General features: G+C 40.4%; 14 protein-coding genes and 1 long non-coding RNA gene across 39 annotated transcripts in view; 7 read left to right on the plus strand and 8 right to left on the minus strand.

Annotated features, from left to right (window-relative positions):
* Positions 1 to 21,829: 21,829 nt before the first annotated feature.
* Positions 21,830 to 33,523, plus strand: ciartb (circadian associated repressor of transcription b). Of its 3 annotated transcripts, none has more exons than XM_027003249.3 (6): positions 21,830 to 21,970; positions 27,052 to 27,511; positions 28,127 to 28,202; positions 29,037 to 29,115; positions 30,799 to 30,928; positions 31,837 to 33,523. In XM_027003249.3, the coding sequence occupies exons 2-6, from the start codon at positions 27,059 to 27,061 to the stop codon at positions 32,224 to 32,226; spliced, it is 1,128 nt and encodes a 375-aa protein (XP_026859050.2). In that variant the 5' UTR covers positions 21,830 to 21,970; positions 27,052 to 27,058; the 3' UTR covers positions 32,227 to 33,523. The 3 variants fall into 3 exon arrangements, with proteins under 3 accessions (XP_026859050.2, XP_026859049.2, XP_026859051.2); XM_027003248.3 differs by having other exon boundaries at positions 21,833 to 21,970; positions 27,049 to 27,511; XM_027003250.3 differs by having other exon boundaries at positions 21,847 to 21,970; positions 27,033 to 27,511.
* An 11,547-nt stretch (positions 33,524 to 45,070) lies between these two features.
* On the minus strand, positions 45,071 to 61,783 carry dapk2b (death-associated protein kinase 2b). 3 transcript variants are annotated; one of them, XR_014123099.1, is made up of 14 exons: positions 61,646 to 61,783; positions 60,636 to 60,800; positions 54,232 to 54,453; positions 52,809 to 52,947; positions 51,465 to 51,594; positions 51,205 to 51,253; positions 51,033 to 51,059; positions 50,235 to 50,387; positions 49,876 to 49,921; positions 48,757 to 49,266; positions 47,413 to 47,502; positions 47,175 to 47,234; positions 46,657 to 46,884; positions 45,071 to 45,682 (listed from the first exon to the last, which is right to left on the minus strand). XR_014123099.1 is itself a non-coding variant. In XM_027003297.3 (13 exons), exons 2-13 carry the CDS (start codon positions 60,710 to 60,712, stop codon positions 46,759 to 46,761), a joined length of 1,629 nt encoding a protein of 542 aa, XP_026859098.3. In that variant the 5' UTR covers positions 60,713 to 60,800; positions 61,646 to 61,783; the 3' UTR covers positions 45,071 to 46,758. The 3 variants fall into 3 exon arrangements, 2 of the variants coding, with proteins under 2 accessions (XP_026859098.3, XP_026859099.2); XM_027003297.3 differs by having other exon boundaries at positions 45,071 to 46,884; XM_027003298.3 differs by lacking the exon at positions 48,757 to 49,266 and having other exon boundaries at positions 45,071 to 46,884.
* A 682-nt stretch (positions 61,784 to 62,465) lies between these two features.
* tbc1d2b (TBC1 domain family, member 2B) lies at positions 62,466 to 79,842 on the minus strand. Of its 5 annotated transcripts, none has more exons than XM_027003240.3 (13): positions 79,235 to 79,842; positions 77,310 to 77,460; positions 75,827 to 75,980; positions 73,780 to 73,952; positions 73,394 to 73,584; positions 70,884 to 71,243; positions 68,804 to 68,914; positions 68,458 to 68,654; positions 67,291 to 67,785; positions 66,972 to 67,089; positions 65,835 to 66,020; positions 64,907 to 65,028; positions 62,466 to 64,760 (listed from the first exon to the last, which is right to left on the minus strand). In XM_027003240.3, exons 1-13 carry the CDS (start codon positions 79,562 to 79,564, stop codon positions 64,565 to 64,567), a joined length of 2,784 nt encoding a protein of 927 aa, XP_026859041.3. In that variant the 5' UTR covers positions 79,565 to 79,842; the 3' UTR covers positions 62,466 to 64,564. The 5 variants fall into 5 exon arrangements, with proteins under 5 accessions (XP_026859041.3, XP_081568100.1, XP_081568103.1 ...); XM_081711975.1 differs by having other exon boundaries at positions 64,622 to 64,760; positions 64,907 to 65,083; XM_081711974.1 differs by lacking the exon at positions 68,804 to 68,914.
* A 2,575-nt stretch (positions 79,843 to 82,417) lies between these two features.
* LOC113573177 (SH2 domain containing 7) lies at positions 82,418 to 86,763 on the plus strand. The gene is made up of 8 exons (XM_027003288.3): positions 82,418 to 82,571; positions 82,911 to 83,050; positions 83,658 to 83,824; positions 84,405 to 84,494; positions 84,717 to 84,882; positions 85,069 to 85,224; positions 85,400 to 86,122; positions 86,476 to 86,763. Exons 1-8 carry the CDS (start codon positions 82,418 to 82,420, stop codon positions 86,518 to 86,520), a joined length of 1,641 nt encoding a protein of 546 aa, XP_026859089.2. The 3' UTR covers positions 86,521 to 86,763.
* A 5,409-nt stretch (positions 86,764 to 92,172) lies between these two features.
* Positions 92,173 to 106,187, minus strand: cib2 (calcium and integrin binding family member 2). Of its 3 annotated transcripts, none has more exons than XR_003410182.3 (7): positions 105,862 to 106,187; positions 103,915 to 103,949; positions 97,495 to 97,606; positions 95,495 to 95,642; positions 95,106 to 95,301; positions 92,773 to 93,203; positions 92,173 to 92,417 (listed from the first exon to the last, which is right to left on the minus strand). XR_003410182.3 is itself a non-coding variant. In XM_027003281.3 (7 exons), exons 2-7 carry the CDS (start codon positions 105,910 to 105,912, stop codon positions 93,182 to 93,184), a joined length of 564 nt encoding a protein of 187 aa, XP_026859082.1. In that variant the 5' UTR covers positions 105,913 to 105,932; positions 106,059 to 106,187; the 3' UTR covers positions 92,173 to 93,181. The 3 variants fall into 3 exon arrangements, 2 of the variants coding, with proteins under 2 accessions (XP_026859082.1, XP_026859081.1); XM_027003281.3 differs by having other exon boundaries at positions 92,173 to 93,203; positions 105,862 to 105,932; positions 106,059 to 106,187; XM_027003280.3 differs by having other exon boundaries at positions 92,173 to 93,203.
* A 790-nt stretch (positions 106,188 to 106,977) lies between these two features.
* lrrc61 (leucine rich repeat containing 61) lies at positions 106,978 to 111,899 on the plus strand. 5 transcript variants are annotated; one of them, XR_014123100.1, is made up of 10 exons: positions 106,978 to 107,263; positions 108,092 to 108,187; positions 108,275 to 108,421; positions 108,528 to 108,588; positions 108,715 to 108,800; positions 108,893 to 108,958; positions 109,054 to 109,122; positions 109,390 to 109,515; positions 109,687 to 110,855; positions 110,964 to 111,899. XR_014123100.1 is itself a non-coding variant. In XM_081711978.1 (10 exons), the coding sequence occupies exons 1-9, from the start codon at positions 107,236 to 107,238 to the stop codon at positions 109,791 to 109,793; spliced, it is 786 nt and encodes a 261-aa protein (XP_081568104.1). In that variant the 5' UTR covers positions 106,978 to 107,235; the 3' UTR covers positions 109,794 to 109,825; positions 110,671 to 111,899. The 5 variants fall into 5 exon arrangements, 4 of the variants coding, with proteins under 4 accessions (XP_081568104.1, XP_026858990.1, XP_026858988.1 ...); XM_081711978.1 differs by having other exon boundaries at positions 109,687 to 109,825; positions 110,671 to 111,899; XM_027003189.3 differs by having other exon boundaries at positions 109,687 to 109,825; positions 110,741 to 111,899.
* Positions 111,900 to 113,846: 1,947 nt separating this feature from the next.
* On the plus strand, positions 113,847 to 120,968 carry idh3a (isocitrate dehydrogenase (NAD(+)) 3 catalytic subunit alpha). Its single transcript, XM_027003272.3, has 11 exons — positions 113,847 to 113,963; positions 115,886 to 115,945; positions 116,512 to 116,595; positions 116,944 to 117,058; positions 117,134 to 117,321; positions 117,986 to 118,119; positions 119,190 to 119,292; positions 119,730 to 119,794; positions 119,884 to 119,968; positions 120,137 to 120,289; positions 120,473 to 120,968. The coding sequence occupies exons 1-11, from the start codon at positions 113,937 to 113,939 to the stop codon at positions 120,554 to 120,556; spliced, it is 1,098 nt and encodes a 365-aa protein (XP_026859073.1). The 5' UTR covers positions 113,847 to 113,936; the 3' UTR covers positions 120,557 to 120,968.
* Positions 120,831 to 126,512, minus strand: acsbg1 (acyl-CoA synthetase bubblegum family member 1). 2 transcript variants are annotated; one of them, XM_027003271.3, is made up of 14 exons: positions 126,293 to 126,512; positions 125,405 to 125,481; positions 124,920 to 125,188; positions 124,658 to 124,746; positions 124,443 to 124,563; positions 124,280 to 124,360; positions 124,043 to 124,192; positions 123,425 to 123,601; positions 123,035 to 123,213; positions 122,694 to 122,924; positions 122,340 to 122,557; positions 122,051 to 122,190; positions 121,689 to 121,935; positions 120,831 to 121,607 (listed from the first exon to the last, which is right to left on the minus strand). In XM_027003271.3, the coding sequence occupies exons 1-14, from the start codon at positions 126,367 to 126,369 to the stop codon at positions 121,531 to 121,533; spliced, it is 2,133 nt and encodes a 710-aa protein (XP_026859072.3). In that variant the 5' UTR covers positions 126,370 to 126,512; the 3' UTR covers positions 120,831 to 121,530. The 2 variants fall into 2 exon arrangements, with proteins under 2 accessions (XP_026859072.3, XP_026859071.3); XM_027003270.3 differs by having other exon boundaries at positions 124,920 to 125,191; positions 126,293 to 126,511.
* A 1,022-nt stretch (positions 126,513 to 127,534) lies between these two features.
* Positions 127,535 to 131,048, plus strand: dnaja (DnaJ heat shock protein family (Hsp40) member A). The gene is made up of 8 exons (XM_035523803.2): positions 127,535 to 127,692; positions 128,084 to 128,232; positions 128,702 to 128,882; positions 129,095 to 129,199; positions 129,436 to 129,663; positions 129,819 to 130,049; positions 130,145 to 130,245; positions 130,344 to 131,048. The coding sequence occupies exons 2-8, from the start codon at positions 128,101 to 128,103 to the stop codon at positions 130,557 to 130,559; spliced, it is 1,194 nt and encodes a 397-aa protein (XP_035379696.1). The 5' UTR covers positions 127,535 to 127,692; positions 128,084 to 128,100; the 3' UTR covers positions 130,560 to 131,048.
* Positions 131,049 to 131,116: 68 nt separating this feature from the next.
* Positions 131,117 to 133,358, minus strand: rps27l (ribosomal protein S27 like). Its single transcript, XM_027003171.3, has 4 exons — positions 133,231 to 133,358; positions 132,488 to 132,596; positions 132,292 to 132,402; positions 131,117 to 132,194 (listed from the first exon to the last, which is right to left on the minus strand). Exons 1-4 carry the CDS (start codon positions 133,234 to 133,236, stop codon positions 132,166 to 132,168), a joined length of 255 nt encoding a protein of 84 aa, XP_026858972.1. The 5' UTR covers positions 133,237 to 133,358; the 3' UTR covers positions 131,117 to 132,165.
* Positions 133,359 to 134,786: 1,428 nt separating this feature from the next.
* Positions 134,787 to 141,472, plus strand: LOC113573109 (ras-related protein Rab-8B). Its single transcript, XM_027003169.3, has 7 exons — positions 134,787 to 134,990; positions 137,732 to 137,792; positions 138,409 to 138,469; positions 138,558 to 138,635; positions 138,923 to 139,012; positions 139,284 to 139,400; positions 139,514 to 141,472. Exons 1-7 carry the CDS (start codon positions 134,867 to 134,869, stop codon positions 139,604 to 139,606), a joined length of 624 nt encoding a protein of 207 aa, XP_026858970.1. The 5' UTR covers positions 134,787 to 134,866; the 3' UTR covers positions 139,607 to 141,472.
* Positions 141,473 to 141,964: 492 nt separating this feature from the next.
* On the minus strand, positions 141,965 to 162,866 carry trpm1b (transient receptor potential cation channel, subfamily M, member 1b). Of its 6 annotated transcripts, none has more exons than XM_081711979.1 (27): positions 162,576 to 162,866; positions 156,896 to 156,972; positions 155,787 to 155,979; positions 155,360 to 155,573; positions 155,020 to 155,144; positions 154,709 to 154,880; positions 153,871 to 154,045; positions 153,636 to 153,759; positions 151,415 to 151,487; positions 151,211 to 151,311; positions 150,919 to 151,101; positions 150,583 to 150,717; positions 150,372 to 150,422; positions 149,761 to 149,901; positions 149,644 to 149,673; positions 149,258 to 149,547; positions 148,725 to 148,953; positions 148,384 to 148,512; positions 147,894 to 148,022; positions 147,648 to 147,776; positions 146,391 to 146,639; positions 145,906 to 146,080; positions 144,885 to 144,905; positions 144,639 to 144,783; positions 144,265 to 144,467; positions 143,782 to 143,914; positions 141,978 to 143,664 (listed from the first exon to the last, which is right to left on the minus strand). In XM_081711979.1, the coding sequence occupies exons 1-27, from the start codon at positions 162,672 to 162,674 to the stop codon at positions 142,257 to 142,259; spliced, it is 5,133 nt and encodes a 1,710-aa protein (XP_081568105.1). In that variant the 5' UTR covers positions 162,675 to 162,866; the 3' UTR covers positions 141,978 to 142,256. The 6 variants fall into 6 exon arrangements, 5 of the variants coding, with proteins under 5 accessions (XP_081568107.1, XP_081568106.1, XP_081568105.1 ...); XM_035523615.2 differs by having other exon boundaries at positions 145,888 to 146,080; XR_014123101.1 differs by having other exon boundaries at positions 143,527 to 143,664; positions 143,782 to 143,934; positions 145,888 to 146,080; positions 162,576 to 162,864.
* Positions 162,867 to 178,000: 15,134 nt separating this feature from the next.
* Positions 178,001 to 180,328, minus strand: LOC113573181 (uncharacterized). Of its 2 annotated transcripts, none has more exons than XR_003410184.3 (4): positions 180,263 to 180,328; positions 179,178 to 179,334; positions 178,602 to 178,635; positions 178,001 to 178,327 (listed from the first exon to the last, which is right to left on the minus strand). It is a non-coding gene; the product is annotated as an uncharacterized LOC113573181 (long non-coding RNA). The 2 variants fall into 2 exon arrangements; XR_003410183.3 differs by having other exon boundaries at positions 180,259 to 180,326.
* Positions 180,329 to 180,493: 165 nt separating this feature from the next.
* Positions 180,494 to 203,016, plus strand: klf13 (Kruppel like factor 13). The gene is made up of 2 exons (XM_027003243.3): positions 180,494 to 181,258; positions 195,410 to 203,016. Exons 1-2 carry the CDS (start codon positions 180,811 to 180,813, stop codon positions 195,721 to 195,723), a joined length of 762 nt encoding a protein of 253 aa, XP_026859044.1. The 5' UTR covers positions 180,494 to 180,810; the 3' UTR covers positions 195,724 to 203,016.
* Positions 203,017 to 211,610: 8,594 nt separating this feature from the next.
* Positions 211,611 to 219,515, minus strand: part of otud7a (OTU deubiquitinase 7A) — a 53,745-nt gene continuing 45,840 nt past the window's right edge. For all 4 annotated transcript variants that reach the window (XM_081711986.1, XM_035523512.2, XM_081711985.1 and 1 more), the window contains 3 exons: positions 216,152 to 216,266; positions 215,254 to 215,338; positions 211,611 to 215,132 (listed from right to left, as the gene is read on the minus strand). In XM_081711986.1, coding sequence (XP_081568112.1) covers positions 213,612 to 215,132; positions 215,254 to 215,338; positions 216,152 to 216,266 — 1,721 coding nt within the window. In that variant the 3' untranslated portion in view covers positions 211,611 to 213,611. The remainder of the gene's footprint in view (positions 215,133 to 215,253; positions 215,339 to 216,151; positions 216,267 to 219,515) is intronic.

A 219,515-nucleotide genomic window follows, 5' to 3' on the forward strand; every position in this document is an offset into this window, starting at 1 on the left:
TGAACTACATTAACTGTGCTTATTACTATATATATATATTTGGCAGCACCCATGTTTCCCATTCTTCCCATTCGAGCCCAAAGTAACAGAGGCAGGGGCTATCAGGATAGTCCATGACCTTCGGGCAGGACACAAAGGCGGGACACAAACTGGAGTGGTCTGATCACACAAGGGAAGAATTATTGTTGTTATTGTTTTTTCTATTTTCTTTTCTTAAATTACAGATAATTAGAATTCTTTTGTAGATACAGTCTCGGGGGAATTTAAAGCACATGCATAAGCAATGACCCACTATTTAAAAAACAAAAACAACCACTAGGAGGATTATATTATCTAAATACATTAACAGCTGGGGTACATTCTAATTGTTGGCATGATCCATAAGGCATCTACTCAAGAAGTTCTTTATTTTAATAATTATTGAAGAATTAAAGAAGTCTCTTCTTTGAAAGAAAAAGATGTTGTATACATCTACTTTATCTCTAAATTACTTTATATCTGTGACTAAACAAATAGACAGTTTATTAAATTATGCAAGTTTTCCAAGTGCTTAGAGATCAACATTTGAATTTTTAAAGTCAGCCCCGAAACAAATTGCATTTCACTGCATTACAGTAAAGTGCAGACATTTTTCCAGTTGTCAGGTGTAATCACTTAAGAGGGTCTACAAAGTCCAGGTGGGCTGGACCTTCTATTTTTCTATAAGTCTCGAGTGAAACAGCCTATAGCTCCAGCCACAGAAAATGACTATTAGCATGTACCAACATGTGAGCATATGGGCTTGGTGTCATGTAATTTGTCCTTCCCCTACAGCTTTGTATCAGCAGAGCATGCACCAGAGAGAGTGGCTGCCTGAAGTTCCAAAACTGATATGTGAATGTGAAAGCTTGGGTGAGTCCTCGTCCCCTGCACATTTTTATCCTGTGATTTAAATTTGCTTGTCGGCAAAGCATAGAACCTGAAATGTATACGTGAGCAAACCAATGCATACTCTTTTGAAGACACTTTTATTTATCACTGGACCAAAAGACCCACTCTGAACATGTTGTCAGTAAGAGATGATTAGATCACAACTGTTTCAAACCGTTTCATATGCATTATAGGGATACAAAATGGTACAACCATAAAACAATATACAAAATGTAGAAATCTGATCAAGTGAATTTTACAAAGTTGCCTGTCTCTCTCTGTCCTGCATTTCTGGGTAAAGGACTGCAAAGGCAGCTGACGTCATGAGCTCTTCTTTTCTTTTTCTGGTGGAAGTCATGTTGCAGTGAGCCTTACAGCCTGAATGGAAAAGGAGGGAGGTGATTTATGTTATCCAGGAATCGATGTTTCTCCTTTACAGACATCGTCATTCCTATCACATCTCCCGTGCACTAAACCTTCTACATATTTCATAATGGCTTTACAGGTCTGTCTCAATTCATAAATTTTTGCTCTTACACACAGATGCTCGTTCTTCCTTGCATATGAGCGTGCTGGTCTGCTGTTATGAATTCATTTACAGTAACTGCGGGCGTGGATGTTTGTGTGTATGTGTTTTTGTTGTTTGTCTTAGCTTTTCTCAGAGAAACCTCACAGGACAGGTGACGAGCTATGTTTGCAAGCTGTGTTCCTGTCAGCCGGGTGAGGCTGTAATAGTCGGAGAGTGTGCCTCTAGAGCTACATGAAGAGACAAGCAATAACTGAGACACCTTCATTCTACCTGCTTAGACAGTGGCAACAGTGACTCTTATAATATTGGCGTAATTCCAGTTTAACTTTAATGCCTTTTGCATTAGTTAAATGCTATTATTTACTGTAGAGGATATGAGGAGTAGATGAACATGCTTTTTTTGAAGTGAAATAGCATTTTAGATTATTTAAGAATGATGCCCCGAGGCTTCGATGATTCTTATTTCTGCTCGGGCTGCAGGCAGTGCTGCATTGCCAGCTGTCCTTCATCCATTGTTTCCTGTTCAACTTTCTTTTCCATTTAGGTGGATGTGAAAGCATAATAAATCAAACGGCACATCTGTCTCATATAAGATGAATTCTGCATAAACTGTGTGCAGACTTTAGAAGGCCAATACAAACATAATCAGAGTTCTACCAACACAACCCCCTTGTCTGGAGAAAGCACTAAAGATTTGTGTCTGTCATTATAACCAGAGTAATGCATAAGTATTATGATACTGCCCAAGTGATTATTTAATGTCATCAGTAACTTAGTGGCAACATACCTTAAGCACTATTCCAGTAAATGCGGCACTGTGTGTTTAAAACTTAAAGGACACCGGTGGGGGATCAATAGTTATATCTGCAATACAAACTTAATATGTAACATTTGGAAGTAAAGCAATCAATCTTATTAAGTACACAGCTGCTTAAAGCTGAGGCAATACGTTGTTCTGACAGCACCAAGAACAACAGTGTGAAAAGATTTGAGGGGTTTAATAAAAGTGATTCAGAGCATTAAAAATAATTGTCACATTCCAATCCAAGCACATTTGAAGCATTTGAGCTATGACAAATGCTCCTATGCCAATCATTTGCTTTTTATCAAAGCCATTTGCCTATGGCTGCAACTTCCCATGTGTCTTTATAGTCCACATTTTCCTTTTGGCTTTTCTTTGCATAAAATGGCCCTTCAAGCCTGCAGGTCAAGTCCTTTCAATGATCATTTTCAAGGACTTATTTATAACATCTGTGTCTTCATTTGAAAAGCAGGTTGTGATAAAGCCAACCTCTAGACAATAGGGATTATGAGCAGACTAATTAGCTTTAATCGGTTGTTATGCTGTATGAAAAACAACAAAGCAAAAAGAAAATTCCTTACTGATTTAATCCCCTCGTCTGGGGGCATACAGAGGTGGCTAAATAGAGATGATTTAGAGTAATTTCAGCATGCGTAAAGGAGAGAATTACTTAACATGAAGTTTTTAATTAAGCAAATCATACTCATGCTGTGGTGCTGGCTTGCTCTACATGTAAATCTAACCTTGTGATACTCTCACCCATGTGATGCTTTCTGTGTTGTCATATAGAAAACTTGAAGATCATTTCCCTGTAATCTGTTATTACTGGTATTACATACAAAGGACAGAATTGAAGGAAATATATGAACCTGAGAAAAATGATTTGATATAATTACAAAATAATTGCACCAAGATGTTATTGATTTAAAACCTTAGGAGAAACGGAGCCACTATATCACTAATTAGTTCACAGGAGAACTAGAAATTAGCAGCACTGATCCCTAATCAGTAAATGCAGAATGAGGAGTTCCTGATTTTTCATGTGCACAACTAAGATCAAAGCTATTAGTGCAGGTCTGTAAAAAGCAATAACACAGCGCTTTGAATTCTTAGTACAAATAGACGAGAATCCTTGAGATTGCAAAGGCTAGGACCATTTGTGGCCCTTGTAAGAGTTTGTGCATGAGGGCAGGAGGGAGAGAGCTTGTGAAACTGCCTTTGTTTTAGTGTTTGATAGGCAGAGTCTGGCTCCCAGAAAGAGCTTCACTCTCTGTGGCAGATCAGATGATAGCGAGAGGAAGCACGACGTAACGAAGAGCGCAGCAGGATTGAAGAGAGGGCTGACACAAGGGAGAGGGTCAAAACATCCCAAGTCTGAAACATAAAACATTGTAGCTGTTTGTGGCCCATATAGGACATATTCCAACAATAAAGAACCATACAATGCATGTCCTTATCCTTCCTGTATTGAGGATGGAGAGTGTAGACGATTGCAGAATCTGGGTCAGAGCTGTTGGGGGCCATTGGAGGGTATCACACATTCAGAATCAGTTACAGAGTCAAGGTGCACATGCTAGCTGATACTGTAATTTTAGACAACCATAGTAATGCCAGCTCTTCTCTTAGAGCAGGGTGAAAACAAGGCCGGACAGCAGACACAGAGGCTGCAGTGTCATCTTATACCACTCCTCATAGCATTTATTTGCTTACTTGAATGCATTGGTTTTTTAGACATCTTTCATAAACCTATGTAATAGTCTGGTGACAAGTGTGTGTGTGTGTGTGGGCGTGTGTGTATGTGTGTGTTTATGTATGTATGTGTATGTGCGTATGCGCGTGTGTGCCCGTGTGTGTGTGTGTGTGAGTTTGTGATGGAGACACAAACCATCAAGGTCTTGATTTGCACCAGACTGTTATTTGCTACCTTCTCACACTATTTTTTCAGCGGTGTTGCGTTTTTGATCTACATCATACACCTGCCCAGGTGAGATCCTCTAACAACAGGATCATTTGATATTCTCTAGCAACAGTCTTGGAATTACTGTTTCAACTACCACTTCATTTTCCAACAAACTATGAATACAATATGCATACCTGTTCCTTTTAGAACTGAAGATAAACAGATTCTCAGATCAGTAAGAGAGTGAAGGTTTACAAATATATTACATATGGATCAAGTCAAGCTCACTCTCAAAGTATCATTAGAGTAAGACCCCAGAGCCCTTATCCCCTTAATGAAACACTGGCTTGAATTTGCTGGTGTTTATTTTTTAATCCTTTCATGATAACCTGAGAGTGATCTTATCTCTTCTGCTGAAGCATATAGCCCTTATGAGAGACAGAGGCTAACTAGGTACCCTCACACAAGCAAAGCCTCTTCAGTGATGGGCTTACATGTTCACGTGGTGGGCTTCAGGGTGAATGTGGAGTGAGTGTGTGTGTGTGTGTGTGTGTGTGTGTGTGTGTGTGTGTGTGTGTGTGTGTGTGTATGTGAACGTAAGGCTTTTTCAAGGACAGACTAGCTGAGTCTAGGCAGAGAGACCAGTCTACCAGAACATGACCTGCCTGCCAAACAGACAAAGCAAGAAGAGCAATAGTCTTCCTTCACATTTATCTGTAGCATGTACATTTGCATAATTACACTCAAACACATCCATAATATTGCTTGTCAATAATATTAACCATTTAACAAATGTATGGTATACACAGAACTGGCATGATGATCAGCTGGTGAAATGTTCCAAATGAACCCATCAGCCTTGAAGCTTAGCATTTATTGCCCACCGCAGTAGCTGCTATCCTCTTCCAGTCTATATGGATTTTTTTTTTTTCCGCTAGGGCCTTCTGTGGATCTGGCTGGGTGACATAAGCTGAGTGCCATTAACCTTGCATGTTGATTTGAAAATAGGTTTTGCTGTTTCTCATTTCAGTTGAAATTTAGATGGAAGTGAGCTGATCCTGGATCAGAATGAAAACATGATGGTGTCTCTGAGGCCTTGGGTATGGATAACCTAATCCCAATGCTGCCTGCTTCCTGCAGAAGGGGAAGCTGAAGGATCCTTTCATCCCTTCATTAGTGTTACCTAGATTTCTGCTTTCAGTGACTTTTCATATTTCCCTGGTTGACACTAAACTTGTACTTGATAGATGGGGGGATATTTGGCTCCCAAGGAAAAATAGAGGTTTGGTAGTTCTGTACCACATTCAGTGTGTCCTACCATAACAGACATAACATTATGAATAAGAACAGAATGAATAAGAATAATGAATAAAAAAAGAAAAACATATACCTGAAATCAGCCTTTTGATGTGTTTATGCATGTGTGTCTTCCATTGGCTCTGTTTCGTATGGTGATCTAATAATTCCATATTTAATTTCCCAGTGGTTCACTGCTAACTTCTTTTGGCCCTGGGCACAGGCAAAATGAGAGGCAAGTGTGTGCAAAAGTGGAGCTGTAGCTCCCCTGTGGACTGGGGGACTGGTCTATTTGTGGCTCTGCCTCATTCTCCCCCCCCTCCCCCGTCTGTCTGTCTGTCTCTCCGTCTGTCACAGTATCGATCACAGCCTGTTCTGAGGCCCGGCCCCAAAACTGAAGGAAACAAAGGGCTAACTGGAGCACAAAGAGGTGGAGGAAAGAATGAAAAGTGAGATAATGTAGGAAGGCACCTTTATGCTCCAGCTTTGGACAATGACACAATCAAGTGTTAATGAGACTTTCTGAAAAGAAAGGAAAAGAGGGGATGGATTTCCAATTTCTAGCAGCTGATGTTGTTTTCATTGAGGTGTTCTTCCTGTATGATTTTTCTCAGGGCCTGTCAGCTAAGCAGACAGTTCAGTCAGATTTGTGGTGTTGCTGATGGATTTTTCTCTAGGTTGGAAGTGTAGAGGAAGGGGGGGGTGGTTAGAGTGTGGACTCTGTGAAAGCTCCTCACCTTTCTCTGTGTCAGATGACTGGGTCTGATGAGGTGTCTGAAGCAGGATGGGAGGAAGATGGCGCAGATGCCATGTTAAAACCGGTGTGGGTGGACAAGTGGAAGGTGCAACACTTGCCAACTCGAGCATGTGGGGGACCCCATGTAAGGAGAGGCTTTAATCATTAGGGCCATTCGACACTAGCTTCCTAAGTCTAGTCGACAGAGAATGAGAGAGCGAGGGGTGGGGGGGGGGGGAGAGAGAGAGAGAGAGAGAGAGAGAGAGAGAGAGAGGGGCACATGTCAAGTTACCACACACTCTCCCTGTACTTGCTAAAGAATATTCATGAAGCCGCATTTCAACATTACACTCTTCACTTATCCCTGCTCTCTAATTCTATTTTCAAGGTCAGTAGTTATTTCTTGTGCAGAGAAAGAAATAGAGCTATATTTGAATTCACAGACCTGATTGGACAATTGCAATTCAGCATTCAGCATTGGTCCTTTCATGTACACGTAAACATTTTGTGTTTATGATGATTTTCAGTAACGCCATTAAATGAGTTTGGGTTTACTTGAGTTCTAAATGCATTTATCCATATATCATATTTATTAGAAAAACTTTTTTGTTAAGGGAAAAAACAGTATTATATTTTTTTGGAATCACCTCAGGCCTGCATTTACCCTGCATGTGCAGTTATGTTTTTAGGGTTAGTTTTACAGTTTGTCAGCACATAAATTACTGAAGTAAAATCAATACAGTCTCCTTCTAAAGGATTAGCCCTGTGGTAAATTATTTAGCACAGAAACAAATCTCTGAGAGAAATGGACACAAACATGCAGTATAAATGTTGGAGGTGCTGGAATAAAAAAGACTCTGTTCTTTAAAATATGAATCTGCTGTGATGTGGTGTGTGGGAGAATGCGAGAGGCCCATAATGAAGGATCTCGCCTCTTTTTGTGGAAAAGACTGGAGGCAGTCCTGAGAGACACTGCCCAGTGATTGATCTGGAGTAAGTCATGTATTACCTCCCCCATGTTTGCTCAGTCAGTATAGGCTGTGCTCTGAAGAACCCTGTGATTCCAGCTGAGATGCATAAGGAATGGATCCCAATGAATCATTTGCTAGTGAACATGCCTTTAAAATAACTCCAGAGGAAGAATTCTTTCAAGGATCTGTTTTCGATGCCTATCGTCTAACCAAAGCTCACTCTTAGATGTTGAGAAAGGAAGAAAAAAATAAGAAAAGCACCACTTTATCTAAGAGCATCACACTGTTCTTCTGTTCCCATACACAGGCATGTAGTGTGACAGGGAGGGAATTGGAGAGGCAAAAGAAGTACATGACTGACTTTATCATCACCAGAGTAGCTCAACCCAGCAGCCTGAAAGGGCTAGCTGTGCGGAAACTTCAACCTTGCTGTCACCTTATATCATCGGTAATAACAGACTTGTTAGTGAAACATTACCCAGAAGCCTGTCTTTTTGAGTTCCTTAAAAGGGGATGGTCTTAGGGGTCAGAGAAACCTCAAATTTCATGCTGTTTCTTGTTACAGTCTAACATGAAAGCTATGTCAAAGGTCATGTCAGTAGGACCTAAAATAGATATACCTTAGTCTTGCTACATTCTCCTCAGCTCACTGAAATGAACAAAGAAAGCATTTTGCAACCTATTTTGAAAAGAACTAGTTGCCATGTCCATGGTTTAAAGTTTCTTATTTCCTTTGATCTTGTTAAGCTGCAGTCTACATCAGAGGCGAATCAGAGTGGAGTGACCCAAGCCAAGACAAATCCATCCATCAGACTTCCAACACTGAACCTGCCAGCAAAGCTGAGAGCGTTTGGCTAGAGCAAAGGTGGGTCTTAAGAGTGGCACTGAATCATCTGCCAAAGACAGAGAGACAGATAGAAAGAGAGACAGAAAGGATAGACAGAAAGGGAGAAATTATTTGAACTGCCATAAACCAAGGCTGAGAGGGAATGACCAAACAGACTTGGAAGATTCTGGTTCAGTATCTCTCTGTTTGGCGTGAGTAGATTAATTTAAGACTAAAACTCATGTGGACATTGCTTCTTCTATGGCTAAGCTGTTCAGATCATTAGAGACACGATGTCCACAAATGTGACTCCTGGTACAAAGATTCACACTGAATTTTTTTATTTAGCCAGAAGGATGAATACAAGCACCACTTTTTTTGGGGACATGTCAAGACTTCCACCACCTCATATGACCTTTGTAATGTCTTGTCTTGTATTGTTTTGAATTTAACACCCTGATTAGTAGCCAAATTCAAATAATCTCTTTAGAGATCTTGTGCTGGCTTCATAGTGATGTGTTTTTACCTTATCCTGTTTGTAATTTTTCCTGCAATCTGTTTAGTTGCAGTTGAACTGACAATATTTTTATTGTTGCCAGAGCTTTCAATCATGCAAATCTCAGATCTGGGTTCCCTAAAGTCCATCAACATGTAGACTTTGCAACAAGAGGGATGAACATGTTGGATCTTGTTTACACAAACATCCCCAGCGCATGCTGTGCGGAGTCCCACCCCCACCTCGGACACTCAGACTACATCTCTGTTATGCTTATACCAGCATACAGACCATTCCAAGCCTGTTCTGAGACAAGTGAAAACCTAGCCAGCTGGAGCCATCCATGCTCATCAGGATTACTTTCAGCACACTGTCTAGTGTATATTTAGGGAATCTGCAACTGACGGTGCATCAGTTACTGGCTACATCACAAGTGCACTGATGATGTTACTGTATCCAAAACCATCTGCACTTGCCCCAACCAGAAGCCAAGGATGACTGCTTAGGTGTGAATGCTACCGAAGACCCATGATGCAGCCTTCAGAGCAAAGTGGCCCTGAGAACAGGAAGGGCCAAATTATTACAGACTATAAGAAATGTGTAGCACATGTGCTTAGAAAATCTATGGGCACTTCCAGAACTCACACAAAACACGACACGTGGCAGGATATTTAGGCCATCACCAATTACAGGACAACATCTCCTGCCTGTGAGAGAGATGTCTTCTTTCCCGATGCATTGAATGACTTCTATGCACAGTTTGAGGAACAGAATAAGGTTGCATCAGGAAAGACCACCCCTCCTTCCAACGATCAGGTTCTGTGTCTGACCGTGGATGATATTAGAAAAGCTACATAGAGTCAACCCACGGAACGCTGCTGGACCAGACACCGTTCCTGGCCAAGTGCTCAGAGGATGTTCATTTCAGCTGGTGGATGTTCTCATGGACATCTTCAATATATCCATGAGCAGCATCACCATCCCTACATGCTTCAAGGCCACCACTATTGTCCCAGTGCCGAAAGGATTTCAGTGTCCTGCCTCAATGACTGCCATCCCGTCACACTCACGCCCATCATCATGAAGGACAAAAAGTTAGAATGGCTTGTGCAAAGTCAACAACCTGTCTCTGAAAGTAGAAAAAAAACCAAAGAGATTTCAGGAAAGTACATGGTGGTCATTCTCCAATGACTCCTCTGTAGAAATTGTTACAAGCACCAAGTTCCATGGTGTCCATCTAGGAGAGAACCTCACTTGGACCCTCAATAACAGCTCCATAGCCAAGGAAGCCCAGGAATGACTCTAATTTCTGAGAAGGCTGAAGAAAACACATCCCCCTACCACCATCCTCACTATATTCTACAGAGGGACATCTTCATCAGCTGCATCACCGCCTGGTTTGAGAATTGTTCTACCTTGGACCACAAGACCCTGCAGAGAATAGTGAGGACAGCTGAAAGATCATTAGAGTCAAATATTCATCAAATATTGAACAAATGCTGTATTCCATTTAACAAAATTATATTCTTAAATTAGTGTACCTGGTGCTGTATGCTATAAGCGTATCTGTTTAAACATCACAGTATGGTACATCTTTTGCATATCCACACACTCATTGTCATGCACTGGTTGGTGATGCTATCTATGTTATCTGTATTTCATATTCATTGTTCTTCGTTTCTGTTGCACCATGGTCCTGTAAGAACATCATCTTGTTTCACTGTATACCTGTATATAGCTGAAATAATAATAAAAGGCCTCTTGACTCTTCACATTTGACTTGACTTTTTATTTTCACATACTCTCAAATCCATTCGTGAAGAATGTGCTTTTTTACTCAGTTACATTTAGTTAATAGCTCCCTATCTTTGTTTAACTTCATTATCTTCTTGTGATTGCGCCATTTTTTAGGGTCGATCTTCAGCTCCTTTGTTAATATACTCTGTGTATGCTGCAGTTCCATAGGCAACGTGATACTTCAATAGTTTTTTATACAGTTTTTTGTTTGTTTGTTTATTCCTATTGAAGTTTCTCTGCTAGCCTACTTTTATTTCTACATGAATACAGTTGAGTCTTTATTTAACTGAATTAATGATATGTTTATTTATGTAGTGTATCATCTCTGCATAAACAACTTTTATTCTTAAATTTCTCTCTTTTTTATGGAGGATAAATATAATCCTTTCATAACCAGACTCGGGGGATCTTTTTCATTTTAAATTGGATCATTTTTAATATAGCCGATTATCTGATTACAGGTACAAAATGCTTTCACATTTTCTTTTTTTTAAGATGAAACAACCTTGAGTTAGCATTACTGTAGTACACTATGGAAGTTTAGTGTTTGGTGTGAAAAAAGTTTCCTATCAACCAGTAAGTGCAATCAGCTCTTACACATTTCTTGTATGAGAAGAACACCACATAATCCACTATCATGTGAGATTCTGCTTCTGTGGGGAAAATTAGTCTTGGGCTTTTCAAATTTTGCTGGGCTGTTCTTAAAATCTGAACATGCTGCTTACAATTATGTAAAGTGTACATTTTATTCTACATGCACACACACACATACACACACACACACACACACACACACACACACACACACACACACACACACACACACACACACTCCCTCTCAAGCCGTGCTGGTAGACATTTTTACACACACACGCACACGCACACACACACACACACACACACACACACACACACACACACACACACACCCTCTCAAGCTGTGCTGCAGACATTCTTACACACAGACACACACACACACACTTGTGGCATGGATCCAGTGACCTCAGGAAAAAGCCCCTCCACCATTAGTCACTAGTAAAGTGATGTGGGCTGTTGAGCTCCAAGGCTGTTCCATACATGGCTGTAGGCACTAGTGTGACCCAGAGACACTCCCCCTAGAGAAGTGCTCTACAATTAGGTTAAAACAGTTTCTTGTCACCAGAGGAGTGAAAAATGCAAGACGTCCAGCTTCTTTCTACATTGAAATTGTGTTTAGTGTGTACTCACTATATAACTACTAAACAAAATGATTACCTCAGACAATGTTATTTAATTATGTGTATAGCAATAAGGTCATATAATACAACAATGGTAGTTAATGTCAGCAGATACATGAATAAACACAGTTCTCATTTTCTTATAGTTCACAACTAGGTAAACATTAGCAAACTTTATCAAGACAGCATCACAATGCATCATCAATACTCACTGCATGGCAGGCATAGGTCAAGCTAGCTCAGTCTTGACTGGTTTAACTGTGTGGATATACCTTTTAAAGTTTGCAGTAAACATCTTTCTATGTTTCTATCCAGTTCCTTAAAAATATTTTTAGCTCATATCTCTATGCAGCCTCAGAATTACAGAGATGACGATCTGAGCAAAATCTATAGCAACAGGCTTCCAAACAGTCCTTATATAAACAGGACTGCCAGGATAAATGTACATTATTGCCTATTTGTCACCAGTAGAACACTGGTGAGTTAAAATTGTCAGTTGGATAAAACTACTATACTGATTGGGAGCAAAAATGTTAATGACGTTATATTTGTACCCAGATGAAGACTCCACACACGCCCTAACAATCACTTCTTCAAAGTAAAAACTGCAGAGGTCAGATTGAGAACAATGCCCCCTGCCCACACCCCTACCTGACGTTCATACAACTTCCATTAGATATTGAAATGAAAGCCGAATACTCACATAGCCATTCACTTTTACACACACACAGACACACACAGACAGTAGTAAACAGACTAACATGAACCAGTTAGACTCAAGAACCACCCCTGAACTCAGGGACTCTGTATATGACCTTAGGCACTAGTGTAAATCGAGCATCCCTGGCAGCCAGTAATCTGACAGTAAGACATGCTTACTGTCATGTGTTACTGGGTGTGGTAGAGTGGAAATTTGCAAATTGTGTATACTCCAGCAGTTGCAAGGAATTACAAAAAAAGATGATAGCAAGTCCTAGTGTTTAACACATGTTCTGAATAAACAGATACAGACACAAATAGACATACAAGGAGTTTCCTGTGCTTTGAAAAATACAATTAATAAGGTTTTGACATACTTAAATAATCACCCCTCTGGACTGCACTTCCTGTTATTTAGGTTACAAAACGATTTTTCTTTTTTTTTAGTGGAGGATTTTTTTTTTTTTTTCATTTTAGTAACACATCAGCTTTTGCTCAAGAGAAGAGAAGAGAAAAAAGATTAAAAATAGAAAAGAGAAGAAACTTGTGTATCTCATAACATGAGAGTGGCTGCAACAGATCCTAGGAATGACAACATTGATCTCAGTCCAAAAAAAATGCAATCTTAGGAATGCTAAAAATACTGCACTACACACTTCTATGCCTGTAAGTAGAAGGCCTGAGTGTGAGGAGAAAAAGACATGATCACCCAATTGCTGTCTCACCCTTCCAATGGGTGATCATGTCTTATTTTTCTCACACTGTGGCCTTCTACCAGGACTTAAGAGTTTGATAGTATATTCACTATTCCTATTCTGGACTGAGATAAATATATACAAAACTATATATATATATATTGAAAATATAAAGAGATCAATATATCAAAATATGTCTTCAAACAACTATGTTTCTGCCTCAATCTATGGATAATTGGCAGTGTTAAACCTCTTGACAGGCTAGTTTTAGAGGATCTCCTTGAAATTTTGCTTTGTGGAAGATTGATGAAATGTGGGTTGGGATAGAAAAATTTGTTTTCCATTTTTACCTTGGGAGCCCAAAGACCAATCCAGTCCACTACAACCCCCTCTCCTAACCCCTCCTAGAACCCCTCTCCCCACAGCAGAGGATTCTGTTGGCAAACCCATTTGGGCTTTTCCTAGTAAGTTAATGTTCTTGAAAAAGGGGTTGGTAAGTAAACATAAAAGAGTGCCCACCCCTCCTCTTGCCTTTAAAACAGGACCTGGAATTTTCCACAGATAACAGCCATTCTTATGGTGCATGGCTAAGTGTGGTGTCTTCTCATGTAAACAAGTGGTGTTGATATATGGAGGTGATTACTCTGCTGTTCCCAAAACATAGTGGTGACCAACCCGAAAGAAGACAAGGACAAATAGGGGCTTATCATAAGGGTTGACTCAGTAATGTCTGCATTTTTACCTCCAGCATTCCTTTACCTAGTATGCTTTATTTGTTTTCATTTCATCTGTTTTATAAGAGCTGGTATTCAATTCAAGAAAGTTACAATTTCAAAATTTGGACATGTAATAGGTACAAATGTAGATTAAACACACTGCCAAGACAGACTTGATTTACTTGTTCTATCCTGATCTATGTTAAAAGAACTTGTAGTCATCTGTATTCAGTATCCTGAATTCGGCATTTGATTCAGATACAACTGAGAGCTGAAATGGCTAGATTTTGGGTATAAGCCAATGGGGCATATGACAAACAGCAGTAAAAATACCTTTGCCTTGGCCTCTGTGTTGGTTTACAGAAGAATAAGTCCTGAAAGACATCACCTAAGCCAACATAAGCATCGATTAATCTTGATGACCTGATACTATTTCTAAAACTATTAAAAATTCAATTCTGTTCAAAGAAAGACCAAAACATTATTTAGAGTCTGTAATCCCCAATGATATATTTTAAATCTTAAGACTTCTCTTTCAAACTAATTCTAATACAGTATATACTGATGCAATGCGCTCATTCAAATCATCCAGACTGAAAAGGTCCTCCAGGTCTAATAGTCATTCTTGACTAAAACAACTATAGAAACTCTATGCTGCTAAGATGACGTTATTTACTTTAAAATATATTGTTTAGTTTAAACCACAACATCAATGGATGTACTCATGCACTGATATTTTTTAGGCAGTACGGACCGAGTTGAGGTGGAAGCTGTATTTTTTAAACAAAAGTATATAAATATAGTACATACAAATATGGAGATGGTGAGATGCACATTTAAAAAAAGATGCAACTCTGTCAAGGACTGGTTAAACATAGACAGGCACTGCAGCACGTAATGCACATATGGTGTACATTAACAGGGTGAATGTGTTGCTGGCTGTAAAAGCTTAACATTCCCCTAGTTCACTCAGGCCATAGATGCAGTTAAGCAAAGTAGGAAGCTTTTGAGTGCTTGCATGTGTGTGTGAATGGCTTGTGTGCACTCATCCTCATTGCAGGTAAGGGTGGGGCAGAAAGGGTGGAAAGGTAAGGGAGAGATTCTGGGGCAAAAGGGGTAAGAAAAAGGAGAGAGATAGAGAGAGAGAGAGAGAGAGAGAGAGAGAGAGTCACATGTATGCAGGAATAAACTCATAGTCCCACAGGGGTTGCGCTGTATGAAGCAGCATCTGTAGCAGCAGACATACAGACCCTCATGACCCTCCAATCCTTCATGCTCCCTCCACATGCATGTCAAGCTCAGATAACTCTTAACACCTGTCTGTCTATCCATTCCTTCTTATCTAACCCATCCCACTGGGCCTCACAGAGCCCCACAGTCATACTCGTGTCAAAAAATGTATCTCTGGCACATTCAGATGTTAGCACTGCATTTGTGCACATGTGAATAGTCCTGGCTAACATGAACTGTATATAAAGTAAGGAAAGTTGAGGTCTGAAAATTCCTAAAGGCACTATAAATATCATGGGATTATGTCCCTCATGGAGGTGTCAACATTTTCCTGTAGGAGTGGAACGTGATGTTTGAAAGAAGACTCTTTGGCTGCACAGCCTGTGAGTCTCAAGGCTGTGGTGTAAAACCCTGCACTGGAACTGAGCCAGGTACTTTTTATTCCTGAAGATCAGGATGAGTTCCAGATGAAATAATTATAGGCCTAATGTGGGCCTCTTGACGTTATACAAGTTGCATGAATGTAACAGTCCAATGAAAAAAGATAGGAGCAACAAAAAAACTTATGTAAAGCTCACATCTCTGCTCATTTGCCCAGTAGAGGTGGGGACGGGGGTGTAACTGGTAGGGGTGGTGTGACTGGTGGTGGTGGTGCACTACCTACAGTGATCTCTTCTTGCCAGCGGAACACACTGATGGAAATATTAGTCTTTGTTTTTATGTAGTTAATTTGCATTTGGAGATTAATTCTGGAAAATCCTGCATGGTCTTCTTACTCTCTCCACCTGCCAAATAAACATGTTGTGTGTTCTAAATGTATGCGCCATGGTGATTATGCCTACTTCGTGGTGGTTAGTGCTGATTAAAGAGAGGAAAATTCTGGCTGCTTCCTGCCTGTTGTCTGGGACAACTGGGCCATTCCCTATCCAGTCAGAAACTATTGCAATAACCCCCATGCTTCCTGTGGCTTGCTCTGGGTATACTTTGCTTTTCCACCATGATGAACAGGTATGAGAGACTGGATCACAAAGCAAATATTAATGATTCAAGTACAGTACTTAGTCATACAAGATAAAATACGCTCTTCTCTAGACATTAGCAACAGAATGTCTAGTGTGTCTCTTCTCCAGGTAGTAGGGTTTGGCCTGAAGTCCAAGACTTCAGTTGTGCATGATTTAATATTTGAAATGTATGAGTTTCATACACTAGGCTTTGAGTGCTTCTGGGATTGCCGTAATAAGTCCTGCTTGCCCTGCTACAGCACACACCAATTACACACCTCACTCCACCCGAATGATGAATGGTCCGACCCAATGGAGACAGTGTCACAGTGATTGAATTAGAAGAACACAGAGGAGTTATGGGTGATGCCAATGTGGCGCGCTGAGGCTCAACTAACTCATCTTTTCACCACTGAGACAGGAGGAGTCAGAGAGCAGTCAGCTGCAAACAGCTCTAATTACACAGCTCTAAACTTTTCACTGAGGGCCCATCACCATCAACACACTTCTGTTTCATTTCTAACAGAGCTGAGGCTTAAAAACTGAGGGCAGATGTCATACGCTGGTTTGGTCTTCTTCCCTTTGGTTAGTTGTTGGTTTGAGAACAATGCACACTGTCTGAAGGGTTAAGGAGACATTGTGGTTGCATCATGTCAGCTCCTGTAATCAGCTTGTTCCCACCTTCAGTCTGGCCATGCGGTTTCCATCCACTTATCAGGATGGATATCACTTCTACTGACTTTAAGCTTTTATTGTTTTATCACTGAGCTTGTTAGGGCTTACAAATGAGCATTATATTTTAAATGGGATGAGCCCATAAAGTTAAATAAAATCATATTATAGAAAAGACGTGGCTAGACATTATATTGTATTCTATTCTCTTCTGGGAGTCAGATATTGTGTGATGTTAAATACAAATTATCATTAGAGACTCAAGATGAGAAGCCAGTATACAAACTAAATGTGGAATTCCATGGTGGTGAGTTGAAAAGAGGCCAAGAGAGTAAACAATGCTCAGGATCATGTGGACTCCTCCTCAGCTGTGCATGGAGGCCAGGCAGGGCTGGGGCCCTTACATAATCCAGTTAAAATATACCCAAGTCACATGGAGTACTCAGCACTGCACAGGGAGATATCCCACTCCCACTCGAGCTGTGCTGGCAGACATTCACACACACACACACACACACACACACACACACACACACACACACACACACACACACACACACACACACACACACACACACACACACACACACACGCATGCAAACACAAGCCTGTGCGCACATACAGCCATTTAAGATTTGACAGTCTGAGTTTCAGCATCTTGCCTACTTTCTGTGGAAACATGAACAAGGAGCTATGGCACTGACAATGGGCCTGAGCAGAGTCTTTTACTGAGGAAATGTACATAAAACCATACAAACACATACGTTTGCATATACAGGGGCAGGGGGAAAGTGGTGTGGGGGAAGGGGGAGGGGTGTAGAAGGACCAGCCCTTTAAAGTCACAATGGAGGCTTCCTGGAAGGGTGCTGGCTTTCAGCTCCTATGAGACTTTGTAACCTTTCACATACAACTCTATATAGACAGTCAAACACAAATGTGTTGATTACTGGCATTTGCCGCATGTTGAAACTACTGGTTTCAGTGTGCGTAGACCGGTGTGCACGTTCCGCGTGCAGGTGGCTCAGTGCAGAGCAGTTGTGGCTAATCTCCTAAAAGTGCTGAGCAGACATCAAAACCTGCATTAAGGTTGGGGTACATCAGGCTGACATGCTCTACAAATCAGAAATCAGACCATCTGGAGCGAACACACATACACACAATGAAAATAAGCATGGTTGCCTATTCAAAGCTTCCCAACAAACATCACTTCAGCATCTGGCTCTGCTGTGGCCAGTCATTTTAATTATGCAGACTACTTTACTAATTCATTAAGTCTTAATAATGTGGGTTATATGAGTAGGAAGTGGAGCTGGGCCAGAGCAAAAATATTTAAAAACCTTGTAGGTACAGCTGACTTAGACCTGGTTACACAATCAATAGTTACACATCTTCCACTGCCTCCCCAGCACATGGATTTCACCTCAGAACAATGCCTGTTTCTGGCATAATCCTGTCAGATGGAGTATGCTGTTGACCAGTGAGTGAGGTAAGGAGCTGGTGTTAAAAACCTGCTGTATCTTTAGCATGCTCTGCCACAGGAAAGACACGTCAATGTCAAGCTTAGTCACAAGGCCCACTTAAAATCTTCTCTCTCAGCCTGTCTGTCCAGGCTTTGTGTAAAATTTGTTACTTGTAACTGTGTCCTCAGAGAAGCCCAGCTATTCAGGTGTGACAGGTATTGGCATTCAATTCATATGGGTTTACAGACGTGCTATGTACACACACACACACACACACACACACACACACACACACACACACACACACACACACACACACACACACACACAAGAGTACACATTCCTCTCTCAGTGCCACAACAAACATGGCATTACGTTGATGGGGGCATTAAAGCTGAGTCATCTGAGCTAATGTGGCTAAGACAGTGTTTAAACATACACACATGCACACGCACACACAAATACAAAAACACTTTTAACCTTTCACAGTGTCATCTTGTACTTTTTTAACACTGGCAATTTTTAGCCCTATTGGGAAAGAGGTTTGCCTTTTGCACATCGTAAACTGCCATAGCATTAAAAACAAATTATAGATGCCTTTAACAGGTGGTGTGCCTCTTATTTCTTACTTCCATAAAACGAGTTGGAAACAAACCCTCACATGTAGTGCACACACACATTCTCCAGCTCACTGTCCCAAGACCCTGTCTGCCCTGAAATGCCTTTCCTTGTTCATATCTGAATCAGAGTCAGGAAGTGACAGGAAGGCACAGGCACAAGCTTCCTTTCACTGTCCCCATGAGGTTCTTGATCACGTGGCCTTTGTCATAGCAACTGCCAGGTCAGGAGCCACTTCTGACTGCTCTCAGTCTGGCGCAAGGATGAGGAGATGAGTGCGCCTGCAGTGCAGATCATCAAAAGAGTCCTCCAATTTTTAAAAAAAATTATGTAAGAACAAGTCATTCATGGTGAGAAATCCTTCAACTCAGCAGTGAAGGGACATGCTGTGTTCAGCTGAAGTGAGGCTCAATCTCAGAAACATGGCAGAATGAGCAGGAGGCAAATTTTGAGTGTCTGAACATTTTTGCACTTGTTGTAGTAAGATTCAAATCCTTTTTGTGATTCTCCAAAATATATATTTAAATACAATAAATCTACAAAAATGGGTTATACAGTTCAGTTTATATAACCTACATATGAAACTTCACTGTAATCTCAAAAAAGATCATAATTTTGCTATTAACTTCATCTGGACTTCTATATAAGTTCACCAAGAATTTAGTCTTCAATATATGGTATATACTATGGTTCTGCAAAGCTTTTAAAAGCCCAAAGAGTTCAGAGACAATAATACATTTGTGTGATGTAATTGTACCATAACTATTTAATGCAAAAAACATAGGGAAACCCAATTTAGAAATAGTACCACCCTTGCCAAGACACTATTAAAATGACATGGGTACTATAGGATATATAGTTTTTGATGTGTCTTATAATTAATTTGGCTCACTAAAAATGTTGTCTGCTCTTCTGCAAAAAAATTAGGAAATGTATAAAGCTGTTCACCATTATAGACGTGCAAGAAAAGCTTAGTCTTTATAAATACCACATTCCAAATACAAAGCCACCGTCCACTGAGATCAATTAGGTGGGCCCAACAGGGAACTGGCAATAAGAGATCAAGAAGTGTTGACTGACTGCTGAGTCAGCCAATGGGCTGCATGTTTATGCCCAGTAGGTGTGTCACCTCCACTGGTTTTATCAGCATGTCTGGATTTGTGGAGTGCATTTCTCAGATGGATGAGTGGAAAACACTGTGCTGAACAATAAATCACTTGCTTTCTCTTTATCTCTTCTGCTGAGCCACATCTTTGCTAACTTTTCCATAAAAACAAAAGAACCCCAACTCACACCCTGTCATCCAACCAACACACTGCGCTGTTTAGATCCTTCAAAAAAAAACATTTAGCTAAGGAACTGCCCATTACAGACCACATTTAGGACACATTCCCAGAAGTCAGTCCACATTTAAAACACAACATGTTTGTACCCAGTTGTTAAAATGTCTGAACGGCATACTTGGCAGAGCCAACACTTCACAGTGTTTTCTTTTTTAACTTCACATTTGAAATGAACTTATATTTATCAGTGTTTGAAGAAACATAAAGTATGATGTGAGAGAAAAAAACAAAACAAAACATTTTGTCCTTGGTTCTGTTTTGATTTTCAGTGGAGTTAAGGGTGATGGGTGGACTTATACCCCTTTCAAGTTACTTTAGGAGCAGGACTGTGACTCATAGTCTCCAGGCCCCCACTGAGCCTGAGCAAGAGAGGGAGAGAGAGAGGGAGTGAAATAGAGAAAGAGAGAGAGAAAATGAGTCACCAATCTTGTCACTGTCACAGTCACAATTTACCATTTATTCAGCTGGTCCCTTTCAATAGAGCACTCCGATTGAACATGCCTGTGTATACACAAACACAGAGACATGCTCATATCACCTCAGTGATAGCATTTCTGCGTTCAGAAATCCAGTGTGGACCAGGTGATGCTATGAGTATCCCTTTTTATTCTGAAGATACCCTTTTCCGACGGAACAAAAAACAGAACCAGGTCTACCTATGGTGCCATTTTAAAGGAAGTGCAGCATTCCTCATACGACAAGTGTGCTGTACGGGTGACATTATATCACACAACATTCTGAATAGGATTAATTAAGTAATCTGAGATTGATTAGCCATATCCAATTAACATATCTATATAACTCTTAATTATTAAATATTTTATATTAATTTAAATCAAATTTATCTCAGATTTGTCTATTTTCTATTTTCCAAATTAGCTCGGAGAAATATGGAAATTGGGGTAATGTATATTAATAATAGCAAAAGCCACGCACAATGCGTTCTATTTTGCTTTTTTTTTTTTTTAATTATCAGAGATTTATCAGTGCGATTTAAATATTCTTTCGCGTGTGCATTTGACAAGACGTGGTTTCTACGTAGGTCGATCTAGGCTAGACTGGACCAGTCCAAACAGACTGGTGTTTACCAAAGAGGCAATATAAACCTCACGACTCTGCCGACTAGTGCGTAATGCGTCACGTGTTCAGCAGTGGGCGAGGTGGGCTACACACGGTGTCGTGTCGCGTTCATTCATTCGACTTGCTCTCCATACGAGCAGCTCCGCACGTTGCAAGCGGGCGGAGGTGTGAAAGGATAATGAGCAAGGCTGGGCTCGAGTATATTCAGCGAAGTAGCAAAAGGTCAACATACATGGATTGTATTTCTAATACATGCATCTTTTGTCCACGTGAATGTTTTCAGATTAGAAAATTTTGCGTCTTGAAATAAATGCTTTGTACGTGGACTAAGCAAGCAGACTTACAAGGGACAGAATGTCATTATTCTCGAGCTTGGAAAGAATTGTCACATGTGGTTGTGAAGCCTACGTGCAATCTTTTGTACGCGATTGAATTTTTAATTATTGAGTGCTGTTAGCTTGGCGGTTTCTCAAGCTTTATTGTCGGTCTCATTAACTGAACACACTTGAGCTAGTCGGTTTGAATGCGATGAACGGATAGATTATCTAGTATAATGAATTCGTCTCAACCTCAATTATCTAGTTTAATGAGGTATAAAAAGTCACTGTGGCCGAAAGCGTCTCAGAGTTGACAGTACCCTGCGCTCGCCTGTTGGAATGAAACCGATCCGCTTGTCCACGTGTTTTCTCAATTTCCATATCATTTAAATATGTAAAGGCGGTTCGCCTATCGGCCGTAGCTGGCTTCAGACGCAAACTCTATTTGTCAGATGTGGGTCTGGAAGCACAAATCGGAAAGCCCGGCATCTTTGTACCCGCCCTCCCAGACACGTTGCCTTGGGAGAAGTTACACGGGGCACACAATTGCGGGTCTACATCACTGAAACCACGTACCTCGCATCGGCCATTCGCTGCCCAAGTGTCCTGGATTTACCGCTGAACAAAGGAAAGTAGACGATTTCCCTTATCTTTCAGCAGGTACGACTACATTTTTTTTTTAATTGTAAGAGAAGCTTGTGTAAACTGACTTACATAGAAGTGGCAGGCACGTGTACTTTAGAAATGTAACACACGGAGCACACGTAATTTACATAATGCTTCATATATCAAAATATGTGTGGTAGTTTGGCTGAGTTGCCCGTTTGCAGCGATATGCGGACTGATTGTTAAGGTGCAGCCATAGGTTTTCTAAAGACTTCAGAGGTACGAATTCTACTAGTCTATAAAATCCATAGCGTTATATTAATTAGTCTACGCCTACCTGCTTCTTTATGTTGTTTTTTATGCCGATGTTGAAAGCACATTTTTCGGGTATTATGCAGACGGAGCTACAGACGGAGCTATCTACTGAGATATCTTACATTGGCTAGGAAAATACATTTCTAAACATTAATTTTTCAGTAAAATGTGAATTAGGGAGTTCATTCTTACTTTAGACTGCGTTGAGGTGTTGTATGGTGCTCATACACTCAGTAATTATCCAGGTAGGTTAGCTAAGTAATGACTGAGGCTGTATTTGTTTATCCATGTATGTAGCCTATGTGTGTATTTATGAGTGCGGAAACAATATCTAGATCTATTGCCTCTTTTATAATATTTACCTATATGTAAATAGCGATACATTTAAAGTTTATATTTTATAATTTTTCGTGTACACGTATTTTCACACGTTACACTTCACAAAATCACAAAGGCCTTTTGGTACTTTACCTGCGTCAAGTTTGGTACTACCTGCGTCAAGTTTCTCTAAAGAACTTTTTGGAGTATCGTCGAAGGTCAAATGTGAATAGACAGCTGGTATGATATTAGCAGAAAAGTGTTTAGTCAGCACAGTCTCTTCGAGCCTCCAAGTGTAATTCAGTAATTTATCATTTCTCGATGCGTTTTCCGCAACGTTCCTGTTGTACAAGAAAGTTAAACGAAACTATAAGGTTGGCTACACTAATATCATCATAAGCGTCATCTTTCAGAGACGTGCACTTCTGTCTCCGGTCGGATGTTACATAATGTTAATTTATTACTCTAGAGGAAACACATTCAATGTCCTAGGCATAATTAGTAGTAGTCACAGTAAAAATCAATTAATTTAGAAATTTATGTAAACGTAAGGTTTTGAGATGTATGTTAAAACTAGTTGATGGAGATTGTAGGGTCACTGTGTAATACCAGTAGATAGGTCTTGTGTTCCTTTCCAGTTACTCAGAAGACATTTAATAGATTGTCACATTAATATTCTCTGAACTGGCTATACAAGTTGTTATACCATTAATAGTGTTTGAAAGAAGATGAAGAATATGGAATCATGTTTTTGTTTTCTTTATGCACATTACCCATTGGGAAAAGTTCCATTCACCTTGTTCAGATAGCCTGTCTCTTTGGAGTTCACATGCATACCAAACTTTCCTTCCTTATTGCAAGCCTGATGCTGACCCCATTGTGTGAACCCTTGAGAAGTCTTCCTTCCTCTCCCGAACCAGAATGCTTCACACTTTTGATAATGTCACATTATCATTTAAACGGAGAGCATTTACATGAATTACAATTATGTAAGCCTAGAACTTTAAATCCTAAAAAGTTTTTTTTTTTTCAAGATCATAGTTATAAAATTGTTACAGGCTTAACCACCGACAAGGTCTGTAGTGCTGTGAACATCAGATATGTGATTCATTTTCAGTGAACCTATAAAAGCCAGACTGAGCCTTTAATTCACCCCAAATACAACAATCCATGCGGATCCTTTCTAATGAATCTCTGCTACTAATTTGTTGAAAATGGTGCAGTATCATTCACTGGACTGGCATGTTTTACTGTCATGGAAGGAAATTATCTTTAACATGCCACTGGAACATGCTGGTCACAAGAAGTGCTTACCGTTTGTGAGTTTAATCTCCCATTGGTACAGACCAGTCTCTTGTGTCACAGACCAGTAAGAGTGATACCAATATCTGCCAGTAAGATTGAAACCCTGCTAGTGATACTTGCCAGCAAAAAATGAAACACTGTTTCACTGTACTAAACATGTTTTGTCATCAGATTGTATTTGATAGTAAATTCTTTGAAAACAGTGAGAGAGAGAGAGAGACAACACTGATTATGTTGGATCAAAATGAAAGGGACTGCAGCTCAGACTTAATCTAGGGTCATGTAGTTCCTAATCTTGGATTTAGCTGACATTTTATTTGAGTATCTTTCCAGTTTGCGACTGAATGCAGATTTATTTGTCAAATGAATCTTGGACTGAATGTTGTTCTAGTTATTGTCATTACAAGCAGAAATATTAAGCATATTTAGCAACTGTATTGCAAGTTACTTTCCCAAGAATGTATGTAAATTAGAAATAAAATATTATTTTTGAATATGAATGTCAGCATAATTATAAATCAAGCAATTTAGAATAAACATTACACATGTGTATTCCATTGTTATTAAAAAGTTGTTGTTGTTGTGTGTGTGTGTGTGTAAACTGTTATTAGAAGGAACAGTTATGTTGTCATTGTATTAAAAATGAAAATAATGACTATGATGTTTAAGTGTAAATTGTCAGCTTTTAAGGGGATTTATTGAGCGTGTAATAGTCTGTATAAGAAGAACCATACATGAACTACAGCACTACTAATAAATAGCACTCCCTGCCAGCCATCCCAGAGTTATTGGGAAAATAAATAAATAAATATATATATATATATATATATATATATATATATATATTTAATTGTCATATTTAGTTTGTAGTTACAAATACTAAATTTGACATCCGATGACTGCCTGCAGTCTGTGACCCATACATCTCCAGACACTGGGCATCTTTCCAGATATGGTCTGTCAATCCTATGATGCAGCCATTCTCAGGTCCTGAGAAGGTGTTCACATGACATGCATACACAAATGGGTTCCGGATGCTTGGCTGAACGGACCATTCATAAGCACCTTTTCATCCCACAAACACATTTGGTTGGGTCTGTGCAGTTATGATCCTGAACATTTCAGAATTCCTTCCACTGCTGTCATTCACAGTGATGTCATCTACATAGACTAGTGAGTTCCACTTCCATTGCAGCTATATGTGCCAATACCATGTTTCACAGATTCCAGTTGGTGGGTTTTTGATCATGAGCAGTGGTTTGTGCTCTCAATCTTCCTGGTACAGGTTAATTATCTGTCTGTAACATCCTTTTTATGTACTTCTTAGTATATGTCCTTGACTTTGTATCCAAGAGACTTACCAGTGGTTTGTACATGTTGTGAATCATCTGAGATTGTAATTATCATTTTTCATGGTAGTCTTTAACAAATCTATGATTATATCCAATGATAGCATTCTTTATCTGTTCAGTAGTTCCTTCTTCATAACTGAAATGACCTTTGTCTTTTGTCCCTTTGTTTACTCACATATTACCTCACTAATATTCTGTTGTTTTGCCTGTGCAACATCGCTTGCCTTCAGCTAGCTAACATGAAAGACGTTAAACCATTGCTTCATGCATTCTTTACTTCCCAAATCAATGTCTGTCATTTGCTTTTCACTGATTTCCTAACTACAACGCTCTGTAGACTTTATTTATTCAAACCTCAGCACATATCAACCCTTTTACTCATCATAAATGGCAGGTCTTTCAGTGCCATAGCCCCAAACTCAGGAACACTCTTCCCTAATCTGAGCTCTGAATGCTCTTCTATCTATAAATTGAAAACATTTTTCTTTACTGAGTACTGAGTATCTTTTCAGCAAAACCTGTCACTGTTTATATACTTTAGGACGTTATTGTGGTCTTGATTTTGAGAAACGGTGCCTCAGCTGTGGAATCCGAGCATCCATTGGTGGAGGAGAAGAATGCTTCAAATACAAGCTTTGTACTAGTATTTCAAATAAACCACAGAGACATGAGGACGTGGGATTTGTTAGACCCTTCCCACATGGTACATGCAGCCAGGCATTGTTTGGCTCCCCTCAATTTCACAGTGAAATTGTACTGAATCCAGACATCAGTGTATTGAGCCTATAAAGCACATTTGCATAAAGTTAGTGGAACTTCCTGGTTGTTAACTACCACAACCCCTGGTTTCAACAAAGGTGGGATAGAACTAATAAAAACAGTGAACTTTATAAGAGCAGAAAGGTTTAATTTGTTACTTTGTGATCTTTAGGTTCTCTTATCATTAACCATTGTTAATTGTTCACTGAATCTTAACTGTCACGAAAACATTTGTGAAAAATTTAATTTGTTGAAACAAAATGGTATTAATCTGCATAAGCATTCTGAAAATACAATTGCAGATTGCAATGACCGAGGACCCAAGCATGTATGTTAATAATTTAAATGAAACAAAGGAAAACATTACTTGAAAAAAATTATCCAGCAAGTGCTAATCACATGTAAAGTATAATTTCCCTTTATTCTAGTAGGAGAGAAATTCAAAATTGTGAATTTCATCCTTGTGCATTTCATCTATTTTTGCACATGTACAGTTAACTGTAGATTTTGTTCATAAGTATGCAGTATATATTTAAAAATTACATTCTGGCCTTTATATGTGTATTTATAAGAATTAAGGTAATTCTTGGTATATCACCTTAAGTACTTGGCATGTTTTTAATATATATGTTCTAACAGAGCTCTCCAGACCACTGAGTGGTGTTTGGTGTTTGTGGAACAGAAGTCAGTCCTCTATATGGGCAGTATTTATGTTTAGTCTGTGTTGTGAGACTAAGGTGTTGAGACTGGAATGCAAGCCCATCTGGCCTCTGCTGTCTCACTTCTTCACAGAGTGGGGTCTTTACCATGCACGCATACTTAGTTACGTTGGCATCTCTCACCATCAGGGTCTGTTTGGCTTGTAATCTTTCCAATTTGCCCAGATAGCTGACAGCATTAGGGTCTGTCATAAATATTTGAAGGCCAGTTGCAAATACCATTAGCAGTAATGCATATTTCTCCAGCTTTCTTTTATTTGGCCATTGCCCTGCTTCGGCATGCTAGGAAAAGAGAGTGTTGTGAGAAGTTCTGCAGTGTAAGTCACACTTCTGTTGGATTTACTGCAGGTGCTCTTCTCTCCAGCAGGTCAGTGATGGTCAGTGGTCAAGAGCTGCGGCCGAGGATGTCAGCTTCAGATTCAGAATGTTCTATCGACTGGCTGGCCAGTGACGATGAGGGGGATGTCGACAGCGAGCCGGAGTCAGAGTGCGAGCGGACCCGCAGGATGCGGGCTGGCACCCCTGCAACCAACACCGTCCGGAGCCCTCGACCCAGCGAGGGGAGTACCGACAGCCCGCTGAAGGAGGAGACAGCCAGGTACTCCAGGAGCTGCTCCCCCTCCAGCTGCGCCAGCTCCCTCAGCGTGGAGGGGGAGCTTTCTCCAGTGGCACGGGAGGACCGGTCTGTCTACAACCGCACCTCGGGAAGCCCTAAAGGCAAAAGCAGGCAAGCACCGAAGAGAGCGCAGAGTTCGGCGACACTTGAGCCAAAGGAAAAGCAGCTCGCCACCAAGCCAAGCGAGAAGGACCAGCTGTTTGCGTGCAAGGTGAGACGTGCCGCTCCCAGGCCTCATGACAGAGCTATGGAAGTCCCATAGCACCTGCAGCATCTGCCTTCACCTGACCAAAGACAATGTTAAGAATTATGTAAAGTGGAACAGCTTCCAGGAAGGTCCCTCCTTTCCAGTCTTTGTAAGTGAAAGGTGAAAGAGTCATTTGAGCCTGCTGAGTCAGCCTTGTGTATTTCATCTTCAGGAGGACCATCAAAAATCAGCATGTGCTAAAATGCATGTGGTGAAAAGTCAGTAAATTTAGTTTTTTAACTAATGCCCTGCTTTGTACTGTGTATACATAAGCAAAGCTAATTATGCACATCCTGAAGTTGCTAATGTGAGGAGTGACCCTTAATATCAATATTCTGACATTAATGCTTCAAATTTTATTGTGCATTTTTAAACTTTTGGGGTTTTTTTTTCTTTTCTTTTTTTAAAGAGAGCATTGATTCAGATACATCTGAAGTATTCCAAAAATGCATTCTCTTTGAAAAAAACTGAAACAGGAAAAAAAAAACTGAAAACACACCCTACAACAGAAGTGTTATTCTGTGTGGAGGGATAAGTAGTGATGGAACACATGGCTGAATGATGGTCTTTGTTCCACAGTGTGTGGAGTTGCAGTGCTACATTCACCCACTGTCCTCAATCCTGAACGGTCTCCGCTCTGGCAGATACCGAGAACGTGAGTAGCAACCCTCTTTGCACATTCTTCCTACCATGGTGTACAAGAGCCACTTCAAAGCCTGTTAGTTGCATTTTGTTGAAGCTAAGGCCATTTGAACGGTGATGCTACCACTATCAGCCAAGTGGGATGCAGGTTGCCAAGATATTTATATGATCTCCTGAGATTTGATATAGTAATGTCTGTGGTGTATATTGTTGCATGCAAGCTTGCATCACAAAACTACACCAGATTTCTTTTCTGCTCTTGCTGTGTCATGATGGAACATGCTTGCATAGACGGATGGATTCCATGCAATGTAAAATGCCATATATTGCCTAAGGTTTATGTTTACATTAAAGTGAAGCCTCAGGGGTGTACAATGCTTCTATCTCCCATGAATCTGCACTGAACAGTTTGGCCTGCATGTTTGTACATTAGCTGTGCGATTACATTGGCTTCAGCAGTGCCACTTTGTACAAGCTGACGTTACAGGATTGTTGAATCTCAGCCTGGCCAGACTGGCTTTAATACATACCACCACGTGGTCTTAAGCCCAGTAAATGCTGAGTGTTACATTTTGCTAGCCGGGGTTTTAGTTCCGCCTGGCTTGGCGGGCATGCAGACAGGCAAAGCACTGGGCGAGCCTGCTCATGGAGAGCACCAACTGGGATCTCTGTCAGAGCCCGGATGCTGCGTGACCCCCAGACTTCCTGGCCACAGAGACAGCGTGTCTGCCCTCCCACACACTTCACAGGAACCCATCTGCTTCACAGACACAGCCCCGCTTGTCGGAGACAAAAAAGTGAAACTTTTCTTTTTTTTGTTGTTGTTTTTTTTTTTTTTTTTTCACAGGGCTCAGCACTTTCCAGGAGAGTGTGGCTATGGATCGGATTCAGAGGATAATGGGGGTCCTACAGAATCCATGCATGGGGTAACAGCCTTCCTCCTTTTCCTCAGTCCACCCACACACAGCTTGTCATGTTTTTCCCACCCGTCACTCTGACTGGAGTGTGTGTAAATATAGGTACTCGACAGGATTTGTCTGAGACTCCCCATGTCTTACTCTCTCACAGTCTTGTTCATGGACTGGTGTATGTGTGCATTCACATATATCTATTAAGTGTGTGTGTGTGTGTGTGTGTGTGTGTATGTATGTGTGTACAGTGATTTGCGTGCAACTATGTATGTGCATGTGCATATGTGCACTATACTGACCAAGGTTATGCAGAATGTGGCTGCATCGCTCCTGTACTGCTCTGACTGGTGTCTTGGTAGGTGTCCTCTTGCTCCATACTCTAAAGAACAGGGAGGACTCTGACCCAGGCAACAGGCCCACAGCAGGAGGGCCACTCAGCCCTGTTAGAACAGCCACTGTGGAGCATAAAGTGGGTGTGCTACAATGGACAATTCTTGCCCAGATCATTAAAAATGTCCTGAGCTCCGTTCTGGAAATAACCTTGCATCCAATTGATTAACTCTCATCTGGCGAGACCATGTAATGGTGGATGATGTCACTGCTGGGAGGCAAAAGGTCTTCTGTTACTTCAAGATGCCCATGCTTGGGTTGGGTAATGGACACATCGTTCTCCATTTTCAGAGCAGTGTTTGGCAGATAGCCTTGCTGTGTTCCCATTGTGTTATATTTGTTAAAAAACAAAACAAAAAAAAACCTTTGCATCAGTGCAGTTTTGGGATATTTTGCCAGGTAGTACATTGTGGCTTGTCCTCAGCAGGTTTTAGAATGACGCGACATGTCGTGGAAATGTCATTTGACACAAGTAGCCAGCAACAGAACTCGTAGATCCACAGTTTTGGCTAGGATGTCTTTTTTTTAGGCCCTCTCATCTAGGCACTGTGTCAAGATGGCCCCAGCTCACCGCAGACAGAGTGGGGAAGTGGCTTCCTCCCTACGCACAGCATGGGGGGTGGCGGGGTGTGGTGAGGGGGGAAAAAAAGAGGTTGTTGCGCACCCCTCCCTGCAGCTGTGCCATTGTGCCAGCTGGCAGCCTCTCGGAACAGGGCCACAATGAAACAGAGCAGATCAAAGCGACTTTCCTGGCAGGAGCCATTCTGCATAATCTATCGCATAAATTTAACATGGTTAGAATGGGCACACAGCAGGTAGACGCTGGTCATGAGATTTACATTAATCTCCATTAACCATCTGCTGCTGCCTGCGCTAAATCAATGGGCACCGGTTGGCGCGCGTGTGCCTTCGTAGGCGTGCAGGTCTGCGTCACTTTCTCCCTTAGTACGGCTGTTTCCCTTTGTCTGCAGCGCCTGGCAGTGCCCTCCTGATGGCTTATGCGCCTATTTTTAGAGGCGAGAGAAACAGTTGCGTTCCATGCCACGCGTAGGCACTGACGTGTGAGTCAGCCCGCAACATGTCTGACCGTGGACACGTGTGCGCCACTGCCCTCCAGGCTAGGAGAGGGGTCAGCGGCAGAGGCGAGACACTGGCACACGCCCCCGGCAGAGAGCGTGCCCACTCCACGCAGTGCCTCTGCATGCGTGCAGCATGGCCTGTTCTCACAGCAGGTAGATGTGGGAGGTTTTGTGTTTCAGCCACGTATGGGTTGCCCCTGCTAAGCCGTATCCTTCCTGTGCCTGGCAGTGAGCGCTATGTCGACATCATTTTGAAAATGGAGGAAATGCTGAAGAGCTGGTTTCCTCACGTGAAGCCTCACCCACAAACCGCTGCCACCAAGATGACGCAAGAGACGGCCCCGCCGAAGAAACCCAAGGTATTGTTTATGTCTGAACACTACTGTGTACATTGAAGTTAAAAAACTAAACGTAGATTGGTGCATAAATGTCCAGTTTACTGTATGTAGTGTGAGAATCATGATTTCTGAGAGAGGGTGAGTGTGTGGGGCACAATTAGACGAATGCCCATGTAAAACTGCACTAATTTCATCCCAGCATTCCTCACAGAGACACAGCTCTCTCAATTATGGGTAAGGTGACTACTGACAAACAGTGAAGTGCAGTGAAGGACCTAAAATACCTTATTCTTTAATTATTGGGCTAGTGAAGAGCAGGGCAGGGGGAAAGGGTTTAAAATCTATTTTCACAGATGCAAGGTACCACACACTCCTCATTTTCATTAAGAACAAGGGTGGTTTGGCCGAAGAGTCCCCATTGTGTAGCTAGAGGTCAACAGAGGCATCTGCATAAAAGCATCCTAGGGTGGTTTCTATTAGGGCTGTGCAGTACATCCAGCACCCACTTTACCGGAGTTATTGTTTCATCACTAAACCTTTACAGTGTCTCATTTATAGCCGTCTGTTAACCATTCTTTCATCTGTGGTCAGCGCTGGACCACAGGACTGCTTATTAATGGTATTTTTGGAGTATTGCATATGCAGTATGTACTAGTATAATCACGGTATTTTAGCTCATCTGATGTAGCTCTTCTGCTTCTCCTAATTTTGGCTACTGGATTTTTATCTTTAAAAAGTTTTGTAGCATTCATATGCTGTTTTAGAGGCTCAGTCAGTCTGTTACAGCACGGCTTGCCAAAGATTCAGTTGTTTGTAACTGATCTAAAGTTGTAATAAATGCAGTGTAAAACCCATTCAATGTTTTACACATCCTATTCTGTCTTTTCATTCCCCCCCCCCTTCTATCTATCTCTATATACATGTCACAGTTGTCCTCAGCTATGGTCAGCCCTGCCACTACCAGTGCCCCTCCTGTGGGTTCCAAGGCCTTGCAGGTCAGTGACCTCACCCCCCCAGGACCCTACTCTGCTACCAATCTGAAATGGCTCCACACGACTCCCATCTGCTCGCCCACGGCCGAGCAGGCACAGGGGACAGTCCGGAACTTTCTAACAACGCACAGCGAAGAGGATGTCACCCAGGACAACTCTGTGTCCTCCACTATGGACAACCCGCATATGGAGCCTGTGCCGAGTCAGCCTCCTCTGGGCAAGATCAACGCTCCATGCCTCGAGAGACTGCTGAAATCCACGGAGAGCATTATCAGCCAGAAAGGCTCAGGAGGAGCAGGCAACATGGCAGCTGGGGGCTGGTCCTAGTGGTCAGTGAGGGCTCTGAGAGCTCAGAGCCAGCCCAGTGACCGTCGAGTTAGTCAGCTCGCTCCAGTGCAAAGCTCCCTGCTCCACTTCAGCCTTCTGGAAATACCCAGGGCAGAGCAAGCCCAGCTTAGCACATAGCAGGACACAGCCTTCAGACACACAAACGTAAGAGAGCATCAGCATGTGACTAGTGCGCATCAGTGTGTCCTTATATAACTTGTGTGCGTCAGCATTGACTCCTCTCTTGTGGAATGGTTTGCGCGTGTGTGTGTGTGTGTGTGTGTGTGTGTGTGTGTGTGTGTTGATTGATATGTTGTATGTTAAGAAAGCCCTCAGATGTTGAGGCTCTCTGAGTTGTCTTTAAGAAGGATATCCCTTGTAAGACAGAAATTGTGTAGATTATGGTAGCTCAATCTGTTGATGCAGCATATTGGTATCTGTGAATAAAGTCAAGCATTACTTCAGAAAGGGAAGGGAAAAGAGGGAGTAATGTGTTTTTTGGGAACACTTCAGATATTCCAATGTGTCAGTGATCTCTGTAGTTGTAGCTAAAGTACATGGGCTGAATGTGAATTTTGCTTTTTCTTTTCCCCATATCCACTCTACCGAGTCGGTTGATGTGACTGTTACTTCATAGGTATAAACTAGCTATGTTTTTGGTACAACGGTGCTACCTCAGTCTGTCGCCATGTCAGTGGTTGTTTATAGAATGAATAAGAACTAACAAACACTAATGTCGATTTAGAGAGAGGGGGCCCTACAAAGATCATGGTGAGCCAAATTTGCCTGTAGTGCCAGGGCCTGGCATATGGCCGATTCTGATTGTCCACACCCAGGGGTCTCTCTCTAAGAAGCTCCAGAGGCCTGACAGGTGCCATTGTATAGAATGTGAACTGCATTTTTTTTTCTTTTTCTGAGAGTCTCCCAGTTCAACGGCATCCAGTGCCTGTTAATTTGATGTCAAGCTGTGCCTGTACACTGGTTTTAAAGTGGGCGAAAAACCATCTGGAATACCTGCAACCTCTGAGCGATGTACTAAAACAGACCAATCAGGAACCCTCACAACTCCTGCCATTTCCTGCTATCACATAAATTATTAAAACTTTTGCCAATTACTCCCTGTGGTCACGTGGGACAATGATGTATTTGGCCACAGAGCTGAATGATATCTGAGAGGGAGAAGGTATTCAACGTTTGTGTAAAACAATTGAGGTTGTTAATATACCCTTGCGAAGTGGCCTTTATAGTGTGATATTTTATACTTTTTAAATAAATGTGGTTATATTTGTTTGACGTATTCTTGTTGTCTGAGTGCCCTTTTTAACTTCCTCCACCTTCCCCCTGAGTAATATCTTTGCCTGAAACAGCCAGTTGAGTTTTTATTTCTGTCTTGCAAAAACGTCATGACGCACATATCCAAAATTAATTATTCAAGCAGATCTTGATTTGGTTAATTCATGAAGTGGAAGGTGAAACATTACAGGGCTTGTGTGTTCTCAGTATCACTTTGATGTCCCACCAAGAGCCTGCCACATGCATGCCTCTTTGTTTTATAAAGCCTCATTGATATTCTGACGGAAGAAAAATTTTGAAGAAAGCTGAAATAACCAGTGCAGCACACTGAAAAATGGCACAATCTGAAATACTCCTTTTAAATCTAATTTTTATCCTACAAAGTATTTGTCAGAGAATTTAAAGTAGTACTGCAGTGGTTTCTAATGATGGACTCCCTTTTGAGGAGAACGTTAAGGGGTGTGACCAGCAGAAGCAAAACCACATCCTAAGGGGAACCAGAAAAGAACATGTTCTGTACAAGGGAGTAATTTATATAAGCCTCTCCTTCTTAACCATGTGCAGCTATAGAAAATGAAAATCGTGCTTAGAAATTTGGCCAATGAATGGGTGACAGTTTCACTTCTTGTTGCAGACCTTGGGAAAATGTATTTCTGAATAAAAAAAAAAATCCTGACATGACTGCCCTTGTCATCCACGTTCTAAGAAGAAATGAGAAAGTTTGCTGTCGTTGAGCTCTAAACCTTCCATGGCAATATCACAGAATGGAAATGAGGGTGGAGGTTTCATTAATGCAGAAAAACCTTGATTCTTCTGATTCAGAATATGACCTACAACTGTCAGTGTGTTGAGGTGTCAGAAGAGCAAGACAAAACATTAAGAGTGAAAAGAGAAGTCAGATTCAAGGCAATTTCACTTCTGTGAAATTCTCTACCTCAGAAGTCATGGAAGAGCCCACTTTAAGCCATAAAATGAGTAACATTTTGTTATTTCTGTCAAAGACAAAGCAAAGATTGTAGTGTTGAGCTCATTTACATATGTTCTCTTCAAGTACAAATTCAGATGCTCAAGTGTTAGAGAACCCAGAGGGAAAGGAATCCACATCTCATATTAATGAACATAGAAACATTTGTTTCTCTGTGTGTTGTGAAATAAATAAATACATACATTTTAATATTAATTCTTACAGAAGGTACAAGATTAAGAGTAGTACATTGTATAACAAAGTGCAGACCTGTATCTAAGACACATCTTGCAATGGTTGTGAGAAGAATGTGAAATGTTCCAGGGTTTGGGAACACCGAGTTAGTTAATTTGAGTTGGGATAGGGTAAGACACAATGAACTCTTCATACCCAACTCAAATTAACCACTCTCAACCAAAAGTACAGCAGGGCTCCAACATTGCCTCTATGACTCATTACATTTATCTGACACTTCTATCCAAAGTGACTTACAATTATGACTGAGTACAGGTTGTGCAACTGAGGGTTAAGGGCCTTGCTCAGGGACCTAACAGCAGCAACCTGGCAGAGGTGGATTTGAACCAACAACCTTCTGATTACAATTCAAGTACCTTCACCACTGAGCTACCACTACCCACTGTCTCGTTGTTGCTAAACGTTTTTCACACAGAACTTCTAAAGAAGCGTCTCAAAAGCTCATAATGTCTATAAAAAATGTTTCACTTGGAAAAGCCAGGTTTGAAACTTTGCTTTTACAACACTTATCTCTGGGTTCTGAGAACTACAGGTGACTTACTGCATTGTTAAAGTGCTTTTCAATAGAAGAAAAGTGATTTGCAATATTCAGTCCTGCAAGTTTCACATAAAGAGTGTGAGGATGAGAATGTGCCGCCATGTCAATGAAAGCTGAAACACAACAAATAAACTAGAACACTACATAGCATTGACCACTGGGTAATCAGAAAAACACCAAAAGTGCTCACTAGAGAATCTAGTATATAAGCGTGTGTGTGTGTTTTTGAGAGAGAAACAGAGCATACACTAATCACTACGGAGGGCACTCAATCAGCATTAGGTGTAGGTTAATTGCTGATCTCACTCCATATACTGTATATTGAAGAATAAATACAGATGGAACAAAAGCAGGCCTTTTATTTTGAAATGCCCTTGATTTTTGCTCCTGCTGGCTCTGAATGGAGGCAATTTCTCCTGCCATTCTAAAGCTTTGCAATACCTCAAGGTTTTGAGTAGTAAGATAAATGCTTGCTGCTTTAAGCAACGGAATGTTTGATTGACTTTGGCTATTCAGTCATTCAGTTTGGCTTTTGATACATGTTTTTCAAAAAAACATCATCAACAAAAGGGTCTTAAAAATTGAGAGACGTTTGTTACAATGAGGTCAGAAATCAAAAGATATTTGTGCTCAGCTCAAAGAAAGAAAGACCTTAATATAAGTACATTATGAGCCAAAAAAATACACTATTGTGAGCATGGTGTTCAATGGAGCTATAGAAATATATATATTTTGCATATTTGAGGATTTGTTATATGTCCTCTATTAGGAGAAAAAGAAAAAGAAGTAAAAGAAGTAAAAAAAAGTAATGAAGTGTAACTGCTCTTGTGTTTCTCTGGAAGTTCTGCTGCAGTACAGTGTGTAGGTGAACAGATGTGTTACTGCTTAAGGCTCTTCAGTGGGAGGTCCCAGTGAGAACACACGCTCAAGTTAATATTAGATGGATGCCATCCTTGGTTGATGCATTGAAATCTTGGCTTTGGTTTTAGTTTAATCAATAATCACTTGCTACTAAGAAATGTAAAGTGCAGAACTGATTGTGTTAATACAAAAAAAGTCAACATACAAATCCAATGTCATTTCCCATGAAAATATGTTCACATTGCAACAGTGCACATCTATTAGTGTAATACAGTTTGCATAAGCATGTCATGAGCAGCTATTATGCACTATTTGATTCATCTAAAACAGCGAAAGGCCATGCAAGAGGAGCCGTGAACCTCCACTATACATCGCGCAACAGTGCGCAGTTTTGTCTTTCTCTCTTCCCTCTTTCTCTCCCTTTTCATGCCCACAGAATTAGAAATTTGCTCATTAAGTTGTTAAGAAATTCAACAGGTAATTTATTCTCACCATACAGAGATAATGATCTCATTTGTCATAGAGGACCTCACATGTCTTGCGTACTGAACTATGGGCTTCTTTTTCTAGATGTTAAAATTAACCCGGGAGCCAGTCATTTTGATTACACATTTCCCATCATCCAAGCACAAATAGGCCAGTTTTGGTTTGATTACAGGTTCTGTATGTTAATATAAAGGCCAAAAGTGAATAATCAATCAGTAGATTGGTGTTCATTGTATTAAGAAATTGCACATGGCTGCATGTGAGTTTAACAGCTAAATATAGCACAGTATAGCACTGTTTTGACGCAAGTTTGACCCAAGTCCTGACAGCTCTGTCGTGATCACGGTATGAGGATCGTTCATTGGGTAAACACATTAAGAAATGGCTGTGAACATCTGATGCAGAGAGGAAGCAAGACACAGGAACATCAGCAACACACTACGGGACAAGAAGAGTCTGTATTTGACTGTACAGTCTATGTATCACATAAGCTGACTGTTTCCTCTTGGGATCACTTGCTAAAATGAGCCATAGCTAGTCGCAAATGATATCCTTCTATTAACAAATTTTTGCTTTCTGACCCTGGTTTCAGTATTATGACACGGACAGAGATGTTCACTGAGACATTTGTTCTTATTTATTCTCTTCAGGTATCAGGCAACCTATTGGTAAATGTACAAACGGGTGGCTTCTTGATCTTATGACATCAATAGGGCTTCATAATTCAGTCTTATGAAAGAAGATAACTTAACACAACAGTTTTCTTTTGGAATATTAACTGTGTAGTCAAAGCATAATTTTAAAATTATGTTTTAAAAAAATGTGCACACCAGCTACTGAGACCAAATTTGTAGGTTTCTTCTCTTTCCGGAGTATTTGCTGAAGAGTGCTTTGCATCAGTCAGTGGCTGACTGACAAATCAAGAATATAAACCCCACTGCCTTAAGCATAGCATAGTGTGGCTGTAAAGAAATCCTGACATTGCGTGAGCACGGGCAAATGAATTCTTCAGCATGGTCTTTTTTTTCTTTTTTCATTGTTCAAACATACTCGCATATAAGATGAATTGAGATGCAAAAGTTACATTGACCATTAACTCTATTTTAGGGAAATGTGCTTCTGTCTGGAAAGTGCGAGAGAGAGTGGGTACGTGTTAGATAGAAAGTCAGAGAGAGTTTTGTTATGGTTTCTTATTGACATGCTGCATATTCTTTTAGTTACTCATACCGTTTACGTGAACCCTACAGAACTTTGCACCATTGAAAATCATTGCTTTTTCTTCCTCCTATTGAAAAGTATTTCCTTCTCGCTGCAGTAAGGCAACAGAAGTCTCTGGCAGAAGGGGTGGGTGGTGGGCTAGAAATGGACAGAGACTTATTTAAAGAGTTATTTAAACAGTATCACATCAGTCTGTTCTGCCCACTGACATCAACATATAACATGCAAAAGAAACATCATTTAAAACCTGACCAGATTTAAAATAAGCTTGACAACTAACACCCTCCCTGCAGTACTGACCGGGCAAGTGGCTTAAAAATCTTGGGTTTTATTCTCAGGTTTATTAGAAATAAATAAGAATGTGTGTGTGCGTGTGTGGGTGTGCGTGTACATGTGTGTGTGCGTGTGTGGGTGCGTATGAGAGAGAGAGAGAGAGAGAGAGAGAGAGAGAGAGCTCTGTATCATAGATAAGAACATGTGTGTGAGCTTTATATCAAGAACATATAATTGGTCATTCAGGCAAACATATAGTCATTTATAAAAGTATAAAGGTAACTGACTCCACCGTAACCATTATGCTGATAGCCTCACCAGTAAGGACAACCTGGAATAACATAAGCATATTTGTAGGGAACCTACACCAAATAAATAGATATTTTAAATTATTACATTTTTAGCTACTCAAATATTTAGCTTTAAAAATTTGTCACTACTGATTTGGGAAGCAGCTCATGAAATAATAATTGAATAACTAAACAACTATGTGAATGGATCACATAATTCTTTTTGTTTTAATGCTGTTTGTTGATTCTCTGAGCAATCTTTCCAAGTCGAACTCTCATGGAGTTGTGCCTTTAACCCAGATAAAGGGGAGAGGCCCATTGGTTCTCCAGAGACCCCATGCTCCACATGGCTTTTCTTCTCATTTTTTAGATGGAGTTTTGCTTCCGGTCCTATAGGGACAAATATTTATTGTCTAGTGAATGCCATTTGATCTGAGGCTGAGTTTAGTAAAAACCATAGACACCAGGCCTGGGGGATGACAGCAACTGTGTGAAACATATGTTCTTCTTTATCTAGTACAGCAGTTCAATGTTAGAGCTTCACATTCAGGACATCAGTCAGAGATCAACTGACCCAGCAAACAAATAAACCCAACTGGTTTTAGGTCAGGTGGAAGGTAAGTGAGCCTAAGGTCATGTCAGATCCGTGTCAGAATGTTTCTTTTCCACAGCCCTTGACCTGGCTTAACTTCCCACATCTAACCGTTAACCTGCATAAGAAAAAAAAAAGCTGTTTAAATGGTCTGACATCAGCAGACAGCTTTAACCAGCGTACCTTTGGATGTCCGTGACACAGAAAGAGCAAAGCATCCAGAACAGGCACCTTCATTAAGCAGTCTTTCCAAGAATAGAGGTGTGCCCTGATCTGCTACCGATGAATAATGGAGAGGAGCCCTTGAGGAGCTCATATCCTCTCCATGATCAACAGGGCCCAATTAGGCTATGGCCTAATCATCACAGAGACATGGTGAGTTGCACTCATGCATGATTCATGCATAATATCCCTCCATCCTCAACTACATACATTACAGTAAATGCTCATTTCAGCTGAGATCAGTGTGTCTTATGTATTACATTTACATACAGTAACTTGTTCATTGTATATGTGGACACACATTCTCTATGACACACACACACATCAGACAAAATGTTGGTCAGTATTGGCTAGCTACAGTGAATTTCCGCAGTTGGATACAAAGCATTTGTGAAGCATTTGTTAAAACAAGCAGCTGAATGGTAAGGATGTGCTGGTAGTCTATCCTTTTGAAATGTACAGTTTGACATACTACCCACTCATTCCCTGTGCAAGATGCTATTTTGTTGCTCCAAGTGGTAAAGCCTGTGTCCATTATTCAAAACACAGAGCCCATTATTAGAAAGGGATTTGCTGTATTGTAAAAAACTGCTTATATTTCAAAATACCATTATATATGCTGCAATTCACTGACTTTCGTTATTCTCTAGTGTGAATACTTCTATTCAGAATGCATCTAAACTGTCAAGAGAATTATAAATACTTTAAAACCCTGCAACCATTCAGCATTAGTATCCTCACTACATCATAAGCAGGCAAACTATTCTCTGAGGTTTTGTAGACAGCATGTCTTGGCTCTATGTTGAATCATTCTGTAAAAATAAATAGCCAAAGGAACTGTGAAATCTTAACGAAAGGCCCCCACACCATCAGCATCTTGGAGCCAGACTCTAGGCACAGTGGGTGAAGAGGGCTTATCAAAACTTAAGAAATCACTAGAAATTATTGCTTTATGCTGTTAATTAAATCTTTTGGCAGTTTTAAAATATATGAGCATCTGTGCATGAATATTGATAAAGTAAGGAAAAATACAAAAATGAGAATGAAACTATAAATATATACTCAAGGTAAATTAGACTGCCCACTCCACTGAGCACACACACACACACACACACACACACACACACACACACACACACACACACACACACACACACACACACACAGACACTCCCTTACAAAGTTATGCAATATTAGAAAATGACAGCCTTTATACAGCATATACTGTTAAAATGTACTGTCACACTAAATATAAATCACACAAAGTATGTGGGTGAGAGCGGCAGAAACCACAGGCTTTGTGTGACAGTGACTTCAGATGAAACGCCTACACGTGGGGTGTTCCATAATCCACAGACCATAAAGCAGCATTTCCTTGCTGAAACTGTGGCTAAATCAAGTCCAAATATGGTACCATTTCTCCTAATAATTTTCTGAACATCAGTGGCAGAAATAGAGGTAGATATGAGGAATAAAGGATATATAGGGTACACCTTGCTAGCACTAGGTTGCACCCCCTTTTGCCTTCAGAACTGCCCTACTTCTTCATGGCATAGATTCAACAAGGTGCTGGAAAACATTCCTCAGATATTTTGGTCCATATTCACATGATAGCATCATGCAGTTGCTTCTTGGCAGCACATCCATGATACAAAGCTCACATTTCACCACATCCCAAAGGTGCTTTACTGGATTGGGATCTGGTGACTGTGGAGGACATTTGAGTACAGTGAACTCATTGTCATGTTCAAGAAATCAGTTTGAGATCATTTGAGCTTTGTGATATGGTGTGTTATCCTGCTGGAAGTAGTCATCAATAGGTAGGTACACTGTGATCATAAAAGGATGGACATGGTAAGCAAAATACTCAGGTAGACTTTAGCATTTAAATGATGCTCAACTTGTATTGAGGGGACCAAACCATACCAAGAAAATATCCCTCACACCATTACACTACCACTTAAACTGCGGGGCAAGATGGATGTTGTTTATATTCTGACACTACCAACCGAATGTTGCAGCAGAAATAGAGACTCATCAGACCAGGCCACATTTTTCCAGTCATTTATTGTCCAATTTTGGTGAGCTCACGCGAATTGTAGCCTCGGATGCCTGTTCTTAGCTGACAGGTGTGGCACCTGGGGTGGTCTTCTGTGGTTGTTCTGCTTCAAGGTTTGACGTGTTGTACATTCAGAGATCCTCTTCTGCATACCACGGTTGTAATGAGTGGTAATGTTGATTTTCTAGAAGCACGAGCCAGTCTGGCAACTCTCCTCTGACCTCTGACATCAACAAAGCATGTTTGCCCACAGAATTGCTGCTCACTGGGTATTTTTTCAGAACATTCTCTGTAAGCCCTAGAGATACATGTGCATGAAAATCCCAGTAGATTAGCAGTCAGACTAATCCCTCTAGCACCACCAAACATGCCACGTTCAAAGGCACTTACATAACCTTTCTTCCCCATTCTGATACTCCGTTTGAACTTCAACATTTCACCCTGACCATGTCTAAACATGCCTAAACTCATTGATCTGTTGCCATGTGATTGGCTTAGATATTTGTGTTAATGAGCAGTTGAAGGGGTGTACCTATAAAAAGATCTTGAACATCTCTCTTAAGTGTCCAACAATAGTGTCCAATATAGAGGGGCTCCACTTTCCTTGGTACCGATTTCCACAGGCCTATTATACATAACGTTATGTGAGCGTAATCGGTTGTAAACTATCTGTCCTAAGTAGACAGTTAAAAGATGGGGCACCATAGCCTAGAGGCAGTTATGCAACATTACAACAAAAACTTCATACAGGATAACAGTTAAAAGCACATGCCAAACTGACAGGAAATGCTGATTACATAACTGTTGACATAAAGATCTCTACTATTACAGTTTTTCTCAGTCACTTTAATACATTGAAATCGTCACTACTTGTTCAAGTCACGTATGCACATTGTAAATGCAATTCATTTTTTTAGCAAATGCTTTGGCTCATTTATGCAAATGATTATGTACAAATGTTTATTATTTCTTACTTTATCAATTGCTTATGTCATGTTGATCGAAATGTATTATATTTGTTCTAGGTATTAGTTCATTGTATAGGTCATAATATTCACAAGTGTTGAATCAATTGTCATAATCTGCCAAGTATATTCTATACATTTGCATTAGGAGTTTCTGTTAAATGTCTCCTAAACTTATAAACTGCTCTCAGGTGAATCTTGACTTTCCCTTATGAAGGGGAATGTGTGTGAAGGGGGAATGTGAGTGTGTGTGTGTGTGTGTGTGTGTGTGTGTGTGTGTGTGTGTGTATGAAGGGGAATGTGTGTGAAGGGGAGTATATGTGCGTGTGTGTGTGAGTGTGTGTGTGTGTGTGTGTGTGTGTGTGTGTGTGTGTGTGTGTGTGTGTGTGTGTGTGTGAAGGGGAGTATATGTGTGTGTGTGTGTGTGTGTGTGTGTGCGTGCGTGTGTGTGTGTGAGTGTGTGTGTGTGTGTGTGTGTGAAGGGGAATGTGTGTATGATGAGGAGTACAACAACCCTGTCTTTCTTTTCTGTATCACAATGACACGGTATGTTGACAAATTACAGTACAAGCAGTAAAAACATAAATGTGAATCCTGTCCAGTTTCTTGCAATCAATCTCCTACATACAATAATGTGTAATTGTACTGTTGAAATTGATAAATGTCACAAAGAAAAAGTGCAGCCTTGTGCATTTTCAACCATTGTCACCAATAATACAGAGTATCAAAAATACTTACAGAGTACATTGTTATATTAGGCATCAGAAAATATAGAGTACAATGCTATATTGACAACATCGCTAAGCATTTTAACTATCTTGTTTATAAACAGTGACACACGGTCTTGTCATTCTGATAACAGTGTCATGTTCATTGACAAATATTTACTTTAGATTTTGAGCCAAGTTACTGCCTTTTGCAAGTAATCCATTGTGTGGTGCTGTTCTTTGGGCGTTTGCAAGTAATTCATTGTGTGGTGCTGTACGAATGGTTTAAAAATACACTCATTGTTTTAAAAGTGTTTTACAAGCCAACCTTAAGTAGCAAAGTAACAAAGGAACCCTGTGTATATTTCCATTAGTTCCAGCAGTGGGCGATGTCTGCAAAGGGTTCTGTTTCAAACGTCGTCATAAATACGTTTTGTAGCCACTTACAGCCACTAGATGGGGCTATGATCTAACATAAGTTCAGACGCCACTAAGAACTCGACCACAAGATCATATAGATTATTGTAAATACTAAACTTTGACCTGTAAAATAATATAAATACAAGACATAAAGATAACCTATTTCAGCACGAAGCTAAAAGGAAAACCTCTACCACTGATTAAAGCCTGGTAGAACAGCTCCATACTGTATCATGTGTCTAGTTATCCAAGGACACCTGTTAATGATTGAAAAAACATCTAAGCATAATATTTGTATTGGTGATTGGATGAAACTAATATTCTAGACAGTAGCAGTGGGACATACAATTCTTAATGTTTTACCTTAAAGTAGTACTGCATTTTATTTAAAAAAAAGGAACAATGTAACAAAACAATACCACCTTTGTACCACCACTGTAGTAACAAATCCTAAAAGTAATCCACCCAAAATTTGTACCCACTTCATACTCATCATGTAAGTAATGACTGTATTCTACACTTTATGCTTTACACGCAATGACATGGCTGGCCTGATAGACACCATTGGCTGGCCTTATAGACACCAATATTGCGCTCTAAATGAGTGTCATGCCCTATGCCCAGCTGCAAAGGGTCAGCACACTGTCTTCAGAACAGCTCTTTCCTCTTCCTCTCCTAAAGCCAGAGGAATGTGACGAGCTCAAAGCCACAATGGGCCACCTGAATCTATGAAGCAATGTTGCAGTGAAAGACTTGGACAAAGCAATATCACAGTACATGCCATCTGAAAGGATAAGTTACCTTACCTACTTGTGGAAGAAAGCAACAGACAGTACTAGGAATCAGAATTAGACCTGAGCACAACAGGTTTCACATCTTGTGATCAAGAGATCAAATAAGAATCAAAAATATACTTTTAACAGTAAAGATAATGCCACAGATGCAATGGAAGTTGCCTTTTTATGAATCACATTTTACTTTTTTTTGCCCTCATGTGTAGGACTAGTATTCCACAACCAGTTCTGAAGTTGAACGATGACATGGGAGAACCAGCATAACTGGCCACAGATCAGCCTAACTGCGCAAATTCCACCTTTGCCACCATAGTGAGTGGCATTTGAGTCTAGGCTCTGTTTAACACCCAGGATCAGCACAGGCTTTGTAGCACTCCTGGTTTCTTTGCAATAGTGTAATATAGTGTCAATAGTTTAATACAAGACAGTGTCACTTAGCAATGATCACAATAAAAAAGGAAAAAGAAATAAAATAATTGGATATGCTGCACAGAGTGCTATTTAAAATATATCAGGCAACACATTATTTAGTGGACATGACTGTTATGCTTTGGGTTACTGTTTAAAATGGGTGAAACCAAAAGCTGTTCAGCTTGATGGGGTGTGACTGGTGAGTGAGGTGACCTTTATTTTATAAGAACCAGTCTTGCCATCAATACAACACTGTTACAATGCTCTCTCTGCTTCTACAAACCATAAAAATGATTTGGCAATGTTCTGGTGGCCTTTGTCTGAGCAGCTGTAACTACAAGGATGCCACTTGAATCAAATGAAGGTAGAAGGTGGAAGGTAGAAAGGCTGTCTGAATATTCACTCAGTGTACATGAGCCTAAACAACACGACTCCTGTAAGGTCTAACAACACTAAAGAAAGACAACCAAAGAGACTCATGGGTTGAGTCTGCATGTAAACAATGTAAAAGCATTCAATTTTAATACTTATTTTTTACATCAACACATACATTATTAGAAAGTGCCTTCTTCCCTGCTTATAAAGTGAACAATACTTGAGTTAATAAGATAAAGAAAAAAAATAAATAAATATATTCAATATTTATTTTCCTGTTTGTACAAAATAGGGGCATTTTCACTGGGAAAACGTTTTTTTGCATACAACTTGGTTAGTTACTTCTTTACATGTTGCATGCAGTAACATCTATGAAACAACTCTACTTGAGTTGATATAAATATATTTTGTACTGATAATTTACACATAATTACAAAAGTTTTGTGGAATCTCACCTGTAGTACAATCTGATTATTTCACTGTCAAATAATTTAAGTATGTGTAAGACAAGGTAACATGCTTACAATGTTTAATATTTAATTTAATGTTTGTGAAATATAATGTCATAATGCACACCTTGAACCCACTCACATTCTTCCAAAGGAACTGGGAGGTACTGAATGAAGGAAGCAGCTTATGAGTTTGCTTGTCTCATAAAGAGCCAGTGGTAGACTGGCTAGATATTGAGCATGGCTTTTATTTTCCTTTCTATCAGATCTCCTCCCTGAAAACACTGTAGAGCACACCAGAATGGCAGGTCATCAAAACAACACATGCTTATTAGACACAATAATAATATGCCTCATAAGGCAGTAATAATGACACCTATAATCTGAAAATGTAAAGAGGATTCCACTAGAACAGTGTTACTGCCTGCAGGGGCTGGAGGTGGGTCGGCTAAGACCCAGACCAGTGTTTTCAGTATGACTAAATGATTAAAACTAGATTTAGAAATATATCCTTATGGCTTTTGTTTTGCTTCCCAAAGTGTATTATGAGGTAGCACTTGGTTCCCCTGTTTTTTTTTAAATGTGGATGACAAATTCATAACAGAAATCAATTATAGTATTATAGATACACTATAATAATGAATTGCTGTTTCAGCAAAAGTCTGAACACATTATAGCTATTAAAATAAAAAATTAAGTTACAAGTATGGGCTAACTTTTCTTTTGTTTCCTTGTCCTGCTGCTTTATATAGTGCATTACCCAGTAATAATGACTGCCACTTGTTTAGTTTAGTACATACAATAAACACTACAGAAGTGACATTTTAAAACAAACTACAACAGGAGAATATTCACCATCACTAGCATACTACATAGGTCAACAATTAAAATGCTTGCTAAACCCATCATAGCTAGTTTATATAGATTTTACAAAATTCAAAATGTCATGGCACATAGACACCAGGCACTTTTTTAAAGACAGTAGATTGGAAAGTCCCGACTTATGCAAAGGCAAAGTTTTTAAGAACATTCCATTTTACATTTACCATTGTATTCACAGACTTTATAAGCAGATGTTAGGTTCATCAATATTTTATGCTCAGCTACTATTTTAAAATCTGCCACAATGCACTTAGTGCATCATGTTTTCTTGATACAGTTACTTGACAAACATCTGCATGATTTCTGAGTGTGGTCATATGTACATTACTGATGACTCAGACTCTCTTATACAACACTTTCTATAAAGGGTGTGTACCTGTGAAAGGCACAACCAGGGCCGTGTTACATCAGTTTGTTTTAACACTGCAGCCTGGTGCAGACCCAATGCCCTCTGTACAGGATGGAACTCTGAGCTGCTTCAGGAGGTGCTGCTCCTCTTCCTGGTCCTGGGTCTCTTAATCAGCACCTCCTCCTCCTGGTCACTTTCACAGTCCCTCTCAAACATGGCAATGGTACGCTCCACGTAACCCTCCTTGGGCTTGTCCTGTTCACCACAACACTAATACTCAAAAACAATTGTCTTATAGTATACATATCAGTACTGTTACTGAGAATAGATGTGAAAATAGGAAAATATGATCTTAAATGATTTCTGATTTCTCCAAGCAAAAATAGAAAGGAGATGGAAAGCTAAGTCCACCATTTACTGAAAATATGCCAATTCTTGCCCTGACTCAGGGAAAATACCAGAGTGATTCTCATGACTTTGATGAGATCACATATAAATTGAGAAGATGAGATATGTGCACATTTGAGTGCACGTGAGGTGCTTACTTGTGGTTTCTTCATCATGCGGGTCAAATGATTACACAGCGCTACGATCCTGAAAGAGAACTGTTAGAGAAAACGACAGGCCCGAGGTGACACAGTGATGCGCACCATACAGTAACTACTGTTTTAACTGTGGAAAAATGGTTCATGAGCCACAATTATATCATTAGCCACAAAGAGGTTCTGTGTACCAAATACAAGTTGCTTGGCAGAGTTGGACAGGGTTGATAGAGAGCATTACCTTCCATCTGCGACGGGCGTACTGCTTTCTGAAGTTCTCTATGTTGACCACAGACTGTCTGCGTACCAGAGCTTGTTTAGAGTTCATAGGCTACAGAAAAACACACAAATGCCACATACAGCGGTTACATCAATGATTTACCTGTAATGGTAATCAAAAATATAATGAATATAAATATAATAATCCTATACTGTATGACTGATGTTGCTTATAAGGTCCATTTACACCAACATTAAAAATAAGTAGAGAATAGATTAATTTTGACATAGGCTAATGTAAAAATAAAAGAAAAAATAAAAATTCATCACATAATAGTAATCTGTCACCTTTAATTTCAATTTAATTAACTTTAAAATTCACTGAATATGGTCAAGTCTGAAGCTTTTCAAGTCTGAAGATTTTTAGCATGATCTATTCAGGGTATAAAGAAATAGATTACTGTTCACGTAAAACATAATAGTCTCTAAAACAAAACTACAAGTAAAGAAGTGCTGAAAGTAAAACTATGATACTATAATAATATTTGATGCAACACTTATTTAAATATGAAAATAAAAATATAACTATTACATTCAGAAAGAAATAAAAAAATAAGTAAAATCAATACATTAAAGGAGGCAGATAATTAAGCATCATATTGGATTAAATATGATTAAATACAAAATCTGCCTCAAAAAGGGTCAAAGAATAATCAATCTTTCAATCAACTGTGTTCATGAACTAAAGAAATTATCTCCCCTCAGTGAAAAACATTGTTAAAATTTAATAAAACCTAAGTAAATTAAATTTAGTAAATTGTTAGGTTTAAAGTGACTAATATAATAAGATTACAAATGTAAAAGGATGTTGCTTTAAAACTGCTCTAAAAGTGCTGGTAGAAGCTTTCTTTTAATGCTAAATAATAGCTACAATTTGTCTCACATAATATGCACATTCCAAATCTTCACCTTCATAATAACCAATAAAACAAACTATGAATTTCATATATAAATTTCAAATTAAAGGTCATCTACATTTAAAAATTGACATATAAACAAAAATGCACAAAAATGTCATACTTATGTTGGCTTTTTTTGTGCAAAAGAATTAATCACTTAGTTGTCTCCATACACGTAGAAACTCTCGGCATAACATTAACTTTTATGGTGTGAAATTAAGAACTCCCACAAGAATTGAAAAACTGCATGAAAATCTCATCAAGCCTCCATCAGGCCGAGTGTGTGCTGTCTGGCTCAGTGCCGCAGTGGAACTCTCCTCCATAGGCCCTGCTGAGCAGATCCTTTAGAGCCTTTAGAGCCTCACGGCGTTGAGAGCAAGACTGGCGCACTGCACTCTGCTCCCCACCTCTCCTTTCTCGGAGGCCACCACCTCCTGCAGCCAGCGAAGCTCAGCATCCAGCTCCTCTCGAAGAGATCCCAGGTGGGCCTGTCTCTCCAGGTAGCGGACACTGATGCTGGCCAGGCTTGTTTCTGTGGCCCTGAGGTCCTCCTGGAGGTCCTCCCTTGATATCTTGACCTTACACAACTCATAGCGGGCCTGCGAAAGGCCGTGATGCATGTTCTCGCTCTCTGCTTTGTACCACACTTCCTTCTCATTATAGATGGAGAGAAGAGCTTCGATATCCTCTTGTATAGACTCTCGTATCTCGGCCACCCCTTCCAGGCTGGTCTCCACGAGGGAGATGTCTTCCACCACACTGGTGAAGCGCTCAAAGTTGATGTAGGTGTTATTAGGTGGAATGCTACAGTGAGACTGGATGGTGTAGTCCTTCAAGCGCTTGGTCTTCATCTGATGTATTTCGCTCCCTGTGTGGGCTTCTGGGCAAGCGTTGGTGTCTTCCACATGCTCATGGGACTTCAGACATAGGGACCAAATGGAAACTGAGTAAGGGTGTGTCCTGTGCATCTCTTTGGTCAGTCACCTCACTCATTTACAGGCAGGGAAGTGGACAGCGGGGCCAGGCTGCACGCTCAGGACAGTTAGAGCCATGGTGTTAGAGTGATTAACAGACCACTCTGAAGTCAGCTTACTCTCCAGTCTATTTCATTAGTGTGGTTTGTTTAAGAAACACGGAGGAAATTCCATGATGCAAAAAAAACCAAAACATGTACATGCAGGTGATTGTAGCTGTTCTCCAACTGGATAATCTCAAAGTGGGACACACAATGATACCGCACACACACGTGTGGTGATATTGAATAGTTGTTTGACTGTTATGATAAAACAGGCATTGGTACTTTGGATTAGGTTACTGTTGTATGTTAATCTTAAATGTAAATTCTTCCTGTGGCATCAACAACAACAAAAAAATTGTCAGTAATGTCACTGCCTTATGATAGCTGCTAATTGTAATAATAACAATTCACACAACATTTTCATTTACATTTACAACATTGAGCAGATTCACACAATTCACACAAGTATTGAAATCCATGCTGTCAAAGGCAGTGATCAGATGGTTACCTTTATCCATGGGTGGTTGAGAGCACCTTCTATCATAAGTCTCTTTCTGTTAAACAAACACAAGAAATACTCCATTCAAAAAACACTAGGGCAGAAGAATATCATGTGGAATATCCCTGCATACCAAGCACACTCATGTTCAAACATGTATTTCTTTTGAGCAAATGCCAGTTCCAACCACAGAAGATTTGTACCAGTCTTTGGTTCATAATTGATGTATTCATGACATGTTTCAGCCTGTCCTTAAATGGTAAAAGTATTATGGAGGTTCACCTGATATTAGACAGCGTTCTCTACCCATTCACTGCATACTTGAGGGAAAGGATTTATTTCTCTGATACCTTAATTTGACATCTCACCTTGGGTCTTTAGTCAGCAGCTGTTTGATAAAACTCTTAGCCAGTTCGCTGGTGCTGCCGAAGAATTCCTCATCAAACTCATAGTTCATGCCGGAAATGTTTGCCATAGTCTCCTGTTTGGTCTCGCCCAGAAAAGGGGATGCACCACTGAGGCTAGAGGGCGAGAAACCAGCCTTGAGCCAGTGTGGTCTAGCCTCAGCTCAGAGGACGATCTATCCAAACATTTAACATACACTTCCTTTTTCAACACCATGAGAACTAATTGTCAAATAACATTTACATTTTACATTTTTGTGTACCAAAAAAGCGGCTGTGTAAAACAACACAATATTCTTCAACAGTTATGAAGAACAAAGTCAATGAAATCTTGTAGCCCACATCAAACTATATGACTACATATTATTTTATTATACTTTTTACCATGCTCATTTAAAAGTAACAGGTAGTGATATGTCACTGATCTTTAAATGATGTATATAATTTATAGATTAGTGCTTACACACAGGATTCTTCCCAGTCTAAAGACTATGGATACAATATTATAAAAGCCTATGGGAGGTCATTTTTGATAATATATTGCTCAAGAAGTATTTCAAACACCAAAAAATCAACATGATTTAAAACATTACAAAACATAACTGAATGGGTTTTTCAAAGTGATGGGGTGGTGGACACTGGAATTTTCCTTTAATATGAGCTCAGATGGGGTTCTACTTGGTCTAGGTTCAATAATAATCTGGGTTTAACACGCCAGTAACACCTAAGAGTGAGAACCCAAATTCTCCAGTTCACACTTACAGGATGTATGTGATGACTCCAATGCTCCTGTGACACACACACACACACACACACACACACACACACACACACACACACACACACACACACACACACAAAGATTAAGATGAGGAACAGCACTGATGCCTGTTTTATGCAAAACACCAAATGCTAGCCAATTAAGATCACTTACCACATGTCTGCTGGTAATCCCAGAGGCTCATAGTTGACTATCTCTGGAGCTGAAAACAGACCATCAACATAGAGATACTTCATATAACACATCAGTTCAAGGCTAAAATTTGTATAGAATTTCAACTGTGGTTGGTATCACATTCTATTTAAATTAAGATAATTCACTTCCAATGTTTGTCTTGCTGTAAAGGAGCAGTGTATGCTGTACAGTGCAGTATACAGGTGATGAACAAAACAGGTCTTACTCATCCACCTTACCCACAAACTCTGGTGTCCCAAAAATGTTTTTGAATTCAACGCCATCTTCGATTTTATGGGCCAGACCAAAGTCGATAACTTTGATCCGTGGCATGGGCACATTTTTGTCTAGCAGCATAATATTCTCAGGCTGAAAAAGTAAAAAATATAATGCCAAAAATATTGCAAAATTGTAACAAAATGTAGAATGCTTGTGCAGTCACATCACTTTAAACACTTCAAGTTTCTTCTTTTTAATTATCACAAACACCCATACTCTGAAAATACTCCTCTGAACACACACTATTCTGAGGTATGACATGCTCATGAGTCCATAGGTCTCTTTTGGGAAGAGAATGCATGTCCTCTGTGCTGACATCATCATACCAAGCTGGGCTATGCTTGTCTGCTTGCCTTTGTGGTACACCCAATGGGGTGGAGGAGGAGCACACTTAGCACTTGGAAAAACAGGATGGGGATTATCGAGGTGAACAGTATGGGTGATGTCCCTCAGCATGTGTGGCTGATAACCTTGCAATGTCTGAATACTTGGAGTCAGGCCAGGCGACACAGAGCACATGTGAGAACATGAGTCTGGACAGGCAACTCTGCGGTTGACTGGGAAATGTTTTCAATCCATGTTATTCATATCTATGGAAGTTTATGATATGGGAGTTACCAGGCAGGAGCTGACCAATGACAGGTGGAGGAAAAAGATTTCCTCACCCATTACAGGAAAGGGGATTAATGCTACAGATGTACACTCAAGGGCCTTGGGCATATACATAATACTCAGTACAGATCAGTAGTTTGCTATTTAAACAAACAGTAAATGATGTTGTAGCTGATTGCTTGTTTTAAAATTTCACACACAATTTTTTAATAGACCATAAACACAGGCAGCATGTACCATGCTGGTTCCTTGTGAGTTTCCTAAGCTACAGGTGTTGCTATGCAACAGAGTTCACAGTAGGACAGATCCTCTAAAAAGGCCAATACAGAAATGATCTGCTACCATAGCAACAATTCCATTTCCTATTCCTCCCTTCTCCTCATAAGTATGCACAGTACAGTATGTGAATGTACAAATCCTGTGTAGGGAAGCTGTAGGTGTGCCAAAGGCCACTACACAGAATGATGTTGTGAAAAGCTCATTACCTGAGATAAGACAAGGTGCTACTACATCATGCTTTAAGAACAGACCTGTTTTACTGCATTGTAAGGGGTGTTGAAAGGATGAAGTAAGCCTAATCATGCAAAAAATACTAGAAAGACTGCTGCAGAACCATGCCCAAATTAGACTATATAAAGTTCTAGAAAAGGTCCTACAGCAATAGGAAGTGTCTCTTACAATATGTCACATACCTTCAAATCAAAATGTGCAATGCTTTTAGAGTGCAGGTACTGGACTCCATTAAGAATCTGTTTAATAAACTCAGTGGCTTCCTCTTCACTCAGGGATTCTTTGTGGGCCAGGAAGTCAAAGAGCTCTCCTCCAGAAACCCTGAAAACACATGAACATATGTGTTTTTCAATTCAAACATAACATCACACCTCACACACCATCTCTTAAGAGTTTGAAGAGAAATTCATTGTGAAAATAAGTTCACACTACTGAGGTTGAACCTTGCTGAGAAGACATTTGCTGACCAGACTTTCTCACCTTTCTCATATCTATATTTCACTCTCTAATTGCAATCTTAAATAAGGAGATCCGATGACTTACATACATAGAATATATATATTTATCTTGCATATATATATTTCACATATAGAGAATATCTATATTTCTCTATGCACCCCTGTTTTCTTTTCCTCAGTTTGGACAGAGCACTCTCCACCATTTCACTGCGAGTTATACTGTGTATGACTATGTATGTGATGAATAAACCAAACTTGAAACTTGAAACTTGAAAACTTACTGCAGTCTTAAATAAGGAGACTAAGAGAAACATGCACTTCCTCTGCTATAACATGTAAATTTGCTCTTAACAACAGAACTTACTGAAACCTCAGAATGAGCAGTATCATATACCATACATTTAACAAACTCTTTAGAGCAAAAACACTGCATTCTTTGTCTCTAGCTCACTCTCTCTCTCTCTGTCTGTCTCACTTTCTCTGTCTGTCTATCTCTGTCTCTGTCTGTCAACACCCCTTTTCCCTCTTTCCCCTTGTGTCACCCTCACTAAGAAGATTCTTGACTACAGTACAGTAGCCCTAGATCTTCAGTTCATTGAAGACATTTGAAAGACATTTACGTAAACATACATGCATCCATGTCCACACATAAACGACTGATAAATGAGCACTTATTTATCAATCATGTATATGTACAAAAAGAAAACCCTTAAAACTAATTTACCTTGCCAGCTACATGCATCTTTTTCTCACTGTGTATTGCCAGTACCATATCTCAAAAGGGAGCGTATCTATGTTCCCAGGTTCCTAAGTTCCCAGGATCCTGTGGTCCCAGGATCCTATGTTCCCTGTTCCCCAAGTCAATATTCTGCAAGCTCACATTAACCCTGTTATATATATATATATATAAAACTTCAGAACATAGAACCCTGGGAACATAGGAACCTTTGTCATATTCCCATTATGTGCTATATAAATATGAGGAACAGGGGATACTTGGAACATAAGACTCTGGGAAAATAGGAATGACCTGACACAGAAACCACTACAGCTTTACAGCATGTGGCATAGGCTAGGGCCAGATAAGGAATTCAGTTCTACAGCTGCAATATGACCTGTATGGGCTCTCTGTGCAAAAGTGACTCACAGCTCCAGTACGAGCACCACATCGGTGCGGTTCTCGTACACGTCGTGCAGTGATATGATGTTAGGGTGTTGCAGCTGCAGGAGGATGTCCACCTCCCGTTCGATGTCATCCCGCCGCACACCACGCCTGCTCGCTCTGCTCTGTCGCTTCTTGATGAACTTGGCAGCATACTCCACACCAGTGCTCTTCTCCTTACATCGCTTCACTATAGCAAACTGCCCACTGAAAGACAGGACATCCAACCGTTACAACTGACACAAGCAATTATGTATGTATATTTGATGAGCTGGGCATGGAGGAAAGGGCTAAATCCTTCTCATTTTACATTTATTTCCACAGGAAATGAAATACAATACAATCTGTGAAAGGAAGTTTGAGCAATTTGGACATTAGCCTCTTTAGACCAAAACGATCCTCTGAGATCATTGTGTAGCGAGAACTATTTAACCTTTCAATGCACTAGGAGTTCAATTTCATTGACAAATATCTGGTACACCAAGGCAGAAAACACTGCTGTCTAACAGTTACTTCCCACATACTGTGTAATCAATTCCATATACAAACAAGTGAGATTAGCAGCAGAACAAAGCTTGAAACTTGAAACAGTTTGTGGTCAAAGCATGACTGTAAAGCTCCATGGTCTGTTTAGTTAAAATGTCCTTATGGCTTCAAGGCAATTCTGTGATGTACGTCAACAAAAGAATTATTCACCCAGTGTCACAACCAAAATTGGGAGAAAAACACCTCCCAGAGAGTGAGAGTTTTGAGGGGAAATCCTTCAGCTAGCCAGCATGACATGAGAGGTATGCAGTAGGAAGAACACACACTTACAGAGAAGTAGACGAATGCCTTCCTCCTACTCAGTATATTACTGAGTCAAGCATTCTGTTATTGCTTTGTTTCACATTTCTTCCTAGTATTCAATCTCATGTCTAATGTAGAGAACTGCAAATACATCAAATGCATCAAATATCTATTGGTCAATATCATACTTGGCAGTTTAATTATCAGATCAGACAGGATTTCTTATCTCATGCATGTTGTATAGTTATAGAGAGATGTCTGTTGTTCACCTTGCAAAATAAGAAAATAAGTTGTGTGGTTCAGTGGTCAAAAAAAACCATCCACCTGGAGCACCAAAAAGGGAACTGAATACAACTATGGGCTTAGAGGATAACTTCATTAATAATTCATACCATGCACTACTGGGTCCCTGCTGTCACATTTCTAGGTCCTATTATTCTGTCATTAAAATCATTTCTATTATTAAAAACTAAACAAGAAGACTATAGAAAATGTTTCTCTTTCTTCGAGTTAATGATCCTGCCTCTGCATTTATGACAGCCTGCATCACTAGAACACTCAGTGGGGTGCAGGAATAAGAAGCTCCATCAGAGCTGACTAAGCAGGCATACCTCTGATGTTGAAACTCATTACACGTCCACCATCTTGTCTATCAGTCTGGACCATTTAGACAGCGCCACTAGTGCTCACTCCAGATGGCCCACCAAGTCATGGAGGTATCATGGAGGGGTAGAGCAGGACAGAGGGATTAGAAGGATACAGAGAGCAGGAGACAGGGTGAAAATGGGGGATTTATCCTGCCTGAAATGTTCTCTCTCTCGAGAGAGAGAGAATCAGTCTGGAGATTGTCAGAGGCTGACCATGACGCACTTTAAAAACATTAAATGCTGCATGTTTCTGTGGGTGGAGGCATAATTATGAAATGATAAAAGCATACTCTTCAACATTAAAGTAGAAGTGCCACGAATCCTTTTCAGGGTGTTGTCACAGGCACTACATCACGTTGTATTTTTATCACTTTTCTTACTCGCCCACCATCTCTGTCTGAGGTCCCTGAACTTGCTATGTGCTTGGTCGCCATGGATTAACAGAGGGAGCAGATGATTAAGGGATGAGTACAACCATTATTATGTGCATTTCAGATAGGGCTCTGAGTGAAAGTCAGTATGGCTCTATGTGCTATCAGGGTAGCTGAGTTAATTTTAACCCAGTCACTGACCCACTCCACTCTCACCTGCCAGCCCTGCTTTGGGTGATGTGTTGATGGTCTGCATGGGGGCTCTGAGAGGGGCCTGGATTAAGTCCTGTCCCTTGACAGGATCACAGTTATACACATTCCAGTTAAGTTCCACTTAGTCTAGCCTTTGTTTCTAAAGAGTTCTCTCTGCTGATGTTTTAAGACTGCCATTTTTAGGGACACACAGAAATGTACTGTTCATGTTTCTGATTGGTGCAAGTTTGCAAGTCTAGATATAACACATATGCCTGCTTATATGAATATACATAAACACTGATTAACTTCAAAAATCAAAGAATTGTTAAAATGTATGTTATTTTGTTTCAAAACAACGGAACAGCTGTGTATTGCTTTTGGGCAAATGCTGTAGTGATGCAATAATTTGCAGTAATTTATTCTAAAACTTGATTATCAAATTATTGTTGGCAGGATTATTATTAAATACACACACACACACACACACACACACAAACACACAGACTTTACTCTATGAACTTCATGCCACTTTTGGATCAGAGGGGTGTCCACCTGGAAACAATGGGATGGGACTGGCTCGTCCTCCCTTTCTCTCCCCACACAGTACAGAGCTGAAGATGAAAACAATACAAGATTCACTCACAAGCATGCCAAGTAAAGCAAACCAAAACAGGCTAGGCTGGAATATACTGCCTTAGGGCTGGCCTTCTCTGAGTGAATCTGGGGAAAACACAAACCTGGGGTTTCAGAGGGACTATGCATCTCAAATGTTCTTTTCATCTATTATATCTGCAACACAGTTCCACCCCAGGGACCATTCTACAGCATTTTTGCTAGCAAACAAGTCACTCATACATGGCCATGTCTAAGGACTCTGACTCCATGTAACAAAGGGGTAAAATAAATGGGGTCTCAAACATTGGGTCATAACAGATCCTCAGAGAAACTGCAATGAGTGAACAACATGAACCATTTCAAGCTTTTCTAAGAAAAGCAGCCACAGAGGCCAATGAACCTGACCTTCCCTCTTCACTATAAACTTTTCGCTGTAAATCACATACTTCAAACACCATGAAAAAAACCCTCCTGTGCTGCAACAAATTGATCTGGACATTTACACCCACAAGAGCACGCAAAATCTCTGTGAGTGCTTCGTTGATGCCGTGGTTCTAAGAGTGGCTGGAGAGGGAAGGAGGCCTCCCATAGCAAGCATGCCGGCTGGCTTCAGTCTGAGGCTGCCTGTAGCCATGACAGCTCTAGGTCTCACTGGACTCTCTGCTCCCAACAGCTGCTTGGTATTAGCATCGCTGAGGCCAGTTCAGTGGCTATGCGGCTGCCTGAGCGGCGCCAACCCAATATTCAAATTCAGCTCTCAATAACACAGCCCAAGGGAAACCCACAACACTACGATTCAGCATAATAAACTGCAACCTACAAGACACACTGTCAGTTTTACTAGCACAAGTCCTCCTCCTTCATAGATACAGTATAACAAATACAACAGAAGAGAACAGAGACTGTCACACACTGTAGGAGATATTGTCACACACTGTATAAGTTTAAATATTTAATGTACATAAAACAGCAAATAAATAATAAAATAGAAAGGTGTAACTATAATTTTCATTTAAACTTATGGCAGTTGTAATCCTTTACAGACTCAGCAAGTTCAGGCATAACAAGTGTATACTAAAACATTGCTTCAATCTGGCTGTCAACACTGCTTTGGAACTAGACTTTCCAAATGGGCCACCAACCCACACAGGTCATTATCCCACCCACGCAGATGTACTTCACATTGCCCTGTACAGAAATCAAACTTGACTTCCTCTCACTGCCTGTTTAATATTCAATCATTCTGTTTCAGCACACCATTTCAACACAACCCGTGAGAAAATAACATTTGTAGACCAAGAAACTAAGATGTGAAGGTACAGTAATACACATTACATACACGGTAGTATAGACAGTACAGCTCTGTGGAAGAACTACATAGACAATAACTGCTTATGGAGATTTATTGTGCTATGAAGAGATGTCATGTCACAAATACCACTGGATCAAAAATGCCAGCTCTCCACAGCATTGTGGGAGTATTTGTCCTCAACTTTAACTACCAAACACGTTGAAGATCCTTGATGATGAAACAGAAAGTGGTATCTTAGTTCAAAGTGTCTAGTTATTGGAAATATGCAACAGTAGTCAAGCCTTGCAGTAAGATAAGGCAACCACATGTGGCCTATGAATGCTGTTAATTAATCATCATGTGGCATGTGTTGTGACACTCTCAAAAATGCACCATAAGCTGCCTGAGGAAACTCTGAGGTGAGATCACATGTAGAAAGCATAAAGGGACTTGTAAAATACACCATAAGAACCCCTTATTCAAAAGAAGAAACAAAAACAAAATGGGGAAGAACATGTGGGACACTGATGTGACAAAATTTCCTTTAACAAACCATCAGCACTGGGTACAGTGTGAAGGAACGAGATGCCTTGTGTTGAACAGCACAACTAGGTCTAATAGCTTAAAAGCATGTGTCAAGGTACCCAAACCAAAGATCCAGGACTTGCTTTGAAGGATTAAAATAACTCATATCAGTGATCTCTCTCTTCCATGTCACTTCCTCCCCTTGCTTAACCACAAGTGAAAAAATGTCATGAGTATTTCTTTTTCTCACAAAACAAGTTTGTCTAAATCCACAGAGCAAAGTTTTGTGCAGAAAACCTACTTAAAACCTTGAACACATTACAAATAGAATTAATGAAAATAACATCTCAAAAGAAATTTATTAATAGATTTAGTTCTGGTGCAGCATACTGAAATAGGGTGCAGATCCTTCAGGGAGACTCTGCACAATGTCATGTCTGCAGTCTGCTTTTAGGAGTTGTGTAAGGTCCTATTTGCCCCCCACACTTCGCTTAAGTGATTCATGAAGTGACATGACAAGCAGCTCCAGCCTACAAGCACCAGGAACACACTGAAACAGTGGCTTAAGGCAAGGAGCCTGGCTATGCATTAATACTTCACATACCTACTCTTCATTCTAAGTCTTATCTTTTCCCTTTCTGAGCTTTACATTTTCTCTTTGCCTGTTTGTCTGTCTCTGTAAAATAACTGCATGTTTGCCACATACAGTAGTGTGAAACCATGTATGTTTCCGCTTTCACTTAAGAGATGAATGTGTTCAGTCTAATTTCCACTACAAAGACAACATACCCCCATTACATGGTGAGAGTTTATATGCTGGAAAAACCCATTTAAAGATAATTAAACCTACTGGCCCTTGAATGGAAGAATGCAAGAGTATCTGCCCTTTCAGTAGGTGCTACTATGAAATCAGATCTATCTTGTAATGAGTTTTATCTCATAAATATTAAGGTTTTAAGATTTGGCACTACAATCTAGAAGTTACTACTGTCACAATGTAATCTGTTAACATCTCCTCTACAAGCAAGGGTGTGTCAAGACAATTACTTGTAAATGAGGGAGGGAACATAGGACACAAAACCAGTCAGGTAGAAGGTGGTAGGGATTCTTATATTTTCAAAGCAATAACAAACATCCATCAGCGTATCCATCAGCTTTAGACTTATAAAGATTCAAATTTAGATAGGTTAGCTTTGGTCAGAATCTGTGTTTTCCACCTCAGCTTCACCCAGTGCTGCCTTTCAGAAGCTCTTCTTCATGCAAAGGTCAGGAGGATAGGACACCCACCTAGGTGTTAAGTTACACCTTTCCTGAAAGCTAACAAGCAATTAAACACTATAACCCCACTTCCCTTATGGATAGATTTATAAGTTCCTTCTGATGAAAAGGTACTAGGAGTAATGTTTTTACAGTTGATATTTTGTTAACTTAGTTTAGTTTAGGTTAGCTTAGTTATGAGAGCTGGACTTGCTTGTTTTGGGCAGTTTTGTGGTGGAGTATGCTTTACAAGAGAGAAAAAAGTCAATAAGGAGTGCCAAATGAAGAGAAAAAACAATTGGAGTGAATCTTTTCCTGACTATCATGAACTGGAAATGAGAACTCGTATATTAGTTAATGTAATATCTCTTTGGAATTTTCATTTTACAGATATGCTGTACTCAATGTGCATGTATACTAGAAGTTAGGATAGTGTCCATTAAAAGAATACAACCAGAGAATGTTGTTGAACAGAGTCAACAAATTATATGCTGCCAAACTTCTCATGTTACTCCAGCTATGACTACTTGCAGCCCTTCCCTTCACAAACATCAGCAAAGCATTTGTTAGACTTTGAGCACACTCTTTGGAACCATCCTTAAAGCACACACTATGATAAAGGTTCACGACAACTTGTACTCCACTTTCTGGGCTGTAGCAGCTGTACGTCATTTCACAGCCATTTATCCTATTACTCACCTTCCAAGCTCCTCTCCAATTTCATAAAAATCTTCTACTTTCTGTTGCTTGAACACAGCCATGCCCAGTGTCCTCATTGATGAAAAATGTATCGTGATAAATGTTCAACAGTTCTACAGGTCCAAATGGTATTCCTTTAGGGTAGCATACACAATTCCAGAGATGCTGTGAAAAGATATGAATTTATATCTGGGGGGGTGTTTTGATGCATTTCAGAAACACAGAGCAGTGAAGTTACACTCATCCAGCCAGCACATGTCCCAGCATGCTGAATGCATACCATCCCATAAGAGCTCTATTAGGCTATTGTGTTATTTAAGGATGCCTATCTTTTCTTCTTGATGTCTATTTGCATGTTAGGACACTCAAATTGTTTGAAATGGAATTTCAAAGTTCTTTACAAAATAATCCTTGTACTAAGTTTGCATCTTCCTGTTCGAAATAATTATGGTTAACACATTTTTAAGTATGATGACTGAGGTACTGTTTATGCCACTGAATATTTTGTAGCATAAAAGAACAGAACAAATTTATGCCAGTCAGTGACAACAGCAGGAAAAAGAATGTATCAGTACACAGAATCCGATCAGAACTGTCTAGAATAGAAAGCAATTACAGCTTCAAAACGTTTTTCTTGCATTTTGAGCACTATCTAACCGAGATATCGGCACCTTCATTTAATTTCCTAAGAACTGAAACTGAACCGTTACGGTGTCGTTATTCTACAGTCAATGAATTAACCACCAGCTGTACAGCCATATACAAGCATGACATGTAGGCTATAATATCGTAACGTACGTGGTAACTTTCAGGCAGTTTGAGATAAGGCAGGCAGATGAGATAATTATTGTAGCACGTAAGTTATAGTGAATTTGCGTCGTTAACATGTCACCTCAAGTTTCTGTCGGAACGCTTCATTAGCATAACGATGTCATTACTTATAACTTATTCGGAAAACTTAGTCATAACCTACGGCTATAAATTATAAATCATAAAATAAAATGCCTTACCTTAGTTGTTCATGTAACAACACTTTCTAAAAGTAGTATATTCGGGGCGCAACTAAAGGTAGTCGCTGGCGGTTCATTCACAGCGCCCCACTGCTCGCACTTCAAACTGTAGCTATGACGACTTGTTCAATACACGCGCTCGTTTTCCATATCAGGGTCCGCTCGTGCGCCACCTGTTGCGCTAGACGCTCAAGCGCGCTAAATTTTATTCTGCTGCAAGACGCCGGAACAAGTACCTTCAAATGTTATTAAAGTGAGTCACTAGAAAATAACCAAGATTTAATAACGCCCGTGAAGTACTTGCATTTGAGTATAATTTGGAATGAACTATTTTCGACGTAAAATCCTCCGCCTCAATTAGAGGCCTATTTATTTATATTTATAGGGCACATTTTTGCTGTATGTTGGATTTCATCTGGAAAGGACATATTGGCTAATCACCGCAAAATTACTTTTGTAAAATTCACGCAGCCGTGTGTATTAAGCATAGCAAGCAACATTGCCATCTCCAGGAGAAAGAGGGCATCGTCAAAACAATATTAATGGATTTTCTTCAACTGTTCGGCTTCTCTCTCGCACTAATAAGTTCAACTCAGAACCATGCGAACCATTATACAACCTGCCCACTGGGGCAGCACGGATATACTGTTGAAAACCCAGAAGGAACTTAAGGGGAGCTTTCTATATTGTTTTGTCATATACTATTTTCAGTTTTCAAGATTTACCCACTCTGGGTAGAAGCCTTTTTGCTTTGGCGTAGTCTTCCTCTAATGAGATCCAAGCATTCACCAGAACACAATAAGTGAACATTAGACCACAATAGTCTAAAGCAGCAGTGTGCTATTTGTAATTTATTGAGTGATCACACCACCAATGTATGATTACATTGTGCAACAATTTATGGGAACATTCAAATTGATTACATTGTAACTAAATGATTTTGTATATGGGAAGATCTGTGCAATGGATGTGTTGTACCAATGCGAACCTGAAATACTAGGTTATTACATTAAAACAAAAAATCTGGACTAGATCATTTTGAAGCAGACTTGCTAAAAATGTATCCATGCAAAAAACAAAACCTAGGAATATTTTACTGAGGGAAGGGTAAAGCAATTGTCCTGCATCCAAATTTAAAACACATCTACAAATGTATATCGAGCATACAACCATAAAGTGTGCATTACAGCACTGATCACAAGCACACTGATCTATTTTCAAACTTGATTATCCTAACAAAATGCAAGCATGCTGCCAGCTCTCCGACAGGAAATTCACAGTTTGTGATTATTAGTCAACTTGAAATTGTTTTGTATTTTTGTTATGAACACTAGCTCAGTAAACAGATGGGATTTATAATAAGCTTACATACATAGACAACTGTGGTGGTTTCTCATGTTAAAGTTACAAAACAGAGAAAAAAAAATTCAAATCAAACTAACCTCTGAGAAAATGCTATTACTGCTGAAATTATATCAAGATTATTGTATTCCTAATATAAGTCAATACATCTGCAGAAATGAGGATATTAAAATAGCAGAATGAAGCTAGAGCTATGAAAAGTGCAATAAACTGGAAAAGGTACTATAAACCTCATCAAAATGGATCCTTAATGTCCAACTGCACTTTGTTTTTTACTGAAGCACTAAAAAGAAAATAAATAAATAACAGAAGGCAAAGTTTCTAAGCGGAATCCTGGCCAACTGTGCACTTAAATGTTAGATTATATATGTGATATAATACTGTTTACAGCTGAAGAAGGTAATAACCAGGTAAACTCAATTATTACTCAGTAAATAATGTACCAAAATGTGGTAAAGTTATTAAGGTTTATGCAATGTTCAACATAAAGATTGCTACATGGAAAAAAAAACAAAAAAAACCCTATAATCACACTAGCGTGGAAGTCAAGGCCACAGCTGGTAATTAGTCCTGAAATACAGCTTGCTTGGCTGTCAAACTGACAACGTGCATGACACAGACAGCACTGGATATATGGTGAAACAGTGACAACTGAGAATTCATACTGTTCCAAATCCAGCTGATTGCCAACAATGGAATGCCATTCAAGCAGAAGACAAGTAGTCTGCTCTGACAAACTGAATGATATGCATTATACAAGAATTGCTTTTCAGCAGCCAAGTGTCATCTCATGACTGAAAGGAATTTACTGAGCCTCTGCAGAAACCCCATGGAGGGCAGAATTTACTACTGCTTGCTTTACCTAAAAAAAAAAAAAGTCTTAAAATAGTACATCCCTAATTTAAAGTGATTTAAGTGCTTTAGACCACACAGTAAACAGAAATAGAAATACCAAGAATATGGAATTTGGATGAGCAAAACCAGAAAGTGTATGTATGTGGTGTATATAACAATGTAAATAAACATTGCATAAACTAGTAAACAAGTGACCATAAACACGTTCTGATTTATATACACAAATGTTTCCTGTGTAATGTTTCGATAGGTGAAATGTGACTGATTAAACAATACACAATGCTGTTGTAGCAGTATACGTACCATTTCATGAATGTACCTGAACTTTGATTCTGTTCAGAAACACCAGCTAGTATACACATCTGGTATAAACCATTACACTGACAGGGACTGTAATACTGATTTGTGAGACCAAATTTCAATAAAAAGAATAATCAATCAATCAATCAATCAATCAATCAGTCAATCAGTCAAACAATATTCACAACTCAACAAAGAAGAAAAAAAAGAACGCAGAGATGCCAACAAGCTCAAAATAGCTGCTTGGTGTCCTTTGGTCCTTTATAGCTGTACCAACTGTTCTTTGAGCCACAGTCTCTCCAAAGAGATGTGTACAGCATGGAGTACAACTGAAGAAAAAAGGAATGCATCACTTTTATTGGCTCCTCAGCTGTATAGGTTTGAGCTCTGATTGGTGGTGGTTCAGTTGTCCTCATCATCATCACTGATGACCGCGCGGCCGTCTTGGCTGGTCTCCCTCTCTCGCAGGAACGTCTGCCGAATGGCCTCCAGCTCGGTGAGCTCGAGACGAACCTTCTCTAGGTGAAAGGTGCGTCGGTTCTGGATCTGCCGCAGGGGGAAGGGGTTCATGTCCACGAAAGCCATATTCATCAGCTTTCTGTAGGAGAAAGATGCAGAGGAACTGTCTCAGCTCTGTACTTCCGGGAATTCTGTACATCTGGAAGTACTGAACTGAAGTTGAGGTTGTTAAAAAAAATAAATAAGTAAAAAATAATTTAAAAAACATTTTTTAAATCACATTACCTTGCATCCAGTATTGTACGTGTGAAATACCGAAGATACTTAAAAATACCCATGGCATCCTGCAACTTCAAAAACTCCTCTTCTTTGCACTTGAAGAGCGCAAGAGCAAAGCGAAATATGATCTGTTGAAGAAAATAATCTCCATGAAGCTTCCTCTTGAGACAAGAAAAACGTGTTCTGAAACAAAAACCTCTGGAAAATCCATTTAAAAAGAAGAGGATAAGCAATATTTCCTCCAGTGAAAAGGCTTTCAACTAAGGGCATGTAGGAGCCCATGTTTTAGTTTGTCATAGGAGAGCAGTCATTATCTGGTTCCAAACTAATAATACACAATGCACTATGTGCAATCAGTGTCAGGTACAGTACAATCATTAGGCTTTGGAATAGTATCAATGTTTTTATTTGGCTCTGTATTGCAGCACACAAGACAGGAATCAAACAATGTCTTAAAAAGTGCAGACCATTTTACATGAACAAAAGTGACTGGACAATGGGTTGCTCAATTGATTTTGGCCAGCTGTGTTGCTGAACTGAGGCACATGGCTGACTACTGCTGCCAGTAGAACTGACTCACTTGTCTTTATTGACTATATGGCTGTGAACTATAGCATCAGGGGACATTCTAAAGAGTGCAGAAGCATATCAACTGTTTAGATTTAACCATCAAATCCTGTACAGTATTTTGTCTTGGAGCAAGTCAATGAGCCAAAACGTACCACTAACGCAACTATGGAGTTTTCAGAGTACAAACATAAAAACAGTCCCCATTAACCAAGTCATTCAACGAGTCTCAACCCTCACACAAGTGTGCACACAAGCATGCACCAACAGCAGCACCCACACCACAAAGATTCAGACGATGATTCTTTCTCAAAAGCACTGCTAGATCAAAATTATGAAGGACACCCAGTTGGATTTTCAATCTTACCTTGGGTCCTTCGTAGAGAAATGCATCCCATATCTTGAAGAGGATGTCACTGACCACGCTGTCCACAAACACCACCAGGAACCAGTTAAAGGTGATGAGGGAAAAGTCCACCTTATACTGTTCAAAATGGGCATGAAGCCGAGGCAGCTTCTCATTCATCAAGTCCTTAAAGACGCGCTGGTCCACCTGCAGGCAAGTACAGACCGAACGCTGCACTAAATGACACCTAATACAGGGGCATTACATGGAGCACTGTGCCTCAAAGTACACTGTGGTAAAAAGACAAAAAGAGAACAGCACAGCTTCAAAGTGCTTTAAATATTATTACTTTTTTATTGCTACTATAATCATAAATACTTGGGGAAAAAAAACAAAAACTGAGCAACAGTGACTAGTCGCTTGCTAGTGATTCCACATTCATGTATATTTTCAAAGCTCACATCTTTCGGCTTACTCAGATCTTACGGCTTACTGGGTCATCTTAATCAGTCAGCATTATACCCATCTGCTTCATCAGATATTTCTAAGTTACTAATATTGAAATCAACTATCAGTCTTATTAGTCATAAAAGATCATTTGGCCTACATTAACGTGTAAAACTGGTAAACTCTCGTTCTACAGGTCACCGTTACATTTTTTATTTGTGTGTGATGACTTGGTTTGTAAGGTCTTTAAAACAATTAAAAATTAATAACATTTTTAAACCATTTCATAAACCCCTTATAACAGTAGTTTAACTGTAAATTGGTACCAGGCTGGTTAATACAGCATGTATAGTGAAGTTTGGCTTAGTGCCAAGACAAGGAACCGGCACCAGCTAAGCAATGTTGTGCAAGGTGCTCAGTCATGTCCAGTATTATTTCTAAAAGGAACCACCATTTTAAATACCAGGATGGCCATGTTAAAACAGCATTACTGGGTGAGAGCTATAGCTTCAGAATGAAGGATAACATGCAAAACACTTTATGTGAACCTTGCTAGTGAATCACACCCGGCCACCAGTCACATGCTAAAAGCACCCATTCCACTTGGCGGATGTTACAATCCTGGCAACAGATCTGGGAAGTACATCTGGGACTTTGACCCTCGCCCCACTGAAAACAGGAAAAAACAGTGGAGGGAGCCTTTAATAGTACCTGCGAGCCCAGCAGTGTTTTGGTGTAATAATCCCGTGGCATGAAAACTTCCACAATGGTGATTAGGCACCAGAAGGCCTCTTCCTGTTCTAAGTAAAGAAGAGCTATGGCAGCGAGCCTAAAAGCAGAAAGAAGGGAATTCCAGCTGAGGTATTTATTAATTATACAACTATAACAAAAGAACTATAACAAACTTATCAGCTGTGATTTACAGTATCTTAGATGAGGTTCAGCAAGCCAAATAAATAAATAAATGAATGAAAAAGCAGATACTTCATTGTGAAGTACTTCAGAACTGAAGAGTCCTGCTTAAGAATACCTGTTGAGGCCCTGGCAGTAGCCGATGTCAGGGTTTCTCCAAGAGAAGGCCAGCAGAACGTTCCTGAGCTTCTGGATGCCATCAGCTGAGGGGGAAGCGTAGTGCTTGTTGTTGGGCAGCGTACGCAGCAGGTCGAGCTCGATCTGCTTAGACGCCGGGTTGGGCTTCTCCCTCGCCATGCACAGCAGGTTCTCGTAGTAGTCGGCCGGCTGACACTCACGGATCTTCTTCACATGGAGGTTGACACACCAGCTCCAGATCTTGGAGCGGTGTGGGTGAGGTACACCACTGCGGATCAGGACCTTCAGCTCTGGAGAGCGGACCATCTCCCTGTTCATGGTACCAGCAAGGTAGTTCTCCCACTTCACCCCCACAGACACCTCCTGGTCCGTGAGCGAGAGGGAGCGGAGCTCCAGAGCCCTTACTTTAGCCACCAGCTTCTCTTCCTCATCCTCCTCCTCTGGGACGGTTTTGAAGCCATAAATATCATACTCACTGAGAAGAGGAAGAGAGGAAAAAAACAGCACTCAGTTGCACATTTCCTTAAAGAGTATAAAACCTAGGAACACACACACACACACACACACACACACACACACACAATGTTCATATTGTCTTATAAAAAGAACAATAAGTAATTGTAGAAGGTTATATTTCATGATTGCATGAGATAAACCATTTGCTTATCTGTGTGTGGAACAGTGAGCATAATGTAAAAAAAATACAGAAACAGTCATTCATTTTTTAAAGCATATAATCTCATATGCAAATTTAATGCATAATCTTAAAAATCCACAGCAGTATTTTCCAATTTTTGCGCTGATTAACTTAATAATGCAGTTCACATCTATCAACACACGATTACAATATGTGCATCTTGGGAACCAAGATGCTTCCCTACTACAATACATTACAATAGATAAGACAAACATTAAGACACAGACATCACTAATCTTACATGTGAATATTCATTAAAATACATATCCAATTGTACTAAAAAGGTAGCACTTGTGTTAAAGAAGAGGAGAAAAAACAAGGAACAAAGCAACACTCAACCTGTTGGTGCTCACTACTCAACCTGGTGGTGGCGTGGATATGTGCTGAAAGCACAGCACTACAGAAGCTAATGCCTAAAGTCAGAAGCAGCAGAAGTGGTAGCTGTCTTACCTGACAGGGTGAGGTTTGAGAACAGCATGTTCCTGGTGATCACCACTCTCTACCTGCAGGGCATCTTCCAGTAGCCTGGATATGAGCTCCCGGGCTGGGTCCTGATCGGACATGGAGCACAGAGGCGTCTTGACTTCCTGCAGCAGTATCAGGTATTTACTCTCCACCTGGCACATCTTGGCCTCCAGAGCGATGTACTGCAACGAGACGGGGAGAGAAGTGAGAAAACGAGAGAGAGACTAAAACGCGCAAAAGGAGCTGCAACAGTGCTTTCACTTAAACTTTCAGTTCCAATATAAATTAATGTGTGCACGCGTATTTTTTCTTCATGCTCCATGTTCGTCACCTTTGCCTCCAGGGCCTTCTCTCTGTTTTCAGAATTCCTCCGTAAGACTGTCAATTCGAGGATTTCTTTGTTCAGGAAATTATTTTGGGATTTGTAGCCCTGAAGACTGTCCTAAAACATCAAAAGCATGCATGTTTAAAACGTGACGTTAAGCAGAGGGAACGCCTCCCTGCATGCTCTCATCTGCACAACACAAATATACGGCAAAGTGGTGGGTGCTGTTGATCTATAAAATCAATAAAACTTTGATTAGCCCCACAGGACAATTCCAAGGCAAGCACAAAAACACCCAACACACACTAAAAAGCATAAAAGACAATAATAATGGTAGTCCCATATCTCCCCACTCCATCTCATTCACATGTCCAAAGTTCATTTTCTTATGCTTCTGCCAAGACCTTTAAATATACAAATTCAGCAATGCCACATTATGCCATGCAATATGAGAATAACCTACATACAGTTGTGTTCAAAATAATAGCAGTCCAACATGATTAACCAGCTCAATCAATGTTTTTGGTAGAAATTATATTACTACATAGCAAATAACTTACCAGTTGGTGTAGTAGAGTCACAGAAAACCATCATATGCATGTTCCTGAGTTTGTGTAATTGAATAATTAATTGAAACAGGCGTGTTCAAAATAATAGCAGTGTGGAGTTCAATTAGTGAGGTCATTCATTCTGTGAAAAAACATGTCAATCAGGTGGCCCTTATTTAAGGATGAAGCCAACACATGTTGTACATGCATTTCTCTCTGAAAAACTGAGAAAAATGGGTCGTTTCAGACATTAAGAGCAGCGTACTTTGATTAAAACGTTGATTGGAGAGGGGAAAACGTATAAAGAAGTGCAGAAAATGATAGGCTACTTGGCTAAAATGATTTCCAATGCTTTAAAATGGAAAGCAAAACCAGAGAAACGTGGTAGAAAACAGAAGACTACCATTCGAATGGATCGAAGAATAGTCAGAATGGCAAAGATTCAGCCAATGATCAGCTCCAGGGTGATCAAAGATGGTTTGAAGTTACCTGTGAGTCCTGTGACAATTAGAAGACGCCTGTGTGAAGCTAATCTATCCGTAAGAAGCCCCCGCGAAGTCCCATAGTTTAAAAAAAAACAAAACATGCTGAAGAGGTTACAATTTGCCAAAGAACACATGGACTGGCCTAAAGAGAAATGGAGAAACATTTTGTGGACTGATGAAAGTAAGATTGTTCTTTCTGGATCCAAGGGCCGCAGACAGTTTGTCAGACGACCCCCAAAACACTGAATTCAAGCCACAGTACACTCTGAAGACAGTGAAGCATGGTGGTGCAGGCATCATGATATGGAAATGTTTCCCTTACTATGGTGTCCGGCCTATTTATCGCATACCAGGGATCATGGATCAGTTTGCATATATCAAAATACTTGGAGGTCATGTTGCCTTATGCTGAAGAGGAAATGCCCTTGAAATGGGTGTCTCAACAAGACAACGACCCCAAACACACCAGTAAGCGAGCAGCATCTTGGTTCCAGACCAACAAAATTAAAGTTATGGAGTGGCCAGCCCAATCCCCAGACCTTAATCCGATAGAAAACTTGTCGGGGGACATTTAAAAAAAAAAAAAAAAAAAAGCTGTTTCTGAGGCAAAACCAAGAAATGCAGAGGAATTGTGGAAAGTTGTCAAATCATCCTAGGCTGGAATACCTGTTCACAGGTGCCAGAAGCTCCATGCAACACCTGAAGCAGTTCTCAGAAACAGTGGTTATACAACTAAATATCAGTTTAGTGATTCACAGCAATGCTAAACCCTAGAGTTTTCAGTTTATACAGTAAATATTTGAGTTTGTAAAGAAAAATGCAGACACTGCTATTTTTTTGAACAGCCCAATATTCATTTTTGTTCATTTTCTGTAAAGTAATTAAAAAAATTGATACATTTTTCTTCATGTTCTGATTTAGAATATAATGTGCAGTGTTCCCAACGCATGGAAATAAAAACTACTATAAGGACTCCGAGATTTGCTCACGTTTTCAAACGCACTGCTATTATTTTGAACACACCTGTAAGTGTAAGTCAGCTCGTGTCATTACCTTCAGCTTGTGCAGCTCCTGTTGCTCTCTGGCTGTGGGGGAGCTGCAGTCTGCTGCCTCGGCACTGCCGTCCTGGCCCTGCTGCGATAGCTTCATGATGACCTCGTCTTTGGCCTGGATGGTCTCCATCAGCATGCCCAACTGATCGTTAATGTCACCCACTTTCACCTTGAGGCTCCTGAGCTCCAGCCGCAGGCTCTCCTTCTCCAGGGCCAGGCGCTCCATGTGGCCGCACAGCTGGCGAATTTGGGTGTCGCGCTCCACCAGGGCTGCAGCCGCCTCCATCCCACCGGGGTCTGCCGCCAGTCGCCGCTCGCAGTGCAAACTCCGCAGCGTCTGCTGGAGGAGACGCACCAGCTCCTAGTGGAGGCGCAAACACGGCATTGTCACACGCCGGCCTCAAAGAGAGCAGGGAGGACTTGCACGTGTCCAAGGGCTGCACACACAGAGCGGAACACTGCACAGGCTCTTCTGTGCATACTGATCAGGGTCTTGAAGAGTCAAAGTTCATGAGAACACAGTTCACTCAGTTAGGGAAGTGCTGACCCCCTTAGCTAAAACTCTCACTGGCCTCTTTGTAAAAATGGGATGGTAATAAAAAAAAAAAATAAAAAATAAAAAAAAAATCAACAACTGATTGTAAAAGAAAAGTACCATGATTAGCAGGATCAAGGATCATGTTTGTTCTTGGGGCAGAATTAGCTCAACCATTTGGAATAAGATATTGCACATTTTAAATTTAATTTGCTCCTTCCAGAACTGAAAACAAAAAAAAACAAATGTATATGTTGCCCTTATTCTCTTATTCTGCTATTCAGCCCATACAGTAACTTTGCTAGTCAGTGCGCGATAGACTGTAGAATTCTGATCGCAGATTAGACACTGCCTAAGATAATGCACCAGTCTGTAATCCAAAGGAGAACACGCATCATCATGAACTGAAGAAAACTGAGAAGCTTTTTTCCAGTAGAAGGGGCCATTTGGAAATTGCTTCTGCAAAGATAAAAAAACAAAATTTATTTACTAAATTCAGTGTAATTTCTGATTTATTAAACCTAATTTTGGCAAACAAAAGCCAAATTAAACTTAATTTTATCTTACAAGTGACAAAAAACCTGACAGATGCATGTTGTTTGTTTTCCTTGCTCAGCTGCCTTCAGCAGCCACATGTATAAAATATTTTTGATTATTTTTCTGATTTCTGGCCAAACTGAAGTTATCCACAGACTCCCTTCCTGCTAGCATCTCTCCACACTTACTGTTATAGACAAGATATAGACAGGACTTTACTATAATGTATATACTGTACACTGCAGTAGACAAAGCTACAAATCTGAAACATTACAAAAAAGTTCATTAAACAGCTACATAGGAAACGCCCAGCCCATGCACCCACCACATCCATTTAACGGTAACTCAATTAATAACACTGAACAGGTATGCTGAACATTTTAGCCCATTAATGGAAATTTTCAAAATACCTTTCAACCAAATGACTATTGGAACTCCATGTTCCAGTGTTTAGAAATGGGTAAATGTAATTAAACAGATGTTAATCAAGCCTGTTAGGGTTCAGGGTTAGCCTGCGTGAGCCTGAGTAAGTGGTGCTATGTCTGGTCTTCATGGTAATTTGAGTGTGACTGCTCCCATTGTTCTTGGTTATTTCAAGAGGTACAAAAGCACATCTAGGGTTAAACATACCAGACTATCTGCAAGGCTCTGCTGAGAGACATTTGCAACTAGTGCACAAACAGAAGAGTAAATGAATCAACAGTACCCGTCCTGTGGCTTGCTAGGCACCTGCTAAACACCTCTGCTGACACCTCAAAAGAAACAAAAACAATGTGAAGATGAAGGAGCCTGAGAATGAACAAACAGCACACCAGCAGGGGCTGGTGACAGTACCCCCCAGCATGCACCAACACACACAGCGGACCAACCTCAGCAGCAAAGTATGGTCAAAATAACTGTGTTTTAATTCACACATGGCTGTGACACATACAATTGCAGGAATTCCCCATCGACATGCAATAGTGAAACAAAAGAGGAAATGTCCCAAGAGTGTGGTTTAACCACACTGCAGACCCTGCTTTGGCGTGGATCTTTTCTCAGGAAAGGTGACAGGATGCTAGCAGTGCAGTCCATGGGTCAGACACACATCCTGCACCGTTTTGTTCCTGACAGTGGAAACATCTCATAGGCATTAGAGATAACAGAAGTGCCTTAGTCACTACAACAACTGATGGGTTCACATATGTTCTTTACAGCATGGAGAGAAACAGTCAGACTACAAATCCTTATACCTCAGGACATAAAGGGTACATTTCATAAGTTGAAATGTATCATAAGTTGCTTACACAAAGTGAAGCAACCAGTACCACTTCAGAGATATACTGTAAATCTGCCAAAACAAATTGTTGATATGACAGGACTTCATTATAATCATTAAATCATTTCAGCACCCCCCAACCCCACACTCCCTTACACACACCCAACCCCAGCCCCTGCACCTTCTGGCTGGTGAGTTCCTCCTGCAGGTGGGCCTGCTCCTCCTGCATGCGGCTGAGCTCCTCCTGCTGGCTCTGCAAGCGCAACTGCAAGTCCGCGGCCTCCACGGGCGACGGCTCAGCGCTGCGGCTCGATCTGCGCTTGACGCGGGATGTGCTCCGGAAGTCGAAGGTGAACGCTGAGCCAATGGAATCTGGGCAGAAAAGTTGTAGCAACAGTGTCCATATATTTACATTCATCAGGAACTTGCATTACAGTGCTGACAAACAGAAAAATAATATCAATAAGACATCCCAGCAGCTCTATAAACATGTTAAAGATTTTATAAAAATTTGCCTCAGGTGTTCCCCTGTAGTGGTAAGAGAAGACTGAAAGGGGCTTGTCTCACGTCTGTGGAAGTTGGAAGGACTTTCACGGCGCTGGCTCTCAGCTGGCGGTTTGACCTCTGCTGTGTCCTTCATGGGGTGGTCCACCATCTCCCACTCCTCGTTGCTGGCTGTGTAAAACACACTGCGTCGGTTCTCTCCCCCCCGCCCTGGCCGCAAGTGAGACATGCTGTTCCTGATGGAGGGAGTGAGCAGTGAGAGGAGGAGAGACGTGGGAGACTTCAGAGAGCACTTTAGTTGCTCTGGTAAAGGAAGCAGTGTGCTGACATGCATAATGGGTACGAAGATAGCTGCAAATAATGGTGGATATTGAGGAAAGAAATTAACCAAATGAAAATTTGCACATGCAAAAGAAAAGCTCTCAATAAAAAGGAGTAAAATAAATAAACAAATAAATAGATGGATACATAAATCCAGAAAAAATTGAAATAATTTTAAAAAGCAATGGCCCCATTTTGGTTTGTTTCTGAATGAGCAGACATGCATAGTAGCTGGTACTCTTAAATATTTAATTTTAGAAGGGGGCCCAGCTGTGAAAGGTGGTATGTCTGTGGTATTTCCCTAGCTCTATTTGTATGCATGCAAATGTGAATGTGAACAGCAGCTGGGCTGAACGGATCTGACTGGCCAATCACATGGCTTAGCTCAAGGCCAACACAACTGTTTCATAAGGAGGTGGCCGTGCATGTCAGCATTTAAGCCCCAAGGCCCAGCATCTGTGACATCGCCAAGAGTCCAGAAAGGATATCCAGCTCCAACCATGGATGGGGTGGATGGCAGCGCACACAAACCTGCCAAGAGAGCCTGATCTGGTGGCAGCAAGAGACTGGCCTCAGCAGGGCTCTGCAGATGGGGCTTATGCTTTGTGAGTGGGGTGGAAGAAAGAGCTTGGGAGCCAGCAGTAGGTTGGCTTTTGCTGCCAGGCAGTCCAGGGATGCAGGGCCATGTATAGGCAGGGGATTTGCTCTCACCAGTCTTTTATGGTCACTGGTTTAGCAGGGTGAGCTGGTGGCAAATACACTAAGCCCGCACAGACACGCACAATAATATGCACCAGCGCTTTGGAGAGTAGTTGTTTTGCTCAATGTCCTTAGCTTGCCAGAAGCAAAGAGCAGAAAAACAACAGTGTTTGGAATTGACAGGTACGAGCTCATTTGGAGGACAATACACAGACAACAGCACAGGTAGGCAACAGCATGCAGAGATTGGCACGCGTGTTATAGATTATGTTCACAAGAAGCTGTCTGATGTCATTAGAAGTGAAATTCCAACTACTGGTGGACATGTTTACTATGAACACTACAAGCAGGCAAGGAAGCTTGGCTTTGTATTCAGAAAGGTCAAGGTGAGTGCAAGTGCCAGGGGTATAAAAGCAGTTCAGGGATATCTGAAAACAATGTAGTGTGTTGTTCTAGCCTTGTGTGCATTTAACTGGTTGGGCACACTGCAACAATGAAGATGCACAATTTTCCTTGCAATGGAATAGAGGACATAAGGTTAAGGGAAAGTTTATGCTCCTCAGAACATTCAAACAGAAGATGTTACAGTATTACACTTGATTGTAGGATGATATAGTTTGGACACCTTCAAAGAGCGGTTTTCATGTGCATATGCATGTGCCCCATCTGTGACTCATTTTGCTCCTCACACGTCTGCTTAACCATCACTTCACATGACCGGTTTGATCTGGCGTGATAACCAGGTCAGTGTACACAACTGCCAAACTCCACAAGCGCATTGAAGCTCAGCATGTTCAGGCACCACAGCTGGAACTTCTCCAGCTTGGGTGTTTTGGCATTCTGAAACACTGCCTCATTTAAACACATTACCAAAGTGAAAGCAATCAAACACCAGCTATGACCATTTACTGTTCGTACACAGCTAGCCTCATGTCTGCCACAACATAGGTGGGTTACATTAAGCAAATATTTCCACCAACATCCAGAAGGGCATATATGATATGATGACCCAAAATACAAAATTCAGCAGAATATACATCTAAGGAACAGCTGTGACCTTCCCACTGCCAGGTATTGCCCAGGCCCTTACCTCAGCTCAGTGCCCCATTGTTTAAGGAAGAAGTTGTGAGCAGTGGGGTTCCTTGCAGACTGGACTCCAACCAGGCCATTAGCATCCGCCTCCACTGCGAAATCGCTGCGGACTCTCTCCATGCTCTCATTGGGCTGCTCGGGGATCAGTGCATCTGAACAGCAACGCAGGAGTGCAGACGGATAGCGTCACTGACCCATGCTCACATACAAGGCTATTCACTAGCTGCAGGCCAGAGTCTGTATTCAGTGTTAAGGAAGGTAGCAGGCCTTGTGACTGACACTGACCTTAGTCACTTTTCACTCACCGAGGTGCCAAAACAAACCAAAAGGACAGCACTTTTGCCCTAAGTTGTGATGCACACAAAGAGTAAATACGCAGTGGTGAACAGAATTTGAACTTGTGAGAACTTCCTCAGCAAATGAGACAGGTGGCTACCCAAAGTCAACAGAAGTTCTAATAATGCTGACTTGGGTAACAGCATCTGCCAAACTTTAGACTTTGAGGTGTGGGAGTCAGCACCAGTAACATGCTAGCCATGCCCACTGCCTACAGTGGTCAGGCAGGCTTTTCTTATTGGCCATGGGTTTGTCCTAAGCCTCCGAGTGACAAGGGCTCTTGACAATCTAGCCACCTTTAATGTGAGAGCCAATACCCAACTATTTAGATTAGTTTTTAATTAACCCAAGACTTTCAGCTAGTGTAAATTATTCCTTGTTTTGTTTTAACGTATTTCTTTTTTGTTGTTCTTTTTTTATCTGCGATTTTAACCTTATAAATTATAATTCATTGTATAATTCATCTACTCTGTGAAGCACTTTGAAAACTTAAGCTTTATTTATATGGCATTTTTAAAGACAATTTTATTACAGAGTTGCTCGAAATAGTACCATGCAAAAGGAACTAAAAAAAAAAATGTGTGAGTCAGTCAGCAACTTCATAATTCTATCACATGTCCAAGTGGAATAGATGGGTTTAACTGTAAATACATTCTCAGTAACCAGTGGCCTGATAATTTACTACTGACATCTGACTAAAATGAAAAAAAAAAAAAAAAAAAAACAATTGTAGAGAGAGGATGTCTCAATCATGTTAGATAATGTCTTATTTACACTTCAAGATTCAGCATTATACAGGAATACAAGAAGGAATTTAAAAAAATAATAAAGCTTTTCGTGACGCGTGTGTGTGTGTGTGTGTGTGGCTAAGGTGTTGCTCGATCCAGTTAAACTTGATAATGTGTTAAACATTAAGCTGCTTTATCTAAGAACAAAATGTATTTTAGTGATCTAAGCGTGACCATGTTGACTGGTCACAAGCAACAGCACAAGAATCTCCCCTGAGCTGCAAGAGTGAAGCGACAGTTCTGCAAAACACTCCACAGCAACAAGCAGAGCAGAGCCAGTTCCAGAATGCCCTGGCATGAAGCTCACACACAACTGGTCACAGCCCTGTAGAAGCTCTAGACTTCTCAGGCCCTTACCCGTGTCCTTAGCCACCAGACCTGTGTGAGGGTATTGTGGGATCGGGGAGCTCCAGCCGTCTCGGTTGCCACCTCCTCGCGTGTTACTGAATTCCCATCGCTTCTGCTGCAGCTGCTGAAGCCAGTACTGCATCACCTGCCTGTTGGGAGCCTGCAAGACACATTCACACAATCACACAACCAATTCCCAAACCTCCCTCATAACACGCTCATTTTGAAGGCCTGTGCATTTAGATTTAGAAGTTGACTTCAGTCAACAATGCAGATGTCACTCATTTTCTGGTTTGGGTCTGTGTACTTCCGCTGAATCTTTTGTGGAGTGAGGCTTTATTCTTAGAAATAAGCAGACCATAAAGCTGTAGTTTTATACAGATTTTATCCCGCTCAAACACAGGTAGCAGAATAAAGTACTCTGGTTTGACTTCTTTAGAGGAAGACAGTCAGGTGTATGGGTGATCATGCTCTTTGAGTATGATCATGTTAGTTTCAGTCTCAGTTCCAGTTTGGTCAGTGTCTAGGTGGCAGCTTGTCTAATGCAACAACAAAGCACCTGTGTTTTTAGCACATGAATTGCTTGAAGCTACAGAAAGCTCAGACAAAACCATCCATTTGATCAAAAATCCAAACCTGCCTGGTTAAATCTCAACAAAGGCTACATCTCAAACCATGGTAGGCATACACATGGCCTTTATAGACAAGTAGAGATGGGAATTTCCTGAACAAATGACGATTTAAACTGACTTGGAAAGCGGTAGCTATCATCTTTAGTCTGGCCATTTGCAATAAAGCAGTGTGCTGATGGAAAACTGTGGTGCTGAAGAGAGAACAGGTCTGGTGGCAGCCTTGCTAGATCTGCGCCTCTGAGGCGTGCCAAGATGACATACCTTAGGTGCACTAATACATTTAAGTACTGTAGCTGTAGTGACCCACTGATATGACCACCGGCAGAATGTGGCCAGATCCTGTTGGGTTAATGTAAGATTTAGTCTAGAATGGGGTCTCATGTGTGCAAAAAAAAAAAAAAAAGACACTACAGCACTTGTTTCTCTGAAAGACATTTTGGCAGTAGTCTGTCAATGGTCTGGTCTTATATAAACATTAACTGGTGGCTTAATGGATGTCAAACAAACTAAAACTAAACTCTCTGTCCCAGTCTCGGGGAAGTCCGTGTAATGTGCAAGTCTTTCTCTGTTCACACATCCTTAACGCAACTTTACCGTGAAACACCACGCCCACTGAAGCTGGCATGTCTGACCAAAAAAAAAACCCATTAAACTGCAGGCCAGGAAAGATGATAACTGTTCCAAATTCAAGAACTTTTTACATGTTCATGCGATGATGCAAAGTTTTCAGAGCACAACAACTATTTTCACTGCAACCTTCACTGGGTGACTATGAGATTGCTTCAAACGTGTCTTGTTAACTCTCCAGGCTGTAGGCCTGTGCACTTGAGACGCGGTACAGAAAACTCCCAGAATTTCAGTGGTTTTTCCTTTGACAGCCATCATTAGTGACTGCAAAACGTGCGCCAAAATGTGTGATAGCACTGCTTCAATATTTGAATTTCTGCCATAGGTTATATCAGCGTAACGCTGTGCCCAATGTGTGTACAACCATGGCGAGGAACTGGGGAATGAGTTGTATTTATTTAGTATTTAGGCTAAATATAGTAACGTGAACATACACTGCAAAATCATCGACAAAAAAATTCCTTTGTATTGGCAGGTCAGATCATGCTTACTGCTGAATCAGTAGACATAGTTTACGCTTTTGTTTAAAGTGCTAATCTGGCTAACTAGCTTGCATTGACTAGGTAAGTTGCATGTCCATCTAACGCTACTTTCGAGATATTTCAGCGGAGAACTGCATCAAAGTTAGCCATCAAAGCTGAACCACAGAGCGACATTTACACTGAACCGCACTACCTTGAGTAAAAACTCTTTTCCGGTGGTGCGGATCTCAAATTGTCCCTCTTCTTCCACATCATAAGTGAAGCACGCATCAGCTACTTCAATGTATCCAAGTGGAAGGGCGTCCTGGGGCGTCTTGAAATAATACAAGTAGCATTTCCTTGGGTCATAGACAAACCAGCGAGTTTTGAATCCCTTGAGGGGTCCCTTCCCAACAAGCTTGTTTAGGTAACCACATAATTTCGGAGCCTTCGCTTCATCACAATCGGCCACGTCTACAGATTTGGCCGATACAATCTGATAATTCCTGGACAGACTGGAAGTGGTGTCATCCTCTTCGTACATCTTTCTTCTAACTTTGCCTCAATTTCCACCTCTATTTCCATCCACATGACTTGTCGTCCATTCTTGTGGGATGGCAAATGGTCACAGGAACTATAGTCCGGAAATACAGGCGTAGATTTAATGCAAAATGACGTGTCTTTTGCACAGACATGATTATATTTTAAGCCAACTTTAGGAAGTCATCAGCGGCACATCACTGTAAAAATATTGCGGCTTTCTTTTTTGGTATGCTCGATATTTATGATGAAGTATCAACACATGTAGGAGTGTCCGCGAAACCGCCGGCGCAATCACTGTTTCACCGTTTCAGTTATCTCCACCATTAGGGAGCGTAAAAGAGCAACAAAGCGCCCCTTTTTTTCTTTTAAATAGGTGCACTTCTTTTTCTCAGAATGACTGAAATATTAAATCAAATGCTGCGTCAGTTTACAATCATCCTATATTTCAGCATTATTACGATCATAAAGAATACGAACCGAACTGTCGGCCTAACGCTACAGTCTAACTGCTGGAAATGAAAGTGCAAAATTGTTTTTATCTGTGTTTACTAACTTTTTAACCCCATTCCCATAGGTGATGTTAAGTGTTACATTTGAATAAACACTATTTTCCAGTGTTCTAGAAGAACATTATACGGTAAATTGTTTTTAGTCTTCTTAATAGCAAAGATGACATCTCTTACTCATTCTCAATAGGCCTAAGGTTACAAAACAACATATTCTAATGCACTTATGTACATTTTGGTTCTGGATTCATACTTATAAACTGGATTGTACATATAGAGTGATAGAAAGTGATGTCTTGCGAGAGCCCACCAAAAGAATATAAACTTTCCCCCAAGATGATCAGTTAAACAGTGTTTCCAGTACGCCACTAGCTTTAACGTTAATCTTATGTTGCCATAGCTGTTGCAGGCGTTGTTTATGAGTTATGACACGTTTAGGAGGGAAACACTTTGGTTTCCTGTACCACAGACATCTCTGTGAAAACACCTGTTTGATGTTGACACAGCTGCGCTTTTCAAGTAATAAAACATGATAGCATGAAATGTATCAAATTTGTTATCAGACAAAGATACACCCAATCAAAATTTGAAGTTATTTTCCTATTGATAACTAGTTTCCTGTGAAAAGTGGAAACAAATTATATATATTTGCTTTGGTAAGATAATATTTTCAATTGCCTCTATTATATAAAAAAATATTAATCTGTATTATTCGGTGTCCTTGTGTAATTCTGCTACTTATTTCAGTCTCACCTGACATTCAAAAATGTCGCACTGTTCAAATACCTCCTGCAGTAGGCAAATCTGCAAGACACAGAGCAGTTAATTCCTCATGTCTATAGTTAATATTGTTAATATTCGGCATACATAAGAATTATAAAGCACTGCCTGCACTGACAGCCATTTAGACGTTACCACAGCAAATAATTTATTTCTAATTAAGATGTTTTTTAAATATTCTTTAAAGTTTTTAATCAAAACATATTAGATAACAACAACAACAACAACAATAATAATAATAATAATAATAATAATAATAATAATAATAATAATACCATACTGAAAAAGGAAACTGCTATATTGTGAAAACTGTGAGCAACAGAAACGATTTTGTTCGGAATTCTAGCAGAACATTAAATCCACTGAACTACTAGTTTAAGCCCCACCACTGCCAAGTTGCCACTGTTGGGCCCCTGAGCAAGGCCATTAACCCTCAATTGCTCAAGTTGTACTCAGTCATAATTGTAGATCACTTTAGATAAAAGCGTCAGCTAAATGCTGTAAAAGTTTTTGAGCTTCAAATAATTCCCATGAACAACAAAACTGCTGACACTGAATCTTCCACAGCAAAACTGATATAGTATAAAATGTCAGGTATCCTATTTTAGTCATATAATGTACTTTTCTATACTTCAAAAATGTATCCTTCTTAGAACATGATTAGAACCTATTGAATTGGTCCAGCGAGAAATGGTAAATCATAAACTAACTATGACTCATGAAAGAAATTCAAAAAGTAATAGCTTGTATCTTGGAAGGTCTCAAAGTGAAACCTGTGACACATTAGCTCTGAAGAGGCTGATGTCCCACTCACACTGAGGAAAATTGGGTCAGACCACCACACAGCACTAGCAAACGCACATTTACCATGCCGTGTGATTCCTAAATTACAGTAATCACACTTACATTCTAAGGGGGTTAGATTGTGAGTCCAAGTGGGAATTTCAACAGTGGAACACACTAAGGAAGAATTCACTAAGCAGATGAAAAGAAAGAAAGCCTTTTGTTCATTTTATAAAAATTATAAACAAACATGATAGCTATATTGGTATCTTGCTAAAAATCTAAATGGAACATTACAATAGGACTAATTAGCATATTTTTTTCTATGTCTTTTTTATTTTGGTTGGTTTTGTTTCAAGCATAGTAAATGTACATGGAGTGTACATGGGGTTTTCACAAGTACCCCTGAGTTATTGCTATACCAGCTATACACCAGCAATTTCTGGTTGAGGCTTTAATATAAACAGTATTGCTGTAAATTGTGCACCTTATGTTACAGCCAGTGTGCATTTTTACCTCATCCATCATTAGCAACAGTTTCACTGTGTGTGTGAGCACTGAGACCACATTTCTTTCCTCTGCCTGCTTGGTTCCATTTCCCTTCAGGAAATTTGGTTGGTGAAAAAAGTTGGTGAAAACTCTAAGATCTGTGTTTGTGTTTGTGTCTGTGTGTGTGAGAGAGAGAGAGTTATGTGTTTCGTGCTTTTTTCCTCTCCATGAACAGACATGAGCTGCTCACTTTACCCCTTGCGCATTGCACAAATTTTTCCGGGCCCCGTGGAACGATGTCTAGTGTAAATGTCAGCAGTGTATATCCGTCCTGCACTGTGTGTACACCCTCAGAACGCCTTTGTCTTCCTCTGAAGCAGATGAGGAGAACTCCTGCCTTGAGCAACATGAAGCTCAAATCACATCACACACAACAAGACTCAACAGCAGGTATGTCTCTAATGGACCACAGTGTTACTTACAGGATTTTGAGATTGGCTAACTGTTGTGTTTCTTCATGCTATACTGGTTTTATGATGTATTTTATGGAAGCACATGAGACAAAGAAAATGTATTAATTATTGTATTAATGTATTATGTATTAATTATTCTTTTTAGAACACTTCTGATACTATAATTTGTATATCTTTTATGAACAGTAAATTAAATATATAAAAATGCTTATTCTGTGTATGATTTTTGCTTTTGTAATATAGCTGTCACGGGTTGTCAGCTGTAACCCTTGAATGTAGCATTATAATTATGATTTTCATCATATTTGTGGCTCAGAAACTCTATGGCAGAATCTGCATTATCTCGGAACAAGTAGCTTCAAATCCCAGCTTGGATACCTGACTGGAACACACAAGATGGAGCAGAAGAAGCTGAAAACACATAGGGTCCAGTCCTGCCTGATGTTCTGCATGAGGGTAAATTGATGTTATAATCAAAATAATTTGCATTTCCTTTGTGATTGATATTTGGTTAATCATCTTGTAATACAAAATTAGTATGCTTCAGAGTGCCTCAATCTAACCTAAATGCTATTACATGTTATTAGAATATTGATTTGATACTTTTTGTTAACTTCCTGAATTTCGTATGGCTTAACAGGATCTAGTTCTAATAAAGCAATAAAGTGTTATTATTAGAAAATACTTTGATGTGATACCTCCTCTGCCAGTTTAGAAAAGCTTTTGGAATACCACGCTTTCTGGGAAACCTAAGCCAGCGCAGTAACAGTCATAACACTAACTGTGAGATTTCAAAAAAAGTAATGATCACATGAGATTTACATAAGGCCACACTTTTCACCCATCTGGGTGGGACTATGAGCAGCGATAGTAAAATGCAACCAGGATGCCTTGGTCAGCGCGAGCAAGATAAACAAGAACAATGACTGTGTTCGGCCAGCCACGCATGCCAGCTGCAAAAAAGGCAAATGAGAGCGACAGAGTGGATCCACTCTGTTACAGCTGAAATTCTGCGAGCAGCTTGGGCTCTGAGCCACCCTTAAAGCTTCTCCTCTCTGGACAGACGCGTGTAAGGATGGAGCCAAAGCAGCCTGCAGTCGAGAGCCAGGCGGACAGTACGGAGAGCAAGCTGAAGGAGCTGGCCCTCAGATGGTTCACTGAGACCCAGGCCCCTCTCATCCTTCAAGAAGGCAACTTCCCTGCCTGGTTCCAAGGCTTTATCAGCAGAAAGTAAGAATCCTAGTCAGATGCAGAGAGAGAGAGAGAGAGAGAGAGAGAGAGAGAGAGAGTGAGAGTAGTGACATTTAAACAAATTAGAAATATGTACCTGTTAAATCTAAAACTTTTTTGTATATATATATATAAAATCACATTTAATTTCAACTTCAATATATTTTATGTTATTTCAACTGCGATATCAGTTCAAAATATTTAGTATTTTATATTTATGTATTTGTATGTTCATATTCAGTTTATATATCTGTGTGCCAATATGTTAGCTGTTGTGTATCAATAAGTGAAAATTAAGCATACCCAAAAAAATCTCATGATAATTATAACTATTATATACTATTATAATTGGATTTCACATATCTTCATTATATTGTGTTACTATATATACTGTCTTATAGGTAAACTATGTACAGTGGAATACTGAATAGATACAATGGTAAAAGTATAGACATTGCTACCCAAGTTTATCCAAATTGAAATATTTTTCTTTATCCTTGACAAGGGATAGTCAAAAGCCGAGTGTGGAAAATAAATGTTTAAAAAAATTAATGCTCTGAAATTGGCTTGTATTACACAGACATGCAGAAGATCATCTGCGAGATAAAGAACTGGGCTGTTTCCTCATTAGACTTAGTGAGAAAGCCACTGGATATATCCTGTCATATAAGTAAGTTTGAATTCTTCTACTCATCTCACCTATTTTACCAGTAGAAAATACTGATTGAATAAAAAATTCATCTATCTCCTTCTCTGTACCTTATTTATAATAATCAATACAATTTGCATTTCCTTTATGCAAAAGAGGCCGCAGGAGTAATGGGTTCTAAGTTCAAGTGAAATCTAAAATCTTTTGGAGGGAAGCATTTTCATACCAGTTATTCTGTTTCAGAGGACATGACCGGTGTCGACACTTTGTCATCAACCAAAATAAGACAGGCCAGTTTATAGTGACAGGAGACACTGAGATGCATGAGACTCTTACCAGTCTAATCGAGCATTACAAGACCAGTCCTATCGAGCCATTTGGGGAGTACCTAACTGTGTCTTGTTTTGAGGTACAGTATCTCAGTCACCCACTTTCATTTAAATCTGGCTTCCTGACTTTAATAATAGAACTGGCTTGCACAGTTTAACTGAACAAATGTTTTTTCCCTCTAATTTGTATATATGAATATGCAAAATTATATGCATCGAAAAGAAATTCATGTCAGTGAGCTCTGGCATCTTTATTTTTCATGCAGTCCTCTACAAGTGAGCTGTACGATGTGGTGCAGTTTGAACCGAAGGAGAAGCCAGGAGTGAGTGTGAAAGCAGGAAAGAACATCTGGAACCAACACACTGACCAGCCAAACCAGTTTCAGCAGCCACCGATCCTGCCACCCAAGAGGAACATCCACGTATGTTACATAATGCTATGCAAACAAACAAGCATCAACAATTCAAATATTTAAATATTAAATAATATTTTAATAATGTAATACGATTTATGCAAATCTATATAAAAAGTAAAATAAATATACAGCAAAGGTTATTTGATGTTTTTGTCTCAATGGTCACATTTTCTTTGTACAGGCCGCACCTCCAGTTCCAAAAAGAGGGGCCCCAATGAAGACACAAACCAATGAGGAGAATCGCAACTCTGAGGTCATGGTGCTATATGCACAGCTGGATCAGTCAAGGTTTAGAGAAAGAGTAACACCTCCACTGGAGAGCAGGCGGAGTGAATCCAGTGCTCCACAGGTGAGCCATGGAGGTACAACCCAAGACTCTGAGCCGCAGAGTGTCAGGCCTCGGCAAAGCCCCATTCCCGGACCACGCACTGTATATTCAGAACTTGCCCTATCAGAGTGCAGAAGTAAATCCCTCCCCCTTCTGGATAACCGCACCAGGGGAGATCGTTCATACAGGCTCTCCACACCCTCTCCTAGTCCCCTACAACTGTCTCCAAACCTACAAAAAGGACACAGCAAGGGAACCAGCAGTCAGCTAATGCCCACCTACAGCCACAGTCTGGATAAGCTATGTGAAAACTCCTTCTATCAGCTGGCTGGCAAGTCAGGCAATCCTAATCACACTATGCAAGCCAAGTCTACGGCAAAGAGGCAGGACAATGACATGTACGCTGAGGTGCCTTGCGAACCCATGCCCAGACGTTTGCTCATGGAGAATACTTATGAGCAGATTCCTGAACCATGGCACACTCCTAGCCATAAGGGGCTTTCTGGACATGGGAACACCTACGAGATAGTAGAGAACTTCAAACCAAAGCAGAGCGAGTCTCTGCTGGGTATTAAGGTGAGGATATGTCACAACCATCAACCAGCCTTATAATGATATTGTTTGTGGGAGCTTTGAAATGAACTCTGCTGTAGCATATTTCCAGGCCTAAACCATATTTTTTTAGATTTAGAGAAATCTGTATTTTGAGGGAAAAATATTTTTCTTCATGGCAAACAACAAATGTTCCCAAAAATACTCAAAATATGTTCAATTGAACTGTTCAGATATAAGAATACCATTGTTCCAGTATTTAGAAGTATGGCATGGTAAGGTTTAGTACTTGCGTTAACCTAACAGAGCAGATTAACAAGGCCTGTGAATAATCATCACCTTAAACTATGTAATAACTGACTTCTTGTTTCCTGCAGGGTGATAAATGGAAATGGCTTCTCCCAGAACAGTGGAAAAAATGACCCAATCCTCAACCTCTAAATCAGCTGTTACAGAACACACAAAACATGAAGATTACACTAAAACAGGGGTAAAGAATAATAATAATAACTTATGTCAGGGTTATTTCTGATACTTTTGTTTCAAATACTTATATAGGTTTCTAATCTTGTCTGCAAATCAGCAACTATTTTATGGTGTGTAAGTATTTTAGTTTGTTTGTGATTTCTTTATTATTTATTAACTTAATAAAATTATATTTGTGTAGAGAACCTTGGTGCTGCTTTTTGAAACCTAGTCTTATTTTTTGACTTCACAGTTTTTATGAAACTATATATATTGCTGTGACACCCTATATTTAAATCAGCTGATATATCCTAAAACACATAGTTTCTTTTTGTCATCTCTTAATGACTTACAGCTGATAATGACTTAGTATGGGCCTCTATAGTTTGAAAATATTTACCAGCTGCTTGCAACAATATCAAAAAACGTAGTAAACCAATTAGAGATGAAACTGTTAAAAAACACCTCAGAACCATAGGATTTTAAAAATTCTTGTATGAGGACCCACATTCTGAACATTATATATACAATATAAATATACATGGCTCTGATTACAAAGCGACACATCAGTGGAGTATAGTATCTTATTAGAGAGAGACACATCAGTACCTTAGAAATTATAGTGCCTTATTTAAATGTGTAACTTCACCAGCTGACACTTTAGGTATGTTAGACCATAATCCAAAACAACCAAACTCATGATGATCAAGACAATGAATATTTGAACTGATGATCTTAAAGGTCTCTTTCTGCTCTGGAATCTGAAGTCTGAGGTGATCTAGCCTGGCTGATATAGCCAGCTACATTCATGTGAGCTTCACTGCCTACTGCTTTCATTAGCATGATTCTGCTAGCTGATGGGCTTCAGACCTGCATCTCAATGTCAAAAAACCAGATGGATGATCCTATCAGTCACGTTAACTCTGCGTGGGCTGAACAGTCTGAGAGGCCCCTGCAGGGATTAAATGCCTCAAGGTATAGCAGTGATGGATGCTTCCATAGCATAGGCACTCCACTTTCATTTTCACTGTATGAGAAAGTGTGCATCTCTGGGCACGTTAAAAAGCACCTCTTATCTTAACCTGTGTATTTAAAAGTTGCTGCTTGGCATCTTAGACAGTGTGTCTTAAATGAGGCCAATACTATATGAAAATGCAGAAGAAATAAGAGTGGAATATATTGTGCAAGGGTCTGTTGAGACTGTAAGATAAAAGATAATAGCAGAAAAGAAGTGTCTTGCGCAAGTGGTTCACAAATACAATTCAAAAGGTCACAAAAAAAAATCTGGCAGAGGTTCTGATATACACATTTTAATATACTTATGATAAAAACCTTACATTATGTAATCAGATTTATATAATTACAGAGTAATAATCGAAAGTTGTAGGAGTTGACCAAAGGTCAACCAAGGTCTATAGAGTTATGGTATAATGATGTCACAGTGAGCCCTCAGACTTTCCGTCACAAAGGCCATTGCAAGATGATAGTTTGTCAAATTACAATGTATTTAACAGTACAGATGTGGAAAAATAAATGACTAGCCCTGAACGTCTGGCACGAATGAATAATGGTGAAAGACCAGATGCTCACTGGCAGAGTAGGTGGCATGATATATCTGTTTATTATACTACAGAGAGCTGATTTACTTTTAAATATGCAGCATCAAGCAGTATAGTTCAAAACTATATAAAAAAGATTACATTTCTGCTGTATTCAGTGGAGGAGCTAAATTAGTTTATTTATTTTTTTTTTTACAAGAGTTCATATGCATGATAACCAGTGACATATATCATGTTTAAGTAATATTTCACCTGGATTATGTGTATTGTAATTTCCCCTTTGCACTTTGTAACCAGTAGTGCATGGCAATTATACAACTAAGCAATGTTTTGATCAGTTAGTAGTCTGTGAAAAAGTGATGTCTGTGTATTAAGAATTTTACTTTTAAGCAAATTCTTAAAACGTTCAGGCCAATTAAAAACAAACTGAGCATGTGCTGGCTTCTCAGGCTTCATCGGCCCTGTCCTCTCTCGCAGGTCAGTGGTCAGGCAGCTGCCCCGGTCAGGCAGCTCAACAGGCAGGCCAGGCCCTGCCAGCAGGGCAAAGTTGTGAGAGGTCTATAGTGCAGTGTGAACATGGTTTTGAGGGGGATGCCAAATTAAATGTCTAGCTGGCCTTCTTCCTCCTCTCTGGTGCTCTCTCCAGCTGGTGGCACTCTAAGCACCTATGGGGGGTCTTCTCGTGGAAATGTGTCTGAAAAGTTCTGAAAAAACCTAGTCTAGCCAGTGTACCAAAACGTAAAGGTGCTGTATGTACACTGAGCTGTTGGCCCATAAAGATACGTATCCTCTTCACTGTGTGCTGTCTGCACATGCACTCTTGACATGGGTGATGAGAAATTTTGTTTTAAGGTTTATAGCACCTCTCTTACTAATCAATACACATACAGTGACAAGATGGCAATGGAATATTGAATCAATGAGTACAGCATGTCTGCACGCACTGCTGATTCATTCTGCAAAACTGTTACTTTTAATTACATAGTTAAGTTACGGTAATAAAATACAAAATTAATTCAAACAACAATCTTACATTGTCATCACACACTGTGAACAACTAGTTTGCCTAAAACCCATTTTAAAGCATATTCAGAATCCTGTTACACTTTCATCCAGCAGAGATCTCTGTCTACTCTACAAGCTCAGTTAGATGGGTTTTGACTGAGACTGGCAGGGACTAAATAACAAAACAGCAAACCAAACAAGTATAGCAGGTCATTGCTAAATCATCTGTTTTGCAAGGAAACTGCACACTTCCTGAAACTAGATCATGTTCTTCCACACTGCTTGAGTCATCCAGTACTGTGACAGTAGTGGTGTAATACAGTTTTAATGTCAAGACTGCTACAGTGAGGGGAGGGTTAAAGGGATGTGATGAGTTTTGATGTAACTGAATTCTGTAGCTATGCGCTCATAGTCATTCAAACCAGTTGATTTCTGTTGAGGTCAAAACAGACCATAATCAAACCAGGGCTTGAGAGCCCTAAAGTCTGGTTTGGTCTACACACAAAGCTTTATTTGTATGCATATGCATGATTACATTAAGGCTTAATCAGCATGCACATCTTCAACACATTTTAATGAAACTTCCTTGGCTGTTGCAGACTGATTTCCACACAAGTGATCTATGGGTAAAGGAGATTTATCTTGCTTGAGATGCAAGACTACTTGATTTGCACAGTTATGCATAAACTCAAGAGTCAAAATTATGTTGGACAAGATCTTCATGTAAAGGAGGCTAGTAAAGCTGTCTGCAATGACTGATCCTTGTTTTGTGGGAAGGAGTGCTCATAAATAACACAACATCAGAGCAGGCTAGATCTGAGCAAGTAAGAGATAAGCTGTAACAACTGGGGCCTTCCAAATTCTGCTAGCAAGAGTATACTGTGTTAGCGAGAGAGAGAGAGAGAGAGAGAGAGAGAGAGAGAGAGAGAGAGAGAGAGAGAGAGAGAGAGAGAGAGAGAGAGAGAGAGAGAGAGAGAGAGAGAGAGAGAGAGAGAGAGAGAGAATTGTTAATGTAAATATCTTGGTCAGTAAGCAGGAAAGAACACTCTATCTGTTTCCTTGTTTTTATCTTCACCATGTGATTAGGGAAAGCGTGATTATAATTAAACATTAACCTGGTTTCTGTGAGAGTTGCTATTGTATTCTCACTAATGTTTCTTGTTTTGCCTACAGCCAAAAGAACCAGGAACAAGACAAAAAAAACCAAACACCAACTTGTTTGTATAACAAATAGAAAATCACCACTGACCCACAAATGGAAACTATGTCTTTATCAAATGCTCTCAGATCTAAGTGCTATTGAGCTGCTTTTAAAAATTACCAAATGCAAAGATGGAACATTGTACAGCCTAGTGGAGGTGCCATCCTACACCCTCAGTGTCATCAGAAAAGATTAGAGGGCAGCCAAGGCCAGCAATTCTAAGAAGAAAGAGAGAGAGAGGGAGAGAGCGCTAGTGTGTGTGTGTGTGTGTGTGTGTGTGTGTGTGTGTGTGTCTGTGTGTGTGTGTGTGTGTGTGTGTGTGTGTGTGTGTGTGTGTGTGTGTGTTTGTGTGTGTGTGTCTATCTGTCTGTCTGTCTGTCTGTCTGTCTGTCTGTCTGTCTTCATCTGTGTGGAGTTGCTGATGGCCCACTTTGCAATAGGGGCTACAGAATCAATGCCTTAATGACTACTTTACAGTTCAGCAGACACAGTGGCTGTATCAAACCTGAACAGAAGCCCTCCTTTTGGTATCTAAATCAGCAGCTGCTCTGGCTGAGGAGCGTAATTAATGTAGCAGCATCATCAGCACTTACATCCCCCTGCAGGTTTGCACACGGGCCTAATAAAGGGAGCTGGAGGCAACACCGGAGGAATTAACGGCATATTAGCACAGGCTGCCTTCCCCCAATGACTGCCCTCTGCTGCACACTGGCTCCAGAATGGTGCTTCTCACATCTTAGTCGTATCTTTTTAAGACCTGAAAACCATCCCAGTGCTTAAGCACACATTCTTAGTGATCTTTTTCAATTAGATGGTCAAGGTGGAAATGCTGTTAGCTTTAGGAATAAACTACGCATTCCTTACTTTAGGAGGTGTATCCTGGCAAAAATGAATATGTACAGAATCTACATCCTTGCTACCCATTTTCTAGCGTGACCTACCACACAAATAATGAAATATTTTTGATTCCTGTGGGATCCATATTATTAGAACCATGTAAAACCTTAAAGACCATAGCAGAAACTTCTTAGAGTGATGACCGCGAAAGGAACTAGCTCAGTGATTTCACTTGGAGCAATCACGCACACTTGCATTTAACCATCCTTTCTGTACTCTAGCACAAACAATTCTTACCCTTATCTACAAACTGAGAAAAATCCACGACTTCATATTGGGTCAGCGTCAGCCCTGTTCTTGTTGCAGAGGGCAGGTCTGCAGGGGCTCCCTATAAATCATCAGCCCAGCTAATACGGCCAAGGACAGTTGCCCGTGCATTTCGGGGGCAGATTTATCACGCTCCACTCGATAGGTATAATCATGCTGCTGGGTGCTGAGGCAGCGGTGCTCCTTACGATCTCATTCAACTTAAAAAGTCATTACAGGCTATACGACAAGAGGTGAGCAGGAATAATCACTGGACCGTCTTTATTGGGATGGCCGACCAGTTGGGCATTTGGGCTGGTAAAAAGGCGTGAGATCACAAGTGAGCAGTAATAAGAATGTATTTTACCATGGCTTTGACAAAGAATTCAGGTTGTTCATAGCTATTATGTGTGCTGAGACTGTGATATTAGTGCAACTGTGACAGACCAGAACAAGGCTTATCTGTAGTGTATGGCACATTATGATACATTACACATGATATTAAGAAAACATCACAAGCGTTCTTAGGATTTTCTTCTGTGAAACCCATTGAGAATATCCATATAATGATATTTGTTATAAATACTGACGCTTGGCACTGTAGATAAAAATCAATATTATATTAATTAGACTGTATATTATCATGCTCATGCATGAGGGGTAAAATAATTCAGTCAGCATGAAACACTCCTGCACTCGGCTGACAAACAACAGAAAATAATTTATTCAAATTTAAGTCAAATGCCCTCTATGACATGAAATACTGAAAAGGGCTGACATTAATAGACAACGTACACGAACAGGTGAAATTTATACAGGAGGAGAGTAGCCTAAATAAGAGCACAGTAAAATGCAAGGATTACAAATAGCTGAATATAAGACAAGGTGAGAGAGCCCTTCGATCAACTGGAGAACAGTTTGATATGATTGTCGTCATGCTCCAGTCCTATAAGCAATAAAAGACAAACAGAATTAGACACTGCAAAAGCAATTTATAGTGGGGGTGAATCTAATGTAGGCTTAACTCATGCATTTCATAGTGAAAGATTGCATAGCTGTATAACAGTTTTTTGACTGTGATGCCAGTGCTGTGCTTTTAGCCCTCTTTCATGTGCTTTCTCTTTCTCTCCCTCTCATGTCTTCTGTCCATGTCCACACCATATATATATATATATATATCTTTAGCAGCCCTAAATGAGAGAAGACGTCAGGAGTAGAGTCCATCTGAAGTGTGTCTGTTTCTGCCGTGGACATTGTAAGACTGACGAAGAAAGAAGTGTAAGACCATTAGAGCAGTCCACCTTTTGGTGCATCCTTCCTCAAAAACCACATGGGTAAATGAGACATGTGGCAGGTCTGTCAGGCAAGCTTTGTTATCCCTTCTGAAAATCTGAGCTATTGGTAGAGCTTTTCCAGTGAGAAAAAAATAGTCATGCATTGTGATATTTTGTTAGCCCTCCGCTATGTAAAATGTGCTTCCTCAGAAAACAGCAAAAAAAGGTAGATATAGCCAACGAGAGCCAAAATCCTGCTTTGCCAGCAAGTGACCACTGTTTGAACAGGACCAGGCAAGCACTCTTCAGCGCTGTAGCAGACAGGCACCACAATGGCCTCTATGTTTCCAAAGTTTGCAGGAGGGCTTCAAGTTGTAATTAAGTTGGACTCCAAATAAGTTCAACTGAGGAATTTCCCAATGAAGTTGAAGCTTTCTCAGATTCGTATATGGAAAGTGCTGTATAAGAGAGAGAGAGAGAGAGAGAGAGAGAGAGAGAGAGAGAGAGAGAGAGAGAGAGAGAGAGAGAGAGAGAGAGAGAGAGAGAGAAAGATGTTTAAGCCATTATTTATTATGAATAATTGATCTTATTTTCTTAAGTTTAATGTGCTATGGCACTTCTTGATCTAAGTAAACTAGAACATTACTGCATTTAAAGTATGTGACATTTAGTGCCAATCACAAGTTTTAGAACAGTGGTAAAGGCATTAAAACAGAGAAGGAAACTATGCCCTATTCTGAGTTATAACCTTGCAATAGAACATCATTAATGCTGTCTGACTCAGCAAAGGACTGAAGTTGTCCATATGTCTATTGGCAGCATAAGTACAACGGAATATAAAGATACATTGACAATAATCTTTGAAAGGAACAGATGGCGTTCAATATCATTTTCACTGAATGGTAAATTATGTTCAAATGACCTGGGATAAATAATAGAATAACTGAACAAGGCCATGTAAAATGGTTACTTCTATTTCAGTCTTGATTTGGAGGTCTATTATTTAACCCTTGTCCTTGTCTGTGTGGCTGGATTCAGAAAGAGATTTTGTTGAAGCACTGTCACAGTAACTGTGAGCCATCTAACATACACCAATGTATTATACTTTATGAGACATGGCAAAGTGATTTTCTAGAACGTTCTACTGTTCTCTCTCTGTGCAGTGGCCTTAGCTGACACCTTACCACCAACCACACTTAAAGGCACAATTAAACTGACTTTGCACTTTACAGATTTTTTTTCTTAAACTATATGCCAGCAGCAGTACAGTACCATATATGAAAACTGCATTTTATTTAATCGCCAGTACATAGTGAAATTACTAGATCTGAATTAAGTCCCCTAAAGGGAACAGAATAAAAATCCTCCACTTGAGTAATTTTAACTCTGGCTAATCGTGGCGGTGTCTCAGATAGAGAGATAGGGATTTAGCATCACAGAACAATGGCTCAGCAGCCTTCTGCTGCTGCCCTTCCCTCTGTGGCAGTCAGGGACAGCTGTGTAGTCCCAGCAGCTTGTAAATGTCATGCAGAGGAATGGCTGGCCCATAAAACGCACTGGAACGCTTCGCAGTCAAATTACAGTAGGAGGCATACAATTCAGACAGTGCTCACACGAAAGCTTCAGTACAAACAGGCTGGTGAAAGTTAAAAAGGAGCTGATCATTGTTACCAGTTAGTAATATTAGTTGTGCATTTAGTGACAATTACATTTACAAATCCCTTTAGGTACTGATAGCAGATATGCCTTGTTATCCTAAGATGCACGGAAAGCATTCCAAATGAAGGAAACAATTTCAAATAATTATTTCACAACTCATTTTCAACGGTGTAGTAATAATGAGCCTATCAGCAAAACCCCAGAATATGCAAAACAATAAATAAAACAAACAGGGAGCAGTTAGGATGGTCTGATTTGCATAATATTAACTGACAGCCACTACATTTCACACATTATTATCAACACTAACGTTTAACTGATATATTACTTTAGTAGTTGACAGACATGCAAGAGCATGGTTCACATTCACATCACATGGTTCACATTACACCACTATTATAGTGTCTTGTGATGAATGTCCACTGTGTATAGCACAGCTCTGGCAGCCTGTCTGCCCTCTAATGAGTGACTATGGTGGCACTTCAGTCTGATCTGATGAGAGCAAGGTGCCAATGAAATGATCAACATCTCCAGTGACCAGGGTAAAACCATGTAATCATCATCATCATCATCATCATCAGGAGAGACTGCACTCCTTCTTTTCAGCCTTTCATTCCTCTGATTCAAAGGCTCTTTCTCACAAGCCCACACTTTAAGCCTGAGACCACATGTCAATAATTTCAGTAACTAACGTTCTGTACCTTAAAAAGTCAGGCGCTCTGGAGATCATGTTTTCAAAATCAGCAAAGGAGAGCTTGCTGTCTCCATCCAGGTCGGCCTCCTCAATTGCCTTCTCACACACCAAGTTCACTTCCTCTGGAGTTAGCTCCTCCTTTGTCAGCTTGTTCAGAGTCTTCTCAAGGTCCTCTTTGCAGATATAATTATCCACATTGAAATCTACAAAGGAAATGCCATTAGGAGTATGGAAATGGTTACTTTTTGTTAGACTGTTATAATATTACAGCATCATTATTACATAAAACAGTTAGAAACATTATCAGTATAAATATGACAGTTTTTAGGGCCACTAATATACAACACTGAGCTTTTACATTTGTGGGAACAGGCTAATAAAAGGAATATATTTTACCGTATATTTTGAAAGCATAAATAGCCTTTAGCTCTCTGGGGGCCATCTCACTCAGAACTGAGAACATGTCCACAAAGTCATTAAAGCTGAGGTTCCCCAGGCCATCCTCAGAGAAGGACTCTACAATCCTATTCCGGAATGGGTTTTCCTGCAGAACACAGATGGATAACATCAATACAGAAAACATTCAGGTAGAAGCACAGACACAATGTTGCGCTCCAGACATTTGCCACTGCAGGACAATTGATGCCAAATGTAGAGTTTGAAACACTACAGGAGGTAGACCTGTATCTGTAGGATGTCTGAGCAGTACTGTACGCACCCTTACAGAATCCAAGCCTGCGCATAACACACCCAGTTTTGCTGAGTGAGAGCATGTAAAATGGAGAATGGCTGAGTCTTCATGCTAGTGCCCATATATTTCCTCTGCCTGTGAACTCTCCAATGGCAGCGAAGAATTTTTATGCCCAACACAACGGGCTGACTCAACACCTCTGAGTACAGTGAAATGAGCACAACAAAGAGAGGTCAAGCTTATAGTTTGAGCTCTGGTACAAATGCTGTATAGTGTCTCATGCATAGCTAATATGCATAGCTAACTTCATTTGATTCAACATTAAAAATGGTGATGATGGCATTCATTAGATCATATAAGTTGTGCTTTACAAACACTGATCAACAACTGTTGTCCATTTACAACACATTCAAATCAACACTTTGTGTAATGAATTAATGCAAAGTTCATCCCTACAATAAACACATAAGGACAGCCAATCAACAACTGTATTTGCTACAAGCAATCATTCTGCACTAATGACACCAGATTTGTCTTAAAAGTGGTCAAAATCTGATAAAGGGGCATTTGCTTGTAGGTCCAGCATGGAAGGACCAAACTGTCAACTGTATTTGCAGCACTCTGGCTTTAGACTCAGTGGTCTGTAGTGAATCAATTCACTTCAGCACAAAAAGCCTAATTAGCAGCCAGACCTGAGAGAGAACTATGAATTATGTTTATGAAGTCTAGGGGGACTTTTGGAGACTGCGTGCTGTCAGGGGCTCATCAATTCCAATTTGAATGGTCTCCATCAATATAGGCCACTCCAGAGAGTGGGGTTTATGGCCCTCTAAGCGTGAGACATCTTTACAGGGAGGAGCAATTATACTACCTGCAAGGACACTGCATTATGGTGGCCCTGTCTGAGGTTGTAACAAGATGGCTTGTGGCATGTTAACCCCTGCAAAGTCTCAGGTGAACACAGAGGCAGGAAGCTATGTAAGATTATTTTTCCGCGCATGCCTCACATCAGGGGTTGCCCCTGCTGTTGCACAATCTTTGCACAAATACTGGTAAACGGCTGAATGTAAATCTGTACTCTACAGCAGCCCTTGCTGTTCACGTGACATTCAGTAAAATTCAGTCTTAATGCAGAAATAATGCAGAAGTAGAACCACATGTAGTAAAGCTTTTATTGCTAACTTAGATGGCCTCTCTGTGAACAAATGAGCAGATGAACCATAAATGCTTGTTTTATATTAGTTGCCATTAGTTGCCATTTTTGTTCAGAATGCTACCACAGTCTAAACCCCTTTTAGTGGATAGTACAACCAATCTATTTGCAAATAAATAAGCTTGCACTGAAGTCACAGACTTACAGATTAACAGTATGTCTCTTAACAACCATGGCAAATCCAAAGTGCCAGCTAATATGTTAAAACACTATCATGTCACAGAGCATTAACTTTTACAAGCCCAGTGATGTAATCATCCCTTCCTTCCACGGCCCGTGCTTCATCATATAAACAGCAAAGTAGTAGCATGCCTATTAAAAACCAATTTCACACTATAAAAAAGTGTCTATTCATTTTGCTTTTAAATCTAAACTGTAGTACAGGTTATCAAACAAATGTGCTGCTATTTTAACAAGAATAGCAGACATTTTATATGGCCTCATATAATATTGCAGCAGCACTCAATGTACTCCCAAACTGTGGAGTATTACCTTCAGTTCTGGCATGTTGACTATGAGAGTTAAAGGTATTTTAACATCAGGGTCATCTGTGTAGTCCATGGGAACTAAATGTGGAGCCAGTTCATGGAATCGTCCATGTAACCTGCAAAGAAGAGAACAGTAGGGTTCCCTGATTTTTAATTTTCCTTGCATATAAGCTTCATCTTTTTGCCAAATGTTTAGCATAAATTGGAAGTTATTTAGCCTCATCTGGACATATGCAACTTATATACATTATAAATAATATATATAAGTTATGTACATTATAAATAATGTGTACATCACTAAAGGTAAAGGTAACCAGGTTGCCACATACTGATAGAGACATTTATGTCTTAAAACACTGTGTTCTGGACTTCAGTCACAGTGTTCTAAATTATCAAATGTTTTTTTTTTCCTAATTATTACAAGACAGCTGTTATTTCCACATAGGCAATAATGTTCTCAGGAATGGAAGAATCCATAACAATATACAGTATATATACATATGCATATACTTTTTTATTGATTTATGATCTTGTGATGCAGTATATACAGTATCAACTATGATTTCATATTTAGAAGCAGATGTCTCATGGATGGCTGTAAAAATGCTTTTCTCATACATTTGAGAAATTCAATTATCAATGATTCCAACCTAATATAATATTTTGCTGGACAAGGGGGAATATCATAATGTGCTTGGCTGATTTCACAAGGCTGTTTTGTCCATTTCTCACAGAGGCACTTGGAGCCTTTCCAGAGCTATGATGACTCATTCTGAGCATAACAACTGGTGAGAAAAACAAGGCTCCTACTTTATTGCGATAGAAAAAATAACACACACACACACACACACACACACACACACACACACACACACACACACACACACACTCACACACACACACACATACACACACATACACACATTTGCAAAAAGATGTTTCATAACAATCAGTCTAGCCAGAACACATGGGCATAAACGGGCATACACATGCACCAACACATAGTCACATCACAGAGAAAAACCAAGAGTTCAGAACAGAGGAGAACAAACTATGCTTGTGTGTCTGAAAATATATGGTATGTAAATCAAGACCAATCACATATGAACAATTGCTATTTTGGTGCTCTAAAAGAGGATAAAAGACCAAAAGGTTGCAAAGCAAGAAGATGCATCACAAAAGGTTTATCCCATCTGATTATTTTATATTTAGCAAAATCAGTTCAAATCAGTTCCTCTCTCTGATGTCCTTCTATCCTGTCAAATCCCATTCATTCATAGCCTTACACTGTTGCCATGGCAGCAGTACCCAGTCAAACCATCCATCACTAAGAACACTAATACTAAAAGGTACAGCTATTTTGTATTGAGGAATACAGAAGTGATCCATCATGTCTTTATGTGCAAATATATGAGCAATTTTTTTCATATCTTGACACATGATATTATGGTCACAGAATATAACCTAAACAAATCAGTACTGAATTACTGAGGACAGAGAGCAAAAGCTTGTTCTGTAGCCAAATCAGGACCAAATCAGGATGATAGAAAAAGAGAGACAAGACATAACTACTGGTGATAACCCTTCTCTAGCCTGGCATGATAGTGTCACACAGCTTGAGACTGTGGAGACTAGACAAGACGAAGAGTGTGTTTTATGAAGGGCATAAAACACAGGACTCCATTAGGTTGGGAGGGGATTGTCCATTTTGTTTCCTGTGCTCCACTGGCCCTGTTATCAAACCCAATCTCAGTGTCATCGTGGCTGGATGGTTCAATCACATGAATCAAGGGAGGTGTGTCGTTTCTTGCGTAAGAGCTACAAAGCGTGGAACTCTTTTAAAACACCAGATCACAGCTCAGCATCAGTGAAATAAGGGACAGTACAATATTCCACATTACGTCAACCTTCTTGCACTAATTTCCTGAAGTTTGGGTCGAGGATTTTGCACTGCTACACCCAAGCACAGAGCTAACACCACACGCAGGTGTGACAACCCTTCCTCTTGCAGTACCCTGGGAAATGCATCTTAGTAAGAAAGTGAAGAGCAGCTGCAGAGGATAACCCACAATGCCTCAGTGCATGACACTTTTCCCTATAGACAGCTCCATCTGAGGAGTAATGAAAGCGGTTGGTGGCAAAGCTCTCTGAAGCCAGGAGATAAAAGCCCATAATGGCTCAATGGTGAGGAATAAGCTGAAGTTTTAGTGGCCATTAGCACTTAATATATTAAACATCTCATTAACCTTCATACATTGAAAATAAGTGCTACCTATTTTTATAAGCATACACTTAGCTGGTGTAGTGCTTGGCATGTGAGCAGGTAGCCAGGTTTATGCCAACAACCCTTTAAATATACTCTAAAATCTGACAGTGCATTGCAGACTTCATGATTTTAATTTGGAAGGTTAATGTCTCCACAGCATCTATACTATTCAGTATGCAATTTGTAACCACCATGTAGCCTTTACATACAAAGTGAAAGAAAGGTTACTTATCTGGTTTGATGACTAATAGCATGAGCAAGATTGTACTACCTACCCAGGATGGGGACTTCATACAATACTTTATATCCCCTCCCCCAGAGGTATGGTATTACAAAAAGATGAGTAACATAATGAGTCACGTGGGGATTTTTGAACAGTGTGCTTAATGCCATCACATTAAAGTCTTTTACTACAGTTTTTCCAATGTAGATAATAAAACAATTCAAATGAAATATAAATGAGGAGGAGAACAAGTGAATACAAGTGAAAACAACATTCATTAACACGCTCAGTCATCATCGTCATCTGCACTGGGACATGGGAATCAGCTCTGCTGCTTCTCTGTTCCTCTGAGGATTCACTTTTAAAGTCAACATTACCAACTATATAACTGTCCATCACAGTTCCAATAAAAGATCATATAACTTCTATGGCGTGTGCACTGGGGAAAACAATGATAAATCTTGTATGTGTGAGGCAATATAGAAACATGGATCATATTACATTATATATTACATTATACTTTCAGAGTTTACATGAGTGTCTGAGTCATATTCAGCCTACCTGTCAAAGCTCTCACAGAAATGCTTTCTTATAGAATTCATTGTACTGGATTGTTCTTCAACTAGAAGGCCTAATTGAAACAGGAGTGATTTAGTTTACATGGGCAGAAAAGCAAGCTGAGGTAAAGAATCTCATTAAAGGAAATATCTTTCATTCCTGGGAAGCTTGACTTAAAAAAAAAACAAAAAAACAAACAAACATATAAACTTGGATAGTTCCCTGTACTACCTAAAGCAAACACACACACAAAATAAATCTACAACAACTTGAATTGCCAAAACACTCATTTAAGCAACTACTGACATGAGGTAAAAAAAAAAAAAAAGATTACAATAGGAATTATATTTAATATTTTAATAAACTAAAATAAGGTAAGCACTCTATACACAGTGCAAATGGTTCTTTTGTTCGTTGTACTTTTACAAGCTTCCCTGCTATATGTGCTAATCTGATTTTCCACCGATCCAACTCAGAAAATCAAGGCCCAGCATCTGTATGACTATAACTTGGACATTAGCCTCTAACCCTGTGCTCTGCCCCATTCCCCTGTATCTTCTTTTAATTCCTTTGAGTAGTGACTTGATCTTCAAACAACACCAATTAATAGCATATACTGAAACCTGAGAGTGGCATGTCAATTCCATTAGAAAACTGAGAACTTTGTTTTATATATTTTATATATACAGTCAGACTGAAACACAAACAACTGTAACCTCTTATAATGTAATCTTTCCGTTCAATTCTAAGTAAATATGCATAAAGGTAATGAATTTTGGGATGGTTTGGATGTCTGCCCCTAACCAGAAGATTGGGTTCCAGTTCTGTTGCAAGGCTTGCAAAGTGATCCCTGTTCAAGTGAGAAGACCAACGCATAGGTTAAAGGGTTTCAGTGAAAACTGAACCACTCTTCTCAGAATACACATGCAAGGGCTTTTGAGAACATTCTAGTACTCTGCATTTTTGGTACACCAGCAAATGTGAAATGCAGTAAGAGCTGTAAGAACCGGATCCTTCTTTGGCGAAAGACAAAGGGGAAAAGAACGAGGGCAGCTCAGCCCTGAGCCTCAAGGCTTTATCTAATGATTGTCTCGTATAAATCTAGACGTCGTAAAACTGCTGAATCAATAACTGTGACAGACATGATAGACCAAAGGGGAGGGGAAGAAGGCAAAGTCAATAACAGCAATGTGCAACAAAAAAATTAAAAAATCAAGGACCTCTAGAAAAAAAAAACAAGATGAGAAGTAACAAAATGTTGTTGTTTTGACCTCCTAGTTGTGGTGTTGATTGTTAATTACCAATATGAGACCTTGCTGTATTTTATGACTAATAGTTTCATTAGAGACACCTGCAAGGGGAGTGATTCAATCAAATCTATTTATGAAAAATGTTTCTTTAAAATATATATGTTCCTAAAGCTATGATAATATGTCAAATTCAACCAGGGTTTTCATGTATACTGTTAATATTTATTTATGAGTTGTCATATATATATATATATATATATATATATATATATATATATATATATATATATAGAGAGAGAGAGAGAGAGAGAGAGATAGATAGATAGATAGATAGATAGATAGATAGATAGATAGATAGATAGATAGATAGATAGATAGATAGATAGATAGATAGATAGATAGATAGATTTAAATAGCATTTGTACAACTCACTTTGCTTGACATCATTCTTCTTTGTCTCATCTATGTAGACTGTTTTCCACAATACAAATGTGATACATGTAATATTTACAATGTCAACAATTACAGTGGCTAAGTACAAAACACCCACACCACTGTCAAGGATGCCATATATAACAAAATCCACTTCTGGAGAGCAGCCACCCATCCCAGCAGAGCTGGCAGGGAAAATGAAAGATTGGCTCTAAATCACTGTTTGCTGCGGATCCCACTGGTCTTGCTGATAAATATGGAACATTTCTGAATGAAAAGCTTGTGTTACAAATGAACTGACTTTTTATCAACAGAGGTGTGGCATTTGGGATTAAAAATAATCCTGCATACACCCCCACAGCAACAGCGCAAGCTACAGAGAGGTCTGTGCACAGATATGGGTGTACATGTGTGAATTTGAAATGACAAAGTGTCTTGTAACTGAGCTAGTATCATGTTTGTAGTTCAACCCATTAAACGCTTTGCTGCCTGCTGCTTGTCCTGCTCTGGTGGAGATTTTGATAGAGACATGTGAAAAGAGGACATGCAGAAAGAGTGGGGCTATAAATTGTGAATGGATAGGATTTAATATCTCTGTTCTCCTTTACTAGGACACAGTCATACTCATTGTAGAACAAAATGTAATATCTGCTAACTTTAATTTGGTGTGAGACAGTGTTGTCATGCGTTATTTTTGGACAGGTTTGTGTGCAGTGTTTAGTTTATCAGTTGGAACACAGGTTTTATAACGTGACCCAAAATCCATGTAAAATATATTAATTTGATGCAAACTGAGACAAGTAATGAACATACGAAAATATTTATTTTTAACTTTCAAATATGTCTTCATTTGTATGATAAGAAACACAGAATAAGATATTTCAGATTTAAACAACCCCATAAAATAACTTATTCTTTCTCAGTGCCATTAAAATGACACCTACCATTAAAAATTCCATTAAAATATACCACAGCTAGAGCAGCCTCTAAACAAAGCAAAACAAAGCAACCAAGGCATAGATGTGATCTAAGCACACTTCTGTTCCAACCATTTCTTATGATCAATGAGTCTTAACAATAAATTCTAATTAAAACAAATGGAAGTTTAGCCATTTGATTAGTTTGGCTCAAACACCTAAGAAATGTAATGGAGAAAATTTCACATATCTAAGGCTCAAATCTAAGATGTAGTCCTAACATATCAAATTAAGACTCCCAGAATAGAAATATACAGATAACAAAACACTCATGGCTTTGAACAAAGTTCAAGATTCAGCAACCTCTGTGACCCCAGTATGTGAAATCATAGACATCATAGCTCAAACATTCTGAGTTCACACATACATAGCCCATGCATTCATAGCTCACACATACATAGCTCATACATTCTAAGCTCACATGTTCGTAGCTCGTATGTTCAGAGCTCATATATTCATAGCTCATACATTTATAACTCAATGCAGCTCAGCAGTTTCCTCCCTGCATGAAAACACTCCCATATCACAGTAAACACTCCCATACCACTGGTAAACTGGTAAATGCGAAGTAAGGAGGGCAACATAGGATCTACTCTGTCTGAGTTAGTCCACCAGAAAAGTACAGATGAAAAACAATATGCCAAAACCACTTAACTGTGTTATGGAAATAAGGAAGACTGTAACAGCGCCATGACACCAATTCACTCATAGAACTTACCGAAGGATTTCCTTACGTGTGAAAAAGGTGCAATCCTGCAAGAACAGAAAAAAATCTCTTTAAAAATATGAACACTGATAACAGAAACAACATTTGCTACCTCATTGTTTTAAACAAACATTGCCTGATCTTTAATCTATGTTAACTATGCAGTTAAGCATGAGGTCTGTATTTATATTGCATTACTACACGCAAATGAACACAGTGGGCCATTGTTACCTATAAGCATTTCATCTACAGACATGGTAGGGTTTAATGTTTCACACAGACAATGATGTTTTGTCTGAGAGCTGCTATCTCTCACGTACATGTGATATGAAACCAAACAAAATTATAGGGGAATAGATGTGCCTGTCTGCATGCCTTGAGACCTTTCACCTGCCATAAACCCACCAACACATAGCACTGTTGCTGACATAAACCTACCAACACATAGCACTGTTGTTCTCGGCTCTGTGGTTCCATATTTCCTTATCCCCATTCAATGCCAACCAGAGCTGACAGTTTTATTAGCTAGTGATGTATCTCATCTTTAAGACGTTTACCCTTCTTTCTCCTGCACACATGGCTTATGCTAAACAAAAGAAATTCCAGAAATAAGGATTTATGAGCATAAGCCTTCGACTATTGTTAATTGCTCGTTAATATGAGATATTAGGTCCTGAATCTGTTCGATGTGAAGTAAGGACAGAGAGCTAAGAATTATTAGCACACTGGATAGATGACCGAGAGCTAAATTATTGCCAGGGACAGAACACAACCCACATAATTATTTCATGCACAGAGAAGAAAACAGCTGCCTGACAAAGGCACAGTTTCTTGTAATGCTCCCATGAAAGCATAACAGAACTGCTTTAGGGGTTCAAAGGTTGGAGAAACATTGTCATGCTAAAATTAAGAGTAGTTATGTGAGTCAGCAAGACTTGGCCAACTAGAATAGTCCTTCTTTCAGTCAATTGTACAAGCTCAATTCATTCTTGGCACTAGTGGGGGTTTTTTTAAGTAAATGTATATAATGATATTCCATGATCTTTGATATGCAATTAGAAGAACTGAAATTACATTAATGATCAAAATGACAATATAATAAAACATCATAATAATGAAATTGCATTAATTAATCTACTTAACTTTTTCTTGAACTGAATCAATCAGTTCAATCCCCCCGTTTTCTTAATTGTTCATTTTACATTTTTATTCTTACAAGTCAAAAAACAGTGATGTTGGGAGCATAATACATGTAAAGATTTTACCAAAAAGACTGTAAGAGTCTATAATAGTACTGTCTGAAGATTATATATGTTGAAGACACACAATTAAGAAAGAAAGAAAAAAAAAACCTTTAGTCAGCACAAGTGTGCATGCCCTGCCAAGACACGAGACATTAGATCTTACCCCTTGTCCAACCTGCTCTAGCTATTTTCATATTCAGACTTGTAAACTCAAAGCCTCACATTCTAAAGTTTCATGTTTTAACCTTGATCTTTCACGACTTGATGACATTTGAGGCAACAGTGCTGACAGTAAGACTTGTGCATCGTCCAAACGCTGAGGTTCTTATGTCGCAGACACAGTTAAAGATAAAGCTTAAATGTTTTATGTAATGAACACCTTTTCATCCAACCACAGAAAAAAAAACGTTTATATTACCCCCGTTCAGACTGGGGATTCATCGTCTTTACCTGACATGTTTACAAAGTCCCTTCATGTTAATTTTAGCCTACATACTATACGTCGAGAAAGAGAAGTAATTGCCGTCGCAAGGCGTTAAATAGCAAGTGTTTGCATTAAAACATATATAGGTTACGCACGTGAAAAATATGTAAACTTGCAATCTTGATCTTTGGTTTCATCGATTTTGTGATGGTCAGCAGTTTTCTCCATGCTTTATCATTAAGATTAAGTAACTGGTGGAAAACGTAGAATATTTAGAAAAAAAGCTCTTACCTGGTAGGCGTCTAACTGTTCATCAGTAAATATCGTTTGCTTATTACCCATCTTAGTCGAGTAATTTTCCTCTTGGACAGATGCATCACATTGGAAGTTAGAGGAATCCTTTGTTTTCTAGGCATTTATGGCATGTATACGATGTGGCCAAACGAGAAAACTGTGACCACGTATAGAATTTCAGAACTCCGACTTACTTATGGGTGTTTGAAATGCAGATAACACTCTCCATAAATACTTGAGTGCAACGTGATCGAGGTTCCTCCGCTGCTTAAATGTAGGGGGTCATGAATAGCAGAATAGCCCACAGCCTGCTCACTCACTCCCGTTTCAGCACCGACTGCTATCCATAGCTACTCGTACTGCCAATATCAAAGGTGATATCAATATGCTACAAGGAAAATTCAACGTTGGTACCACTAGGTGGTATTGTGCTTCAAGGGCCAAATCAATAGCCTTTGAGAAAAAAGGAAGCTTCTTGGCAGTCGCTGAAATGAGTTTAGATAGATTCCATGCAGCAACTGTAGCCTAAAAGGATCAGAAGGTAGTAAAATGTCGTAGCGGATGCAAGGTTTCGGACAGAAGCTGACAAAGGGGCCTTATATATATATAAATATATATATATATATATATATATATATATATAAAACACACTTTTATTTATGTGTATTTTGTGTGTACGCGCGCGCGCGGCTTTTAGACAATGGACGTTTAGGCACGTTTAGGCAACTTTTCAGGTAGTCTTCAATTTAAGCAGGCAATTTAATAAAATAAATATTACAGCCTTTTCTCTTTCTTTCTTTCTTTATTTTTGATTACAGCAGCTCACAACGTAGGGATAACACGGGTTATCTGTAATGATTAAATAGCCGGCAGGAACAACTCTGTGACCTTGGCAACGTTACTGGTAACCATTTAAAATGCATAGAAATAGAACTTCCTGGTGTGATAAAATTAAAGATGCCAAATTAGTTTGTATTAATAAATTACAGAATCAATACTTTTTAAAAAATTCCATCCCAAAAAGATTGGTGAGGGAAATGACGTTAGCTAATGTCTAATGTAAAACATCCAAGCCTTTAAAAGAGTGACACGCCACTAGCTAGCTCATACGGTACATAAGGTTAGCTAACCACAGCCAGTATCTGCACTGAGATGACATTACAGTCACCTTTACCTAGTGTAAACGGACAGCATTCCCATAGTTTACTTAGTGTAAACGGACAGCATTCCCAAATAGTTTACCTAGTGTAAACGGACAGTATTCCCATATAGTTTACTTAGTGTAAACGGACAGCATTCCCATATAGTTTACCTAGTGTAAACGGACAGCATTTCCATATAGTTCAAATGACTTAATGCAATTTGAACAGAATGGAATCAAAGAAGGACAAAGACAACGGTACGTGTTTTAACGATGTCTGACAAATTAATCTGCCAGGTTTTCATAGCTGTATCACGTCAGCTAGATTTTCCTATGTTGTAGTAACGTTTGTAGCTGTCCATTCGCAGTGGTGCTAATATCGATTTCGTTTGAATCGTGTTTTTTTTTCTGACGCTAAGTTTTGGTTTCAGTTACTAAATAAAATAATCTAGCTAACGCTAGGTAGCTATGTAGCTAACATTAGCTAGCTGGCTAAGATAATGTTATACGAAGCTTTACACGTTATGGAGGAACAGGCTTTACTTCATGCAGTTAAATGATCGTTTGCTTGTATCTTTCATTGGTCGTGGTTTAACGATATCTCACGAAAATGTTATGCTTATCACCAGTTTCATTTTGTTCTGTGCCCCCATTGTTTTAGTAGCTCGTATACTACACAAATGTCTTTCCATCCAGCGATGTTTTCCCCAATGGTACATTTTTATTTGGCAGGATTAAAATAGGTAATATAACTCTAGCTAGCTATAAAACATTTTTGGCTCACGTTCTGAAGCTGGAACTATTACGAGTAGGGTAGCCATTACACATACATAGGTGTTAAAAGAAGAGTTATTTCTCAGGCCTACACGAAGAAAGACATCAAATGACCCAATAACAGTGAACATTGTAAGTCAATTTATATTAAAAAGAAAGAAAAATACCCGTGTTTCCTGGCCAAACACTAAACGGATAACTCGTATCATAAATTACTCGTTGTGCAAAAGTGAAGATTTGCGCCCGAATAGGTAGCCAAATGTTTTTTGTTTTGTCTTATGATCAGTATTTTCAATTCTGTTTCTTTTACAGAACCAGAATGTGCAAGGATCACCAATGGGCTTCTGAAGTCCCGAACAGGGGAATTTGATTTAGAGTCCATTTTGTTTCTTAAACTAAGGGGTCTAGGTACGTATTGAGTTGTGAATGCTTTAAAGAAGATGTGTAGCAAATAGGTCTTGTTTTAGAAGGTTACAGGTTATATGCATTTTGCAGGAATTTATGACCTTGGTTGCATTGGTGAATGTATAAACCTGGAGAGACTGGACCTCTCTGGGAATAATATTACAAATCTAGCACCTCTGGCATCACTCAGGCTTCTTGTTGTGCTTAACCTGTCAGCTAACAGGATATCAAACTTAGGTAAGTGAACATTAATAGAACATATTCATGATGTATTGATTAATTATAATAAATAAGCCATGGGTAAATATGGTGTCCATAACCATTAACCATATAATTTTTGGAGAACCCATCTCTAGCTGTGAAAGCCTTCAGAGTCTAAATGTGGCCGGCAATCTTATATGCAGGTAATTGTTGTGTTCCAAACATAAAACACTGCAAAAATCACATGAGTTCTGCATTTTAAATTCTGTTTATTTACCTGTTGCCCTTATTCCTCTGTGTGTAAATGTACTATTTAATCAAATCTACAGCCCTGATAACCTCCATGCTCTGAAGTCTTTAAGAAAATTAGAGATAATTAGACTGAAAGACAACACCTATAATTACACTAATCCAGGTTGGGTTTTCACTTGATCTCTTTTTCATTTTAAACTGTGTATTGGTTTTTTTTGGTTTTGATTTAAACTTTACCTCACTCATTTCCTTCAGTTTGCAAGAATTCCTCATACAGAAACATCCTCCTTGAAATGTTTCCAAACATCAAGGTGTTAGATGGTGAGAACCATTTTGCTTATATTTACAGCAACTAACTAAAAATGTAAGCAGTCAGCCAAATGAGCTTGCAAGTGATGTTTTATGTGTTACTGTAGGCGAACGGGTGGTTGGTCGTGGGAGTGATCTATATCAGCTATGTAAAGATATTGATGATACAATAAAAGGTACCTCTAACTTTCCAACATGTCTTGTATATTTTAAACCTGTAAGTTAATGGTAATAATATGATCAATTATTCTATTATATTAATTCTTTAGAATTAACCAGATGTTTCTGATGTTACTCTTATGTTTTGTATCAACTTGTTAAAACCATAAATAGTTGTTTTTAGTTACTGTATACTGTAAATACTGTATTTCAGCATTATTTACAGCAATACAGGACAAATCTTACTATTCAATTATAAGTATTTTTACCTTTATTTTTTACAGCAAGCATATTTAAAAATTGCCAACTACCAGAACTGCCAGACTGTAAACCCTGGGTAGAAGACAGTTTTTGGGAGATAAAGAGATCAAATAATGCCATTGTTGATGAAGCTTACAAACAATTTAATGGTAATATTTTTTATTATAAATTAAGGTTTGTTTTTCTACTAATGCCAAATAGTTACTTCACAACAGATACTAATTACAGAAGATAGAAGTGGATAATTGTTCTGAAGGGTAATGGCTTAAAAGTTTAAAAACAAAACTTTCATTTTGTGATATTGTCTTGCTCTTCAACAGATGTTCTTCACGAATGCAGGCTGCTGAACAGTAGAGCATCTCATGCAATCTCTCAAACTGAAAGAAGCCTTGGCCTCAAGAACCAACCAAAGCAGTATGCTGTTTAAAATCAGAAGCTGTGCCACAGTGAATATTTTGAGTATACCGAAACAGCTTTGCTGTTTTTTTACTTTCATCTTTTTCTTTTTTAACACACTTGCTTCTTTGTGCGTTTAAAGATTTGTATGCTTGAGACATCACCAGTGCCAGAACTCTCAACTAGGTGTTGCCTGCATTGTGAAAGTTTAGTTAACTATGATTTTGTCCTTTATGGTTATCCAACACAGAAAAGACCTGACATTTATAAACTGAATTCAGTTTTGACTGTCATTTCAGGATGTTCCATGAGTTGTTTTTGGACTTGTAACACAGCAGCATTGTTTAAAGCAATAACAGCTTAAAATGTGTTTGTGAAGCCCTTTTGAGGCTTTTCTGTATTGACCATTGTTGGCTTTCCAGTACTAAACCTCTTGGTTGCGTTTTTATTGGATTTTGTACTTATTGGGTGCTTTATATGAATGCTTGTAGTTTTTGCATCCTAAGTGTACTTTGTATTTTTTTTAACCCTTTTTTCTCATGTATCTATCTATATCAGAGTCAATAGTGACATAAATCTATATTTGTGTGTTTGTACACTGGGGAAACTTTTGATCCCCTGCTGATTTTGTCATTTTAACCCCTTTACAAAGACATGGGTTGTCTATAATTTGCCATGTTAGGTTTATTTTAACACAGAGACAGAATATCAACAAAGATATAAAAACACTAAAGGTTATACATTAATTTATATATGATTAAGTGAAATAACTTTGATCCTCAAGCAAAACGTGACTTAGTACTTGGTGGAGAAACCCTTGTTAGCAGTCACAGATCAGGTGTTTCTTGTAGTTGGTCCCCAGGTTTGTGTATGTCTCTGGGGTGATTTTGGCCTACTCCTCTTCACAGACACTCTGTGAGGCCTGGCCACTAAGTGAGACTTCATTTAGAAGCAAGTGGATCCTTTCTCCACCTGCAGGTTCCTATTCAGTGGGAGGAAAGAAACGTTACAGTCATAAAAGGACCAGGAGGCAAATGGATGATTCCTCCTGAAGCCAAAGAGTCAATGGACAGAAGCAAAATAGGGCTAAAGGGTATGTCCACTTCCTTTGTCATGTATTTATCTTGCATTTTCTGTTGTTGTTCACATCATGATTGCTAATGCTCAGGTCCTCTGAAAACACATATTCCTAATCCTGAAGGTTTTGAAGATGTTGCTTAGCAACACGATGTTTGAGCTCCTTCCACAGATTTTCTATAGGATTATGGTCCAGAGACTGGCTAGGCCACTCCAGGATCTTAATGTGATCCTTCTTAAGACACTCCTTTGTTGCCTTGGCCATATGTTTTGGATCATTGTCATGCTGGAAGACCCATCCACGACCAATCTTCAGTGTTCTGGCTGAGGCTAGGAGGTTCTCATTCAAGATTCTACTGTACATGGCCCCGTTCATCAGCCCCTCAATCCCTTGAAGTATTTCTGTACCCGTTGCAGAGAAACAGCCAAATGCAGAATGTTTCCACCTCTGTTTGACAGTGGGGATGGTGTTCTTGGGGTCATATCCAGCATTTCTCTGCCTCCAAACACAGTGAGTCGAGTTGATGCCAAAGAGCTCAATTTTGTTCTCATCTGACCACATCACATTCTTCAAGACTTCTCTGAATCATTCACTGGCAAACTTTAGATGGGCCTGTACATGAGCCTTCTTGAGCAGAGGGGCTTTGTGGGCATTGCAGGTTCATAATCCATTACGGCAAAGTGTGTTATTAAAGGTTTTCTTGGTGACTGTGCTCCAAGCTTCCTTGAGATCATTTACAAGCTCTTCCCGTGTAATTATGGGCTGACACCTCATCTCTCTCATAATCATCCTTACCCCACAAGGTGAGATCTTGCATGGATCTCCAGAGCGAGGGCGATTGACTGTTATTTTGTATTTCTTCCATTTTCAAATTATCATGCCAACAGTGGTCTCTTTCTCACCAAGCTCCTTACTGATTTTCCTGTAGCCCATCCCAGTCTTGTGCAGGTCTACAATCTTCTCCCTGATGTCCTTTGACAGCTCTTTAGTCTTACCCATGGTAGTCAAGGGGAAATAAAATACTTATTTCACTTAATAAAATACAAATTGTAACCTTTATTTAATGTTTTTTTTTATTTCCTTGTTGATATTTCTCTCTCTCTCTCTCTCTCTCTCTCTCTCTCTCTCTCTCTCTCTGTTAAAATAAACATACCATGAAAATTATAGACTGTTCATTTCTTTCTAAAATCAGGAGGGGAGCAAATAATTATTTGCCCCAGTGTATAATTTATAGGGATAGATATCACTATTGAGTGGAGTGGCCCATGCCATTTTTATTGTTATTTAGGTGTCTCATTGAAAAACCATGACTGTGAGATACACCACTGTTAATATCATTATAAAGCTTATTAATAGCATTACAAAAACCTGATTTGAAACCAAACTTTTCCAAGGCTTTAAATAAAGGTGTTCCAGTGTATCAAAGGCTCTGAAGAAATCTAAAAATAAAAATGAAGCTATGATGAGGGATCAGTAAATTATAATCAACATATCAAGTGCCAGTGAAGTGTGATTATAAATATGCTGTCTTATGACAAAAGCAGACTTTCATCATTTATTTTGCTTGGCCCTTTCTTAAAGTCTAGTAGCATAAAAATGTTCGAAAATCTTATAATCACAAGTGACGTAATAATCCAATGAAAACTGATCTTTGTTCAGATTTTGGTATAAGCATGATTATGCCTTGTTTCATAATTGAAATAGAGCTGTCTAGAAAGGCATCATAAATCAGGTCCCTAATTTCAGCACACAAGTGTTTCTGAAGCTCTGTTGTGACTTTCAATAAGGCATCTGTGAAATGACAAAGTCTAACTGCCATAGAGCATTCAGCTTCTGTTAAAACTCTTCTCTCCAGTCATCTATTCTCTCATCTGTTTTTACTTATGTATTTGTTTTATTGATTACCACACCCACCCACCCCCCCTGCTGGGGCACAGTTTTATTCATTTCAAATTAGGGCTTTTCTATTATTAATCATATTTATGTTTAATCTATTTTTATTGACTTTGCTTACTTTATATATAAAATACTTTCTCCTTTCCTCTCCTATCCTCCCATCATCTCTCTAGGCAATGACAAAACGTTTTTGCACTTATCTCTGGCACTGATAAAAGACTGGCATATGGCATTATTTGGTCTTCACTATCAATGTTTGCTCTGTTTCTCACTCTCCTCTAAATCACCTGCTCTCCCTGACCTGTCCGCATCCTCATTCTTTCTCTCTCTCTCTCTCTCTCTCTCTCTCTCTCTCTCTCTCTCTCTCTCTCTCTCTCTCTCTCTTTACTCTGAATGAATCAGGGTGAACATGAAAGAAATATTATCAGCAACCAACTCATATTTCTAGCCATGACATTCAGGAATGAATTATTGACAATTTCCTATCCAACTGGTTATGATGTCAGGAAACAACTCTTGTACAACTGTCTTCTATACTTATATCATGTGACTAGTACTCATTTTCTCACAACTTCTTACTTTTCTTTTTTTTCTGAGGTTGCCCAAAAAACTGCCAAATGCCAAAAATCAGACCTCAGCGGGTTAAAGGGGGTCCTGCCGCTCGTCTGGATCCATGTTGGTCACCTCCAACAATGACTGTGTCTTTTGTGTATATTGCCTTCCAACCATCAATCATGCTACCTAAATTGGAAACCAATTTCTTATTTTTGTCCCTATTATTAAAATCTATAAATTCACCAACATATAATTACAATAATTTAGATCAATAATAACCATAACCCAATGGCTGTCTAGCTAATTAATACAGAATACTAGAAATATAATTATACAGAATGGGCAAATTATGAAGAACATGTTAAAGATTAGTGGCAAGACCGTTAATCATCTGTCTATGTCGATAAAACATGTACTAGGGCATTGCATTCATTGACTTCATTCAGTCATCTGAGCGCCTGGTCCCGTCTCCCTCTAGGAGGTCTATGGTTCCATTCCTCCAAGGATTTTTTTTTTTTACGTGTCGCATCATTGACGTCAGTAATCCGCGACGTGTTTCGGCCAGTTAATGCTGAGCAAATACTGCACGGGCTCATCATCCGCGACATTGATCTGATCTTAAACGGCTGAAGGAGGTCGGCAAGGATGGCTGGAAACGCTTTAAGATCAACGGTAAGGAATGGAGTAGCCAGTGGTTGCAAGTTTTTAATTAGTATGAATAATCATGCTGGTATTCGAGTTATGTCGAGTGGTACAGATGTTGGGTCTGTCAGGCTAGAGTTCAAACTTTGGTGCGGAGAGGCCCTCTCATGCTCTCAGTGGTAACTCGCAGTAGTAACGTTGTTGCTTGGATGTGTCCAGTGTATTGTGAAACTACTAACGTGGGTTAGATAGTGATTTCAGCCTTATAATCTGGCTGTCTTGGCTAAGTATTGCAGTTTTCGCAGTTCTTGATCACAGTTGCACATCTAGCTAGCTAGCGTGCCAGTGATCCCCACCTGATTCATGTGGATTAAGTAGGTTAGCAAGCGACCTACCTAGATAAAATGCTAACTGGTAGTAATGTTCCTTCTAACGGTAAATTTAATCTATCTGGCTAGAGTGAGTAGATATGAGCATCTTGATGGTGAACCCCATAGCTCGCTACGTATCGTGATGTCCACCCTTTGCCATATATTGGCCTTTGATGGTCAAAATGCCTTTTATTTTGGTAACATTTTGTGTTCACTTTGAACTTAAATGAATAGGAACTCAGAGTTATGCTTGGAAATAACTTTCAGCTTTAGAAGAGTAGATAAGATCACATATTGATCTAGTCCTCTATCTACCCACTTAAGCTATGAGGTGAGAATTGATTGATAATAATGATCAATTTTGTTTGGACACAAGGCCTATTCCTTAGACTGATAGAGACCATCACACAATAACTCTGTTGTACAAGATGGTATTCCTCAGAACTAAAAGCCCATCGATGTTGCTTTTATTACAAACATTGAATTGATTGTTTTAAACAGCTGTTATTACTTAAATTCTGTAGTCATATTGTGTAAATAGCATCTGGCTTTTATGTTTTTACAGTTAATTCTTGTTGGTTGTTCACTATACCAGAAAATGTCATTCACAGATCTACTAATCTATTTGGGTTAGGCTCAAAATAGTAAGATTTTTTTTATCAGTGGTAGAGTTTATGCTTCTGTAATAATCCAGACCGATGTTATATTTTTGGATCACTTTCTCAGATGTGGAATAGATAGGTATTTAGATCAATCCATCCATCCATCCATCCATCCATGTATCCTTGAGAGAAATTTTGTTACAGCAGCATACAAGTGGTAGCTGTATGGATAAGGTAATAGTAGTAATTATTAATAGTAGTGACTAGTAATCAGAAGGTTGTTGGTTCAAGCCCCACCACTGCCAGGTTGCTACTGTTGCATCCTTGAACATGGCCCTTAACCCTCAACTGCGCAAAGTTGTATTCAGTTAGAATTGTAAGTCGCTTGGTCTTTACCCTTTGCACATATGGGATTTAACCATACCAAAGTGGGTCAGTTATCTCTTTCCCTTAGAAGTTTTGGGGCTTTTATGAGGCTTGTGATGTTTATCACTGCCTAGACCTAAAGTATATGTACTTCTTGCAGCTCACGGTATGTCTTAAGCCCAATGGCAGGGTTTTGATCATAAGCAGAGTTCCAGTTCTAAAATTTTGGTGACACTCAAATCTTTCTTTTATGGAAAAGTCTAAGCCAGATAGCCCTTTTCCCATAATCCTTTTGCTCTCTGTTGTCGTTATGTCACCAGAAATAATAGTCAGTCGATAATGAAAAGCAAATGCTATGCTTTATAGTGTTTACTAGCAGAACCAGATCCCATCTGTTAATGTGGTGTTTCTTTTCCTTTATTAAAAATGCAGATGGACTGTGACAATACAGACAAGTCTGCACTCACAGCATCAGACATGCTCATTGGCTTGCCTAGGTGTGAACTAGCCTCACCTGTCAAATTTTGACAGTCTATGTGGTGTACGGAGTCAGTTTTGTTTCAGTGCAGATTTTACTTTTTAAAAAAAAATTTTTGTTTGTTTTTTCCTTCAGTTGTCTCGTGTCCTAGGTGCTGTGAAAAGTCAAACACAGCCCAGAACATTTTCCAGAGGAGTAAGTACATGGAATTTTGGATTATTTTCCTTAATGTTAAACAGCAATGCAAAATTCACTTAGGACTGGGAGAAAATACGTTTGAAATGTTTAATAAAGGTTATGAAATCAAATCGGTTTTATCGTCAAATTGAACATGTTAAAATGTAAAAGGGTAAACCTTTATACACACACACACACACACACACACACACACACACTGTTCATGTGAACATCTTGCACACATCATGTATTCACTATACATACTGTGGACCATTGCAAAACAACCCTGAGTATCTAGGAAACAAACAGTAGTTAACTGTTTTGTAAGATTTTGCACTTTTACAGGGCTTACTTGACATACTATATCATTTCATTTGTTATAATGATCTGTTCTGTGTCAAAATGTACAAGCTGTATACAAGTTTTAGGATTATTAGTTTAGTTTTTTATGATTTTTATTTATATTTATGAAAGTATTTTGGATGGTTCTAATCTTTGTTGAATATTGATAGGCTGTGATGCTCAGGTGATCGGAATCTAAAGTCTTAGGCCAGCTAATCCTTGGTAATTTTTTTGCTTTCCAGGTGCACACTGTAACATTAATTCCAGGAGATGGAATTGGCCCAGAGATCTCCACTGCTGTAATGAAGATTTTTGAAGCAGCTAAAGTAGGAATAACACTGGAGATTCTTTTAAATCTTGTATTGAGCAAGATTTCAATCTAATTAAACCACACCTTCTGCATGCTGCTTTGTTCTTGGTACATTCACCTAATTGTGACTACCTAATTTTAAAAAGCTCAAGTATGTTGGTCTTGAGAGTTGGGTACTTACAACACTAAAGGCTTGGGTCTGATTCCCTGGGGGCACACATGCTGTCCTACTGAGAAATGTGTACAAGTTGGATATGAGCATCTGTCAAATGTTGAAAATGAAAATAAAAAATTACTCCCTCTGTGAGGCCTGCACTAAGTGAGACTTCATTTAGCAGCAAGTGGATCCTTTCGCCACCTGCAGGTTCCTATTCAGTGGGAGGAAAGAAACGTTACAGCCATAAAAGGACCAGGAGGCAAATGGATGATTCCTCCTGAAGCCAAAGAGTCAATGGACAGAAGCAAAATAGGGCTAAAGGGTATGTCCACTTCCTTTGTCATATATTTATCTTGCATTTTCTGTTGTTGTTCACATCATGATTGCTAATGCTTAGGTCCTCTGAAGACACCTATTGCTGCTGGCCATCCCTCCATGAACCTACTTCTCAGGAAGACCTTTGACCTGTATGCCAACGTGCGCCCATGTGTGTCTATTGAGGGCTATAAGACCCCTTACACAGATGTCGACCTGGTTACCATTAGAGAAAACACAGAGGGAGAGTACAGTGGAATTGAACATGTGGTATGTAACTGTAAATATTTGTGCCTTCAACTTTGTCTGTCATCCTTTAAAATGTGGGTTTTATCCCCTTTGAATGTGCTGTTACGTAAACATGCTATGACTTTCAAATATTCTTAACTTTCTACATCTAAAAACAGCTTGTTTTTACTATGAAGCCACATCTTTCTACATGCGTGTGTCTGCCCCTCTTTTATCATAGAAGTTGTACTCTTCTTTCTGTTTTTCCATTTTATCAGCTGCTCCATTCTTCCTGACTATGTTTTCCTGACTATTTTACCACTGAATTTCAGCGAGTATACACAATTTGTTTTTCAGTGCAAGTTTTTCTCTAGGTAGGCACAATCCACCTGCTTTAAATCAGATGCTCCACTATATGTCAGTCATGCATGACAACTGAACTCTTTATCCCTCTGCCTCTACACTGTCTGCTGTAGTCTAGCAGTGTGTGTGCATTTGTTTCTAGACTTGCACACTGTCATGCCCCTATAAAACATGCTGTGCTAACCCCTGAGCCTTAATCCTGCATCTCTCAACACAGTATGTGTCATAGTTTTGGTGAGGGACTGTATGAACTCCTAGAACATCTACCGCAAGAGCTGTTTGTGGTGTGTGTATTTTGTTGCTCTGTGGCAGTACATTTGTGCTCCTTTTTCCTCTGTACTAGATTGTGGATGGGGTTGTGCAGAGTATTAAGCTCATCACAGAGCAGGCAAGCCGCCGCATTGCAGAGTATGCCTTTGAGTATGCCAGGAATAACCAAAGAAGCAGTGTTACAGCTGTTCACAAGGCCAACATCATGTGGGTGATATTTGTACCATTTGTGTGAATAGGCATTCATTCATTTCACACCTTTCTTTATAATGGTTAACACATTATACTTTATTACATTTTCACTTTTTTTTTTTTATATAAAATTTTTCACTTGTCTAAGTGTGTTAAATTAGCCAACATAAGTTGTGTGTCCAAATTGTGCTGCTTTTTTTTTGTTTTGTTTTAGAATATCAGGCTATCATAGACACCATGCAATTACTTTAATTCACCTTAATTAATTAATTTAATGTGCACCACAATACAAAACAGTCAAACCAAAATCATGAACACATTTGATTCTATATCTTCAAATAAACATAAACAAAAATAATGGAATATGTAATATGTAATGTACATCAACCTGGAACCATGTTAGTTTCACCTCAGGTTGTTCATCACCTAGTAGTTTTTTTGCTAGGTTCAAGTTCACATGATCCATTTCCTTATAGCCCTTAGTGTGTTCTTGTTCAAATTTGTAAGACTGGAGATGTTAAATCTAAAAAATAATTGTATTAGTAGTTTGACACTTCATATTTTAGAGTTTGTGTCTGTCCTAATCTCTTGCCACTTTAGGAACTCAAACCTCATATATTCTAGTCTGTTAATTACACGGTGACATGTTATTATCTTAAAAAAGCATGGGATTCTCTCATGTTCTACCACTGTGGTTTCCTTTTACTTTAAATGATGAGCTTTTATTACCAATGTATTGCCTTAATTGGTTTTGTAAATTGAGGAAAACATTTCCATGGAACTATATTAAAACTTGTTCAGTGGAAAAATCTATTACTACTGTAGTTGTAAAAAAAAAATTAAAAATTCTCCTCACATTAGAAATTATTTTTATCTCCTAACATTAGGAGAAGCTTTGGCAATTGATGGTGCCTTGTAATTGATGTTAAGCACTGCATGGAAGCTCCATCATTATTCTGTTATTTTGAATCAGCTAACCATTTTTTTTTAAACAGCTACCTCTTTTAAAATGACTACACTGTAATTATTTAGACTTTACAACACTCATATTGTGGGTGCTTGCTCACTTCTTGTCTGTGCCATAGGCGCATGTCTGATGGCCTCTTCCTAAGAAAGTGCAGAGAGGTGGCTGAGAACTACAAGGATGTGAAGTTCACAGAGATGTACCTAGATACAGTTTGTCTCAATGTATGTATTCTTGAATCTTTACACACATTTTCTACTTTTCAGCCAAGGCCAAAGTCCAAATTTTGTATTGACTATTGTATACAGGAGCATAGGTAACAAGTAATGGAACTGTAGGACTACCAGTCAGCATCATGCAAAATGTGTATAAATAATAATACATTTATTATTATTATTATTATATGATGATGATGATGTTTGGCTGTCATAGTGGTAATGTATTTTAAACATTCACTTGCATCAAGAAAAAGAAAGAGAACCTTTTTAAGTTACATTTTATTTTTCATTATTTCATTATCCAACTGGAGAATTTTTGGAGTTGCTGTCCCACGTCTGCTTTTGCTAGTTCTTGTCAGCAAGATTATATAAGTGGAGCGATGTTAGCTCTGTGTAGTTTCAGCCTTAGAGGCTAATGACCTGTTGTCTTTCCACACCTTCAGATGGTGCAGGATCCCACTCAGTTTGACGTGCTCGTCATGCCCAACCTTTATGGTGATATTCTGAGGTGAGTTCAACCCTCTGAGTCAGCCTAAAGTGTTCTTTCCTAATGAATTGACTACCAACATTTTATGGTGCATGGTCTCTTCATTTCAGTGATCTTTGTGCGGGACTAATTGGAGGTCTAGGAGTGACTCCTAGTGGCAACATTGGTGCCAATGGTGTTGCCATATTTGAATCGGTATCTGAAGTATTCTTTTGCTCTAAATGGAATAAGAATTGACATGCCCAATAAAGTACATGTCCGCTCACATTCCTGTACAAGTTTTATTTGGCCCCTGTGCACAATCGTATTGTTTATGGGGAACTTGTGTGAATTTGTGTGTTTAAAAAAAAAAAAAAAAAACAGGTGCATGGAACTGCACCTGACATTGCTGGCAAAGACCTGGCCAACCCCACAGCCCTTCTGCTTAGTGCTGTGATGATGCTACGACACATGGGATTGCACGCGGATGCCAAGAAAATTGAGACTGCCTGCTATGACACCATCCGGGACAAGAAGGTGTGGTGTATAATCTTCTGAAAGAGACTAAGTTTCCTGAACAGAAAACATAATTCTCAAGTTATGTTGGAAGAAAAGGCTTAGGATTTTTTAGGCCATCTTTTAATAGCATGTAAAGTGTATAAATTAATGTAATTTTTTTTTTGTCTACCTCATGCCAGTATTGTTACTTAATTGTTTTAGGTTTTGACCAAAGACCTTGGTGGAAACTCCAAATGTTCTGAGTTCACAACAGAGATCTGCCGGAGAGTACAAGACATGGACTGAAATTATGTCAGCGATTGACTGACTGTCTATGGTGTTCCTGACTCAAAGGATGCATACCAAAAAAAGTCAACTTCATATCATTCTAATATCTACGCACAAATCTACTATTACTGTATATGTATACATGAAAACAAAAATGGCTGACGGTTTATTCTGGAATGTTGTTTTTATTTTATTTTATTTTTTTCACTACTTGAATAACATACGATATATCTTCATGTCCTATGGTATTCATTTGTGATGTACTCTCTCTCTAATTGCACTGGTAAAATAGCTTTTATTTATTGCTTGTATTTCTTGTCTGTATTTTAAAATACCTATACCAATTTGTAATTCGGTTAATAGCAAGCATATTCTCATTCAATATATAAAAGATCAAATTCATTAAAGTTATAGATATTTTGAATGTAAATACTTGCTGGTCTTTGCTGTCTAAAGGTAGTTTGCTAATTGTACTTAATGATTACCATTTAAATATATATATCCATGAAGTAGCTAATGAATCAGCCATAAATCTTAGAATGATTCAGTAGGATTCAAAAAGCCATTTCTGTGTTTCAAAGCAGAGTAATTCTAACTGAAACAGGACTATGTTGGAAATACATGTTGCTAAATCTCACACAGACACAGGAATAGTTATACTTTCCATTGTTTCCATTGATGTTAGCAGATCATATGCATCAGATGTGACCACAGCTATAAATATTACTTACCTATAACTGACCCTTACACAAACTCTTTACTTGATTACTTGTTATAGGCTGAGAAGTAAAGGCTTATATTTTATATACTGCAAGTACATCCAACAAGCATTTTTGTAATCCTAAAATAGGAGACTACAAACTGAAGGCACTTAGCGTTACTAACATTAGTTTAAAGTTTAAGTCCTATTTCAAGATGTTTATGACAAAAAAGATGTTTGGTCTGTTAGAATCAACAGTTCCCTCTAGATTGTACTAAGCTCCTTTTTTCCTTCATTCTCGGTAGAAGGTCTCGATCTCACTCTGGTACATCTTTAGGACAATGGGTCGTCGCAGTTTCATTGTTGGGCCTAAAAGGTTACAAAATAAGATTTGCTTATTTTACATTAAACGGACAAAAAAAATCTATCCAATGCCAAGACCACACTTACCTAACTCTCCTCCGGAGCCTGAAAACTCTTTCCTTAAGATGGTCCATTTCTGAATTCGTTGGGCATTGGAAGTGGCCTTTGCATTGACCCGATCAATTCCCTCTTGAATGGCGTGGTTCACCACCTTGTCTCTCCCACCTATTATATCTGAAACATTTCTTGCTTGGCTTCCAAGCTGCTGACAGTATTCCACAGCCTCCAAGCTAAGGTTATCAGTAGGCTCCATGGTTTCAGGATTGGTGACACACTGAACAAAGGAAGTAAAATCACTAGTTTTATCCCATCTTAACTTTGTCCAGTATCTTTCTGATGTGGAATGCACTGCTGTTTAGATGTAGCAGATTTTCCTGTTCTAAGATTACCTTGAGTGTGAGAAGTATGGATAGAAACTTTCTCTTGTCCCCTATCAGCATAGCATTGCTGATGATGGGTATCTCCCTTTTCACAGCTTGCTCTATGGGGAGTGGAGGAATATTCTCTCCACCAGCAGTAATTATTAACTCTAAATAGAGAGAGGGAAGAACACTAACAATGCTTTACATGAAAAATGTGTAACAATGATTTAAGATGGTGTTATCTGAATTATGAGTAAAAATACAAAAACAATATGCTTTTTTAAATCTTTTTAATCTTGTATGCAACTTATTTAACCTTTTATCCTTCCAGTGATGTAAAGGAATCCTTCCTCATCCATCTTGGCCAAGTCTCCAGAACGTAGCCAGCCATCCTCACCCAAGGCTTCCATTGTCTTATCCTCCATGTTGAGATACCCCATGAAAATGTTACGCCCCCAAAAGCACACCTCCCCAATGCCATCTGCATCTATATTGGCTAGTTTACATCTGCAGCCAGGAACTACTTTACCACAACTAGAAGTTGAAAGTAAACAGTGAACAAAATGAGAACATATTTTATTAAATACTGTATAAAGAACTTCCAAGCCTAAACAATCTTTTATCTACGCTGGCAGGAAGATGCAATAAATTCATGCTGAGTGAAATGTACCTTAGGAGTTTGCAGGCCTTGGGGCCAGACATAAAGTGAGGTCCAGCACTCTCGCTCATCCCATAGACCTCATATATCCAGATGTTGAGGCCAAGGAAGAATTGCATAGTATCGCTTCCAATGGGAGCTGCACCAGAGAACTTTTGACAACGAGAGAAGCCTAGTTCAGCACGAAGTTTCTCCATGACAAGGGAATCTGCTAGAGTGAAGACAAATGATTTCTCCTCATCCCTGTTCCAAAAACATAAATTCAGAGAGCAATAACTTCAATGTAGCTGATCATAAAAGAGGAATAACTTAAGTGTATATGAGGAATTGTTGAAGTGATGTAATCATCTTACTTTGTGGACCTTTGATTTGCGTCCAAGATAACTGACATGGCCCAGGTCACAAGTTTCTTTTTCATGTATGCACTGTGAGAAATCTCCTCTTTTATTTTCTCCATTATTTTTTCCCAAACACGGGGAACTCCCATATGTGATGAAGGGCTGGCCTCTCTAAGAGTGGTTATTAAGCTCCCCTGAACCGGAATGTCAACATATAGATATTACCAGTGAACTCTGCAAGTACTATTTAATGCTACTTTTAATGGTACGACACTTTTTAAAATTAGTGCATAAGCACATAAGCATATCAGGGCATACTTATTACGCTCTGATATGCTGACAACATATCAGGGCATCTTGACAGTACCTTACAAAAAAATGGTAAGATCATTCCCTCTCCTGTACCTTCAAAGCATCAGGCTGAGCAAAGTAGACTAGCTCCCCCCACTGGATCCCTGTCCACAGATCATAGATCTGACCAGCAATGTGGCTCAATGGCAGGTAGCTCACTATTGTTTCCTGTTTCACCTCAGCAGGCTGCATGTCACCAGCCTGACTAGCATGGCGAGCTGTCCATGTAATCTACCAAAAAATAAAAGGATTTGCAGATATAATATTAATCCTAACATATAATGTTAAACATCTAATGCTCAAAAGAGTTTTATTTTAATAGTAATTAGGCTCCTATAGCTTTATAGGGAGATATAGACATTGGAGATGGTTTTCAAGACAGAAGTACTAGACAGGTTTATTCCTTAACCAAATGGTACATGATGAATCTCCGACTTAATTTAAAATCATTTAAAATGTTGTTTTTATAACAGTTTTCTTAATGTAATGTTAAAGAAAGACAGATTTCATTTAAAATGAAAGTAGCATCTTAGTATCTTTTCATCTTATTCGCACATTAGGTCACTAGAATAGTTATGCTTAATACTGTGAATTACTGTAATAAAGCTGGTTTGTAAAATATTTTTCTGTATTATTCTTTTTTTTTTTTCATTTTCATCACAGTATACCTACATTGTCATGGCTGAGCATAACTCCTTTTGGCATGCCTGTGGTTCCCGAGGTATAGATGAGTACACAGCATTGGTTGGCTTTCTGACTGTCAATAATGTCGTCAAGTGATTTGTCAGAAATGTCCACTCCAAAACCCATGAATTCCTCCCACTATCCAAAAACACAGCAACAGTTACTCTGGGGTGCTCACTGCACAGTCTGTATGTGTGTATGTGCAGATCATATTATCTTACTGACTGAATAGAGATTGGGCATTTTTTTCTGCAGTGGCCCGGAATACTGCACAATCGCTTTTAAATGTGTTAGGTTATCTTTTATCTGTTAAAAGAAGGAGTCAACATTAGATAAGGCATTTATACACTGGCAAAGAGAAGAAGACAAACAAAAATATATGCATTACCTGCAAAATTTTATCCAGCTGCTTTTGGTTCTCAACTACAATGACATTTGCTCTTGAGTCACTAGCCACATAAAGGCAGGCTTCTGGTGAGTTTGTGGCATAGATCCCTGTCATTAAACCCCTAATGGAATCACAAGTCTTAAATAATAATATAGACATGAAGATAGCAGTTCAAATTAATTTTATTTCCACTGTATGCTTTAGAAGTATCTTACCCTGCAAAAACAGCTCCTACAGCAGAAAGGAACCACTCTTCTGAATTAAATCCTAAAATGGCCACACTGTGGAAACGCTCTAGGCCCAACTAGAGATATGTGGAAATCAACATCATTTGGTATTATCAGCTAGACTCAAGATCTTAGAACCACTCAGAACTGTTCATATGGTGCCTTTAATTTGGTCAGAATGATGCTGGAATGGGTTTTTGAAAAGAATTATTATGTAATTAAAACAGATTTTGTTCATCATTAAGATCACCTTTAGAAAGCTCTTGGCAGCCATCCTGCATAAATGGTAGTATTCGGAGAATGTGATCTTTTCCCATTTATCATTTCTTTTAGTTGCCAGGGCAAACAAATTTCCGTATTTCTGAACTGAGGTCATGAACATCTGATGCACTGTGATGGGTTCCTGAGGGCAAAGTTCATCAATTCTGAGTCGCACTGATCCATTCGCCTCTGTGGTCCAAAGGCAATGAGCTGGTGCCAAAGACACCCCTTCCAGAACCTCTTCAACACACTTTTTCTCTGCTATACAGAATAGAAGACAATGACTATCAAAGGCTTTATGGTCTTTTAATAATGTGAAAAGAAGAATTCCTCAGACCTGATGAACAGCATTCCATAAAAACGCTAATCCAACTTGGAGTATAACCAAACCACAAGCCTTTTGTTTATTAAAAAGTTGCTTAATACAGACAGCAATGGCTGCAATGGTGTGCCAACCGAAGCTGGCTTACTCACGTGTTTCATTATCCATAACCTGTTCTTTTCCTTCTTCTCTCAGGTCTGTCATGAGCCCTGGAGACAAATGCTCCGAGCTGTAAAAGAGAGTGGGCACAGTAGCCTGTGAGAGGAGGCGAGCTCCAGATCGCAGTTATGCATAGCAGAGAGCCACTGCTGCAGCAGGAAATCACATGGCTTCAGTGCAGCATTGTAAACTCACACAATGTCGGGTTTTAGTTATCAAGTGCCAAAGCCCCTGCGGCTTTGTAATAATGGGGAGTGCCCAGAATGCATGAGCACTATTCCTTCCCATCGGTTGTGGAAACATTTTCCCTAAAATTTGATGTTGTCTAAAACAGCTATTAGGTTTTTTTGTTTTTGTTTTTTGTTTTTTGTTTTAAAAACACCCCATGACTTTGAAACAGGCTGCATTCTAGTAAACCTATTTGAGATGCTCTTTACTCTTTGTATGCAGTACCAGCAAACTTGGCATTTCTTTTTCTGAAAAGCCCCAAAACACACTAAAACATCCAATGTTTTTCTGGCTGAATAATACTGACAAGCTCTTTTTAAACAAAATGTTATTTTCTCACCAATTCTACTAATCTCTGGACCAATTTAATTGGCACAGTTCAGTAATAGCCATTTACTTGCCTACTTTCCCACAGTTAGAATTATGTAAGTACTGATATAATTAGGAATTTGAAATAAAAAAATATATATAAATGAAACTTTCCCAGCTTTTTTGCATAAATACAAGTTATTTTAGAATAGGTTGTTTTTTAAAAGCACTTAATAAACTTATGTAATTATTACAGCGTATTAATCAATGCCACTACAGTATTCTAAACCTTTGACAGTGCATTGCTAGTATAGGTTAAATAACCCCCTGATATATCTTCATACCTGCTTTGAAGTTTCTCTTCATAACTATGATGACTTTTGTTGCAAGCTGTATGTTGGAATATTCCATTACTGCTCATGCTGGCTGCTGTGATCGTTTGTCCTGCACAGACACCTTCCAGTTCTTGGTATAATGACAGAAAGGCAACCCCACTCACTCCCCTCAGAGAAAGGACATGAGGCACCAGTGAACAGAAACACAATTCTCCAGTCTCCAGCTATGAAAGACTTCAGGTAACTGACTGTAATTTTTTAACCCAAAACATAAGCAAAAGTTTTAAATTACTTTAGAAGCTACTTCAGTAATTGATTATTTTTGTGAACACTTTAGTTTTGAAGTTTGTTTTGTAGCTTGTTGTTTTGGGGGGTGTGAGATCACTTTATGCATATTAATGAGCTTGGGGCCATTTTTGTATGCTACAAACTTCTTAGTCTCAGCTGTGCACTGATTTTTTTTTTTTCAAATCTTTTTGGAAGCTTGAAAAAGCTCACTTGTACTAGACTTGAAAACGGTAACTTTAAACAGTAGTCACTTTTAGCTAGACCTACTCTAGAACTGTCTAATATTTAGATGTAGCTTTCAGATGTACCCAGTCTACATTAGTTCATTGATAAAATTATGTCTTATGCAGTGCATAATTATGCCATGTTTTCAGTGGTTTCTTTCATAAAGCTGCAATGTAGGTGCTGGCTAGATAATTTGTATATCTACACTAAGAACATGTAATGCATTGTATCAGATTTTTTTTTACAGTGAAATGAGTGGCGATACATACAAAAGCAGGGAATATAAATACAAAAACCTATGTTTGCCCATTGGACTGCTCCTCCACTCAACCATTAGGCTCTAATTGTTTCAGGGGTGTCGCTGACTATGTGACTACCAGGGAGGCAAGGCAGGCCAGGATTTCCTAAAGGATACGCAGATCATGTTTTAACTATGTTTGCAGATATTTTCCTAAACAGTACATGCCTTTATAAATCTACACTGAAAATGGCCATTTAATATTTGTCAGTCCATTAACTTCTAAATCTAACCCTACAGCCAAAAAATGGTTTTAAAAATAACTCACGCATGACCCAAGTTAGCTAAACTAAGTCAGCCAGTCTAGGACTTATGTCCACTTTAGGCTAGTATCTTTACTGACCCTCTGGTGACACAGCACGTCACCTCCCTCAGATAGGAGCTTCTAGATTGCGGGAGGCGGTCCGTAGAACGTTCTATCGTGGCTTCTGCTTAAAGATCCAGAACGTTCTGCACCGCGTGAGCTTATAAATAAAACCCGCCGTAGCCCTAGTAACGTTATATTCTCAGTGGTAGCGGCCAGCGACGTACAGTCTGACAACTGTGGTAAGAGGGGACCTAGGATCGCTAGCGAAGCATTTCTTGCTGAAGATTAATTGTAAGTAACATAATTAATCTGTTATAATGACAGTACACGTGGAACGTAAAAGTAACGTTACGATTAATTAGATAGTTACTTTTATTGTATAGGAAAGAAGCTGTCAGCTAGCTAGGGTAGGTTAACTTTATAGAAAGCTCTGAGCGATCACTCGTTGCCATGCATGTTTAGCTAGTTAACTGCTGGACTAAACTGACTAAAGTAAATGGTTTTATTTGATTACCAGTCATGTCATCTATATTGCATTTGTTGCCTAAATAGTTATCTAACTAGCCAATTGTCTTTATAGTGTGCATTTTTTCGTATCTGACAAGATAGGCAGATGGTAAGCATTTGGTTATCCCTAACTAGCTGTCTGTCTAACCAGCCCAACTACGGTCCTGTTTTGTAGCCTAGCCATATTCAAAGATGGTTCGTGAGACCGGCTACTACGACATTCTTGGAGTGAACCCCAAAGCTTCTCACGATGAAATCAAGAAAGCATATCGAAAACTAGCACTGAAATATCACCCTGATAAAAATCCGAACGAAGGCGAAAAGGTAAGTTGCCATGTCGAATGTGTCGGTTTTTAGCAGCATATGCCGCCTGGAAGCTGCAACAGAAACGTGCGGAACTTTCTAGAATTGCCTTGAGCTTTAGCTTTAGCTAGTCCGCTGCTTGTAGGTAGGAGAGGTTAGCTAGGTTAAAGTGAACAGCTCGCAACCGAGCAAGCAGTAGAGGACTTGCCTTATTACGATAAAGCATGGGCTACTCTAAGTGCTATTGGAAAATGTTAGTCTGTAATGCAGAATTTGTACTCGATTTAAATAAAGTTAGCTAGTTTAGGGTGCATGTAAATTGATTTTACAGTAACTACTGAAAATACTAAGATAGGGGCTGCTATGTATTGGTGAATGAAGGTTAGCCGAAAGTTGTATCGCTCCACTAGGTAGCTTATGTAACCTACTAATCATATTTTATTGGTAGCTAGGTTAAGTTAGCTAGATAATTGTTGTACTATTTCCGCAGTTCAAGCTTATATCACAAGCTTATGAAGTCCTGTCGGATCCTAAAAAGCGAGACTTGTATGACCAAGGAGGTGAACAAGCCATCAAAGAAGGGGGCCTGGGTGGAGGAGATTTCTCTTCTCCCATGGACATTTTCAACATGTTTTTTGGTGGTGGAGGCAGAACACAGAGGGAAAGAAGAGGTATCCAACAATTTTACTTCCATCATGTTCATAAGAAGAGTTATGCAAGGCATAAGCTTATAAGAAATGTGATAAAACAGGTTAAAATATTTTTCATTATTATATTGTCTTTGACTTCAATTACATAATTTACCCAAGTAAAATTGCTGAACAGTATTGTTTGTTCAAATAATGTCAATATTGGATAATTACAATCAATTCATTTGAATTAGGGAAGAATGTAGTCCACCAACTAAGTGTCACACTTGAAGAAATGTACAATGGTTCAACACGGAAACTTGGTCTACAGAAGAATGTAATTTGTGAGAAATGTGATGGTAAGTACAGACATCTGCATGAATTTAAATGCATTCAACTACCTTAGGTTCAATATATATATTGTCCAGTGGTTACTGGGCAGCTGCATCATTATGGCAATGTGCTACTTTTTTGAGTTTTTCTGAAGGCAGTACAAAATCTATTGGGCAACTTTTTGACTATTTGTGCACTAAAATGTAATGATGGGAACTATAGTTGTAAGAAAATCTTAATTTTGAGGCAATTCTTTTCACAGGCTATGGAGGAAAGAAAGGGACTCTTGAAAAATGTTCCAACTGCAAAGGCAGAGGAGTTCAAATCCAGGTGCAACAGATCGGACCAGGAATGATTCAGCAGATCCAAAGCATGTGCTCAGAATGCCAGGGACAGGGGGAGAGGTTTAGTGCTAAGGATCGCTGCAAAAACTGCAATGGGCACAAAGTGGAACGCAAAAAGAAGATTCTTGAGGTCCACATTGACAAAGGTATGTATTCTGTAATTTATAAACAAGCCAATGTGTATTGTAATCTTTTTACAGTCACTTTTTTTTTTTTTTTTTTTTATCAGTTAACACTAGCTATTTGGTAATATGAAGTGAGTTGTAGTTCACTTGTGCATTTCTCCAATTCTTTGTTACAGGTATGAAAGATGGCCAGAAAATCACGTTCCATGGAGAAGGTGATCAGGAACCCGGACTGGAGCCTGGTGATGTTATCATTGTCCTGGACCAAAAGGACCATGCTGTATATAAGAGACAGGAAGACAACTTGATTATGAAGATGCAGATAAAACTGGTTGAAGCACTCTGTGGGTTCAGGAAGACGATACACACACTAGACAACAGACTACTTGTCATCAACTCGCCTCCTGGTACATTACAAATTAATTTTCATTTTAAACCAATGTCTAGTGAATGACTGGTAGTTGTATAATAAAATTAACATGCTCTCCTTCTGTTTTATAAGGTAAAGTAGTAAAACAGAATGATTTGAAGTGTGTTCGGAATGAGGGAATGCCTTTGTATAGAGATCCATACGAGAAAGGACTGCTCATTGTTAAATTTGATGTGAGTATTCACCCTTAATATCAATGTTGCATGTCGTCAGCTTGTCCCTGTAATAAATGAGGAGTACTTTACCTCACAGTGTGTTGTATTTTCCTCAGGTTGAGTTCCCAGATAATCACTGGCTCCCTGAGAATATGTTTCTCCAACTGGAGCAGCTGCTTCCTGAAAGGGATGGTGTAATGGTAACTGACGATATGGAAGAGGTGGACCTGTGTGAGGTGGACATTGAATCCCAGAGGAGGAAATATAGCGGAGAAGTGTATGAGGAGGATGAAGGTCACAGAGGCCATGGAGTACAGTGCCAGACTCAGTAACTCTAAGTGCAGTCATATCTTTCGTAGTGTGTTTGTGTCCTCTGTTTTCTCTACTATTACTGATAAAATTGACAGTTTAAAAAGATAAAGTTAAAATCCAGGTCTCATACCTGGCCTTTTGTTAGGTATTCGTTATCAAGGCACTATCCTATTGAATAACCTTTGAAATAACACTCCCTGAATAACAATATGGGAATTTCCTGTATACTGAAACCTTAAAGTTTAAGTGGGACTTTTTAAGTATAGATGAAGATTCTTCTGGGGAAGATTCCATCCCAGTTATTTCCTTAAGATGTTGGTTTTGTGCTGATGATAGGTTGTGCGTGTACTTTGTGTGCACATTTATGTTCACTTTTGTCATCTTTCCCTTTTTTTTTCTTTTACACAAAAAAAAATGCTGAAGATGATTCTTGTATGCTTTCTGTGAAGGTAAACAAAATGAAACTTGAAGTGGTTTCTCAAATAAAATGGTACAAGCTAAGAACTAAATTTTGTTTTATGTTCATTTAAGACATAAATGCCTAAAATAGCAAGAATGAAGGTGTGGAAAGCACCAGTTAAAATGGATTACTTTTATTTGGATGTTTACTTCCAACTTTAACCAGCTTTTTTTGTCAACTTGCTGGTATACTCCAGATTGTATAAAAAAAATGACCCATACACATCCAGTTTAGTGATAAGACAATGTACAACCCACCCAATAAAGTGGCTAAGCTGATGAAGTACAATTGATGAGTGTATGTCCTGTTCTGCTGCATTAGCAGTAGGATGCTCAGAAATGCTACACATTTCACATGACATCAAAGGAGGAAAGCATAGTTTTGATACCTGCCAACCACTTATATTCTCTTGTTTTTACTTACTAATTTGCAATTTGTTTCTCATAACTTGAAAGCCAAACCCAAACAAAATAATGCAAGACAAAGATGCATTTGGTTTGACTGCTAATTTCTGGTAAGCATTGTACAGATGTGACATAACAGAATAGGATATGTTTGGTTCTGATTTTTCTTTCATATAGAGGTGAAAATTGCAACAGGTGAAAATTCTTTTTGAAGTTTGAAGTTGAAGGTGAAGTTTTTTTGCTAGTTTTTATTAAACACATGGAAGAAAAAGTGTGATACACAAAACTCACAAATATTAAACCAAAAAAAGGCAGCATTTCATATTTTGTCCTGTATATTTTGAAACGAATGAATACCCAAATAGTGATTTCAGTATTTGAATAGTTATGGTTAACTGAATATTTAAAAACAAACACAAAAGTTTTTTTTTTTTTTTTTAAAAAGAACTCCCCATTTCATAGCTTTTTTTTAAAGAAGGGGAAAGGAACAATGTTACTTCATTACAGGAGAACACACTTAGATAACAAAAATAGCTTGGCTGTATGGTGAACATAATGTATAGGACCATAATGCTATAAGTGGGGGGGGGGGTTCTTGGGACATTTTTTTTTCTGATTGAGTGCATAATTTAACAACACTTCTGGGATTTTATGGAAATCTTCCACTTAATCATTATAATCATTACTTCACTCATTGCAATCAATGAAAAAAAAAACCTGACCATTTCATTTCATTCAAAAGGTCAGTTTCAAATTGTCCCATCAGTGTTGCTTTCTCCTGAAAGAACAACCTGTTGAAAATGAAAAGAAGCAATATCATTTTTGGTCAAACCAAAAATGCTTTATTGAAACTTAGAGGAACATCCGCTTAGCTTCAATGTTACTCACCTTCAGTCAGCCTGGCCTTTCCTCCTGTGGGCTGGCAGAGCACCGTTGAGCACCCAACACATAAAACCACAGTCTGTGCATGACTGAACACTGTTGTGATCTTATAACAACCTGCAGACAGGAAAGAAATCTTTCATTACCATCATTCGCACTACATATAACTAATTAAGTGGCGCTTTTAAAGAGTGCGTTTTACCTGGGCATTTCACATCCATGAAGTAAGAGTTCGGACTCTGCACGAGTCTCTTTTTTTTGTGCTGTCTTCTCTCGAAATCAAAGGCAGGGTGGAGTAAATCTCTGGCCAGCTGTTGCACGCAAATCAAACTGGTTAACGTGAAACGACACTGACATTCAAAGTTTTAAGTATTCGTTAGCGCAATCTTAAAAATCAGATAAATGAATAAAAAGATGTGAACGTCAGAACGTCGCAGTAAAAATATGAACTAAAGTTTGCTCAGGCGAACGCATGTAAAGCTACATTACACCCCTTTATGGTTGGCAATATAACATGTAAATAATAGGAAATCAAAACATGTCAGAAGTTTATTACGATTAACAATTACGACTGTTAGTTCGACAGTCGTTTAAAGTAAAGCTGACGATTTTCGTATAATGAATATATACAATTGAAAAATACAATAGATATTTACCCATGTATGCGTTTTTATTGAACGTACTGGTCGTTGTTGTTTATTCCCCGAACTTAACAAAATACACATCCCTCAAAACATAAATAACATGTGTTTAAAAGCTAGTTAACCAAACTAAAGGTAAACAAGGCCCCCGCAAAGCTCTTTTAAAACACGCCATGAACAAGGAGCAAAAACTCTGATCTACTCTAATAAATTACATCGGTCGATGTTTAACATCGGAAAGGAGAGAAAGATTAGTAGATACGACTGTCAGCTCCGAATGTTTACGAAAAACGTGCGTACTTACAGGCATTTTCACGAGCAGACGATTTCCCCCGCAGTAGACTGGTCGAGCTCTTCGATACCTGAGGAATACTGAGCTTTCTCTACGGTTGCCACGCGCATTTTATAACTCCTCGTCATAGTGTCTTAGAAATGAATCAATGTGAAAACATGTCCAGGCATGCCGAATCGCTGCTGAATATGGATGAATGTCCTGTGGTATCTTAAAAATGGTACTCAGAACAGTGTGATAACATGTACTATACTATATATTGTTTTTGATAAGTGGAAAGGTCGAGGAATATGTACATGTAACTGTAAAATATACCTACTTACTTCTAGATAAAGATATTTGCTCTGATGATGAGCTAACAGTGATCTATAAGTGAAAATATGAAATCTTAAATGTGCAAATGAATGTATACCTTTCTTTTCAGTGTCTAATGGTTTCATCAGTCCAATAAACTGGTGTGTTATAGCCGGCCTCTATTTTCAAAATATGCACAGTGGATTTGTACAGGACAGAAATATACAATTAAGCGCACAGATTATTGATAAATCCAACTGAGTAGATATATAGGTTAAATTTGCACATTGATAGCCGATGCTCTGATTCTGGCTTGATGAATATGTGTCATGGTGTGATATGGCATGATCATTGTTTAATGCTAGTCAGCGACTTTATTTACAAAAATACGTATAACGATTTTAAAAAGTTAGGCCTATATAAATCTCTGGGGTTTTGATTACTGTAATAAGGTGAAAAGAGCCATTAACATAGGGATAAAATAATATCTGGCAACCTCGGTGACAACCCTCACTTCCTCAAACTGTGCAGTGTTTGGATATATTGAGGTATCTGACTGCATTCGAAAGAACGGTAGCTAAATAAACCAGTGTGGTAACTCAGCAAAGCTGCAACCTAAGAATGTAACATGAAACCATCGCTACAACAGCAATAGCTAGGAACATTTCTTACACCTTTTATTTTTATGTAATTATATTTATATTGTTATTTATAAGTTCCACATAGCCTATTGTAGGGTATTGTTTACTACACAGATGTTGACTGCTTCTTTGTTTATTGCACTTATCATTGTCTAAGAGAGCTTATGTATTTTGTACTTCTAGGCTTTAGCACTGATCCTTGTATTAGTACAGTATTCGAGTTTATTGGTATATTGGACTCTAACCTGCTGTACTAGCTAGGATGTATTCTATGAGTAAATGACAAAGCACATTTGTAAGTCGCTCTGGATAAGCGCTCAATGCCGTAAATGCAAATGTATTTCATAAAAGCAGCTACGTGTTTTTGTACTGGAGTTATGTTAAAAAGTTGTTGCCTAAGTGACTAAATAATTTAATCAGTGTCATGCTTCCCATTCTATGGAGCTCCACAGTTGCCCGTTTGATGCACGGAAAATGTACATATTCACATTTTCACATCATTTTAAGCGAGATTAAAACATTTAAGAGCTGTATCATTCTGGTTTCTGCAATTCCACTCGTAGAAACTGATGACCGGGCACACGCGTCGTGGAACGCCAGTGACGTCAGGCGTTCTAGCCCTGCCCTGTGTCGTGTGCCGTGTGAATTTGTGTCAGTGGTACGAACGAGGAATAGTGTTCTGACATTCACGAAACGGGGCGCAGGCATAGTAAATGGCTAAAACCTACGATTATCTCTTCAAACTCTTGCTCATAGGGGACAGCGGAGTTGGAAAGACATGTCTTCTGTTCCGATTCAGCGAGGACGCGTTTAACACCACCTTCATTTCTACAATCGGTCAGTTTACCGGGTTTTCTGGGTGGTACTGCATATAGGCTAATTTAAATTCTTTCCATAGGCTAGCGCTTACCTGACAGTACCTTCCTTTGATATAGCATATTATACGTGTTAAAACGTTTAGTCGATAGCGGTACATTATTTTTGCCATTGTTACAGTAATTACAGAAAAGAAATTGATTTAACTAGCTATTAGGCTCTTGTTTGATAATGATAAACATCTGCGCACAGTTTGCCGTGTTTAATCTTATCTGCAGAACATTTCATAGGCCTGCATCTTATGAGGAAACAATAACGTTATGAAATGGGAAGTGTTAGTTTAAACCATGTCAAATGGCATCCAGAATGGGCTTAATTTATGCAAAATGTAGCCTACTATACTCTTATAAAACAACTTGAACAGTAAATGTAGCTGCATTAATGCATGTTCTCTAAAAGAATCCTGGTTGCTCAGTTATCCACAGTTTCAACCAATATGACACTTTTTTTTCCCCTTTGTTTTTGCTTTAAGACACATTTCAAAAACAATGGCGGCTATGTGGCAAGTTTTAATAAGAGAAACTGGACACTGGTCATGCTGTCTATCTACTAGTCTCACTGTTGTGATATAGTTTGAGATCAACTGGCAGTTTTAAAGAGTACTAATGATAAGATGTTGGTGTATCTACAACACTTGAAAGCTGGAAAATACAAGCAATAAAACAGGTTTGCCAGTTTACCGCATTATAATAAACCTCTTTTCGGTTGCCTATGGAATGATTTGCAGTGCTTGCATCTGTGTGACGTTCGTAGTTTATATGGACCCTCCATTTGTAGCAAGGACAAGTAATTTCCACTTGCAGGTTTTGTAGCTGGTTACAGCAGAGCGTATTTAAATGGTCATTGTCCTCTTTGCCTTTGTTTGAGATGCTGCCTTGAACCAGGGTCTTCTGCTGACCCATGATTGTCCTGCAGAAAGGACAGTTCCGTTGTGTTCGGAACTCATTGTACTCCTTCAAAGAACATTCTCTAAATAAAATGTCACTTTTGTATTTCCTTATTAGATCTACTAATTTTACAATTTGGATGCTTGACATTCAGCAATAATATTGTTTTAGGTGCCCAGGTTTGTACTTTCTGAAGTTAATGTGTTCTACCTTTCTTTCATTTTAACTAGTCAGATTGAAGTTAGATTTTTTTAACCAAATATATGACAACAGAGGGCTGCGGATTTGTTTCTGTTAATTCCTCTATTATTTCTTGAGTCCAGTTAGGATGGGCGAGGCCTTCTGTCTCACAGGGTCTGCCCATGAACAGAGGCCACTCTGTGCAGAGCCACCTCTGGGTCTCGTGACATTCAGCTACGCCTTCGTTCTACTGAGAGCCCAGTAGACAGAGGCCCGATGGGCAGCTACTTCCTTGTACCAGGAGGAGGCTGACCCTTGCCATGGTCACACGGCAGGCTTCCGAGACTCCTGTGCAGCACCAGCACTGCTTCCGGTCACTTACTTTGTCTGCACTTGTCATGATCATGCTATTCAGAACCTGGTTGTAGCATGGTTATTGATTTTCATATGTATTTGTTTGAAGTGCACCAAGCCTCTGCTGACTGTAGCATGAATATAACTGTAAATTTTTAACACCACCTTTAGCAACCACTGCTTTGTCAAAAATAATGTTTGTAATTCACAGGTATGATGGTGGATACATTAACTTTGTCGCCTCCCAGTTACTCAAGGCATGACAACAGAAGTCAGTGAACTGAACTGTGCTAATATGTAGTTTTATCTACTCATCAGAGTGTTCACTCATTTCTAGTAAAAGGAAAGATAGAAAAACGGCTACCCGGCCTACCACTTCCCGTGGGTGTCTTTTGCAGTTGTGTAATCATCATCTTGTCATTTTAAAACTTTTGTTCTGAGCAAAGCTTAATGACCCAAAACGTTCCTGTTTTGTGGATCTCCCCAGCAGCTATACTGCAGTTTCCAGTCATCCATTGTACCAGTCCCATGTGTTGCATATGACTCATTGAGATGTTTATAGGTTATAATGACATTAAAAGGCATTCCTTCTTAGAATGAACGTGAAAGTAACATGAGTGGCCTGTTCAGGTGGCTATATTAAGTAGTATGAGTGGCTTGTTCAGGTGGCTATATTAAGGATGTGGGTTCCCCCATGCTTCCTTAGTCAGCCCTGAAGGTCTCCCAGCATGATGGCGCAGTGGTTAGATTTAGCAGAGGGTCTGTGTCGCCAGTGTTCTTAGGAAGCAGTGGTTGGAAGTAGGCCAAAAATCCTCATTTTTTTATTCACAAAAGAAAATCTGTGTGTGAGGTATGCCTTGTCTGTTAAGAAAACTGCAGTTTACAGATGGCACTTACACTCACCTCTCAATGGCTTTGAGCTTCCCACTCTTGGTATGAGTAATTGAAAAACCTTTGTAATTTGTTCCTCTACCTAAAGAAATGAGTCTGTTTGCTGCTTATGGAAAGCACCTTTATCTCCCCTCTGTGAGCTGTCTGGTATACAGAAAATAGGCCTTCCTTGAGATTCTACCTATCATTACCAATCTAGCTCAGCATCAGTGACCTAAGCTTTGCCATGGTCAGAGACTGCCTTCTGTAGGGCCACCGGAAATCATTTATTCATTCATTTGCAGTGCAGTTGCCAAAGTCTCAAGATGCAGATATAATGCACTATACCCATGCGTTTAGCACTGAGGAAGTCTGATATAATTGTTTCTCTACTCCAACCCCCCATTTTAGGAATTGACTTTAAAATCAGAACTGTAGAGTTGAATGGAAAGAAAATCAAGCTCCAGATATGGTAAGAAATTACTTTGAATAATATGATCATACTATCTGATTATTTTATTTTCATTTTATTTAAACTCAGTGAATTGAGTTATATAACAACTCCATTACTGAAAAACATTAAAATAGAATTGTTATAATTCACATATAATCCTGGGTGAAAAACTGTAGTGCAGGAGTTAGGTATTGCTTTTAAATTGTACAGTAGGTTCAGGAACGCGATAATTGTCCCCCAAGGCACCACAGTTTTACTGTTTATTATGTGTCTGGTACTTCCCTGCAGGCTTGTGTTTCTAAGAGAGCAGTGATGTCAAATAAAACAGGCTGATCTTCCTGTTGGGATTCACAGAGCCCCCTCACTGGGCCCTGTCATTAGTAGACTAATGTAAAGGAAAGAACACACACACAATAGTGCAGTGAAAAGAGTCAGTCTGCTCTGTTTACAGGATGTGTAGTTTAAGAATGTGAGGACTGGAAAGGGTTGACCTCCCAGTAAGCCAAGATACAAGTTACACAAAAGGTAGGGTGGGGCGGTTGCCCAAAGTCACCAGGAATGAAGGATGAAGGATGGCCTCTCTGTCAATGCATGATGGGCTGATTGGAAATATATATATTTGTCCTGATTGCAGGGACACAGCAGGGCAGGAGAGATTCAGGACCATTACCACAGCGTACTACAGAGGAGCAATGGTGAGTCCGTGCCAGCATTACTTCACATTGCTTGTTTAAATTATTGATAGTATTAGATTTAAGTCCTTGGTCTTTCTGTCTTTCTTAGGGCATTATGTTGGTGTATGATATCACTAGTGAAAAGTCCTTTGAAAACATCAAAAACTGGATTCGCAATATTGAGGAGGTGAGTTTGAGGGGCCCCTGGAAACGTATTGTGAAGTTAATCTTCTTATATACTGTAATTATAAATCTCTTGTCATATGTATAAGAATTGTAGCAGATATCAGATTTATCATTTGAATAATTAACTTAATAAGACTGAATCTTTAAGAACTGATGGTCTCTGTGATTGACTCTTCCATTATACATTTTATATTGGTTCCATATTATGGACAAACTATGAATGTAATATAGTATTACTTCACAAGTATATTTTTGGTATTTATACTGCATGTTTGTTGCTTTCCCTAGCATGCATCTTCAGACGTAGAGCGGATGATTCTCGGGAACAAATGTGATATGAATGACAGGAGACAGGTGTCTAAGGAGAGGGGAGAGAAGGTGCTTCCTTTTGGGATGCCTCATTACACTCTGTTCCTGCTTATTACATGTGTATAGGCATAGCTAATGAATAAGATAATCATGTAGACAGAGAAGATGTTCTCATTGTGACAGTACCATACTGATGTCACAAATGTGATCTTTTACTGTCTACTCTGTGTACTGTGTGCTTTGATTCCTCCTCGTAGTAGTTTCTTAGATATTTAATTTGTCATATTCTATGCTTTTTACAGTGTTGAGTATTTATTTATGACTTATGGTGTTTTTGTAGCTGGCAATAGACTATGGGATCAAGTTTTTGGAAACCAGTGCAAAAACCAGCATAAATGTGGAAGAGGCCTTTTTCACCCTGGCCAGGGACATTATGGCCAGACTCAACCGAAAAATGGTGAGCTATGCTGCTATTTATACAGCTAACTTGGAGAACACTTAGTTCTTAGCAATATGTATCTCTCGATATATTGTTATTGAATAGTCTCTTCTCTTCGCTCCTTTCTGTAGAACGATGGCAGCAACTCAGATGGTGGAGCGGCAGTTAAGATCACAGAAAAGCGTTCTAAGAAGCATAGCTTCTTCAGGTGTACACTGCTATGATGGACTGCAGAGAGTGGGACTCTTACATGGACTCTAACTCTCTGGCTGCAGAACTGTTCAGCTGGTAGGAGAGGTGATGTGAGCCTCACCCAACGGCTGTGAGCTCTGGCTCCAAAGGTGCAGCGAGGCTCATGTTGAAACAGCCTAAAAGGCAAGTTGGCCAGGCAGGATGCCGACTGTGTTGGAAACATGTAGCTGGCCTTGTGAAATGTGTTTGGGCTCCCTTGGACCCTGTTTGTTTCATAAAGAGATAATCAAGACTAATTTCAGGGTTTGGCTGACTTGCCTCAGTTGAGCCATTAAAAATCAAAGTTAGTATTATATTAGTTATTCATTTTTTAACTGTTAGACTTTTATGTTTTTAGAGCTTTCATAAACATAGCACACGTCATAAATAATTTGCATCTATAAACGGAACATAAAGGCCTTCAGAATTTTACTGAGTAAACAGTTTGTGTGTCAGTGTATATTATAAAGCATTTTGTGTTCACTATCATTCTAACTGAGCATCCCTTTGTGGGACTGACATTAAAAGAAATGGAATGAAGGCAGAGGATAATCTGTAAAAGCTGCAGTATTACTAGACATATGTATGTTTCTGAGGGGATGAGAGCTTTTTAAGACGGCTGAGGGTGACCTTGGAATACCTCAGGGTTCCCTAATTTGCTAATGTTTCTGGCTCCTACCCACAGGCACACACACAGCATTGATGGAGCAGTGACAGATATACTGCACTCCCCTCAGTGAGGAGACTCTAATATAGAACATGGCAGCTGCAGTGCATGATGGGTTAAAGCACACCTTATGGTGTGCCCATGTGCACTGAAAGCAGCAGCCGCTCGAAACATGACATATATAGCACATCTTATAGAGAAATAGTTTATGCCTGTATTTCAAATCATTCACTTTATAATGCACTGATATAGACTATATTCAAAGGTGCCTTATAAGGTAAATGAGTCAGTCAGAAATACATATAAATTATATCATTTTGTTAAACAGCATGGGATGCGGTGTCTGTATGTGAATGTATTAGACAGTCAAATGCATGCATTTATGGTTATAATGAGATCTCCGTTTTTTTATGTTGCCATTTTTAATAAGTATTGTGATGGTACATCACCTGTGCTTATTGTTGTGTGATGAAAAGTACTTTTCTAAACAAATGACATAACTTTGTCTTATGTATAACTAGTAACTTATAAAGGAAAAGTGCAGTTGCCAAATATCGTATTATAGACTTTAGGTGTTGTGGTGTGTGTCAGTGTTTATGGAGTGAATTCATGTCTACATTCTGCACCCATTTAACATAGCACATGTAGTAGCATTCATTTCACTGGTGCAAATGCAACTGTGTAGTTGATTCGATGATTCTGCTCCGCTATTTTACAGTACTGAACTGGTTTGTTGCTATTGGTTGGACTTTCAGAAGAAGAAACTGATGAGATACATGAGTTAGCAATAAAATGCCACCTCTACAGCTGAGGCCTTGAAAACAATTCCTGTACATGAATTAGTGTTACATCTTCTAGGCCACTGTGCTAGAAGCTGTGGCAATTGAAATATGTTTGGAAGCTTGCCACAAAATAAAGGCCAATGTAGCATATTATTTCAACAGGTTCACATGGCACTCTTGCTATGCACACATGTCTGTAACTGATTTTATTGATTAAAAGTATTCTGATATATTGTTGTCACTGTACTGCCATTTTTCAATTCAACAAGGAAATGCTTTCTTAAAAAAACCTACACATCTAGCAGGCTAATGATTGTTTTAAAAAAAAAGAAAGTGTAACCTGTCATTTTTAATAATTGTGCACATTTTGTACTACATATAACCAAAGTAAAGATTACATAATGTTATTATTTGTATTCTAACTGTGTTTTTTTTTTTTGCTATTTCATGTTATATCTTATACAACTATATACCTGCAGTTCATATACCTTTCTTAATCACCAGAGGGTGCCGTAGTGCTGTGTAAGTTCCATGATGTATATTTACTGTACTTAGAAAACCTTTTTTATCTTCATAGTTTATCATAGCAGCAAAATATTAGGAATAGTTGGATGAAGTAGGTTACACTGTAATGAATAGAAAATGGACTGGGTGTTTCATTCTTCTTCTGCTTCTGCTTCTTCTTCTGGAGTAACAATGCAGACTTGACTTCCCTTATAATTTTGTGACCACCAGTGATCAAATATTCAACTTTAAAGCAAAATATGAAGTATTTACTACTAGTTGGTTCATGTAGAATGAGGTCAAGAGGTTTTTTATTGCCACTCCAGCTATATACAGTGAAATGAAATAATATGAAATGAAATAATAAGACCAGGGTGCAACACACACACACACACACACACACACACACACATAAAAAACTTAACTGTAAATAATAAATATGAATATGTATTTTATTGAAGCATATACAGCTGCAAATATAAGCAGATACCCTGAAAATGGTTGTCTTACTAATATCAACAAAAACATCCAAAACATCTATTATGAAGGAAATAAATACAGTTTTAATGCTATGCCAAGCTCTGTCGAGATAAAGTCATTAGAGACTGTGCACAGTCAACTGTGCACATGACTGTTGTGTTACAGGAGCATCTATTACAGTATCTCCTGTCGTCGTCTCTCCAAGTCTGTTTAAACCGCCATATTCAGATATAACTCTTTCTCAGGTTCTTCAACCTGTGATTCTTTTCCAGAGTTTTCTTCAGGTTTCTCAGTAGACCTCACACCTGCAAGGACTCTCTCACTGTTGGAACTCCTGGGCTTGTCCACGCTTTCCACTAAAACTTTGTGACCTTTGTTCAAGCTCTTGGATCTTGCTGGGAGGTACCTTCTCTCTTCAGGTACACGAAGGTGGCAACAATCGCGTCCGTCCTCATATAGGTGCATCCTTCCTTCTTCCAGACTGTGTCTCTGTGCTTCAGCTCTTCCTGTTGAGAGCCTGGCTTTCTTACCTCTAATGCTATCGATCTTCTGACTTTCTTCTGGGCCATTCTCCTTAATTCCATCTTGCTTAACATTATTCCAGTTTTTCTGGCATTCCTCTGGTGTATCTCCCTGGGATCTACCTTCTGGTTGTTTCTCATTCCTGGTCTGAATTCTTAGTCTCTGACACCTCTCATAGTCATCTGCCTCATGTTCATCTTTGGGTTTGATAATGTGTACATTTGGGGGCTGGACTATCGATACTTTAGGCATCTGGCCAAAAAGGCTGGGGTGAACCTTATACTCAAAGCCATCACTCCACCGTCTCATGGCTGGTGACCCACCACTCATTTGTTCAGGAGAGCTGGAGTCTGTAGCCCACTGCACATCAGCTTCCTTATCAACTGGGTCATACAAGATGGTGCTTCTAGACTTCCATGCTAAAGAGGGTGAAGTGGTCAGATCCTCTGATAGATAGTGTTTGAATGCCTTTACTTTTTCCAAGGGAAATGAGAAAGCAGAATCAAGCTTAACTCTCTGAAATGTTTTGTCAAGTTTAACTGCAGGAGTATTCTGGTAAACTTGACCAGCCGCGAGAGGCTGGGTAGATATTTCAGCCTGTGTCCATACCTCTCCAGTATGATCTGATACATCAGCTTTCTGCTCACAAGGGGAGATCCAGATGTCCACACAGGAGCTCCTTTGTTCAGGGGCTTCCATCTCCAAACTCTGGCCATGCTCTTTTGAAGGGATTGTAATGGTGCTAGGTGCCTTCCCCATTTTGGACTGTCTCGGTGAGGTGAGCTGGCTTGCCTTGGTCACATCCTTCTCATCAGAGGGTGAGCAGTCATCCAGATAGTAGCGATAGAGGCTGTACCCATCAGTGCTGTTAACACTGCTGGAACGAAGCAGCGAGGTGCCACAGACCGAGGACGCCCCTGACCGTGTGCGGGTCAGTTCAGCGTGATCAATGCCAGCCAGCTTCTCCAAGGCATTCATCATGCGAGAGTGGATGTCCTCAAGCTGGGCAAGCCTGAGATCCACTGTCTGTAGGGAGGCCTTCATCGTGTTCTCTCTTTCATTGACTTCCTCAAGGCGTATGGACATATTTTCCACCCTGAAAAAAAAACCATAGAAGGTTTGATTTAAAAATGCTTTAAAAGTGCACTTCAATGCCGTGATAAAGGCAGCAGCAAAAAGCCTTCTTTCATCTTCTGGAATGTGGTGTTAGAACCTTTCAGATGTCACCCTTATCCGCTCATCGTTTGAGCACTGTTGCTCGTCTTCCTTCCCTCTGAAGTACTCCTCCACACACTGCTCCTCAAATTCGTACAGAGCCTTCAGCTCTTCCACATTCAGGATAAGCTCTTGGAGAAAAATGCTGAAACTGTGATCATTCAGTTGCACAGTGACATAAATGCAAAATGTAACACATTGGAAAATATGCTTGATTATTTTGTTTTATAAATCAAATCAAGCTTAAATAAATATGGTTAATACCTTTTGCCGTTGTTCCTAACAGGAGTCCCAAATAGTGTGTAATGTAGCAAACAAATGTGGTATTGTATTATGTGACTAATGTCATGGCTTCAAATGGGGGAAAATGATCAAATACTTTAGTGCAGCAGAAATGACTGACCCTGGAATCACAGACATCTTAAATGTAGTTCATTATCCATGGTTCAGAGAAACCAGGCCATTGATCTCACAAACTCACTCAAGCCTCTGTCCTTCTCGTCCACATCCCCCTCCTTTCTGCTGCCACAGCGGCAGCATAACTGTTTGAAGAGAACGTAGATGTGGCTGAAGATGATGAGAGGAGGAGGAAGCACTGGCCTATCATGGAAAGTCATGATCAGCTGATACCGCTGGAACTTCCACACCTGGTTCGAGATGGACTTCACCTCAAAGAAGGTATTGCTGTTAGGTCAGTAAATATAGTAGTCTGTTAGCGTATTACCATATCCATACTTCTTACAGAAGCCATTCATTAATTTATATCTAAATGTTGAATTTCCTTTTTGTTCTATGGCACATTGAGGTAGGCCATGGTATTCTAGGTTGTGCATCGGCACTGACTTGTACACTTACTTAAAGACAGCAATGAGCAAGTTGACAAGGAGGATATTAGCCACCAGCAAATAGCAGGCCATGATGGCTGGAGTGAGCCAAGCCCCAGGGATGCAGGGCGGATATTTCTTCCCATCTTCGTCATACTTATTTTCTCCACAGGGGGCTGGAGGGAAAGACCTTACATCTCACTCTTGCACTCTAGTGGGAACTTCCTTTCCTTGTTCAAAGGACAGAACATTTTTGAAGAATGTACTGTTTACTTACGATTTATTTCCATTGCATAAACTGCAGAACATTCCAGTGAAGCAAATTCATTGAGAAGAGAGAGGAAGTTAAATAAAAATTTTTTAAAAACAGCCAGCAAAAGATGTGTATTCAAAAGAATCACAGTTATTAACTGAAGTCAGTTGTAAAACTCTATATAGATTAATTGTTGGATTTATAATTCCATAACTGAAGCTAAGAAAAAGGGACTTCTTAGAAAATGTTTTGATGGACAAGTAATATCTGCAATTTCCTTAAAAAAGGTTAGTTTTTATAAAATGTTATGTATGACTGAAAAGGTAGCGATATAGTCCGGTGCTTTAGTGAAAAGGTTGTGTTCCCTGAGACACTGAAGCTTAACTGCAAGACATCCAAATCCATATATTTTCTAATGACTATGTATGTTAGATGCATAAAATCACATGAGCTAAAAATTGATAATGGTTATGAAAGAAGTATTTTGGTGATGTACTAAGAGAAATGTTACATTTCTGTATCACAATGGCTATGTACTGTATACCTCTAACAAGCCCAATCCTGGCTTGTTAAGACTACCATTTGTTAGCTTTTATATACATTATAAGGGAATATCTCTTGTAATATTTCTGTGTCTAAGGAAAAGAGATTTCAGGGCAGTCCACACTCAAAAACTGACAAATGCACAGTCTATAAAAACTGCATTGTTACTGATTTTTTTGTTGGCCTTTTTTTGTTGGTCTGAGTAGACTACTACTATATCAGATCCAACTAAGTTTATCCATCCCAGTCAAACTGTTTGGTATGTATGGCAGTTTACACTTTTACTAAAAATACTGAGTAACCCCAAGTCTTCATTTTATTTCATACCAGATAGAATAATATCTGAAACTTAAAGCCTACAAATAACACAAAATGAATATGCAAATCATGAAAGACCACATAATTATGTCAACTAATTATGTCAGTGGAAAGAGAAGCACACTCATAAGGCTATCTACCCTGGAGGCAGCAAAAAGAATCTTACTATCAATTCTAGTCTTACGGTCTATTGAGTCCGCAAACACCTCTCCATAGATCATCCAGTAGGGCATGTAGAAGATGTTTCGGGCCAGACGCCATGTCAGCTCCTCATCGGGGTGCAGTATGGCCTGTCGTGCCACCCCAAAGCTCATGAGGACCACCAACATGATCACCACAAAATACAGCATGTCAATCATCTGAAAGACACAGCAACAGAGATTCTTACAGCACGGCAGCCTTCAAGACACACACACACACACACACACACACACACACACACACAGAGGTAGAACAGTCACACAAGTTTTAAACTTCTCTGTATCCTAAAGCCTAAACATTATGTTATCTAAGGTTGAAAAAGTCTGAGATTCAGAAAGAAAAAAGAAACAGGGTTGCAATTAAGCCCAGAGGCCTGTTAGAGGTTATTGGTCCAAATGCTTTGACATGGAGACATGCATAAAAACCCTGAAGTCTGGTTTACTTCTTTGCACAATGTCCATTTCTTACCATCTTTCCAATCATCATGACATAGGGTCCAAGGTACTTGTTGACTCCAAAAATGTCTAAGACACGGATGTACCAGAAGATGATGTCCACACAGTAGATAACCCGGCCATAACCCATATATGGCTCCTGCAGTCTGAGGAGGAGGCCGAGCAGGAACATGGAGATGGCTATCAGGTCTGTGATGTTCCAGTATTCTTCCAGCCACACGTTAATCTTCTGCCTGAGCTTACCAGGCTCTGACATCAAGATCTGACATACACCAGACAAATCTCACATTACTAGTTTTGCATTCAGCCTATTTATATTCCCTGTTTACCCCTCTAGTGCCAGATTCAGGTGATAGAATATGTGCAAGACATCTACAAAATAAGAGTGTGTTATAAACTATTGAGCTTGGTCAATCATCTCTTACAGTTACGGTGGTTCACTGTGAGATGACTTTGTAACTTTATAGAATTGTCTTTTAAACATTACACTTTTAACATTTGGTGTGTTATTCAAAAAGAAATTAGCTTTCAAATTAAGGAATCGAGTTAAACTTGGTAATTCATATAAATATAATGTTTTAGTTAATTGTATTCTTACTTTGGGATGTCCTGAACAGGAATCATGTCTTGTTAATGTGAGAAAAAGTAAAATAACTTTTTAAAAATAAATTGTTTGTGACTACACCTTGATGCCATATGAAAATATACAGACTATAACTGCTTCAGTTATAATTGATGCAGTTCTGTTAGAACAACAGTTAAAATGGCAAATGTGATTTAACTGTATTAGTGTATGTCTTTTTCTATTTCAAAATGACATTCCCACTTCATTTCTACTTTTATTACAATGACATTTAACTTTTGTGTCATTTTGGTTTTAATATATTTATTGTTATTAGAGTACACTATGTGTTTAGGGCCTAAAATTTGCTTCTAATTTGTTTATGGAAGGGATTCTACTCTGTGCACTGAACCTGTCACTTAAATCTATGAACAAAATATTCAAATAAGAACTCTTACTGGTGAGATAGGATTCAATGTTGTTGTTTTTTTTTTTTCAATTCCGAGACCACTGATACGACAAGAGTTTAATTCAGCTGTCCTGCACAGTCAAATCAGCATAATTTAAATAACTTATAATGTCCAGTCCTGTTGGGTCAACCTTATTGACTTTACCTTGTACTGTCTAGTTTAATTTAATTGTTTACTGTTATAGTTAGTGCTTTAGGGTACACTGCAGATGTTACACTAAAAAGGGTTTGAATCTTACCTGTCTAACTTTCTCCAGGCCCAGGGTCAGTATATAGGAGATGACCACCCACTCTTGGATGCATGGCCAATTCTCCATCTTCACCAGAACAACGTAATTGTACAGCATAAGATACACAAGGTAGGATATCTGCAAAAAAAATAAAAAATCAGACACATTGCAGGTATAAGGAATGCTAAGTTCGCACTCAGTAAGACTACATTCACATGAATATCAAATACGAAATGGTATGAACATAATACTGACAGTATTAAACCAAAATTTGGTGAATGGGGCGTTGTAGAATTCATAGAACTTCTTTCCAATGGGCACACGTCCTTGTTTCTTGCTACCTTCTTCTTCATCTCCTTTCCTGGAGTGTGTGTCTGTGGCATCCTGGGTTTGGGAAGATTTGAAATTGTGTAAAATTTTACTGGAACTTGAATAACTTTGTATAATGTGAAGTGTTGCCATAAACTTACTATAGCTAATTCATTCTACAAAGTGTCGTCTATGACCTTGGATATTTTTGGTTACTATTGCGCGCTACTGTGCTAACCTTTTAAGGTAAACACTGAAAAATAAACCCTGTGCAAAGTATTGTTTTAATTCCAAACCAAACATTAAATTATAATGTTCTGTCTATTACTATCTATTATATTCTAACTACAATAACTAATATTCTATATATGAAACACATGGTTCTGAATATTGCTTATAATTATGATGCTTCTTAAGGGACAAACACTATAGTTACCTTGCTGGATTTGTTGTCGTCATCCTTGTCCTTGGTGTTTTCCTGGTCATCAGAACTTTGGTGGGTGTCATCACCCAGACGGAAATCCAGGAGCAGGATTGATGGAGGGAAAATGATACCGATAATCACCTGGGCAGAGGAGGTTGTGATTACAGTAATAAACAAATGAATAAATACATAAGCAAAACTACATGTATGCCTAGATAAGCATGACATTTGCATAAGACCTTATGAGTTGAAAAACAGCCCTAAACAGAGATGGAATGTATATATTTAAAAACAGTGAAATCCTATCCTAAAGACAGACATATTATGAAATGTCAAAATAATTGATTCAGCACCTTGAGTCCAGGGTTTTTGCCCATCCTCAGACAGCCCATCCACATGTCAGTCAGGAGCATCTGGCTGCAGGTGTGGGCAATGAAGTCCCTGTGCTTGGCAGCCACTGCCAGTTTCAGACAGGTGGACTTGCTCCAGTTCTTGAGCTCATAGGTAAGCAGCTTCATGGCCACCTGCTCGTCATGCTTGTAGGCCTGGTCCAGAAGCTCATAGGCTAAAGTTCCAAACTCCCTGAAAGTGAACACGCTCTTTTATGGACACCACGAGTGGCTTGTTTTTAGTAACTGCAAGGTGACATAGATAGCTCTGGTAATGGCTGATACCTCTACTAGAACGGTCAGTGACTGTGACAGTACAGTTACATCTACACCCTTTGGATCACATGTCTGAAATAAAACATTTGATCCAAAATGGCTTATACACAGCTGACACTGAGGAAGACTAATATTCTTTGACTCGGCGATATTCTGAGGAAAAGTGGGATCAGTGACATGGTGTGTCTGCCTGCTTCAGGTTGTTTACCGCAGGCACTCACTTAGAGTTGCTGTCCATATCCTGAGAAATGTCATCCACCATCTCACTGGCGGAGGACTCGTGGGCCATGGCTTTGTAGAGCTTACAGGCCACCAGGGCCTTTGCCATGGCCTCCTCTCCTCTCTGCCACAGGAACTGAGCCATCCTCTGCCTTCTCATTAGCACTGCCCAGATCATCAGCTCATGGAACGGGAAATGGAAACGGCTGACCTCGGGGTCATCCGTGTCAACTTCCACCTCCTCCTCCTTCTTTTTCTTCCTCTTCTTGCCTTTCGTTCTGGGTTCATCATCCTAGAGGAGGTGAATACTGACACCTTAGCAAAACAGGATTCAATGACAACGATATACAGCAATATGTACAACAAAGAGGTAGGTTCGTAATCATACCTCCATACCAAGTAGTTTTAGGGCTTTAGGCTGTAGATATGAAGATGGTAAGATACGTTAGATTCTTATTAACAGTACATCCCACATAGGCAGACAGTTGAGAGTTGCAGTTCTTACCCTTTTAAGTCCATAAAGGTTGTTGTAGAGAGAACGGAAACCTTTCCTTGTGTAGTTACAGCGGTAGGCTCCGCCCATGAGGTACTCCACCACCAGGCCGATGTCAATCAGTGTGATTTGATAGTCTGGAGGAAGGTTCCCCTGGGATATCATAAAAGACAGCTGGGATATAAACTACCTATGTAGTAGCCAGGATCCCTATAGCACTAGCAAAAACTTAAAATGACTGCCGAAAATGTTGGCAAAGCATCTCACAGAAAATCCTTTAAAAATAATAATGGTATATAAGTGTTATTATTCTGTTCAAGCAATATGCAACCAGTGTTAACCTTTATGATAGTTTGATTTACATTACTTAATTTGTCTTTAAGCTTTCCAAAGATTATAAAAGATGCTGTTATGTAAGACTGATTAAAATGAATTAAAACCTATCAGTCTCAGATTTTGAATTGAAATAGATTTGTAGATAGATATTTAACCACTTAAATATGCAGAAAAGAAAACCAATTTGACTTAGCTTTTGACAACTCTGCATATTTTACAGTATCTGACATTAAAGAATCCTCTATTTTTTCATATACTTCTGGAAACATATATTTTCAGTAACTTACTTTTTTAACATCTCGAACTAAAATGTTTAGTGTGTTGGTGGGTCCAAGTTTCTGGAAATGCAAACAACAGCAACAGAAAGAAACAGTGAATTGTTTCAAATAATAAAACACTGTCTAATAAATAATCCCATGTATCTTTATGGATAGTGAATATTCTTTTGGAGGATTGAAATATTATTTTCACCAACTGTGCTGTGATCAGCATGCTCACTGTGTTATATAACTCCTCTAGTCGTGGGATGGTCAGGAAGTGGTGAATGTTGACCCCATTTTCGATCAGCAGCTTCACAAAGTCTACTCTGTCCAGCACCAGTGCATCCATCATCGCCTGCTCCAGTGAGTTCACCTGAAGGGGGTGCCAACAGGAAAAGAAGCACATTACACTTCGGTACACATTACTGCTCAGACGGCTGTAGTGGCTTTTTGACCCATGGCTATTCTACCGCATATTTCAGTAAATAAAAATAATTACTGAGGTTTTGAGTGCTGAGTATTAGTTCTTCAGACTATACAAAAAGGTAATGGTTATGTATTGTGTCAGGCTTACCCAGTTCAGTAAGGCTAACTTCCTAGGGTCTGTTTCCTCTGGCACTTCTGGCTTGGCCTTCCCAGCTTTGCCTTTCTTCCCTCTGGGTTTTCCTTTGCGCTGAGGTCCACCACCTGAACTCTTGGGCTTCTCCTTAGTGGGATGCTCCTTAATGGATGTAGCACTGGCTATTGCACTTGCAGGCTATGAAATCAAAGAAGCCTCTCCTTATCTCTGGGAACGCTGAACATGTTGAAAGGGTTGTTTTGGGAGTATGCTTGCATTCTGAAGATGAGGCTGAGTGTGCACTCACTGGAAGATTGTGTCCATACACAAAGATTTGGTTGCGTGCTATGTCCACCCTATTCCAAGCTAGAGCCAAACTCAGTTGGTCCGGAGCTGAGGCGTTAGTGCCTGAGTGTGTACAGAAGGCATGCTCAGATGATTTATGGGATCTGCAGCCAGTCTGGTTCTTAGCTGTGTTCAGCAGCTCTTTTGTATAAAGCCGAATGTGTACCTTTCAGTAAAGCTGTTAGAATGGCCATCTCAATGTCCTGCTGCCCCTCTGCACCCATTCGAAAGACTGTAATCTGTCATAGGATATTACAGTAGGAGATTTTGATAAAGGAAATCTTTTTGTGAATAATTGTTCTTACCCTTTACTGTACCAAATAAATGAAAAAAAATACATGAATGAGTAAATGACTTAACAAAGGAACAGGGGAATGGAGGAATGAATACTGTGTTTTCTAAGAAGATTTTCATGGCAAGTAACAAAATAAAAGCACTTCCTTTGAGCATCCCTACACCCGCTTTTATGCATTGCCTACTGAATGAATTATCCCTGAAACAAGACCTTTCCTGGTTTTAGAGGCCTCTATAAATTATAATTGTTTCAGAGATGCAGTCACATGTGCACCTGTCACGGTTGGCCCCTCCTCGGCATCTGTCTCCATGGTTTCCCTGTCTCACGTCTTCGTTCCATTTTCTCCGTTCCTGTTCCGTTCCTTGTTTTGTTTTGGGTTTTTTTTTTTTTTTTTTTTTGCTGTTTCATTAGTTTCACCTGTTTCTTGTTTCCCTCTGGTTAGCCCTCATTACCATGTGTACTTATACCCCGTGTTTCCCTAATTTTGTCGCTGGTAATTGTACGTAGCCTTTGTTTGTCTTAGCCCACCTTGTGCTTTTCCTAGCCTGTTTTGTATGCAGTCTGTTTTCCATTTCTTGTTTGTAGTTTTCTGTTTATGATGTATCCTTGATCTTTTTGTGTTGGCTCCATGACCCTGGGCTGTCTAAGCGACACTAACTTTGGATTTGCCCATAATAAATCTCACTCCTCTCAGCGACTGCATCCGCCTCACGTTCGTTACAGCAACACTATTATGTATAATTAAGCTGGTATGCATATGTGGCACTAAGCCAAAGATTTTAGAGTTCTACTGTGCATCTTTAATAAGTAGCTTGGTGCAGCTGATTCATTGTGATTGGAGCCTTGTGCTTACAATGAAATGACAGAGGGAAAGCTGAAAGTGAACTATACTGGTTGTATTCATGATTACCCAGACAAAAAAGGTACTGTGTTCCTGTGTTTAATTCATTTTGTGGTTCTATGGAGACGAAAATATTTGCTGAACTGTAACCACTAGTTTTTATGGAATGTCTAGTGAAATGCCATGAGATTATAAACTTTAGGCTTTTGAAAATAAAGGATCCTATGTTTAAATTTCTAATGACTAACTAATACCTGATCTGAGTAAAAATAAGGTCTACGGATTATTTACCTTTTTATTTACCTAAGGATTTATTTACCTTTTTAAAATGGCATTTGGGTATTAGGCACTTCTCATTTAACTTATTGTAAAAGGTATTCTAGGTATTATATTAGAAGCTATTGGAGGCAGTTTTAATATGACACAGACACCACAGTGAAATTTACTGTGACTAAAACAGACTTAGTTATTAGTGTAAGAGGAAGAGGAGCTCTGTGTGGATTACAGAGTGATAGAGCATCTATTCCATCTGTATGTGTGAGTCAGGACAAATGAATGCGAGGCTGCTGGTCGGAGCAGGTGGCAGTGCACTGATCCCAGTCCAGATGCTTGGAACTGGAGATTATCTCCTGTTTTGAGGAGTATTAAAAACTACTTAACACATCACTTACTATCTACTAAACCTGCTGCTGCAGCACAAATGGTTGCAAAATCAGAAAAAACAGACCCTTTGGAATTTAGCCAGCTCCTAAACATGAAGATTCTCACTGCAAATGATTTTGCCTTGCTCTGGATAATTAATGTATGGCAGTTTACACCACATAGTGAAGTGAGCCCAAGAGACTCATCAGACATAAAAGATCTCCAAATGAATGTTATGCCACATAACATGGGAAATGTCTTAGGGAAGGGAAAATGATTTTAATTCCAAATGATTGAATAGAGATGACTGCTGACAAATGAAGACCACATGAATGATGATCCACATCATTAATCTCAGGACAATGTTTATTTATAGAAGGCTGCATGTAATACAACCAAATGGAATGATTTAATAGACAAGCTATAAAGGTAGTGAATTCTTAACCATTTACAACAGTGTTACAATTTTCTTACAAAACAGTCAGTCATAATGGTTATATAGGTATAGGTATTCTTTAAGCAGTCAGACAAATCCTTTTGAGCACTTACGTTTTGCAACCAAAATCATGCATTGCTAATTGTTTCCTGTTGTTTCAGACATCTACTCACCAGCTCCCGTTTCTTCATGCACTCCATGATCATGTGGTAGATTTGCTGAGACTGGCTCTTGTTGTAGCTGAAAGTCTTCTGAATGGTGACCAGCAGCTGGTCTCGGGCATCCTCACTGATTACTCTAGAAGCATCAAATGTCTGTATTAGAGAAAGGACTGCCCTACCACCAGCAAGCTACCGGCCCTGTCCGAGCTAATGGCGTCTTAACACTCCACTAGGCATGAGCTCTTACTCTCCCTTCTCTGAGTGCTTGTGGGCAAAGGAGAGGATGTCGGAGGCACGTCCGCTGCCGTCGCACACCACCACTGGCACCGGCGGCTCCTCGCGCAGGCTCTCCAGCACCACGGTGATCATGTTGGGACCTCCTTCTACAATCAGGCACAGCAGAGGCACCCCCTGCCCTAATCCTAAGGCACGGGGACATTACAAACCCACTTAACACACACCAAACCCAGTTTGAGTTGCAAGACTGACTGTTGCTTTCAAGTCTTTAAACCATGAAATAACAGCAAAAAATAGTAGAATAAGGCAAAACAATAGTGATGTTGCATGAACCACAGCTCAAAAATACACATATCACAGAAAAAGTACCTATTACACTTAATCAACTTAGCAGTTATTGCATGATGAGAGTAAAAGTAGAGAGTACACGCATCTGACAGTAACATTTGGCAGAAAATTAAGTAAAAAGGGCATTCATTGTATAGTTGTGAGACCTCATTTTTTGCCATGTGCAGGGGCCCAGTTAGGGGGTGATGTGAGTGGTGACAGCTGAGCATCCCTTTGCTGTCCCTGCCTTACTCCAAGTTCCAGGCATAGGATGACAAAGGGAAACCCACAGGTCACAGACAAGAGCCTCTCAGTGTACTGACAGAGCAGCAAAACTATCCATAAATGCTTTTCCCAAATGTTGCTGGCTGACATAATTGTTCTAACATTTCAACCTCAGCATCGCCAGCACCATCCTTGAGCTACCAAAAAAAAAAGCACTTACGTTAAGATGACCAGTGGTGCATTAGCAGCAGATGTGTTTGAGGCACTGCATGGCTGGTTTGTCTGGGCATACTTACGGGTGTTAATCTTCTGCAGCGAGATGTGCTTCTCCAGCTGCCTACGCAGCCTGACCTCAGCCCCGTACTTCCCACACGTGCCGTTATCACACAGGATGAAATGTGAGTGGCTGCTGTTGAGCACGGCCAGCTTGCTCAGAGGGTTGGACATTGCCTGGTAAGGTTTGGTCACCTGAGGACGTCCAAACAGGCCGGTGAAGAAGTGAGCCCTGGGCTTGGAGGCTTAGCTGGATTCAGTAACCAACACAGAGTACTAGTCTCTGGAGTCCCATGGACGTAAGGCTATGAATGGATGTTGTGCTCAGACTCACGTCTTTTCCAATGAGATCCTCCTTGCTCTCCAGGATTCCCCATGGAGCAATCCCTATGGCACAAACCTTCCCTCTAGACTTAGAGGAATGGTCTTTCAGTGCATCTCCAACATGTCGGATCACCCCTGTTGGAGGGCACACAGTGCAGGATGTTTTCATCGTCACAACAATGGCGGTTACCGTGGTGAAGTCAGTACTTCTATTATTCTGAACCCTTTTGATACACACACTTCATGATAATTCTCTACTGAATTTAACATGGTTTTTTTTTAGCAAAACAACAATAGACATTACATATTAAATATACAGTGAAGCATGTTAGCGCCATCTGTAGGTCCACCTGTGCTAATTCCAGCAGTGAAGATCCAGGCTCCCGTAGTCACTGCAGCCTTAATTAGGCCTTTGCCAAAGACTTGCTTGAGTTTGGGCTGCAAGTCAAAGTTCTGCAGGCCTCCATGAACAGATATGAGCAGTGTAGGGAGCTCTAGGTGCCACTCTTTCACCATGAGGTGCAGCAAGTTGTCGGGCTTAGTGTCATAGGACACTCTGATATACTGAAAAAAGATTGAGGTCTTGATGACAGACATTCTAAATACTTCCAGACATTAATTGTAGTCACCGACTGACAGTGTCGGTAAAGATTTACCAATAATAATCAAGCTTAGTTGACATTTTAAGCTCTGAAACTAGTTTGTCTGATGCTCAGTGTTAACCATGATTTAAAGGAGTTTTTATTTTTCTGAAAGTAGAAGGTGTAACATCTGTACCATGGCCTTGTTGACGAACCCTCCTCCCTGGAACTCGATGATGCCGTAAGCGTCTGTAGGGGAGGTCTGGGTGTGCTTGGCCACTGACCATTTCTCCTGCAAAACGTCTCCCTGGTTGTCCACTGCAGGCTTGCTGGTGGCAGCCCCGGGTGGGATGGCTGCATGTTGGGTCAGCAGATTACCGCAGGCACATCTTAGGAGAAACCAAGGCGGCTCGTCACTACTGAGGCTTAATGAGTTAAGGCATCTCAGATTTTTGGTAACACTTTATTTTGATTGCCCCCATAAATGCTTTGTAGGTGATTAGTTTACCTTTAATTAACATTCCTCTGGATATCAATTAAAAACAACTGGAAATAATTTAAATATGATCAATTCTAATAAATCTAACTTTAAACCTAACCCCAGGCCTAACCTTAACAACTCAAAACCTAAACATAATTCTAAACCTAAATCTAACCCTGTTGAGAATCACTATAGATCCAACCAACAGCATGTTAACAATTTGTGCATCTTTACATAATCTATAGAGATCAACAAAATAAAATGGAACCAATTTTTTTAATTTGGAGAGTCAAAGAAATATGGAGAGGTATGAAACGATTTAAGAGTCACATTAGAAAATCGATTTTTACCTCTTCAAATAATAATCATTTCAAATGAAAATGATTCATTAAAAATGATAATCAGGACAAGTTTTTTAAAATTTTTTCTATGATGCAGAAAGCTTGTTTTAAAATGTAGAATTATGTGACCTAATAGAGTTATGGTACAGTGAGACCGAAAGGAAAGAAAGAAAAGCGTCCAGTCTTTCTCTGCGGTCCATCTGCGCCAAAGCAGCCCTCTTTAGTACGCGCACAGAGCGCACAGAGCTCATTCGCTCTGGCAGATCTCCACCTTGTTATATAAGAACAGCATGCATTATGAATAGTTGCTAATGATCCTTTCCAAGCAGGAGTTGTTGAACGGCACTTCTGTTGTCCCTTAACCTTAATATGCTTGTTCCACGTTCTGTTGACTGCTGTGTTACAGTCTTTCTGTTCAGCATCTGGTGCAATTCAAAGTGTTGTGTGAAAATTACAGTGATTTACTGAGACAAAGGTGCTTACCGAGTTGGATCCTTGCATGGAAAAATATGAATGCAATGTCTTTTCTGAAAGGTTTTTTCAATCCAAGCTCTCTGGCCCTGTGATACAAAAGGAAAGTGTATAGTAAGACATACATGACAATTATATTTTAACTATCAGCATTTCACTGTCTAATTGACAAATTGTATTTTAAGTTAGTGGACCCGATTTGCTGTAATATCAAAGGAATCAAAACACAAAGGGGTGAATAGCACCATAAAAATATGATGCACTTTTAAAACTGCTCCCTATGAAATAGACAGTCAGTGTGGTGCCTTTCGCTTTAATTTTGGGTCAGGAAATCCATATGTTATACCAATTACTCTAAGAAGTGCTTTTAGTCTTACAAGTTTTGCTCAGCTAGATGCATTAGATCCTCTTACTACTGCTAATCCTCACTATAGTATAAGCAGCAAAGTAGCTACAAGCTAGTAACATACTTCACACATGGTATATCTTGCATCGTAAATATGCACACTGAAAAATAAGATATTAAATAGCTGCTCATTTAGCATTTAGTTAAAATGCATTTATTTACATTTACTGTATACTATACATTTGGATGAATGTACATCTAGGAGTATACAGCTCAACAGAGACAGGTATGCATGACTGGACAAGGCACTAGAAAGAGCTAGTTATAAACCCAACTAACCTTGACTTACTCTGTGCTATTTTTTATATAGAGTCCTCATTCTATCGTTTCTCTTTAGTCTAGAGTAATATTTAGTCAATATATTCTCAATATATTTTGTTTAATATTTTATACCTTATATTTTCTTTTCATAAGACCAATGCACTAGATTATGATGAAGTAATTTATCAAAAATACTAATTGCTTAGATTTATTCATCCAACAAATTCAATATTATGCAATGCTAATTTTATGAGGGAGCTTTTTAAGGATTAAACATTAGATTTGACCATTTTAATTTATTCTTGCACAATAGTGAGCTCATGATTTAAAGTATGTAATTAAAGCTTGGTGGCTGGCACCAGCTCATCACTAAGAGGAATAAATGGTTTGTGAATTCCATATTTGATCAAGATAAACTAAACTACACCACAATATCATTTCATTTCAAATTGTAGCTTTGAATGCCAATGTAGAATTTTTCTAAGCAGCTTACATTTTCATAGCAAAACTACACAATCAGCTTTTGTTCATTGAGCTCATTTTCTGCTGCATGGAAACCGGCTACCCCATACTGAGTGTCCCCACTATAAACCAGATGCTACAGTGTACAGTCCCATCTCATCTCAGAACCACACTACCAGAGAAAGGACCCATAAGATCATCAGCTTCAGCAAGAACAAGCAGGTCCTACCTGTGGAGTTAGAAAGCAGAGATATTGTGGCTGCAGCTTTCTACATCAGCCTCCCTGCTGCGGCAAATCTACCGAGGGGTGCGTTCTTTCCCAGTGTGTCGACACCCAGTGAGTCCCACAGCACATGAAACCTCATCACTTTATGAGGGGTCGTTCATATGATGAGCATGTGAGCGGGGTTTTTGTTCAGGGCAAGTCTCATGACTCCAGTTCAAGGTAATCCTTTTGGGAGTCCCATGACCCCTCTCTCGTTGCCCAAAGGGTATTTTCATCCCCCGCTAGAACAAGGAGCACAGCAAATATGCCTTAATAGCCTCAACCCCCCCAGGCCTCGTGCTACATTAATCTTCCTATTCTTCAGATCTTTTGTTTTCGTCAAGTTTTCAGGGTAACAGTCAGTGCTAGGTTCATTGTAATAAAAGGGCTAGGCTGAACGGCAGAGCAAAATAGAAGGACCTGTGACCTGTGTACACCTCAGTGATTGAAACTCCCTGAATTTTCAATTTGAAAGTGTCCCCCCCCCCCCCCCCACCTTTGACTTCAACCCCCATTTGCATAATTGAGATAATTGGGCCCTTGTTAAGAAACGAATGTGGGGTGTGGGGGACATTGCTGTGGTGAGGTCAACTGTCATTATTTGCAGTTAATCTCTATTTCCACCAGCCATGTTAGAGCATTGCAAGACCATCCTGAGAACTAGGCATAAGTGCCACAGCTATCTTTCTTCTCTATTCAAATGTTCCTTGTAGAAGAGAATAAGATTTCCCTCTTATGTACGTGGGGAATCTTTGGAAACAGCTTCGTTATGTCTGTTCTTCTCAGATTCTCTGACCAGACAGCTCCACCTCACACTTTAACGTGCTGAACATTAAGAGGAAAGAAGGTGAACATATCAATATCAAGCCCAGAGGTGCTGGGAACAAGAGGTTATGTCAGCTTAGGTGAAGCAATACCTTAAAACAACATTACAATATCATATTTCTTTTCAGATTTGTTTTTGTTTTTATGGAATTAAATTTTTATGGAATTAATTTCTCCACAGAATTTGTGTGCTTACCAAAAGCTCAGCTACTAATATGTCACATTACTAGAAAATACAGTTGTGAGCAGTTCACATGTAACCTGTACATCCTGTTCACTTGCATTCTGTGATGCTACGATGCTACGTTAAGTTACTGTGTATTGATTTATACCACTGTGTGCAGTGTTTTCAGTGGCCTTTAATATCATGAAATGGATTGTCTTTTGTATTGTGATTGTCTGTGTTTGTACAGCCATTGAAAACAGTGACTCCTCATAGGCAGTGTGGCACTTACATCACAATGCGAGAAATGTGATTTTGCTTTTATGATCCAAAAGGGGAGTTGAGCATCTATCGTGTGAAAGCCACAGGCAGAAATCAGCAGAAATCAGCAGCATTCAGACCACTGTGTGTTAGTGCTATGGTCAAAAGGCTAGTTCTGAAGATATGTGCAGAACACAGAGGGTACTGGCTGGAGAAAGGCTTTGGCTGGTGTGACTCGCTTTATTCAACTGGCGTACTCCCATTATCCACAGCAATTAAAACCCAAATCCTCACACAACTCACAGCCTTGCTCCTTTCTGCAGAGTGTGTGCAAAGTCCCCAAGAAAGAAGAAATATGCTAAAAGAGGATTAGATTTGGTTGTTGCAGATAAATGACCAAGAACAATGGAACCTGCCCACAATTAAAAGTATTCAGTTATTCCACACTGCCTTGGTCTTCAGTAGAACTGAATCACAATTATTTGTACAATTATTTGCATTTGTATTTTGTATTTATGCAATTATTTGTACAAGAATAACAATATCAATCAGATTTTTTTAAATTTGAGAAGGAAATCTGTAAAATCACACTTTTAAACTCTTAATTTATGTAATTTCATAAACAACTTGCATTTTCACATTGTTTAGCTGAAAACTCTCACTGTAAGCCTACAAATATGAAAGATTGTTCATCATAACACCTTAACCGTCATCTACTGACGAGAAATGTTTGGCCTTAAAAATCACAATAAACTTTCAACGGTGAACAGTTTTAGGCTGACCATGACTTTACCCATGATTCAGTTAGGCATATGTGGCTTGAGCTGTCGCTTAAATGCCTGCAATGTCATTCTGTGCTCATCCCTGATGAAGTACTATTGGAGCTATTGAGTGTGTAAGCAAGGTCACATTTCCTTTAATTTGCCTAAACTCTGTAAAATGTGTTTCTCTCAATCTACCTCTGAAAGGGCTCATTGTCTGTGTGGGTTTAAATAATCCAGTTAAATCCAGTCATCATCACATGAGCACAACGTGGCACTGATTAGCTACCAAAGAGTCATAAGACACATTTTCAAGAATGTTGATTTCTTTATATATATATATATATATATATATATATATAAACCGCTTCACACTGCTGGGCTTGATTTTAGTACTCTTTTAAAATAACACAGCAGGGGTTAAGTGAATCAGTATGAACTAGTAACACTGCAGTAGAAGACTAAGATTCATCAGGATACCATATAAATAAAAAGTTTGCTAAATGTGTAAAGCAAATGTCCTTACAAGTAACATTTTGAAGGAGAAAGAAACACTAGCTGGTCTTCCATAATTTATATGCATTCTGTTTTGGAAATCATTATTTTTCCAAAAAAGAAAAGAAAAACAGTTAGGATTAGGATTGTTACATTAACACATTATACATTATATATTATACATTATATAAAAGTAGAGAATTTAGGTATGTGCATCCATTTATCCCATGGTTTATTCAATGTACACTACAAAAAACATTGAACCGACACATGTAAATTGCATGTGGAAGAATGCTTTTGTACAAATGCTTTTGAAGAATGTATTTCTTATACCAAATACAATAATACACAAGTTAAAAATCAGTAAGAATAGCCATCATATGTATGTGTGCATGTGCATGTGCGTTTTAATTCAAGATAACAACACTATATTCCTTTCTTACTAGAAGCTGACCTGTTCACACCTAGGCATGTTTGGACAGGTGCCTGTGTATGTGTGTGGGCCTGTGAATGTCTGCAGCCTTCCGCATTCTTTGACAGATTTTGTGAATATTGCTCGAGCATCAACGTTAGAATTGTTATTATGATTTTAAAATATTTTGTTTACCAGCCACAGATTCTCTTATTCATATTACACTCTATAAAGAACGTTCAGTTCCTTGGTTTTGAGCACAGGAGTTTCAGTACTACTCATAAAGGGGCAGCTGTTAGAAAGAGAGAAAGTAGAGTATTTAATCTGACTCAGCTGCTGTGCTTCTACTGCACTATTATAGAGGATTAGAGGATGGGATGGAGCAGCCTGGAAGTATCACAGCATTGCAGGAAAAAGCTGCAATTTTGTGCTGGTCTGAGAAGTACTGCAGAATATCATATAGTCACGTATTAAGGTGCAAAAGGAAACTTCCTACTGAAGCCCCACTGCTTTCTTTCCTCTTCGGTCCTCTGTCACCATGGCAGCAGGTCACATGTCCTAGGACATGCTTCTGCTCTCATGGCCTGGCTGGGAATGCAACAACTGCTTTCACACTTTTAGACTCAGGTCCATTACTTTACGTGGAAATAAAAGTTATGTAAGACATTCTGGATTTCTGTAGTAAACAAACAAATCAATTTTACTTGATAGAACATAAACTGAGAGATTTAAAATGGTTTCAACCTTTGTAAGACCCAAAATTCAATGTTGCAGGTGTACACCTAATTTGACTAGATCCTGACTTCTGACCAACTATGGCTTTCATTATGCTTTAAATATTAAAATACTAAAAAAAAAAAAAAAAAAGCAAAACATTCAAAAATAATAAACTGTTTTACCTTTGAAAGCTTTATAAAACAGAACAAATGCAACAAATGCTCCAGATGTTTAAAAGGTCTCTGTTTTCTCTACTAAGAAAAGTCTGATGAAAATATTCAAATCCATCAGTGCTTGTAAACATCACTTCCCCTCACAATTAATCTGAAACGGCAAATTGTTGCAGCTGCATTGTACTCTTCAGGGTCATAGTGTGGAAAAGATGAGTTCACTCATGTTTTAACAAAGCTAATTGTGTAGACTTGTTTGCCTAACTGGTAATAATTTATTCAGAAGGTGAAAAATTCAGTGAAGCAATTCAAAGGCCTATGTTCTGTTTACTTGAAACATTCCGATGACCTTGGTTTCTTCCACTTAACTGTGCATGTACCTCTGGACTTCTAGATTTGACCTACTGTCCGTAAGCTTCCTGTCAAGTAACAGCTGCTCCAGGAGGGTAGGAAACTCTTACGTTCTAAGATCCAAGAGAGTAGGAAACTCTTACCTTCTGAGATCCAGATGTGGTACGATTGATGGAGGCCTGTTTAAAAGATCCACCTCTCCTCAGTCCTGACTCAGGGAGGCTTGTTCCTAATAGACTCATGTCTGCCCCGGATCCTCTAACCTTACAGTGTCACACAGTGTCACCAGCAAGGCTAACGCAACTGTCACGTTGGCAGGATTATCTCTGCTTTGTCTTTCTCTCTTCCTCTATCTATCTATCTATCTATCTATCTATCTATCTATCTATCTATCTATCTATCTATCTATCTATCTGTCTGTCTGTCTGTCTGTCTGTCTGTCTATCTATCTATCTATCTATCTATCTATCTATCTATCTATCTATCTATCTATCTATCTATCTATCTATCTATCCATCCATCCATCCATCCCAGCTCACTGTCTCTTCACTGACAAACCAGGGAGGGATAAAAATCATTTGAGGACAAGCTGGACAAATACACGCTGTTTTCCTGGCCCGTCAGACTATAATCAGGCTTAATGCACCCGCATCCTGGAAGCATCAGACATTAATGGTGTGGGATTTATTAAATGGTTTTTGAAGGGAAAACTGATTTAAAACACCATGGCCCTAACAAAAGAGCTTAAGCACATGCTCACGCGTCTTTTAGCCTACGGGTACGGTACGGCAACATACACATACAGTACTGCTGATGAGAGATACACATCAGCTGGCAGCAATCTAATACTTGACTTTAAAACAATGAGCAGCACTTAAAATGCACCTCTATCAGATTATGCCTATTAACTGACTAAAGAAGAGCTTTAGAAGAGAGTTTCCAATTGATAGATTGTAATGTTTATTCCTGACTTTTATGCATATTGTCAAAACATACATCTAAAACATATTTATTGTCTTAAAACCAGTTAAACCTTACTATGACATTAAGCATAATGACTTCACAGAACTCCGTGATATGTAGCAACTATCCTAAAGAAGCACTGATTGTTTCTTTAGCAAACTTTCAACACAAAACATTGGCTGCGGTATCATGAAAAACACGTCGAAGCACAAGTGCACCCTCTAGTGGCCATTATAGTAACTGCAGTTACAAAGTAGGTATAGGGTAAGACATATGTGTCCTTGCAGCTATTGCTATTTGTCATAGACAGAGTTATTTTGTTTCTTTTTAGGTTAGGTAAAATTGCGACCTAAACAATTAAGATATTTCAGTGATCACTGGGAGATTCTTAGAAGGACAATGACACAACTGTGACTGAAACTAATACATCCTCTCATCTCATGCTGAGAGGATGAATCATAAGGTCATCCAAATCATAAAAAGATCTAGAGACACAAAGCCATTTTTGTACATGGACACACAAAGGCATTTCTTCAGATTGAGAGATTTGACTAAAATGAAAAATGTAAGCAAAAACATTACATAGAGGGAGGGCATATGATAGTGTATCTAAGACATGGTCCCAAGATTAATTAATAAAGCAGGAGCAAAACCTTTTTAAACAAGGAGTGGAGTATTACAAGTATTACAATAACATAGGTCATTGTTGTAGCTCATAACAGCCCAAACTAAAATCATACTGAAGCAGACGTCCAGTACAGAACCACCTTACCTGTGTTACAATTTCTAAAATCACATGGAAAATGAGACACAAGCTTTCTCCCATGTGTCCCTAATGGAAGTCCTGTACTAGAAGAAGTTTTAAAAATCTCTTCCCATGCTTATAGATCCATGGAGCAGATAATGCATAATTTCTCACTGTAAGCAGACACAGATGAGCTGTATTAGCTACAGATGGCTGCGCTGTTGCCAGTCCCAGACTTATGCCCCTATGAGGAGAGGGCACCATGGTCAGCAGAGCTGTGGCCACCTGTGGGCTCACGTCACACACAGCTCAGCCTGAGCACACTGTGACTGCCGTCTCCACTCCTTTAGCACATGTCCAAAGGTCCTTCGCGAGCCTGCTGTCCAGCATTTGGTGAAACAGGCTGTACTTATGCAGCATCAGCATGAAACGTCCATTTCCTCTCTCGTGCAGAATGACTTTGCAGAACATGAGGGACAGAGAACAAGCCTAATTATCACTCTCAAGTGTCCATGCCACACAGTGTATAAATATGGCATGCCTCTACTGAGTGAGGTTATAAATTATGCAGATAGCAGAAGAGCTAATGCTAAATGAGAAGCATATTATGCATCATCTTCCTTCTGACTGGCTGTGCAAACACTCAGGCCTCCATTTTCTATAAAGGATACTTTATGTTAAGCCCATTGTGGTTCTGACTATAGTTCTCAGTTACGAAAGTTTCAAGTGCTATTTAGACTATCGAGGTCACTTTAGTGTTTTAATTAGTAACACATCAGTTTGCCTTTTAGTTTGCCTGTGTTAACATAGAGTAATATTGTCTTTTGTAAGCCTAAATTCCAGTGTCACTTTTTATATCCTTTGTGCTGCTCCTAATTTAAGACCTGCTGTATTTCAGCAGAAGCAAGGGACTGACTGCAATTAAAGAAATGGATGAGATACAAGAAAAAGTGGACTACAATAAAAAGTAAGACTACGATAAAAAAAGAAATTCACTTTAGGCAACTAAAACATAAACTTGTATTCACACTGTATATGTTAAATTTAAATGTTTTAGAACATTTTTAGAAACTTTTTAGAAAATTGTACATTTAAATTTGACATTGATGTCAGTGAACTTAAAGGTTTTCTCAACAAATCATGGACGTGCTGAACTAAATTTAACCACAAGAGGGCAGATATGAGGTGCGATTCTGCTCCTTCAATCCCACAAAGAAGCTCGGGATTTCTCTTCTCTCCTTTGTATGGAACCTTATATACAATTAAAGTATTAGGTTAGCAAATCCTGGCAGAATTCAACAAAGCATTTTTAAAGTCACATTTGAAAATAATCAAATTAGTCTATAGCAAGTGAAGTGATTACCTAGAATGCTACTAGAGGTCAAGGTTCAGAATAAAGTGTTCGTGTAATTCCAGGAGTCATCCAGGAATTGAGTCAGCAGAATAGTCCTCAACATCGGCACATCTACTCTTCTCCCAAAGCTTGCTCTAATGAACAAATGTGTTAACTTCAAAATTTTGTTGATTAAACCTTTTAGGAAAGTCATTTCCTATTTCCAATTTTGAAATTGAAGGATTCGTGCTATCAGAAATCTATTTACTCTAGACAGTACAATGTTATGATTTTTAACTGGAAGTCAGTAGTGACATGTCTCATGGTTGAATCCAGGGGAGAAAATAGGGTACAGTTGTTATGCAGGTTGTAACCCAGAATTAGCTCCGCATGCAATAAACTGGAAAACAGCACAGCAAAGGGGCCCAATTTAGGGGAAAACAGCCTCTTTTTTTTCTATTATTTAATATCCAGAAGCAGCATTTTGCCCTCCACTTGGGGAAAAGCCCAGTACGGTATGGTTAACAGCCCAGTACAGTATGGTTAAAAGCCCAGTACAGTATGGTTAACAGCTAGCAGGCACAGGAGGGATAGTGCTATTTGGTTGGATTAAGCTCAGCTGCAGGCCTGCCTGGCCTAGTCAATAATGCAGCAGGTGTCTGTTTTACCTGGGAGAGCTGACAGCTCCACCTGGTTGCTATGGAGACAGACTATAATCCCTGCAGGGACAATGAGTGCATAGCGAGTTCAATCTCTAGTTCTGTACATAAACCTTGGGCCTCACACTAGAAGCTAACAATTTTTATTAGGATAACAGAAATGCCTTTTCTGGCTTTTGTCTCAGTAACACTGTGGTAAGAGACATAGTCATGTGGGTAACAGTTGAGACTGTATTTGTTTGGGTTTCTCTGTAGGGTCATTTGGAATGTATGTCAGGCAGCAGACACAAAGTACAACTTGGAGAGGCTCCAGAGCAGAGAAAGCCTTCACCATGCACTCAATAGTCAGGCATGTCGAGACACGTCACCCATGTAATGTTTTCAAGAACCTCACTGCACGGCCGGTCCACAAGGCAGAGCGCAGGTCGTGAACCTGCGTCTCAAGTTTGGCAAGTCATTCTTGTGTTACAACAAGAGTGGCTGAAAACACGTGACTCCAGAATTATGAGGTTCCACTTGCCATACATGTGGTTCTAACGTGGCTGGATTCAAAGTTCATAGGGTGACATAGGGTTGTTAAGAACAAACTGTTTTAAGTTTTGTTTGAAAAGTTAAAATCTTGTCTCATACACTTTAATGACACATATGACATTAACTCAGGAAGAATGTTCTAAAAAGTGTTAATTGTCTGTTCGGACACAGCTGGGCAGTATTGTGATAAAGTGCCCCCAAAGCTACTCAGTAATGGGTGAAAGCTATACAGATTTGTATTTCATCATAGGCCTCTTTACATAGTTATGTCATTTATCATAACTTGTTGTGTGTATGTGTGCATAGTTCTCTACTGAGGTGTCTCACCCTTTGGTGCTTTGAAAGAAAGGCCATCAGACATGTTTCTCTTGTGGTTAGTTCACGCCCACTTTACACCCTCCCTTGCATTTACCTAAAAAGAATGAACTCCCAGGAAAAATATCAAGACAATTTCATTTTTGACAACATTTAGAAAGGTTTATATGAATATGCAGTCAATTTTGCTTTTAGTGTTTACATCTGCACACATTTCCTCTTGCATTCTTGGCAATAGTGAGACATCAACATTTGGCAGTGTTTTCCTGTTGTCAAGGAACTGACCAGGACAAACTATGCAACTGTTAAGCAAGTCATGAACAGAAACACATACACATAGACAGAGAAGAGAGAGAGAGGACACAAAAATGCTATTATAGCAGTAAAGTGAACAGCTCTTCATAAACACAGACAGAGAAGCTATGACTACATTGCTGAAGTGGTTATCTTCAGATTCATCCAGGGTTTCAGCATAAGCTAGAAAGTCATAGCCTTTTTTAAAGAGACCTTAGTTTATTTTATGTCCTAACCACTATAGTCATTTTTTTAAAAGCAACCTGCAAGACCCCTGTGGACTTTCTGGAAAATGATGACTTATGCAAGTTAGACCACTGCCTTATCAGGCGTACTGAATGAGACCAGCGCTACTGCACATAATGTTTGGCTGCTCCCTCATCACATTTGTTTTTGTGGTTGTGCTAATGAGGAGGGAGGACCCTGTGTTCTCAGGATGAAGCTCTTCAACAGCTGGTTTTGTCGAGTCGCTGCAGCCCAGCAAGCCCCAACAAAGCAGTAAAAAATCAACAGAGATGAGGATGACTAAGTGTTTCCTGTGAGGACAGATCTGGAGAGAGAGGGAGAGATAGAGGGGGGGGGGGAGTTATACAAACCTGTATATGTACAAGACAAGAAGACCTACTGCATTTATCAACCCCTTGCCCAGGGGTTTGCACCAGCTGAACGAAGCAGGAGTGCGGCATAAAGTGAAACTCATACTGTGTTGGAGCCTGTGGCTTTATAGCTTCAAAGGTGTCAGGCCCTGTCTGCTGTTGCACACTCCAAATGGGGTGGGCGGTGGGGTGGGGGCTGGGCGGTGGAGGACCAGCAGGGAGACACGGGGGAGGAGCAAGCCAGCACACAGCTCCTCTCTGGGCTCACAAAAGTGGGAGTGGCCCCGGAGATTTATGGTTGGCAGGGAAAATGTGGCACCTGTGCTTGGAACAGGGCTCAACCTACATTTCTGGCTTGTCATGCAGCCTTCCCTGATCTCTCTCATCCTCTGTCCTGGTAAATGTCCAGAAGAACCAGAACAGTCAGTGACCGGTAGTTTGCTCCTGGGTGCAAAAGCATGACATGAATCCCCTTTGCACAGAGCAAGTGGCCAAAGAAAACCTCATTTAGTAGTCTAAATTGCTTTTCTTCAATCCCTTTCTCCTCAGAGGACACAGATGAACAAAGGTTTCACACCTTGCAGGACATGCTGGGGAGGGGGGTGGGGAATCCCTCTGAAGTCACTTCGTTCTCTGCGTGTACCTGACCCAGGGTTAGAATTTGCTACAAATCCTTGTGCACAGATGTAGGAGCCAGCTTCCTATGTTCAAACCCCAATATTAACTCTTCTAACAGAAACCACAAACAGGTCAAATATTTGAGAAAAAGGAAAATTTTCCCAAACAGAGGAAATTCAGGATATGTGGTTCAAGCATCCACAGGTTATTAACCTTTCACCTGTTTCCACTCCATTCAGCTCAATTTTACAATTGGTCCAGACAATCGAGGAGGGCCTTCTCTCTCTGGTGTGAAGGGTCCCATATACTGTTCCATATACTCTCTATGTCTAAGGAGTCCACTTTGGTTTCAGGTGGAGTTTATCATATGCTACATAACAGCACTCCCAAGGTGCAGTTTGGGAAAGACTTGACTCACATATAGGGCAGGAGAGAGAACTTCAAGGCACTTAGTCCTCATGTCAGCTGTGTAAACTTGCAGTATCAGGCCAGAGTCCACAGTCCCCAGGGGCAGAAGGTGGACCTGAGAGGCCTGGATTAAGGGCTTCATGCTCGTGTACTTTTCCTTCATTGTGTTGTTCCCTCAGAGGCCTTGTTGAAAGGGCGCCAATGGAAACAGCCACTTTGTTATCTTCCATGGTAAGACGCGGCTAGTTCTGATGAGTTGGCTGAATGTTTGTGTCACCAGTGAACTGCTGCGAGGAACAATGGCATGGCTGAGGTTAAAATAGACCCTGCTGTCTACTGTCTGTTCCTCAGAAGCAGCTTGTAAAGCAGATTTGTGTCCTGTTGCTCCGCATTTTGACTTTTGCCCTTCGCTGGGATTTTGAACCGGATTCCCAAGGCTCAACCTTAGCATTATAAGAACAATCTATTTTACCAACCAGCTTATTTCAATGTTCAGCAAAACTTGTGTTTCTTACAAGTTCCATGGTAGTTATTCACTGCCTTAATAAATGTAAACAAATGTCAACACGAGTTGTGGTTACACAAAATCAATATCCATGTTTGTGGCAGTTTGACTGCCAGATGGACATGGGCGAGATCAAGGTCATTTGGCATTACAAGCATAGTAGGTCAATATTTTTTGTTTTCTTTAAGCCTAACAAGAGTCTAAGATACTATGCTTTAATCCAAACTTAGACAAAATACAATTACTTTCTACTGGGCAAAATAGGGCCAAAAACCTGCAAATCAACTTTATTTATCAAAATACATCTTGCTATTCCGTTTAAGGATAAAAGGTCATATACAGCCTCCTGCTGGGCCATAGATCCTAGCTACTAAATAAAGGACAGATCTGTATGCTGTGCCTGGTAACAAAGCTCTGTTAAGCTCAAGGATGATTTGTGGCAAGGTTTGGTGAGATTTAATTGAAGCAGATTTAGATAAAGGGTGATTGAACAAATTTGTGTTGCACCAGTACGTACCACCAATATACCTAATATACTTTACAGTCATAAAGATTTGCCATATTGAAACTAGCTTTGCTTCAGGATGTTCTGGCAAGGATCTGACCATTTTTTTAGCTTTAAAGTCTGACATGAATACACTTTAAATATGAAGCATGTAATTGTGGGTGCAATGAGGAGCTTAAAACAAGGACCAATATGTGTGTGATCATGCAGGAGGGTTATTATCTAGCTCACAGAAGAACAGTGCGGGAACATTTGGGTGGAGATAGGGCCGAGGACAATTGCTGTTTATCAGAGGACTGAGCGCTCCTGACTCATTTGGTTACAGACCATAGTTAAGATACAAGGATAAGAGGCTAGTGGAACAAAAACATATAAAAAACATTGGAAAGGCACAAAACTAAATAATGTGTTCTTCAGAGAAGCCACTGCACAAGGTACTTTCAGACATATTCAAGGGCAAAGCCATCTTACTTTTAGAATGTCACATTTTTGAAGAGTTCTGCATAATGCTGGGGCTTTGTTTGCTCCCCATTGCGTAAGCAGCGTTCAGCACAAACCCTTTTTTTTCCTTTCAGGGCATTGATTAGTCAGGATGTTCTGAGCCTTAAGAAAGCCCTTGTAAGAGACAGTCTATTAGCATCTGTCTAATCTTGCTGATGATAGCTGTCTTGTCCTGTATTTATGGGGTCTTATCTGTGGCTGTATTAATTGGAAGTGAGGTGGGTGCTCAGAGGCACAGATGGCGCACAGACCCACAGCAAATGAGGAGGAGAGATCATTGGCCATGCTTCAAGGGAGTGAACCCTATATGGGCCTACCTGCTCAAGCAGGTTTGGGATTCCTAGGCAAAACCAAATTACTGGAACAAAGTTGTCATATTAGCAAACAGGTTCAGTTGTAAAAAATAATGGGAAAGACACTAAAGAGAACACGTTTGGAGGGTAAATTCTTACCTGTTTTTAAAACATATTGATATGAAAAGAGACCATTAGATAGTTTGTATTGTGCAGTGTTTCAAAACTGATTACTAAACAAACGCTCCTCAACTTTTTAGAAAACATTGTGAACTGAGCTGGCCATTGTTTGCACTGGTATTCATAGCATGTGCTTCTCAGAGTGCACACAAACATCATGGAGTACCTACACTCTTCCAAACATTTCAGACATTTAAAGCCCTCAGTTCTGACATTTTTCTTGTACTGTGCACCTTTGATGAAAACTAAACTGAGCAGAAAACTAGTGGCACAGCATGCTTTGGAACTCACATTCTGAGTTCACATGCTCAGTTATGAAGTTGTATTTGGAAAAAAAAATACAAGTATTGTAAATAAACTATTCCTAAAAACCTACAGTTGTACTTTATTTCCTCTATACAGAAATGAGCAACAAAACAATGTATATTATAAAATTATAAAATGGCTTTATCAAATGAACTGAATTTTTCTTCTCCTAAATGAATCATAATTGAATGGTATAATTGCATGTCTGTGTGTGACAGCATATTGCTTCGTTAATACACCTCACTATTCCAACACTGTCATCAGTGGTTGGCATATCTTGCCAGAACACCCACTGGGCAAAAACTGATTCAGTGTCTGTTGATTCAGTGTCATTTATGTATGTTTTGCATGTGAAATCAACACTCACTGTAGAATTACTGTTAACATGTCATTGGATTTACCAAAGTCATATTTCACATCATCCATACACTTTAAAACTATCATTTGTTTTATTATTTGATAAAGTCAAGTACCTAGTGCACAGTTATCTATATATGCCTGGTTCCTAAGAAACGTCTATGATTAATCATGAGTCATATAACTAGGTGTGTACTGTTTGTCTTTTATAACTGATAATTCTCTGTAATCACCCTTATTACTCTTAGGACTAAAGTGATGGGTTTTTTTTTTTGGTTTTTTTTTTGGCTTTGGCACTTATTGATTTCCTTGTAAGCGTTTTAACCTTGGAAAGATCCTGACCTAGTTGAGGACATTCATTTTGAGAATGAGGGATTGTAAGTAAATAAAAACATCTGTTCATGATACATTAAGTACCCATGCACAGATAGCAACAATCTTGAGTGAGATGTTCTTGGTGTCTTTCATGCCATGACTCAAAAGGTCATTATAGACAAGTGTCAAATCGGTTCTGCTGTGTGTCTTGCTCTGGTCCAGAGACAGAGCAAATATCTTCCATAGGGGTTCGTGTCTTGCTCATAGTTGCTGGTGGGTTTGTTTGGGGTTGTACTGTAATTTGCATGGTGCCTATCGTCTGGGTGAGGCCCCGCCTGCATACAGAAGCAGTGATGTGGGTCACTTAGGCCTGTAATTGCTGGCTTGATAAACTACGCAGAACTGAAAGATGTCCCTCCAGATATACAGCCTGAGATATTTTTCTTATAAAATGATGACAAAGTAGTCTGAGAGGAACATGTAAATAGTGTCTAGAGCATTGCAGTAAACTGCTAGATTACACTGAAGCCCACTGTTGTATGGCGCTTTTTTAAGGGGAAGTGGTTAGGAATGCGTCAACACCTACTCCCTGTTCCCCTTACCAAAAATCTGTTGTGCACATGTATTTCACATACACCCCTATTAACTTGCATATTAATCAAATAAAAATACATTCAAAGAATTTTGCTATGAGATGGTCCGCATGGGACCAACGTACAGATATCTCCAACAGATTTGTGTCTATGCATCAAATCCACACCCTGCAGAACAACACGGAACCCAGCTGAGAGCTTCCTCCCTCCTCTGTCTGTCTGTCTCTCCCTCCCTTCCTCTCTTTTTCCACCATCCTCCCCCTTTTCCCTAGGGTTGGGCCAAGCTCCCACTGCAATCCAGCATTTAGCTCTCCTGGAAGCCTGTGAATGGGGGAAGGGATGAAGTCACCACCATGGATAATGCCTTATTGTTGCTCAGCATATGGTCAGCAAACTGTCCAAATAATTGCTACATAGTTGTATGATGGTAAATATTAAGGTTGAATTAAACATTTATATGACGTTTCCAAGTCCTTGTGCAATTTCCTATCCCCAGGGCATATTATCTTACATGCTACACGTGAAATGGGGGGTGTGATGGGATCGTGCCAGTTTGGAAGAGCCGGACTGAAAGAGAACTTCACTGAATTCCAAACGAATACCATCATTATAATATCAAAACTCGTTGATAGAAAAGTTATTGATGTAACCCATACAACGGATAATTTTGGACAATAATTTCCAGAAAGTCGCATAACATGCTGACCAGATATGCCCTATGCCGCGCAAATGCAAACGTGTTCCCTACGCGCTACGCAGATTTTAACGCGCTCTTCCCGACAGGGATCTGCCTTTGGCTAACCGTTTAACAGAAGAGAGCCCCGTGGCTGTTAATACACGGCAGGCACACAAAGACGACGTGTCATGCATGGCGACACGCAAGCGCGCATGCCCCAGGCGGCCGACCGCTGACTGCTCTATAAGCGTGTTTACTTTTAGTTTGAACGTGTTGCTGGCTACCAGTGTTGAGTAACATCGCGTGTCTAGCATAGCAGTCTAGCACAATTTGGTGACGCAAGTGGGGACTATTAATATCACAAGAACGGGATGTACTCTGCTCTGCTCTGGGTTCACTCGAGGATAAACGATGAACAACATTTGACTGTTGCGCTTCAGTCTGTGCGACATTGCGGGGGGAAAGGCGCATAAATCGTAAATCCGGATTGTGCGGTCGATTTGTTGCACGCCCGAAAAGCACGAAAGAAGTAACAGGCGAAATGCGTGCGAGCCGGTCCTCGGCTTCGCGTGTTCCTCCGTGATCGTGTGCTGCGCAGTCCTCGAGCCTCGCCCACTCGTGAACCCGCTGACTCGGTGCACTCGGATCAAAAACAACCACCAAAGAATGCGCGCGCGCGGGCGCGAGCTGCATACGAGTGTTTGTTTTCATGTGGAAGACCAGACTTCACCTTTGTCAAGTACTCACCGAAGTGCAAGTATTCACGAGGAAGAAAACATGATAGTTTTTTTTATTATTTATCTGAGACACTTTCTAGAGAATATGTGTTCAAATGCGAAAGGAATGCAAACCATCTCTTGGTCTGTGGTGTCTAGTCGGTATCAAACATTTTGGTATTTAAACCCAAATCTAACGGAGTTGCATGCATCTATGAGACCGTCAATGTCGCCATGATGCCATAATAATGTTCATGGCTCATAATTATGTTGTACAAAACAAAATACACATTTCAATGCACAGGCCAGTTCCCCTGCACCAAATGAATTCCTTACTGAATCCATAACAAAAGCTGAACAGCTGCAGAATTAAAAGACGGGATATTTATATTTTCTACCACAGCATATTCAATAATACAAACTCATCAGAATAGTATAAAAGCAATCATTACTTTTTTAAATCCAAAGATTGAGATGGGGTTACATCCATTATGTGATAATCAGTTGTTGAATTGTGAAATTCAATTGTGAAGTGTGAAATTGTGAAGAAAACAATTTTATCTTGTGGGTATAACAGCATACATACAGTTGCAAGTGAACAGCCCAGGCTGCATGGATGAGAGGATTTCTGAACTGTAGTCTCTCAGCATAGTTCCTTATGTGTTGTGGAGAGCTTAGTTTTAAAACAAATGAGCAAATCAAACTCATATCAAAACCACAGGCAGTTTTTGATACAGCACAAACTGGGCTACGTGAGTCTCATTCATGAGATTAATGTCTGTTCAGTTGGCTTCATATGCATGGAATATTTGGTTCTGCACATAAACATGCAACAGTTAATGTTGGATGCTAATTCTGACATGGCTTCTGGGAGAAACCTGGCCCATAAGTCAAAACAGCCATGAAATCACAGATGCTCACAGGTGTTGTGTGTTACCATCTGCAATAGTCATCCTTTTTTCTTGTTTTTTTTTCTTCTTCTTCGAGACAAGTAGTATCAATTAATATATTTAAACACAGATATACAGCTGCACCCTGTGGTGTTTTGCTAGGTTTTCACATTTCAACAAATACACATCTGAACATATAACTGTGTGTTAGGTATGGTCAGCTGACCTTTCCAGTTTATTATCCACCTTAGTTCAGTAAACTGTATTATACTGTCATAAGATCATGTCTTCACGCTATGTTGTTTCCTGTTGTTTATTATCTAAAATCCTTATTTATGTATGAGATATACTGTCAATATGCAAAATGGTTTATTAGTAATAAAAGAATAAAAATCAAAACAAAGGCCAAGGTGATTATAGAGAAGATTTAAGAAAAATTTGATTTGTAAAATTTGTAAAAATAAAATGACTGTTGTTGTTGTTTTTGCTGGTCTTGTTGCTTGCATCCATAACTACTGTAACTGTATTTTATAGTGTTACATTTAGTTTTCACACTCTCTGGTTGTAGGCATAACTGACTACAGTATGGCCCTGTGCATCCAAAACATCATTAGAGAGAGTGTTTAAATCACAAGAATGCTCACCATGTCATGATCATCTTTGGGTATCCCTTTTTTGGTAAAAAGTTTTGATTCTGTGCTCCTGTTAAACCTTCTACCTTGGAAAGTATGTCTTTTCGTGTAGTGTATTGACAAGTTACACAGGATGCCTTGTATCACGAAGCTGATCATATTGGTTAGATAGTGTAGAACCTAGCTTACGGTATGGTAACAAGAGTTTTGTCCAGTAGAACTCGAAATGGCACCGTATTTTTGCTGATAAGGGGTAAAGCTTTTCAGGCCTACTTATAGTGCATCACTGCCGTTTAGTCTGAGGAAATAGCCTAGGCTGAATAGAGAGATGCCCCTTATACACTGGGCCATCACTGGAACCAAATGCAAAGTCTAGTGGTCACCTGATATGATGCAGCTGACTGGAGAGAGAAAAAGAGAGAGATGTTTCTCTTGTTCCTGCAGGGCACATCCCACATCCCACTGTAACCAGCCCACAGATCAATGTTCTCAATAGTGCCACTCATCACAGGGCAGCGGACAAGGGAAAGAAGCAAACGTGTGCTTGCTTCATTTCGCTCTTTTCAGCTATATTGTATAAAGCAGACAAAGCTTTGCCTCGCGGCACTGCGGTCATTGGATTGCTACTAACCACAGTTGGCATGTCACATAAAATCACCATATGCTTAGTAATGCTATCTATTTTAGTGGTGGTGATACAATCATCAAAAGACATTTAGTTATGACGTGTGTGGTAGATGTGGTCATGTTCATGTCCTCTGCTCTATTCAATCATTAACCAGGAAGGTCTTGATATAAGATTTTTAAAGGGTGGAAGTACATCTGGTTGCGTGCGCACCTTATCTGAAACGTGCCATATCACCACTTCTTTAATATCGGAGTTCCAGGAACTGGAATTTCACGGAAAGCTGAGTGGATGGTGATGATGATGGTTGTACTGTGCGGAGACTTTAAGTGACTTTGTGGCATATGTAACCTGGATATCCTACTGCAGGTGGACGGAGCTAGGCCTGGAATAACACAGTCGCAGCTTGTTTGTGTTCCCCATTGTGACTCTGAAACGCTTACCTTGAACACAGGGATGTTAAATCCTGACCAACCAGAGGGTTCAGCCCCAATAAGATACCAAAAATGTGGCAATGAAAACTCTTTTTTATTTTTGAATATTGCGGTCAGACCCTTAATTAATCTCACGCTTTTGCTTATTTAGCACACCCTCCTCATGTAATTCAGACAAATGGGTCAATTGTTTCTTTCATTGTTTCAGCGGTTGCATGCCCTGAACTGAACAAGGCACAGAACACTGCCGCCTGTGCTTGCCCCGTGAGCTGCGACAGTCTGGGCTAAAAACTTCAATTATTGTCTTTCACACTGTACACTTAGTCACCAGTGGCTCTCCGTCGGCCGTAGATTTAGCTGCGAAGCAGCAGTGAAATGCTGTCCCCTTCCCTTGCCTTTTGTAGCCACTGCCGCAGTTTTATCAGCCATAAATGAGCAAGGCTGAGACATGCTTGTAGCTCCATTGTTGAAGCGCTGAGAACTTAAATGAGCCGTTCACTTGTGACAAGCAGTACAGTGGCGCATGAAAGTGTTGCAGCATTCAAAAGAGCAGCAGTTCAGATGGTCACGTTGTGGTTATAATGACATCTGAGACAGCTCTGCTGATGACCATTAATGAAGGTACGCTGATTAGACACCTGAACACCAATGACAAATGCAATGAGACTAAAAGATACCACTAGCAGATGTGGTGGCAAGCTAGCTCTCTCTCTCTCTCTCTCTTTCTCTCTGTTTGTGTGTGTACATGTTATCTGGCCACTCCCTTTTCTGGGTTTTTTACAGTGTATTTTTACATGGGTTGCTAAATCTAACTATTTTATTTTATACTGTTCTAAGAGCAGTTTTGTGGTTTTCCTTACAATAGTTAAGAGTTAGTCACACCTAGAGACACTGGTCTTAGATAAGCTGAAAAGGGTGACATCTGTGAGCTAGCAGGAAGAGAATATCTGCACTCATGATGGGAAATGAGACATTTCCAAACTCTGAAAGAACAAAGCTAAACCACAAGACAAGAAGTAAACAACCTCTGGGTTTCATATATATATATATATATATATATATATATATATATATATATATATATATATATATATAGAGAGAGAGAGAGAGAGAGAGAGAGAGAGAGAGAGAGAGAGAGATAGATAGATAGATAGATAGATAGATAGATAGATAGATCCACAGAGCTGTGCAATAGCATTTAACGCTACCTGCTTTTAATGTAACATGAAAACAAGAAGCCATCCATTAACTTACAAGACTTCAGAAATGGCATAGATAAATTACTGGCTAAACTCAGAAAAATGAACAAAAGCCTATTTAGAATGCTTTTAGTGTCAGTTAGTACATGCCAGAAGCTCTGGTCTTCTGCTCATGTACAGGCATGGCTGAAAGATGGATGGCCCTCATTAAAGTAATGCTGCTTTATAACCTTCAGCCCTCTGATGGATGTTTGCCAGTCAGACGGTTAGAACACTCTGACATGTTCTTGGGAAGAGTACAGTCTGGGTGATTACCTGAAGAGCTGTTTTTTCCTGCTTCAAATGCTTTTACAGAAACAAAATGGAATGGAATCACATGCACAGTTCACATGAGCCTTTATTTTTACTCCTGAGTATAATCAGCTGGCTTTCTGCTTTTACTGTGTTTGTATTAGATATGCATTATAGTTTGATTATGGACAGTGTCAGGAAACATGATTGTTTTAGCTGTGTTTGTTCCATTTTTTCCCCACACTACAGTGATTGCTGCATTCTTGTGCCAGTTTGGACCTCATCCTTCTACTGCCCACAGTAAAGGAACCAGGGCCGCATGTTCTAGGGCAGCGTGGCAGCATTGAATGGACACTTCTGCCAGGTAGTGTACATGGTCAGGCTTTGCTGTCCTAGCACAAAGCATCCCCCTAGACTGGATTAACATGGAGCCAATCGGAACATGTGAGGCATGAGCTTTTTAAGAGTCATGCTGTTACAATTGTAAGAAGTTGTAAGAATTTCAAAAAAAAAAAAAGGTTTTTTAAAATTATTTTAGTGTTATTTCCCTTTTGGAACACTGTGTTATTATTTTCCCAGCCTTTTTGGAGCTATAAAGCACAAAGCAATTCTAATTGGATGAAGGATGCTATGTAAATACATTTGACTTGACATTGTAAAATGAAATAGATCTTTTTAAGGATACTCACTTCTGAAATCTTGTAGGGCACACATGTCAGTCATCTAGTTTGTGATATAAAACCACAGGTGTCAGTGACAAATTTTAACAGTGAATCGAGTCATCTCACAGAAGTGGTCATACAGTGGGATATTCTGCCTACAGTCAAAATCATTTTTGGTTACTATTGTGTCATGAGCAGCTCAGAGCATAAGCAAAAGGCCACAGAGTGGGCTTTTCAATGTGTGGGTGAAGTGAGACTTATTCAGAATTTCTCACAGGTCGCACAATTTTCAGTGCTTACTGGTGAAGTGTAAATGATTATAATATTATCCCAATAGTTGCAGTATTGGTGTTTATGGTTTAGTGTCCCTGTGGCTGAAGTATTTTACATGAAAGGCAGGTATACTTCTTTGACCGCATTGCTGTGCGTCTGCATGACTTAGATTATTAATGGACATAACTAACTGCAAATGCAAATGGAAAACGCAAATCCTCTAATACTTTAAAATTACTTTACAAAATTAAATTTAGAATTTGGAAATTTGGTATTGCCCTTAGTTAGAAAGGTAAAGAGAAATGCAGTAACCTGGGACCGTCTTGTTACCTGTTTCTCTTGCCTTCCAGAGTGGCAGAGGCATATGCGTTTTTCTTCATTTTGAGGCAGCCATCTTGTGAAAGAGGAACTACCCTCTTCTTGTTGTGCTGTGATGGAGTGCGCCTCTGAAGCACCACATGAAACGCAAGAACACCCAGTCCTTGTGCTGAAAGAATATGTAAAGTAATACAGCCAGATGGCCCTCTGGATGCAGTACAGCCTTGTTCTCACTGAACACCAGGAACTTTCCAAAGAGGCCTTTTGTGAACAGAGCTGAAAGAGTACATGATTTCTCATAGGAGAGAAGGCCATTGCAAGTGTTAAAGGGTGAATTGCACCCCTCTTGCTTCTCTTATGTCTGTTTCTTCAAATTAACTGTGATTTTGAAGAGTTTGCAAACTCATGTTCCTTTTTGGCCCCTGAGTGTAACTATATATAATTCAATGTTTTACATTTGTGGAACATACTTTCAAACATTGCTATTAGCCTCTTACACTGCCTCTGCTGCTGAAACCTGGAAAGCAGGTTTGCAAATGAAAATTGTGTAATTATACATGCATTGCTTAACTGTATCTGTTTGATGTGGCGCTATGGGACAGTGCCATGGATTTGCTGGCACTATTATGACAACCAGTTCTTTGTTATCTAACAGATCGTCTGAAACAATGTTGACTTTTTCTTCTTAAAGGACTGTCACTTGTGTCTGCAGAGCCTGAACAGTCAGTTCAGCTAATGGTCAATATCCAGCGTTTGTTACTGTAGACCAAGAACCTCATCCCTCCTTATATGCATTAATGATAGTACCTTTTATTTTAGGCATTTGCAAAGATATATGAATGTGTATGTGCTTAAAGCATTTTAGATATTCTAACATTGTCCAGAATCATTACGTTATAGTAGATATCTAGATGTAACATGCATTCTATGAGTAAATGACAAAGCACATGTGTAAGTCGCTCTGGATAAATGTAATGTAGATAATACAATTTCATAGTTCTTTTCAACTGCAAATGCTTGTTTTTTGTCATTTGCTATGCGATCTTAGATGTGTGCACTGTTTAACTAATACAAAAATAAATACAACACATACTCACACAGCCCTCACGTTGGTCTTAACTCAATTTTATACAATTACAGACACTGAATGAAGTTTCTCGGGCACTACCGCGAAGTTTGGTGGGGGCAAATGAGGCAGTGCACTTTGGGACACTTCGCTATCCAATGAGCGCGCTCCCGCTCTGACGACGCTGCTAAATGCTACCGGCGGACACGCCCCCGGCGTGGACACAATCAGCTCTAATCGGCGCCGAGCATACTGTCACTTTACGTTGAAAGGACTCCCGGCCACGATGGGAGTTCGCATATTCAGCGAATGCAAGTTTCTAAATCGCTTGTTACCGGAAAACTGTCTCTAGAAGTAGAGAACTGTCCGTGTGGTGCGTTAGCGGTTTATTTTTACACGATTTAATCCAGGATGTCATTCTTGCTGAAAAGCCGGTAAGATTACAAAGTGAGTTTGCTTTCTGAGAGCTACCTCCACATCAGCACCACACAAAGGGATCAGCGGAGATAAGTGATTCAGCCAAGTTTCATTTGGTTTGAATGTCATAGAGAAACATTGGGGCAATTTTCTTTTTACGAAATGGAACACTTTGCAGCAGAGTGCCTTGTATCAATGTCCAGCCGTGCAATTGTCCATGGTCCTAAAGGGAATAGAGACATCAAACCCGAAGCTGCGACTGCTCCCAGGAGCGGAGAGGAGACTAAAGAACCTCTGGTGAAGGACAACTCTTCTCTTTTTGTAGTGGCTAGAATTTTGGCGGATTTCAATCAACAGACCCCAACAAATTTTGCCGATCAGGCAAAAATAAAAGAGGAAAGCATGCCACCGACCCTGACAAGAGATGATGGAAACTCTGCCACACCTACCACCATCTCCGTCGACTCTGCTCTTAAACAAAGAGGCAAACGATTGAGGGGACGAATTGAACAAGAATCCCCACAGAAAAAGCACAAATGCAACTATTCAGGTTGTGAAAAAGTTTATGGCAAATCGTCCCATCTCAAAGCTCACCTAAGGACACATACAGGTCAGTTTCAATTGCAGCAAGTGTTTTGACATTGTGCACAGCAAATATAACTACTGAAACCGATCGGGATAAAATTCGTGGATTTACATGAGGATTTGTGACCATAGAGAGGATTTTACATTGCTACGCTGTAAATGTAAACACCCACCAATGGCTGAAACGTTGTTACTGTTTTTTTTGTTTGTTTGTTTGTTTTTGTTTTGTTTTTTGTAGAAACTAGCGTTACAAGAAAAAGAATATGTAAATCATGTTTTCATTATAAAAGTCCATGTAAATTGCATTTACGAATTTTACATATTCTTAAAAAGAAAGTAGGGTACTTTGTTATTTAACCGAAGGAAGCCGCATCGTAAATAGTCACGCCCACTAAAGAAACCTATAGTCAATAGCAACAGTTTCCCCCTTCAATCCTCCACCTCCTCGCATATCAGCCCGGTACATACTAGGGGTGTGACCTCACTCTCACTCGAAATGCTTATTAAACTATATATATATATATATATATATATATATATATATATATATATATATATATATATATAAACTATATATGATCTTGCATAAATAGTCACAATATGTGTGACCCTTGCTGCTAACCACTGGAAAATTAGCGCGCAGTTATCACTCGTTATTTGCCATGGGAGGAAAAACTAAAACACCCTATGTAACCGACGATTAAAATATAAACATGTAGGAAAAATAACATTTTACGCAAGCCTGCAGTTTACAGCAAGCCATTTCAGTATGAGAAAAGTTGTCAAAACTGGCAGCACTTGTCGGTGTAGGTCACGGTGCGGAAATTACGGCGACTGCAGAGAAGATAACGCGACACATTCCGCATCGCAACGCGCAGTTTGACCTTTTTCGGCATGTTGGCGGTCTTCGGGATGCAAATGCAGCAATAAAATATGTGGAAAAATGAATAAAGAGGGTGTCAGTTCGAGTTCTGCGGACGCTTGTCTGATTCTTAAGCTCTTTGTTGTGATGTGCCACACCCCCGTCGAACAGACTGCCAGCTGATCTGGCCAGCAACAGACTCAGCTAGATGAGCTCAGAGGCGATGGGAGTCAGGGCAGAATACAAGCCTTTTATAAATCTTTGATTATAATTACAATAGCATATACTCTTCGTTTTCTGAGGATGGTCCCATGATGATTACGTGCTATACCGTTGTCGTTATCATCCCATGGAACAGTTTGTTTTACACCAAAGCCAGGCTAGTCCCAGACCAGAAATGATGCAGTGTGTTGTTTGCACATGTGACCTCATAAGGTAGGAATCACTCACAAAACTGGGTCTCCTTCACATTTTTGACATGGCACACACCATATGGTATACACGGTTTCTTATAAGTTTTTTCCGTTCTTTTTTATATATTGTTAGTTAACCCAGCTGGTAGCGTTTCATATTTGAATTAGATTTTGTAATATTAACATCTAAGCTGTTTTTTTTCCCATACCAGTCTGTTTGTTTTACTGCAGTGCAATTTAATTTTTATCAACCAAAGTTAAAAAGGGTCAATTGTGTGGCATGGAATTTGCATAGTATATCTATCTATCTATCTATCTATCTATCTATCTATCTATCTATCTATCTATCTATCTATCTATCTATCTATCTATCTATCTATTTTTTGGGTCTCTTACTTTTTAATTGGGTCTTGCTTCAGCTACAGGCGTGCGATTGGGTCGTGTTCTGGTTGAATAATAAGTGTTCCGTCTCATTTGTTTTGGTAATCAGAGAATGTGGGTCATTTGAGTGCAGCAGTCCAGGGATCAGCCAGCCTCCTCTGTGCTGGGTGCCTTTTCCTAAGCACTCAGCAGATTTGCCCTCAGTCTCAACCAGTAGAGCAAAGAGAGCATGGATCCCTTTCCCAGCTAAACACCACTGTCTAATTGAAGGGGGGGGGGGGGGGACACAGTGTTATAAAAACAAACCGGGGGAGGCAAGTGAGCCAAAATCCTCATTTGACTTTAGTAACGCCCTGAACTCTGTGCCGACTTTGGTTTGAACTCTGAATTGGAAAACTTGTCTTCCTGCAACAGAAACTGGGCATGGAGTTATACTGCTCTCAGAAATTAAAATTACTTTGAGGTCAGGGTCGCCATTTTATTTAAATGACTCTGTTCAACATTGCTGAAGTTTTGAAGTGACGTCATATTAAATGCCAGACTTTTATATTATCCACTGCTACTTTTTATTCACAATTTTGGATAATGCAGCTGTTTGCTTTCTATCTGCCTTAACACCAGCTCATTATGTATTTGTGTCTGTAAGCTCACAATGTTTGAATGCATCACAGGGATAATTGTCTTTGCATCTGTAAGCTAATTGTATTTGAATGTACTATACAGTTGTAGTAGATGCAAACAATATATTCTGGAACATGCCATGGGATGACTGAGTAATAAAGCCAGTTGTCACATGTGCTAGCTTGTAAGAAGAGGTTTATGGTGGATCCATTACAGATGTACTATTGTGATCAAAAGCTTTGTTGAACCATTTGACAGAGGGCTTGACTCACTGTTTTGATGGTAACTGCAAAACTGTGTGCAATGAAAAGCAAATATAGTGAGGACACAGTTAGAGGGTGAATGTAAAACAGCTGCATCACATATTATGTCATATTGATAAAATCTATAAGCATAACTGTATTAATTGCTCAAGTCTTAAGGACTAAGTGTTTAACAACATATATATCTATGATCAAAGCCCTTCATCTTCAGTTATGGCATATTACACTGTACATTACTTGCCACATATCTGAAACTTGTGTGGTTGCAAGATTTCAGCAAATGGCCATATTAGCTTTCGGGTGTTTGTGTGTTGTTTTGTATAATTTAACTGCGTGTCTGAAGTTCACTTGGCTATTGCTTGTAATCCTGTGGTGACCTGTGGTTACAGAATGTTCCTGATTGAGATAAGGTTAGTGGAATGACCTTGAGCTGACTTCCCAAGAAGTCTGTTACAGTTTAGGCTGACTGTACTGGAGCTGGCCTCCCAGGACAATCAGGTTTTGCCAGAGTGTTGAAGGGTGTTGAGGTAAAACTAGCTTTTCCATCAGAAAGTTGTGTTATGAGGACAGCTTTGTTCTCTTTTTTCCTATGGTAGACGACTCTTTTTACCACAGTACAAGCTGGTTGGTTCAGGGAAATTAGATATGTTTTATATATGAGAAGCGCAAACAAACAACATCTTGAAAAACAATCAACATACTAAAAAAACCTACTGCCTCGATCTTTGACCCCAAGTCTCAGCCTAACCCTTGAAATTATTCTATCCACAACTAAAGCAAAGTCAGAACTCAAAGATCTTGTCTATAAACTACAAGGTGACACAACAGGGAGGTGCAGTGAGTAGGAACAGAGACATGCCCAAGTGTGCAGTGGACAAGCTGGACAGGAATATTTAAAGTTTTTAAGCACGTGGCTGTTTAGGAACATGTGGCTGCATTGTGTCAGGGTCATAAATCATTTTCATTACAACACAGATGCTTGACTAGCAATCTATGAATTATTAAATATGTGAGCACAGTATGTTTGCAGGTCACTATTTATAGAATCCCTATTCTTTTAACAGTCCACAGTTGTGATAAGAAGAGGAAATAACACCCTCTGTTGCTGTGTGGTGTTCATGCGAGATGGAAAGGGTGGGGGTCCGTTTCAGAAGCTCTTATGAAATGTAAGAATTTTGCTGCAGTGTGAGGATGTGACAAATTTGGAGGAAAGTAGTACTGAGACACTTTATTGGCAGGATAGTGGGCACATTTTGTGCTTTTCTAATAGTACACTTGCTTTCTCTTTACCAGGCATTCTTTTTCTCTACTGTTTTTCCACTATCATGTATGGGTCTATATGAAATGGTGAACATGTCTCCACTTTAGCTAAATGTTAATAAAGTGTCTTAAGTAGAGTGTTTTTGGGCACATGTATTTGTAAGGATAATAAATATTGATAAATATTTTGTTATAAATCTGTCTTTTAATTACTTTTTCCCCTAATTTAGTTTGAAGAAGTGTTGATATTGTCTACACCACACTTGTGTTTGTTGGAGATTATCATTGTAAAAAATCAGCCGTCTGGCAGTTCATTTGGTACACAAATGTATTTGATTGACAAACACAAGATGGATCCTTCTGACTGGAAATGATGCATGTGGGTCCCATGTTCCAGCATTATCTTTCCCATCATAAGCCAATTTGCTCCTTTACAACTCTATAATGTCACCTGTGCTTATTTACTACACTACTAGAGATTTCCATCAGTAGAACTAGTGTGATGGGAACATCTCAAAGAAAGCAGGGTTCTACATTCAAGAAATAGGGGCCAAGTGAAGATAGTCACAATAAGGTTTTTACGTTTCTCTTAAGACATGACAGTTTTCAGGGCAAATTTTGAATAGAAATTGTTTATTCTGTTAGGTGGGATTGCAGAACCATAGCAGGTGGAGAGTAGAAGGCTAGCAGACACATTAGTGTGACCTGCCTGTAACGGTAAAGTGTGGGCCCCCCTTCAACAAACTACTTTTCCTAAGCATGGAAAATTGTTTGTTAATACAATAGACTGACACAAAATTGGTAAAAATGTTTTGGGGTGGTTAGCAGTGGGAACAGGATTATGGAAAAGCACTGTATGTTCGCAAAAGGCTATGGCAGTTTTGCAACTGAAGATCTTGTCACTGATCCCACCGAGTCACATGTTGGCTATTTTGTGTTAGGCAACATTCATTTGCTTAATCTATCTGCAATGTCTATTGAGCCTTATGGAATAAAAGACCTCCTTCCTCATTTACTATGTGGAAATTGAATAACATGGCATGGAGTGGGAACTATAAGGTTATCATGGACCCAGAGAAGGCTATGGTGAGCTCATTAAAAGTCATGTCAGCTGGGGACATCTCTAGCCCTTATGGTTCCACCGTAGCTCTTATAAAAGGCCATGCTGCCACTCCATTTGCTTGGCAGAGACTTCATGACTAACTGCCAGCAGCGCAACATAATCAAAGGACATAATGACACGTTTCACATTTGGTTCAGTTCTCCTGGAGGGTTCTCATGGCATTGTACTCCAGACGCCCCCCCAGTACCACATGGGGCCTCTGAACAAAAAGTACGTATAGCATTGTCGTTAATGGAAGGACACGCACACACAGCCACATGAGATAATTTGTACAATCTGCACTTGAAGACATTAAAGCAGCCAACGCGTTAATGATTAAAGCTAAGAAACATGTCTGACATCCAGGTAATTTTTCAGGCATTTTCCCTTTACTGTAAACTGTTATGCAAGAGCGTTTATGTCCTAGGCAGTATAACTGGACTCAGCTTGAAGGTCTAAAGGTGTGTATGAGCTGGGTGTTCTGGCCCTGCTCTGGTTTCCAGCCTCTGACCTGGGAATGGATCCAAGGTCATGACAATGTAGGGCACAATACTGGGGGGACAGTGTCATGTAAGGAATGCTCTGCCCTCCATAACTAAGCCCAATGTCATATAAGGAATGCTCTGCCCTCTTTGACTAAGCCCAGTTTCCATTCCACACCTCAGCACTCACGCTTACAGAGGAGAGAACAAGGCATGGATGGTGCCATTGGGTATACTTAGATTTTTGCTGACTGGTCTGCATTTTAGCCTCCACCAGGTGTTTGTTTCATAAGTACTCTTTTTATTACAACTGTGGGTATTATAATTATTTCAAACAGGATCATTTACACAAACTATGGATAATTTAGACTTTTACTGTATTTAGTTCACAGATGTCGTACATATCAAGCTTATGTACTTTTTGATAGTTCTGCATCCAATGCAAACCAAGGGCTATTTGATCCTAAGGATGTAAAAAATGCATCTAATCCAGTAAATCATTGCTATAGATGCACACTCTCTCTATCTCTCTCTCTCGTTTGCTCTCTCCTGTCAATCCCTATATGTTATAGACAAAGGAGCTTCAGCCTCACTGAGTTCCTCATACACTCAACTGTCCGTTTACAGTCATCCATCACTCATAAAGACTATTCCACTGACGGGAACAGATTATTTCCTCCAGTATCAGGAGTGTCTGAAACACCAGACCACTCCCTTTCTTCCACAGGAGAGATAAGGGATTAATGCTCCTCTTCTTCCTGCACTGTTCCTTATGCCACACGTATATTCTTTAGTTGGCTTTGGCAGAGCCTTATAAAAGCCTCTCTGTTTCTTCCCCTCTCTTTTACCCCTCTGTCCACTTTCCCCTGCAGCAGGGGCTTTGGGAAAAGAGCCACTAAAGAGCCATGTACTCGGCAGGCCCTGGCCTCTCTTGCTCTCTGGCTGCCTGCAGCTCAGGGGTGTCCGTTTCTGGTGGCGGGAAAGAGTGGATCTGGAGCCAGTGAAGTTTTGCATTTTCAGCGCCTTCTTGATTCATGGAGCCACTAGGCATGGGTCTCCAACTAAAGTAGCCATTCATTGTGCACTGGCTGGGAAAAGCGGTTTAGATGTGTGTGCGTGTGTGTGGGGGGGGTGTGTGGTGCAGTGCAGAGATCTGCTGTCAGTGCCCCCGTTGATGTAGGTCATTTCTACAGCTGCATCTGCAGCAAGTCTAATTTGTTTACTTTCTGCGGCAGTGGCAATGAACTTTTTTTCTTTCTTTCTTTTTTTTTTTTTTAGGGTAGAATTTTGGGTGGGAGACCAAGACAGCAAGGAGGGAGTGACTCCAAGGTGTCCTTCTTTACAGTGCAGCAGATCCTTGGCTGTCTCCAGCCTGCCATATTTACATTAACTGTAGCCTGTGAGGGGTTTGTAAAATTCCTGTCTAATAAATCCATGCGTGGAGGATCCAGGGCAGCCCGCTCCATTGGAGGGACGAAAAGGCACATTAAGATGGCAGCTTTGGCCTTACAGGGAGGTCTCGTCCTGCGATTTCTCATCTAGAGGTGAACAAACTCCACTTTGAAATGCTGTCTGACTGCTTGTTGGAAGACCGATTAGACAGTTCAGGTCAGGGACTGCTAATGTTGTGTCTGGCCTTGTAAAACCATATCCGTGGTCTTTATTTAATGACCAAACATGTATTTCAGTGGTCCTCATTGCACTGCATTCTGCCTGGTGAAAGCACCGGGAGCGTCACACAAGAGAAACTCTGCACCCACCTGCACATGCCAGCCTTTCTGTAGGCATAAATAGCCCCTAATGGCAGCAGCTGTCTTCGTGTCCTTAGTTAAACAGGGTTAAAAAGATTAGCCCACAGCCTGCAGCAAAACAAGCCTGCCAGGCATTTTAAAGTGCCCTTAAGGCCAGACAGAAGCTCCACTCCAGCTAATTGATGAAGCTGAAGTGATGAGATGGCCAATTTTATGGAACATGCTTCTCTCCGGATTTGTGTGTGTGAGTGAGAGGGAGAGTGAAAGTGCTGTAGACATTGGGAGGAGTGAGATATGGTTATCATGAATGAGAGTCTGAGTGTTGAAACTGATGGCTGAAAGTGACAGCCCTCCTTCTGCTTAACAGGCTGATGCTTTGTCCATGTCCCAACCATACAATATAAGATATGACATGCAATTCAAAAGCAGTGGTTTTGCATTTTCCTCATAGACAAAAGGGGGTAATAAATTAAACATCACTTTTTTTTTTGCCATCCGGTCTTTCAGCAAGCTCAGTCCAGTTCTGATCATTACACCTGTCCCACCCCTATGTTTTTGTTCCACCCAAGCTCACAGTAACATTAAACCTCAGTTTCTCAAAGTCCAATGAGTGAATGGAGACAGCAGACTGAAAGCCTATAATGACACATTAGGCTCTCTGTGGTTAGACAGACCTGTCTTCCGTGAACCCATTCACACACAAACAGATGCTCTCACACGCAATGTGTGATGTACTTCTGTCTTTTGCGCCCTTTCTGCTCTCTTTAATCTGGGTCAAACCACATGAGGAACTTTTCACTTTGTCAGCAATATGCTCACAAGCCTTTCCCACCATTTGTTGCAAAGTGTCTGTTACATATGACATTGAAGGTGATGTGCTGTTATTGATATCTCCCGCTGATCGTTTGAAGACAGTAATTTATTACAAACTATCCTTGAGCCAGTGTTTGTGGCTCTATGGTATATGGTCACACTGAGCTCTCTGTCTGGCATACTACATTAGATATTGGGTGTGACCCACATCTCGCTCCCAGTGTGACTACTGCACCAAACTACACCCATTCCTGTGACACCTGGCTCTGATTGGCTGTAACAGACTAGAGGTGAGGTCATGGAGTTGACACTGCAGGGGTGGTAGTGAGGAGGCGATCCTCGCATTCTGCTGAAAGCTGTTCCTCCTTTGGCCTGATCTGAGAACAGCGTTGCGCTATCTTCTGTTAGCGGGGTAGATTTGGGTGTGACACGCTTGTCCTGGACCAGAACAAAGAGGCAGCTTATACCTTGACAGGAGCCTGGCTGGGGTGCAGCCTCCACAGCCGTCTTGTCATTAACCCACCATGGAGAAGCACGGCTGGCTGGCTCCCGCCTGGCCCACGGCCATGGCCGTAAACACAGGAATAAATTACATCCCTCCGATGAATGCTACCACTGCATTTGTGGTGCCATTCTGGGGCTCACGTTTGCCCTGGTCTGCCACTGATCTGAGGGGGCATGCTCAGTGGAGCGTTGCAGCTCACTGCGGTGAGGGCTGTGTTTCTAATTCAGTACATTTAACCAATAGTTCATTTGATACTTCAACCTAAACTTATGATAACATCAGGCCTTTATTTTAAGTGTGCTATTGTTAGCCACAGAAACACTACTTTGTCTGGGGTCCCTACAGAAATTGCCCTTACTGACCTAGGACCAGTTTTGTTCTCTCTAAATTCTTACCTCAGTCATGTAACACAGCACAGAACAGGTCTTATGTCAGTGTACAACATCAGCTTCTGCCACCAACCTGAAACGTCGCTCCTGGTTTTGTATAACTAGTGGCTGAGTGATGTAAGGATGCACTGGTTAGTTTAGCACAGTGTCTAGTTGGTGGGCTGCACAGTGAATATCCTTGTCTCCCTCTCATTGTCTTCTACAGACAGCCTCGCAGTTGGAGTTGTTTCCCAGGCGACAACAACTGAGGAGAGACAGTTTATAGTCTGGAAAAAAAAAAAAAAAAAGCTCATTCCAAAGCCCATTTGAGAGGCATCTTCATAAATAATGTGTGCACTGCCCTGGGAAGTGCACTTTATGAGGCTTATATGGCTCAAAAGCCAGGAGGGATTCATTAGACCTCCCACTGGTGGCTACATCTCGTGGCCTGCCTTTCTGTCTCACTCCCCTGCTTGCATGCCAGGTTCATGGCTGAACAGGCCGGAGGAATTTTATCTCACTCTCTCCGGGATGCTGGCAGCTGTTGTTGGAACAGGTAACCGACATTAAGTCTACTGGATCGTCATTCAGTCTGCTTCACCGTCGGCCTGATGCAGAACTGATCAGATGTCTGTGAAGCAGACGGCCCCCCTCAGAAGGCCTCTCTCATCTTTCCCACTGATCCATCTCAAAGCTCATTCAGAGGCTTCTCCCATTCCTTGATTAAGCCACAGACCAATTACACATTTTGTGTGCATTCGGAGAAAAAAATTAAAATAACAAAAGAGACAAGCTGTTTACTTACTGACCCAGTGGCACCAAAAGGGAACAGTTATGTAAGTCTGCTTCCTGTGACATAACCACATCGCCTCAAAGGGGAGACACTCGCTGTTCAGTTCGACGAGGTGCTCGGTGTGTCTGTGAGCGATTGTGTAATGTAATGGCCACTTGGGGTAACTGGGTCATTGTGATGGTTAGTGCAGAGCTCAGTTATTATGCCTGCCCTAATTGCTAGCCTGTGGCGTGAGAAAAAGGCAGGGGCCCTCCAGGCACTCTGCCAGAGAGAGGCCAGGCTACTGGCAACGTCTGACGTCATCACCCGCTACACAGGCCATGAAGTGCAACTATGCTTGCTGGCGCCCACACCGCAAATGTCCTCGGAAACATGGTGAAGAAAAAGGAGACCAGTGAAGGGAGGGGTCAAGGAGGGCTTTGTGTAGATCCGCCAAATCATAGCTGCATGATTGGCATGGAACATTTCCATGGCTGCGGCTTCTTTTGTCTTCTTAAAGTCACCAAAGATTGTGTTTTTTAAGGGTCCCCAGCATCCCCTGAGTTTGATTCTGGTTACCTTAGGGATTTGATGGCTTCTGCAAATACAATGCTGTTTTTTTATATAAGTCTGTAATTCACTGCAAGCACAACCGGAAAAATCACCACAGCGTTGGTGCCGTGGTTGTCCCATGTCCTTATGGTCACGGATATACAGAATGTCCTGAGTACAGCACTTCTCCAGGATGGACTGCCTGCTCTTGTTTTAGCTGTATGGTGATGCAGTCCATTGTTTTTTGTGGAGGTTTCTCCTGACTGCACACATGTGGATTCCCTTTTCCATTGCCTCCGGAATGTTCTGGGCCGGCACCACCAACAGCAGCAGCAGCAGTAGCAGCACACAGGAAAGCAGCCAGGGTGCATTTCAGCTGGGAAGTGTGCCGGGAAGCATCCGGAACTTCAGCGGCAGTCTGATCACTACCGCTGCCATGGCTCTTTTTCAGACTCCCACGCTCTCTCTGTTTCATTTCCTCTTCATTTATACATTTTTTTCTTGTTATAAACAAAGTCTATACAGGACACTCATCACGCCCTGCAGTTACATAAACCGTGACAATAGTTTGGTTTTCTCTGGGCTTTGTGCTGCTGTGCAAGACTGTTATGGCACACTCATTCTGGTCCTGCTCATCTTTCTTATGGCCAGTGAAATATTTATGCTGCTGTATCTGTTACCATTGCCTTGGAGCTGCTTGAAGACAAGTAGAATCTCTGTGGTGTGTGTGTTTTAGCCACACAACTCCCACCCAAGTCTGCATTGCACTGTGTGACGACACTTTCATTAATTGATCATTCTTTCATTAATTGATAATCCTGCTAATCATAGATTACTTGTGTCTTTGCCAAATGACTCAGTGACTCTCGGTGCATGTGAGGTTTCAGACTTCTGTTTCTTTAAGTAGGCTAATCTTAGATTTCCTATATTTATGCGTATGTATTCCAAGATGATGTTTAAATCCAGGATGTTTAAATGAGGTCAAACTGTAGTGACCCCTTTGGGTTTGCACGGGCATGTAAGTGATAAAGGTCACAGAGAGGAGAGAGTGATATTGTGGGTGAATGGAAAGAGCAAATGGGAATCAGAGGATGTTGTGTTTTGTGTAGGACTGGGAATCAGAGGATCTTGTTTGTTTAGGACTGGGAATCAGAGGATGTTGTGTTTTGTGTAGGACTGGGAATCAGAGGATCTTGTTTGTTTAGGACTGGGAATCAGAGGATCTTGTTTGTTTAGGACTGGGAATCAGAGGATGTTGTGTTTTGTGTAGGACTGGGAATCAGAGGATCTTGTGTTTGAGTAGGAATGAGAATCAGAGAATGTTGGTGTATGAATGGGAATCAGAGGATGTGTTTGTGTAAGAACGGGAATCAGAGGATGACGTGTTGGTGTACGAATGGGAATCAGAGGATGACGTGTTGGTGTACGAATGGGAATCAGAGGATGTGTTTGTGTAGGAATGGGAACACTGATACTTGATTTGCTTTCCTTTTTGCTGGCCCGAGAATGAGTATATTTGCGTGGGTGTTTAGGACCTGTTATATATTTTTTGTTGCGTGTGAGTATCTACAAGGAAATGTAAAGTGAATCAGCGATGGGAAACTTTGAATACAGACGAATATTAGGTGCATGTACAATCTGTTTATATTCTCATTTTATGGATGTGTGTGTGTGTGTGTGTGTGTGTGTGTGTGTGTGTGTGTGTGTGTGTTACAAGTGTACGAAATGAGATCAGGGCAGAGTGGCATAGTTCACTGAGTCTGTCTGGAGGGGAGTGACAAGACATGGAGTCAGACAGAGCTTGTCTGGACTCACTGTTCCTGCTGCTCTCTCTTCTCTTTACAGCCAGTGCATGGTGGGGGAAGGGATAGCACACCCCATGCACCAATATCGCATGTTGATCTAGTATCACATACTGAACAATCGTTTGAAGTAGCACAGTGGTTTTCCATTGGAGTGTTCAGGGAAGTGCGAAACAAAGGCAGTTGCGGTGGGCAGTCTAGCCCACTGCACGCTCTTCCTGCCCTGTCCAGTTTCCCAGCGTAATGACAGACGTCTGACCCCATTTCTGTTCTCCCTCCACTTGTATTACAGACATCCGGAGTCACATGACAAGAAGATGTGGGGGGGGGGGCACAATTTGCAAAATAGCACAGCCTGCATCACATGTCCCCATATCTTTGTATTCCCAAAGACGGTCTTGGTGAACTGCTGTGTAAAACGCCAGTAAAATTAGAACAGCAGCTCCTGCAATCTCAGGGCAGAAAACCAGCCAGTGGAGTAAAATGAATAGTGTATAAGACAGGTCTCGCTGACTGTTCAGTGTGAGATGCTGGATATAGACTCCATATACTCTTGCCACATGGAGCTAAGAGGAAACCACACCAAGATATATAGGCCCATCTGGGTTTGAGTAGATTTGTGTCAAAGCCTACTTTTATTGCCTGATGGAAGGGGGGAAGGGTATAATTTCCCTGTGCATACAGTCACTGATAGTTACATGTTGGATCGGGGGCAGAGTAGTACTTTAAAGATCTTTAGCATCTGAAATGTGCCTAATTAGACTGTGTCTGGCTCCACAGCCTGTAGACTCTAGTGAAAAATGCTGCTTTGCTTGGTTATTCATGGAGCATGCGTTTGCATGGATGGTTAGGTGTGTATTACATCACCTGGTGTTCACTTGTGTATTTAACACCCGCAACGGTAAACACAGTATGCGTTAAATGTCTCAGATCTTGGGTTTCTTAATATAATTATTTTTCACTTAGCATGTTGCAATGCTTTATGGCTCATTTCCAATGCAATGCATTCCTGATTTAATGTGTAGGGCCTTTCACCCGGAAAAAAAACCCAACACTTTTGTCCACAGGCTTTTCTACAGCTAAGGGAGCAGTGGGAAAGAGCCGCTACATTCATCACGGTGCCTCGTAAAACGACGGCAAGCATCGGGGCCTTCATGCTTGTGTGTCTGTTGTTCATTTGCCATCTTAATGCTATATGAGAAGGTTACACCCTCGAGTGACCTGCGTGTGAATAGGTTCTGCCACCAAATCATTCACTGTGCTCTCCTGTTAAGTTCTGTTGTTAAATCAGGCGAAGCAGCTAAACTCAAGTTATGAACGATGCAGCTTCGCTTTGCTTTGTGCCTCTCGATATATAAGCTGGCAGTGTACACTGCTATGTATTCAGACACCAAGGTAAAAACATTTTGTTGTTGTTGTTGATTATTTATGAAATCTGTCTTCCAAAAGGTGAACAAAAGTCTAAAATGCCACAATGACAGATTTGATTTTGGGGAAAATGTTTTTTCATATGTCCTAAAATGTCTAGCTATCTGTTTTTGTTTATATGATGATGAAGGACCTCTTTCCAATGCACAGTTGCGAACCTCAAACACTGCAACAGCAGCTGCTACTGTTCTATGATTATACGGCTTCAGCCAGTGAAAGTTCAACTTAAACCAGCACAAATGAGCAAGATCTCCTAAAACAGAACGTCTGCAGTTATTTAGTGTGCGCTTTGCGGGATACAAAAGGCCACGGCAGGGCAGCTGTGCTGAAAGACCTCTTTGTCCACATAGGGCCTGGAAAATCTGCTAGGTTAGCATCAGTTGGCACAGACTGCCGGCTGCCGTTAGCGACCTACGGTAGTGTTGATGACTTGTAGCCTCCTTCACGCCTTTGCTGTGGACTGAGGAAGCTGTTGAAATGCAATCAAAACACAAATGACTACAGTTAGAAGCAAACCAAGCTAAGCAAACGTTCAATAGACTGGAGGAATGTACAGGTTTATGTTTATAATTTATAATAAGTTATTAACACTATGTTGTATGTATAGATATATAATATACACACTACTGCAGTCTGTGTATCGAATGCAGTGTAATATCTTGTACAAAGTTATATGTCTGAATATCTATGTTGGTGTTGCATAAATACTGACAGCTGTGTGTGTGTGTGTGTGTGTGTGTGTGTGTGTGTGTGTGTGTGTGTGTGTGTGTGTGTGTGTGTGTGTGTGTGTGTGAGATACAGGAGAGCGGCCCTTCCCCTGCACTTGGCCCGACTGCAGTAAGAAGTTCGCCCGCTCAGACGAGCTCGCCCGGCACTACCGCACCCACACGGGTGAGAAGAAGTTTGGCTGCCCCCTGTGTGACAAGCGATTCATGAGGAGCGACCACTTGATGAAGCACGCCCGTCGCCACTCCAACTTCCAGCCAGCCATGCTGAAGAGGCAGCCTGGGGCAGCCAGCACGCCCGCTGGGAGCAGCAACCGCCCGGGCTCTCTGAGCGATTACAGCCGCTCAGATGCCTCCAGCCCCACCCTCAGCCCAGCCAACTCGCCTTAAACCTGGCCACACTTTCTGCCTCCGCCCCTGGAGCTCCAGGCTGTGTGTGTGTGTGTGTGTGTGTGTGTGTGTGTGTGTGTGTGTTTTTTTTTCCCCCCACCTCCTTTTCTAGTGGTGTTGCACATTTGTCAGCAGCCACGTCTCTGTGCTAATCCCTCCGCTTGCTGTGGTGTACTCTACTGTACATAACCGCTTCCTGTAGTGCAATTTTCTCGTGCAACTCCATAAAAGAGAAGAATAGAAAATAGAAAAGAAAAATGCCTTTCCTGAATGGCAATATTTACATTATGTACTATATGTCTGTATTTTTATAGCTTCTGGCCATGGCCAATGTTCCATTGTGTTTTAGTGTTTTGTTTTTCTTTCGATTAATCAACTCTGTTCAAGTGAACAAAAATGTAGACAAAATTGACAGGTATACGATTAGGGTTTTTTTTTTAATTTAAAACGGGTGAGGGGGAGGGGCACATACACCTCAGGATTCAAGACAGTTGTTTTTCCCTTCTTTAATATTTACCTTGACTGCACAATACAAGCATCACTTTACTCTGTAATTCAACAGGGGTTAAAATTTTGTGCCCTGCTCAGGGATGGCCTCGTTAGCTTGAAAGAATGAACATGAAGAGAAAACATACATAAAAAAAAAAACAGCCTTACACTCAAACAATTGCACTCTTCCTTTGTCTTTTATTCTTGGTTTTTACATCAGGGGAAATGAGCACTGGGTTTGACAGTCAGTCAAACTCAGCATTCTATTTGATCTCTCTGTAAGGTGGTACAATAGGTGGGGACTGCATTGGAGAGAATGTCATTGTGTATTAGAGACTGGAAGTAACTCTTTTTGTTTTTTCGACATTGCTATCTCTCACTTTTTTTTTTTCCACAAATCTGAGGTGGTTGTTCTGCCTGGGTCCTCGTTTCAGGAGGAATCCTTACATTGTGTGAATGTAGGTGATGAAACCACCATTACGTGCTCAACCTTCCCAGTGAGGAGCATTGAGCCCAGTGCTCTCCTTACAGGGCTGAACTAAATCCCCAGAAAAGTGGAGGATAAAGTTTCAAAGCAGCTGCTCTCCACCATAAAGACTGCACATGCATCAACTTCAGGGTTTTTCTTTTTTTTTCTTCTCACAACAGTACAGGTATAACACACCTGTGAAGGGACTTGTCAGGATCTCTTTCACACGTTTTCACAACAACAACATCAAAACAAAAGAGCGCAGAAGCAGAACCCACCAAAGACCGAAGAGCTATGGCCAGAACAGGAAGGGTTTTCTGCCAGTGATATCCAGAGTTTGGGAGGGGGGCCAGGGGCCGAGGGGGTGTTGGCAGAGTGTCAGGTAACGGCAGACGCCCTGGCCCTCTGCCACGCAGCCCGTCCCGACCCAGCACTTAGGAAACGGCTGCATCCCCCCTCCACAGGCCTATTCATAGACCACTGGGGAGGAGAGGGGAGAGGCATAACTGCGGCGGAGCCTGCCTTACTCAACCTGCCTTACTCACTCCACCTGGACAGAGGCAGGGAGCGTGAGGCAGAAGGGGAGGGGCGGGGGTGGGTGAGAACTGAACGGAGCCATGGAAGTCGTCTCCGGGGCCTTTGACACAAGCAGGCCGGCCCCTTGCAGGTCTCGCAGTGGGGCAGAGCTGGAGCTGGGCTGGGTTTCTGGGCAGTTGGGGGAGTGCAGCACCTCCATTAAGAACAAAAGCAGCTATCTGCGGGAGGCAGGAAAGAAAGGCCTGACCCCGAGGGAGCCAGATAAAGGTGGGGGCTTTATCATAAGCTGAGCAGTCCAGCGGAAGAGACACCCAGCCAGCTCTCCCCTCTGGCTATTGCAGTGGAACACACCCTTCCAGCTCCCCCCTCTCTGTTTACCCACTAATGAAAGAGGGCGCATCCCCCATGTACTGTGCTGTAAGACAGGCTGGGTGAGGGGAGCAGGGGGACTCCCTGATTTGACATCATCCACATTTCAGGACAGTGGGGTTTACCATACAAGATGTTGAGGGACAAACAATAGACCAAAGGAAGGCAGCAATGATCGTGTTTATAAATTATAAATAGAATGCTTAGCATGTCTGACAAGATGTTACTGGAGTTTTTGACCCATGGAGCAGATTTCCAGTAGGCATTACATTTGATTTTACAGCTGTCTTTCCAGTTTTGATACAGCAGACTTTACTCAGACACTTCTTTCTCTCACTTTGAATGACTGCTCTAAAGACTTGGGGTCAATTATTGCTATTTGTCTTTGCAGTTTGTCATGTTCATTGGACTCCTGCCTATAGGTTTGTTGGGCATTCTTGTGTCCAGAAGTTGCTTTATCATATGCACAGGAACCTCTGCACAGTTTTTTTTTTTTTACTGTCACCGACACACTGATAGAAACAATCAGTGTTGACACTAATCACATTACCTCAATATGCCATTACAGCAGCTGCTTTCAAACTTGATTCTCATTACCAAGGAGCTTTAAGCCTCTGTGAAATGTCGCTACCAAACCCATGCAGTAGAAAAAACATATCATTTAAGTAAACAGTGATTTGCCGTCCTATGCCTGCTGTAGCTGGGAAGATAAAGAACTGGCATGAGAAAGTGGTCTACAAGTCATGCCTCAGAGCTATGGCTCATCAATTCAGGCCAGGGGCTCACAAAACCTTTCGTGAATAGAGGCACCACTGTCTAAACTACTGTGGCACAGCCTCACACACACACACACACACACACACACACACACGCAAACACACACAGACATGGGCAGATGCTCACAAACATCCACCCATCTACAGACAAACTCTCCGAATGGTCCAGTAATGTCACTTTCACATGTACTTTGTCATCCCTCTCTTAACTACCATTCTTGTGCTTATTTAGCTTGTCGCAGGCCTCCTGGACTTATCGTCTCTGACTCCCTCTCCGAGAGAGCTTGCCACAGGGCCGTGGAACTGCCCAGCTGCAGGGGCAGGTGGAGGCCTGTGAATACTAGGCCTTGTCTCTTTATCCACCCTCCCTCCTTCTCTCTCCATCCCTCCCCAGCCCCCTGGGGCTTCTCTGCCCAAGCCTTTCAAAACGCCACACATAATCAAGGCTTTCTCTCTTCTCTCGGCCCAAAGAAAACACCCCTAATGAAAGTAAACAGCACCAGAGATGCATTATTCCTGCAATAATACCACATGTAAAGCTGTCTCACTATTAGACGAACTGCCTACTTTCATTTTAAACTGACGCCAGAGGTGTAGTTTGAAGTGGTATTCCACCATGCTGCAGCTAAGACTGAAACGCTAAGTACAAATTAGCTAAATGGCAATTTTCACACCCCTCATCAGCCATCACAAAGAGTGGAAGATAAGACCTTTCCATCCAAGCCTGCTTACATTTTCACCATACGCAATTGCCCATGCTCCAACAGAGCCATTGTGGTGCAGTGGGTATACCGTAGGTCCTCTTTGTACACTCTCCTCACTGCTGGCCAGTGTGGAGTGCCACGCAGGGAACAAGGGTACTTCTCTTCTTAGGAGTAGCTGTATCCCCTGTTTGCAAACTGTACTTTTCCCAGAGCTAGAAGAATGTTCAAATGGCACCAGTAGCTATTATGGGCCCTGAAATACGGAGGCAAGGTCTTGTCTAATGCTGTGGTACTGGTGAAATATTACATGATGATATTATTCTGCTTTAGTGGAAGTTGATACATATACAGTCACAGCTCAGTGTGAGATACGTGTAAAATATGCGTTTCTTTGTTCCTTATTTTCACTGTACTGAAACTACTTGAATCAGGAGCAAGACCATTCAACACAGATTGAGGCATGTCAACAGTAAAACTGTACTTGCTCTGTCCTTAGCTTGCAACTAACCTTTGACACAAGTTATGTGTGATTATGGACATACTCATCTGGCTAGGTTTAATTGTAATATATATTACTTTGTTGTTTTATCCTGATTATTTTAATTTCTCTTTTCAGAATTCTAAGAAAATGTATGTAATTAGATATTTTTCCTGATTATTGCCATTGTTGTTTCATAGTGTGTTAATCTCAGTCCACTGCAATGAAGTCTGCTCCATGTTCTGTTTTTGTAGACATTGAGGCAGGTAGACCCCAACAATTTCTATTTTATTTAGAGACACTGAACACTCAATATTATAAACAGGATATAGTTGTGTAATCTCTTTTTTCCCTTTAAAACTTGGAGAGAGGAGCAAGTGATGGGTTAAAGTTAACAAAGAAAGATTTTCTCTAATACATTGCATGAGACTGATGTGATTAGCTTCACTTTTCAAATGTCGCATCACCATAGGGACCACAGCCCTATGGCTGTTTTTTTCTCCATTGTTTGACATTTAACTAGCTGACCATTGTGTTATCCATCATGTCTTTTGTAACTCATACCTCTATTAAGAAACTGAGGTTCTGAATGAAAATGTATGAAGTATTTGGGGGTTACTGAAGTGCATATCTGAAATGATGGGCCATCTGTAATGGCAGTGTTGTCTTGATTTATCAAAATCTCTCAACTCAAAATGTCAAGCTGAGGGGAAAAAGGAGTAACTAGTTTCACCATGTCTTCTTAAGTGGATAATTTCATTTAACTACCCAGCAGTCCCCGTATGAGGATTATTTAGTTTGTAATTGTTGACAGGATTAAACCGATCAGTTTAGTAGATTTCCATTGAACGCTCCTTTTTGATCGCATATTAGAATTGATAATGAGTGCCAAAGGCATTAAAGTGGTAATTCCAGTAAATTGCAAACCCTTAGACAAATAAATGCATATACCCTAATAGGTGACATTACACAAACAACCTTGTACAGTTTTCTATGAGTGATGTGTTTTTAAGTACGTGTATAGGTTTAAACAGTTGGATACAAGTATTTTAGTTGAACTTTGTTCCTTTTGGTGTGCTCTTAATGTATTTTTCATTATATTGGCTTCTGTTTGTTTTGTTTGTTTGTTTTTGTTACTCTTAATTTGTCTTTGTTATCAAAACATGTATGGTTAGATAGCCTCAATTCTCAGTTGTTATATTCATCAAAAGTGAACACCCAACCATTCCAAAGGATTGCAATTGCATTTGCTTTAAATGTGCTGCTTATATCAAACCAATGCATTGAAGCTGCATTACATTTATGTATTTATTTTATGTTCTTTTTTGACTGTGATGTATTTGCTGAAATACATTTGTGACTAGTTAATATTGGTACTTTTATTAACATTAATCCTTTTCTGCGGTTTTGTAGAGTTGCTAACATTCACATATGCTACGCGCCTGTGCTGTCTCGGTTAGGGCCTACTGAACAAAACAGACACAACCATGCCATGTTCTGACAGGATAAGCTGAACTCGCCGAGCTTCTCAGACGAGGGATTTTGAAAGCCAGTTTGCTTGCGTACATGCATGTGTGCACATAGCCAGTCCTGTGTGAAATGAAAACGCCTGCTTGACAGACAGGCGTGTGAAGCAGGGCATGGCCCATGGGACTGTGGTGTGTTGAGCTTCAAGGGGTGAAACGCAGCAATGAACCAGCAGAAGTAGTGACAAGACCTACCAGTCGAGCCCGCCGCTGGATGGTCCTGTGTTTTTCTCTTAATTAAAGTGCTGCACTGGGTTACTGTAACCAGAGCCTGAATGGGGTTAAATTCATGGTTTAAGACTGGTCACCAAGGGCTTTTAGAATGGATGGAGGCATGAATGTTTGGAGCATGAGTGGATGCAGTCTGCCATTTTTAAAAAGCACATTTTAAAAGCTTTTGCTGGAATAAAAAAAAAAAGAAGAAAAAAAAAAGCAGTCTGCCCTTCAAAAATGCTAAAGGCTATTCACACATATCTAACGAAGAAATAAGAACCCCTTTTGACTCTTTGTCATAATAACACGTGTCAATATACAGACTAAGAGACTGTTTGTCCTTTCCCCTCTGTGTGGTTCCTCTGTGTGGTTCCTCTCACCCTAAAATATGGAACCTCCACAGGTAGATTAGCACTGCACTTGTGCAGTTTAGTTTTTTCTCCAAAGAACCCGTAAGCGGTAACATAAATGCCATACTGTAAATGTGCAACGAGGATGAAAACCCCTTGATACCATCCATCAGTGTGAGCATATTTTTAGAATGACTTCCTCCTTCTTCTGCAAAAAATAGAGATGTTTATCAAAAGCAAAACATGGTTCAATGGTGTCAGTATTATGCTGATACCATAAATACTACCAAAATATTTCAATTGTTGGGGTGAACTGTAGATTATTGCTGAATGTGCAGGCTTTCTATATGCCATTGCCCTCTGACTTACAATCAGTAATTTACCCTAAGTGCAAATACCATTATCAAAGCATTCAGCATTCAGTAGTGTCAGCAGTGCTGAAACTGCTTCAATAGCAGATGTTAACAAACATGCATGACCGGGTTACTATATGAGCCACCCCCCCCCCCCATTTCCAAAGAACTCAATATGAGAAACTGCACTATTCACAGATCTCTATATGTTCATGCAATTTCTCATTAGGTCAACAGATTCTTCTTTTCTAAACTGCACTCAGTAAATGTGATTTACTGCAAAGATATCTGCAAAACCCTGCATTTGTGATGGAGTGAAACTTGTTTTTGACTTGGAGAGAAAGAGAGAGAAAGGCTTTAAATATATGCCTTTCAAGCCCGATTCGCCCTCCTTGGGAGAAATCATTTGTAGCTGGATACCTAACAATTAGTGACATTGTGTCTTTCAATGGCCAAAATCCATTTTAGATTACTTCTTTAGTCCAGTAAGAACAAATACAAATGTTGTACAGAGAGAATTTTAGGATGGCCACAGAGGCCCCAGACTGTTAGCAAGGCTTCCACTGCGTGTGCTTGGCTTGCCTTTCTAAGGTATGTATTAGTCTTTTTTTTTTTTACATCACCATTCGATGCCTGTTTCATTGAGTACAGCACTGCTGTAATGCTCTTTGTGCAAAAACTCATAGTACTTCAACTATGGCCAGTTCCCCATCTCCATGAACTCAAACTGCCATGTATCATCTTCTGTTTTTTGTTTTTTCATTTGCTCAATCAACCAAATCACTACAGTGATGTATTACAGTTGTACAGTTTCATGAATTATACAGACTATTAATGTTGCTGGTCTATGGTTGCTCTGCTGTACCTTTTTAAGACATTATTTTTTACATGTTAGACAATATATTGTGACTCTGTCCTATGCAAATATGAGAATTAACAAGAATTTGTCAAATAATGTATGTTGTCTTAACTTGTATGCATGAAATAGTGAAGTTTACATTTGAAAATAAATTCATAAATAAGCAGCTTTATGGTAGTCATGAGTGTCTTATTCCTTATCTTTAATACTCGATGGTATTCCCTTTCATGTTATCATTCCTATTAAAATTCCAGTAAAGTGAAATAAGATGTCAGCATTTGTGCTATTGAGACATTATGTTTCATGCATTAGGTTAACTGTGCAATACACAGTTAAAACATGCTTTGGCATTACTGAATGACAGATCATTTTGTCACCACAATTAAACTGCATAATTAAACTCTGCAGCATATACTACAACAACCAGTGGCAACAGGTGTTGATGATCAGTGAAAGTAGAGCACAAATGAACACTTCCAGTGATGTCAGTTCTGTAAAGGACTGTGTACAAGATGACAGGGTGGCATGTGTGCAGGAAGTACACCTTGTTCCTGAGTGTTCGCACCCATGCAAATATTTACTGGAACTCATGCTGTTTGAGCTTTCTTGTTAAGAGATTTTCATATGTGAACATACGGTTCAGTGAGAGTCGAAAAATTTGCTTGAATTCATATTTGTGAGTCATAACATCATGGGAAAATATCCTTTTGTCAGTTATTCACAGATGCACAGTCAAAAGGTCTGTCATACATAGAGAGCACATACATCAAACCTGTGCTAAAGTGAAATGGTAGTGGCAGTCCATGCTCTCAAGGTCGCCCTGTTAGTCAGTCATATAAGACAAACAGCATCAGAGTACACAGCCACACATCAAATGGTGTCCTTGTTCTGTTAGTCTCCATCACTCTGGAGCTGAACAGGAAGGAAGAAGTGCTAAAAATATTCTGAGACAAGGCTGGTGTGTTTCTTACTCAATCTGCCCACCTCCTGTCTCTCTGTCTGTCCATGTTGCCACCATGCCAGAGAGCTCCGTGTGTGTGTGTGTGTGTGTGCGCGTGCGTGCACGCTATAGCATTTAATACATTCCCCACTTGTCTGTCTGATTACAAAGCAGAAGCTCTGCGTGGCAGGCAAGCCTAGCTCAGATGATAGCTTGTGAATTTCTTTTACTGTCGTTCCTATTCGGACACTGTTATTATGACGAGTGCACTGAGAGGCCCAGGCTCCTCGCCCCCTTCTCACTGAGAAACTACATCCTGCCAGCCTGCAACCAACAATTACTCAGCACATTCAAGAATAATTAGGGTAAGTTGGGATCCTGTTGCCATAGAAAAGGTGGTCAAAGTAAAACATGATGGCAGGAAATCAAACGGAAGGAGGACAAACCATGTCTAGACCTATAATGACATTTGAAATTTTGAACGGTGTAAGGAAAAGGTGCCTTATGAGCCTCATCACCTCTACCTTACCTCTACCTCGTGTTTATGTGTAACTGTCATAATATGTGGAGTGCTCAACTCTGCTATTGTTTAACACTTCTATTTAGAGTTACATTCCAACATACGTTGGACCTTGTGCTTCCTGGCCTGTAAAACCATGGCTGTCCTCTTCCCTCTGGTCGTCTCTGACCAATCATATCAGAGCACATGGTGTGAATGCATGCATTCTCACCCCCACAGAGAGGCAGCCAGGAGCAGGAGGAGGACTGTTTGAGGACAGCTATATGAAACCAGAGGACTCAGTGTTCCTCGTCTGAGCACGATGAAGTAGGTGGAGGATTGAATGTGTGTGGTGGGGGGAGGTTGGGCGTGGGGGGAGGTTGGGTGGTGGACGAGAAGTTCTTTCATATCATTTCAGTGTCTGTTACGTGGCGTCTGCTAAGCTTTGCTGGATACAGTGTTAAGTGATAAATTACAGTTAATTGTTGCAAGGCAGGTAATAATCATGCCTCTTTTTTTTACAGTCAATAGTGTGATGATGGTTAAGAGATGCTTGCTTCAGTGATGGGGAGTTTCTGGCATGAAACGTGTCTGCAGGGTGAAAGAATAAGCAGGAGAGTGGGAAGTCTGTGTGTGTTCGAATGCATGCGAGAGAGAAAGACAGCGGAAAGATGGAGCAAGAGAGAGAGAGAGTGGGTGGTGGTGGTGGTGCTTAGTGCAGACAGCCTTAGAGTTCAGACTGTGTGTGGGTGTCTCTCAGTGGGTGCTGCTGCAGTGTGACCTCTCTGGGGTTTCTCTCTCTCCTTCTCTCTCTCTCTCTCGCTCTCTCTCTCTCTTTCTCTCTCGCTCTGCCTGCGCGGGGGCGACACCGGCTGGCACTGGCACACACACCGCCGCCTGGGCTGGATATGAAAAGAGACGGGGGGGGCACACTCCAGTTATTGGCAAACAAAGCCTTTATCAGCTTGATCAACAGTTCCATTCTTTGGTTCTTTCTTTCTTTCTTTCTTTCTTTCTTACTTTCTCGTCCGTCCTTCTGTCCCTCCATTTTGTGACGCTTGGCTTCAGGCTAAGATGGACATCAGTCAGATTCCACCCCACTGTGATATATGAGGTATTCACATGGCCCTGCTGGTACTCGATTCCAAGCACTCAGCCACAACACTATACACCCTCTGTACAAGTGCAGAGGAGCTCATTAAGAGAACGTCTACAGAGATCAAAGTGACATATGTGCAACTGGAACTGACATTTGGCTAATCATCATGATGTAAACTTGCAACCTCCATGTTGTCAGTACATTAATAAATATTGAACTCATTTCATAATATCATAGTATCAATTAATAGATATTAAAAATACTTTATTGATTGCACTGATTTTCAGCAATCCCCTTATAGCAATCCTCAAACAGAAGCAACAGCTTTCAAAATTTCAAAAATAAAAGTAAAACGTGTTGATTTATATAGAGATGGTGAAATGCTGTGCTGCATTTCAAATGGAAATCAGCTCTTGTATTTAATTCTGTAGCCTTTAAAGAGGCACTGGGCATTGAATAAGCATCAATATTTATCAGAGGTATTTAAATTCTTCTTTTTGGACTTGTTACATGAGAGCAGAGACAGATGTGCCTGCAACTGACATGAAAGCAAAGATGATAATTAGTATTTTTGATAAGTGTTCTCGTTGGGAAATTACTCTCATAGAAGTGGCAGCAGGGATCCAGGACTCTGTCTCATCGTCAGACCTACCAAGCATCTGTAGTATCTGCCAAAAAGACCCGTAAAGTGTGTCTTTCTGCCAGAGCTCTCTGCTAATGCCACTAGCTACTAGAACTCAAGAAGAAGAACACAAAGAAAAAGGATATACTCTCCCACATCCAACACACACACACACACACACACACACACTGAAACACAGACGTTCATCCCCTCTCCCTCCCTTCCACACATGTAAAACCCCGTCCTAGCAGAAAGTGTTTAGCTGTTTCCACTCTTCTTCTCTCTGTTTCCTCTTCCACGTGGCCTCTTCTATGTCAGCAGGTTCATGCGGGCTGTTTCAACAGTGTCTCTCATTTGATCTCAAGCCGTTTTTCTCAACCAAACGAGCTTTAATTTAAGGCCACGTGTAATCAAAACTAATGTCGCAACACCAACGGTGAGAAGAAACCCTGGTTGCTTAGGATGGAAACTCTTTCTCCTGCGCGTGACCTCGCTCACTCCCTTGACCCAGCTCATGAGCGAGGTATGTAGGGTTGAATGAGAGCTCTGTGCAGTGTAGCCTAGTCTGCACAGCGCACACACCAGCCAAGCCCATTAAAGCAGGAGCTCTGTCACGAGACCCCTGCAGTAACATTCAGCACTACCCACACATGGTGGCATGCCACACCCCCACCCTAACCACAACCACCAATGCAATGCTGGCTCATATAGCATGCTACGCCCAAGGAGAAACACACACACATACACACACACACACACACACACACACACACACACACAAAAACAGCCTTATGCTGTCCATACTTTTGTCTTTAACATTCTACTCATACTTACAGTAACTCTATCCTGGATAATTGCATCGCTCAGAGGCAAGCAACAAAAGCTTATAGCAAGGTGATGTTTTGAAAAGTACTCCACACAAGCACAGTATAACTCAGTGGAGACTTTTTGGGGGACTGTTTGGTTTACTGACAGGCTGTTGTCTCTGCCACTGTGTAAAATGGCTCTAACAAAGATGGCTTCTCACCTGAAGAGCAGATTCTTCTAATAACAGAAAAATTAAATGAATAAACACACACAAAAAATTACACATGCAAAATCTTTTTTTGGTCTTATTTGGTTAGCAGGTCTATAGACTTGTTATAATCTTGTTGGTAGTGGTTATGTTTAATGAGTAATGTTTAATGAGTTCATGTAATCACGTACCCAGCTAACAGGAAATGTTCCCAGAGTGTCATGAAGGTCATAATGCTATGAGGAAACATTCTGGACATAATGTCAATGGAACATTCTTACGTTCTAATGCGCTACACCTCTGCCTTCATTCAGTGCGTGTGAACCTACTGAAATAGTTCCCATCTCTGTCTCCACCCACCCCTCCTCTGCTCGCTCGCAGCCTGAGCTAACCTGCTCACCTTTGACTCAGCTCATTAAACACACAAAACTCTGCTTTCTGCATTGCTCGCTACTCTACTCCACACCATGGCAAGGTGTAACATTGGAGTGCTTCATGTCTGAACCAAAAACCGAAGAACAAATTGTACTGGGCTGTCTACAAGTCAAAGTACCACAATTTTATGTATCGCTCTCTACAATCTTAGAAACATAACAGTAACAAATTATATGAGCCTTCAGCTTGACTATGTTATCAAACAACTAATCATGTGTTTCCTTAATGTTAGACAACTTTGGTCTCATCACCAGCTCTGACAATTTAGCTTGGACCATCAAAGAAAGTCTCTGGAGAAAGACTTCTAGTTCATAACTGATATATACACTATATATATATATATATATATATATATATATATATATATATATATATATATATATATATATATATATACATACAGTTAAATTTATATACAGTTAACATATATACATATATACAGTAAACTTTATACAGCATTGACAGGAATTGACAGGAATTGATATCCACATTTTTAAAAGAATAACAGGAGATACGATTTTGAATTCCCCACTGAAAAGTATTTCAAAATAAGCAACCTCAAATCCATGCAGTGTGTTATGTATTTAGTTGCTGTGCATGGCTGTCTTTCCAAAATGTACTAACATTGACTTCCTAACCACAGGTCATGCATATACTGGTAGAAGTGTACATTCATGGCTTTCTGTTAGAAAGTGTCCTTTTCCACATGCCATATGCACTTGAATTATTTAACCTTATCTTGCAAACACTATGAAGACAACCTTGATTTTGATGTTTTCTTTGTGAACAACCCCAGAGTAATGTTAAGTATTCAATCAGAAATACTGTAATGAATATAGCCATCACCTAATTCAGACGCTTAGCCATCTGACAAAGTTTTGAGTAATGTTTGCCATTTTCTCTGCTTTTCATGTCCTTTGGAAACAAAAGCTGCTATACCTGACATCACCGCTGATATCCCTCATTTCACCATAGCATTATGCTAATGATATGGAAAGCCCCACCCCAAAAGTTGATGGGATTTTTTTCCTTAGATTTTTGACATATGAAACCCTGGCTGTCTGTATGCATGTTTTTGAGACTGTCATTGGGACAAAAGCCGATGTTCCAAAGCCCAAACGCTCAGCCATGGTCTTGACTGCTTATTTTGCTTGTGATTTGTCTTCTAGCAAATGCCACATGGATGTGTTATCAAGGTTAAACACTTTTCACTGGAGGGGGTCTTTAAACGTTGACACTCACTGTGTACCCTGTAGGGCAGTAGGTCTGAAAATGTATTTAGCTACCTAGGCTTGAGGAGATGATTTAGTGGGCTGCACATCAATGTTACTTACATAATTTGCAGAAAGCATAGCTACTAGCTGTTCTCTTTTTATCGATGTGGCAGTACTAATGTTGTTCATTTGACCATGACGGACTCTTGGAAGAAACAGGCTGCAGCATGGTTTGCAAAGGCTTTGGCTTAGATATCAGCATGTGGATGACAAGAACATGAATATGGCGTTGCCATGATCCATGTCTCTGCAACAGACCAGTACACCTGCCATCCTTGGCCATCAAATACTGGCCACTGCCCACTCATCTTGCTTGTAGTTTATCACAGATACCCTATCTGGACTACATTTTCTTTTTGATATCCACGTGCACGTAGGCATGTTGCCATTATCAACAATTGATGCTGATGTTGGACAGAATGGGCCTGTGTTTGAGGCTGCCAATAGTAGCAAGATACAGGCATAGAAAAAAAAAACAGGTGTCGCTATGGTCCAATGGCCAACATTTTTGGCTGGAATTTTGTCTTGGCAGAAGTGCGAAGGCCCTTTTTTGGGGCAGATTTTCTTTGCACAAATGGAGATACTTGATATATTTCTCAGATCGAATACACCTTGCGTTTCACCCATGGTGCCCAAATCTTGTGGTGGTTGCCGGCCCCGAGACAAAATGCGCCACCTCGTTGATGCCACCATTCCTAAATGTTATCTAGTCCCGCACATTAACGTATTTTCAACCTGACTGACTGGAATTGCATTTTGTCAGCAAGTACCATTGGGTGCTTATCTGCACTAAAAAAGTTCCCAAGACAGCAATCATAACTCTGGATTCTCTCTGAGTACCTCAATCAACTTCCATAGTCACAGCATTACCAGTAATGAAGTAGCTGCTTTGCCCGCAAAAGTGGTCTCTATATCAGAACTTCCCCTGCCAAGTAGCACTAAGGTTCTTTTATTCTTTCTATTATTGGTTCATCCCTCAGGAGCTAAACTCATGTGCCCTCTGTTTGGGGCTCTTAACGGTCAGGCACAAGAGGACCCACCCGACTGGTCAAAGGATATGTCCAAGGCATTTGCTGACACCGAGCAGGCCTCAGCTAATGCAACTATGCTAGCATGACCAGCTCTAGCAGCTCACATTACCAAGACTTTTGAATGGATTGTAAGCGCCGTCTGTGATCAGGGAGTGGAGGGAACTTATTGTCTTTAGTGAGCACTGGTGAGCAGAACTGCATCAGAAGTGCGGCGTTACTGCCACGCTACCTTGCTGTCTAGCATTTCAGTGTCCTTTTGGAGGGCTGACCATTCACAGTGTTTGTCGACCATAAAGGCCCTTGAAATGCCCAAAGGCTTCATAACCACGGTTGGCCTACCAGCAGTGACTCCTGGCTGTATGTCTCTAAATTCACCACTGATATCCAGTATAGTGAAGGTAAAAGCAATGCAATGGCAGACTCCCTGTCTCAGTGTAGACTGTGGTCCACTTGGGTTTACATTACTCTGGCATGGCAGATGGTCAGGTTGGCTAGTTACATGCACAAAATACTGTGCACAAAATGTAGCACTTATCCATATGCTATTTCACTATTCTGCTAATAACATGTTTTAACTAGGAGATTGATTTAAAAAGAAGTGATGCAAGCATCTTACTATTATGACATTCAGTTAACTCTTGCTCAGTATCAGCTTAGTGTTGTTTATATTGCATCGATGTGAACTGTAGTTTTCTTAAAATGTTTTGTAGAATGTTCTGATTTTAAAAAAAATGTAAAATGTGGACATTATGAGCATTTGAGAAAATGTGACCTGTAATGTTGTGAAAATGTTTTATAGAAATTTCTGAAACCTAAAATTGTTAGCTAGGTGCCCACTCAGTCAATGAAATGTATTGTCAAATGTACACACTGTGAAGGGCACCGTGCAGGGCAATGAGTTACTGTAAATTGTGAAATATATTTCATATAATATGTGTAGTGAATGCTAGAAAAATGTGTTGATATATTGGTGGTTTTAGAGACCTATCGAATAAGACATGACTGCCAGGTTGATCACTGTCAGACTCACTATAATTATAATGAGTAAGTAATTTGCTGTCTTTCCTGAACCATAAGGCAGAATGCTAGTAAATCTTTGCAATGCTGTCCTACTGACTGTAATAGCAGTTTTCCATGAAACCACAGACCTACTGAAGAAGATTAATGTGTGTGCCTGTGAGCACGTGGGCGTGTGTGCGTGCACATGTGGGTGTTTTTCTGAACCTATTAAAACACTTCAGGGTGAGTATGTCATTTCAAGACACTCAATTTTTTTTGCAAACCATGTGAATGATGCATGACATTGTCAGACAGCATAACACTCCTGCTGTTGTAGTTCTTCTCTACTCTAGATTAGCACAACAAGGACATGATTCTGTACTGTAAGTCCAGGTTGTCTGTGTTTTTCATATGTATGGAATGTGGGTTTTAAGCATGCTACATGGTATCATGAACCAGGACTGTTGTCAGCTATGGGGCAGGTGACCTGTGAAATAGCTGTCACTCCGGGTTTCTCCGCTGCTGTCCAAGCCGACTGGACCTGGAGTACAAGCTGGAACGTTACAGGGTTAATGGCAGAAATGCAAAGGACGCACACTGCTATATGGTGGAGTCTATTTTCACCCCACAGGATCAATTATGTGAGCTAGCAGACAGTCTAATCTGAGCTCCTATATGGACTGAAACCACAGCTTGCGGCATTGGTCAAATTACAGGACGCTCAGCATGACACATATACACCCATCAGAGGACACACGCTTAAACAAGCACACGCCACATCCCCGTGCTCACTTACATTCACTCACTCCAAAACTCACATACCATACAAAAGAATGCACAGACACCCGTGTTACCAATAAACTAATCTCGTTGTTTTCTTTTTTCTTATTTCTACTATTTACATTGGTACCTAATTATGCAAATTAATAATTTAAAGTAGTGTAAAACTGTCAAATGAATACAAAATCATATTTTACAATTCTAAGACGGCGTGAGTTCATGATCCCGTCACACGAAACAGAGGAAGAAGAGGGGTGGGGCTGGACAAAGAAGGTGCGGTGGATGGTGCAGTAGAATCTTGGGAAGAGAAGCAGAGGGCATCCTTGTTCTGGAGAGCCGGAGGCATGAGGTGTAGGAACGTGCAAGGGAGGGGTCAGCCTGGCCCACTCGCTGGGCAGGAGGAGCGCGTGGAGAGGCCCTTCGCTGTGTCCAGGCAAGAGGGGGCTGAAAATCTAACGCTATTGCCCAGCCCCGAAGGCATGTGGTGCCTTGTATGGCAAAGGTTTCCCAGCCTGACTGCGGTCAGCCACAGTGCACTGTCCTGTCGCACAACACACGCAAAGCTTTAGAGCTGCGAAACACCGGCCCGTCTAGTTCAGACGGTACATTTGTTATGCGTCACCTTCAGAGCACCTTCGCTGCCGTTAGCTCTGTCTTAGCTGTGTGGAAAAGGCACGCTTTTCCAGTGTGCGTGTCAACGTTCAGATTTTGATCTAAATTGTTCAGCTTTGATAAACACTTAAAATATTCTGTTATAAGTTTAGGGATCAAACAGGCTAATGTGCAAAAATTATACCACGATATTTAACACAATACCTGAGGATTTCAAATAGAAGAGAATAATTTTTTTTTTTCTTTTGTTGGCCCATACTCAGGTGGGTCTGTCTGTGAGAGACTGGCATGGTAGTGCTCCTACATTACTGAATGTATGATGAGAAACAGCTATCACATCCAACACACCACAGGATAACCAATGTGCATAACCAGTAATGACAAACACTGCAGACAGATCTCCATTTGCATTTCACCCTTAGTCCATTACTCAAGTGTATAAAGGTTTGTATTCCATTACCTTGGTACTATGAGAGCACTGTCAAAATTTGTCATGAGTAGTTTTATTTTACATAAGCCCACCACTTGCTACTGTGAATGTGATATATTGCGCATGCTGCTAGCAATATACATTTCTGTATTGTATCAGATAGCAAGTAACCCTGCATGGAATGCAAACCTACATACACAGAGGACTTTTTAGTATGTGCTGTTTAATCTGAATTACAACAGATTTTGCACAATCCAGGACATCTCGGTTGGCTACATATAAAATGTTTCACCACAATCCTCTTAAATCAGGACAGATCGAATCACACTCAGATCTGCACGGGGACAATATTACTATGGCTGACATTATGGATGCATAGATAGAAAAGGGGGGTGGGCTGCAGACATTACCGAACTTATTGCTTTTAAAAAAATCCCATGCTTAGCAGTGCATGTACCTCCCGTTTTAATTATTTGCAATGCACAGCAGAAAGACATATTTTGTATTAAGATTTCAAGGAGCAATGCCGTGAAGTATTGCATTCAAATGACCTCTGAACGGACATGCCCTTCAGCTTTGGGGCGCTCTGAGAAGATTGACATATGCTTGTACATCACTTTCAGCTAATACAAGGAATTTTATATTACAGACTGAGCAAAATGCGCAGACGTGAGCTTTTACTCTAGAACAAGTAAAAGTTTTCAAATTCAATCAGACAAAACACAAACTGGTAAAGAAAACGACAGCACAATCTCTGGCGCAAACTCTCTGTAAACTGATTCCAGTTATGGTATTTCCTTTCTTCCTAAAGTAACAGTGTTCTTTTGCCATTATGAGAAAGGGGATTAGAGTACAAGGAGACCATTCTTAATTAGAGTAAGAAACTGTTTTGCCAGTATATTCTATCTATCTTCGATTGCAGAAGGTGATTGGGTCACTACTGTCTTTCGATGAGGTTAACTCTGCGCACACACAATGTTTCCAAATATGTGTGTGTGTGTGTGTGTGTGTGTGTGAGCACTCATGGGGCTATCCAGGCCGGTGGACTTTGCTTTCTCTCTCCCTGTGTTTCATCTCCTCTCTGTAGCAGTAGGAGCAGTAGTTTTCGGTTTCGGGCCGCCCGTAGAAAGAGCAGTTCTCCCTCTTGCATCGCTTCTGCTGGAAGCAGTACACGGGGCAGGTCCCACTGCGGCCCTTGGGTCGCTCGTGACTGAGCCAGGCGTGGGGTAGCGGCGGCTCCTCGTCGGCAAACTCCAGGCAGTCCTGGATGTCGCCGGCGTCAAAGCCGTTAGTGTAGGTGTGGGACTTGTGCTCGCCGGGCATGTTGTACGGCACGGCCTCGTGCCCGGTGTGGACGGTGCGGACCCCAGACATGCGTGCCGGGCTGTAGCTTTGGGAAGAAAGTGAGCGGTTCTGCTGTGGGTATGTGGCGCAGGTCTTCAGCGTGCCCACCGCCGGCTTGTAGGGTTCAGCCTGGTAGCCGGAAGACTGTGTGTTCGTGTCCCGCAGGTGGATGACACTGTGCCTCTGGACGGGCGGCGTATGGCTGTAGTGTGCCGACACGGGGACAGGCCCTGGTCTTTTAGCACCGTTGCTGGGGGACGAGAAGGGGACGGGCGAGGCAGACGTGGCGGGGACCGAGGCCGGCGTGACGCTTGGGGCGACTGCGGGCAAGGCGGTCAGCGTGGGGCTGTTCCTGGGCAGAGGGATGTGGCTCGTGCAGGATGGCTGCAGGACAGGTGAGCAGCTCTCGGCGGGGGAGCTGTCGGAGGGCTCACGCGGGAAGGCGCTCTCGGGCTCCGCCCTTTTCGGCGCCGCACCGTTGGTCGCCGGCTTCCTCTCCGCCTCCGCCTTCCTCTTCTGCTCCTGTTCGCTGCTGAAGCGCTCCTGTGCGCTGCTCAGATAGTAGCTGATCATTTCTTCATGGAACTGGTGCCTGTGGCTAGTGAGCAGGAGCCCGGCGAAAATGAACTTGCGCTCGCCCTGCATGGCCGCACGCAATATGTTCAGGCTCAGCTTGACGTCCGTGCTATACTTCCAGTTGTCCAGCGTCCGCTCGCCCGCGATCTTGCCTGAGCCAGGCTGCCTCTCGCTGGGCGAGCTGCCCGAGGCTCTCTCTGTAGGCGAGGGGCTGGTTGCCTTCTCCGAGGAGGACGTGCTGGCCGACTGGCCCGACTCCTCTTTGCTCCCTTTGCGTGCTTTGGAGTCCTTCTTCTTGGGCTTCTGCTCACCGTTCTCCACGGCGCGCCCGTTCGTGGTGGTCGACTTGCTGATTTTGCTGTGCACCAGCCCGCCCAGGCCGCCCATGTTCTTCTTCAGCTTGATGCCCAAGGTCTTGCTGAAGCTGCCCAGCTTGTTGGCCACCGAGTCGGCGCGGGCTTTCTCCTTGTCCTTACGCTGCTTTTCTTTGTCCTTCTCTTTGCTGGACTTGCCATTGTTGACGTTGGAGTTGCTGCAGACAGACTCACGGTCTGAGTCCATGGATTCGGCCAGCGACTGCACGTCTTCGCCTGCCGAGGCAGTGGGAGACTCCGGCTGGGCGAGAGGAGCCTGTGGAACGTGGCACAACCCATCAGGCACAGAACAACCCGGATCGCGCTGTACAGTCTGTGCATCAACAACCCAAGTTGAGCAAACCGTTGCACTGATCCTAGGTCAGGCCCATACGTACCCTGGTCTCTGATGGTATTCGGATCCATGTTACATTCATATAACTGTGCAGAAGGTTTAACTTAGCCTCCAGTGACAGGATAAGACTGAAAAGAGAAAACAGAAAAAAGCACTACAAAACCCACGGCTATTAAAGTCATTCTTTCTACCACACACATGACTCGATGACTGCTCTGGACACAGGCATGAGGGAATGGACTCAGGCTAGTTTTTCTATGCCATATGGGCCTCCATTTCCCATCTTCTCCTCTGAGTCAGCAAACGGACAGGGAAACTCCAGCACAGAAGCATCTTAATCGCAGCTCAAATTAAATCCGACAATGCCACAGTAATTAAGATGACTTCATCAGTCTAATGAAGACCTCACCGGGAACTGCTTCAAAGTTACACCACCTCTGAGATGTGCAGCAACAGAGGCTTGCAAACAGCATCCGAACACCTTCAAACATGCGCAGTGGGTAAGCTCTTCAGCCTCGGTAAATAAATCCCACAGCAGTGAACAGGCTAGGTTGCTGTCTCTCTGTTTCCTTTTTAATTAATTGGACTAGTCATTCCTTTATTTCGGCATATTTGTTCGCTTCAAGTCTCCGTGGTTCCTTGACTAATCTCGGCCTACTTTAATTTCTTCCACTATTGCACTTGAAAAGCAAAACGTTTTGTGCCTGAGATGGAGGGAAGGTAAATTCAACAGGGAGCTCAGCTGTGTGTGGTGGCATGTGCTCCCTCGTCTTTGTACTGGGATGCTGGTGCCCCAGATTTAGTACCAGCTAAATCCCACACAGACGGACGGGCCTCGTTAGCCCTGCCTCTGAGCCGCCGTCTGAGCACTAGGGACTCCGCGGTGCGGCTAGCCGAGCTCATAAGCCGCCGGGTGGATGGAGAAGCTAGAGGGGTCTTACTTGGCCATCTTGGTGTTGTCGTTGTCGCCCCTCCCCCACTCCCAATCTCGGCCAGGGTCCACAGCAAAGTGCAGTGCTAACAGCTTGTGCTCGGAGTCTGTCAGAGGGATCACGGCTGCGGAGGAGAGCAGAGGGGGAAGATGGGAACTTTTTTGTCTGAAAGAGCCAGACATCGGGCAGCAATAAACCACAGTCACACCCTCTTCTGTAGTCACCAGAACTGTCTACACAAACACAAGCAGAGAAGAATCGTCTTTTGTGTCATGTCTGACGCTAGCGCTACAGCTATGAAAAGAAAAAAAAAATTTGTTATAACTCTATCTTAGAACAATGAGCGTATTATTCCTGTGCACCGTTTAGAAAACATGGCACAGCGCTGGAAAGATGTGATCCCTCGCGCACGAGCAGCCTGAACCGCAGTGTTTTCCTCTGTGTCACTCTGCTGAGATGCAGCTCGAGAACTGCTGCAGGCTGGGGGGGGGGGGGGGGAAAGGCTTTTCCGTGCTCCGACAGTGGCTCTCGGGCAGGAAGAGTGCTTCAGCGTTCGTCAGCGGGAATGCCGGCCAGACGAGAGCCATGCTCTCAGACGCTGCCCGCGCACGGCACTGCGTCCTGGAGCGCAGCGAATTAGTCCCGTTTAGGGGTCTGTCCCTCCTCCAGTTGCTCACTCACTCCCTTGTCTTCGCCCCTGCCCTGTTTGCCTATGCAATTTCTTCAAAAGTGCAGCAGAGAGGCATCGGTTTTATAAATCGGTTTTATAAATCATTATAAAACGTTATGTTTTGATGAAGAGAAGAGAAGAGAAGAGAAGAGAAGAGAAGAGAAGAGAAGAGAAGAGAAGAGAAGAGAAGAGAAGAAAATGAAGGAGTGGTGGAAAATACAGCATGTTAGAGCAGAGGACATTCCAGTACCTGCTGTCTTTTCAGTCACATGTACACCCCCCCCCCCCCCACACACACACCCACGCACACACACACACACCCACCCACCCACGCACACACAGACACACACACACACACACCCACGCACACACAGACACACCCACACCCACCCGCGCACACACAGACACACTCACACCCACCCACGCACACACACACACACACACACACACCCACGCACACACAGACACACACACACAGACACACACACACAGACACACACACACACACACCCACGCACACACAGACACACCCACACCCACCCACGCACACACACACACACACACACACCCACGCACACACAGACACACACACACACCCACCCACGCACACACAGACACACACACACACACCCACGCACACACAGACACACCCACACCCACCCACACCCACCCACGCACACACACACACACACACACACAGACACACACACACAGACACACACACACAGACACACACCCACGCACACACAGACACACACGCACACACAGACACACACACACACACAGACACACACACACACACCCACGCACACACACCCACACCCACCCACGCACACACACCCACACCCACCCACGCACACACAGACACACCCACCCACGCACACACAGACACACCCACACCCACCCACACCCACCCACGCACACACAGACACACACACACCCACGCACACACAGACACACACGCACACACAGACACACACAGACACACACGCACACACACGCACACACAGGCACACACACACACACGCACACACAGACACACACACACACACGCACACACACACACACACACACACGCACGCACACACCCACGCACACACAGACACACACACACACACACCCACGCACACACAGACACACACACACACACACCCACGCACACACAGACACACATACACACACACAGACACACATACTCACACACACACACACACACACACACACACACACACACACACAGACACACTGGTAGAACATACAGTCTCTTCTTTTCGCAGTAGGTCTGACATTTGCCAAGTGAGTGCCTGGCCAGTTTCATAGTGTACCAATGATTAAGTGAACACTCGGCTTCACTCTGACTCATCTGAATGACACAACGGGTGTAATCCTCCATTTGGTGAAAGAGTGGTGAGAGACAGGATGCATGTGTGCAAGTGAATGAGAGAGAGAAACAAAGATAGATAGACAGATAGAGGTGCGTGCCAGAGAGATCAAGGCCTTCCCCTGAGGGAGGGCCAGACCCAGGCCCCGCACACAGGCCCCGCACACAGGCCCCGCCGTAGTCTTATCAGCCAGCTCACGGCTTGGGCTCCAACCTGAATGCTCCAGCACACAGAGAACCTAAAGTCTACGTAACAATCTTTAAGCTCTGAAATGGAAACCTTGCAGGTTAATCTGAACATTCATCTGAACATTCCAGCCGTGGTGATAAAAGAGTTAAACGTTAACTTCTGGAACAGTATGGGTTAAAAGTAGCAGGCCAGTTTCCAGTCAGCAGGTTTTTATTAGCTGTGTTAATATAAAGGATCACATCATTAACATGGCAAATATGTTTTTGCACATTGGAGTGATAAGCTGAAGCTGGCAGAGGATTTGCGCATATTTGGTGACGTCTCCAGGTCGTGCTGCAGGGCGTGAATGCAGCTCCGTGGCCACAGCTCTGCAGTGCTGCCGCAAGTGGCGACCGTCCAGGATGCGAGCGTGAGCCAAAGCACAACAGGGGGATGCATGTGGAGTACTGAGCAGTCTGAGCCGGAGGAACTCCTAATGCACAGCACGCACTGTACAGAACAGCACACACACACACAGACACGCACGCACACACGCGTGCATGCACGCGCACACGCATGCACGCACACGCGCGCACATACACACACACTTACGTGCAAGCACGCACACAAACACAAATTAATGAAGGGACACACAGGCAAAAACAAAGCATTCACACGTCCACACACAAACAAGCATGTGTGTATACGCATACATATGCGAGTGTTCAAAAGCACTTTGTTTCATGAGCACACACACAAGCCTGTACACAAAGTTCCCACCAGGACAGGGTCAGACAGTGGACACCAGGGCAATGAGGGGATATATCCCGACTCCCACACTCTAGCTGTGTCCCCTCCCTCTCCTCTCTCTCTCTCTCTCTCACACACACACACACACACACACACACACACACACACACACAGACATTGCATAGCCTCTGCCGTTGTTCCCACTTGGGCTGATTCCAGAAAGAAACACCACCCCTGCCAGTTCTGCAGCGGGGGACCCGACTGCAGTGTACTGTATTTACTATCCCCGCTGGCAGCCTAGGAAGCCTGTCCTTGGCTGACCCAGCCCGGCTGCACACGTGTGATGTCATCGACCGTTAGCCGCGGCAGGGTATGGCCAGACCGGCCGGGGGATGAAATGGAA

This window comes from Electrophorus electricus, chromosome 4, assembly GCF_041902795.1.
Source record: "Electrophorus electricus isolate QZ-2024a chromosome 4, ASM4190279v1, whole genome shotgun sequence".
NCBI lineage: Eukaryota > Metazoa > Chordata > Actinopteri > Gymnotiformes > Gymnotidae > Electrophorus > Electrophorus electricus.

What these genes read in the sequence shown, in the direction of transcription:
- dnaja (XM_035523803.2), top strand. Translation starts at nt 128,101, where the DNA reads ATGGTTCGTGAGACCGGCTACTACGACATTCTTGGAGTGAACCCCAAA. An exon ending in TGTCATCAACTCGCCTCCTG is followed by an intron (nt 130,050 to 130,144) that starts GTACATTACAAA and finishes CTGTTTTATAAG; the next exon opens with GTAAAGTAGTAAAACAGAAT. An exon ending in TGCTCATTGTTAAATTTGAT is followed by an intron (nt 130,246 to 130,343) that starts GTGAGTATTCAC and finishes TATTTTCCTCAG; the next exon opens with GTTGAGTTCCCAGATAATCA.
- ciartb (XM_027003249.3), top strand. Translation starts at nt 27,059, where the DNA reads ATGGTCAGTGGTCAAGAGCTGCGGCCGAGGATGTCAGCTTCAGATTCA. An exon ending in ACCAGCTGTTTGCGTGCAAG is followed by an intron (nt 27,512 to 28,126) that starts GTGAGACGTGCC and finishes TTTGTTCCACAG; the next exon opens with TGTGTGGAGTTGCAGTGCTA. An exon ending in CCCCGCCGAAGAAACCCAAG is followed by an intron (nt 30,929 to 31,836) that starts GTATTGTTTATG and finishes TACATGTCACAG; the next exon opens with TTGTCCTCAGCTATGGTCAG.
- tbc1d2b (XM_027003240.3), bottom strand. Translation starts at nt 79,564, where the DNA reads ATGTACGAAGAGGATGACACCACTTCCAGTCTGTCCAGGAATTATCAG. An exon ending in AAACACTGCTGGGCTCGCAG is followed by an intron (nt 66,021 to 66,971) that starts GTACTATTAAAG and finishes ACTTGCCTGCAG; the next exon opens with GTGGACCAGCGCGTCTTTAA. An exon ending in TTCTCTACGAAGGACCCAAG is followed by an intron (nt 65,029 to 65,834) that starts GTAAGATTGAAA and finishes TTTCTTCAACAG; the next exon opens with ATCATATTTCGCTTTGCTCT.
- acsbg1 (XM_027003270.3), bottom strand. Translation starts at nt 126,369, where the DNA reads ATGAGCAGTAATGGAATATTCCAACATACAGCTTGCAACAAAAGTCAT. An exon ending in GGTTATGGATAATGAAACAC is followed by an intron (nt 125,192 to 125,404) that starts GTGAGTAAGCCA and finishes TATTCTGTATAG; the next exon opens with CAGAGAAAAAGTGTGTTGAA. An exon ending in CATCACTGGAAGGATAAAAG is followed by an intron (nt 122,191 to 122,339) that starts GTTAAATAAGTT and finishes CTCTCTATTTAG; the next exon opens with AGTTAATAATTACTGCTGGT.
- trpm1b (XM_035523615.2), bottom strand. Translation starts at nt 162,674, where the DNA reads ATGAGTCTATTAGGAACAAGCCTCCCTGAGTCAGGACTGAGGAGAGGT. An exon ending in AGGATCTCATTGGAAAAGAC is followed by an intron (nt 154,881 to 155,019) that starts GTGAGTCTGAGC and finishes GGACGTCCTCAG; the next exon opens with GTGACCAAACCTTACCAGGC. An exon ending in GCCTGGAGAAAGTTAGACAG is followed by an intron (nt 146,640 to 147,647) that starts GTAAGATTCAAA and finishes GGTGTATGTCAG; the next exon opens with ATCTTGATGTCAGAGCCTGG.
- LOC113573109 (XM_027003169.3), top strand. Translation starts at nt 134,867, where the DNA reads ATGGCTAAAACCTACGATTATCTCTTCAAACTCTTGCTCATAGGGGAC. An exon ending in CTAAGGAGAGGGGAGAGAAG is followed by an intron (nt 139,013 to 139,283) that starts GTGCTTCCTTTT and finishes GTGTTTTTGTAG; the next exon opens with CTGGCAATAGACTATGGGAT. An exon ending in CCAGACTCAACCGAAAAATG is followed by an intron (nt 139,401 to 139,513) that starts GTGAGCTATGCT and finishes TCCTTTCTGTAG; the next exon opens with AACGATGGCAGCAACTCAGA.
- LOC113573177 (XM_027003288.3), top strand. Translation starts at nt 82,418, where the DNA reads ATGTCTAGTGTAAATGTCAGCAGTGTATATCCGTCCTGCACTGTGTGT. An exon ending in GGATATATCCTGTCATATAA is followed by an intron (nt 84,495 to 84,716) that starts GTAAGTTTGAAT and finishes ATTCTGTTTCAG; the next exon opens with AGGACATGACCGGTGTCGAC. An exon ending in AGTCTCTGCTGGGTATTAAG is followed by an intron (nt 86,123 to 86,475) that starts GTGAGGATATGT and finishes TGTTTCCTGCAG; the next exon opens with GGTGATAAATGGAAATGGCT.
- dapk2b (XM_027003297.3), bottom strand. Translation starts at nt 60,712, where the DNA reads ATGAGGACACTGGGCATGGCTGTGTTCAAGCAACAGAAAGTAGAAGAT. An exon ending in GGAGTCATCACATACATCCT is followed by an intron (nt 50,388 to 51,032) that starts GTAAGTGTGAAC and finishes CTCGCCCTCTAG; the next exon opens with CCTCAGTGGTGCATCCCCTT. An exon ending in TGGCCTCCGAGAAAGGAGAG is followed by an intron (nt 47,503 to 48,756) that starts GTGGGGAGCAGA and finishes GTTTTTCTGTAG; the next exon opens with CCTATGAACTCTAAACAAGC.
- klf13 (XM_027003243.3), top strand. Translation starts at nt 180,811, where the DNA reads ATGGAACACTTTGCAGCAGAGTGCCTTGTATCAATGTCCAGCCGTGCA. An exon ending in TCACCTAAGGACACATACAG is followed by an intron (nt 181,259 to 195,409) that starts GTCAGTTTCAAT and finishes TGTGAGATACAG; the next exon opens with GAGAGCGGCCCTTCCCCTGC.
- idh3a (XM_027003272.3), top strand. Translation starts at nt 113,937, where the DNA reads ATGGCTGGAAACGCTTTAAGATCAACG. An exon ending in CCAGAACATTTTCCAGAGGA is followed by an intron (nt 115,946 to 116,511) that starts GTAAGTACATGG and finishes TTTGCTTTCCAG; the next exon opens with GTGCACACTGTAACATTAAT. An exon ending in TAGATACAGTTTGTCTCAAT is followed by an intron (nt 119,293 to 119,729) that starts GTATGTATTCTT and finishes CCACACCTTCAG; the next exon opens with ATGGTGCAGGATCCCACTCA.
- rps27l (XM_027003171.3), bottom strand. An exon ending in CATGGATGTGAAATGCCCAG is followed by an intron (nt 132,403 to 132,487) that starts GTAAAACGCACT and finishes TCCTGTCTGCAG; the next exon opens with GTTGTTATAAGATCACAACA. An exon ending in AAAGGCCAGGCTGACTGAAG is followed by an intron (nt 132,195 to 132,291) that starts GTGAGTAACATT and finishes CATTTTCAACAG; the next exon opens with GTTGTTCTTTCAGGAGAAAG.
- cib2 (XM_027003281.3), bottom strand. Translation starts at nt 105,912, where the DNA reads ATGGGTAATAAGCAAACGATATTTACTGATGAACAGTTAGACGCCTAC. An exon ending in AACAGTTAGACGCCTACCAG is followed by an intron (nt 103,950 to 105,861) that starts GTAAGAGCTTTT and finishes CTGTTCTTGCAG; the next exon opens with GATTGCACCTTTTTCACACG. An exon ending in AGAGCGCCTGACTTTTTAAG is followed by an intron (nt 93,204 to 95,105) that starts GTACAGAACGTT and finishes TCTCTTATACAG; the next exon opens with CACTTTCCATATACGAATCT.
- lrrc61 (XM_027003187.3), top strand. Translation starts at nt 107,236, where the DNA reads ATGGAATCAAAGAAGGACAAAGACAACG. An exon ending in GCCGGCAATCTTATATGCAG is followed by an intron (nt 108,589 to 108,714) that starts GTAATTGTTGTG and finishes TCAAATCTACAG; the next exon opens with CCCTGATAACCTCCATGCTC. An exon ending in TATTGATGATACAATAAAAG is followed by an intron (nt 109,123 to 109,389) that starts GTACCTCTAACT and finishes TATTTTTTACAG; the next exon opens with CAAGCATATTTAAAAATTGC.